At 42.6% G+C, this 239,046-nt stretch overlaps 4 protein-coding genes, 2 long non-coding RNA genes and 1 pseudogene across 19 annotated transcripts; 6 read left to right on the forward strand and 1 right to left on the reverse strand.

Moving 5' to 3' along the window:
* The first annotated feature begins 51,099 nt into the window (after positions 1-51,099).
* LOC106580180 (transmembrane emp24 domain-containing protein 7) lies at positions 51,100-53,430 on the forward strand. 5 transcript variants are annotated; one of them, XM_014160950.2, is made up of 4 exons: positions 51,100-51,300; positions 51,632-51,840; positions 51,939-52,184; positions 52,442-53,430. In XM_014160950.2, exons 2-4 carry the CDS (start codon positions 51,673-51,675, stop codon positions 52,676-52,678), a joined length of 651 nt encoding a protein of 216 aa, XP_014016425.1. In that variant the 5' UTR covers positions 51,100-51,300; positions 51,632-51,672; the 3' UTR covers positions 52,679-53,430. The 5 variants fall into 5 exon arrangements, with proteins under 5 accessions (XP_014016425.1, XP_014016428.1, XP_014016429.1 ...); XM_014160953.2 differs by having other exon boundaries at positions 51,128-51,300; positions 51,668-51,840; XM_014160954.2 differs by having other exon boundaries at positions 51,129-51,300; positions 51,673-51,840.
* Positions 53,431-56,398: 2,968 nt separating this feature from the next.
* Positions 56,399-61,884, forward strand: LOC106580179 (protein fem-1 homolog C). The gene is made up of 2 exons (XM_014160949.2): positions 56,399-58,329; positions 58,968-61,884. Exons 1-2 carry the CDS (start codon positions 57,786-57,788, stop codon positions 60,269-60,271), a joined length of 1,848 nt encoding a protein of 615 aa, XP_014016424.1. The 5' UTR covers positions 56,399-57,785; the 3' UTR covers positions 60,272-61,884.
* An 8,137-nt stretch (positions 61,885-70,021) lies between these two features.
* On the forward strand, positions 70,022-73,356 carry LOC106580178 (uncharacterized). Its single transcript, XR_001322829.2, has 3 exons — positions 70,022-70,912; positions 71,342-71,496; positions 71,668-73,356. It is a non-coding gene; the product is annotated as an uncharacterized lncRNA (long non-coding RNA).
* Positions 73,357-73,525: 169 nt separating this feature from the next.
* Positions 73,526-124,079, reverse strand: LOC106580176 (uncharacterized). Of its 2 annotated transcripts, none has more exons than XR_006761132.1 (5): positions 123,953-124,079; positions 85,733-85,786; positions 84,305-84,575; positions 83,594-83,645; positions 73,526-74,032 (listed from the first exon to the last, which is right to left on the reverse strand). It is a non-coding gene; the product is annotated as an uncharacterized lncRNA (long non-coding RNA). The 2 variants fall into 2 exon arrangements; XR_001322825.2 differs by having other exon boundaries at positions 83,580-83,645.
* On the forward strand, positions 76,523-84,482 carry LOC106580175 (geranylgeranyl transferase type-1 subunit beta-like; annotated as a pseudogene).
* On the forward strand, positions 86,868-112,100 carry LOC106580173 (E3 ubiquitin-protein ligase TRIM36). Of its 4 annotated transcripts, none has more exons than XM_014160944.2 (11): positions 86,868-87,177; positions 94,911-95,151; positions 99,585-99,617; positions 101,890-102,233; positions 102,695-102,841; positions 103,414-103,509; positions 103,936-104,189; positions 104,859-104,980; positions 106,786-107,094; positions 108,734-109,031; positions 109,308-112,100. In XM_014160944.2, the coding sequence occupies exons 1-11, from the start codon at positions 87,091-87,093 to the stop codon at positions 109,663-109,665; spliced, it is 2,289 nt and encodes a 762-aa protein (XP_014016419.2). In that variant the 5' UTR covers positions 86,868-87,090; the 3' UTR covers positions 109,666-112,100. The 4 variants fall into 4 exon arrangements, with proteins under 4 accessions (XP_014016419.2, XP_014016420.2, XP_014016421.2 ...); XM_014160946.2 differs by lacking the exon at positions 86,868-87,177 and adding an exon at positions 88,738-89,159; XM_014160945.2 differs by lacking the exon at positions 99,585-99,617 and having other exon boundaries at positions 86,870-87,177.
* On the forward strand, positions 115,174-224,705 carry ccser1 (coiled-coil serine-rich protein 1). 6 transcript variants are annotated; one of them, XM_045704297.1, is made up of 12 exons: positions 115,174-115,384; positions 118,371-119,638; positions 121,151-121,174; positions 121,568-121,761; positions 127,556-127,646; positions 130,772-130,892; positions 149,462-149,618; positions 151,926-152,003; positions 154,697-154,774; positions 156,595-156,672; positions 182,494-182,529; positions 219,900-220,156. In XM_045704297.1, the coding sequence occupies exons 2-11, from the start codon at positions 118,393-118,395 to the stop codon at positions 182,494-182,496; spliced, it is 2,070 nt and encodes a 689-aa protein (XP_045560253.1). In that variant the 5' UTR covers positions 115,174-115,384; positions 118,371-118,392; the 3' UTR covers positions 182,497-182,529; positions 219,900-220,156. The 6 variants fall into 6 exon arrangements, with proteins under 6 accessions (XP_045560253.1, XP_045560254.1, XP_045560250.1 ...); XM_045704298.1 differs by lacking the exon at positions 219,900-220,156 and adding an exon at positions 184,593-185,238; XM_045704294.1 differs by lacking the exon at positions 182,494-182,529 and having other exon boundaries at positions 219,900-224,705.
* The last annotated feature ends 14,341 nt before the right edge of the window (positions 224,706-239,046 follow it).

Below are 239,046 nucleotides of genomic sequence, written 5' to 3' on the forward strand. Positions count from 1 at the left end.
AGAAACTGACTACCCACTGGACATAATAGTTGCAAATCATTTTGACTGCTTATCATTTTGTTCAGGAAAAACATTCATGTAAAATGCCCTCTCATTCATACCACTGACATAACGTTTCTAAATGCTGCTCATGCATGGATGCAGTTCGATACAACTAGTCCCTTTGCAAGATTCTTACAAATTAGAATGAAAAATGTAATCACAAACTTGAATGATTTTCGCTGTTGCACCAAAAATAATCAGCAGCACAAGCATGCAGATCTCAGTAGGTTATGAAAATATATTTCATAACATTTGACCTTAATGAAATGTTTCCTCTTCATAGGACATCTACTGTGCACATTGTTCTCAGTGGACCACAGTATCATATCTTTAGACCAGTTGTGACAGTCCATAAAACATAATTGCCATGTTTATTTTCCAAACCATACCTCTGTTCTGCTCTGACAATTTATTGTTATTGACTGGGAAAGCACACAGCAAAGTCTGCAATCTGTCCACAAATGAAAATGCAGTGTTCTATGATTTATAACCAAGAGAATTGTTATTACCACTCCTGCCAATTCAGAAAACAGACAGGGAATCAATTTTATGAAATAAAGATCAACTAGGCCATCATTCTAAATTATGATTATGATAAATTATGATTGCTTCTCAATTATAATTTCACCATTTTCTGATCATTGTAATTTCATCATTTCCAAATGATTTATCATTTCTATATATTTTTATATCAGCACTTGGATGGTAAAAATATGGTACAACTTCCCGGAAACATAACGTTTTTCTTTGCCTGAAACCTCATACAGGAACATGCGGTCTTAACCCCAAATCTTTACTGGCAAAATGATATGTCAATTTCCAAAAAACCTCTGAGTGGGGTGGGGTGAGTGTGCATTGCATAACCACCAGTATTAGTCACTGTCTCTGGAGATTTATATCCTCCAGCGGCTCAGATGGGTCAGATCAAGCAGCAGCAGGCTTCACTGGTGACCGTAGTTTCAGGAAGGAGCAAGATTCCACAAGGCAGACAAGTGCCTAACGAGGCCGATATTCTGTATGGAATTGTGCAGTTGAGTTACCCAATAATACAAACATGTTTGTGAAATAGGCCCTTTTATATGCCATTAAATATGCACTAGTGCTGTAAAAAGAAGCACAGTGTAGTGAAATGAAGGCAAACACATTTAACTGGTCACTAGAGAAACATGTAGAGAAACTTTTTTCTTGGCCAGTCTTCCTTAAGGAGAATACAAAGAATCGAAAACATGCCTATTCCAAAAGAACATTTTGTTCAAGGTCTGGCAATCCACTTGCTGAAACAACTCCATTACCTTATGTCACCCTGCATAACTGAAAGGAAGACATGGTAAATAGTAACACATTTCAAAAACACAGTGCACAGATGCACAGTGCTTGCCAGGTGATCAACAGGAGCCTGGCATTCATCCTACTATGTCTCAATGAAGTGAGAATGGGGATATATTGGAGTGAACAAACTTAAGCGATAAGGCAATAACCACGTCCGAAAACATATTTGTTGAAAGAGGTCATTGTGGATACAAATACATCAGTCCAGGACACAATGTGTTCTCTTTCCAATGATTGCTCCATCCTTTCAACTCCCCTTTACTTCCAATTTGTAAGTCGCTCTGGATAAGAGCGTCTGCTAAATGACTTAAATGTAAATGTACTTTATTATGTCACCAGCTAAGTATTCCACTAACTTGTCCAGTTTGGACACACCTACTCATTCAAACTATGGAACAACACATATGGAATCATGTAGTAACCAGAAAAGTGTTAAACAAATCAAAATATATTTTAGATTTTAGACTGTTCAAAGTAGCCACCCTTTGCCTTGATGACAGCTTTGCACACTCTTGGCATTCTCAACCAGCTTCATGAGTTAGTCACCTGGAATGCTTTTCCAACAGTCTTGAAGGAGTTCCCACATATGCTGAGCAATTGTTGGCTGCTTTCCTTCACTCAGCGGTCCAACTCATCCCAAACCATCTCAATTGGGTTGAGGTCGGGTGATTGTGGAGGCCAGGTCATCTGATGCAGCACTCCATCACTCTCCTTCTTGGTCAAATAGTCCATACACAGCCTGGAGGTGTGTTTTGGGTCATTGTCCTGTTGAAAAACAAATGATAGTCCCACTAAGCGCAAACCAGATGGGATGGTGTATTGCTGCACAATGCTGGTTAAGTGTGCCTTGAATTCTAAATAAATCAACAACAATGTCATCAGCAAAGCATCACCACACCATCACACCTCCTCCTCCATGCTTCATGGTGGGAACCACGCATGCAGAGATCATCCGTTCACCTCCTCTGCGTCTCACAAAGACACGGCGGTTGGAACCAAAAATCTCACATTTGGACTCATCAGACCAAAGGACAGATTTCCACCAGTCTAATGTCCACCGCTCGTGTTTCTTTGCCCAAGCAAGTCTCTTCTTCTTATTGGTGTCCTTTAGTTGTGGTTTCTTTGCAGCAATTCGACCAAGAAGGCCTGATTCATTCAATCGCCTCTGAACAGTTGATGTTGAGATGTGTCTGTTACTTGAACTCTGTGAAGCATTTATTTGGGCTGCAATCTGAGGTGCAGTTAATTGCCGATTTCTGAGGCTGGTAACTCTAATGAATTTATTATCTGCTGCAGAGGTAACTCTGGGTCGTCCCGTTCAGCCTGTGGCGGTCCTCATGAGAGCCAGTTTCATCATAGCGCCTGATGGGTTTTGCGACTGCACTTGAAGAAACTTTCAAAGTTCTTGACATTTTCCGGATTGACTGACCTTTATGTCTTAAAGTAATGATGGACTGTCGTTTCCCTTTGCTTATTTGAGCTGTTCTTACCATAATACAGACTTGGTCTTTTACCAAATAGTGCTATCTTCTGTATACCACCCCTACCTTGTCACAACACAACTGATTGGCTCAAACGCATTAAGAAGGAAATAAATTCCACAAATTAACTTTTAACAAGGCACACCTGTTAATTGAAATGGATTCCAGGTGACTACCTCATGAAGCTGATTGAGAGAATGCCAAGAGTGTGCAATGCTATCATCAAGGCAAAGGGTGGTTACTTTGATACATCTCAAATATAAAACATATTTTGAGTTGTTTAACACTTTTTTGCTTACTACAGTCGTGGCCAAAAGTTTTGAGAATGACACAAATATTAATTTCACAGTCTGCTGCCTCAGTTTGTATGATGTCAATTTGCATATACTCCAGAATGTTATGAAGAGTGATCAGATGAATTGCAATTAATTGCAAAGTCCCTCTTTGCCATGCAAATTAACTGAATCGCCCAAAAACATTTCCAATGCATTTCAGCCCTGCCACAAAAGGACCAGCTGACATCATGTCAGTGATTCTCTCGTTAACACAGGTGTGAGTGTTGACGAGGACAATGCTGGAGATCACTCTGTCATGCCGATTGAGTTCGAATTACAGACTGGAAGCTTCAAAAGAGGATGGTGCTTGGAATCATTGTTCTTCCTCTGTCATCCATGGTTACCTGCAAGGAAACACGTGCCGTCATCATTGCTTTGCACAAAAAGGGCTTCACAGGCAAGGATATTGCTGCCAGTAAGATTGCACCTAAATCAGCCATTTATCGGATCATCAAGAACTTCAAGGAGAGCGGTTCAATTGTTGTGAAGAAGGCTTCAGGGCGCCCAAGAAAGTCCAGCAAGCTCCAGGACCGTTTCCTAAAGTTAATTCAGCTGCGGGATCGGGGCACCACCAGTACAGAGCTTGCTCGGGAATGGCAGCAGGCAGGTGTGAGTGCATACCCCAGTCCTCATCGCACAGTGAGGCGAAGACTTTTGGAGGATGGCCTGGTGTCAAGAAGGGCAGCAAAGAAGCCACTTCTCTCCAGGAAAAACAGGGACAGACTGATATTCTGCAAAAGGTACAGGGATTGGACTGCTGAGGACCGGGGTAAAGTCATTTTCTCTGATGAATCCGCTTTCCGATTGTTTGGGGCATCCGGAAAAAAAGCTTGTCTGGAGAAGACAAGGTGAGCGCTACCATCAGTCCTGTGTCATGCCAACAGTAAAGCATCCTGAGACCATTCATGTGTGGGGTTGCTTCTCAGCCAAGGGAGTGGGCTCACTCACAATTTTGCCTAAGAGCACAGCCATGAATAAAGAATGGTACCAACACATCCTCCGAGAGCAACTTCTCCCAACCATCCAGGAACAGTTTGGTGATGAACAATGCCTTTTCCAGAATGATGGAGCACCTTGCCATAAGGCAAAAGTGATAACTAAGTGGCTCGGGGAACAAAACATCAATATATTGGGTCCATGGCCAGGAAACTCCCCAGATCTTAATCCCATTGAGAACTTGTGGTCAATCCTCAAGAGGCGGGTGGACAAACAAAAACCCACAAATTCGGACAAACTCCAAGCATTGATAATGCAAGAATGGGCTGCCATCAGTCAGGATGTGGCCCAGAAGTTAATTGACAGCATGCCAGGGCGGATTGCAGAGGTCTTGAAAAAGAAGGGTCAACACTGCAAATATTGACTCTTTGCATCAACTTCATGTGTTGTCAATAAAAGCCTTTGACACTTATGAAATGCTTGTAATTATACTTCAGTATTCCATAGTAACATCTGACAAAAATATCTAAAGACACTGAGGCAGCAGACTTTGTGAAAATTAATATTTGTGTAATTCTCAAAAGTTTTGTCCATGACTGTACATGATTCCATTTGTTATTTCATAGTTTTGATGTCTTCACTATTATTCTACAATGTATAAAATTGTAAAAATAAAGAACAACCCTTGAATGAGTAGGTGTGTCCAAACGTTTGACTGGTACTGAATATAAATGCATTTAAACCAGTCAAGGATATTCGTATTGTCGTGGAAATTATTCTAATCAAAGGAGATACTTTTAGATTTCTTCAAAACAATCAAACTTTATTAATTACTGCAGTAATGGAGTTGGTCGGTAACCACCCTGGAGGTGATCACTGAGAACTCAGAAGAGCAGAACTGAGTTACAGCTCTTTATAGCAAAGACATATCCTTCTGATCACATGTCAAACAGCAGATGTGTGGAATGGGTCAAAAGGTTAGGATTTGCATGAAATAAATTAATAATTCACAGCAGTATCTGCTGTGAAGACTGTTCTCATTGTAAGGATACCAGGGTTTGGCCCCCAAAACGAGGTTCCTCTCAACCCGAGCCATCTCTTCCTGGTACTTTCCATTACACAAACACCAATTCAGTCTATGAACTGCAGGCTCAGTCAGACCGGAGCCATCTCCCTCACATGAATGGAATGTGGCTTGTTAGGTTTATCACCTAAGGCTACTGTCAGCGTTAACACAGACACATGAGAGTTATAAGAACCTATGCTACGAAAACGTCACTTCCAGTCGTAGCTGTATCGAAGTGCCGCTTTTTTAGGGAATTGCGTATCGCCACGGTCCATGCCATGATGAAACTTGTACTCCTGTCGATCTGAATTAATTGGATGGTGAAGCTTGCATCCAGCCAACCAGAAAAGCAAGGGGAAGTAATTTGGGTCAGGCGACGTGCACTGAACACTCCTATGAAATCCTGAAATAAATAAATGGAGGTCACTTTCGAAGTGGGCAATTTTGCCAGATACAGTGCACGCTTCTTCTGTTGTTCATTAACAAAAAAAACAAGTCCGCTTCTAGTCAACTTGATTGAATCCACCTTTCCCACTACTCTCTTCACAGTCCTTGATAGTAAAAATGGATCTCTCATATGAACGTCCTTATCCAAAAATCGCAGTCCAACAAGAAATACATTATTGGACCGATTCTTGTCTTCCACTACAACTTTTGCTAATTTTGTTCCATTTTTTGATTTCACCATTTTCCATTCATGGTCACAAACTTCAGTTGCCATACTTTCAGATTCAAACAACATTTTCACTTCTGCCAGCTCCAACCTTCTCTCTATTGACCCTTGGAGCCTTCTTCAAGTTTTGGTTCTACAAAGCTGTGGTCCATCATAACATTCTATAACCAATCATCAATTAATTAATTATTTCACCATATGCGATCAATTATCAGTTTTAAACATGTATTTTTCTTCTCTATGCTGCCTGCAGCATTATCTATTTTGCCTGCGCGCTGTGGCAGACCAGGGGGTTGGGTCAAAATGTTTACACAGATCAGACACGGACAGAGTAGGATTAGCTCAGTTTCAAAGGTGTTTATTAAAATAACAGTTCAAAAGAAAAGAATATGTCTCCCCCATGAGACCCTCTCCGGGATACCTTCTTACTGTATCCTGTGGGGATCAAAAACTGAACTCACTCCTGTTAGCTCTGCAACCATCCCCCAACTACACAGGAGTCCTTTCTTCCCCCCCCCACTCTCTTCCCTGTGTGCTGCTCTTCTGGCAGCTTTATGGGACTTGTACAGCTGGTGAGCAATCAGCTCTTGATTACTCAACAACTCCCAATCAGCACCAATTAGTCCTGTCCGGAGAGCCCGTCGAGACCTGACACGTCCAGCAGATGGAGGCATCGCCTCATGATGTATACTCCGTCTGTCACCAGGCCTCGACGAGTCTCCCCCTGGTGGCTGCTGTACGCCACAGCGCATATATGACAGTTGTTGGTCGGAGTCACCAGAGGAGCCACTATTAATCCTGCTGTAGAATTCATTGCAGCCAGCAGGTCAAACTAACTACTAATGAAAACAACTGTTGCTCACTAAATCCGGCGAGAACTAGGACAATGAAAAACAGCTAGCTGGAGCTCTTTTGAGCAGTTGACTGGATATGTCCTCACCCCGCTATAAGCTAAATGCTGATTGGTTTTGGTTCTGCCCACTATTGTGCTGTCCGGTCAGAACATGATGAGGCCCATACTGAACACTTGGTCACCACCAGACACAAACACAGACACAACTGACAGTTCTGTATATTGTTGTTTGGTTATTTTCAATGGACGCACAACACTTCAAGATAGTAAAAGAGCATGTGGGAGTTCGTCATTATACAGTACTTGCTTCTTCTCGAGATGGCAGGTGAACACACTCTAACCTGATGTGTGGGGGGTGGAGCCCTGAGTGCATCCAAGCACCCTGATTGGTTGGATGGGGTGAAGGGTGATTGACAGTATTGAAGGCCAGTCAGGTTAAGAGGGCCTTTTTTTAGTGTCCTTTTTTAAAGCCACCCCTGGATTTTCCTGCTGGAAATCCACACATTTTAAAAGGCCTCGATGGGGGGCTATTCCTGAAAGTGCCTAGTCCTATCTGGCAGGTGCCTAGTCCTATCTGGCAGGAGCCAAGCGGGACGGGAGACCAAGGGCCTAGAACTAGGGCAGGAGGTTTGGCATGTAGCACTGTGGGAGCTGACTGCTTGCCGACTCAGGCTGGGGGCTGTGGACCAACTGAGGGCAGAGACTGCAGACCTAGTGGGGTAGAGAACCTATTGCCTGGTGGAGCAGTGGACTGAGCGCTGGAGACAGCAAAACTAAAACAGCTGAAGGCTGGGAGCCTAGTGCTGATAACGTTGGGCCTGCCAGGGACACCGATTCTGGACCTGCCAGGGACACCGGCTCTGGGCCTGCTAGTGACACTGACTCTGGGCCTACCATTGACACCTGGTCTGGGCCTGCCAGGTAAACTGACTGAGAGCGATAGAGCTCTGGGCCTACTAGAAGAACTGGTAACACTGAACCTAGCCGGGCAGGAACCTAATGACCCACCTGGGCTAGGGACTGAGGGGCAACAAGTGCTTGAGACAGCAGATTTTATACACTTAAAAAAAAGAAAGTTAACATTCCTCCTTGGGGCTAACTCCCCAATTTGTTTTATGCATGCCAGCAAAGCCACTACACAACACTAAACAATACATAAATTGCACAAACTGTTAGGGCCTACATAAAGCTGTCCCAACAGCAGAGCTTTCATTTCAGAAGCATGGACTGATGCTGTATTGCTGGATTGACAGCATGGCCAATGTATTCAACCTTTTCTGGGCCATAGTGTTGCATGTGAATTTTTGTCCTTTTAAGCTTGGAAAAGAGACCCTTAAACCCAGACTTGGACCACACACCCTCTCCATTGAATAGCAGGCTAGTGATTGCTTTGCAACGCTTGCAGTTAGCCACTGAGTCCTTCCAAATCACTCATTGTTGAATTTGCGATTTCCAAATTGTTGTGTATGTTTATGTCCAATGGCCGATGAGCACCGATACATTTTATCTATAATTTCACTTCAAATGACAAGGTTTGAAAACGATTTGCCAGTAGATTGTCGACTTGATTCATGATGATGACTGCTTGTCTAGCTTACTAGCTAAGATTAGGAAAGTATGATGTTGACATGATCAGTCCAATCATAGCTATGGTAGATATAACGTGAATTGAAATGATTATATGTGTGGCCAATGACCTTGAGCCTTCTTGGATGGGCACTTCTAATGTAAATCTACGGCAGCACCCAAGAGGCTTTAATTTTCGAGCTCTCCCTGTAGATTTTGAGGTGACGTAGTGTCCCAATGAGTGACAGAACACTGAGCATATCACAGCGCAACTGGAGAACATTACCAACCCCTAAGCTCTGTATTTTCCGCTCGCTGCCCCACCACCACAGAAAGCACTGAGCAAGGCTGAAAACACCTGCATTTTGGAGCTGTCTTACTCAAGAAAGCAAAAAAGAGACCATGCTTTTTTTAACATTATTTGCAAACTGATATGTGGCACGTATTAATGCCAAAATAACATGCAAAACAGGCCAACAAAACAGGTGGGGCTCAAAACACCCTGAATGACTGGGTACAACTATGGTACTGGGTACAACTATGGTACTTTCACTTATACCATGGTATAGTCTGTATCATGGAAATGTACCATAGTTTTAGATTTGAAGAATTATGACACTGCCAAGCACCTGTCACGTCCTGACCAGTGAAAAGGGTCATTTGCCATAGTAGAATGGTCAGGGCGTGGCAGGGGGGTTGTTTTGTGTGTTTTGGGGTTTGTTTGTTTCTAGGGGAATTTGTTTTAGTTTTCATTTTCTATGTTTCGTTTTCCATGTTTGGCCGAGTATGGTTTCCAATCAGAGGCAAGTGTCTTTCGTTGTCTCAGATTGGAAGCCATACTTAGGCAGCCTGTTTTCCTTTGGGTTTTGTGGGTGGTTGTTTTCCGTATAGTCTGAGTACCTTACGGAACTGTTGGCTGTCGTTTGGTTGTTTTTTGTTGAAGTGTTATCATTTAATAAAGCAAGAATGAGCACTCTACACGCTGCGCCTTGGTCCCCTTTCATCGACCGCTGTGACAGCACCTAAATAATACCACGGTATTGCCTAATTTTTACTATGGTATACAGTGCATTCGGAAAGTATTCAGACCCCTTGGCCTTTTCCTAATTTTGTTACGTTACAGCCTTGTTCTAACATGGTTTAAATTATCAATCTACACACAATGCAACATAATGACAAGGCGAAAACAGGTTTTAGAATTTTTGCTCCATGAATTGATGAGTAATTGAAAAACGGTATGGTTGAAAGAGATGGGGCAAAAGGAGTCGCTAATAAGTCTGGCTGCACATCTGACTGGCTGACTTACTGCAAATTGAGAAATGATGTGACTAAACTCAACAAAAAGAAGAAGAAACTTTATTATGAAGCCAAGATCAATGGTATAAAAAACTTGAGTACTTTAAATGACATTATGGGCAGAAAGCCAAATTCACTCCATCTTTCATCGAATCAGATGGCTTATTCATCACAAAACCATTTGATGTTGCCAATCATTTTATTGATTACTTCATTTTGAACTCTGCCCTGGACTACCGACCCCTGCCTGCCCTTGACCTTTCGTTTGCCTGCCCCATGTTTATATAATAAACGGCTGTTATTCGAACTGTCTGCATCTGGGTCTTTTCCTGAGCCGTAATACATTCACAAAGTGGGCAAACTTAGGCAAGAAATGCCAACAACGAACAGTGAGCCATTGTATTCATGCACAAAAAACAAATAATGAAAGAAAAGCATTGGAAGTTCAAATTTTGTAAAGTTAGTGTGGGAGAGGTGGAAATATTATTGTTATCGATCAATAATGACAAACCTCCTGGAATTAATAACTTAGACGGAAAGCTACTGAGGATGGTAGCTGACTCTATAGCCACTCCTATCTGTCATGTCTTTAATCTGAGCCTAGAGAAAAGATTTTGGCCTCAGGCCTGGAGGGAAGCCAAAGTAATTCCGCTACCCAAGAGTGGTAAAGCGGCCTTTACTGGTTCTAACAGCAGACCTATCAGCTTGCTGTCACCTCTTAGCAAACTTTTGGAAAAAAATGTTGTTTGACAAAATACAAAAATGTTGTTTGACGAAGAAATGTGTCCTATTTCTCTGTAAACAAATTAACAACAGACTTTCAGCATGCTTATAGAGAAGGGCACTCAACATGTACTGCACTGACACAAATGACTGATGATTGGTTGAAATAAATTGATAATAATAAAATTGTGGGAGCTGTACTGATACATTTCAGTGCAGCCTTTGATATTATTGAACATAACCTGTTCAAAAAATGTATGTCATGGCTTTTCAACCTCTGCCATATCGTGGATTCAGAGCCATCTATCTAATAGAACTCAAAGGTTTTTCTTTAATGGAAGCTTCTCTAATTGTCAAACATGTAAAATGTGGTGTACCGCAGGGTAGCTCTCTAGGCCATATACTCTTTTCTATTTTTACCAATGACCTGCCACTGGCATTAAACAAAGCATGTGTTCATGTATGCTGATGATTCAACCATATACGTATCAGCAACCATAGCTAATGAAGTCATTAAAACCCTTAACAAAGAGTGGGTGGCCAGTATTAAACTGGTCCTGAACATCTCTAAAACTAAGAGCATTGTATTTGGTACGAATCATTCCATAAGTTCTAGACCTACGCTGAATCTGGTAAAGAATGGCGTAGCTGTTAAATAAATTGAGGAGACTAAATGAAGGACTAAACTGTCATGGTCAAAACATATAGGGTGGGTTGCACCAACATGGATTAACTCTTAAACTGGATTAAATCAAGGTTTATGTATTCATCTTGTTGCACCAAATGTTAAGCCTAGTTTTAAATTAATCATAGTTAAATTAAATCCTTCCTCTAATGTAAGTTTAGTTTTCACTTTAAACCTAGATTAATTTTAAGCCTGTTGCTCAATGAATAAAAAATATATATAGACTTAGATTGGAGATTAATTCTAAACTGCCACTTGAGGTGGTTTAACTGATAAAATGGTAGCATATCTACTGTGAATTATATCCAAAATGAATTCCTCAGAGAATAATTAGAGACAGGTTGAATCCTTTTGAGTTATATGATAATTAACTCATTATTAGTAGGCTATTTACGTGCATATTTTGTACAACAATTGAATTGGGGCTTATGATATGCCCAGCCTTGGTACGAATGATGATGTTATGCAAAATGCTGTAACGTGCCTGATAACGGTAACTTTGTAGTGAAGTAGCATTGACGTTAGTTTTAACGTGCATTATAGGCATTGATATTTACCAGTTATTTATGCTTACTAAATATCGGTGGGTCAAATTGTCCGTCATCGTCACAGGGGTTATGGAGAGGGGTAGACTGCTGGGGAATCATCTTGCATATTTTCTGGGTGATAGGACCAATTCCCTTGGACGGAGACCCCCCTCCGGCTACAGTCTGAAATAGCCCCTGCCTTTCCTCTGCCGCATCCTTTTTGGCTTTCGCTTTTACGTTTTTTCCAGCACATTTTCATCCGATTTGGCTCCCTCTTCTCTTTAATCTGTGTCGATCCTATACATTTGTCACATAAAATGGCCCAGGTGTCTTTCTTCTTTTTGACAGTCATGTTGTCTGTCTTTTTATCCTTTACTAAATTACTCCATCAGCTCCGACAAGAGTTCTTTTCATAAGCGAAGAAATTTGAACTTCTTTGACATGCTATGATCAGGTGGCTAGCGGACAAATAATATATGGCTAAATAACATTAAGTAATGGCAATAATAAATAATACTGTATGCTAGCTAGCTTGGTTTATAAACTAGCTAGCTACAGTAGCTAACATTAGCTAACAAATTCGTTTTCTGTCTAGTACTGGCAAATAACAGATTTTATTTTAAATCAGCCAACCCATGAGAACCTTTCACGATGGAGTTGCAGTAGTTCTGTAAGGTTCTGTATTTATTTTCTTAGTCAACCTTGTGTTCTGTTTCGTTATGTTCTTGAACATAGCCTTGTTTCTTTCTGTTCTTTAAAGTAGCCCTGTCTTTCATTTTTGTTCATTGATTTCCCCTGTGTTAGTTACTCAACTGTCTCATCAGCTTCTTATTTAGTTCAGTTCATTCTGTTTGTGCCTTTGTGAGGTATTGTTCGTTTGACCCTACTAAAGCCTTTTCCTAGCTCGTTTTGTGAGAACCAGTCCTTCAGTCCTAGTTTTGATTCACCTACCTGTTTGCCTACCTGTGTATGACCATTGCCTGCCTGTGACCACGATTCCTGCCTTCTGCGAAGGCTAAATAAACACCTGCGGGTGAATCTACACCTTTTTCTCCCTGAGTATTCATTGCAAGTTCTAATGTTACATTGTTATTATTTTATCAAGGAACAGCAACTTTGTGGCCTCATTTGTCAAGTAGGTTAGCTACTTCATTTCAACTCACAAAATACCTCATATATTGGTGTAACATGTCACTAATGAAAGTTTAAAACCGTTAACCACAGATTTACTGATCCAGATTTAAAATTAAGTGGTGCAACACATGTCGGATTAATTATAAACCTAGATTTACAAAACCAGAATTACCTCTCATTCTAGATTAATTTAAACCATGTTGGTGCAACCCACCCATAGATGCAATGGTTGTAAAGATGGGGAGAGGTCTGTCTGTAGTAAAAAGAGATGCTCTGCTTTTTAGACATCACACTCCAAAAAGCAAGTTCTGCAGGCTCTAGTTTTGTCTTATCTTGATTATTGTCCAGTTGTGTGGTCGAGTGCTGCAAGGAAAGACCTAGTTAAGCTGCAGCTGGCCCAGAACAGAGCGGCACGTTCTGCTCTTCATTGTAATCAATCAGAGGGCTGATATAAATACTATGCATGCCAGTCTCTCTTGGCTACGAGTTTAGGAGGGACTGACTGCATCACTTCTTCTTTTTATAAGAAACATTAATGTGTTGAAAATCCCTAATTGTTTGCATAGTCAACTTACACACAGCTCTGACACACACACTTACCCTACCAGACAGACCACCATGGGTCTTTTTACAGTCCCCAAATCCAGAACAAATTCAAGAAAGCGTACCGTATTATATAGAGCCCTTATTTCATGGAACTCCGTTCCATCTCATATTGCTCAAATGAACTGCAAACCTGGTTTAATAAAAACAGATAAACTAACACCTCATGGCACAACGTCTCTCCCCTATTTGACCTAGATAGTTTGTATGTATTGATATCTAGGCTGTGTGTGCCTTTTTTAAATGTTTTATTATGTAGTTTTGTCCTTGAGCTGTTCTTGTCTATTGGTTAGACTGGTTAGACTGTAAACTCTCCTTCCAGACTCACATTAAGCATCTCCAATCCAAAATTAAATCTAGAATCAGCTTCCTATTTCGCAACAAAGCATCCTTCATTCATGCTGCCAAACATACCCTCGTAAAACTGACTATCCTACCGATCCTCGACTTCGGCGATGTCATTTACAATAAATGAACATAATTAGTCAGTGTATTGGTAAAACAGTTGGTTATGATTGGGAAACCAGCTATACATTTATACCCAACATGAAAATGTGCATAGGAGGAACCACCATGTGGGTCCAATATTGAAAATTACATAGAGTAATTAGAAAATATTTTGATGGAGAAGAAATGACTGTTTTCAAATTATAAGAAAGAAAGAAGTTCCTAACCAAATACTGTTGTTTGTGTGTTTGTGTCTGAGTGTGTGTTTGTATAAAACGGAGAATGATAAGAAAAGAAGGAGAAACAGGGATGATGATGATAATGACTGTCCACCACCTAACTTTGCTTGTTACAACTGTGTAAAAGAGGGACATTTCACTAGAAAGTGTCCAAACCCAAGAAAACAGTCGGCAGCGGGGGAAGGTTGGAAAATCGGACCTTCAACGAAAACAAACCTTTACAACCCACATATGGACTGATGCGAGTTAGAGACTGTTGACGCCCTTGGACAGCATTTAAAGATTTCTTTTCAAACCCCCGCAAGAAGCCGATGGTTTGTCTCTTCAACAGTGAGACAATAGATTTTCTAGTAGATTTTCTAGTAGATACTGTGTTGTTTTAACCCCCACATTGCTTAGTCTCCCAGATGCAAGGATGATTTAGAAACAATTAGAGATTACGTTCTACTCTTCCAGGCTATCCCTATCTCGGTTACACCCACCACATCTTGTCTATGGAATGCAGTCTTTAACTCGTTTGTCAGCTCAAGCCATCTCTAGTGACCATATGCCCAGAGCCTAAAGACACAGCCTTATTAGAACAGAAATATCTTACTATTAGTTCAATATGAATTGTTAAACATTAATATCAAATAAATCAGATAAATACATAATTTTTCTCCCACACCATATGAACTATTTTACATTTTTTTACATTTTTTTTTTTTTTTTTGTCATTTAGCAGACGCTCTTATCCAGAGCGACTTACAAATTGGTGCATTCACCTATAATATCCAGTGGAACAACCACTTTACAATAGTGCATCTAAATCTTTTAAGGGGGGGGGTTAGAAGGATTACCTTATCCTATCCCAGGTATTCCTTGAAGAGGTGGGGTTTCAGGTGTCTCCGGAAGGTGGTGATTGACTCCGCTGTCCTGGCGTCGTGAGGGAGCTTGTTCCACCATTGGGGTGCCAGAGCAGCGAACAGTTTTGACTGGGCTGAGCGGGAACTGTGCTTCCTCAGAGGTAGGGAGGCGAGCAGGCCAGAGGTGGATGAACGGAGTGCCCTTGTTTGGGTGTAGGGCCTGATCAGAGCCTGAAGGTACGGAGGTGCCGTTCCCCTCACAGCTCCGTAGGCAAGCACCATGGTCTTGTAGCGGATGCGAGCTTCGACTGGAAGCCAGTGGAGAGAGCGGAGGAGCGGGGTGACGTGAGAGAACTTGGGAAGGTTGAACACCAGACGGGCTGCGGCGTTCTGGATGAGTTGTAGGGGTTTAATGGCACAGGCAGGGAGCCCAGCCAACAGCGAGTTGCAGTAATCCAGACGGGAGATGACAAGTGGATTTTACACTTTCAAGGTGTCATTCTTCTCACATGCTGTCCAAGGGCGTCAACTGTCTCTAACTGGCGCTGCAATGTCTGTCATAAATTCACATGTCCAAACCTCCCATGTCAAATGAATCAATCAGCAATGTGGAGTGACTATGAAAGAGTTGCTCACAATGCCCCTACCGGTTAGAATTGATAGCACATGCATAAAACATCAATTCATTGCATGTTGTTCTGTAAATTTGTCAGGAAGAGATCTTCTCTGTAAATTGGGGATTACATATGACTGGTACTATGCATAGGACGTACAAGATATCTTCTCAACTGCTCGCAGTTGTTGGAAACAGAAAGACTGTTGTGTGTCACAGACTGGCTTACATTGCAATGCAAATGTCTCACCATTGACAAGACATTTATGTTATGGACAGATGATGGACCCTAACTTTGATGAATTAATGTGTTGTCAAGAACAGTGATATTTGAAGCGTGAGACTGGTATAAGACATTACTTCTCCCATATTCTCCAGTAGTAAATTGGCAGACGTTCCAGTATTGGTTCTAATACAAGGTATCAAAACCGTTACCAATTAAAAGGCACAAATACCATAACTACTCTCCAGGGAAGTGGGTATCACTACCTTCGAAAATAGTTAAATTGACTTATATTAGAGCGGTGAGTCTGTAAATCTAAACACTTTGGACACGGTCAAGAAGAGGTAAACTATAGCAAAATCATAGAGACTCTAAAAGAAGCGCAAGGGTATTCTAACAATTCGGCTTAAATATGAAAATATCCATGGATAAAATTGTGAAGCATTTCCCTGCTGACGGGAAATATGCGAGAGTGGATACAAATTCATTGCTTTACCTAATTATGACAACCGGATAGCATAACATTACAGCAGTACAGTATGTACCAGTAATATATGTTAGCTAGCTACCTAATGTTAGTTGGCTACTAAAATATCAAACTTGTCAGTATATTAACTATGCTATCCAATGTTTATTGATTGATTATTCACGTCATTCTTAGCTTAGCTAAATGGTACAGACATTGTGCGTTCTCAATGGATATTGTTAAATGGTGTCACGTCCTGACCAGCAGAGGGTGTTGTTGTGTAGTTTTTGGTCAGGACGTGGCAGAGTATGTCTGTGTATGTGTGTTCTGGGTGTTGTGTTTCTATGTGGGTCTGTGTGGCTCCCGATCAGGGACAGCTGGTTATCGTTGTTCCTGATTGGGAGTCACATAATTAGGAGTATGTTTGTCACTTGGGTTTGTGGGTGGTTGAGTTAACACTGCTGTTCGTTAGTAAGTAGTAGCATGTCACTTTATTTCATTTGTGTTTATTTTGTTTTTCCGTGTTCATCACATTTAATAAATATGATGTGGAGCACGCAACCCGCTGCGTATTGGTCGTACAGTGATTTTGAAATATCGTCAGACGAAGGAGAATTATGACAAATTATGAACTATGACAAATGGGGTGGTATGACAAACTATGACAAATGGGGTACTTTGTAAATTCACTCTGGCTATTTGTTTGGATTTCAGAGCACTCTCGTATGAATGTACCAGAGCGCAGAATAACTGATGAATTTACGAAGGCTCAACACCTGGTGAATTAAAAAAAATAAAAATATTTCACCTTTATTTAACCAGGTATGCCAGTTGAGAACAAGTTCTCATTTATTACTGCAACCTGGCCAAGATAAAGCAAAATAGTTCGACACATACAACAACACAGAGTTACACATGGAATAAACAAACATACAGTCAATAATACAGTAGAAAAACAAGTATATATACAGTGTGTGCAAATGAGGTAAGATAAGGGAGGTAAGGCAATAAAATAGGCCATAGTGGCGAGGTAATTACGATATAGCAATTAAACACTGGAGTGATAGATGTGCAAGTAGAGATACTGGGGTGCAAAGGAGCAAAAAATAAATAAATACAGTATGGGGATGAGGTAGTTGGATGGGCTATTTACAGATGGGCTATGTACAGGTGCAATGATCTGTGAGCTGCTCTGACAGCTGGTGCTTGAAGTTAGTGAGGGAGATAAGAGTCTCCAGCTTCAGCGATTTTTGGCAGTTCGTTCCAGTCATTGGCCGCAGAGAACTAGAAGGAAAGGCGGCCAAAGGAGGAATTGGCTTTGGGGGTGACCAGTGAAATATACCTGCTGGAGTGCGTGTTACGGCTGGGTGCTGCTATGGTGACCAGTGAACTGAGAAAAGGCGGGGCTTTACCTAGCAAAGACTTGTAGATGACCTGGAGCCAGTGGGTTTGGCGATGAGTATGAAGCGAGGGCCAGCCAACGAGAGTGTACAGGTCGTAGTGGTGGGTAGTATATGGGGCTTTGTTGACAAAACGGATGGCAATGTTATAGACTGCATCCAGTTTGTTGAGTAGAGTGTTGGAGGCTATTTTGTAAATGACATCGCCGAAGTCAAGGATTGGTAGGATAGTCAGTTTTACGAGGGTATGTTTGGCAGCATGAGTGAAGGATGCTTTGTTGCGAAATAGGAAGTCGATTCTAGATTTAATTTTGGATTGGAGATGCTTAATGTGGGTCTGGAAGGAGAGTTTACAGGCTAACCAGACACCTAGGTATTTGTAGTTGTCCACATATTCTAGGTCAGAACCGTCCAGAGTAGTGATGCTGGACGGGCGGGCAGGTGCGGGCAGCGATTAGTTGAAGAGCATTCATTTAGTTTTACTTGCATTTAAGAGCAGTTGGAGGCCACGGAAGGAGAGTTGTATGGCATTGAAGCTCGTTTGGAGGTTAGTTAGCACAGTGTCCAAAGAAGGGCCAGAAGTATACAGAATGGTGTCGTCTGCGTAGAGGTGGATCAGAGAATCACCAGCAGCAAGAGCAACATCATTGATATATACAGAGAAGAGAGTCGGCCCAGAATTGAACCCTGTGGCACCCCCATAGAGACTGCCAGAGGTCCAGACAACAGGCCTTCCGATTTGACACACTGAACTCTATCACAGAAGTAGTTGGTGAACCAGGCGAGGCAGAATATGGCCGGTGTCAGTAAACGTCAGGGAAAGAACGTAATTAAATTGTTGCCAGCAGCACAGTTAGTCACCAATGCTTTGGATAAACATGGAAAAAGCCTAACCAGCTCTGCTAGGGTGAGGAGAACGGTCAGAGTGAGGATGTGTTCTCTTATTTGTGTCTGGAAGTAGCAAACAAGCTAGCCAACTTTAGCCAGTTAGCTTGGGTGCTTGACTGCCTTTGTGAGGTCAGAGAGCTTGGATCAACCATGCTCCTTGGCCAGAGCGGGCAGTGTGCGCTCTGAACAGTCTGAATTTCCAAAACACACGAAGAAGTAAAATGTTTAACTAGTCATTTGTTATGCTCACAAGCTAGCAAGAGGCTGCATAGCAACAGCATCAACTTCCGGTAGGCATGCAAAGCTCAACTGAAAGGTTATCGTTTGTTTACAGTATACTAAAATGAACTAATAGTATATTGTATGAAGTATATACTCATTAAGCATGTAGTATATATTAGTATGGTATTTGAACACAGCTTGGGTATGTGAGTATATTGATAAAATGTGTACGTATGTTTTGATGGCAGGTTTGAAACCTGTTATCAAGATGGATAATGCAGGGGTAGCGAAACAATACCGAAGCGTAGTGTGTGGGGCCATTGGTCATTCGAAAAGTGAGTGTAGATGCAATATTGGCTAAATTTATGACAGGAAAGTATGGGGAATTCCCTTACCCGAACCAATGAAACTATAAATGCTAAAGGGATTTCTATGTCCGGGTAATACAGTTAAATAAAATAGCCCATATGGCTTGAAAAAATAAAATAAAATCCGCAGTAAGAGTTAGGGAGAATTAACACGGAATGTAGACATAACTTGTAACGACGTAAAAAAAATAAGTAATGAGGGTTTCCTTGAAATTAAAAATCATTGTGGAGCAAATGTGATGTAATGAAGGAATATCATTGTGTCACAAGGGAAAATATATTCTGCTTTTATTGACCTCGCCAGATCTGTTTCTAAATCATTGACTATCGATTCAACTCGTTGACTGCTAAATCCCCTTTGCGCATGTAAAATCTTTGCAATGAAACACTTGGACGAACTTTAAGGCTATTTCTGGTAATTATGTCGTTATTATGTGCCAGATGTTAAGACTACAAACCATTATAATTGGGTTATTTGCGGGATTTACTGGTCATTTCAATATCATTGGGTCTATGTTACTGACTGAATTGAAGTTGTGGGCAGAAAGAGGCTCAAGTATTGTGAACTACTTTAACTCCCATCGAAATGTATCTTTTCACTTAAGAATTGGCTGATGTATTTTGTGGATTTGGCGCATTACATGTTCATCTTATAATAATATATGTTTAATAAGTGTGAAGCAGGAAGGGAATGTCCTATAGAGGTTGGTATTAAAAATATAGAGTTATATTGTTTGGGTAGACTGAAATTAAAACAATGCCTTCTAATAAGGTGAATGGAAATATGTTATTAGTTATTAGTGGTTTTTGGATAGCCTCTAATAATGCCATGTTATAGTATGCGGGTGAAAGTGAGTCGTGCTCTCTGGGCTATATCAGGCTGTAAGGGACGCAGTGGGACATTTGAAGCAGAGGTCTGAATAGTTGAATTGGAAACGTTCTTTGACCGTTTCTGATTGTTGTTGCTCGGTTTTGTAGTTTAGGTAACACCAGTGAATTTGAGCAGAATGTAATGTAATTTAACCCTCCTGCTGTGTTCCGGTCGAATTGGATCGATTTACACGTTTTCTCTCTGAAAAATGTAGTTCATTTAATCTGATTGTCATAAGGTTCCATGACTTTGTCCACACAGGGCATCTAAACACACAAAATAAATGTTGATGATTTTCATAACATTTTGGGTGTTTTATTTAACCGGTCATTAGAAATGAATGGGTGAGACTACAATTATTGTATAAAATTGAGGTCACGCACAAGCCCATTCATCAGATGGACACACTTCCTCTCCCAGACCCCCACATGCATGTGTATTTGAACACACACACACACACACACACACCTCACTCTCCTTCTTGGCTTCCATGGCAACCCCCACAGGAACCTTTCCCGAGTAGAATCTTCCCCCACGGGAAACACACCTGTTGGCATTCTCAAACAATCACAACATTGTTTAATTAATATAGATAACTTTTCTTGCAGCTCTGGTATATAAAGCTTTTTTTGAGGCCTTGCTCACAATTCATTCTTTGGCAGCACAATGACCAAACGATATACTGTATGTGAGGCTCTTGATCATATCTTTGATCATGACACTGGTGAGGAGGAGAGAGTCCTTGTTAAACTTTGACACAAAGTAGTCTGTGATAAATAGCACAATATGTTTCATCTGAGTATTTGTTATAGTCTAAATAATCCATACATTATGCTTTTTTTTACTCAAAAACGAGTTGTATGAGCTCAGGTCAATGAGGCCTACAGGCCATAAATAGCAAATAGAAGTTCAAAACTTGTAATGTTCACAAGAACTTAAGTTCTTAAAAAGATCTAACACAACATTAAATGATAATATATGTATTATTATGGACTTCTAACCAGCTATAATGGGGCGGTCATTTTGGACAGGGATTCTAAGTAGGATTCTTTCTTCGAAGTCCACTACAGTATGTATTTTAAGGGAGATCCCAAATTAAATAAGGCCTGGCAAATTCTGTTTGTTTTTACCCTACATTGACATATTTGTTAAGAGTTTTTAATATCATGTCGGATTTGTGGTCTATTTCATTTGGTTTTAGTGGGTTTTTCATGGGTTAGAGAATGTATTACAATAATTTTTTTCTGAGTTTTAATTATTTTGATAAGAAATGTACTGAAGAAACTTACTGTAACCTGGGATAAAAAATGTATGAAATGTTTGACTGTTTTTACATAATTAATCTAATAGAAAAATAAACACTTATTTGAAGGGTTTGAATGACCTCTGACCTGACTTTCTAGTGTGGTTTGATCACCCTCACTGGAAAGCTGAGAGACATTGGACGATGATTTAACGGTCATATGTAATACTGAATTGAAGGTTATTTGTAATACTGATCATTACGGAGAAGTTTAAAATGAATAGTTATATGTGTGATTCGGACCACAAGAAGGATAGACCAGAGTCAATCTTTCTATTCCTTGAAATAAGTTATGAGTACAATTTTTTCTTCATTGAGTTAAGGGTAGTAATTATTATTTTATTTGCTGTGTTGTTTTTTTACACATTAATCACGTTGTGAGTCATGTGCCAAAATGTGGCAATTACCATCATTTGAAGTTTTGGGATTGAAGTTTACACACCTCGAGTGATATATTGAAGTGTGTCGAGTGATATATGAACGAGTGTATTGTTGCGTGGTTTGCTTTGTTTTGATACAAATCTCACCAGATTGGGTCTGCTGGATGATCGAGATTACTCTAAGGATTAGTCCTCTAACTTCCTGACCCTGCGAATCTGCGATGAGGTCGACAATGTGATAAGGGGAGTATAAGCCAATTTGAACAATTGTTTCAACAGAATGTGTTGTTTTCTTTTTGACATTTGTCTTACAAAAGAGTTTTGTATGAATAGTAATTGGTAAAAGTAATTTGTCATACAGTCAATGCTTGTCTGGATTTCCTGAAACAGAAATGAACTGAACTAAACTGTTGTTCTGATCTGTCCTCTTTTGAGATTATGGTGAAGGTGACTACAGATGGTATCTAGATGCATGGAAAAGGATCATTTGACCAAACAGTGTGGACCTAAACCCCCCTAACCGGCTGAAGAAATGGCATTTACTATGACCTTGTCCTTCACCACTCCTACCGTGAGACCTGAGTCCGAGCCAGCAACCTGCACACAGCATCCAGTCGAAGCTATCAACTGCCTTTTCTCTCATGCCTTTTCTCTCAGGAGTGTGACAGTCCACGTGGAATGAGCATGGAGAGAAATCCTGTCAACTTCTTTCATGCTGCTGGTGTACTGGTAGGAAAAATGGACAAGACATAATAGACTGTAAAGGACAGGTGAGAGGCATTATCAAGGGCCATCCACTTTGAACATGTGAAGAAGAATATGAAGGCATGCCAGAAGGAGGAGCGCCGGGAGAGGGGGTGGTCAACCGTGCCCGCAATTATTTATTTGGGGTATCAGGTTGATTGTGGAGGTCTGCACACTGTGAAATGTATAGTAATTTAGACTAAGAATGCATTGAGATACCTATCTGTCATTAACATGCCACTCACGACAACGTGAGACAGGGATAAACGGGGGCTGTAATGAGAATAATTAATGCTGGTAATAAGTAGTTCAAACTGTCCATTTTTTAATTTAACCTTTATTTAACTAGGCAAGTCAGTTAAGAACAAATTCTTATTTACAATGACGGCCTACCCCAGCCAAACCTGGACGACGCTGGGCCAATTGTGCGCCGCCCTATGGGACTCCTAATCACGGCTGGATGTGATACAGCCTGGATTCGAACAAGGGACTGTAGATATGGTCCCCTGTTGTATATACACATTCTAACTGTGTTGGTATGTGCTAAGTTGAATTTGAGTGATAGACTCAACGTGGAGCATTGAAGACTGTCATTGATAGCAGGGGTTTTATTTTACCATATTATCAGAATTCAAATTTTAAAGCGCATCAATACATATGGCTTTCTGGATGATACAGTACAATTGACTTGAGCATGTTTTAGTATGTTTATCACTATGTTATGGGTTAGATAGAATGATTAATTGTGCAAAATGCATTTGTAGCCAGAGGCTAAGTACATACGGGGACAGAATGTTTGCATTAGAGTGTGCCAAATGATAGGTGACCATTGCTGTGCATTCATACCCCAGGGTGAGGGTAACTTTACTATTGTAGTGAAACATCTGAAAGAGCTCAGTGGTGATTGGAATCCATTTGGATGGGTTCAGTCATTATTTGGTGTTATGGGAGCTACAATATTTCATTGGTTAATTTATGGCTTAGTTACCTTTTTTACAATTATAACAATTAATACATTATAACTTGTGTTAAGAAATTGTACAGCACAGCCGTTGAAACTATTCTTGCCATGCCATTACTGGCCCCTGAAAGAGACGCTTCAGAACCCTATTTACATAATTTATTTCCTATGCCTGATTACATGTCTGATGAAGACTGTGATAACCCATAACAGAGGTAAAAACATTGAGTTAAAGGTGCAGCATGTCCATAGGCCATGCTCACAGCGAGGGTTATGTGAATGGTTCTCCCAAGGTAGCGTTACCGTCATGAAGACCCTGTGGCAATATCAACGAAGCTATTGCCTTGTGTGTGGTGATAAAGTATGTACAGATGTTTAAATTCATGTGTTCCTTTCCCCCTTCTGAGAATGAATTGCACTATGTGAAGGGTTGAAATGCAATGACAACGAAGGTCATTTACAATGTAATGTACTAAGTGTAAGAAGGTTTTCCCTTTTCCCTCTTTTTCCTCATGTTAATGCTTGTTTAATGGAAATGCTTGTAAGTCATTTTATATTAGGTTGAGGGTTAGTCTCAAAATGGAGGACATATCATGGAAAATTACATAAGTCATGCCATCCCATGTTTTACTGTTTAACGAATTGTCTCTTGTTATTTGCTAGTGTTTTTTATAACCTGATACAAACTTGTCTTTGTGGGACTTAGTCATAAGACTGGGCCTATAGCTAAGGTCTACTTGGGTGCGGCCGCAGTATGTGACATCCCATGGGTTTACTATCTACAGAAAGTCACATGAATAGAAACTTGCAGAAAGGAGTACAATATAGTGTTGCTGTTGTGAATGCAGTTAGACGGTTGAGCCCTCGGGCTATCAATCTTGTGCTATCTTAAGTCTGCACAGACAACTAATTACCTTTTACACACTATCTGCTGACTGCCACGTCTACAGAAAGGGGTTCTAGCAGAGACCCGGCTATGTTTGTTAAGCTTTCAACTCTGAGCCATTCTCGGTGATGGTTGATTTGCTTCATTTTTGCAAATCTTATAATAAATTGGTCTCTCTTCCCTTTGATTAGATATTCCACAAGAGTGTTTTTCCCCTATGAGCTAACTGGGTTTAAGAGTGTACTAGGCCTACGCTTTGCCATTGCAGAGCGAGTTGTCAATTTTGCATTATGTGAGTACCATAAATTACTACGTTTTTGGTCACTTTACCCGAAAAACGGTGGGACACTGAACATCATAATACATTGTAAACAACTACCATGCTTTCATGTTTCACTACATACTGCTAGTACATTTTTGTACCATGTTAGCTAGTACAAGGAAATACTTGTTTTTTGGGTCACTACCATGGCAGGAAAATACCATGGTATTTGCACCAGTACCATGCTATTTTCCTGCCATGGTAGTGACCAAAAAACATGATAGTATCATGGTATTTTTTTCATTGTACTACCATGGTACATTTTTGTAAGGGGTCAATGACCTACTTGTGTCATCAGTCTTTCATTCATATCATCCACTGTGTTGTAGTCCGGCAACTGATTGAGCCTGGCCACTTGATTTGATTTTATTTATTTGGATCCCCATTAGCCGACACCAATGGCGACAACCAGTCTTACTGGGGTCCGACATAAGACAAAATACTTTACAATTTACATACATTTAAAGACATTAACATGTAGTGTGTGTGTAGATCTATCAGTTAAGCATACATGTCAGTCCATACACACAACTAGTAGGTCACATGGGGGGAGGCATTATGCCGTGAAGTGTTGCTTTATTTGTTTTTTGAAACCAGGTTTGCTGTTCACTTGTGCTATATAAGATGGAAAGGAGTTCCATTCCCTCATGGCTCTGTATAATACTGAACATTTCCTTGAATTTGTTCTGGACCTGGGGACTGTGAAAAGACCCCTGGTGGCATGTCTTGTGAGGTAAGTGTGTGTGTGTTAGTGCTGTGTGTAAGTTGACAATGCAAACATTATGGAATTTCCAACACATTACTGTTTTTATAAAACAAGAAGGGACTCAGTCAGTCTTTTTTATTTACGGATAGCCAGGGGCACACCTCAACACTGTGACATAATTTACAAACAAAGCATATGTTTAGTGAGTCCACTAGATCAGAGGCAGGGATGTTCTCTTGATAAGTGTGTGAATTAGATCATCGTCCTGTCCTGCTAAGTATTCAAAATGTAACGAGTACGTTCGGGTGTCAGGGAAAATGTATAGGAGTAAAAAGTACATACTTTTCTTTAGGAAAGTAGTGAAGTAAAAGTAAAAGTTGCCAAAAATATAAATAGGAAAGTACAGATAGACCAAAAAAACTACTAAGTAGTACTTTCAAGTACACTGCTCAAAAAAATAAAGGGAACACTTAAACAACACAATGTAACTCCAAGTCAATCACACTTCTGTGAAATCAAACTGTCCACTTAGGAAGCAACACTGATTGACAGTTAAATGCACATGCTGTTGTGCAAATGGAATAGACAACAGGTGGAAATTATAGGCAATTAGCAAGACACCCCCAATAAAGGAGTGGTTCTGCAGGTGGGGACCACAGACCACTTCTCAGTTCCTATGCTTCCTGGCTGATGTTTTGGTGACTTTTGAATGCTGGCTGTGCTTTCACTCTAGTGGTAGCATGAGACGGAGTCTACAACCCACACAAGTGGCTCAGGTAGTGCAGCTCATCCAGGATGGCACATCAATGCGAGCTGTGGCAAGAAGGTTTGCTGTGTCTGTCAGCGTAGTGTCCAGAGCATGGAGGCGCTACCAGGAGACAGGCCAGTACATCAGGAGGCCGTAGGAGGGCAACAACCCAGCAGCAGGACCGCTACCTCCGCCTTTGTGCAAGGAGGAGCAGGAGGAGCACTGCCAGAGCCCTGCAAAATTACTTCCAGCAGGCCACAAATGTGCATGCGTCTGCTCAAATGGTCAGAAACAGATTCCATGAGGGTGGTATGAGGGCCCGACGTCCACAGGTGGGGGTTGTGCTTACAGCCCAACACCGTGCAGGACGTTTGGCATTTGCCAGAGAACACCAAGATTGGCAAATTCGCCACTGGCGCCCTGTGCTCTTCACAGATGAAAGCAGGTTCACACTGAGCACATGTGACAGACATGACAGAGTCTGGAGACGCTGTGGAGAACGTTCTGCTGCCTGCAACATCCTCCAGCATGACCGGTTTGGCGGTGGGTCAGTCATGGTGTGGGGTGGCATTTCTTTGGGGGGGGCCGCACAGCCCTCCATGTGCTCGCCAGAGGTAGCCTGACTGCCATTAGGTACCGAGATGAGATCCTCAGACCCCTTGTGAGACCATATGCGGGTGCGGTTGGCCCTGGGTTCCTCCTAATGCAAGACAATGCTAGACCTCATGTGGCTGGAGTGTGTCAGCAGTTCCTGCAAGAGGAAGGCATTGATGCTATGGACTGGCCCGCCCGTTCCCCAGACCTGAATCCAATTGAGCACATCTGGGACATCATGTCTCGCTCCATCCACCAACGCCACGTTGCACCACAGACTGTCCAGGAGTTGGCGGATGCTTTAGTCCAGGTCTGGGAAGAGATCCCTCACGAGACCATCCACCACCTCATCAGGAGCATGCCCAGGTGTTGTAGGGAGGTCATACAGGCACGTGGAGGCCACACACACACACACTACTGAGCCTCATTTTGACTTGTTTTAAGGACATTACATCAAAGTTGGATCAGCCTGTAGTGTGGTTTTCCACTTTAATTTTGAGTGTGACTCCAAATCCAGACCTCCATGGGTTGATAAATTGGATTTCCATTGATTATTTTTGTGTGATTTTGGTGTCAGCGCATTCAACTATGCAAAGAAAAAAGTATTTAATAAGATTATTTCATTCATTCAGATCTAGGATGTGTTATTTTAGTGTTCCCTTTATTTTTTTTAGCAGTATATTTTTACTTAAGTACTTTATACCACTGATCCACAATATGGCAGAAGTTAAAAAACCATAACACATACGTTTTCTGAAATCTGACAGTACAGCTCCCAAAATCTTATTATTATCAATTTCTTTCAACCAATCATCAGTCATTTGTGTCTGTGCAGTACATGTTGAGTGCCCTTCTCTATAAGCATGCTGAAAGTCTGTTAATTTGTTTACAGAGAAATAGCAGTGTATTTGGTCAAACACCATTTTTTCCAACAGTTTGCTAAGAGCTGGCAGCAAGCTGATAGGTCTGCTGTTAGAACCAGTAAAGGCCGATTTACCACTCTTGGGTAGCGGAATAACTTTGGTTTCTCTCCAGCCCTGAGGACAAATACTTTCCTCTTGGCTCAGAATGAATATATGACAGATAGGAGTGGCTAGAGTCAGCTACCATCCTCAGTAGCTCCCCATCTAAATTGTGAATGCCAGGAGGTTTGTCATTATTGATCGAAAGCAGTCATTTTTCCACCTCTCCCACAAACTTTACAAAATTCAAACTTGCAATGCTTTTCTTTCATTATTAGTTTTTTTTTTTTACATCAGTATGATGGCTCACTCTTTGTTGTTGACAAATGAAGTAATCATAAAAATAATTGGCAACATCAACTTGTTTTGTGATGAATAAGCCATCTGAGTCGATGAAAGATGGAGTTGAATTTGTCTTTCTGCCCATAATTTCATTTAAAGTACTCAAAAGTTTTTTTCCATCATTCTTTATATCATTGATCTTGGCTTCATAATACAGCTTCTTCTTTTTGTTGAGTTTAGTCACAATTTCTCAATTTGCAGTAAGTCAGTAAAAAAAAAAAAAAAAAAAAAAAAAATGGGGCAAAAGGAGTCGCTAATAAGTCTGGCGCACATCTGACTACCTTAATTCTGTACAAATCAGATAATTTCCCTGTAAACCAGGGATTGTCTCTACCTCTTACTCTGTATTTTTTGAGAGGGGCGTGTTTATCACTGATAGTAGAAAACATGGAATGAAAAATAGGACAATGCATCTTCCATGTCTGGAATAAGCACAATCCTTTCCCAGTTGTTTGCATAAAGTTCATGCCTGCTCACAGAAGTGCGTAAAACTTTGTTTGACTATAATCGGAGTGGGCACTTTGGGGATTTTAATGTCTGTAATTCAAGCAACTGCACAATGATCACTTAAATTATTAGGGAAAATACCAAAGGCTGAGTATTTATGCGGATTGTTAGTTAGAATAACATCAATAAGTGTTGACTTAGATGACTTTTGGATTGAGTCTTGTGACTGCATTTATAATTTGAGGAAAATTCAGTGTAATGTACAATCCTCTTCTGGCCTCAGAGTTTGGAGATAACCAGTCCCAGTTGAAATCGCCCATGAGCACCATTTAATTTCCCCCCCCCCCAACCATGCATCAGTTCAGCCAGAGCATCCAGGTATTCTACTTTTGCAGATGGAGGTCTATAACATACTATTAAATCTAAGTTCACAGCCTTCGATAACTGCAGTTTCAATGCTAAAAACTCTGTTTTGGTTTAGATAAAGACCTTAGTTAAGTAACCACATATCTGTCTTTAATATAGATGGCTATACCTCCCCCTTACTTCGTCGGTCACATCGATAAACATTATAACCATCCAAGCCTATAGACTTATTTAGAACAGATTTCTTAAGACAGGTCTCGGACAGAACTAAGACATCTGGGTCTGCAGACTTTTATCATGTCCATTTTGGCATCAGACTCCTCACATTAATATGCATCAGTCCCAACCCTGATCTAGTTAAATAATTTGGAGTTGGAAGTTCATCCATAGCCAATGGGCCTGGGTGAATGTTTCCTGACACCAAAAGCAGAAGAATAATAAAACACCTTGATTAGTTGCTTCCTAAAATCTCTCTGCACTTAGATGATTTAAAATAATCCAAACTACAGTCATCTGATACAACAAACACAGTTTTTAGCCAGACCAAACCTGTAGATGAGAAGTTATGAGGATGTCACAGTAGGAGTCAAATGGTAACACAATCAGATCCCTCTGAAAGATTAAAGCTGCTATAACATCAGTCAATGGTAACACAATCAGATCCCTCTGAAAGATTAAAGCTGCTATACCATCAGTCATCAGACTGATGGTATAGCAGCTTTAATCTTTCAGAGGGATCTGATTGTGTTACCATTGACTGATGTTATAGCAGCTTTAATCTTTCAGAGGGATCTGATTGTGTTACCATTTGACTCCTACTGTGACATCCTCATAAAAACTTCTCATCTACAGGTTTGGTCTGGCTAAAAACTGTGTTTGTTGTATCCGATGACTGTAGTTTGGATTATTTTAAATAGCGTTTAGCGGTATCTCTGGGGTAAGGAGATGAGATTGTTTTTAGATAAGTGAGACTATGCAATGAGCCATAACCCATGTAGGCAGCAATTCAAACCATTTGAACAAAAATACCAATTTTAACCACTGAATCCAACAATTTACTAAAACAAAAAGAAAACAAATTAAAATAGTATTTTGAAACCTTAAATGCCCTAAATGATCAGCTGTACCCTGCAGGTCTAGTAGAGTCAGTAACCAAGTGTGTGCCCGAGCATTGCTGCCTTATTTAGAATGCCATCGCATTCAACAGCCGCTGCAGGAATGTGCTGACAGGGACTTCGCCCAGTGTGTGGATCTGGTCAGTGCGTCCAGACTTATTAGCCACTCCTTTTGCCCCATTTCTTTCAACCATACAGTTTTTTAATTCCTCATCAATTTCAATGGATCCTTAACAGTTCAAACAGTCAGTTTCTTAACTTCATTAGCATACTGGTTATTGTCCGGAATTTCGGATGACTGACCTTCCCAAAGTAAACTGCCTGTTACTCAGGCCCAGAAGGTAGGATATGCATATACTTGGTAGCATTGGATAGAAAACACTCTGAAGTTTCTAAAACTGTTAAAATAATGTCTGTTTGTTATCACCACCTGGTACGACCGCAAGGCCCTCCAGATGGTGGTGCAGTCTGCACAACGCATCACCGGGGGCAAACTACCTGCCCTCCAGGACACCGACAGCACCCGATGTCACAGGAAGGCCAAAAATATAATCAAGGACAACAACCACCCGAGCCACTGCCTGTTCACCCCGTAGCATTGGATAGAAAACACTGAAGTATATAAAACTTAAAATAATGTCTGAGTATAACAGAACTGATATGGCAGGCAAAAACCCGAGGAAAATCCATCCAGAAATTATTTATTTTAGGTCACAGGCCATTTCAATGCTTGCCTATGGGATATACAAATAGATAGGACCCAGATTGCAGTTCCTATGGCTTCCACTAGATGCCAACAGTCTTTAGAAAGGGTTTCAGGCTTGTTTTTTGAAAAATTAGCAAGTAGTTGGAAGAACTCCAAGGTGTCTCATTAGAAATGTAGTCTTGTTGGCGCTTGAATGAGGTGCGCGCTCTTCGTTATTTATCTTCCCTATTGAACATACTATTCTCCATCTTAAATATTATAATTTATTTAGATGTTAGAAATACCTGAGGATGAATTAGAAACATCGTTTGACTTGTTTGGACGAACTTTACTGGTAACTTTTTGGATTCGTTTCTATGCATGTTGAACGAGTGGATTACTGAATCAAGCGAGCCAACTAAACTGACATTTTTGGAATATAAAGAAGGACTTTATCAAACAACCATTCATTGTGTAGCTGTGACGCTTGGGATTGCAAACAGAGGAAGATCTTCAAAGGTAAGTGATTTATTTAATCGCTGTTTGTGATTTTGTGACGCCTGTGCTGGTTGAAAAAGTATTTTGGTGTGGGGCGCTGCCCTCAGATAATTGCATGGTATGCTTTCGCCGTAAAGACTTTTTGAAATCTGACAATGCGGTTGGATTAACAAGAAGTTAAGCTTTTAAATGATGTATGACACTTGTATTTTCATGAATGTTTAATATTACGATTTTTGTATTTCACGCTCTGCAATTTCACCTGATGTTGTCGTAGGTGTCCCGCTAGCGGTTCATGCGCCAAAAGAGGTTTTAACAAGTCAAATCAAATACAATTTTATTGGTTACATACACACGGTTAGCAGATGTTATTGCGAGTGTAGCAAAATGCTTATGCTTCTAGATCCGACAGTGCAGCAGTATCTAACAGGTAATATCTAACAATTCCACAACAAAACCTAATACACACAATCTAGTAAAGGAATGGGAGAATATATAAGTATAAAATATATGGATGAGCAGTGACAGAGCGGAAAGATGCAATAGATAGTAAAGAATAGTGGCCATTTATTAAAGTGGCCAATGATATCAAGTCTGTAGGTAGGCAGCCACCTCTCTGAGCTAGTGGTGGCTGTTTAACAATCTGATGACCTTGAGATAGAAGCTGTTTTTCAATCTCTCTGTCCCAGCTTTGATGCACCTGTACTGACCTCGCATTCTGGATGGAAGCGGGGTGAACAGGCAGTGGCTCGGGTGGTTGTTGTCCTTGATGATCTTTTTGCCTTCCTGTGACATCGGGTGTTGTAGGTGTCCTGGAGGGCAGGTAGTTTGCCCCTGGTGATGCGTTGTGCCGACCACACCACCCTCTGGAGAGCCCTGTGGTTGTGGGCGGTGCAGTTGCTGTACCAGGCGGTGATACAGCCCAAAAGGATGCTCTCAACTGTAAAAGTTAGTGAGGGTTTTCGGTGACAAGCCACATTTGTTCAGCCTCCTGAGGTTGAAGAGGCATTGTTGCGCCTTCTTCACCACACTGTCTGTGTGCGTGGATCATTTCAGTTTGTCGGTGACATGTACTCAGAGGAACTTAAAACTTTCACCCTTCTCCACTGTTGTCCCGTCGATGTGGATAGGGGGGTGCTCCTTCTGCTGTTTCCTGAATTCCATGATCATCTCTTTTGTTTTGCTGACATTGAGTGAGAGGTTATTGTCCTGACACCACACTCCAAGGGCCCCCACCTCCTCCCTGTAGCCTGTTTCATCATTGTTGGTAATCAAGCCTACCGCTGTAGTGTCATCTGCAAACTTGATGATTGAGTTGGAGGCGTGCATGGCCATGCAGTCGTGGGTGAACAGAGAGTACAGGAGAGGGCTGAGAACGCACCCTTGTGGGGCCCCAGTGTTGAGGATCAGCGGAGTGTAAATGTTGTTTCCTACCTTCGCCACTTGGGTTCGGCCTGTCATGAAGTTCAGGACCCAGTTGCACAGGGCGGGGTTGAGACCCAGGGTCACAGTCCCCAAGTCCAGAACAGACTATGGGAGGCACACAGTACTACATAGAGCGATGACTACATGGAACTCTATTCCACATCAAGTAACTGTAGCAGTAAAATTAGATTTAAAAATAGATTAAAAAACACCTTATGGAACAGCGGGGACTGTGAAGCAACAAACATTGGCACAGACACATGCACACACACACTATATATACACACGGATTTAGAACTGTAGATATGTGGTAGTGGTGGAGTAGGGGCCTGAGGGCACACAGTGTGTTGTGAAATCTGCGAATGTATTGTTGTATTGAATGTTTTAACCCTTTCACACGTACCATCACACGGGTGTGATCGTTCTACAGTGGTCCCTGAAGCGTACGATCACACCCGTGTGATTAGAACACTAATTTAGAACGGCCAGTTTTGAATGACGCAACAATCAGCATTTGAGCTGGCCACACTTTTTTCAGAAACTATTTACACAAATACAGTCCCTACAAAGTTATATCCAGAATGTGAGCAGTTTATTTTTGGATGCAATGTTCAGATATTCACAGAAGTATCTATAGCATAACACAATCATCCTAACCGGAAAAATGTAGGCTACATTTGTCCTAGCGCTAACTGAGGAAAGATTGACGCAACACAAGTGGTCATATTTTCTAACTCTCGGCTGACATAAACTGCAATATGAATTTGCTAATAGCCATTACTATGTATAATTAATCACATCACGGGTGAGCTCACCATTGATCAAAATAATTCAGTAAAACACTTTCTAGAAATCGAAAGTAATCCGACGATTAGTTTCAGCGCGCAGCCAGGCTTTTTTCCACCTCACAGAAACCAAAGATAATAAGAGAAGACAAGATGAGTTTGGTCTGTTTATAGTATGCATGTTGAAGGGGTGTGTCGTTTACCATCGTTCACATCCCACATTCACTTCCTGAAGTTCTCAAAACATTTGTGAACCCTTACTCACCTCATTTTGTTATAGCATCTTTGGTCCGACAGACGATGGAGATGCTTTGGAGATGCTGGTGGTGATGGAGGCAGACCGATAGTGGATGAAGTACAGGAGTTCTGTGGTAGCTGGAAGGCTGCCAGCCATGTCACCCCTCCTGGCCGTGCTGTTTGTGTTGATGAGTCCCAGTCTGGAGTGCAACGCCCCTTGCCATTTCCATCTGAGGCAGAGTGCTTCAAGTTGTTTCTGACAGAGGAGCTGGTGGGAGACATAGAGACCAATCGCTATGTCTTGGAGCTAATGGAGAAGAGAGCCGGGAATGGGGGGGGGGACAACCACAATTAGTGAAATGTATACCTTCCTGGTGACAGTCCTTCTCATGGGGATAGTAAAGAAGAACTCCCTAAAAGAATACTAGAGCAGAGATCCTATGTTTGCAACTCCCTTCTTTGCCACCCTCTTTTCTAGTTCTGCTGCTATGACTGCATTTCATCAACAACGCTACTGCCATCCTAAATGACCCGTTATACAAAATAAGAAATATCAATAGCTGGCAGTAAAATGCCATGACAAACGAGACGTCCATGTCCTCTCCACTGTCCATACAGCAGCCATGTCTGCCACAGGGAAGGTGGACCACCTGACGGGAGAGTGAAACTTACCAGACTGAGAAACATCAAACCAGACTGCGTGCTTGACTCTAACCTCAAAATGGAGGCAGTTGGATAAGGCTGACATGATAAACAGCTTCGTGGAATGCACTCAGAAAATGACCAAGTGGTATAAGATATTTTTTTATTTTTCCAGGGTAGCTTCAAAATACAACATGCCAATACTTTTGACGCAATTAGCATTGTTTTACAGAGCTAATAGAATAATGTAACTAGCTACATAAGCACAATTGAACATAACACCATAAAAGGTTATGACATGAGTAACGTTACCTCGCGTGTCTGCGGTTATAAGGAATATACACAAATATATTATGCTCCATACACACAGAGCTACAGTAGAAACGGTATAACACAACACACAGAAACTATTATAACGTAATAAGGCACTTACTTTGATAGAAACGCAGTCTGGATTTGAAGATGGGTGACTGTAGTGACACCTCTAGCACTGAGAGGCTGTGCCACTTGGGAGTCATAAGGCAAGGGTAGCTTCAAAATACAACACATGCTAATACTTCACTGATGCAATTAGCATTGTTTTCCAGAGCTAATAGAAGAATGTAGCTAGCTACCTAAGCATTGAGTATAACACCATAAATGTTATGAAATGAATAACGTTACATCACATGTCCACGGTTATAAGGAATATACACAAAAACATTATGCTACAGTAGAAACGACATGCAGAAACTATTATAACGTAATAAGGCACTTTGATAGAAACGCACACATTTCCAAAGTTATTATTGGTAACGAAAACAACTTGATTGCAATGCAGGCAACAGACGGAAAATATGGACACGTGTATGCAGGACAGCAGATGAGCAAATGTCTGCAGACTTGAACTGCACAAACAATTGAGAATCGTTTGGGGAATTTTGTTCGGGTCAGAAATGTAAAAAAAAATGTACTGGTCCGCAAAAGTAAAAATGATTACTTTTATGTGAATGAATAAGGCAGAACACACCTCAATTCAAACTGTTATTAGAAAATAAAAAAACTTGTTTGAAAATAATTTTAAATTGACAAGTTGAAAACAGCTGTGGCAAACCTCTTCAAAGTTAGGAGCGTTTGTCACAAATTAAGTGGGAAACTGTCACCAAAGTCAGCCCAGAATGAAAGTTATTTCGAACATGACAGTACCTGTGTGTTTGTTTCGCTGTCCTGGTCCACCCAGGCCGCAGGTAAGGTCAAGGATAGCAGGGTTCGGTACACAAATCTGGTTCTCGGTAGGTCCAGGTCTAAACGCCAACAGGTAAGTCCAAAACAGTCCAGCTCGTACACGGTAAATCCAGCCAATGTAGATTTTTTTTTTTCTCTCTCTCTCTCTCTCTCTCTCTCTCTCTCTCTCTCTCTCTCTCTCTCTCTCTCTCTCTCTCTCTCTCTCTCTCTCTCTCTCTCTCTCTCTCTCTCTCTCTCTCTCTCTCTCTCTCTCTCTCTCTCTCTCTCTCTCTCTCTCTCTCTCTCTCTCTCTCTCTCTCTCTCTCTCGCTCTCTCGTTTTTCTTGACCTTTTATCTGTGGGTCGGCTCCACCTTCTGAGGGTTCCCCTTGCTTCTGGGAATTGTAGTTTTGGCAGTCGGCCATTTTGTGATCTGTAGTTCTGATCGGGGTGGCCATTTTAGTGATCGGGCAGAGCCCGTTTATTAGTTCTGCCCTCACATATCTGCCATTTATCCCTTGACCCCCTTCTTTGCCACACAGCCTATAAATAAAAACAGTCTGCGTGCTTTAGTTTGAGGGCAGCGCGGATTAAATGTACTGTTACGTAACAATCACATTCTGGAATGCAGAGAACGTACTAATATCACGCGCTTAAAAAAACTCACGCTGGGGCGACCGTTAGAGATATTTGTTACTCACGCATGAAAGGGTTAAAATTGTATAAACTACCTTAATTTTGCTGGACCCCGAAAAGAGTAGCTGCTGCCAATCCATAATAAATGCAAATACAAATACAAACTACACTGTTTGTATTCGGTCATGTTACCAGTCACCTTGTCATGATTAAATGTGGTGGTACATGCTTTCAGTTTTGCGCGAATGCTGCCATCAATCCACAGTTTCTGGTTAGGGAAGGTTTTAATAGTCACAGTGGGTACAACATCTCATATACACTTCCTTATTAACTCGCTCACCGAGTCAGTGTGTACGTCATTGTTATTGTCTGAGGCTACCCAGAACATATCCCAGTCCACGTGATTGAAGCAATTTTGAAGATTGGAATCCGATTGGTCAGATCAGCGTTAGACCTAAGCCCGGGCGCTTCCTGTTTTAGTTTCTGCCTATAGGAGGGGAGCTGCAAGATGGAGTCATGGTCAGATTTGCCAAAAGGAGGGCGGGGGAGGGCCTTGTATGCATTGCGGAAGTTAAAGTAGCAGTGGTCGAGTGTGTTACTCGCTCATGTACTGCAACCGATACGCTGATAGAATTTAGGTAGCCTTGTTCTCAGATTAGCTTTGTTAAATCCCCAGCTACAATAAATGCAGCCTCAGGATGTATGGTTTCCAGTTTGCATAAATTCCAGTGAAGTTCCTTGATGGCTGTCTTGGTATCTGCTTGCGGGGGGATATACACGGCTGTGACGATAACCAAAGAGAGTTCTCTTGGGAGATAATACGGTCAGCATTTGATTGTAAGGAATTCTAGGTCAGGTGACTAAAATTACTTGAGGTATTGTATGTTGTTGCAATTTCACCATGAGTCGTTAATCATTAAACATTCACCCACACCCTTCTTCTTACCAGGGAGATGTTTGTTCCTGTCGGCACGATGCACTGAAATCCCGTTGGCTGCACGGACTCTGACCTTATGTCCTCAGCTAGCCATGTCTCTGTGAAACAGAGTATGTTACAATCCCAGATATCTCTTCAGAAAGCAACTCTTGCCCTTATTTTGTTGACTTTGTTAACTAGGGACTGGACATTAGCGAGTAATATACTCGGAAGCGGAGGGTGGTGTGCACACATCCGAAGCCTCACTAGAAGACCGCTCCGGCAACCTCTCCTCCGACGGCATTGTTTTGGGTCGGCCTCTGGAATCAGTTCAAATGCCCTGGGAGGTGCAGACAACGAATCCGCTTTGGGACAGCCATATTCGTGGTCGTAGTGCTGGTTGTGCTGGTAAGTTGACGTCTCTCTGATATCCAATAGTTCTTCCCGGCTGTATGTAATAACACTTAAGGTTTTCTGGGCTAACAATGTAAGAAATAATACATAAAAAAAAAAATACTGCACAGTTTCCTAAGGACTTGAAGCGAATCTGCCATCTCTATCGGCGCCATCTTGTACAAGGCACATGTTTATCAATAATTGGAAGAAGCAATTTCATAAATTCATCAAAAATAATTGGAAGAGGCAATTTCAGCATCTGGATGCTCCTTATTAATCACATCAGACCAACAACTATTTTAAACATCATCCACATAAGAGTCACAGCAAAATCTTTTGTATGATCTCTTGTATAGTACTTTTGGAACTTTGGCTTTCCTGGATATAGCTACTATATTGTAATCATTGCATCCAATGGGTAGGGATACAGGTTTAGAACAAAGTTCTACAGTATTGGTAAAAATGTGATCAATACTTGTGGATTATCTTTTTCCTGTTGTGTTTGTAAACACCCTGGTAGGTTGATTAATAACGTGAACCAGATTACAGGGACTGGTTACAGTGAGAAGCTTCCTCTTGAGTGAACAGCTTGATGAAAACCAGTCAATATTCAGGTCCCTAATAAAGTAGACCTCTCTGTTTACATCACATACACTATTGAGCATTTCACACACATTATTTAGATACTTACTGTTAGCACTAGGAAGATTGAAAACAACAATGGCGACAAACAGCAGGGGTCTAGACAGCCACAAGCCCGGATTTTTTTTTTTACAATCCGCGGTCCCAGCCACAATGGCTAACCGCGTCGCGGGCTGCGTTCAAACCCTCAAGAAACCCCTGCTAGCTTGATAGGCAGCTAGCTAGCAGCTACGCCAAACAGCTTCTCAGACCCGTCCTTGGTCGGCAGAATCACTGGATAGATAGTAGCGGTCCCAGCAAATGATGCCAACCACGTCATGGGATCCAAACTCAAAAGGTAGCAAGCTAGTAACCAAACATTTTCAAAATTTCCCAAAACAACACACAAGCCGAGCTCTCCCTTGTTCCGCAACATTTCTATAGGCTATGCAACTGCGTGAGAAAACAGAGCAATAGCCTATATTAAATAATGGAGGATCCCATCAGCTTTCTATAGGCCAGGCCTATATTTATTTCTCAACTTTCCTAATATTATGCACATTGCTTCTCTTTACAACAAGAGTATAGCCTACTACCTGGCTGGCATGAAAATTAATCACAGGAAAAGCATCCTCCATTCTCTATTGAAGTGCATAGATTTTTTTTCCGCTGCCCCTGTTTTGAGACAGGTGCATGACAATGGTCCATTCTAAATCAAACAAATTTCACACATACAGTACCAGTCAAAAGTTTGGACACACCAACTCATTCCAGGGTTTTTCTTTATTTGTACTATTTCTACATTGTTGAATAATAGAAGACATCACAACTATGAAATAACACATTTTGAATAAATTAGTAACCAAAAAAGTGTTAAACAAATCAAAATGTATTTGAGATTCTTCAAAGTAGCCACCCTTTGCCTTTGACAGCTTTGTACACTTTTGGCATTTTCTGTGGATTTGTTTAACACTTTTTAGGTAGGTGTGTCCAAACTTTTGACTGGTACTTGCAATGATACGCGTGTGGGAAGCAAGTTCAGGGAGAATGTGTTTTAATAAAATAAACAGAACCAAAGGGTAATCAAGGAGGTGATGGAGTCCAGGTGAGTGTCATAATGGGCTGATGCGCGTAACGATGGTGACAGGTGTGTGTCATAACGAGCAGCCTGGTGACCTAGAGGCCGTAGAGGGAGAACACGTGACAGTACCCCGTACCCAACGCATGGCTCCAGCTGCAGGATGCAGACCAAGATGACGATCAGGAGCGGAGCGGTCACCTCTGCTAAGGCGCGCAGGAACCTGTCAATCCAGCTGAGGCATTTGGAAGCATGGTGACCTAGAGTGCTGGAGAGAGAGCATATGTGACAGTACCCCCTCCCCGACGCGTTCGGCTCCAAACGCAGGACGCCAACCACAGGGATGATTACGGGGATCAGGAGCGGACCGGTCACCCCTGCAGATGGGCTAGAAACTGTCACGCCATCTGAGGCACGGGAACCTGTCGAGTCAGCTGGGGCGCGGGAACCTGACAGATCGGTTGAGGCAGGGGAGCCTGGCGATCCGGCAGAGGCATGAAAGCCCGATGAGCTGGCTGAGGCAGTGGAGCCTAGCGATCCGGCTGAGGCAGGGAAGCCTGGCGATCTGGTTGAGGCATGAGAGCCTGTAGCAGTTCCCGGACCCGACGTCATTACCCTGACACAAAAGAAAAATTAAAATGAAAAAACACTCCCTGATGCTTCCCTTATGTGAGGCGTCATTCTGTAACATTATGCGCTGAGAGTTGGGAAGCAAATTCAGGGAGTGAGTGTTTTAATAAAATAAGCGGAACAAAACAAGAAACAGTAACAGCACACAGACATAAAACAGAAATAATGACGCCTGGGGAAGGAACCAAAGGGAGTGATATTTAAAGGGCAGGTAATCAAGAAGGTGATGGAGTCCAGGTGAGTGTCATAACGCGCTGATGCGCGTAACGATGGTGACAGGTGTGCGCCATAACGAGCAGCCTGGTGACCTAGAGGCCGGAGAGGGAGCACATGTGACAGTACTGTATGTAAAGACAATATTAAATCAATAATAGTGTGATGGGTGATAATATGAGCCTAACACTTGTGAATTATATATTATCACTTATGAATGATGCCCAGTTTAAAACCTGTTTGGGATAGGGGGCAGTATTTTCACGGCCGGATAAAAAACGTACCTGATTTAATCTGGTTACTACTCCTGCCCAGAAACTAGAATATGCATATAATTCGTAGATTTGGATAGAAAACACTCTAAAGTTTCTAAAACTGTTTGAATGGTGTCTGTGAGTATAACAGAACTCATATGGCAGGCCAAAACCTGAGAAGATTCCATACAGGAAGTGCCCTGTCTGACAATTTATAAGTAAGCAAATTTGGTGTGTAGTAAATAAAATACAAAGGTTTTCCCGGCCCTAACAAACCCACTACTATAGGGGAAGTGGTATTGGTGTCCACATAAGCAGACGACACATCTCTATCAAAAATACAGCATCTGTGCTGTAACATGACATTTTCTAAGGCTTCCATTGGCTCTCAGAAGGCACCAGAAAGTGGAATGACGTGTCTCCTGTCTCTGGGCTAAGAACAACAGGAGTATTTGACTCTCCTTTATCTAACCATATTGTCCGATTTTAAAAAGGCTTTACAGCGAAAACAAAACATTAGATTATGCCAGGAGAGTACCCAGCAAAAAATATTCACACAGCCATTTTCAAAGCAAGCATATATGTCACAAAAACCAAAACCACAGCTAAATGCAGCACTAACCTTTGATGATCTTCATCAGATGACACTCCTAGGACATTATGTTATACAATACATGCATGTTTTGTTCAATCAAGTTCATATTTATATCAAAAACCAGCTTTTTACATTAGCATGTTTTGTTCAGAACTAGCATACCCACCGCAAACTTCCGGTGAATTTACTAAATTACTCACGATAAACGTTGATGCAATCGCGGTGTCAGATTTTAAAATAGCTTTTCGGTGAAAGCACATTTTGCAATATTCTGAGTACATAGCCCGGCCATCATGGCTAGCTAATTTGACACCCACCAAGTTTGGCCCTCACCAAACCAAAAATTGGATTACCTTTGCTGTTCTTCGTCAGAATGCACTCCCAGGACTTCTACTTCAACAACAAATGTTGTTTTGGTTCGAAATAATCCATAGTTATATCCAAATAGCTCCGTTTTGTTTGTGCGTTCAAGTCACTATCCGAAGGGTGACGCGCCAGCGCATTTCGTGACAAAAAATGTCAAAATATTCCATTACCGTACTTCGAAGCATGTCAAACGCTGTTTAAAATAAATGTTTATGCTATTTTTCTCTTAAAATAGCAATAATATTCCAACCAGGTGACATTGTATTCATTCAAACACTGAAAGAAAAACATGGAGTCGTCTCGTGCACGCGCGCTCCAGTATAATTGTTCTCAGCAGGACCACTCACAAAAACTCCTGCTGTTTTTCGCCCAGAGACTGGAGAGCTCTCATTCCACTTTCTGCCACCTTCTGAGAGCCAATGAAAGCCTTAGAAAATGTCACGTTACAGCAGAGATGCTGTATTTTTTATAGAGATGCCCTAGAAGGAGAACAAATTGTCAGACAGGGCACTTCCTGTAAAGAATCTTCTCATGTTTTGGCCTGCCACATGAGTTCTGTTATACTCACAGACACCATTCAAACAGTTTTAGAAACTTTATAGTGTTTTCTATCCAAATCTAATTATATGCATATTCTAGTTTCTGGGCAGGAGTAGTAACCAGATTAACCTCTTACATCTAGACGTTCCGCTAGCGGAACACCTGCTCCAATATCCAATGATAGGCATGGCGCGAATTACAAATTCCTCAAAAATACAAAAACTTCAATTTTTCAAACATATGACTATTTCACAGGATTTTAAAGACAAGACTCTCCTTTATCTAACCACACTGTCCGATTTCAAAAAGGCTTTACAGCGAAAGCAAAACATTAGATTATGTCAGCAGAGTACCAAGCCAGAAATTTTTTTTTATTTATTTTTTATTTCACCTTTATTTAACCAGGTAGGCAAGTTGAGAACAAGTTCTCATTTACAATTGCGACCTGGCCAAGATAAAGCAAAGCAGTTCGACAACATACAAAAACACAGAGTTACACATGGAGTAAAACAACATACAATCAATGATGCAGTAGAAAAAAAAAAATAAGACTATATACAATGTGAGCAAATGATGTGAGATAAGGGAGGTAAAGGCAAAAAAATGCCATGGTGGCAAAGTAAATAAAGTATAGCAAGAAAAACACTGGAATGGTAGATTTGTAGTTTGAAGAAAGTTCAAAGATAAAATATAAATAATATGGTGCAAAGGAGCAAAATAAATAAAATAAATAAATACAGTAGGGGAAGAGGTAGTAGTTTGGGCTAAATTATAGATGGGCTATGTACAGGTGCAGTGATCTGTGAGCTGCTCTGACAGCTGGTGCTTAAAGCTAGTGAGGGAGATAAGTGTTTCCAGTTTCAGAGATTTTTGTAGTTCGTTCCAGTCATTGGCAGCAGAGAACTGGAAGGAGAGACGACCAAAGGAGGAGTTGGCTTTAGGGGTGACCAGAGAGATATACCTGCTGGAGCGCGTGCTACAGGTGGGTGCTGCTATGGTGACCAGTGAGCGGAGATAAGGGGGGACTTTACCTAGCAGAGTCTTGTAGATGACCTGGAGCCAATGTGTTTGGCGACGATTATGAAGCGAAGGCCAGCCAACGAGAGCGTACAGGTCGCAGTGGTGGGTAGTATATGGGGCTTTGGTGACAAAACGGATGGCACTGTGATAGACTGCATCCAGCTTGTTGAGTAGGGTATTGGAAGCTATTTTGTAAATGACATCGCCGAAGTCGAGGATTGGTAGGATGGTCAGTTTTACGAGGGTATGTTTGGCAGCATGAGTGAAGGATGCTTTGTTGCGAAATAGGAAGCCAATTCGAGATTTCACTTTGGATTGGAGATGATTGATGTGAGTCTGGAAGGAGAGTTTACAGTCTAACCAGACACCTAGGTATTTGTAGTTGTCCACAAATTCTAAGTTAGAACCGTCCAGAGAAGTGATGCTGGACAGGCGGGCAGGTGCAGGCAGCGATCGGTTGAAGAGCATGCATTTAGTTTTACTTGTGTTTAGGAGCAGTTGGAGACCACGGAAGGAGAGTTGAATGGCATTGAAGCTCGTCTGGAGGGTTGTTAACACAGTGTCCAAAGAAGGGCCAGAAGTGTACAGAATGGTGTCGTCTGCGTAGAGGTGGATCAGAGATTCACCAGCAGCAAGAGCGACATCATTTATGTATACAGAGAAAAGAGTTGGCCCAAGAATTGAACCCTGTGGTACCCCCATAGAGACTGCCAGAGGTCCAGACAGTAGGCCCTCCGATTTGACACACTGAACTATGTCAGAGAAGTAGTTGGTGAACCAGGCGACGCAATCGTTTGAGAAACCAAGGCTACTGAGTCTGCCGATGAGGATGTGGTGATTAACAGAGTCAAAAGCTTTGGCCAGGTCAATGAATACGGCAGCACAGTATTGTTTCTTATCGATGGCGGTTACGATGTCGTTTAGGACCTTGAGCGTGGCTGAGGTGCACCCATGACCAGCTCTGAAACCAGATTGCATAGCGGAGAGGGTGCGGTGGGATTCGAAATGGTCGGTAATCTGTTTGTTGACTTGGCTTTCGAAGACCTTAGAAAGGCAGGGTAGGATGGATATAGGTCTGTAGCAATTAGGGTCAAGAGTGTCACCTCCTTTGAAGAGGGGGATGACAGCAGCTGCTTTCCAATCTATGGGAATCTCAGACGACACGAAAGAGAGGTTGAACAGGCTAGTAATAGGGGTTGCAATAATTTCAGCAGATAATTTTTGAAAGAAAGGGTCCAGATTGTCAAGCCCAGCTGATTTGTAGGGGTCCAGATTTTGCAGCTCTTTCAGAACATCAGCTGAATGGATTTGGGAGAAGGAGAAATGGGGGAGGCTTGGGCGAGTAGCTGTGGGGGGTGCAGTGCTGTTGAATGCAGTAGGGGTAGTTAGGTGGAAAGCATGGCCAGCCGTAGAAAAATGCATATTGAAATTCTCAATTATAGTGGGCTTATCGGTGGTGACAGAGTTTCCTATCCTCAATGCAGTGGGCAGTTGGGAGGAGGTGTTCTTATTCTCCATGGACTTTACAATGTCCCAGAACTTTTTAGAGTTGGAGTTGCACGAAGCGAATTTCTGTTTGAAAAAGCTAGCCTTGGCGTTTCTAACTGCCTGTGTGTATTGGTTTCTAACTTCCCTAAAAAGTTGCATATCGCGGGGGCAGTTCGATGCTAATGCAGAACGCCACAGGATATTTTTGTGTTGGTTAAGGGCAGTCAGGTCTGGGGAGAACCAAGGGCTATATCTGTTCCTGGTTCTAAATTTCTTGAAAGGGGCATGCTTATTTAAGATGGAGAGGAAGGCATTTTTTAAAAATAACCAGGCATCCTCTACTGACGGGATGAGGTCAATATCCTTCCAGGATACCAGGGCCAGGTCGATTAGAAAGGCTTGCTCGTTGAAATGTTTCAGGGAGCGTTTGACAGTGATGAGTGGAGGTCGTTTGACCGCTGACCCATTACGGGTGCAGGCAATGAGGCAGTGATCGCTGAGATCTTGGTTGAAAACAGCAGAGGTGTATTTAGAGGGCACGTTGGTTAGGATGATATCTATGAGGGTGCCAGTGTTTGCGGCTTTGGGGTTGTACCTGGTGGGTTCATTAATAATTTGTGTGAGATTGAGGGCATCAAGCTTGGATTGTAGGATGGCTGGGGTGTTAAGCATGTCCCAGTTTAGGTCACCTAGTAGCACGAGCACTGAAGATAGATGGGGGCAATCAGTTCACATATGGTGTCCAGAGCACAACTAGGGGCCGAGGGGGGTCTATAGCAGGCGGCAACGGTGAGAGACTTGTTTTTGGAGAGGTGGATTTTTAAAAGTAGAAGTTCAAATTGTTTGGGTACAGACCTGGATAGCAGGACAGAACTCTGCAGGCTATCTCTGCAGTAGATTGCAACACCGCCCCCCTTTGGTCGTTCTATCTTGTCTGAAAACGTTGTAGTTAGGGATGAAGATTTCAGAGTTTTTGGTGGACTTCCTAAGCCAAGATTCAGACACAGCTAGGACATCCGGGTTGGCGGAGTGTGCTAAAGCAGTGAATAAAACAAACTTAGGGAGGAGGCTTCTAATGTTAACATGCATGAAACCAAGGTTATTACGGTTACAGAAGTCATCAAAAGAGAGCGCCTGGGGAGTAGGAGTGGAGCCAGGCACTGCAGGGCCTGGATTCACCTCTACATCCCCAGAGGAGCAGAGAAGAATAAGTATGAGGGTACGGCTAAAAGCTATAAGAATTGGTCGTCTGTGACGTCCAGAATAGAGAGAAAAAGGAGCAGGTTTCTGGGGCGATAAAATAGCTTCAAGGTATAATGTACAGACAAAGGTATGGTGGGATGTGAGTACAGAGGAGGTAAACCTAGGCATTTAGTGATAGTGAGAGAGATATTGTCTCTAGAAACATCATTGAAACCAGAAGATGTCATAGCATGTGTGGGTGGAGGAACTGAGAGGTTGGATAAGGTATAATGAGCAGGGCTAGAGGCTCTACAGTGAAATAAGCCAATAAACACTAACCAGAACAGCAATGGAGAAGGCATATTGACATTAAGGAGAGGCATGCTTAGCCGAGTGATCAAAGGGTCCAGTGAGATTCAGACAGCTAGCCGGGCCATAGGTAGCAAGCTGGTGGAAGATGGGAGGGAGGTCTGTTTTTAGCCAGCTCGTGCGTTTCCGTCTGTGGGTTAGTGGGGTTCCGTGTGGAAGGGGGGACCTGTCCAAGTTGGCAAAATAGTTAGTTATAGTGGCCCAAGAAAAGTGTCCGATAGACCTATTCAGATCGCAGCCGAAAAGACAGCTAACGATTAGCGGGCCGCAGATGGGCGATCAGGTTACGTCGCGACGGAGGGGCCAGTTGGATAACTCCCTCGGGCAGATAACGTCGGTGGTCCAGTCGTGAAGACCCGATGGGGCTCCGGATCGGCAGTAAAACGGGTCAGGATAGGTGAGTTGTAGCCCAGGAGACACTTCAGCTGGCTAGCTCAGGAATAGCCCAGGAGTGGCTGACGGAACTCTTCAGCTGGCTAGCTGGCTAGCTCCGTAATAATGTGTGTTAATTCCGTGATCGACGTTGCCAATAGTCACTCAGGTAGCAGCTAGTTAGCTGCAAGATGCAGGTGTAAATGTCCAGAGCCTGCGGTAGAAATCGGGGAAAGGAGAGACAATAGGTCCGGTATGCTCTGGTCTGAGTCGCGCTGTACAAAAACTGGCGATAGCTTTTCGAGCTAATGGATAGCTGAGGACAGCTAACCGTGGCTAGCTGAACTTCAATGTTAGCCAGTGAAAATGGCTAACCTCTTGCTAGCTTCTGTTGTGGAATTCAGATGAGGTAAATAATACTTTCTTTTTTTTAAATTGGTGAGGCGGGTTGCAGGAGAGTGCTTTGAGGTTGAGTTTTTAGAATTAAAAAAGAATATATATATATATAAAAAGATAAGTGAAGAAAAAAAATATGTAAATATATATATACACGGGACACGACAAGAGGAGGGTAGAGGACGTCTGAACTGCTACGCCATCTTGGACTTGGACTAGATAATAATCATAATCATAATAATAACTAAATAATCAGACACCCATTTTTCAAGCTAGCATATAATGTCACAAAAACCCAGAAGACAGCTAAATGCAGCACTAACCTTTGATGATCTTCATCAGATGACACACCTAGGACATTATGTTATACAATACATGCATGTTTTGTTCAATCAAGTTAATATTTATATCAAAAAACAGCTTTTTACATTAGCATGTGACGTTCAGAACTAGCATACCCCACTTCTGGGGAATTTGCTAACAATTTACTAAATTACTCACGATAACCGTTCACAAAAAGCATAACAATTATTTTAAGAATTATAGATACAGAACTCCTCTATGCACTCGATATGTCCGATTTTAAAATAGCTTTTTGGTGAAAGCACATTTTGCAATATTCTAAGTACATAGCCCAGCCATCACAGGCTAGCTATTTAGACACCCGGCAAGTTTAGCACTCACGAATATCAGATTTACTATTATAAAAGTTTGATTACCTTTTGTTGTCTTTGTCAGAATGCACTCCCAGGACTGCTACTTCAATAACAAATGTTGGTTTGGTCCAAAATAATCCATCGTTATATCCGAATAGCGGCATTTTGTTCGTGCGTTCCAGACACTATCCCAAATGGTAAATCAGGGTCGCGCGCATGGCGCAATTCGTGACAAAAAAAATCTAAATATTCCATTACCGTACTTCGAAGCATGTCAACCGCTGTTTAAAATCCATTTTTATGCCATTTTTCTCGTAAAAAAGCGATAATATTCCGACCGGGAATGTCCATTTAGCTAAACAGAGGAAAGAAAACAAAGCTTTCGGTCGACGCGGGCACGAGCCTGAGTCTCACAGTACTGTAACCAGCCACTACCCAAACGCGCTACTTTTTTTCAGCCAGAGCCTGCAAAGCCACGATTCAGCATTTTGCCACCTTCTGAGAGCCTATGGCAGCCGTAGGAAGTGTCACGGGACAGCTAAGATCCTCACTCTTCAATAAACAGAGACAAGAAGAACGACACCTTGTCAGACAGGCCACTTCCTGCATGAAATCTTCTCAGGTTTTTGCCTGCCATGAGTTCTGTTATACTCACAGACACCATTCAAACAGTTTTAGAAACTTTAGGGTGTTTTCTATCCAAAGCCAATAATTATATGCATATTCTAGTTTCTGGGCAGTAGTAATAACCAGATTAAATCGGGTACGTTTTTTATCCGGCCGTGTAAATACTGCCCCCTAGCCCTAACAGGTTATGGTAGGCTGGCATTGCTTAATTACCAACCTCCTGTACTGTACACACTGCTGTCTTACTAAAATCATGCAAACTAAATGCTGAAAGTAGTAGCCTAGTTATTCATGCATGGAAACAAAAGGACTAACTAGCAGTTTAGCTTAGAATAGACTTAGAATAGGCTTACAATACCGAACCTACTGCAAATGAATGAATGCGAACAGCACGGAACACCAGTACCACGTTGGCCTAGTAAGCAAATGTTTTTATCGGTGACACAATCTATATTTAGGCTAGTTACATTAACAGTAAACAAATACATTAAAGAAAAGGCGAATGACAGCACAGCTGTGTTGCCAAAAAAGTAGGCCTTCTGTGGATCATATTCAACCTACATAATTAATTAAGCAATGCCAGCCTACCATAAGCACGTTTTGAATACGTACAGTTCCATTTATAACCACAAAAACTAATAGGCTTCCAAGAAAACCATAATAGATGGTATCTATTTCTATGATGAAACATACCGACATGTCGCTATACCCAGGGGTGTCATTTGGGTTCTTGCATTGTAATTATTTTGAATTCTGCTTATATCACACTATACCACAATAAACATAAAAGTTCAAATGCTGAGACCATTGACTGCTTTTGACCAAGAAGTGACAGGTTGGCGTGAAATCTCCATTGCACTCTATCAGCACCTACACACTAAAGCAAAGCCGTTTTAAACATAGGCTGGCTTGAGAAGTTATTTGGCCATTCCATACCCTAGGTTTTGAAATGACGCCACTGGCTATAGCACCAAGATTTAGAGGAAAACCAACCAGCTAGATTGTTTCTTACCTTTTCAGAAGAGTTGCAGCCTCCTTGATGCTCTGTGGAACTTCCTGAGTTCCAGATTTCCCTCAAATGCCAATTGGATTGCATTTACATTTAAGTCATTTAGCAGATTAGTTGAGCATGCTTCTTCTGTGCTGACTGAACACGTTTGTCAAAGTGGAAAATGAGTTCTCGCATGTAGCTGTGGACGCCCCAAAAGTCAATACATGTTTCGGTGCCGTAAGCATGGTCGGCATAGCGGAGAGAGGTCCATTTGTCCTCATTGGAGCTGGCGATTTCAGTCTGCACAAACTGGCAAGCAACACTAAACTCAGCTTCCACCAAATCTGTTTGCTTAGATCCAGCACTGGTTTCACCTTTTTCACATCTAGAAAGTCATGGCTCTCTGGGTCAAGGGGCACACAGGGCCCCCACCAATTGACTGTTGTGTTCTGACAATTCACCAATGACAGCATCAAACGTGCTGAAGAACAGTCTTTTACACAGTCTCTTCTCCTCTGTCCTGCTGGCCTACTGTACTGTCCACCACGTATTGCTGGAGATTTTACTTAGATAACGTTGTAGTTTGCTTGGAGTTGGTGGTGCCACTGCACTGTGCCTCAGCTTCTCAATGCACTCCAACACAATGCGGACCACTTTGACTCCAGTGTAAAGATCGGTTGCTTTTGCCTGGAGTCATTTGTTTGGAGGATCGAGAAGACTGAGGATTCTTTGCACCATGGTGGCTGTAAACAAAGTTGGGGTCCGTCACCGCCTTCAGCAGCCCTGTAGCCTCGAGTGACTCTACTTCTGTGTTGTACGAACGCGTGCATTCGATGTCAGAGAGGAACTTTACAATGCTGTCACAACTTTTAACAACCACTGACACAGTAGCCAGGTGTCCCCTTCTCCTTAGACTTTGTTTGGGTACTTTGGCAAAGCCAATTTCTGATACCCATCGTGGCAGCTTAGCTGGTTCGTGCTAGCTAAATGGGTGAAGGCTAATAACACCAACGCGTTTGATAACTGAGCTACGCTAACTAAACTCTATAGTGATGGGGTGTCAGGCAGAGTTGAGTGAAGCAGCTTCAACTGTAAACTTGACCCTGCCCTTATAAATAACGATATAATATTACAGGCAGAGGCGTATCACATTATTCACTTAGCCTACCAAAGATGAGAAGAGTTTTTTCCCACATTTATGGAAACCCAACAGAGTCATACCTTCTAAGGCACTGCATCTCACTTCTTGAAGTGTCCCTACAGACCCTGGTTCGATCCCAGGCTGTATTACAACCGGCCGTGATCGGAAGTCCCATAGGACGGCGCACAATTGGCCCAGCGTCGCCGGGGTAGGCTGTCATTGTAAAATAAATATTTGTTCTTAACTGACTTGCCTAGTTAAAATAAAAATACCTAACTGCCACTGGGGCTTTCCATAGCCCTCCTACTATACTGTACTGTCCACCATTGTGCTGATGCAGCGCAGCAGAGATAAAAATTTCACACCAACCTGTCACTCAATCATTTGAACTTTTTTGCTATTTATATATAGGGACATGAAACTAAAACTGAGGGGGCACAAGTTTCAAATGAAGGGCTAAGCCCCCTTTTGCCCCCTCGTGGAGCTGGGACTGAGGTGAACATGCTCTCTAACTTGAGGTGTGTGGCTGAGCCCTGGAGTGTGTCCAAGCACCCTGATTGTTTGGATGAACAGAGTTGTGAAGGGTGATTGACAGGGCCAGTCCTGTTAACAGGGACGGCTTTTTTTTTTTACAACCAACAAATGTTGGCCAGAGCTACAGATGGCTATATCTGTCTGCTAGTACAGGACTGGTAAAGGGCCAGTCCACTACTTTGGTGAATATTTTTTTTATACTGATTTTTCAGGGGGTGCTGCAGCACCATCAAAACCCCTACTTCCTGTTGCTATGAATGTGTGGTCAACGTATGTGTTTAGTAGCTGAGGTATGTAGCTGTAAATAGATTGGAAGAATAATCTGACCCTGGTATCAGTTGTTAGTCAAATTCCCTTTGGGCCTTATGTAGGCCTATGGTAAGTGACACCACAAGGGATCACATGGTTTATTCAAATGATAGTGTGGTGGGGGTTACAAAAATCTGACAAACATTGACAAATTTAACAGTAACAAGACTGGAGACCAGAGACAAAAATCTAAATTTCCTCCTGGTTAATATCATCTCTGTGGGAGGGTCATTGCTAGAAGTGCTACAGCTTTTGTCAAATTAACGTCAGATTTGACTTTTCATAGCAGGTTAGAACTTCCCCAGCAGGTTAGGATAATTATGTTAAGGTTAGGTTAGCTAAAGCGCAAAAACAAATGGACGTTAATTTGACAAAAGCTTCTAGCCATGACCCTGGCTGCGTTCCGTAATTGTTCACGTTCTGGAACGTTTTATTAAACAGAAACGGTGCTGTAACGAACGAGCAGTTGCAAAACGGGGAGGGATTGGGCAACGCTGTCAGTGTGGCAACTGCCCTTTAAATGTCACTCATTGCTTCAAGCCACACCCAGCAAAGTACGTCAAATCCTGTTCAAGAACGTATTGCGGAAACGTGTCGTACAGTACAAACCGTTTCACAAGGTAGAAAACGTTCAAGCGAACTGAACACACCTCCTGTTATAGCGCTTCCTCTGATAATTCTGACCAATGGTAGAAGAACGGAGGCGGGCCCATTTCATGTTAGCCAATGGGGTGATTCGTTGATGCTACGTCTCATAGCAGCTACTTTCATCCGGATGAGGGATTTAAAGTGAGTAGCTTGAATTAACCACAATATTGAACTAAAATAGCATGCTATTCAACGATGACTTAAAATGTGTGTACAATAAATTATTGTAATTGTTCATTGTAAACCTAGTTAATCTTGCCAACTCAAATTCTAATAAAAACAGATTGCAAGTGAATCGGCCGTGTCAGCTAGCTAGCTAAATTAGCGTATCAAGCTAGTCAATTGTGAATTCCGCGTTTGGTTTGTAGACCATTCCATTTCAGTCATATGTTGTTAGTTCACATGTCAATGTATACGTTTTTCCTATTTAGGTATTTGTTTGATGTTATCTAGAAATAGTATTGGTTTGCAGGTTCACAGCAATATCAGATTACCACTCTTCCACCAGCGAAGATGTACAGCTATCATGGTACCATCAGAGTGTTGGTGCAGGTTCTTTGGGCCCACCTGCTCTGTGGATGGACGTTTGGCTCCGAGCTTACGTTTGAGCTTCCAGATAACGCAAAACAGTGTTTCTATGAAGATATTACCATTGGCACCAAGTGTACACTTGAGTTCCAGGTAAGTTGATTGAGGCCCTCACATTATGACATGGAGTTATGGGAATAACTACAGCTAAATTGCTAGGCTGTATTTAAAACAAAATATTTTCTCTCCAGGTTGTCACTGGCGGGCATTACGATGTTGACTGTCATCTAGAGGATGCAGATGGTACTGTTCTTTACAAAGAAATGAAGAAGCAGTATGACAGCTTTACATTCACAGCTGCCAAGAACGGAACACATAAGTTCTGCTTCAGCAATGAGTTTTCCACCTTCACGCATAAGACCGTCTACTTCGATTTCCAAGTTGGAGAGGATCCCCCACTTTTCCCCAATGAGAACAGGGTCACTGCTTTAACCCAGGTAGGTCTGTTGTTGATGACTATTGCTGAGAGGTGTTTTTCTGTGCAATATTCAATATGGCAGTTCAATCAAAACAATCTGTTAATTCTCTACAACAGAATAAAATGCTATTGGATTTCAGTTTGCCCCATTTGGCAAAAACATAATGGAAAGAACTGTGTGCATAGGCATAGATTTCTGGTTATTTGCAGTGCTTGCATGTCAAACCATACAGGGATCTTGTATGCCTTTTTTAAGCCTGAAAATACCTGTTTCAGATGGAGTCTGCCTGCGTGTCCATTCATGAGGCCCTGAAATCGGTCATTGACTATCAGACACATTTCCGTCTGCGGGAGGGTCAGGGACGCAGCCGAGCCGAGGACCTCAACACAAGAGTGGCTTTCTGGTCCATTGGGGAGGCCTTCATTTTGCTGGTAGTCAGCATCAGCCAGGTGATCTTGCTGAGAAGCTTCTTTTCTGACAGGAAGACCACCACCACGCGTGTTGGATCCTAACATCCCACAGCATCTCATCCCGGTCACCTCCACAAGGGACTTCAGATCCAACGCCACCAACAACAGTTCATGGCAGAATGTTTTTTATAGATGCCATTCATAAAATTAGAATTTAAGGTACGTTCAGGCTTTGAAGTTACTTTTAAACACCCACTGGATTATCTAAATAAAATCTAGCAAATAATGTTGGAAATGCAACAACGTATTTATCATGTGGGTGCATATTGTTATTGTTTTTTACAACACTGTTTACCAGAATAATGTGAACAAACTGGTAGCCTGTCTTGCAGTTCTAATTTGACACCTACTTGATACATTAAGTCGTAGTTGCAGAATTTAATTTGAGCACAGTTCTCACTTCCTTAGTAATGACAATTCAAACGTGGTTGTTAGATTCAAGTTGTGATATCAAAAGTACTCTGTCTGTTGTAAACAATTGGTTTGCTTTTAATGTGAGTCCACTTAACAGGCTTGTGGCAAGCAGAGGTCGTGTTTTGGGTGGATAGACCTTGACTAGGAGTTTAACCATCTCTTTATTGTAACTGGTGCTTTGTTGTTGGTTTATATGGTTAAAACATGAATATGAAGCTGGTGTAAGCACAATTATTTAATTTATTTCATATTAGGCATGTGTGTGGTCATATTTTGTTTGCATACTGTTCATGATTGTTTCTGCACAGTCATCAGCTTGTTGGCAGTCCAAGGAATTGTTTCCTTATTTGCATAGCTTAATAAACATTCTGGTAAACCCATTGTCAGACCTTCAATATTCAATAAATTAATAAACTGAGCCACATAAATAGATAGCATTTACAGGTAACTGCCAATATAAAGGAAACAACATAAAGTGTCTTAATAGAGCATTGGGCCAGCACAAGCTAGAACAGCTTTAATGCACCTTGGCACAGATTTTACAAGTGTCTGGAACCTTATTGGAGGGATGCGACACCATTCTTCCATGAGAAATTCCATCATTTAGTGTTTTGTTGATGGTGGGAATGCTTCCTCAGATGCCGCTCTAGAATCTCCCACAAGTGTTCAATTGGGTGACAGACGGCTATGGCACGTGGTTTTCATTCTCATCAAACCGTTCAGTACCCTGTGGATGGGTGCATTGTGGGACAAAATAATGGCCTGCCCAGCATTTTTTTAAGATGACCCTAAGCATGATGGGATGTTAATTGCTTAATTAACTCAAGAACCACACCAGTGTGGAAGTGCCTGCTTTCAATATACTTTGTATCCCTCATTTGCTCAAGTGTTTCCATTATTTTGACAATTACCTCTATATTGTGATGCAGAATATTATATATCAGTATCATCAGGAATAGCTGACACATTAAAATCCACTCACTGCTCAGGTTGCTAATGATCAACAAGTATTTCATTTTGTTATTTACAAAGGACGCAGCTTGTGGGCCATGTACACTTGTGAACATCAAAGGTGCGGTTGTATACAACACCGAGAAATGTGTCAAGAAAAATATGTAATGAAACAGTTTATGATTACATTGTCAAGTGATGTTTTCAAGAACTGCATAAAGCATTAAACTTTTTTCTGAAATTAATCTTGATTCTATATACACTTGGTGCTTGTTGATCAAATAATTGATCATATTGTTCACTCTGTACATTGTTCACTCAACCTCCAGGTGGTTAGTAGCCAACAAAATATACTGCTCAAAAAAATAAAGGGAACACTTCAACACATCCTAGATCTGAATGAAAGAAATAATCTTATTAAATACTTTTTTCTTTACATAGTTGAATGTGCTGACAACAAAATCACACAAAAATAATCAATGGAAATCCAATTTATCAACCCATGGAGGTCTGGAGTTGCAGTCACAAAAAATGAAAGTGGAAAACCACACTACAGGCTGATCCAACTTTGATGTAATGTCCTTAAAACAAGTCAAAATGAGGCTCAGTAGTGTGTGTGGCCTCCACGTGCCTGTATGACCTCCCTACAACGCCTGGGCATGCTCCTGATGAGGTGGCGGATGGTCTCCTGAGGGATCTCCTCCCAGACCTGGACTAAAGCATCCGCCAACTCCTGGACAGTCTGTGGTGCAACGTGGCGTTGGTGGATGGAGCGAGACATGATGTCCCAGATGTGCTCAATTGGATTCAGGTCTGGGGAACGGGCGGGCCAGTCCATAGCATCAATGCCTTCCTCTTGCAGGAACTGCTGACACACTCCAGCCACATGAGGTCTAGCATTGTCTTGCATTAGGAGGAACCCAGGGCCAACCGCACCAGCATATGGTCTCACAAGGGGTCTGAGGATCTCATCTCGGTACCTAATGGCAGTCAGGCTACCTCTGGCGAGCACATGGAGGGCTGTGCGGCCCCCCAAAGAAATGCCACCCCACACCATGACTGACCCACCGCCAAACCGGTCATGCTGGAGGATGTTGCAGGCAGCAGAACGTTCTCCACGGCGTCTCCAGACTCTGTCACATGTGCTCAGTGTGAACCTGCTTTCATCTGTGAAGAGCACAGGGCTCCAGTGGCGAATTTGCCAATCTTGGTGTTCTCTGGCAAATGCCAAACGTCCTGCACGGTGTTGGGCTGTAAGCACAACCCCCACCTGTGGACGTCGGGCCTTCATACCACCCTCATGGAGTCTGTTTCTGACCGTTTGAGCAGACCCATGCACATTTGTGGCCTGCTGGAGGTCATTTTGCAGGGCTCTGGCAGTGCTCCTCCTGCTCCTCCTTGCACAAAGGCGGAGGTAGCGGTCCTGCTGCTGGGTTGTTGCCCTCCTACGGCCTCCTCCACGTCTCCTGATGTACTGGCCTGTCTCCTGGTAGCGCCTCCATGCTCTGGACACTACGCTGACAGACACAGCAAACCTTCTTGCCACCGCTCGCATTGATGTGCCATCCTGGATGAGCTGCACTACCTGAGCCACTTGTGTGGGTTGTAGACTCCATCTCATGCTACCACTAGAGTGAAAGCACCGCCAGCATTCAAAAGTGACCAAAACATCAGCCAGGAAGCATAGGAACTGAGAAGTGGTCTATGGTCACCACCTGCAGAACCACTCCTTTATTGGGGGTGTCTTGCTAATTGTCTATAATTTCCACCTGTTGTCTATTCCATTTGCACAACAGCATGTGAAATTTATTGTCAATCAGTGTTGCTTCCTAAGTGGACAGTTTGATTTCACAGAAGTGTGATTGACTTGGAGTTACATTGTGTTGTTTAAGTGTTCCCTTTATTTTTTTGAGCAGTGTATATGCAATGCAATCGCCATCTGCCTGTAAAGACTCGCAAATATGTTATTATTCGTTTAATACAGTTTTATGCGCAGATGCCAAATTTATTCACAACAAACCAAAAAATATATATAATAACATCTTGCTCAACCTCCTAAAATGATGGGAGTCGGGTATTTGCCTTTAACTGCTATTGCGCACGCGAATACAAGCGCATAAGCGAATATCAGCTCTGTGATTGGACGGTTTCCTTTTCAATAAATAGGAAATAAATAAAAAACGCATTGTTTTCGAATTGACAGCAGTGTACTCTGGGTAATGAGGGGACTCGATTCATCTGTCCGGGAAGGCGTGTTGTGCACTGGATGACAGTTGTTTACGTTTGGAACCGGGCTGCCTCCGGGCGTGAGCCACAGGCGCCCCGTTCAAAGCCAAACGACGAGGTCTGCTCAAAACAAAGGTGACGTAACCAAGCACTTGGAGTAATGAGTACGATTCTGAGTTTTCACATACAAAAGTGATTTATTTTGATAAAAACGTTTAATATACCTTCACAATGAAAAGTAGCTTGAAAATGCAAACATAATGTAATGGAGCAGGTCTCGAACCCCCGACCTTCTAGCCCGAAGTCCAGCGTGCTATCGACTGTGCCGCAAAATGCATGCTCCCGCGGCAGGGTCGATATCCGCGCTTATAAACCAAGGGTCGTTACAATATTTTATGGGAAATATATGCATGTTTCGGAACGATGCACTACGCTGCCTAATTGTTGACAACATGACCGAGCGGCGCTGATTGCTTTTCGATTTGAAATAGTGCTCCTCCCTCTCCGTTTTTGCCCGTTCATATCACGTGTCCCACACCCCAGCATAATCGAATCGCCCCCATTGAGTCGGGATGATCTAACCAGTGTGGCCGCCCCCCGCCAATAACAATATAGAAAAATATCCATACTAGCTTTTTCTTGTGTTATTTCCTCTGGTATAGATTTAACGGGAGGGCAAAATTTACAACACTACAAGCTAATCACCGAAGAAAAAAGAACGCATCTCGACTTCCGCTGTTGGACAATGTTGGCTAGCTAGCGTAACTGTACATTAAATACCAAGCGGGGCGGATGTTCTCTGACCTCACCCTATTTCTTGATATTTAAACTGGATAAAACATCTAGATATACGTCGATTTACACACGGTTCTGTCGGAAAATGACATGCAGAATTAAGGCTAATCCAAAAAAAATACAGTTTGAAACTGAAAAGGACGTCGGGCAGCGTAGACTGTACACGCCTAGCTGGGGCGTATTCATTACGCCGATTCTTTTGCAAAACGTTTCTCAGACGGATGCAAACGGGACGAAACAGGGAGGGATCTATCTGCATTTGTCCAATAGAAACTCGTTGTAGTTGCAAAACGTTAAGTTTTGCTAATGATTACACTCATGGGATGTATTCATTACGCAAACTGTTTACCGTTTAACAACGAAACAGGGCGGGACCTACCTGAATGTGCCCAGTAAACTATCGTTTTCCGTCGGGAGTTATCGGGTTCGCGACAGATTTTGCGTTATGATTACACCCATGGTATTTGGTTGAACAGTGCCGTAGCTAGCTACCCACGCAATTTTATTAAGTTAGCTATATTTCCGTCGCTAACAAACTTTCAATTGAGAAGAGGGGAAAGCAGAACATGTCAATGTTAACAAATACCTTTTTCAATCGCTAGCTGGCGGATTTCTGCCTCCCATTTGGCTAATTTAGCAATACGTAGTTAGCTAGTCACATAGTATCGAGTGCCACAAACAAAGGCTTCTGCTCAACACCTGCCACATACTTTTATCAAGACGCTCGTGTCTTAATCAACTGTCCGTGAACAAAGCTGCATAAATGGATTTACAAACGGCGGTGTTCAATGCAGCCAGAGATGGCAAGCTACGGTTGCTTCAGAAACTTTTGGAGAACAAAACTGGCCTAGAGGTTACCAAATTAATGGCAGAGAAAACAAACGGTGCGACCTCTTTGCTTATGGCTGCAAGATACGGACACCTGGATTTAGTGGAATATCTTTTGGAGTGTTGCTGCGCACCCGTTGAGGTTGGGGGGTCAGTGAATTTTGATGGAGAGACTATCGAAGGTGCCCCCCCTCTATGGGCTGCCTCAGCAGCAGGACACCTGAAAGTAGTGCAATCTTTACTTGGCCACGGTGCCTCTGTGAACAGTACAACACTCACCAATTCCACCCCCCTGAGAGCAGCCTGCTTCGATGGGCATCTGGACATTGTAAAATACCTGGTAGAGCACAAGGCAGACCTGGAAGTAGCAAACAGACATGGTCACACATGCCTCATGATCTCGTGTTACAAAGGACACAAGGAAATTGCCCAGTATCTATTGGAAAAAGACGCTGATGTTAACAGGAAAAGTATTAAAGGTGAGGTCACACATTCAAACGTTTATTTTCCTGTATTATATATCCCTGGGCCTACCTGAGCAATGAGATAAGGCCTAGTACCTGGCAGGTGCATTGCTCTGTTATTATGTCATGACAGATCAAAACCAAAATGATGAAACATTCAGTAATTTGCTGTTAAATGCAGATCAATTTGCCAAACCTGTATATGTTTTTCAGACAGTCTTGAGGTAAATCCTCCATTTGGACATCTAATCAGGTCAACTAACAAGCTGGAGTAATTTTGTGTTTAAACCAATTAGGGGATGTGATACCACCCAGGCCTGTTCTAAATGTAAGCCTTGCAATAGCCCACTCACAAGATCTGTCCCAATCCATGAGAATTTTACCCCCTTGACAGGTGCTTAGATTGGCACATTGCTTACATCACCCTGGTCTACTCCTAGAGGGAAAGGGTTACAGGCAAGCATGTGGGAAGACATTTGCTTACCAAGTTATTTGACAAACATATTTAGTCATGAAATGTAGCAAATGTAACCTTTTTGTCTCTTCACTTAAACATCTACTTTCAATGAATTTGAATATTTATTTATTGCTAGAATGTCTGCAGAAATGGTTTCCAGTTTGCAAAACATGTATTAGTATTTCTTTCTTCACAGGTAACACAGCATTACATGACTGTGCTGAATCTGGCAGCTTGGAGATAATGAAGACGCTGCTAAAATATGGAGCCACCATGGAGAGGGATGGTTATGGAATGACCCCACTGCTGTCTGCTAGTGTGACTGGCCACACTAACATTGTTGACTATCTGACACAACACCAGCAAACAAACCACATGGAGAGGATAAACGCCCTCGAACTGCTTGGTGCTACTTTTGTGGACAAAAAGCGGGATCTTCTTGGGGCATTAAAGTACTGGAAGAGAGCCATGGATCTGAGATACAGTGACAGCAAACATGTTCTTAACAAAGCAGAGCCAAAGCAGTTGATCATGGCCTATGACTATGCCAGGGAAGTAAGTAATGGGGAGGAGCTAGACACCCTGATCTCAGACCCAGATGAGATGAGGATGCAGGCCCTGCTCATTAGAGAGCGCATCCTAGGTCCCTCCCACCCTGACACCTCTTACTACATCCGCTACAGGGGAGCTGTATACGCTGACTCTGGGAATTTTGAGCGCTGCATTAACCTTTGGAAGTATGCCCTTGACATGCAGCAGAGCAACTTGGACCCCCTCAGCCCCATGACAGCCAGCAGCCTGCTGTCCTTCGCTGAGCTCTTCTCCTTCATGCTCCAGGACCGTGCTAAAGGCCTTCTGGGCACCTCGGTCTCCTTCAACGACCTCATGGGCATCCTCAGTAAGAGTGTGCTGGAGATTGAACGTGCGGTGAAACAAACTCAGCCTGACCCGGCTCAGCTCAGCAAGGCCCTCTCCATTATCCTGCATCTCATCTGCCTGCTGGAGAAGGTTCCCTGTACCGTGGAGCAGGACCACTTCAAGAAGGAGACCATCTACAGGTTCCTCAAGCTGCAGCCCTGCGGGAAGAATGGCTACAGCCCGCTCCACCTGGCCGTGGACAGGAACACCACCTGCGTGGGCCGCTATCCTGTCTGTAAGTTCCCCTCTTTCCAGGTCACCTCTATCCTACTGGAGTGTGGGGCGGACGTCAACTGCCGCGACGAGGACAACAACAGCCCCCTGCATGTGGCCGCCTCCAACAATCACCCGGACATCATGAACCTGCTGATCGCCTGCGGCACGCACTTTGACAGCACCAACTCCCTGAAGCAGACGGCCTGCGACCTGCTGGACGAGAAGGAGATGGCCAAGAACCTGATCCAGCCCATCAACCACACCACCCTGCAGTGTCTGGCTGCACGGGCTATCATCAAGCACAGCCTCTGCTACAGAGGCAACATCCCAGAGAAGTTGGAGGCCTTTGTGCTTCTCCACAGATAATGACTATTAAAGATGTGTGTGCCACCATTCTCCTCGCCCCATGTGCTCTCTTTTTGATTGTATTGAAGTCCATGATGAACATTGTGTGAACTTTCCTTTTCCCCCCTTCGAAGACAGAATTAAAAAGCAACTGCCCCTAAAAAGCAACTTCTTGTTTTGAAAACAGCCTATGTGGCATCGATATGAGTCAAACATTTATTTTAGTGTCAAAGTTGACTACAAAGTGTAAATAGGATAATTTTGGTCATAGTCTGTCTCGTCCCAAAACTGAGATTTGCGCGATGATAGGAAAAAATGGTATGTCACGGAATGAGGAGTACCCTAACATTTTTTGGGTTGGGTTTATTTCAATCCTTCCCACAGCCCACAGCACCCATCTAATCATCAATTTGAAGCAGAGCTGCACGCAACCATAGTAATTCCCATGGCCAATTTGGTTTGATATTAGATATTTCTATGGGGCTAGTTAGGGACCATCAACCATCAACAAATGACCCAATGTACATGGCTGAAAAAATAGGCCAAATCAGGAAGTGCAGCCCCCCTTTATAGCTCTGTGGCAAACAGATGGGGATTTTTTTAAATATGCGCATGCACAATAGTTTTAGCTTACTAATGTCTACATTTTCCATGCTATTTATTAAGATATCATTGAGAGATTTCTCCATGCCCCCATCTCTTTGTTTCTTTCTATCTATGCAAAGATGGTGGAATGCTGGGACTTTTTTCCATTACTATGTTGCCAAGACTCTTAACTTTAATCATACATTCTTTATGCTCTCATTCAGTGGTTATGTTGTCATGGTTTTGTATCGGCGTAGTTGAGTGTAATGGAATCAACTCATTTCTCTATCAAAACCATGAAGCTTTATGAAGTGGTAATGTTTGCAAATACCATAAGTGCTTTATTCCTCCTATGCACAGGCTATGATATGCCACTGTTCTGTGTTAGCATTATATGTGGTGACTGCCTGTTCCTTTGTTGCCATCATTTGTTACACTAAGCAAAGAGGGATGTGACAATTGCTGAATGCTGTTCAATTGGTAGTGTTGCGTGGTTTCATGTGTTAACTGTAAAAGGTAATTGTGTGTAGGTTTTGAGTAGGAGTGTATGCAACCCTTCATGTTATTGATCTTTGAACCTGAATTTGTTCTATGGTGAGCTGAGCACAAAAACAATAGACATCGGTTCGTTGGATACTAGTATGGCCGTGCATGTAGTTTGAGTTTACAGGAAATTCATTGACATCTGAGCTTTGTACGGCATATCAATTATCGTATAAACTCTTCAGAGCTCTGACTAACCCAAACGTGGAACCTTTATATTTGTCCAATTGTATTCTAATTGCAAAGAGGGGAGGCCTTGTACAGTGGGGCTGAGCTTTGTGAAATAACCTTGCACATTAGCTTCATTTGTGTGGTTTAAAGGGCTTTTCATATTTTTAGAAATACATTTCGCTAAGGACCGAACCATACAAAAGTACAGTTCCACCAGGGAACTTGCTTTAATTCTGCACTTTATTACAACAGACTTTAAGACTTCATATAACAAAGTGACATATCAAGTTAATATTTTAACAACCGATTTGACAATAAACCCATATTGCACTTGTCCTCATTGCCCCAGTGTTATGATTCAGCCCCAGATAGCTATGCAACAGGATGAAACTTTTGTAGTGACTTCCCTACAGACACAAAAAAAAAAAATCCCAGCAGTTAAAAATGTTGCACAGTTACTTTTCTGTTCTTTTGATGAGTCATGGTGAGTAATGTATGTAGCAAGTAGGGTGATACTCTATGACCACAGTAGGCCTGTGTAGCTGGCCATGGTTGGTTATATTATTGGTTTTCTCACTGTTCCACTTGTCTATCTTATTTGTGTAAAACATGGGTTAAGTGTCAACTTGGGGTTCTTTGTCATATGTTTGATCTCTTCAACATTTCTCAACTCTGCTGAACAGTAGCCTAACTCTTCTCTGGAATGTTCTCAAGTGCTAATTTAAAACTGAAACAAGGTTGTTTTCTACATTGGTTGATTGCACATGTTTATACTTGCAGTAGCTGTAGTCTGTCAAGTATGGAAGTAAATCAAATTGTATTTGTCACATGCGCTGAATACAACTGTTGTAGACCTTACAGTGAAATGCTTACTTACAAGCCCTTAACACTTATTTTTCTTAAGGGCATTGTTGGTTAAGTAAAAAATAAGTTACAAATAATTAAAGAGCAGCAGTAAAATAACAATAGCGAGGCTATATACAGGGTACCAGTACAGAGTCAATGTGCGGGGTCACTGGTTAGTTGAGGTAATATGTACAGAACCGTTCAAAGGTTATGGGTCACTTCGAAATGTCCTCGTTTTTTAAAGAAAAGCCCTAAAAATTGTCCACTAAAATAACATCAAATTGATCAGAAATACAGTGTAGACATTGTTAATGTTGAAAATGACTATTGTAGCTGGAAACGGCAAATTTTTTATGGAATATCTACAGAGAATATGGTACAGAGGCCCATTATCAGCAACCATCACTCCTGTGTTCCAATGGCACATTGTGTTAGCTAATCCAAGTTTATCATTTTAAAAGGCTAATTGATCATTAGAAAAACCTTTTGCAATTATCTTAGCACAGCTGAAAACTGCTGTCCTTATTAAATAAGCAATAAAACTGGCCTTATTTAGACTAGTTGAGTATCTGGAGCACTAGCATTTGTGGGTTTGATTACAGGCTCAAAATGGCCAGAAACAAATATATTTCTTCTGAAACTTGTCAGTCTATTCTTGTTCTGAGAAATGAAGGCTATTCCATGCGAGAAATGCCAAGAAACTGAAGATCTCATACAGCTCTGTGTACTACTCCCTTCACAGAACAGCGCAAACTGGCCCTTACCAGAATAGAAAGAGTGGGAGGCCCTGGTGCACAACTGAGCAAGAGGACAAGTACATTAGAGTGTCTAGTTTGAGAAACAGACGTCTCACAAGTCCTCAACTGGCAGCTTCATTAAATAGTACCCGCAAAACACAAGTCTCAAAGTCAACAGTGAAGAGGTGACTCCGGGATGCTGGCCTTTTAATGTACCTGTCCTCTTACTCAGTTGTGCACCGGGGCCTCCCACTCCTCTTTCTATTTTGGTTAGAGCAAGTTTACGCTGTTCTGTGAAGGGAGTAGTACACAGCGTTGTACGAGATCTGGATGGCAGTAAGCTTTGCCCCGGTGATGTACTGGGCCGTACTCACTACCCTCTGTAGCACCTTACGGTTGGAGGCTGAGCAGTTGCCATACCAGGCAGCGATGCAACCAGTCAGGATGCTCTCGATGGTGCAGCTGTATGACTTTTTGAGGATCTGCGGACCCATGCCAAATCTTTTCAGTCTCCTGAGGGGGAATAGGCTTTGTTGAGGGAGAGGTTGTTATCCTGGCACCACACAACCAGGTTTCTGACCACCTCCCTATAGGCTATCTCATCGTTGTCGGTGATCAGGCCTACCCCTATGGTGGAACAAGCTCCCTCACGACGCCAGGACAGCGGAGTCAATCACCACCTTCCGGAGACACCTGAAACCCCACCTCTTTAAGGAATACCTGGGATAGGACAAAGTAATCCTTCTAACCCCCCCCACCCCTAAAATATTTAGATGTACTATTGTAAAGTGGTTGTTCCATTGGATATCATAAGGTGAATGCACCAATTTGTAAGTCCCTCTGGATAAGAGCGTCTGCTAAATGACTAAAATGTAATGTAAATGTGTCATCAGCAAACTTAATGATGGTGTTGTGCTTGGTAATGCAGTTATGGGTGAACGGGAGTACAGGAGGGGACTGAGCACATACCCCTGAAGGGCCCCTGTGTTGAGGATCAGCGTGGCGGATGTGTAGTTACCTACCCTTAGTACCTGGGGGCGGCCCATCAGGAAGTCCAGGATCCAGTTGCAGAGGGAGGTGTTTAGTCCCAGGGTCCTTAGCTTAGTGATGAGCTTCGAGGGAACTATGGTGATGAACGTTGAGCTGTCGTAAATGAATAGCATTCTCACATAGGTGTTCCTTTTGTCCAGGTTGGAAAGGGCAGTGTGGAGTGCAATAGAGATTGCATCATCTGTGGATTTCTTGGGGTGGTATGCAAATTGCAGTGGGTCTAGGGTTTCTGGAATAATGGTGTTGTGAGCCATGACCGGCTTTTCAAAACTCTTCATGGCTACAGACGTGAGAGCTATTGGTCGGTAGTCATTTAGGCAGGTTACCTTAGTGATCTTGGGCACAGGGACTATGGTGGTCTGCTTGAAACATGTTTATTACAGACTCAGTCAGGGACAGGTTGAAAATGTCAGTAAAGACACTGGCCAGTTGGTCAGCGCATGCTCGGAGGCCGCAGGAAACAATTGCATTGTTTCAGTGGATAAATAGTTTTATAGCCATGCAATAGGTCACATTTTTCCATACGGTGGTTGTTTAAAAAACATTAAAAATAAAATGGTATACCTTAAAGGACTATGGAACCTCACATTTTGTAGAACTGTTTTCCTCACTGGTCTACTCAGATTATAGTACCATTCCTAATTTCTGGCCTTTTTGGCTTTTTACTCTCAGCCTACTTCTTAAAATAACCCTGAATAATGCTCCACTGAAAAGGTGTCCTACATAAGGGATCACTCCAGTGTCTCCCTGCAGGTGTTTTAGTCAGCACAATGCCCATAAAACAGGTTAAAGGACGATGGCACACCTTGACTGAGACCAGTGCAAAGTCTTATAGCAGCCAGGTCCACATGCCATGCATAAGCAAATAAAAATCCCTTTACCTCTCGTATGGGAGCTCTTTACTTATCTGGTAAATTGTTGAGATTTTCCATTAGTAGTGGCCGGTGTGAGAAATTAGTCTCCAGCGTGAAAGATGGCAAAGTATTCAGATCCCTTGACTTTTTCCACGTTTTGCTAAGTTACAGCCTTATTCTAAAATGTATTAAATATTTTTTTAAATTCAGCAATCTACACACAATACCCCATAATGACAAAGCGAAAACGTGTTTTTTGAAATTTTTGCTATTGTATTACAAATAAAATATAACTTATTTACATAAGTATTGAGACCCTTTGCTATGAGACTCGAAATTGAGCTCAGGTGCATCCTGTTTCCATTGATCATCCTTGAGATGTTTCTACAACTTGATTGGAGTCCACCTGTGGTAAATTCAATTCATTGGTCATGATTTGGAAAGTCTATACAAGGTCCCACAGTTGACAGTACAAGTCAGAGCAAAAACCAAGCCATGAGGTCGAAGGAATTGTCCGTAGAGCTCCGAGACAGGATTGTGTCGAGGCACAGATCTGGGGAAAGGTGCACAAAAATTTCTGCAGCATTGAAAGTCACCAAGAACACAGTGGCCTCCATCATTCTTAAATGGAAGTTTGGAACCACCAAGACTCTTACTAGAGCCGGCCAATCTGAGCAATCGGGGGAGGGCCCTGGTCAGGGAGGAGACCAAGAACCCGATGGTCACAGAGTTCCTCTGTGGAGATGGGAGAACCTTCCAGAAGGACAACCATCTCTGCAGCACTCCACCAATCAGGCTTTTATGGTAGAGTGGCCAGACAGAAGCTACTCCCCAGTAAAAGGCACATGACCAGCCCGCTTGGAGTTTGCCAAAAGGCACTTAAATGACTCTCAGCCCATGAGAAACAAGATTCTCTGGTCGGAAGAAACCAAAATTGAACTCTTTGGCCTGAATTCCAATCGTCACTTCTGGAGGAAACCTGGCACCGTCCCTACGGTGAAGCATGGTGGTGGCAGCAGCATGCTATGAGGACGTTTTTCAGTGGCAGAGACTGGGAAACTAGTCAGGATCGAGGAAAAGATGAACGGAGCAAAGTACAGAGCGATACTTGATAACCTGCTCCAGAGCGCTCAAGACCTCAGACTGGCGTGACGGTTCACCTTCCAACAGGACAACGATCCTAAGCACACAGACAAGACAACGCAGGAGTGGCTTCAGGATCAGTCTCTGAATGTCCTTGAGTGGCCCGGCCAGAGCCCGGATTTGAACTTGATCGAACATCTCTGGAGAGACCTGAAAATAGCTGTGCAGCAACGCTCCTCATCCAACCTGACAGAGTTTGAGAGGCTCTGCAGAGAAGAATGGGAGAAACTCCCCAAATACACATATATCAAGCTTGTAGTGTCATACCCAAGATGACTCGAGGCTGTAATAAGACAGAGAACCACCAGACGAAGAAAGCATGACATCTTACATAAGACCCCCCCCAAGAGCTTGGTTAAAATAGGTAACAACATGGGGAACTCTGGGTCTAAACCTGGTATGAGGGGCACATGTGGAACAATTTCAACAGGTCCTTTAAGTGAGACCTCAGCTAAGCTTTCACCGGTAAATAGAGGCCCGGGGGACACTTGAGCAGGCAGGCACCAATCTTCCTAACCACCACTGTGCGATGGCTTACCCCACTGAGTCAACAGTGAAAACAACGGGGCATATTTATAGGGAGAGGTGGCATGATTATAGCAATGCCATTTCAGAGCTATTTTAGTCTCCTAGTCTTCCTCTGGGAAGCAAGCGGTAAGGCAGTGCCCTTGCCAGTTCTTTTACAGTGTTAGTCAGGGATGATTTTATTTGTCCTAGTGGTGCGACACTATTAAACAGATTTATCATCACACAAACTGACACCATTACACCCTGCTATCAGATTCCTGTGTAAAATGACTGATTTACATGTACTATTAAACAGTTTTATTTGCCCTCATTTTGTACATTCCCTAAAACTTGAAATCCATTTATCGTGGTTACCTGAAGGACAAGCCTTAGAGCAGTAGTGGAAAAAGTACCCAATTGTCATACTTGAGTAAAAGTAAAGATACTTTAATAGTAAATGACTCAAGTAAAAGTTGAAATTCACCCAGTAAAATACTACTTGAGTAAAAGTATTTGGTTTTAAATATACTTCAGTATCAAAAGTAAACATAATTGATCAAATGTACTTAAGTATCAAAAGTAAAAGTATAAATATTTTCTAATTCCTTATATTAAGCAAACCCGGCGGCACGCTCTTCATGTGTTTTAAATTTACGGATAGCCAGGGGCGGGCGCCAACACTCAGACATAATTTACAAACGAAGCATTTGTGTTTAGTGAATCCGCCAGATCAGGTAATAGGGATGACCAAGGATGTTCTCTTGATAAGTGCGTAAATTGGACCATTTTCCTGTCTTGCTTAGCATTCAAAATGTAACAAGTACTTTTGGGTGTCAGGGAAAATGTATTGTGTAAAAAGTACATTATTTTCTTTGGGAATGTAGTGAAGTAAAAGTTGTCAAAAATAGTAAAGTACAGATACTGTACAAAAAATATATACTTTAGTAGTACTTTAAAATATTTTTACTTAAGTGCTTTACACCACAGCCTTAGAGGGACAAGCGTGTTATTTAATCCTCCATCATATAATGAAAGACTGATCTAAAAATGTTTAGGATCCAAAGGTTGTCTGGGTGGTTACACTTACACACACTGATGCCCTAGTTTGTATTTTACAGTACTGTGATTCTTATGCTTTGATCCAGTGAGAATCCAGAACAGGAGAGCAGAGCATATAATAAGTAAAGCTCCAGTCACTGTGCTGTGATGAGTTGAGTTTACCTCTCACTGATTTGAGAGATGGGTCTCACTTATGCCTACAGTGATAAGGGGAAGCAGCTGTTAGCTTAGCATGGGGGGGACTTTTTGCTATCTGCTTAGGCCCAGTTCACTTGCCTGCCAAGGACGCTCAATCCCCTGGATTTATGCGGTGGTGTGCATTACCCTTGATTAGTCTCTACATTGCAGCTGATACCACAAGGACTGCCTCCAGTCCTCAGCCTACCATCATGTTTCTATAACCACCCCCGTCTTCCTTTTTTAACAGGGCCTTTTTAGGCTGTCAACCTCTTCACATGTGAGCGTGGTCCCTGGGATGTGCTATGAACTGCAATTCAGCATTTAGCTGCCAAGTACTGCCTACATGTAATAATAAAAATAAACTACTACTAATTACACGTTTTATTAATTACTAATTAGGATTTGGCAGGAGAACAGAAACTGACTTGCAAGTAGACTACTGGACTGATGCATTACAAGCACTTACCATGAGTCATGGTACTTTTCTGCGAATTACAAAAGGACTCATACATCACAAAAGAAAACAGAGCAAGGTGGCAATGGAGTGAGCAGAGACCCATGAAGGTGCTTAACCAGAGAGGAAGCGACAGGGATCATTTTATTTTCACTTTTTCTGAGTTTTTGTATGGAGGGCAATGACAGTGTCACACTTGAATGGCTTATTTGTTCGAATAGACGTTTTGGAATGATTAGGTTAAGAGTACTGATTATAAGTACGACACGTGACATCCCCATCAACTTTTAGAAAAAACGATTTATATCGAACTTTATAACTAGCCTGGTCGTCGCTAGTTACCACAGCCACAAAGTCCTGAACTCCGCCCAGTTTTACCATTTATTTTCATAAAATGTGATTTTAACCCTAACCACACAGCTAACCTAACCTTAAATTGAGACCAAAACCAAATGTTGGTTTTCATGAATTTTTACAATATAGCCAATGTTGTGTTTGTGGCTGTGGTAGGTAGTGGAAATCGCTCTGCCTGTTGTTGACACGCGTATCTGTACTCTCATTGGCAATAATGGTCCCACCTGATCTTGCCTCGCCTTCCGTCCATTGAGCCAAAGATTTGTTTAACTAACCCAAGATAGACCAGAGCCTGTCGTTCACAACGGGAGCAAAACGATCAAGGAGGGCAGAGCCAAGCACGAGCTAGTGATATCCCATTGGCGCGTTCTAGCAGTTATTTGCACATTTTCGTTTGGGAACGCCTACTGTGTGTGTGTGTGTGTGTGTGTGTGTGTGTGTGTGTGTGTGTGTGTGGTGTGGCAATAACTCAATTCATCCGTGCACTCCTTCTAAACAACACCATTTTGGGACTATTTTGCAAGGGGTAGTCTACAAAACGCAGTCCACTCTGTTTGTTACATATTCTAGTTTTGGATGCACAAATCTGTATGGAGATCAAATGTTTCATTGATGAGAACATTTGCAGAATGTCGGCCAAAACCCATCTCGCTCCAGTTTCTCTCACTGCCGGCCACTGGGCTTCCTCTCGTCACCATATTTGGTAGTGAGTGGAAACTCCAACCGGATGCTTCACATTTATATATCCAGTGAAATATCTGGCTCAATGTTCTATCTGTGATTGAGCTATAACAGAGGGGAAGAGTGAGTAATAATGAACTTGCCATGTCAATAAAGTCAATTGAATTGAATTGAGTCCCAAACTCAGCGGAAAATCTGTCTCCCTACAGCAGGTGTCGTTTTTTCGTTGTTTCGCCCACCAAGCAAGGAGTTTTTGTATGGAGGTCAATGAGTGTCGAATTTGGCCAATAAAAAGATAAATTGCTTATTTGCTACGTGATGTATATTAGATCTAATATACGTTTCATAATGCCTAAGTTGTTACAGAGTACATATATATTTAGGACACACGTGACATCCTGGCAACTTTTAGACAAAAAAACGTTATATCAGAGTTTTCTCGAGATGGCTATGCATATTCATGTCATGAGGCAAGTAGCGTAGCGTCTCTCTATTGAATACAGGCGGTTGACTTCAACAACCCTCATTGAATATTCAAAAATGGGTTACAATAATGAGATGTACCACCAATCCAAAGAAAGGTTAGGCGGGAGCTAGACAGCCCGCCGTGATGCTTTATGGACAACGACTCCCATAGGGCAGAGAAACGTGTTTCTTGTCAGTATATCTTAATATTTGACTATAATACGAACTCGAGACAGCCTCCAAGATGGCTGACCGTTGTTTTCAACGTAATCTACTCACTCTCGAATACGCCGATTCGTGGGGGCTGACATCTTGCTAGTTCCGGTTTCAGGAGCCCATTACCAATTTTTTTTTTACAACTAAACCAAGATAGACCACAGCCTGTCATCAAAGTGGGAAAAACAAGCAAGGAGGTGGGCAGAGCCAAGCACGAGCTAGCGAGATCCTATTGGCGCGTGCTAGCATACATCTGCATATTTCTGTTCGGGAACGCCTACTCTGCGAAGTGCGCGTGGGCATAAACTCAATTTGCCATTGCACTCCTAAACAACGCGACTTTAACACGAAGTCTACAAAACGTAGTGCACTCTGTTCATAACATATTTTACATTTGGGAACATCAAACTGTATTGAAATCAAATGTTTCACAGATGAGAATTTGCAGAATCTCGGCCAAAATCCATCTTGTTTCATCTTCTCCCACTGCCGGCCAGTGGGCACTTCAAGCGGATGCTTCACATTTTTACATCCAGTGATGGAACCCAGCTTTGACGGGCATGTTCACTAGCAAGCGGTAAATTGCCCCGTGCCGCTTAGGCCGCCCATTGTGATACGCTTGTGGGCGTGCTGGCAGCATATAACGTTAACGCCTTTTTGATTGAGCGTCAAGAATTCAGCATATGAAGTATGTATGAAGGTCTGGTTATTAAATGCCTAAATAGTTCAATAGTAATATGCTCTAAAACGCTCTGGTGATGAACACACTTTGCTGCCCTGTTTCCAATTGTCCACATGGATGGGAGAACCTATTCAAGTAAGTAACGTTAAATACATTAAGAAAATGTAAAAAACCCGATGTATTATTAACTAGCTACAGTGCAGGCTAACTCAAATAAGCTGCTAAATGAGCTAACCAGTAGCTAGCCAACTTTACATACTGTATAGATAGGTAGTTGGTGATATTTAATTCACTTAGCTAGCTAACTTCATATTAGCTAGCTATCTTGATGTATTCATCACTGTAAAAAACACTCCAAATGCATTTGTCGGTAAGCTAGCTAAACAACCATGGAGGTGGGTGAAAGGATAGCAGCGCCAACTCAAAGTGAGAGATTAAGTTAAGCTATTCTGGATAGTGCAGGTACTTGTGTAGTTCCAGTCCCTAGAAGTGAGGACGGAGATAATAGTAACATAATATTCAGTGCAGTGTAATTTGAGTGTAATTAAGTCTGTTTCTTGTGAGGTTTTCTGTCCTCAGATAAAGAGAGCTATGAAAGCCTGTCTAGAGATGAAGAGGTCCCAGTGAAGGGCAGTGGTTCTAAGTCCTGGTCCTGGGGACTCAAAAGGGGTGCACGTTTTGCTGCTACAAATGATCAACTCCTCATCAAGCTTCAAGTGGTATTTATGAATTCATTTGTGATGCTATCCTTGATGTGATCCTGTTATTGTCACATGCTACACATGCACCTATTTAATCCAACGTTATCATGATTTGTTATAAGGGATATTATACTTTAGTAATCCACATCTTGTAACTGGAGATTTTTTTTCAAAAACGATTGCCTACAGGTAAGGTGTAGGGCACTGCAAGGTTGGGTGACCAGGGCCATCTGGGACTGCCTCCTGGAGGAATTCAGGCGTGTGAAGGCTAACTGTGTCCTGCATAACTTCATGAGAATGGACACGAGGACCAGGAGGGGATCTGCAGCTCGCCGCCGTGTGCCAGAGGAGAAGTCTGGTGCTCTGCAGGATGTTTCAAGGATGGGGTTCAACAACGCAGCAAGAGGCAATCTGTGTGCGGGAGATCTTCACCTCCTACTTCTTCGATGAGGGTGCTGTTCCCTGGCAACACCATAGACTACACTATGCACAACCAAAGACTCTTAAGAGCCATCCACATTACAATAAGAGTATTCTTCCATTTACTTAGCGACGTCAACTGCGGTTATTCAATTCTCAGTGCCTCTCCCTTTGATTTCTACTTCTCAGGTGTGGGTGCTGTTTAGGTAAGGGTGTAATGTCAAAACAAAAACAGGGTATTTTAAGTCACCCATATTGTAAAAATGTAGAACAATTAGACACCCTGTAACCCACACCTACACACTCATGTATCAATCTGATTGATGGATTGTGTTGAGCAGTAAGCAGGCTGATGGATTGTGTTGAGCAGAAAGCAGGCTCAGGTGTATAACTGGCTCCTTCCACCTTCAAAGAATAGGTAAGAGAACCAACCATGGAGAATAGTAAGACACTTCCTTATTTCTATAACTATGCTATATTGTTTGTCCTTGTGTGTCTGCATGGTTTTCAGCATAAAGTACTCTGCAGCCACTTAGTGTGGACACCAGGTGAGGCCTCACACACAGATTCCTGTTGAACACTGTCTCTTTTAACTACCTTATTTTCTCACTAAGTATTTCTCCTTCACTTCATCCCTCTCTCCCCTTCTCCCTAAATCTTCTAGGTGATATCAGCTGTGTCTGTGAACCCTCCCCGCATCTGAACTCGCAACACAGAAGGCACAGCATGATCAGAGTTGAGATGTCACTTGGTCGGGTCAACAGGAAGTATTATTAAAGAGATGCTATACATTGAAATAGAGATTTAGTAGTCCCAGAGTTAATGATCCAAGGTCCGTTTTGCATTTCACCTCCAGATGATTGTTGACTGACAGTGTTAGAATAAAATAAAATAAACACCATGCTTAAACATGCAATCTCTCTGTCTCATCTGCAGGTATGTTTTGATGTGAAAGAGGATGCCAACCCCCAGTCCTGTCATCACCACCTCACCCGTTCTTAAGATAACCTTTGGGCCGACTGGGAGCCCAAGGCTGGTTAGGAGACACCACTAGAGACACAATTATGTAATTGTGATGAACAGAGAATATTAGGGTAGCACTGTGATTCATTAATCATATGCTGTCTTCCCTGCTCCTCTGTTCTTTCCCTTTCTGTCTTTTACACCTCTATCGCCACCTCTTTCTTCCTCTGTTTTTTATAATGCACACCAGATGTGCATTGAAGTACAGATTGAACTTGTATTTATAATGCAAGTATTATGTATTTATAACACTTGGCTAATGAACTTCTTTCAATTAAGCGTTTCACATTCTCTACTGGTTGAAATTAAGTCTCATTTGATAAAATACTACACTTTTCCTGTTTATCAGATCAATACAGATGAAGGAAATTAAATATTGAGGTGAACTGGTTTTAGTATTTACATGATGCATAGGCAGTGTAGTGTACTGTTAAATTTTTTTTATCAAATTCTGTATATATGAGTTACAAATCAGCCTTTAACTCTTTAAATCATGTTTCTAGTCTATTGCATAATTACATACATGCAGACAGCATCATTCAAGACTGCAATTTGATACTCCTGGTATTGGATATGACTGAAAAAAGAATCTCACAGACATTCATACCTGAACTGTACCTTTATTGGCCAAGGTAGAGTACATGATCAGTGAATATATTAAATGTACAGGCTACAATGTGGGGATCTCATGCATGGTAATAACTACATGTATATACGATTTGCATCCTTGGCACAACGTTATATTGTACTCAATCCATAGGCTTCATTAATTTCATTCATTGTTTTGAAGTTGATACAACTGGCTATGATAGGTTCATAGCTAGGTTCTGAACTAATATGTATACCAAACGTTTTAGGGTCCATACACAGATCGGCTACATAGCTAGCTACACATCCATAGGCATACAGGTATATTTAACATCCGCTGCACAATAAGCAAGAAAATAGTTAGCTAGCCACGTTACTTTAGCTGCATTGCATGGCAAATATCAATAAGGCAAGCGTACACAATTGTACATTTAATTTGCAGTAAATGCTTTAGCTAGCTAGATTCTTTACATCCACTGTTTCACAAGACGACAGCCTGGTTTGCTGGTTGTTTCGGGAGTCCCTAAAACATGAAACAACCAGAATTACTTATTAACATTTGTATTATTATACAGTAGTTTCGTCCGGGGTAGGCCGTCATTGTAAATAAGAATTTGTTCTTAACTGACTTGCCTAGTAAAATAAAAAAAATAGTTTCAGCTGCTGATTTTCAGTTCTATTTAAGTAGTCAGGGACACTCCCATTCTGACAAAGCTAACCACTAGATGGCAGCATTGCAACTTGTTGAGTTTAATGCTTTGGCTCGTGTTTCTATAGGCTAGACCAGGGGTAGGCAACCCTGGGCCCAGATTCACAAAACACTTACGCAAAAACTTAAGAAGCTGCTTAATAAGAAAAAAAAGTTCATAAATGCAATTCCTCAACAATATCTTACGATTTGATGGCCTCAAATATCTACTTACAAATCCTCCTAAAATGTTTGTTGCTAGGCAACCGATTTAGATATCTAGCTAGCAATGGCAATCATGTTAGCATATTTCCTACTGAGATTACTGTTCTAAAATATGTTCTTAGGTTTGAAATAGTCAATACTGAAACTTTCAGATGAAGTTTGTGAGTGAATTAAACATGTTCAATTGCTTCCATGAGCTTATTCTCTCACTGCCCAGAGTTTAATTTGTAAACTTGGAAAAGAGAGAACAACCTTATATAACAAAGTGTTCTTAATAAGTCCAAGTAAAGGAAGTGGAATTGCTTTGCAAACCTTCATATATTCTCTCTGAGTAATATTAACCTGAAATTTACCAATGAACTCATCAAACGGCAAAAACTCCCCAGCGTTGTCTACCAAATCACATACAAAATTAATACCCTTGTCAAACGAAAGGCCTTTGTAAATACATTTGAATAACTATTCCAAATCAATGTTTTGTGGGGGTAAAAATTGTGCTTGAATATAATTTTACAGAAAAATAACATTCGCTGGTGAAACGTAGACAATTTCACATGTAATTTTGGAGGGTCAAAATCACATTTCGCAAAACGAACAGTAACACACAATTTCCATACAACATTGTACAGGTTGAAGTCGAGGGATTTCTTTGCCATGCCATCAATGGGTTCCAAATATGAACAGAGCAATAGACAGCACCCACATTGCCATAAAATCACCATCTCAAAACAATGTGAACAGAAAAGGCTTCCACTATTTATGCACAGTTGATGTGCAAAGACACTGCTGATTGTGCTGGAACACAACTCATTCTATAGAACAGCAATGATGGCCTATACACATACAGGAGGGAACTGTTGAGGATGGATGGCTTTTTGACAAGTGTTGCCTACTCATTTCAAATATACTTAATTGTCTTCTCTTTTGTAGCTATGTTTTTACTGGTCACACCACTTAACTTTTTGGTTGTACTCAATTTTTTATTTTCACCAGGTAAGTTGACTGCGAACACATTTTCATTTACAGCAATAACCTGGGGAACAGGAACGTATGAGCCAATTATAAGCTGTGGATTATGGTATGAGTGACAGCTTGGGAATTTAGAGAGGACACCAGGGTTAACACCCCTATTTTTACAATAAGTGCCATGGGATCTTTAGTGACCACAGAGAGTCAGGACACACATTTAACATCCCATCTGAAAGACATCACCCTACACAGGGATATTTTTTTAGACCTCAGGAAAAAGTGCCTCCTACTGGCCTTCAAACACCACTTCCAACAGCATCTGGTCTTCCATCTAGTCCAACCAGGACCAACCCTGCTTAGCTTCAGAAGCAAGCCAGCAGTGGGATGCAGGGTGGTATGCTGCAGGCTATCAATCACTGACACCAGCACCTATATTTAAGCCTTGCCATTTTTATTTCATGGTACGGCATTTTTATAAATGTGTTACTGAACAAAAGTATAAATGTAACAATTTTATTTGATTTTACTGAGTTACAGTTCATTTTACTGAGTTACAGTTCAATCCTACCGGTGTGCGTATGACGTTGGTAGGATTGTTTGATAAATCAGACTTCTGCTATGCGTTTGACCATTCTAAATTCCGTTTGTAAGTAGTATTTTAAAATAATTTCTATGCAATATTGATAAATGAGGCCTCCGGTGATTTGAATTTAGGCAATCACTGAACTGATCAGTTGGTCTGGTGTGGTGCCTAGTTGGAACAAAATCCTGCAATCCAGGGACATGGTGGCCTACCCCTGGGCTACACTCTTATTATATAGTCTCAAAGTAGTACTGATCTATGATCAATTTTGTCACTTTAAATCATAATCAATAAGGGGGGGGGGGGGTGATCTGATCCTAGATCAGCACGCCAACTGAGATGCTTTATGAATACAGGCCCTGAAGTGAGGACTGTACACAGAGAGCTACACTACATGACCAAAAGTATGTGGACACCTGCTCGTCGAACATCTCATTCCAAAATCATCGGCATTAATATGGAGTTGGTCCCCCTTGCTGCTTTAACAGGCTTTCCACTAGATGTTGGAACATTGCTGCGGGGACTTGCTTCCATTCAGTCACGAGCATTAGTGAGGTCGGGCAATGATGTTGGGCTATTAGGCCTGGCTCGCAGTCGGCGTTCCAATTCATCCCAAAGGTGTTTGATGGAGTTGAGATCAGGGTTCTGTGCAGGCCAGTCAAGTTCTTCCACACTGTTCTTGACCAACAATTTTTTCTGTCATGCTGAAACAGGAAAGGGCCTTTCCCAAACTTTTGCCACAAAGTTGGAAGCACAGAATAGTCTAGAATTTCATTGTATGCTGTAGCATTAACATTTTCCTTCACTGGAACTTAGGGGCCTAGCCCGAACCACTTTGAAAGTCACAGAACTCTTCAGTAAGGCCATTCTACTGCCAATGTTTGTCTATGGAGATTGCATGGCTGTGCTCGATTTTTAAACATCTGTCAGCAATAGCCAAATCCACTAATTTGAAGTGGTGTCCACATACCTTTGTATATATCGTGTATGTATGCATTACATGTGAATGTAAAGTTTTTAATTTCCTTCGACATATCCCTTTATGGCCGTGGCTTTAACCACATTTCACATACCCCCCTAGAATCCAATTTGGGACGTTGTGGGTTTAGCGGGTCATCACACATCGGAGTTCCATACAGCACTTTGAAGGTATTGACCTAATTTCATACCTCGACACATTGGATACACATCCTTGTTCCACATAATTATTAACTGCCTGCCTATAAGTGTCTATAAGCCAGCTGAATCAGTTGGGATTTTTTTAAATAATAGTCATGGAGTCAGACGTTATATTGCAGTCCTATTCAGAATGCATTGATAAGGCTTGCCTCCTCAGGGCCCAGGAGTATCCCACCTGTATGACAGTGGCCACGACGTACATTGGCCTGGTCATACTGGGCGACGACCTGAGTCGTGTCAATAAGGAGGCCTGTCTAATGGGCCTGAAAGCCCTGCAGCTAGAGGACGGAAGGTAAACACCTTGTCACTCTCCACTGCAGTTCATTTACCAGATGTACTAACAATGAGTTACTGTTACTTTCTTTGGTAGTGCCTTGAGCAAAGCACTAAACCATCTACACTTGTTACAGGGCCGCTGCACTGTGGCTGACCAATTTGCTTCCAATCCCTCGGGGGAGTCGGGTTGTGAGCATAAAGACAAGTTTCCGTTGTCTTTAGGTTGATGGACAATAAAGTATTATTTTCTTCTAATGTTAGTGTTTGGTACTTTATAGTTTGTTGTGCTATATGTGAACGGAAACCTGTTTAACAATGTCAGCGTTTGTCACAGTAGTCTTCATGAATGGACCAATACGCAGCAGGTACGTGAATGCTCATCTTGATTTTTAATTATTTTCAAAACGAACATACAAAACACAAAAAAACGAACACTCGACAAATAAACAGTCTGGTAAGGCACAAGGCTATACACAGAATAATCACCCACAAATCACACATACAAACACACCCTAATATATGGAACTCTCAATCAAAGGCAGATAGACAACACCTGCCTTCAACTGAGAGTCCCAACCCCAATCAACCAAACATAGAAACACACAACCTAGACTAACCATAGAATTAACTAAACATAAACCAAAACCCGGAATTACTAAATCAAACACCCTTTACACAAACACACCACCCCGAACCACATAAAACAAATACCCCCTGCCACGCCCTGACCAAACTACAAAACAATTAACCTTATATACTGGCCAGGACGTGACAGCGTTGAGACCACTGTCAGAGATCACTGCGTCCTGATTTAACCAGTAAAACCCTTTGACACAGCAAACCTCGTCCTTACACTTACAAAAAAAGGCCTTTAATGTATGCTTTCAGATTCTATGCCATCCCAGAAGGAAGTGAAAATGCGCAGCATGCATCCGCTACATGCTCGATGACTGGTCGGGCATGGACATCAAGAAGGCCATCGACTACATCAGGAGAAGTACGTTAAGTCCGTTGTTTTACTTTGTCTCTTTCATCAAGCAGCCTGCTGCACTGAGCCTCCTCAGTCTTTTCTACAAGAGTTCAGCCCTCAACCACTACTTGCTAGAGTGTAAAACTGGGGTTTAAACCAACATTGGCTTAACCCAGTGTTTATTTCTGTTGTAGTCAACACGAGATAGACCTATATCAAGCATCTGTGTCAGTCGTGGCCGTCTTTTGAAGGTGCGTTGGAATCAAAGGGCCGTCTTGTCAACAGCCTGACCTTTTACAGTCAAAGCCTTCAGAGAGAAACAGTTTACACAAGTCCTGAGTTTTATTACATTCTCACTTTATCCTCCCCTCCAAGTCACAAGGGGATGGTGAGGCGGAGGTGATGAGATCAGGCACCATTGTATCCTGCTGGGCCTCATAATAGTGATTGTTTCCTCTGTGATATCCCCTGCCTTGCCATCACTGTAATCTAACAAAAAAATTATATAGTACAGTCTGGAGGGCAGGCAGCGGTATTCCTGTCTGGATGGCTGTAATGGATTACATTGAGCTGTGTGTGTGTTTTGGGGCCATGCAGTTGGCTGCTGTGACGTGGAGACACAGAGGCAGGCAACAAGCCCATGCAGCGCTGGTCCTAAGCTCTGGGGGTTTTCTCAGACGCCTATAAATCGAGGATATGATACAGACGGGAGGGAAGGCCTGTAATCCTCTTGCTGCCAAATTTGGTGGGCTTTTAACCCTTGGGGCGGGGTACTACAGTAAACATTACTACTTTCAACATTGTTACTTCCTCATTGTTATTGTCTCCAAAGCTGGTCTGCTTCATCAAGCGTGTGTATGAAGTGTGGTTTAGTTTAGTTAGCAAGCAGCACTGTGGACACGTGGCCGTGGATTGCTCCATGTGGGCATTGATTGAGCAGCTTGTGTCCTGATCTCGCCTTTCCTCATAGATCACATATGTCACCCCATCTCCAAGTTATTATACGGTTTCAGTGATGGGTATCTATCCCTCACATGGTCCTATGTTTGCCTAATAATCTGAATGTTGTTTTTGCTTCCTCAGTCATATGACAATGGCATTGGCCAGGGGGCTGGATTGGAATCGCATGTTGAGTATGGCAGGCAGCACCCGGGATTGATTGATATTATGGGTCTAGAGCGGGATTAGCCATTAGCCCAAAAAAACCTTACTAGAACAAATATCCTCTTAATTCCTTCCAATTAAGCCCTATTATTCCAGGGAATCCCCCGGGGTTAGCTAAGCTACTGCACAGAGATATTTGTGTAATGAAACCATGGGACGTTACACAAAGCATTTATATTCAAGTTAAGAAAAAAATGTGGAAATTATAACCTTTATTTAACCCTGGGGGGGGCTTGATTATTAATATTATCTCAAATAGGTAGGTACATACTCCTAACTATCTGCCGAGTGCAAGGTTCTCCCTCATTGTTAGCGGCCGCCACACAGAGCTGCTGCCGTGGCAGATTTATACGCCGCCTCCGCATCTTCCCCCACAAGTACACCTCTGCAGTTGGGAAGTGATCCAAACGCTCTGATGCTAATGTTGTGACAGTTGAAAAGGGAAACTGGTGATTGATAGTGGTGCTGTGCCAGCAGCTGATAACCCCTGTCATTAAGTGGTCTTTCTGTCTGTCTGTCAGGTGGGTCCACATTCTGTGCCGTTGCCACCCTGTGTCTGATGGGCAAATTAGAGGAGATGTTCAGCAAGAGTGAGCTGAACAGGATACGCCGCTAGTGCATCATGAGACAGCAGAACGGCTTCCCCGGCCGCCCCAACAAGCCCGTCGACACGTGCTACTCCTTATGGGTGGGCGCCACACTCTAGGTAATGGGAACTGGGCTGGAACCTCCGCAGATATATCAGCGTACACTCACTATATGGTTCATTAATGCTGCTTTATTAGCGAAAGGTCCAGTAAATGAATCAAATATGTTCGTAGTATGCATTGACTTTCACTTAGTATGCCGTACTTCCCCTATGTTAAAATGTTTTATTTGAGTGATGCAGCACAATGGGTACCAGTGGTGTTATGGATGGTCCACCCTCCATTAACGGTGTTGGAGGGTGGAAAGAGTGCCGTGAAAAGAGCGTGACCCCGGCTCAACGTGTTTGCTGGTCTGTAACCCAGTGACAACGCCCCCGGTTAGAGGGAAATAAAACAGGCCAAAAGCTAACTCATACTGGAGCTTTAGTCACACACAGGAAAACTAAGGTACATGGATGGTTCTGTAATAGAGAAATGAAACAAATAATGAATATACACATGGAATGCAATGAATAAAGCAGGATGAATGTACAGTATGCATATCCATGGGCTACAGTAGTGAATAGAAATGGAACCGAACTGCAAAAGCACAATAGGTAAGGACTAAGGTAAAAAGCATGTATTACACAGGACTAATGTTACACAGGAGTAATGAATAGCAATGGCTGCTAACAGTAATAAAATGACAGCAGTGCAAGAAAGGACTGTATTTACTTGGTCAGTAAGTTACCTAAAGCTCCTAGAGAGAAATGATCACCTATGGCTGCAAATATTGAGGTGGCTTATTCTAATGCTTAGGCTATGTACTAAATCGAATATTGGACACATCATAGCGCACATGTTGTTAGGCCTACACATCATGAAATTGAGGCAAAAATGAGATGGTAGCCTGCAATTAGCAAAATAGAACTCAATTGATTGAACATGAAATTTATTTCAATATGACTGAAATATATAGGCCTATGTAGGCTACTGTATTTATATTTTAATGCAGTCATCTCGGTTTTCATTTGAAGCATATATTTACCCTTTGCTTGTTTATAACATGGCAAAGACATTGTCAATTTTGCATTGTAGTCAACTTTGTTCTGAATTCATCGGCGGTCACAGATGCAGATCAGCAACTTGATTCTATGTTTAGCTGAGATCTTCTGTGTATAAAGGGCAAAAAAGCATTTAACGACCCAGTTAGCGTTCTACAAGTGTTCTGAGGCAGTCGGTAAATGACAAGTGTTTTCAAGTGTAACTGTAGTGACGATGGTTTTGAGAAATAGCTCAGAGGTTTAACGATGCGCCTATGAATGTTCTGACGATGAACTTTGCCTTAAGATCAGTGCTCAACTTGGGCCGGAGCTGTCCGGAGAGCTCTGTCCGGAGAGCCCACTTCAAATTTTCAAGGAACTGCATACCGGCTCCTCTATAAAACAAAGTGACCTATTATCAGCCCAGATTCACACAGTGTCGAAAAAAGGTTGATCAAAGCGGAATGAAGGCGGGATTTGCATTCATAGACTGTTTGAGAAGTTTTGAATCTTAAGCATCCTGCATACACATTGTTTGAAGTACAATAGACCAACATAGCTGTAGTAGGTCAAAGCTGTGTGCTGGAAAACCTTGGTAGAGCATGGGTGGTGTAGGCATTGTGGTGCTCTTGAATTTTCTTTATTTTTTGGTTTCAGACCAATCCCTACTTCTGAATTAAAACTTTGTTTTTTGTTTTTTTATTTAGTAAGAGCTCTGTAGAGCGCTGGTGTGCTCTAGCTCTAAGGTGTTACAGTGATTTTTTTTTCTCCCTCCTGGCCTAATTCTAACCTCTTCTATTTTCAGCTCCTAGACGTCTTCCGGTATACTAATTTTGAGAAGAACCTGGAACTACATCCTGTCCACTCAGGACCATTTGGTGGACGGCTTCGCTAAATGACCAGACAGTCATCCAGGTAAGGTTACTCTGGCTCTGTACAGGTGTAGATGGGGTGGGAGGGAGTGTTGGCCTTTGTCAATGGAAAACGCCCAGTAAGCCAAAAGCCAGGGGGCAGGGATGTCTAATTTATGAGGACACGTGGGAGGAACTGTCATGTCCTGACCAGTGAAAAGGGTCATTTGCCATAGTAGAATGGTCAGGGCGTGGCAGGGGGGTTGTTTTGTGTGTTTTGGGGTTTGTTTGTTTCTAGGGGAATTTGTTCTAGTTTTCATTTTCTATGTTTCCTTTTCCATGTTTGGCTGAGTATGGTTTCCAATCAGAGGCAGGTGTCTTTCGTTGTCTCTGATTGGAAGCCATACTTAGGCAGCCGTTTTTCCTTTGGGTTTTGTGGGTGGTTATTTTCCGTTTAGTTATTGTACCTGACGGAACTGTTGGTCACGTTTGTTATTTTGTTGTTTCAAGTGCATTCATTAAAATTCTAAAGATGAGCAATATACACGCTGCGCCTTGGTCTAATCCTTTCGACGCCTGTGACAGGAACAGGCCTTACGTTAAAGGAACTGTTTGGTTGAATTGGTTCTCAGGTCATTTAGATGGAGGGGAATGAGAATAAAGACGGAACAATATGAGAGAACTATCACACAAAAGTATTGTTAGAGTGCATGCATTGAAGTGTAATAGTTGTTTTAAAATTATTTTGTGTAATATTTCATTGCTAGTTTTTATTTTGACAATCTTTAGATGGGTTGCAGTTAAAAGAATGTATGTCATCATGGAAGACATACACTGAATGTACAAAACATTATGAACGACTGTTCTTTCCATGACAGGCTGACGGGTGAAAGCAATGATCCCTTATTGATGTCACTTGTGTTAAATCCACATCAATCAGTGTCGATGAAGAAGAAGCGACAGGAAGGATTTTTAAGCCTTGAGACATGGACTGTGTGTGTGTGTGTGCCGTTCAGAGGGTGAATGGGCAAGACAAAAGATTTAAGTTACTTTGAACAGGGTATGGTAGTAGGTGCCAGGCGCACTGGTTTGTGTCAAGAACTGCAACGCTCAACAGTTTCCTGTGTGTTTCAAGAATGGTCCACCACCCAAAGGACATCCAGTCAATTTGACACAACATGGGCCAGCATCCCTATGGAATGCTTTCTACACCATCCCTATGGAACACTTTCGACAATTTGTAGAGTGCATGCCTACAACAAATCGGGGGGGTGCACGCAAGGATTTTAATGTCCGCTTCCAATCTGTCTTTTCATTATAATTCAATGATGGTACATTTACTGTGCCTGGAAGGCTTTTAGTGGGATCCCATGGAAGACGGACAGTATAAAGGGGTCATGGTGCATTATTTATGGTCCCTTAAAGGGCCAGTAAAACAATGCATCCATTGACTGTTATTACTCACAAAGACAATTGAGGTAGTATCATGTACTTACTATCATGTACTTACTGCATGTACTATTCTTCTCTCCAGTAATGTGTAGCAGCCTATTCATGCTATCCTAAGAAGAGATACATCTTGCATAAGACAAAGTATGGAAAAGTGTTGTGATGTTTGATTCAAAACATAATTGGGATCAGCTAGACATTATTGGCAATCTGTCAATTATGTTAAGATCTGTTTTATTCATAAGCAAGTGGTCCATAGTGACAGTTATTGATGTATGCAATTTAATCCTGTTTTGGCAGCACTTTGGAGTAGCTCTCTCTTAAAACCACATCTTAGTTATTTCATGATATTATTCTTTGGTCTGTACAGCCATCAGGTGCAGCCACTAATTCATGTCGGGCAAATGTGAGGTTGTTAAAGGAGCTGTGGACCTCGCCTTCTATATGATTTTTAAAAGTCCCCTAGTCACATTCCAGTCTGACTACATTGCAGGCACCTGCCAGATCTCACAAAGGTGTTAAACCTGACGAAGATCCGTTTCGGATCGAAGCATTGTCAAAGCGGTGAATTTGGAGCATAAACAGTGTTTACAAACATACAGCTAACCACATCTTATGCTATAGCAATTGGATGCCTGACTGTGCAGCTGATGACATAGCGTCCAACCATTAGTTGATGCAACGTCAGCAATGCAGTCAAACGTGGAATGTGACCGAAACCACAGTGCCCTTTCAGTGTCAGGTGCTGGGGCATGTCACTTGGCTGACCTACCTTCCTCTCTCTTCTGGTCCTCGTGTCTGTTCCAGACCCGCTGCACGCCCACTTTGGGATCTGCGGCCTGTCGTTGATAGGGGAGGCCAATCTGCAGCGAGTTCACACCGCCCTGAACGTGAGCGAGAGGGCCTTTGAGTATCTGCAGCATCTGCACCAGACGCGAAGAGACGCCTGAAGCTGACAGCAGCATGCCTCCCACCACCACACCCCAGCCTCCAAGTACTGCCACCATAGCCCCTAAGCCATGTGCAGCAGTTCCCTCTGTTACCTTAGAAATAGAAACGATAGTGGGTCTCACTGAAACAGGGGGGAAAGGTGAATAAATAATTTAATCAGGCCGGGCGAGCGCTCATTCTGCTTAGAGTCTTTCGAGCTAGATTCAGTGTTATGATGAAATGCTTTGTAGATACTGTATTTATTTCCCTTCCTCTGAGACACATGCTCTTTAAAAGACTGAAATTCTACCTGCTAGAAACACTGTAGGTTCTCTGCTACATTCTCAAAAGATCTTTAAGACTTTTTGCCTATTGCGTGTCATTGTTTTTTGGTCAAAATGTTTTTGTCGGAAACCGACATGGTCACTACACCGATCAAGCCTCTTGTGTTTGTCCAGGATAAGTTGTTTTTTAGCATCTGTGTATTTTGTTAACCTGTGTAGCTGGCTCCAGTAATATTTTGGGGTTATGGCAGTTTTCTGTACTCCTAGGCTGACAGTCACGAGAGGCTTGATCGGTGTAGTGACCATGTCGGTTTCCGAAAAAAACATTTTGACCAAAAAACAATGACACGCAATAGGCAAAAAGTCTTAAAGATCTTTTGAGAATATAGCAGAGAACCTACAGTCACGAGACCACTCCCTCAAACTTCATTCCTTTCTCTGAAGTGTGTTTCACACAGCAAAAACTGGGCTCTCTAACCTGAGGGGCCTTTACTGTATGGATTTGCCTGTCACTGCAGATGTGTTATTGGGTCAAAAGACAAATGAATGTTTGTCTTGACATGAACTATACAGAAAAAAGTTACATTGAATTCATTTTTTCTATACATTATAGAAATATTGAGTGTAGATGTTATATAAATGTCACCTCTATCATGCAAGTGCTCAATCTTATCACTGCTATTTCAGTGAGGTAGGTGGATTTGATATGCAATGTTATGTGAAATAAATAATAGCATAATTCTCTGTATCATGTCAAATCAACTAAACTTGTGCTAAAACTGGCTTGGAAGTGCATATTTATGTGAAACATGCCTACCTTTTCATTTGTGCAGAGTGCGAGATAGAAAGAAGCCTGTTAATGTTTCAGTTTAAAGTAACAGTAAATTGCCATCAGAGGTTATTTAGTCTTAGATCTAATCAAGGAGATTGTCCTTGGGGTCTGCAGTTTGCTGGTTTGCCAGTCATCAGTTAGTTTATCCACTCACCACTTTAATCAGCATCTCATGAAATCCAGCATCCCTCCCCTATCTTGATTTTTACTGCAAAGTGAAGGTGTGCCAACAAAATCAGCACAATGACAGAGTATAAAACAGAAGTACTTTATCAGTAGTACAAAGTGCCCTGGTCTCAGCTATGCACTCTTAAGACTACAATCCTTATGAAGACTCAGGAAAATGGCATTTTCTCTGCTACAAATAAAAAGTATACTGCATCTGACCTTGCATGTGACATGACATGCCATCTCTAAACCAAGGACGACTTTACTTAAAAGTTACATAATTGTACGAGTAATGCATTTCATAAAGAATGACTCAATCATTGAATGACTCAATCACACAAGCCAGTACCGCGTGGGGTCCATTATGTGGCTTTATATGATGCACTGATATTGGTTGTAAGACATGACATGGGCTTTCAAAGATCTCCGCTTGTTTTTGTGTTTTTTTTTAACCATCCGCCTGAAGCGGCCATCTGGTGACGCCGTCGCGTTGCGTGGAACAAGTGGCATTGCAGCAATTATGCCCAATTTAATCCTCTCAATCGCTGAACCATTCAATATAATTAACAGGTTTATCATAAATCGCCGACCTATTCAATATAATTAACAGGTTTATCATAAAACGCTTGTCTTAAATTGTGGTTTTCGTTACAGCATGAGATCATTTATTTGAAGGGAGATGCTGGGAAGACCACAATAGGCTTTAGCCTCTAAAGACTATTGTTGCTAAAATTGTTAAACAAATTGAACAAAAGAACGCGTAAACCATTAGGCAAAAAGGCATGGCCTATGTGCTTTCAGATTGTAATGAACTAACATGTAGGCTAAACAACTCTTTATAGGCCTATCATGCATACATGAAGGCACTGTTGAATGCGTAATCAGGTGACTCCAATTTAATTCCTTCTTTTTATCTCAGTAAAATCCATTATATTCCCAAACATCATGAGATTATTATCTGTAATTTCAAAATAGCCAGTCTTATTAATTTGTTGGGTGAAATACAAAGGGCTCATTTGAAGACATCGCCGGTGATCCTGCTGATGTCTAACTGCGCGGTTAAACGCACGTCTGAGATGTACAGTGAGGGCGGGGTTACGCGTCAAAGATTATTTCTCTTGATAAATCTTGCAAAATGTTCTCCTCAAGCAGCTGGGGAATGAATTGTATGCTACTTAGGCTGCTCGATGTACTGAGAATGAAGATGCAACCATATTTCTCCGAATGTTACGTTCTCTCTTTGGGAAGCCAATCGATTTTTACAGTATTTGTTAGGCTATTTATTTGTTATTGACCCATTTTGTTAATTATAATCCCTGCATTTTCTCGACATTATAAATCATTATGTCGGATACTGCGGATACCGAAGAAAATCAGGATATGTTACCGGGTTTGGTCGAGCAGATAGTCCAGCGAATAACAGCCGGAGAGGTAAGTGAACGTCAGATATGATTTATGGAAATGAAACATCTGTAGCCTATTGAAGCCACGCGGACATCTTCAGTATGGTGTCAGCTAGATCAAGGTGTGTAATCTAGGTGGAGAGGAAGGATGCTCAAGGTTTTGTGCCGGGATCGGGATCGGGGACAAAGATAACACGTGTATGAAATATGGGCTGCTGTAAAATAAAAATGGTATCTATGCTATCTGAAAGTGTGACTTGAGCAGTTCATGTGGGGTGCAAGATTCACAAAGGTGTTTTTTCTCTCCATGTAATCTCCATTAAATCCTATATTTTAGTGTATCCCCTTTAAATGCCCTGATCTCTTATAGTAAGATTATGTAACTCATAAATGAAGATATTGAATTTAAATATATTAATTATGCTTTGCAGGATACCAAGGGGTTGCATAAAGAATAGAATGCAAAAGCATGCTAAATTGCAGTCATTAGAATTATTGTAGGCTTTTGAACAAGATGAGTAGGGGAATAGACCAGGCCTATGAACATACATTATTAATGACTATAATTTATGTAAACAGCCTACTCCTACCCATGTAATATTTGCATTTGGGGAGAACTTTATTTGGATGCACCATCCATGTGCAAACATGTTGTGCAAACATGTTTCACTGCTAAACTGGTAGGGTAAGCTTTAGGCAATTTACACAAATTAGCTTAGGGCTACTGTTCAAGACACTCATAGTCCATGAAGTGCCATATTAATTATCTAAAAATAATAGTGCTATTACTGAATGCATGATCTACACAGATGTCTCACGTTTTGAGGAAGCGTGCAATTGGCAATGTCCACCAGAGATGTTGCCAAAGAACTGAATGTTTATTTCTCTACCATAAGCCATCTCCAACGTTGTTTTAGAGAATTTGGTATGTCAGTATGTCCAACTGGCCTCACGACCACAGACCACGTGTATGGTGTCGTGTGGACAAGCTGTTTGCTGTTTTGAACAGAGTGGGCAGGCATAAGCTACTGACAATGAACACAATTGCATTTTATCTATGTTAAATTTGAACGCACAGAGATACTGTAATGAGATCTTGATGCCCATTGTCGTGCCATTCATCCTCCACCATCACCTCATGTTTCAACATGATCATGCATGGCCCCATGTCGCAAGGATCTTTACACAATTCATGGAAACTCACCAGACATGTCACCCATTGAGCATGTTTAGAATGCTCTGGATTTACATATGACAGCGTGTTACAGTTCCAGCAAATATCCAGCAACTTCGCATAGTCATTGAAGAGGAGTGGGACAACATCCCACAGGCCACAACCAACATCCTGATCAACTCTATGCAAAGTTGGCAAATAGTGGTCACACCAGACACTGACTGGTTTTCTGATCCACGCTCCTACCTTTTTTAAGGTATCTGTGATCAACAGATGCATATCTGTATCCCCAGTCATGTGAAATCCATAGATAAGGGCCGATGAAATTATTTCAATTGACTGATTTCCTGTATATGAACTGTAACTCAGAAAAATCTTTGAAACGGTTGCATGTTGCGTTCATATTTTTGTTCGGTATACAAATAATAGGCCTAACAGTAACAATTGTGGTAGGTGCAACAATATAACGTCTCTCACTGCAAACCTCGAGTTTTGGTCCAGTGAAACCTGATCCTATTGCCCTCCCAGTCTTTTGAATACTCAGGGCTGCCGCATTGTTACTATGGTGATTTCAGTGTCTCTACCCCGCCCCACACAGTTTTGCTGTCCGTCATTGCTTGAAATGCAGCAGCCTTTCAGACTGTTGCTGATTCACGACACTCGATCCCATCCATAGCGTCTATTCACGGTGTTTAATTCATTGTCGACTCGACAACGTGATTGCTGAAGTCGGCATCTTCAACATACGTTGGAGAAGTTTTAACAAGCTAAACGACGCTAAAAATTTATATTCATTCATCATGTCTGCAGTCTCGCGACGTAACTCAATTTTGCCGGTAAGTGACTAGTCTTAATAATACAAAATGATATGCAACATCCTCGTGGAAGGTTAATGATTCATCATTGCCTTTCACATTTCAAATGGCGTGGTCGAAATTATATAGGCTAATTTTACAGTAATAATTAACTGTAAAATAAGGCAATGGAAGTTTCTATGCTACCTATTTTTGAGGGAGAGGCTATACCAACACGCCGGTGCATACATTGATGAAGTATGTCGCGCAGCTAAGAGTTGAGTGGAGACGAATGGATTCGGTTCAGTCAGTCATCCTGATGAGCCCTTCCCAGCAAGCTAGTTTGCCATGAGGCTGAGAATGTTTCTTTGTTTTAAGCTAAAATATAGGTGTTGACTGTGATAAAGGCACTTGATTATGGGCTGTCATGTTAAATGAAGTAGGCAGTGACATTGTACATATAGCCATAGAAGCACAGTGACATACAGTGCACTGGGAATGTATTTGACCCCCTTCCCCTTTTCCACATTTTGTTGTGTTACAGCCTTATTCTAAAATTGCATTCATATTTTTGTTCTTATCAATCTACACACAATACCCCATAATGACAAAGTGAAAAGAGGTTTTTAGAAATATTTTTGCCGAAAAATAATTAAAAACAAAAATACCTTATTTACATAAGACTCGAAATTGATCTCAGGTGCATCCTGTTTCCATTGAGCATCCTTGAGATGTTTCTACAACTTGATTGGAGTCCACCTGTGGTAAATTCCATTGATTGGACATGATTTGGAAAGGCACACACCTGTCTATATAAGGTCCCACAGTTGGACAGTGCATGTCAGAACAAAAACCAAGCCGTGAGGTCGAAGGAATTGTCCATAGAGTGCATAGACAGGATTGTGTCGGCACACACATCTGGGGAAGGGTTCCAAGAACACAGTGGCCTCCATCATTCTTAAATGGAAGACGTTTGGAACCACCAAGACTCTTCCTAGAGCTGGCCAAACTGAGCAAAATGGGGGAGAAGGGCCATGGTCAGGGAGGTGACCAAGAACCCAATGGTCACTCTGAAAGAGCTCCAGAGTTACTCTGTGGAGATGGGAGAACCTTCTAGAAGGAACACTCCACCAATCAAGCCTTTATGGTAGAGTGGCCAGACGGAAGCATGGTGGTGGCAGCATCTTGCCGTAGGGATGTTTTTCAGCGGCAGAGACTGTGCGACTAGTCAGAATCAAGGGAAAGATGAACGAAGCAAAGTACAGAGAGATGCTTGATGAAAACCTGCTCCAGAGTGCTCAGGACCTCAGACTGGGGTGACAGTTCACCTTCCATTTACACTTTACATTTATGTCATTTAGCAGACGCTCTTATCCAGAGCGACTTACAAATTGGTGCCTTTACCTTATGATATCCAGTGGAACAACCACTTTACAATAGTACATCAATATCTTTTTCTGGGGGGGAGGGTTAGAAGGATTACTTTATCCTATCCCAGGTATTCCTTAAAGAGGTGGGGTTTCAGGTGTCTCCAGAAGGTGGTGATTGACTCCGCTGTCCTGGCGTCGTGAGGGAGCTTGTTCCACCATTGGGGTGCCAGAGCAGCAAACAGTTTTGACTGGGCTGAGCGGGAACTGTGCTTCCGCAGAGGTAGGGAGGTGAGCAGGCCAGAGCTGGATGAACGCAGTGCCCTTCTTTGGGTGTAGGGACTGATCAGAGCCTGAAGGTACGGAGGTGCCGTTGCCCTCACAGCTCCGTAGGCAAGCACCATGGTCTTGTAGCAGATGCGAGCTTCAACTGGAAGCCAGTGGAGTGTGCGGAGGAGCGGGGTGACATGAGAGAACTTGGGAAGGTTGAACACCAGACGGGCTGCGGCGTTCTGGATGAGTTGTAGGGGTTTAATGGCACAGGTAAGGAGCCCCGCCAACAGCGAGTTGCAGTAATCCAGACGGGAGATGGCAAGTGCCTGGATTAGGACCTGCGCCGCTTCCTGTGTGAGGCAGGAATGTTGTAGAGCATGAACCTACAGGATCGGGTCACCGCCTTGATGTTAGCGGAGAACTACAGGGTGTTGTCCAGGGTCACGCCAAGGCTCTTAGCACTCTGGGAGGAGGACACAATGGAGTTGTCAACCGTGATGGCGAGATCATGGAACGGGCAGTCCTTCCCCGGGAGGAAGAGCAGCTCCATCTTGCCGAGGTTCAGCTTGAGGTGGTGATCCGTCATCCACACTGATATGTCTGCCAGACATGCAGAGATGCAATTCGCCACCTGGTTATCAGAAGGGGGAATGGAGAAGATGAATTGTGTGTCGTCTGCGTAGCAATGATAGAGACCATGTGAGGATATGACAGAGCCAAGTGACTTGGTGTATAGCGAGAATAGGAGAGGGCTTAGAACTGAGCCCTGGGGGACACCAGTGGTGAGAGCACGTGGTGCGGAGACGGATTCTCGCCACGCCACCTGGTAGGAGCGACCTGTCAGGTAGGACGCAATCCAAGAGTGAGCCGCGCTGGAGATGCCCAACTCGGAGAGGAGGATCTGATGGTTCACAGTATCAAAGGCAGCAGATGGGTCTAGAAGGATGAGAGCAGGACAACAGGACAACGACCCTAAACACACAGCCAAGACAATGCAGGAGTGGTTTCGTGACAAGTCTCTGAATGTCCTTGAGCGGACATGAACCTGATCGAACATCTCTGGAGAGACCTGAAAATAGCTGTGCAGCGACGCTCCCCATCCAACCTGACAGAAATTCCCCAAATACAGGTGTGCCAAGCTTGTCATACACAAAATGGCTTGAGGCTGTAAACGCTGCCAAAGGTGCTTCAAGAAAGTACTGACTAAAGCGGCTGAATACTTATGTAAATATTAAAGTTTTTATTTTTAATACATTTGCAAAAAATTCTAAAAACCTGTTTTTGCTTTGTCATTATGGGGTATTGTGTGTAGATTGAGGGGGGGGGGGGAAACAATTGAATCCATTTTAGAAAAAGGCTGTTAATGAAATGTGGAAGAAGTCAAAGGGTCTGAATACTTTCCAAAGGCACTGTATCCCTCTGTGATCATATTTGTGGTTCTTTGGGGTTGTGGCTTTCAGGTAGTTTATTTTTGGCCGCCCATCCCATGAGTGAATGTCATGACACTTCAACTGAATGTCATTCCAGTGCACCGCTATCTATGAATTGTAACTGGTGTTTGAGTGTTTCAGGTAAAAAACAAAATACCATTATTAGGTAAATAATGTCCCGTTTGGAACACTGACAAGTAGAGCATTACAATATATATATCTATGTCTCAGCTAAAAAAGAAACGTCCCTTTTTCAGGACCTTGTCTTTCAAAGATAATTCATAAAAATACAAATAATTAAACATATCTTCATTGTAAAGGATTTAAACACTGTTTCCCATGCTTGTTCAATGAACCATAAACAACTAATGAACATGGACCTGTGGAACAGTCGTTAAGACACGAACAGCTTACAGACGGTAGGCAATTAAGGTCACAGTTATGAAAACTTAGGACACTAAAGAGGTCTTTCTACTGACTCTGAAAAACACCAAAAGAAAGATTCCCAGGGTCCCTGCTCATCTGCGTGAACGTGCCTTAGGCATGCTTCAATGAGGCATGAGGACTGCAGATGTGGCCATGGCAATACATTGCAATGTCCGTACTGTGAGACGCCTAAGACAGCGCTACAGGTAGACAGGACGGACAGCTGATCGTCCTCGCAGTGGCCGACCACGTGTAACAACACCTGCACAGGATCGGTACATCCGAATATCACACCTGCGGGACAGGTACAGGATGGCAACAACAGCAGCCCGAGTTACACTAGGAACGCACAATCCCTTCATCAGTGCTCAGACTGTCCGCAATAGGCTGAGAGAGGCTGGACTGAGGGCTTGTAGGCCTGTTGTAAGGCAGGTCCTCACTAGATATCACCGGCAAAAACGTTGCCTATGGGCACAAACCCACTGTTGCTGGACCAGACAGGACTAGCAAAAAGTGCTCTTCACTGACGAGTTGCAGTTTTGTCTCACCAGGAGTGATGGTTGGATTCACATTTATCGTCGAAGGAATGAGCGTTACACCGAGGCCTGTACTCTGGAGCGGGATCGATTTGGAGGTGGAGGGTCTGTCATGGTCTGGGGCGGTGTGTCACAGCATCATTGGACTGAGCTTGTTGTCATTGCAGACAATCTCAATGCTGTGCGTTACAGGGAAGACATCCTCCTCCCTCATGTGGTACCCTTCCTGCAGGCTCATCCTGACATGACCCTCCAAATGACAATGCTACCAGCCATACTTCTCATTCTGTGCGTGATTTCCTGCAAGACAGGAATGCCAGTGTTCTGCCATGGCCAGCGAGGAGCCCGGATCTCAATCCCATTGACCACGTCTGGGACCTGTTGGATCGGAGGGTGAGGGCTAGGACCATTCCCACCAGAAATGTCTGGGAACTTGCAGGTGCCTTGGTGGAAGAGTGGGGTAACATCTCACAGCAAGAACTGGCAAATCTGGTGCAGTCCATGAGGAGGAGATGCACTGCAGTACTTAATGCAGCTTAATGCACCAGATACTGACTGTTACTTTTGATTTTGACCCCCCCCCCTTTGTTCAGGGACACATTATTCCATTTCTGTTAGTCACATGTCTGTGGAACTTGTTCAGTTCATGTCTCAGTTGTTGAATCTTGTTATGTTCACACAAATATTTACGCATGTTAAGTTTGCTGAAAATAAACGCATTTGACAGTGAGAGGACGTTTATTTTTTTGCTGAGTTATATATCTATATTAACATGTTTTGCTCATCCCACTTGATTTTTATTTAGAGTAGGATAACAGCCTACACAATAAATCACTTGTAATATTGGTATTTGGTACCAGTAACCATCTGGATGTCACTGTGATACAGTCTACTGCTCAATGGAGGAGAGTTTGCGCTGCAAGCCGGCTTGCCGCAGTAAAGTGAGGGAAGTAGCTTGATAGTGTAGCCAATATCAGGCCAGGGTGTCAGCTACAGCACATTTATTATAGTGATTTTCACCAAAAATATACAACTAACGTCCACATTTTTATAAAAAAAACAATAACTCCAATTTTAAAAGAATTTCTAAACATGCTCCCAAGGCCCAACTGGGGGCCAGTTACATTAGACGTTATTGTTGTCATATCGTTTTCTTCACTGCATTAGCAGGCAAAATACCATGTTCATAATCATTCAACAATTTATTTGCATTTCCATTATAATTTTTATTTGCATTACATATTCAGTATCAGGTCACATCAACTGTATTCTCCGGTTTTTGTGTTTATTTTGCAAAAAGATCAGCAAATTCATCTAGACTCAAGGCCTTTGCCCTCCTTGACTCAATACACTGCCCCCCCCAGAACCGCTAGTGCTACCAGGGTAGAGCTTACACATAACATTTGTAAATGTATGCCTAGTCTCAGTATCAAAACTGGCCTCTTTCAAATGAAATGTTTAAAAAGCGTTTACATAAGCCTATGTATGTTGACCAGCGTTTCCCAAACTTGGTCTTGGGGACCCAACGGGGTGCACCTTTTGGATTTTTCCTAAGCAATACACAGCGGACTCAAAAAAATCAACTCCTCATCAAACCAAACTGTGCACCCTTTGGGGTCCCCAGGACCGAGTTTGGAAATTGCTGCTGTTGCTAGTCTCGTCCACCAGCCGGATCCATCTCTGTTGAACTGGTACGCGGTAGCAATTAGCCTGGGGATACGTTTACTGTAGACCTAATATTAATGTTTGTGTCCACACCAGGTCCCTATCAAGAACATTGAGCGTGAACTCATTTGTCCGATCTGCAAGGAGCTGTTTACACACCCCCTCATCTTGCCCTGTCAGCACAGCGTTTGTCACAAGTGTGTCCGAGAGCTGCTGCTATTGAACCATGAGGATTCTTTCGATGCAGGCTCAGAGTGTTCCCTCCCTGGGAGCCCAGGGCCCCGATCCAGAGTGCCCTCGCCAAGCATGGAGAGGCTGGATAGGCTTGCAAGATCAGGTGCGTTTGGGTTTGGCCATTCATCATCAAGCCTAAATTGTGACAAGTGATGTAAATGTGGCAACATTACATGCAATTTGCAGTAAAGTTTTATGGACATGCCATACGCAGTTTCATCTGTATTTTCCTAGTTATTCTCTGTGTTGTAGAATGAAAGGCGACACCACTGACGCCACCCTGTTTAAAATCATAATGTTGGCTGTTCATACTATTTCCTTTAATCTCATTAAGTTTTGAGATGGGTCTTAAGTTTCTTGAACAGAGTATAGAAACTCGACAAGCTTATTCAATTCATCACTTTTGTTCTGTCTAGTTCCATGCCCTTAAAGCATGCACTTCCCAAAAACGTTAAATGATAGATGTATTGTGGATATTTTGTAATGCCAAGCAATTTCTTAACACGGAATGCCTATCATTTACACCACCTTGATAGGATGACAGGCTTGATTTATGTACACATGTCGGAACAAAGCACGACTATCCCACTAAAGCATTTAAAACGCTTATGAAATAACTTGTTGGTGGGAGGGGGAGGTTGTCACATTCTTTATTTTGGGGGAAGCTAAGGGAAGCTGAGAGGTCAATGTCTAAATCCAAGGCGCAAACAGCATGGAGTGAGACAAGGCAGTCTTTTACTTAATCATGAGCTAGTCCCTGGCCACTCCAAAAAAAACTCCAACCAATTCACATTTGCCCGAACCTGAATGTGACCATTCTTCATGTCCAGGTCCGCATGTATTAACACAGTGGAAACATTCAATGTTGTTTAGAAAAAGAGTTAGAGCTGGTAATAAAATAATATATCCTTAGTCATCTTAAGAATCATGTACTTCATTTAAATCCCCTTGGCGTTAGTAACCATGGTACTTTTGCAGCGGATTTAGTAAACTATTTTCTTATAAGTACATTGATGAAATCTTAAAAGACATTGTTTACATACTTTTCAGTAAAAGTCTTAAATCTCTGACAGCATTTCACTAAAGGTTTCACCTCTGCTGAATGGATGTCAGACCAGTGGTGATCATGGTGACGAAACCTGCCTGGGAGGAATGAATGAGGGATTAAATTAACTGAGCTCAGGGCTATATTTATCAGTCAAGTGCTGTAAAAGCTAACAGGTTTTGTGGAAACTCCTCAATGTTTTCTTCACCTTGTTTTATTAGGATTCGGACTAGACCCCTTTTTGTTGTTTTTAGAATGTTAAACTCATTATACAGTAGCAGTCAAGTTTGGACACACCTACTAATTCAAGTGTTTTTCTTTATTTTTACTATTTTCTACAAGGTAGAATAATAGTGAAGACCTCAAAACTATGAAATAACACATATGGAATCATGTAGTAAGCAAAAAAGTGTTAAACAAATCAAAATTTATTTTATATTTGTGATTCTTCAAAGTAGCCACCCTTTGCCTTGATGACAGCTTTGCACACTCATGGCATTCTCTCATCCAGCTTCATGAGGAAGTCCACTGGAAAGAATTTCAATTAACAGGTGTGCCTTGTTAAAAGTAAATTTGTGGAATTTCTTTCCTTCTTAATGCGTTTGAACCAATCAGTTGTGTTGTGACATGGTAGCGTTGGTATACAGAAGATGGCCCTATTTGTTAAAAGACCAAGTCCATATTATGGCAAGAACCGCCCAAATAAGCAAAGAGAAACAACAGTCCATCATTACTTTAAGACATGAAGGTCAGACAATTCTGAAAATTTCAAGCACTTTGAAAGTTTCTTCAAGTGCAGTCGCAAAAACTAGGGACGCACGATATATTGGTGAGCATATCGGAATCGGCCGATATTAGCTAAAAATGCCAGCATCGGCCCGATGTCTAGTTTAACGCCTGTGCAAAACCGATGTCAAAGCTGACGTGCATACCTATATAACGTAAGTAGATGACATGGTGACGCCACGAAAAATACAGCACTACACAGAACAAAAGCAGAAAAATACTAAACGTGTTCAAGTCGAGCAGTCATTTGAAAGAGTGAGAGAATTTCAGCGAGACAACTCATAAGCGAAATCCGTTAACGCCAAGATAATTGAATTCATTGCCCTTGACAATCAACTGTGCTCTGTCGTGGATGATGTTGGTTTTTGCCGACTGATCGAGCCCCGGTACACACGATATTTCAGATGTTGCCCTACTGAAGTTACACAGTATTTTTGAAACTCACATCCATGAGTTTCATGACCTGACATTTGGACCAGCAATGTCAGCCCTATAACCATTATGAGTCTGACAGCACAGTGGGTCGACAAGGATTTCGTACTAAGGAAAGCTGTATTGCATGCTCAAAAATGTGCTGGTTCTCATACCGATGCTGCCATTTCAATGGCATTTGAGAACATGTTTGAAACAGGAACACTCCTAGCTCCATTCGAACAACTGACTCGGAAAAATAAGGTCAACTGCGTCTGCAGCAGACATGATACACTTTGTCATGGCATTGAAACGGCTGCTCAACAAAACTGCCGACAGACCGTGGGGTTAAAACTTACAAAAGTACTCGAGACTTTGAACAAGCACTACGGTGGCATTCTCTCTGAGCCTCTTTACTGTGTCGCCACCATGCTTGATGCTAGGTACAAGGACCGCTACTTCGACGCAGACAAACGGGGTTTACGTGGAATGTTACATACACAGCTGGACAAGATGGAAATGCACACAGTGACAGTGCACACCGAGGAAGAGAGGCCACGGACAGACAGAGCTGAAACTTCACTGCTTGACATGCATGAAGAAATCCTGGTTGAGAATGAAATGACTGAACAAATGAACAACAAAACAGCACAGGAAGTAGGTGAAAGAAATACGTTTTGATTATGTTTTACTGGTAATGGGGGCATTTGTACATGCCAACAAAATAACTTTTTGGTCAGGTGTGTATGTGTAACCTTTTTATTTAACTAGGCAAGTCAGTTAAGAACTTATTCTTATTTACAATAACGGTCTACCCCAGCCAAACCCGGACGACACTGGGCCAATTGTGCGCTGCCCTATGGGACTCCCAGTCACGGCCGGATGTGATTACATCCTGGATTCGAACCAGGGACTGTAGTGACGCCTCTTGCACTAAGATGCAGTGCCTTAGACCACTGCGTCCGTGTGTGTGTGAACTATTTAACTGTACTAGAATGCTTAAAAGGCTGCTGAAATATTGATATCGTTTTTTTGGGGGGGCAAGGAAAGTATCGGACAAAAATGTAATATCGGTGCATCCCTAGCAAAAACCATTAAGCACTATGATGAAACTGGCTCTCATGAGGACCACCACAGGAAAGGAAGCCCCAGCGTTACCTCCGCTGCAGAGGATAAGCTCATCAGCCTCAGAAATTGCAGCCCAAATAAATGCTTCAGAGTCCAAGTAACAGACACATCTCAACATCAACTGTTCAAAGGAGACTGCATGAATCAGGTCTTCATGATTGAATTACTGCAAAGAAACCATGACTGAAGGACACCAATAAGAAGAGACTTGCTTGGGCCAAGAAACATGAGCAATGGACATTAGACCAGTGGAAATCTGTCCTTTGGTCTGATGAGGCCAAATTTGAGATTTTTGGTTCCAACTGCCGTGTCTTTGTGAGACGCAGAGTAGGTGAACGGATGATCTCCGCATGCGTGGTTCCCACCGTGAAGCATGGAGGTATGGGGGTGCTTTGCTTGTGACACTGTCTGATTTATTTAGAATTCAAGGTACACTTAGCCATGCCGGTTATCACAGCATTCTGCAGCAATACGCCAGTCCCAGCGCAAACCAGATGGGATATCATTTGTTTTTCAACAGGACAATGACCCAACACACCTCCAGGCTGTGTAAGGGCTATTTGACCAAGAAGGAGAGTGATGGAGTGCTGCATCAGATGACCTGGCCTCCACAGTCACTGGATCTCAACCCAATTGAGATGGTTTAGAACCGCAGAGTGAAGGAAAAGCAGCCAACAATTGCTCAGCATATGTGGGAACTCCTTCAAGACTGTTGGAAAAGCATTCCAGGAGAAGCTGGTTGAAAGAATGCCAAGAGTGTGCAAAGCTGGCAAGGCAAAGGGTGGCTACTTTGAGAGAATCAAAAAAATATTTTGATTTGTTTACCACTTTTTTTGGTTACTACATGATTCCATATGTGTTATTTCATAGTTGTGCTGCCTTCACTATTATACTACCATGTAGAAAATGGTAAAAAGAAAGACTTGAATGAGTAGGTGTGTCCAAACTTTTGACTGGTGCTGTGCATATATATGTTTTGAAATCTGTGGATTCACATATGTTTTCACCAAAACCTTTTTAAGAACGTAATTTCTTTTAAGCACCATGTTATTGTGTGTTAGCACTTGTCTGTAATTGGATGTGCATCAGTTTTAACTCCACTTCTGTTAACATACTGTATATGTTAATTGTTGGTCTCACTTCACTTCTTTGTCCATTGCTTGCAGCCACACTGCAGAGAAGGTCGTTTGGGAGGAAAGGTAGATGCGGGTTCCATTTTTTGAATAGCTGTAGTAGTGAGTACAGTGTTACTAGATCCCCTGTGAACCCCAACTTAACTGTTACTCTGCTGTATGTAACCACACAACTGACAGTCGGCCCCTGTTACCTTTATGTAGCCGATTTGGTAGACATGGCATTCTCGCTTTTTTTAAAGTCTACTGAGCAAAGTCGCAAATGTATAGTGTGTCCCACCAATTTATGTCTGCATTTGGTGTTTTGTTCAATTTTTGGAGCCTGGTGCTTTCAGGCTTTTGTGCTCCGCTTTCAACACGTGCATGTCTTACAAAGTAGGTTGGAGAATGAGTGTGTGAGCTACAGCTCTGGGCGGGATGTGAGTCAGAGAGTGGAGAGTAGAGGAAAGCGAAATGGCTCAGGAAGTTACCTAGGAGTTGGGTTTAAAGTGGAATTTCTTAATGCCTGGGCAAATGAAGAGGGGTCTCCCCTCCCTGTAGCCTCAGAAATATACAGTACCTTGTGGACAAGTACCTTGTTGGGGCGGCATGTAGCCTAGTGGTTAGAGCGTTGGGTCAGTAAAAATCTGTCGTTCTGCCCCTGAACAAGGCAGTTAACCCACTGTTCCTAGGCCATCATTGCAAATAAGAATTTGTTCTTAACTGAGTTGCCTAGTTAAATAATAAAGAAATAAAAAATGTACTTTCAGAAGAGGCAGGGGACCTATTTCTATGTTACAAAATATTATATTTTGTTTAGACATAGCAAGATTGTCTAGACTATACTGCCTCAACCTACAGTCTCACTGACAGGCTTGCTCCAGGCTTGCTCCAACTTTTTTTGCTCCACGGTTCAGTTATAGAAAATGCTTTAGACACGCATGTGTTTGGCTTCTGCACCATGAGCAATCTCTACAATGTTCTTATCATTTGATGGGAGAAGACCCTAGAGCACAATGCTTTGGCAGATGTTAATATTTATTTATTTTGCGTTGAAGTGCTCAGTAGATGTTTTAAAAATGGTATGCCATGATAATTATGCATCTGAACAACTTCTTTAAAATGGCACCAGAATTATTTAAGTCAGGATACAAAACAGTTGTCCCTGTTTCATAGAGGTCAAGTCTTTAAAAGCACCCTAAGGCTTTCAGTCTAAAAGCCATTCATCTTGACAGTATATTTTTCAAGTAAAAAGATAAAGGAGTTAAAAAACGTGTAGGGAAGATTAACTCCACTCTTTAAATGTATGTTCTTACCTTGTACGGTATTTGGTTTATTCACATACTCCTGGCAAGATCACCTGCATCCCTTTTGTAATGCAGTCCTGGTTATGGCGATTGGGCTGTGTCGCATTGTGATGACTCAAATCATGTTGTTAATGATGTGGTTCTGTAGGAAACGTACCCCTTTGCCCTGCCAGAATGGCCTTGCGATGACTTGTCAGTGTCTGCCCTGAGCTCTTTCCACTGCAGCAGCAGGCAACGTGCCTCAGCCTGCTACCGTACACCTTGCTGCAGACACGCGCTGCTGCAACACCCTCCCTCCCCGACCGCACACCCACCTAGCCTAAGTACACTGTCCTTTTAATCCCTGACCTCTCCCATCCGCTTCAGGCCAGGATTTGGCCCCCACCTTATCAACTTCCATCCCAAGACCGTCCAAAACGCCAAGCCTGCTCACTCACTACTCCATCAGCACCCTCAGTCTCCCATCGCTACATGCCGTCACACACATCGACAGACATGTTTGTCACACACGCTTTCTTTGTGCCCACCGCATGTCTGTGTGCTGACATTCAACAAACATCTTTTTTTTTTTGCTTGCCATTTTTCTTTGTACATTCAATGCACAATGTTCTGCTGCTTGCATCCATCATGTGTGTTTGTGAGAGAGTGTTAGGATATATTGAACTGGACAAATCATTTAAAAAATGAATTTCCTCTGCAGGTAGCCATTTTGCTGGAAATCGATATTAGTCTCTCTTAACCTTAAGTTGATTTGAGTTTATATTTTGGTTCTGTTAGTGGGTTTCCCACCTTTTTACTTTGCACCTGATTTGTAATTAATGTTACGTGAATCTGTTGGTGTCCAGGTCACTGTAAACACGCTCTTCCTATCTCTTGTGTTATCCATCCATGTTGTGTGAGAGACCATGTAGTGTGAGCTGTCTGAGAAGGACCCGTGTTTGTTTCTGTAGGACACTGTGTGTGTGTGCGTGTGTGTGTGTGCTTGTCTGTGCAGGCCTATCCTAAGTTTGATGTGATTAGCACTCTAATGGCTGTTCTGTCTGTCGTATCAGGCTCTATCTCCTCACCAGGATGGAGGCGTGGCTCTGTGACCCCCCGCATCACCGCTTTCCCATGCCCGGGTTGCCAACACGACGTGGACCTGGGCGAGCGGGGTGTGAGCATGCTCTTCCGGAACTTCACCCTGGAGAGCATCGTGGAGCGCTACCGGCAGGCGGCCCGCGCTGCTGTTGCGATCATGTGCAACATGTGCAAGCCTCCCCAGCAGGAGGCTACCAAGAGCTGCATGGATTGCAAGGCCAGCTACTGCAACGAGTGCTTCAAGTTCCACCACCCCTGGGGCACCCCTAAAGCCCAGCATGAATATGTGGGGCCCACCATGAACTTTAGGCCCAAGGTAGACACAATTTACCACCTCGGGGGGGGGTCATTGTGTTGTTGATCTCGACCATGCTGCTCCGCTGTTGGTTTTAGATTGCAGGGATCAGCTCATGTCATTGATGGTGGACAATCATTGACAAGTTGATTGCGTTAATGATGCTGCCTTCAGAGATGTTGGTTTAATTTCGACTGACAATAAGTGTTATCTCTGCTTTTCTTTGTGCTTCTGCAATCCAGTGAAACTTGCTGGTTGTGGGAGATACCTGTTCAGTGCTAATAAATAGAAAGATGATTGAAAGGAGAGAGAATGTCATTCAGTATTGACAAACTTTTGGGCTAACCCTTTGTGCCATTTTGTATATGTGGTGTGACGAGTTAGCAAAATTTTTTAGTATTTTTATTTTTTTAACAATTTATTTATTTTTTTATTCTTTTTTTAAATGACCACTAATCCAATGTGTGCTCATGGCCATCCAGGTGCTGATGTGTCCGGAGCATGAGATGGAGAAGGTCAACATGTACTGCGAGGTGTGCCGGCGTCCAGTCTGTCACCTGTGCAAGCTGGGAGGCTCCCATGCCAACCACAAAGTCACAACCATGAGCAGCGCCTACAAGATCCTCAAGGTACTTTATGACGATAACGATGTCTCCAACCATTCACTTGACCTGACCAGAACTTAATCTGATTTATTTACCAGGAAGCAAACGGGGAGTGAACTACCTGAATTTGTCCCAAAAAATAAATGTGTTTTTCATTGCAAAACGTTTTCTGTTGCAAAATGTTTTGCTACGGTGTGAACTAATGAATACACCCCAGGAAAAAAAGAGTGTTATAGTTTGGAAGTTGATGTTTACCCAACTGGCCAGTGACGCTGTTGTTTCTCAGCCCCCTAATGAAATATTGATCAGTTACCTGTACTAAGTGGCACGCGTCCACATTATCAGTTTTCCTTTGTGAGCAGTGTAATCGACGTGTGGTCATCAACAACAAGCGAACCTCATCTACCCCGCCTAGACGGAGGTCAATCAGCCACTGAAAGCAGAGGGACAGAGGACTCCGTGTCCTCTGTAATCTAAAAGGCCTGTGGACACGGGCACTGGGCCAGACTCATCTATATTTAATGCAATCATTTGTATCTTATGTTCTATCTATTGAGCATTTCTGCTAATGTTCTTTGTTGTTATTATACCAACAGGAGAAGCTATCAAAGGCTATCCATTACTTAATCAGCAAAGAGGACCAAGTGAAGACTCAGATTTCCCACCTGGAGGTGTTGATCAATGAAACCGAGGCAAGTAACTGTGTTGACAGAGTTAAACTAGTCCTGTGTTGTCTGTTTAGATGTCTGTTATGTTCACTAACAAAGGGACATTCTGTCTGCCCTGAGAAGGAAGGTCACTTATTCAAATGGATATAAAGGCATAAACAAAGGAACATCTACTAATTCACATGAATTCCACTGCAGAAGCGTTTGCTCATCTGTACTGTATTATGTATTTTGTCCCTGTCTTGTTTTCATTTGTTGTAATAGTACGTCTATGCTAGCCTTGTCCCAGATCTGTTTGGGCTATCATTCCAACTCCTTGTCATGTAAAACTCTTCGGCATGACAAGGAGGCATGATGTGGCATGATTGCACAAACACTGGTCCATAGGCTACTTCTATGCAGTTGTAGGTTTCAATTAATTGTCATGCTACATTTCTCTTACTTCTACAGGAGAACGGCCAGTTGGCGGAGCGTCGGACCAACGAGCACTTTGAGCGACTGCTCGAGATCCTCCAGGAGAGGAAGTTTGAGATGCTGCGCTCCATCGAGCAGTCGAGGACGGGGCGTCTGGACCAGCTTCGGGGCCAGGTGGACGAGTACCAGGGCATGTTGGAGAACAGCGGCCTGGTGGGTTATGCCCAGGAGGTCCTCAAGGAGACGGACCAGTCCTGCTTTGTTCAGACTGCCAAGCAGCTGCACACCAGGTCAGCCTCTTTCCAGCCCTGACTGCCAGTCCCACATTGCCCTCTGTTATGGATAGTATACAGTAGAGACTGCCACCCAAAGGTTCCCGTCATCAGTTGTGGGTAAAGGCTATTGTCTAATGGTGATATAATACCATTGTTTATAAAAGGGCAGTAATTCGATTGGCCTCCATTCTTAATAAACAAAGGGCCCATTTTCAACCTCTTTATTACAGGCCTATTTGATCATAGTGACTATTGCCATGGTCATTTCCCTGTGGCAACTCTGGACCTCTAGGTTTCTAATGGGGATTTGGCCCCTGTTATTTTAGTGCTGGAGAATTCAATCAGCTTATGTGAGTGTGCCAGAGATCTGGTCAGCCATTGGTGTGGCTGGCCAGGTACCTTTTCCAAGTGAGAAATTGGAATGACAAAGCCTTGTTTACTTTCCCCATGTCCCGCTCTAGCTCTAATCCTGCTTATTGATCTCCATTAGTCAAAGCAGCTAGAGGACTTTATTCACGCTTTTACTTTTAGGAACGCTGTTACATTAATTCACACGTTTCCCACACTCGTTTATCTTGCCCAGGAGATGATTTCCATTCTGCTCTGATGGAATGGCTTCTTGGTAGCGTGTAGTGTTCACTACAAAGTGAATAACTCTGCTATTTTGTGTCCTTTCACTCCCAGGATCGCGAAATCCACCGAGTCTCTGAGGACATTCCACCCCGTGGCCGACCCCTCCTTTGATGAGTTTGTGCTGGACACTTCCAGAGAGGAGACCCTGCTGAAGGAGCTTTGTTTTGGTGGAGGTAAGACTCCCACCCCCCACCCCCAGTATTACGTATGTAACAATGTATACATACATCGTAATGAAATCCTAAAACTCAATTTGTTGACACAATCCTCATCTGTCCCACACTAAGTCACCTCAACCTGTTGGTCACTTACACCTCCTCCTGAGCTCTGCTCTCTGTTTAGATGCCGGCCACCAGAAGCCCTTTAATTGAATAAGCCGGTTACATTCCTGATATACACGCAGGGATTTTGGCACTGAGAGCATTGCAGGGCTTTTTCTGGTCCACTGCTTTGCATAGACTCTCATGTCCCTTTGCCCCGATTTAAAGAGAAAGGGCACTGTGAGGCGGGCTGGATATAATTGTCTGTCATGAAAAGGAACTGATTTGATATGCGCATATTAAGTAGGGGGAGTGTAACCCAGGAAGTAAGCAGAAGGGTATTCATAGACTGTCATCTACCTGTGGCTATGTCCTTAGAATGAGCTCCAGCCATTCTCCCTCCTGCTAGAAGTATTACTGACAATAAAGGGCTCTGCTCTGTCGCGCCATAGTGGGTCATGAAAGGGTCATATGAAACAACTGTACGTTGCTTACATATTAGAAATGCGTCCAAGTAATCCATTTTCCCTCTCTTGCGGGGAAAGCTGCTTGAAAGCCCTTGAAAGGAAGGCCATTGATTGATGTGGTTAATCTAAATGGCAGGGGAGGGACAGGAGGGTAATGATGCACTCTTGTCTGAGAGGAGGAAGCTCTAAGAATTGATGCCCAGCTGTAATTGAATTGACGGTAGACATGAAAAGAGCAGAGGATGCAAAACTGTCTCCTATTTAACAAATGTCTGGCAGTCCTCATCACCATGGTTCACAGTGCCTGTAGGGTGGGGATCTGAGGATGGGACAGTGACAACCAAGGACACCTCCCACAAATATCCCCCCAAGAGTCGATGTGTAATTTCAACCCTGCTCATCAAGATGTCATTATAATGCCATTCTGGAGTCTTCTACGCTCACACTGGCTCCATATTTGAATGTGTCCCACTAGTTGAACCATAAAGACATCGTGTTGTGTGCTTTCTCCCTTCCTAATCCAGCCCCTCCAGAGACTGCAGTATGGTCTGAACTCACGGCCAGCAAGAAGGAAGTTGACGTCTCTGTTTAGTCTGTCTCTCCGTCCCGGCTGTAGCCTGAAAAATAGTCTGTTTCTCTGAGAATAGCTGCGCTCTCGGGCCGGGTGCCGGCTGGGTTTGCAGGCTGCCCAGTTCCATCTGCGGCACCCTCCTCAGCCCTGATCCGATTCTATGGGACCCTAGCTGGATCCGGCTGCTACTGTTTGACGGGAAGCTCTATCCGCAGTGAGCGAGGGGGAGAGAGCGAGAGAGGGTTCTGCAAAGTGCTTTTCCTGGCAATGTCTGTGCATAAATGAAACCTTTTTAAGAGCTTCTCTTATTCGTCCTATCCATTGTCTGTCTATATTCTGTACTGTCTGTCTATGAGTTCAGTCTCGTCTCTGGTCGACTCCATGCCCTTAAATGAACGTATGCGACTATGTAAACCAATGTGTTGAATCAAGTTTAGGGTTCTTATCATTTTGGGGTTTATTTTTCTATATTTCCTGAATAACCAATACCATTTAAAATCATTTCTAGCATTAGTTTGTATGGGACGTTCTGGCTCTAACAAGTCTTACTTGTCTAAGGTTTGCCTACTTTTGTTAGTTTGTCGATTAGAGAAAAACATATGAATTGGCTGCAGACAAATTACACTTTAAACTGACCCCTCCCTCTGCCATTGACCTTTTCTCCTCCCCTCCCTCTCCAGTCCCTGACCCTCCCATCATCGATCTGTCCCGCAGTCGCGTCTACAACGAAGGCCTGGTGTGCTGGCAGTTGGCTGAGGACACCCTGGCCACAGACTACCAGGTCCTGGAGTACAGGAAGCTGGGTGTTGAGAAGGACGAGGAGGAGGGCAGCAGCCACTGGTGCTCCACAGTCCCGGTGTACGGCCCCAGCACAGTGGTGTGCGACCTGGAGGCCAACAGCCTCTACTCGTTCAGGGTACGCAGCTGCCGCAACTCCCTCTACAGCCCCTACAGCCCAGAAGTCACCTTCCACACACCACCTGCTCCAGGTAGGCGCCAGGCACTGATGTCATACACACACACCAAACACTGATTATGATGATGCCATATGTGTATGGTTGGCACTGATGAAGAGAGAGGTGGCCCTGGGCCCTTAACCAAAACAGTGACAGACTAATAATTTCAAGCTCTACTGGAATAAATTCTCTGCAATAATTTAACAATGCTTCAATTCCATTTTTCAAATGTAGGAACTGGGAAAAACTAGTATTCTGTACTGGCCTCTATTGCAATCATCTCTACTAGGCTGTGAACGCAGCCCTGAAAGTTGGATGCTAATTATCCTAATTACAAAGAAATACGTCTTATTTTCAGTCTTACGTTGGTATCCCGCCTGTGTTGGGCTTCGGGGCTGAAGTTAAGCTTTATTTTTTTTCCCCTCCCGAGTCTGTCAGTATTTAGCAGTCGGATCCACGGAAGATTACAAATTGACAGATGCTCGACTGTTCAAAGTGAACTGTGTGGATAGGAAGCTACGGTGGGTCGGTCATTCATTTATAATTTCTGCGACCCATCTCCTTTGTTGAATCGCAGAAACACTTTCCTTTTTGAAATCATAGTTATTTTCTTCTTCAGACCGACTGGGCAGAGTTGAGATGCAGCTGAGGTCCAGAGTAACAGTTCATCAAAGCCTCTGTTTCTGACTCCGATGGTTCTAAGCACTCTGAATAGCTATCACATGCCATCTGTAGAGCACTCTAGGGGTTGATATCACTTTAATTCCTCAACAGTCTACTGAATTGGACAGAGTCCTCCCCCGTCCTTCCGTCTGAAGCCCCCATGCATATAGACAATGGCTGATCCATTAGGATTTCATTGAGTGTTTATCCTCCCCTGGCTCATTAGTTTGCCGTAAACTGAGGCTGGGCCCACTGTAGATGGAAGTCCAGTGATGGGACTGGGAGCCCACATTCCTTTGCCCGGACTCTGGGCACATGTAGCAGTGGGGTGCACAGTGCGTTAGTAATGAGATGGAATTCTGGGTCAACGCTGGCCTCAAACAGACATTACAGTAGCTTCAACACGCCTCCTATCACAACAACAGTCAGTGTAGGCGTAGACTTGAATCATTGCTGTATGACCATACATGTGTCCTTTTCTTATCCTTTTTAATTAAGCTTATCTTTAGGATGACTCCATTCAATTAAGTTTGTGCCGTTCACACAACAAAGGCCAAAGAGGTAAACGGCTAGTATTTTTGCCCTTGTTTTTACGGGATCGTCATGAATAAATACGAATGAAATCATACCTTGGAGACAAAATGCAATGGTTCAATGCACAGGCATAATTATTTTACTTAAGTGTATAGTAGTTATTGCCTTTGGCGTTGTAACTACTTTTGGAATATTTATATGTTCAGCAGCAGATGTGGCCTAGAAAATAATTTGTATAGACCTTATTTGAGAAATAAGAAACCAAGCATTGTTTTGTACATCTTCACATCTGAAAATGTATCGTTTTGGAAATGTGTTAAATTCCTTAAGTTTGTTTCATTACTTGAACATCTTTATAATGGCGCCCTCATGTGACACTATGAAAGTCCACCCTTTCCCTGGCATCCAAAGATGATGTGAAATCCTATGTGCGGCTGATGCTGTTCCTTTTGTATCATTGCTCTCTCTCCTGTAGTATTTGGCTTCCTGTTCAATGACAAGTGCGGCTTCAGCTCGGAGCGGCTGACGTTGAGTAAGCTGCGTGACTCGGTGGAGAGTGTGGCCGGCATGGCCTTCCTGCTGGCTGCTGAGCGCGTGCAGACAGGCAGCTACATGGGCCTGGACTACATCATCGGTGACACGGGCATCTCTCAGGGCAGACACTACTGGACCTTCCGTGTGGAGCCCCACTCCTACCTGGTCAAGGTGGGCGTGGCCTCTGATTCCAAGCTGCTGGAGTGGATCCACAACCCCCGGGACTCTAGTAGCCCCAGGTAAACCCCACTTCCTCAGTCTTACTCTATTACTCACTAAGGATCAGGCCTGAGTCACAAAAAAGCCTGTGATGTAAGAAACATTAACCTGTTAAGGGCTAACTCACGGACCAGGCCTTAGTTTCTCAACAATTCATAAAAATATCTGTTATTCCCTACTTTGTGGGTTTACTATTATGTATATTTTAATAGGCTTCCAGATAATGATGGTGCGTCAGAGTATAATTGAATGTGTTGCAAATGTAGGCTGCTTTCTCTTATCTCTTCCAACTCCAGGTATGACCACGACAGTGGGCACGACAGTGGCAGCGAGGACACGTGCTACGACCTGTCCCAGCCCTTCACCCTGCTCACCGTTGGCATGGGCAAAGTGTTAATCCCCAAAGCATCTATCTCCTCCGCCACCGCCGGCAATGACCACGGCAACCGGGTGCTGCCCATGCCCCAGCGCATTGGCGTGTACCTGGACTACGAGGCGGGCCGTGTCTACTTCTACGATGCAAACACCATGAGATGCCTTTACGAGCGGCAGGTGGACTGCACCGGTACAATGTATCCCGCGTTTGGCCTCATGGGTAGTGGCAAGGTCCATCTAGAGGAGTTCATCACAGCAAAGCGACTGTCGTATATGTGAGATGTTGGGCCTGCCACACACCAAAGTCTCTCTCGCACTCCTAACACTTGCCTTTGAGCTCATGTTTCTCTCTCTCTGCTTTCAGTCAGGTATATTTTTGTAGTGATTTGTGTGTGTGTGTATGTACATCATCATGCCATTTCTTTGTTTTAATGAACAGCTATTTATATTGTACTACTAAGTCCAGTAAAATGTAGCCAAGAGAAACCCGAAGAGCCTTGCAGCTAGTCCCACTCCTGTGCCTTTCATGATAAATAGGTCATCTAGCAAATGCTGTAATTTGTCTAATAATAACTGTGCAAAACAGCAAGGTTAGTCATCAGTTACAAAGGTGAGAGAGTGTATCTAAGTCACAAGGATCCCCTCGGTTCAGAAACATCCCTACCAAAAACGGAGACAAAACGTATACTAATCAATGTCCTTTGACAAGACTCACGGTCAACACCAGTTGGGTAGACCGCATTCGAATTTGGACACATTCTCACAGGTGTTTATTTAAGACTACCACACCTTTCACATATTCTCTCACAACCTACTCACTACTTCAAAGCAGAGCACATTTATCTGAATTGTAACACTAGGCATTCACATGCAGGGTGGAATTCAAACTTCCCATGTAAAAATCATGGTGTCAACTTTTGGAATTGTGAGTTGACACAGGCCGATCTCAAGTTAAAATTGCGCTCGCACCGATTTTAGTTGTTAATCACAAAATGTTGACATTAATTAATTGAACTCTGACACGGCTGTCTCGGATGCATTTGTTCAACAGCAGTGAATGTTTTCCTTTTAGCACCAAGAATGTGAAACCTAGGAAACCTGACAGGTTCTTACTACACATACTTCCACGGAACTCTCTGCTACGATGTAGTTCCTTTTTTGACTACTTCATATTAGAAAAGTCTACAGAACTTACAGCCAGTTGTTACACAAGTTGTTGATTTGGCTCTTGAGAATCAAGAGGGTGCAGCGTTTCAGAACATTTAGATAGAAAATAATATTATGCAAATCGACCAAATTCCCTGTCCTCTAGAAAAGGGTGTCATTTTGACTCTATACATTACTTTTATCTCGTTGTGAACGTTTCACCCTACTGAATACACCCCTGGTCAGCTCTGGCTTTCCTATATGGGTTTCTGGATAGGACTATCTGTAGATCCAGTCATGTTTGTGTTTTGTTGAGGGTAAGGGTAATCGGTGTGTTTTCTCAGGTTTGTGGCCTGTGGGCCTTATGCTACCTACCTCCTATCGGCCCTGGAAATCCTTTTAAAACTATACCTTCCTCCTCGGAACAGGACTTAATTTTCCTTTGCAGCTTCCATAAATACATTACAATTTTATTATACCGTAATATCAGCCTTTAAGATTGTTCATATCCAATAATAAACTGGAATTAACATTTTTTTTCTCTTCATTTTAACCTCCATGTACATATCTAGTGTGACATTTTCTGTCAAATAAAATCTAGATCTGCAATTTATTCTCAGAGTTTGTATCTGCTGTGAAGTTTCTCAAGGCTTAATAGAAACTTGAGAAATTTGGGCAATTGGTGGAAAATTGTAATTGGAACTAGATGTAATCATGTCTGACTGAATTGGTGAAGTGAGCAATTTAAAACTGAACATACACATCCCCCTTTCTGTGTTTGATGTGTTTAGGTCCATTTGAGTGTAGCGTTTCCTAGAATTTGTGGTGTTATTTTGTTGTTGCTTATCTGAATCCTATAAGGTCATGTTGAGTAACATAATCTGTAGTTTTAAACGTAATTCCTATTACTTTTACTTAGAATTGGTGCGCATCATTTCGAGTAATTCTCTACCATTCCTTTTAGGGCACAACACCTCTCTACCTGTTCCTTTTGGAATGACTGAAACACCTTTAAAAAGTCTATACACTTAATTAACAGGTTCAGGTTTGTTTATTCATCACAGAATGCATTATTATATACAGAACAAACTGAATGTCTCTTAGGTGTTTGTGTTAATTTGCTTATCTTGGGTCAAGTCACTGGTGGCCACAGCAGCTGTGTCTTTCACGGTCGATGTATGGTAGAGGTTTACTATATAGTGCGCATATTTTAGCGACATATCACTGCTAATTTTAGAAAAGGGAATCATATGGCTTTCAGTAGTAAGTTAAACCAAATATTCTGCAGACTCTCAATCAAATGGTTCAAGCTAGCACTTTAAACTGTAGTATGTATGCCTCTCGGCTGTGCAGGTCTGTATGAATTGGTGTGCAATATTACGTAGAATGCAGGAAATAGGCCTATTGTTTTCTCCTGTAAGTAATGGGATGTGATGTTTGCTTTCTGTGAGTATAATGCTTTAATGAACATGAAGCTTTGTTGGTTATCAGATTCTTGAAATACTAAGCTTTTTTTTTTAATTTGCTGTTTGTTGATTTGTATGAAATAAACTAGTGTTTTAAACCAATTGTTCTCTCTTTGTAGGTATGTGTGTATTTATACCTAATTGTTTTCACTTTGAATATGGTTTTGCAAACAAAAAATGCTAAATGTTGATAATCCATGTCACCATATCACTCTACTGGGAATTGGGGTAGCAGGGCATGGAAAACTGGAAAATGTAAAGAAATGCATACACACAGACTCCTCCTAAAGCCATGTACCTTTTCTCCTCCCGTCTCAGACCACGATCCACCCATCATCATTAGACAGCAGGTGACGCTACTGCCTCTACAGATAAACTAACCTTATCTACCCTTACAAAAAAGTCTCAAAGATCACCTACACAGTTACTAAACAAAAGCAACAATTCTCCAGTATGATTTATTAAATTCTGCAGGGAATATTTGATAGGACTCCTGCTTAATTGGCTTTATCCTGCAGGAATTTAAAAGATTCCTGCACATTCTAGCCAAAAAATGACATGGTATTCCTACAGAATCAGCTTAATCCTTTCAGGAGCCCCCCCCCCATCCCCCTCACCTGGTTGTCTAGGTCTTAATTGAAAGGAAAAGCTAAAAACCCACAGACACTCAGCCCTCTGTGGGATGAGTTTGACACCCCTGCTGAAAGGAATCTACTGAGAGGAGGCTGTTTCTTGTAGTTACATATTTTTTTTTGGGGGGGTGCTATTTTGTGCAAATTGAGATGTCTAACAGTGTTTTTGAGTAATGTTGTAGTTGGAAATAGTAGTTGGTACCAGAGGACTGCAGCAGAGAACCCATTTCCCCAGACTGCAGCAGAGGAGAGGACTGAGAAGGCGTCAACCCTTCATCTCTGTAAGGCAAGGGGAGATTCTCAATTGGAAAAAGTCAATCCTCAACTCCTCCGTCTTCTCCTCCATGACCCGGAAACGATAAGTGGTCGAGTGCTCGAGGCGAGTATCAATTCGTTAGTAGATGAACAGAGGAGCCTGTTCACCACCTCTATTACCTGATGATCAAGATTATCCTTATGGCATCTAGCACGGAAGTTTAAAAAAAAATCCACCACAGCTTTTTTCTCTAAGGAAAAAAGCATGCACATATTTCAAAACGATACATTACTTAGCGTTTTAGCTACTTATTATTGTATCTATAAAATGTCTTGCACAACTAGCTAAATTTAGTTTTTATCGCTTTGCAAATTCATTTTGTGATTCCACTCCTGTAAACGTAATTTGCCTGGTGAGTGGGAATGGAGGGGTCTCATTTCATACAAGCACGTTTCCTCGCCTCAGCTCCTCTATTACCTTTTTCAAAACAGGAGAGGGGCGATATGAGTCGAGCAAAACCAATTGAGCTTCTCCCGAGGTCGCCCAAGTTACATCACTGTGTCCAAGAGCATTGTGAGATGTATCCAATCAATAGTACAGATTATAGTAATGGTAGCAAACTAAATGTAATACACCACTGGGAAAATGCAACACAGCAAAAAAGCCTATGCAATTATACACAATGTGCACAGTAGGCTAATCATATTCTATGAATATGCTCTTTCATGAGAGCCTATGTTTGGTTTCCTGACAGGGCAACGGGGTGATTGAATGGCGGCACACCTGCAATTATGGTAAGATACAGAACAGATGGCATTAAATAGCCTGTAATTTACTGTTCAACTGTTGTAGCTATGTTATTGCATTTTGATCAATACACAAGGTCAAATTCCATTTGACAAAGAAGTTGAATTTGTGTAAATGGCCATACTGTTACTTGCCAGCATCATCAGGCCAGCAATTGGTCCAGCGCATCACCTGCTTCATGAGGATGCTGCTCAGTCCTCAGGGAAGAAGGGGTGCACGCCACGCATGCTGGGCTGTGTAATACGGAAGCGAGAAGCAAAGCGATCACATTAGCGTCCCGGCAGCAGCATTCAGACTTCCGGTTTTTCGATTGTGGCTTCAAAATAAAAGTGTGGTACAACGCTATGATACGAAATCAATAATTCTGCAGCTTTGCATGGTGACTAATGTTAAAATTAGGTTACAAAATTATAACTACATTGGTGAAAAAACAAAAAATAAATACTACTTTACATAAGATAAATAATATAAGGGGGAGCACATTGAGAAATGGTTGGAGCTTCAATAAATTAATGTAAAGAACATCATATTCTAACACCCTACTGATCGAGCACTAGAGTCTATATATGGTGTTATTTCCTGGGGGACTGGTCTACATTTCAAACAGCACTTTCTACTCCACACATTCCATTGGTCCCAATGCAATACAGTGTAGTGTAGGCCTATAAATTACATATTGGCTTATAAAGAAAAGCTTTTATGACCTGATGCAAAAGTGTGGTTGGGAATACTCTGTAGGGTCTGTAGAATCTGTATATGGTGTTATTTCATGTGGGACTGAGGTCTTGCATTGGGACCAATGGAATGGGTGGAGTAGAAAGTGTTGTAGATAGTTAGACCTCAGTCCCCCATGAAATAACACAATATATAGATTCTACAGACCCTAGTGAGTAATCCAAACTCTACTTTTACTTCGACACCTAGAATAGTTTGCTCTATATAAGCCAATATGTATTTAAATTGGCAATCAGTATTAATACAATAACAAAGCTTCACCCCACCATTGTTTATGGAAAAAAACGGAGGTGTGTGCCTGGAGAAATTTAACCATTCTCAAATTCATATACAGCTATGGATGCATGGATTTGACTGTCAATGATATACAAATTATAGTGTTAACCATGTTTTAAAGCTACATTTACTTTGTTTATAAACATTTAGAGTAAAACAAGCTTATACGTTGGGGTTTGATGGGGTACAACCATTGAACTAAGCTCATGAGGAATTTATAAGTTATATTCTTCAAGAATCAATGGTTGCAGCAACTGCTTATTGCCTATTTTATTATACAGTGTATTGCATTGCGAGCATTTATTTTACCTTGAACGTGTTTTAAAACCCACATTTAATGCACATGTCATAAAATGAGTCATTGTTAATGTTTAGACAATTATGTTTTCATATCAATACCGGTTTTGACAATTTTCTACTATTACGTGGTGACTTTTATTTATTTTCAATCCAAAATTCACTGACCCGGAAGTACTAATTTAATGTAGCTGGTAGAGATTATACGTCATTGAGGTGCATTTGTGCGATCGATTATTAAATTAACCATGCTATGCAGCCACATGAAAATCTTACAGATATAGCAAAACTATCAATCATCAATCAATAGAGGTTTAAATATATTCAGACGAGCTTTGTCTGTCATTGGAAGGAGCAGCCTGGACATTGGAATTCAGCTGAAGGTAACACATTTCTGCTATCTTGACTAGCTAACTGCGGCTCTGTCTTGACTAGCTAACTGCGGCTTCTTTGCCGGGGCTCGCTCACACATGCATCTTTTCTTTTCAGCCAAAAACACAGCGAGATTTGAGTCGTCTGTAGTTTTCGTATTATGGCAGTATTTGGTCGTAATTACTCGCCCGGACCATGATTTTCCCGTCCCATAAATAACATTGAGATTATGTTTGGACATTGGCACTTACAGCGTTGACGTTTGACAGCTCGACCTGCTATCCTGCATTCAAATATGGAAGCTAGCGAATGTAAGGAGGTAAAATTTGTTTTACATTGGATATTCGGCTTTCTCTGGTCAATGGCTATTAAACCAAGCATGCCATGCCATGACTATGAAGATGGTATATTCTGAATCAATTTCGATGTTCTTTTTTTTTTTGGTGGGTGTCTTTCAATCTTCAGTAGCTGTTACGCAAAGCGTGCTATGACTAAAACAATTATATATTCAGAATCAGGGGAGGATGGACAAAAATTCGCTTTATATTTATTTACATTGCTTAGTTTTTCTTGTTGTTTTTGGTAAGATTTTCATGGTCATGGCATGATTTGTGTAAGAGCTATTGATGATTGGAACATTTAAAATAAGAGATTTCCATCCTCCCCTGATTCTCAAAATATAATTTTCATAGTTATGGCAAGCTTTGTCTAAGAGCTATTGATGAGCGAGAACCAAATATCCAATATATATATATTTTTACCTCTGTAGCTAATGTTAGCTAGCTGGCTAAATTCATAGCAAGGTGGCAATTTACTAGCTACCTCATAATGTTACTCCAGATAACATCTAGTAGGTTATCAAGATACCCACATTAACATTTTAATAGCAATGTACATAGCAGCTGTAGTTTGCTACATCATGTGCAACAACTGTCAGTGTTTTTCAACAGTGAATTAGCTAGCTAGGCTAGTAGTCATATTGCCCCATGACCTTTTTGGAAGGGATATTTGTGGCATGATTGATAAAATTACCTAGCTAGTGCATTGCATTCAACTTTAGACCTAGTTAGTCTTTTAAAGATAAAATGAGATGATGTGCCTATAGCCATGTTATAACTCCAAAGATGAGGCTTTTTACACATTTTGAATTATTTCTAAAGGCATTATAAAGAATACAAATTGGTTAAAAGCCATATTTTGAGTCATCATGGCTAATGTGCCTAGTGAGATGATGGTCCTGCATTCCATGAAGACAATAGCATTTTATAGTACAGTATCTGTTTGTTACGTGTTTTAATTTTTTTATTTAACGAGGCAAGTCAGTTAAGAGAATTCTTATTTACAATGACTGCCTATCCCGGCCAAACCTAGATGACGCTGGGCCAATTGTGCGCTGCCCTATGGGACTCCCAATCACAGCCAGATGTGATACAGCCTGGATTTGAACCAGGGACTGTAGTGACACCTCTTGCACTGAGGTGCAGTGCCTTAGACCGCTGCGCCACTCGGGAGCCCGAGTGTTGTCGGGAAACCCCTGTCACATTCGGGTTGTTCCATTTGATTTCAACAAAGATTTTCTATTATATTGACAAGATGGTCAAGGAACCGCTCTAACAATGGAAATGAATGTCCTCAATGATGGGAGGTGAGATCAGATGGGACTCTTCTAGCCAATGAAAGAGCAAAAATATTTTTTTTATGACAGTGGTTCCACACATTCCCATGACAAGGGAAAACTATTTGTATTTTATTCTGTTATATTCCATTATAATCTTACTATAAAATATGTGTGTTCCAATCAAAAGGGGTGCGGTCAAAAAGTGATTGAAATGAAATGGAACCACCCATCCTTTTGCACACCTTGGTTCTTCCATGAATTGAGAGCTGTGGAAAGAGTCTTCATGCCAAGACATTACATTACTTGCCTAGTACGACACTAGTGCACTATAAAGGGATAAGGGTGCCATTTGGGATGCTGTCTATGGCATGTTTGTTGGTTTCATTTTGGAAATTAGAAATACCTCTGTCCAAAAAGAGAAACCAGGTTGTTTTTCACCAGTACTGTCAAGTATGGGCATGACAGAGTATTAATTGCTTGTGTGATTTATTAACATTGTTTGCCAAGTAGCTTATTACAATAAAAGGTATTTGAGATGTCACTAATGTTAGGCTGATAATATCGATGGCCTCCTATTTCAGAGTCTTCTGTGTACGCAACCTTTCTAGTTACACGTAGCCTAACTTGTGTTGAAATTGACTAGGCTTATCGGACATTCATATTGAATCTACAACTCCAAGTGAAAATAGACCTAACTCTCTCTGGTTTGTCTCTGTGGGACTTTGCTCCATCCATGCAAATCAGTAACGCATTGGAGGTAGCCTGTCTCTGTATTTTTCATAGAACTTCTAAGTTTGATAATAACCCCCGTGGGCCATTTCTAGCCAGAATATGCAAAACATTCTATTTGATAAGGCTATAGAAAAGTTAGTAATTGTTTTATTTATGAAGTATTGTGTAATTTTATAACCCTAACCCATGTCTAATGGCTTATTCCAATGAATGTATAGCCTACTCTTAATTCTAAGGTTTCCGGGAAAATGTTTCCTCAGTTTTAAATTGAAATGTGTGACTGAGGACAGTACTGTAGGCTGATATATAGGCTAGATTTGTTGCATTGAAATGACTACTTGGCCTATTTCTTCTATTTTGTCACTATAGACAATACCATGTCTATCTATCTTACAGAGAGTATAAATATTGTACACTATATTCACATACTTTTTTTTTGTAGATTACATTAAGCTTGTAGCCTAATAGTTTCAGTAGTTTGTCAAATGGTACTTTTGGAAATGCACACAAGGGAAATGGCCAGTGCATCTTCAGACTGATGGTTGTGGTGTTTGTTGAGGTTGTGTGCTTTCATCCCTTGATGGGACCTTTTTTTAACCCTGATTTTTACCGTGCATCTCTCTGACTGTGTCATGTCTGTATTGCAGAGTGACTGCCCGCTGAACCTTGATGGGCGAATCAGGGTCGCGCCGCTCCACGCTCGTCTCCAGGCTGCCCATCTTCAGGCGGAGCGTAAGTAAGAGGCAGGAATCGTTGCCCTCCTCCCCATCCTCGGCCGGCGTGGGCAATGGCGTTCACACCTCGTCCCCCTCCAGCACCAACTCCAGCAACAGCAGCACGGGAAAGCGCCGCAGCCTGTTCCGCACGCCCTCCATCAGCTTCAGCAGCAAGAGGAACAGTGAGCCGCCACGCATCCAGACCCCTCCTCTGGACCCAGCCCAGGACACCAACAGCAGCCAGAACAACCCTCCGCTGGGCTTCCAAGATGGCGCTGTGCTTCCACGGGCCAAGACGCGCCACTCCTTTGGCTTTGGGGGCCACCGGCAGAAAAAGATCACCCGCTCGCAGACTGAAGACTTTGAGAAGGTGACCTCCACGGTCAATAGGAACGTGTTCATCAACTGCATCAGCTCAGGTACCAACGAGGGCGATGACTCAGGGTATCTGGATGACTTCAGTGGCGACAGCAAGCGCTCGTACAGGCAGAAGAAACCGCTGCTGCCCAAGTCCTTCTCTGCCCACCACCGCTTCTCCAAGAACTCTGAGCAGTGCAAGCCCCCGGTGGTGAGTGTAGTGCCCCCGACGTCAGGGGGTACCCCGGGTTCATGGCCGGGCGAGCTGCTGGGGGAGAGCTCCCTGCAGTCGCCCATTTTGTCTGAGGACCGCACCACAGCCCTCACCCCCTCCGAGTTTAATGTCCCCATCACAGAGGACTCTGTGTCCGAGGTGGACGTGCTGCCTGCCCCCAGCCTCGCCGCCACGCCAGACAACTTCAGCCATGTCATCTCTACCTCCCAGGTGTTCTTCACGCCTGCCCAAGCTGCCACAGACAAGCCCCTACTGCCAGACACCAGCACCGCCAACACCACAGAGTGTGAGACTGCAGTCCCTGTCACAGAACCAGAAACAGCTGCAACACCACCAATGCCACCGCAACAACAAACACAATCACAGGAAGAGAAGGAAGAAGGGGAAGAGGAGAAGGAGGATGTTATGATGGTGGAGGAGGTCAGACCAGCGCAGACAGATACTAGTGAGAGCGAGGCAGGCCCAGTGCGTAGTAAAGGCTACCATTCCAATCCAGAGCAGTCTGAGAGGAGGTCCAGGAACACAGTGCTCATCCAGGAACCAGGCAAGGGAGCGTGCTGCGGTAGACATGAACCCAGGTCATGCCACCTGAGGAAACCCCACACAGGTAAGAACTGAACAATGAATTGAATAACATGCGGAGTACTGATCGATCTCTCTGATTGACTCATTGATAATACAGAGGAGGCGCATTGCTCTTGTGAAAAGCTAATAGTAAATTACTGAGAAGTATACTGAACAAAAATATAAACGCAACATGTTTCAAGAGCTGAAATAAAAGATCCCAGAAATATTCCATATGCACAAAAAGCACAAATTTGTTCACGTCCCTCTTAGTGAGCGTTTCTAATCTGCAAAGACAATCCTTCCACCTGCCAGGTGTGGCATATCAAGAAGCTGATTAAACAGCATGATCATTACACAGGTGCACCTTGTGCTGGGGACAATAAAAGGCTACTCTAAAATGTGGAGTTTTGTCACACAACAATGCCACAGATGTTTTGAGGGAGCGTGCAGTTGGCATGCTGACTGCAGGAATGTACACCAGAGCTGTTGCCAGAGAATTGATTGTTCATTTTTCTACCATAAGCTGCTTCCAATGTCGTTTTAGAGAATTTGGCAGTATGTCAAACCGGCATCGCAACCACAGACCACGTATAGCCACGCCAGCCCAGGCCCTCAACATCCGGCTTCTTTACCTGCAGGATTGTCTGAGACCAGCCACTCGGGCAGCTGAGGAAACTGAGGAATATTTCTGATTTAATAAAGCCCCTTTGTAGGGGAAAAACTAATTCTGATTGGCTGGCACTGACTCCAAAGTGGGTGGGCCTATGCCCTCCGAGGCCCACCCATGGCTGCGCCCCTGCCCAGTCATGTGAAATCCATAGATTAGAGCCTAATGAATTTATTTCAATTGACTTATTTCCTTATATGAACTGTAACTCGGTAAAATCGTAAAAATTGTTGCATGTTGCGTTTTTATATTTTTGTTCAGTATATTTTGGCCAAAGTGTTTGCACAGAGTATTGCCTACGACCGTTTGAGACTGAATTTGTGTTTTCGATCACCTACAAATAGACATTTTCTGTTCAGTGGTTGAACTTTACACTGCTTTCACATTCAGAAGGCAGAGGTATGGTCTACAATGTAGGCTATACTTTATGTACTCTTTGGTTGGATGACGTTGAAAGTACCAAAGTCAAATCGACAAGACTGATTAGGGGGTTGAGCAGCACTATTTTAGGCCCACGTGCCTGTTCTCAGTACAGTGGGAACTATTTCCTCTTAAAGGTATATTTATTAACCAATGGACAGCAGTTTCCTAAGACATTGTAGACTGTAGTAACACCTGGATAACACCTCCTGTACAAATTCCTAGCCTTTGGATATGTCTTTGGCTATGTCTTTCTGACTCCACCGTTCACCTACCAAACTTGAAACAGTATGGCACTGCTTGTAACATCCTTGTGTCTGAATAGATTTCTTTAGACAACTGTTTGTGAACTGCATTGGTTAGTCTACTGGTTTTGGGCAGTGTTAGGCTATCCATAATGATTAACACATCACTGTTATTGTTTATTTCTGATGTAAGCCTATTTCTTGTCTGTCTGCTGCTTAGGTTACTTTGTATTGGTGATAACACGTAAGTAGTTATACTTGCACCTAAAAAGTGTGCTCCGTGATGATGTAGATCTGTAACCCAAATTCAATCAATTAGTAAAAGTAGCCTTATTCCCTCACTATATTGGAAAAATGCCTTTACATTAGTGTAAAGGTCACCTAAAAGAATTTCTTTCCATAAAATCACTGAAGCTGTTGTTGCAAAACACTGGATCGCTTCCAGCCCCAAGGCTTACGATAGCCAATTGATTGTTTGCTTGTTTTTAAGTTTTTCCCCCAACGTGTAGTCTGCAATTGTTTGTGTGTGTCGCATTCAACAGTCTGCCTACTTGTCTGTTCGCCACTTTTTTGCCTAGCTCCCTGTCTCCACGCCAGCAAAAATATTATCATGTGTCTTGTGCTCTGCCCTCCACAGTGTCCATGTGCAGCAGCAGCGCCAGCCCCTACCACGAGGTGATGCGCATGGAGCGCCGGCTACGTTCCTCCTCGGAGGGCGCCGGGGGGCCACGGGGGCTCCACCTCAACCTCAAAGAGCCCCATTGCACTGCCGAGGGGAGCGTGCTGCTGAAACAGAGGACCAACTCGTCGTCCTCCAAGCTTGGCAGCCTTGTACGTGTTTACACTACACTACATTTCAGTACAGCACAGTTACACTAGGATTACAGTAGAGGACAGTCCAGCAGGGGAGCTGGCAATGGTGCTCGCGGCTCCTCACTGTTGCTGCAGACTAAATAGCTTAGTCCATGGCCACATCCTTCTCTGGATTACACTCTCACACGGGGATAACAGCCCGCCCTAAATTAAACAGACTAATCATCTAACTATCTGTGCTGCAGATCAGTGCAACAGGACAGCAACTTGTCACTCAAGGGATTGCGCCTGACTCCTTCCTGTCTGGCCACTCCAATCCACATGCCTGCATAAACAGTAAACACCCATGCTTTTGCAGTGGAAGTACTCATTCTGCAGTGCAGAGGTTCCCAACCAGGTACTTCAGGGTGCCACCGGGCAGAGCAAAATTCAGTTGGTGGTACAGTAACCAAAAAAGCTTGGGAACCGCTGCTGTAGTGCACCACATTTTTCAGGCTTATACTAAGATCTATTTAATTTTCGAGGTGGCTCGACAACCCTCATCTTCCATACTCAGAAAGGAAAGCATGTGAAAAACGTGTGGCTAATATGTGGGGCTAAATCTGCGGTCGATAAAATCTAAGTGGCGGCTGACTCTGCAGTCTTGTTTTTTGCTCTGGCGGAGAGAATCGCGAAGTGTGGCTGTAGGAGTGTCGATTTAGTGTCTTTTTGCCAGCTCCTTTTTAACTTTGTGGGAATAACAGAAGGCAATCCAGTGCGACGAGTAGAGCTTCAGTGAGACGCTAAAGTGTTTTCTATTGTCTGTTGAGCAGGTTTGTGCTTTCATGAGTAGTCAAGCGTGATGCAGAGGTGGACTAAAGTATGTTTTCTGGACAAGTACAAGGCAATACTGGGAAGATAATCCCTCCCTTCTCTGTGTCATAGTTACAATACACTCAACAGCCAACAGGATATGCCTGCTCTGTCTTACACTTTGGGTACAAGATATACATAGAATCATTCTAAACTGGCAAAAGTGGCTAAACTGTTAAGTGAAATGTTATGTTCGGTACATGTATTCACTTCATAAGACATGCTTAGAGAACCGTGTGGATGTTGAAGGGACTAGTAAAAAGAAACATCATACTGTACATCAAGAGATTGTTAACCAACCCATTTTTCAAAATATGTGGGAATTGTAGTCTCCCCTGGCTTGTAGTAGACCGGTAAGGAAACATTTGAGTACTTATTTGATTTGAGTGACACGCTTTGACACTAATCTTTTGTGTGAATGGGTACAAACTAAGTCCATTATTATCTATATGAATAACCCCTCCTTAACTCTCACGAGGGGTGTATTATTCACTAGGATTCAAATGGGCCAAACGGGGAGGGACCTAGTTGAATTTGTCCTGTAGGAAACGCTTGTTTTATTACTGTGCACAATGTTTTGCTATGGTGTGCGCTAATTTGGACTGACCCTATTTAGTTGACTGGTCGATTGTTTGGTCGATAGGCTGTCGGTTGACAATATATTTATTTTTCAGTTGAGCAGTGTAAAATCTATTTTACATTATGGCACACGAGATACCTGTCAGATTCATGCCTGTCTGAGTAGACATTGCAAATGGCACACCAGTATCACCGGTAGTATATTTACCGTTAATTACCATCATTTCTAATCGACAATATTGATTTGGTTATGGTAATTTCTGTTAATGCATTCAATATATTACTCTTACCACCTTGTCTTTGTAGGAGTGGACACGTAGTTTGCAGAGCGCACAACCTAGGCTACACTTATGATAAAAAAAGTTGTGGTTTATTTCATTCCATTATCCAGTTGTCAATTTATTCATTGTCTTTTGTTTAGAGCGCTCCTGACAATCTAGAGTAAGGACGTGCACCAGATTACGCATAGAACTAGGCCTAGGCTACCTGTCCTGTGTGCAAATGTGGGCTTATAAATGTGCCCGTTTGGGGATCTGATACTATTTCTGATTTGTCTTAACTCACCATCACTGTGGAGCTTCTCAAAGTAATCTTTTCTTCACCACAAAAAGCAAGTTAACTAAGCCTGTTTTTACACCCATTGATAATGACAATAGTTCTTCAACATAGCCTATCTGAAAAGTCTTTAGAGCTCTCTCCCTTTCCATAACCACTCAGCATGAAAGGGGGGAAAAATGTCATGCTCTGATCAGGTGTAAACATCATAAAATATGCCTACCTGATTACTTGTTATCCCTTGTGCAAGTAGCTTACAGCTGTGTCTGTCCTGAGCTCACTGGCGTGGGAAACTAAGGGCCCGGAATATTTTATACAATGTCGCAAGTTTGCTAGCACGAGCATCTGGCCGGACCAAGTTAATAGTTGACACAATGCCTCTCGGTCAACCAATACACCCCTGGAGTTTGGACCTCTGCAACGGCACATTTTTCTCTATTGGTCCTCTTCAATTAACTCCACAGGCACAAAATGTATAATATCTACTGACCCAAAGTCTTTCTATGTGCAGAATAAGAGACACCTGCTTATTCTGAACGTTTTCCATGTTACTGAGGTTGGCATTAATGAAATAGATCCTTGTTTTAACGAGCCACAGTTTTTTTTTTTATCTCTATTAGCATAGAGTTACTCACTCAAACATTATTGCACTGTTAAAAAAGGTCAGAGCTTGCACAGTGAAGGAGTTTTAATACACATCTATTACTGGGGGATGACATTAACATGCTAATTTAGCTCCAAATGATGTATATAATAGATGCCATTTTACAACAATGGGTGAGGACTGACACCCTGTTCCAAAAACGATTACTCGAGGAACACCTTAGTTTACCATAAGGGCTATTTTACCTCTTCATAAGTGGAGGCTAATCATTTCCTTCGAAAGGTATTATACTTTATGCAGATGCTCTTAGCACTTGACTTGAGCTTGACATTTAGGGTCAGTTGCCCAGGCACAGATTAAACCTTTAATGGAGAATCTCTATTGAGAATGCTTCTTAGACCAATAATAGTCTTAAAGGGATACTGGCAATTAAGAATGGTGTGACAGTGGACAACATGAGCTTTGTTTGGACATAATGACACTGCCGGGTTCTGATTCACATTGATGTACCCAACTTTAAAGGGATACTATAGAGATTCTGGCAACCGTTTTTTCTACTTACCTTAAGTCAGATGTACTCGTGGATACCAATTGTATTTCTCTGTGTGCAGTATGGTGACGACACCACTGATAAGTAATTACAAGATGAGTAAAATAGATTTCCAACTGACCAGCCGTGGTAACCATTTTTCTGTGTATCGCCACAAGATGGCGGTGTATCCCTTTGAAACATGACAAAAAGCGAAGGGGTTGTCATGTACATGATTCCTCAACCACTGCTTAGAAGTGGATGTCTTTGAAAATGTCATCAATGTTTACTGGGTCAATGGCTTCAAAATCTCAATGGATAAGATCATTGATTATGAGATTGGATTTTAATAACCTTTGCTTTGATGACCCGTTATGGATCTAGTATAGACATGAATGAACCCTTAATAAAATACATACAGTACCAGTCAAAGGTTTGGACACTACTACTCATTCAAAGGTTTTTCTTTATTTTTACTGTTATCTACATTGTAGAATAATAGTGAAGACATAAAAACTCTGAAATAACACATATGGAATCATGTAGTAACCAAAAAAGTGCTAAACAAATGTAAATATATTTGAGATTCTTCAAAGTAGCCACCCTTTGCCTTGATGACAGCTTTGTACACTCTTGGTATTATCTCAACCAGCTTCATGAGGAATGCTTTTCCAACAGTCTTGTTCCCATATATGCTGAGGACTTGTTGGCTGGTTTTCCTTCACTCTGCGGTCCAACTCATTCCAAACCATTTCAATTGGGTGAAGGCCAGGTCATCTGACGCAGCACTCCATCACTCTCCTTCTTGGTCAACTAGCCCTTACACAGCTTGGAGGTGTGTTTTGGGTCATTGTCCTGTTGAAAAACAAATTATAGTCCCAATAAGCGCAAACCAGATGGGATGGCGTATCGCTGTGGTAGCCATGCTGGTTAAATGTGCCTTGAATTCTAAATAAATCACTGTCACCAGCAAAGCACCATCACACCTCATCCTCCATGCTTCACTGTGGGAACCTCGCATGCGGATATAATCCGTTCACCTACTCTGCGTCTCACAAAGACACTGCGGTTGGAACCAAAAATCAGACCAAAGGACGGATTTCCACCGGTCTAATGCTCATGTTTCTTGGCCGAAGCAAATTTCTTCTTCTATTGGTGTCCTTTAGTAGGGTTTTCTATGCAGCAATTTGACCATGAAGGCCTGATTCACGCAGTGTCCTCTGAACAGTTAATGTTGTGATGTGTCTGTTACTTGAACTCTGAAGCATTTATTTGGGCTGCAATCTGAGGTGCAGTTAATTCTAATGAAGTTATCCTCTGCAGCAGGTAACTCTGGGTCTTCCTTTCCTGTGGCGGTCCTCATGAAAGCCAATTTCATCATGGCACTTGATGGTTTTGCGACTGCACTTGAAGAAACTTTCAAAGTTCTTGAAATGTTCTGAATTGACTGACCTATGTCTTTTTATTTGAGCTGTTCTTGCCATAATATGGACTTGGTCTTTTACCAAATAGGGCTATCTTCTGTATACCACCCCTACCTTGTCACAACACAACTGATTGGCTCAAACACATTAAGAAAGAATTAAATTCCACAAATTTACTTTTAACAAGACACACCTGTTAATTGAAATGCATTCCAGGTGACTACCTCATGAAGCTGGTTGAGAGAATGCCAAGAGTGTGCAAAGCTGTCATCAAGGCAAAGGGTGGCTACTTTGAAATATATTTTGATTTGTTAAACACTGTTTTGGTTACTACATGATTCCATATGTGTTTCATAGTTTTGATGTCTTCACTATTATTCTACAATGTATAAAATAGTAAAAATAAAGAAAAACCCTTGAATGAGTTGGTGTGTCCAAACTTTTGACTAGTACTGTACAAAATGTCAATGCAAACAGTGACCTATAATGAAGCATTTATGAAGTCCTCTTATGGTACTGTACAAAATGTCAATGCAAACAGTGACCTATAATGAAGCATTTATGAAGTCCTCTTATGTTTAAGTTTCTCTATATCTCCAGTGTATCCATAGTAAACTGCCAAAATAATGGAAACACTTGAGTTAATGAGGGATACAAAGTATATTGAAAGCAGGTGCTTCCACACAGGTGTGGTTCCTGAGTTAATTATGCAATTTAAAAATGCTGGACAGGCCATTATTTTGGCTACCATGGCTATGCCCCCATCCACAGGGCACAAGTGGTCACTGAAGGGTTTGATGAGCATGAAAACGATGTAAACCGTATGCCATGGCCGTCTGTCACAAGATCTCAATTTAACACTAATGGGAGATTCTGGAGCGGCGCCTGAGACAGCGGTTTCCACCACCATCAACAAAACACCAAATTATGGAATTTCTCATGGAAGAATAGTGTCGCATCCCTCCAATAGAGTTCCAGACACTTATAGAATCTATGCCAAGGTGCATTGAAGCTGTTCTGGCTCGTGGCGGCCCATCGCCCTATTAAGACACCTTATGTTGGTGTTTCCTTTATTTTTGGCAGTTACCTGTATATGTCTGTATAGTGCCAGATCTCCCTCCCACACCTAAACTTACAAGTTAACACTCTGGGCCCTAGTTATAGTCTAACTCCTGACCCTACTCCGAAAGTAAAGTGCCATGCATCAAGCTTGTTGTTAAACTGTGTCCAGCGCACCGAGTCATACAGATGTGTCCATTGTGTCCTCAGGATGTACTCAACAATCTGGGCTCGTCTGAGCTGGATGAGGATGACTTGATGTTGGACCTGGACCTCTCTGATGACCAACGCCAGCGTCACGGTATGGACACTCCCAATCCATTCAACAGCAAATCCACCGGCTTCATTCCGAATGGCACTCTATTCCTTACATAGTGCACTTATTTTTACCAGTCAGCCTCTGGTCAGAAGTAGAGCACTATATAGGTTGCCGTTAGGGACGCAGCCACCCTCTCTACTTCAGCCACTTGTCCAAGAAAACTTGGAGATTCTAGAATGACCTCCAGGGACACATCCAAGTTCAAGCAGGACTAACTTGTTTGCTCAGATATTTATGAAGTTTAGAATAGTTCTACTATAACTAAACCAAATACACTTGCTAGGACAGTTTTAAGCCAGTTCAGATGGTTTGTTCCCCCATCGTTGCTATCATTAGGTCCTTGATATTCTCATAACACTTAGCAACAGAAATGGTTAAATCTCAATGCTTTTGATCATTTTCCCAGCAGCAGAAAACTGATTAAAACGAGTGCGTCATAGGGAAGTGTTTTTGTAAGGATTTGTTTTTATTTTCTTGCGTTCACAAACTTTGTGACACAACCTCACTGGTTCTTATGTATCCTAAAGATATGTTATGCATTATGTAAAGAATTGCAAAACAATTAATTGCCCTAGTATGAATGCAAGATGAACGCAAAGATGTAGCCTATTATTAGGAGCAGGATGTGTTTTGGTGACTTGAGTGGAGACAACAGGCCAGATATGCCCCTTAGTTGACTCTTATCTAACAGGAGGTCTGAGTCAGTTCAACAAGACTTTCATATCTCTAGGCATGCAACATCTACGCAGGCTTGGATAATTACCTTCAATCTTAATTCTCTTAACATCCCTCTCTTTTTGGAGGTTGCATCAGAACACACAAAAGTACCAGTAAACATGTACTGAGGGCAAAGCCTCTAGACAGAGAGCTTCCCAGGATGTCATCGCTAATACACACAAAAAAAAACATTTTGCATGGTACGTTTTTTTATTTATACAGTGCATTCGGAAAGTATTTGGACCCCTTGACTTTTTCTACATTTTGTTACGTTTCAGCCTTATTTTAAAATGTCTTAAATCATTTTTTCCCCTCCTCAATCTACACACATAATGACAAAGCAAAAACAGGTTTTTAGAAATGATTGCAAATGTATAAATGAAGAAAAACTCACATTTACATAAGTATTCAGACCCTTTACTCAGTACTTTGTTGAAGCACCTTTTATGGCAGTGACTCAAGTCTTCTTGGCTACAAACTTGGCACAACTGTATTTGGGGAGTTTCTCCCATTCTTCTCTGCAGATCCTCTCAAGCTCTGTCAGGTTGGATGGGGAGCGTCGCTGCACAGCTATTTTCAGGTATCTTCAGAAATGTTTGATCGAGTTCAAGTCCGGGCTCTGACTGGGCCACTCAAGGACATTCAGAGATTTCTCCCAAAACCACTCCTGCGTTATCTTGGCTGTGTGCTTAGGGTCGTTGTCCTGTTGGAAGGTGAACCGTCACCCAAGTCTGAGGTCCTGAGTACTCTGGAGCAGGTTTTCATGAATGATCTTTCTGTACCTTGCTCCGTTCATCTTTCCCTCGATCCTGACTAGTCGCTGAAAACATCCACACAGCATGATTCTGCCACCACCATGCTTCACTGTAGGGATGGTGCCATGTTTCCTCCAGACGTGACGCTTGGCATTCAGGCCAAAGAGCTCGAGCTTGGTGCTATCAGACCAAGAGAGTCAGACCAAGAGAGTCCTTTAAGTGCCTTTTGGCAAACTCTAAGCAGGCTGTCATGTGCCTTTTACTGAGGAGTGGCTTCCGTCTGGCTACTCTACTATAAAGGCCTGATTTGGTGTAATGCTGCAGAGATGGTTGTCCTTCTGGAAGGTTCTCCCATCTCCACAGAGGAACTCTGGACCATCAGGTTCTTGGTCTCCTCCCAGACCAAGACCCTTCTCCCCCGATTGCTCAGTTTGGCTGGGTGGCCATCTTAGGAAGAGTGTTGGTGCTTCTAAACTTCTTCCATTTAAGAATGATGGAGGCCACTGTGTTCTTGGGGACCTTCAACGCTGCAGAAATGTTTTGGTACCCTTTCCCAGATCTGTGCCTCGACACAATCCTGTCTCAGAGCTCTACGGACAATTCCTTCGACCTCATGGCTTGGTTTTTGCTCTGACATGCACTGTCAACTGTTGGACCTTAATAGACAGGTGTGTGCCTTTCCGAATCATGTCCAATCAAGATGTAGAAACCTCTCAAGGATGATCAATGGAAACAGGATGCACCTGAGCTCAATTTCGAGTCTTATAGCAAAGGGTCTGAATACTTAGGTAAATAAGGTATTTCTGTTTATTTTTAATAGATTTGCAAACATTTCAAAAACCTGTTTTCGCATGGTCAGTATGGGTATTGTGTGTAGATTGATGAGAATTGTTTTAGAATTGTAAAAAAAAAAAGAAGTGAAATACATTTTTGAATAAGGCTGTAACGTTACAAAATATGGAAAGTCTGAATACTTTACGACTGCACTGTATACTAGCCTAAATGGTTCAGACTGTGCTGTGAAATCCCTGCAAAGAATTGATAAATCGCACACTTAAAGTGAAGTGACGATGTGACTTACTGAACAAAGAGAATTAAGTGGAAAGTCTCTCTCACTAACTCAAATGAAAGCACACCAGACATGCCCACACACACACACACACACACACACACACACACACACACACACACACACACACACACACACACACACACACACACACACATATGCATGGATGCTCCTGTTTTAGTGCTCTCAGGTGGCTGCTTGGCATTTTTATTAAGAACCAGGCAGTTTCACAGCAATTTATGTGCTGTTGAGCTGAGCCACATTCAGTTTTGCCTTGAAACTGAGCCATCCACATCCCTTTTATAAAGATCTGGTTATTTCTGATTGTCAAAACTTTTCTTAGTTGTTTCTGCATTAATGAAACGTTAAAACAGATGCCATTGTGTATTTTACTCTGCACAGCGAATGTAAAGGAAATATTTGATTTCTGTAGTATAGTGTTAGTATTTATAAACACTCGTTATAGCATATTGTCCAGGGTGGACTACTCTAAGCATGTTGTCAAACTCTGTAAACACAAGCCTATTGTGCCACACAACATTGACTCAATGGTTTTGTGTGTGTAGTATTCCGAGAGGACTCCAGCCAGTCCCTAGCCTCCTGCCTGAACCTGATGCACTCCCCACTGGAACCCAATGTAGACAGGATCCCTGGCAGGGAGCCCAGAGACACCACCACTATCCACAGGTGAGAGAGCCCTGCATCTATACCTAGTGCATCATACTACAGATCTCACTACACCTATAACGCTCACTACAGCTCTACACCTACACTACACTTAGACCTACACTAACACCTATAACACTCACTACAGCTATCACTCATCCTTCACACATTCCCAACAGTGAGCAGTCACTGTATTTCCATGCAGAAAGGAAGGAAGGCTCATTACAACTCCTTAACAGAATTAACAGAAAGTCCCATTGCTCTTCATAGGAAGCCGTTATCACACAAAGCCATTAGCGCCAAACGCTTCCTTCCAGGGGTGGAACTGATTAGGTAGAACAATGAGAGCCACGAACAGGCATGGATAAAATTCTCATTGCAACTAAAGCATTGCTATCTTAATTGTTTTTTATTAGAGAAGCCTTTTGATGTGGCCTAGCAGGAAACGCTGATGGAGATTATTGCGATTTAATGTGTAACATGTTTTATGTGTACCCCATGGAGATGAATGTAACATTCTGACTATAACTATTGTTCCCTGAAGGAGGGAAACAAGGTATAACATACTATGGGGAGTTGCACTTTCACGTCTTCGGTTGTAATCATGCCTGACAAGGCCAATGAAATCCGTGTCTCACTGGAAGCCCCACCTTCCACAGGTGATAAGTGTGAGGCTCGGTTTCATTCCTTCAATTTAATACCGCTCTTCACAGAGCCCAGGAACTGGCGGCGTTGGGCCAAGTGGGTGTTGTACAGTGTTTGCTCCACTAAAAGTTTTGTGATTATGCTGCGGGACTTAGATGTAATTTGTGGTTTAGTACGGTACCCTGCGTCACAAATTCATTGCTCCAGACCAGCTGAAGGGGGAGTTAGATTACTGATTATGCTTTTGGGTCCTACTGTGTCTCTAACTGACAATGAATGGGCGGCATACACAACATACGCGACATACACAACAAAATGACTTGTGTCATGCGCAAAGTAGATGTCCTAACTGACTTGTCAAAACTATAGTTTGTTAACAAGAAATTTGTGGAGTGGTTGAAAAATGAGTTTTAATGACTCCAACCTAAGTGTATGTAAACTTCCGACTTCAACTGTATGTGCATACAGCCCTCGTGGAGGGCGCCCTTGCGGACTGAACAGTAGCAATGACATTCGGAGGTAAACCTCTAGCCATTAGATTGGCCCTCTCATGGACAGGCCCATAGGAACCAAATCTCTGGGCACACATGCCAAACCTGCCTGTGCGCCCTGGGACAACAGGTCCGCTTTTAAAGGTGAATGGTTTCCGTGAACCAAGGCTGCCTGGTCCAACGGGAAGCCACAAGAATCAGTGATAATTCATTCTTGTGGCTGGGAGGGTTTATCAGCCCTCCCTATGAGATAACAGATCTGCACCCGAGTTGAGGCAACCGGGAACATGCATCACCAAAAGTGACAGCAAATGCGCACTGCTCCGCAGCGAGGAGTATGTTGAGTATGCAGCTGTCGTCATGTTGTTGGATCTGACCAGCACATGCCAGCCCGAAAAACGTGGGAGGTGGTGCCTGAGAGCCATGTACATCATCAGAAGTTCCAGGTAATTGATACGCCGGGCACTCTGTGACACTGAAGTGAGTAACCCTTGGTGTGACGTGTCGGTCGTGATCATATTGCGGAACAACGCCTGGCCCCTGAGAACCGCTTGTGACAGTAGCCGGGGATCCCTCCACTGGGCCAGTGCTGAAGGCATGTTGTGGGCAACTGAATCAACCGGTCTAGGTGGCGAGATGCATCCAAGCGCATGGTTTAACATTCAGCACCGGAACAGCCACATCAATAGTAATCCCAGGGGAATGACCACTTTCATAGAAGCCATCATCCCCAGTAGGCATGTGGACTGGCGAAAAACGTACTGTGCGCCCCAACCGAATTTGGGCCAAGCAGAGCTGGAGCCTGGACACCCTCTCCGGGGATAGAAAAAAGCAAAGGGGTCGGGACTTTATGCCCCGTTCTAGACTTGTCATCAGCAAGCATCTCAGAGTTTGCACTTTCAAAATGCTCTCAAACTAGCGGCTGTCACAGTCTGTGCACTTCAGCGATTGGATTACCACCATCAACCTAAAGGATGCGTACTTTCATGTGCCCTTGTGCCCCAATCACAGACATTTTCTGTAGTTTCATTACAAGGTGATAGCCTACGAGTTTTTAGTCCTCCCATTCAGCTTGTCCCTCTCACCTCGCATCTTTTCAAAGGTGATGGAGCAGAGTCAAGGCTGATAGCAGCAGAGTCAAGGGAACAAGCAGTGTTACAAACATCCACACAGTGTTACACACACACTTGTTCCTGTACCCAAGAAAGGAAAGGTAACTGAACTAAATGACTATTGCCCCGTAGCACTCACTTCTGTCATCATGAAGTGCTTTGAGAGACAAGGTAAAGGTGATATGATCCTTATCTGACACCCTAGACCCACTGCTTACTGCCCCAATAGATCTGATCCAGGCTGATATCCCATTTTCAGTGTCTAGGTGTTATTTAAACCAGAAAAAGAGCTGAACTAAGCACCTCATAGGGACTCGTGAGCTACAGGCAGGAATCAGCAATGAATCCTAATAATGAGCCACCTATGCAGGAGTAGTGCCCTCTTGTGGACAGAGAGCGAATCACCCAATGTATTACTCTGACTCCTTGAACCCCGTGAACACCATTGAATGCGCTTCCAAACTAAGTTGTGCTTCCATGAGACTGTATGCCCTGGATGAAACCCTGCCCCTTATGGACTCAAGGGGCTCCAGCAATGGTTGACGTAGCACACCGTTTGGCCGTAACCAAACGTGGTGGCACTGACGTCACAGTAATGTTTTTGGGGAGGGACTCACCGGTCGCTCAGACCACTTCTAAGGCCCAAGGCTCCGGAGGTTACCCAAGCCAAGTGCTTGGAGGCTGTTTCCTCCAGTGATGCCAACTTAGCAATTTTGTTGCTAGATTTAGCAACTTTTCAGACTACCCTGGCAACTTTTTTTTCAAACCGCACCTAGCATCACATTTAGCTACTTAAAAAATGTATTTGGAACTTTTAGCAACTTTTGAAAAGTGACTCAAATGCTAAAATGCACGTATTTTCCCTCTAAATGACACAAAAACGATTTTCTTTGTCACACTCAGTCACAACACACGTGCCTGGCTGCAAAAGTGCATTGTGAGTGACGTCAGCAGCAATTTCAGTACATTGCAAATCATTGTTGGCTGACTGCAGCAGCAGTAGTATGGGTTCGACGAGCCAAACCCAATGAATATAGTTGGTCACGAATGTTTGATCTTGGACAGAACATACAACATCAATCAAAATTGTACAGAAAAGAGTGGGAGTCTGTACCTGAACAAATGTGAAATCATATTTTTTGCCGAGATAGCCAGTCAATTTGAGTAACGTTATTGTGTATTCTACGTAATGACGCAGTTTTACGTTATCACGCAATGACATCACAATGTCATTTAACAACAAATCAACCTGCCTCTAGCATCTTACCCTGAAAATTTGTTGGCAACACTGGTTTCCTCATCAGAAGTACCCACAAGCCCCACTCCCTCCAACTCCAGAAATTGGAAATAGGAATGTGATTGGCATAATGGCGGGTGAAATCTAGTAAGCTTCATTCACCTGAAGTTATGCATGTTAGCCATGATGAAGCTTCTAGTCTAGCCTCTTTGACCACAGCACGGGACATTTTTTGAATAAACAAGAATTAAAGCTAGCTACATATACTAAACAAGACGGCTACCCAAACAAGTCCAACGTTAGGAAGTCAGAATATCTTGTAGTACCTAGCTCGCCTCGGTGTTTGTTTGTTAGCCTGGTCTCGATAGTCTACATAGGACCGGATCACCGAAGTGGGACCCGGACCCTTCTGGGAAGAGAGGCAAGCGGTGCTTAACCAAGGAAAAACAGGAGGCGGGGTTTTACCCACAGAACCTTGTCACCCTCTCTCTTTGAGTAGCCTCCCGTAACCGGCCACAGGAGCCAGTGAGACATTCGACCCAATCCATCTCCGCATCCCGCATCGGAAACACCAAGCCACCTAAAGCAGGGATCATCAACTTGATTCAGCCGCGGGCTGATTTATTCTTGAGGGAATGGTCGGGGGACCGGAACATAATTACAAATAATTAGTAGACTGCAAATGGACCGCAAGAAGCCCAAACTGATATAATATTTGATTAAAACACAATCGTTTCAAAACTTGCTTACATTTGTATACGATCACGTATTATGCGTGGGAATACTTGAACAGATTTCCGAAATGAAAATCACATGGAGCTGATTTCATGGTGTTTTTACAGTCTTAAGTTCAACAATAATAATTCTGAAAATGTAAAATGCGACAGAAGTGTGACTCCATGACTTCTAGCTAAGCTAGGAGGGGCAATCATTCTCCTAAAAGAGAAAACAGAATCACTTAAATGATCCCGTAAATTCTATGTGTGTGTGATAGGACTTGAAGATGTCATGGAAGCGGGCAACCCCACTTCTTTCATGAGCAATCTTTTCTATGAACTGTTCGGGCAGGAGAAGCTGGGTCCCATGCTGCTAATTAACATTGCGCACCGCACGGGTCCTCTCCAGAATGTCTCTTGTTGTGTGATTATACAATTCCACAGTTTAATTCAAACAGTGAATTGTTCACCTTGCAGTGGAATCGGGGGCTCTGATCTATGCATAGAATAGGATCAGCATCCTGAGTGCCGACACTAAAACAGAGGGGGGGGACCTACAACGAGGTAAGATCCCAGCTACACAAGGTAAATTTGAGATGCGGCTTCATCCACCCGGCAAAACTCATCTTGACCTTCCAGAACACAACACACACATTCTCCACTGCCAAGGAAGCTGAAGACTTCAAGAATCACATCAAACCCAACACACAAGGGGATGAGGCAGATGGAACCCGATCATGACTGGCTCAACAGGAGAATATTAACACAGTGACACTGCCAATTAATGAACATTGGACAATCTATTGATGTGCCACACGGACTAGGGCTGCTTCCTTCTGGGGCTTTTGGGGCATTGAATCCCTACATGGGCAAAATATGGCAATATACACTATGTGGGCCAGTTTATTAGGTACACCTAGTACTGGGTCAGACCCCCCTTTGTCTCCAGAACAGCCTGAAGTCTTCGGGGTATGGATTCTTCAAGGTGTAGCATTCAATCGTTGCTCAATTGCTGTCAAGGGACCTAACCTGGTCCGGAAAAACATTCGCCGCACCATTACACCACTGCCACCAGCCTGTACCATTGACACCAGGCAGGATGGGCCCATGGATTCATGCTGCTTACACCAAATCCTGACTCTGCCATCAGCATGATGCAATAGGAACCGGGATTCGTCGGATCAATTTGTCAGACTCAATTGTTCGGTGTTGGTGATCGTGTGCCCACTGTAGCTGATTCTTGTGTTTAGCTGACAAGAGTGGAACCCGGTGTGGCTGCAATGGCCCATCTGTGACAAGGACCTATGAATTATGCGTTCCAAGTGGCCGTTCTGCACACTACTGTTGTGCTGTGCCATTATTTACCTGTCTGTGGCTCGCCTGTTAGCTCAGCCACCGTATCCTATTTGACGGTTTAGGCTTGCATATCTGTTATTTACTTTTCTTCATTACCCACCGTAACTTATCAAGTTTGCTAACGATACTGTAAAGGTCTGAAAATGGACCTATTTTGTTTTACTTTGTAAAAACTTTTATACCTAAAGACAAAAAAATATGCTGCTAAGAGACTCCATGTATAAGGCTGCCACTCGCTGTTATGCTGCAGCCCTGTAATGATAGTGGGGGAGTGGAGGGGGCAGGGGAATGGTTTACAGGGAGGTTTTCTAGGTGGGGAAGAACCAATGGGTGAGTTTCCCTGTGGGTCCTGCTTTTTGTTACACATCCATTGGCTTATAACGCTAATGATCACAATTATATCATTAATATAATCTTCCAATGTTAGCTCTTCTCTCTTGGAATTTGGAAGGCCTAAATTGTCCTGTCAACTGTTCCAGCTGTCTTGATATCCTAGCAAGAAACCATATTGATATAACAATATAACAAGAAACACACCTGCTTCATAAGGACGCACATAGAGAGCAGAACAATCTGGCTGCTTTTTCCATCAGCCTCAAACAAAAGGTGTAATCATAATGAAACTCAATCACCATCTTGGGTAAAGGCGAAGACCAAGAACGCAGAATCACTTTTCTAAAATGTATCCATAATGGAAAGAGAATTGCCTTTATTAATGTGCACAGTTCACATTCATATGATCCAAAGTTTTTTGATTCTCTGCACAGCATATTGTTGGAATGAACTGAATACCATCTGGTTATTGGGACAGACATGAATGCCATTTTGGACATGGGGTACAAATATAATAAGACCAACTACAATCCACATGCAACCAAGCACATAATCCAGAAGCAAACAAGTACACTTTCTACTTAAACAGGCATAAAACATTCTCTCAAATAGATTATATATTATCTACACTTCTATTTTCTAAAATCAGGAAATTAGACATACGAGCTTGTCCAATCATCACGCCTACTACTGCCAATTACAAATGTCAGAATCTCCTAGAAGAGCCACAAGATGGCGTTTCAACTTCTACAAAGTCATCCATTTTTAATTGAACTAAATACATTCAGAATGATCAATATCATTTCAATCAATGACTCCTGGATTCTATTGGATGCCACCAAATGTTTTATAAAAAATAATGCAACTGCATTTGCATCTGGGTTGAATAAATCCAAATTATGGAAGATATCAGAATTGGAAATATTAACAGCGGTAGAGCGTTCTCAACAAAAATTCAGACCAAGTAACTATTACTCTTTCCAAAGTCAAGACAGAACTTAATTTGTTGATAAGACAGAGAGCTGTATTTGCCATCCATTGAGTTGGACTCAACTATGGTAATCGTCCCAGTTGTTTACTGCCCGACAAGCTAAGCAGTAATGACCAATTAGCTGATATAGCAACTATTGAATCTGAAACAGCGGAATTACTATCAGAACCCAAATTAATCAAAGAGTCTCCCGCTTTTTATAATTCTCTGATTGTAAATCCACACCACGCCAGACGAGAGTATGTGAGTGGAGTTGAGTGGTCGACAATCCCGCTCATCGCTCACCACTCTAGCGCTTGTGCAGTGGTCCGGCGCTTCATGTCCTTAACAACCATTCCACTAAAAACCGCTTCTCGCTCACAAAAAGAAAATGCTGATCCAGATTCGCTCCATTTGTTAAAATCCCAATTTAACCAACACCCATGTATTTTTGTGACTATCTGGACCTACCATTTGGTTTTAACGTATTGAAACCAAACCATATGATTTCAATGAAAAGTATTTTAATAAACAACATGAAAAGGTGACAGTAAGAAGTGCTCATCATTTCAAATAGGCTACTTAATCTAATAGGATACCTAGTAAACAGCATACAAATAGGTCAGGAGCCAGACATGTAGCTGAAGAAGGAATGAAAATGAATTATTTAGGCTATTATTTATTTATTTATTTATTAGCCTATTATTTCAAGGCTATAGCCTACAGATAAATAAATTGTGAATAATTTTCAAGTGCGACACAGTAGGCTGGTATGAACATTAAGCGCTCAGCATTTAAACAACATTTTGTTGTATTCAGTTATTATAGTCTATAAATTGCACATACGGTGCCTTCGGAAAGTATTCAGACCCCTTGACTTTTTCCACATTGTGTTAGATTACAGCCTTACATCAATCTGCATATAATGACAAAGCAAAAACAGGATTTTAGAAATGTTTGCTATTTAAATATAAAAAAAACGGAAATATTAAATTTACCTAAGTATTCAGACCCCTTACTCAGTACTTTGTTGAAGCACCCTTTGGCAGCGATTACAGCCTTGAGTCTTCTTGGGTATGATGCTACAAGCTTGGCACACCTGTATTTGGGGAGTTTCTCCCATTATTCTCTGCAGAGCCTCTCAAGCTCTGTCAGGTTGGATGGGAAGTGTTTCTGCACAGCTATTTTCAGGTCTCTCCAGAGATGTTCAATCGGGTTCAAGTCTGAGCTCTGGCTGGGCCATTCAAGGACATTCAGAGACTAGTCCCGAAGCCACTCCTGCGTTGTTGGCTATGTGCTTAGGGTATGTGTCCTGTTGGAAGATGGACCTTCTTCCCAGTCTGAGATCCTGAGAGCTCTGGAGCAGGTTTTCATCAAGGATCTCTCTGTACTTTGCTCCGTTCATCTTTGCCTCGATCCTGACTAGTCGCCCAGTCCCTGCTGCTGAAAAACATCCCCACAGCATGATTGTGCCACCACAATGCTTCACCGTAGGGATGGTGTCAGGTTTCCTCCAGAAGTGACACTTGGCGTTCAGGCCAGAGTTTCATCAGACCAGAGAATCTTGAAATAATAGCCTTGAAATACTAGGCTAATAATAGTATAGCATAAATAATTCATTTTCATTCCTTCTTAGGCTACATGTCTGGCTCCTGAGTTATTTAGAGTGTTCTTGGTCACCTCCCTCACCAAGGCCGTTCTCCACCGATTGCTCAGTTTGGCTGTGCGGCCAGCTCTAGGAAGAGTCTTGGTGGTTCCAAACTTCTTCCATTTAAGAATGATGGAGGCCACTGTGTTCTTGGAGAACTTCAATGCTGCAGAAATATTTTGGTACCTTTCCCCAGATCTGTGCCTCGACACAATCCTGTCTCGGAGCTCTACAGACAATTCCTTCAACCTCATGGCTTGGTTTTTGCTCTGACATGCACTGTCCAACTGTGGGACCTTATATAGACAGGTGTGTGACTTTCCAAATCATGTCCAATGAATTGAATTTACCACAGGTGGACTCCAAGTTGTAGAAACATCTCAAGCATGATCAATGGAAACAGGATGCACCTGAGCTCGATTTCGAGACTCATAGCAAAGGGTCTGAATACTTATGTAAATAAGGTATTTCTGTTTTTTATGTTTTAATACATTTGCAAAAATGTCTAAACATTTCACTGTGTCTTTATGGGTATTGTCTGTAGATTGCTGAGGATTTATTTGTATTTTTATCCATTTTAGAATAAGGCTGTAACGTAACAAAGTGGAAAAAGTCAAGGGGTCTGAATACTTTAAAGGCATTGTAGGCTGTGACAACCTTAGACTTCAATAAAAATGAAACAAAAATTAGGCTTTTGAATTCACTTTAAGAAACACGAGTTTGGCCAGAGTCTGTGCCTTCAGGTTCATGTGATGGTGCCTGGAGAGCAGGCCAGCAGTGGAAAGTACCCTCTCCACACTTGCAAAGCCACTATGGATGCTAAACCACACTTTGGGCCACTCTTGCCATGCTGGGCAGGGATGCAGAGTTGTTTTTTTTTTTAATTTGTAGGCCGAAACGGTTTTTAGGCAAAATAGCCCTATCAAAACAGAATTCTCCTTGAAAGAGGTAATATGTCAGGCCTATTGGGCCAAAATCAATGATAGTCTATAGACAATGGATAATAGAATGAAAATGAATTCAACTTTTAAAATATCCAATTTTTTTTGTTTAGAAATACTTTGCTACATACTTTACTTTCTGTTCGCATGTGCACGTAGTAAGTACACCATCCTTTCGGTATATCTTTTCAGATTCCACAATCATTCTTTATTTATGGACACTACATCACCACACTCCCTCTGTGGCTCTTTTGACCTCCATCTTTGTATGTCACCTTGATGTTGCACCTGAGTATTTTATCAGTTTCTTTATGAAAATATGTAGTGAACTCATGACAGTAGCTAAAGAAAGGGGCTATAGCAGCACACCAGTAGCCTACAAATGCTTGCTGGGCCAGGCATGTCCTGAGCTTGTGAAGTGAAATGAGCGCTGCTGGAGAGCTACTGGAGCGGGCGAGAAGGCTTACGCTCCAGCCTTTTTGGAATCTCTCTTCGCTCCAGACAAATTGGGCACGCTCCGCTCCTTGCTCCACCCCAGCTCCGCTCGCATACTCTGAGCCAGACTAAGTCCTTTCTAAAATAAATGTATTAAAAACAGGTAAGGATGCCAACCAGTTCTCACTTATCGCATCCTATCTTTAATAAACACATCTCAAACTGTTTCCCAACATGTTGTCATCCACACTGACCAAAGCGGGTTTGTTAAAAAACATTTATCCTTGGACAACTTCTGTCGACTATTACAAATCTCACATCCTTAATCAGGAGCAACAGCTCCTTGGGCTGTTTTATCTCGCAATGCAGAAAAAGCTTTCGATAGACTATGGTCATGTTTCTGTTCTGTCTTGGAACATACAGTGCATTCAGAAAGCATTTCCAGACCCCTTGAATTTTCCCTCATTTTTTAATGTTACAGCCTTATTCTAAAATGGATTCAATTGTTCCCCCCCTCCTCTCATCAGTCTGACAAAGTAAATTTTTTTTTTTGTAAATATCACATTTACATAAGTATTCAGACCCTTTACTCAGTACTTTGTTTAAGCACCTTTGGCAGCGATTGCAGCGATCATATTCTTGCGTATGACACTACAAGCTTGGCACACCTATTTGGGGAGTTTCTCCCATTCTTCTCTGCAGATCCCCTCGAGCTCTGTCAGGTTGGATTGGGAGCGTTGCTGCACAGCTATTTTCAGGTCTCTCCAGAGATGTTTGATTGGGTTCAATTCCGGGCTCTGGCTGGGCCACTCAAGGACAATCAGAGACTTGTCCTGAAGCCACTCCTGCATTGTCATTGCTGTGTGCTCAGGGTTGTTGTCCTGTTGGAAGGTGAAGCTTCACCTCAGTCTGAGGTCCTGAATGCTCTGGAGCAGGTTTTCATCAAGTATCTCTCTGTACTTTGTTCTGTTCATCTTTGCCTCGATCCTGACTAGTCGCCCAGTCCCTGCCACTGAAAAACATCCCCCACAGCATGATGCTGCCGCCACCATCCTTCACCGTAGGGATGGTGCCAGGTTTCCTCCAGACGTGACACTTGGCATTCAGGCTAAAAGAGTTCAATCTTGGTTTCATCAGACCAACAGAAAAAGAGAACCTGCCCCGCCGTCCCCTAGTCTCGCAAACAAACCAATTCGAGCGAGGGCGGCCTGAGCATGCGCCAAGACATGCATGACAACAAACGTATCTTATAATTCATTGGGGCATGTCTCAAACCCAAACCCGGCTTGTTAGCTTTAGTTGTTTTGTTCCCTTTAGACATTTTACTTAGTAGCATGAATCGTTCCTGTTCACACAGAGGTGAAGAGCAGAATAATTGAAGGAATGAATCAGAGCCTCACGCGAATCACTTGTGGAAGGCGGGGCTTCCAGCGTGGTGCGTATTTCTTTGTTCTTGTCAGGCGTGATTGTAGATCCTTCAACCGAAGGCGTGATTTCCCATAGTATGTTGTACCGAAGTTGACTGACTGAAAGCGAACCAGCATAACAGGGACATATTGATAGAATACATTTTGTGCACTTTTCACTCTGTAGTCGATATCTGCTAAAACAACACCTGCCATTATTGTGTATATGTGCACCGTGGCAGAATTAACAATATTATTGATTTGGCCGCGCACTTGGAGGATAGGCTTATTTGAGCTTATGGAGTCTGCAATAAAGATCTGCAGTGTAGTTTGATATTGCCTTCATTATTTCCTGCCTGATAAGTGTTAGATGCAGATTATTACTTTGTCTCGCTGTACTTTCATGTGGTCAACTTTTATTCGCAACTGCTGTGTTACCACATAGTTTCTGTGTTGGAGGTGTTGCCTCATCCACGAAACGGGGATGTACTATCTGAAGCCCAATGAAAAATTATCGTCTTTGTTTTTGTTTCCAAAACGTTTTAAAACGTGTGCCCTAATGAACGCATCCCTGGAGACCTTTTGTTCTTCCAATCAGAGCTTGGAATGATTTGGTACTGTCAGTGACAGGGGCCCGCCTGACCTCAGAGCAAGGTCGCACAGCTCCAGAACTGGAGTGCCCCAGAAGCAGCAAAGTTCCCCTCAGTTCAGACACAATTGTTTTACCCTCCTTAGAATTTATGCTTACGAAAAAAGATTGCAGTATAACTGCAGTATACTGCGTCCAACATACTTTGTTTTCTGCAATTATTGCGTCCAAATTATTGTAATTATTCTGCAATTATTGCGTTCAAAATACCACAGTCGACTGCCATATTTGAAATCAAATTTCCACCCTTTCAATTTGCTTGTTGCCATGTGAACTGTCTCGGGCTTTTCGTTGCGCCGTTTTACTATTCAGAAGACATATTGACCAAGTGAATGGCTCGCAAACATTTGATGGCGTCCAGATCAATACATAAGGCAAAACCAGTGGCTGTTTGACAGCAGCCATATGTTAATTAAGCCCATTTGAAGGCTTATTTTAGTTGCTTGACAAAAAAACTCTGGGTTAATTGCTTTATTTCTCTGATTTGTTCTTTACTCACGCTTTCTCTGTCACTTGAGACGATTGCACTGAATTATGGCGACATATGTGGCGATGATGTCCTGAATGGGTCGATCTTGCCAGATGTAGCGTTTTAAAGATGATGCCGGTGGTGGAATCGCAGGCGTGCCCTGATGGCAAGCTCCTAATGTTGATGCCCTGTGACAGGGGAGAGTGGTGCCACACATGGGAGCATGCACATGTTTACACTGCAGTCTCGTGTGTAAGCAGCTAATTACTGTAGGAGCATAAAGTCGTGGCCTGAAACCTGGCCTAGATATGAGATTCATCATCCTCTGTCCTTTCACCACCAACCAATCGGTGATACATAGACATGGTCCATTTGTTGTGATGATCTTGGTCCTTTCTAAACAGCATTTGTCTTCCATCAGTCTTCCACCACCTTGGTTTCTCATTGTTTTTATGCACACATTGCATTGTGACGGAGGCATGGAGAGTCGATAGTTGCACGTTTTTTGGGTGACTCTGTACAGTGCATGTCAAGACTAGTAGGCAAATGCCCTCACTAATTTTACGAGGCTTTTGGGTTTGTAAATGGTTAACAGGCTCCAACATCTTAGAATAAACAAATCAACATAAATGGCTTGGAGCACAAACACATCAGGCCCTAATTCGGAGAGTTTTTAAAATCCTTGCAGTTCATCCCGTGCCAAGAGCTCATGTGTCCCAGCCATCACGTGTTGCCCATCATACACACAAGCACGCACATACACACAGTCCAAGTCCAATTAGGCCTATCAGGAAAAAGTTCAGATTTGATTTGTGGGAGAGTACTTTACAGCTGATTGGAGGACTTTACATGTAGCCGTAGTCAAAGATTTAGAAGAATACAAACATAACTACAATTAGGAAACATAACTACAAATACCACAAGTCTGACTTTTTCACAACTCGGGTTAGATAGAGGTACTGTATTTTAGGGTAATACTGGACAAAATCGATAACTGGTAATGACTACTTTCCCTTAAACCGTCTAACTGGGGCAACGACGTATATTTCTGGGGAAATAGCTAATTCCCGGAAAGCACAGCACCACCCCATTACAGATGGTTTACCACCAATCCTGTGGAGCATTGAATTATGTGGCCTGCTGCGTCTCTGGCTGGGAGAATAGGCAATACACTCACTGTAGTGTTGGTATAGAATGCTTATGTTGAGAGATGAAAGCTACCTCTGAAAAGCAGCCCAGGACACTCTGTCTTTGGTCGACAGTCCCAATGTTAATTGACTCTGTGTTGTGAGGACAATGCAGCCTGGTGAGTGACAAGGATGTATTCATATTTATTGCAGGCCCAGTTAATGCTTTTTAGGCAGCCATAATTCATTTGACTACGTGTAATTATTTGTCAGTTGGCCTTCTCTGGAAATGGAAAGCGTTTACAAAAAGAGAAAAGTGTTGCTCTGAGCACAAGAAATCATTTTCTGCGGGAGTTCAGTCAAAATATTTAAACTCATAAAGTTAATTGGATTTTTCAGAATAGTGAAGTGGATCACGTTGAATGTTTCTGCAAAGAAAGCTTTATATTGTAACGTTGGTAAGTTGACGGCCAGTCACATCCTGTAGTAGTCCTACTGTCTGCAGCTGCCTGGCTTGGTCTGCTCTATGCCTGCTCTATGCCTGCTCTGTGCCTGCCCTGCTCTGTTCATCCACTACAGGTCTACAGTACTGAGTAGAGTACAAGCACCCAGAGACAGCCAGTATCCTCTGGTCTATCAGCCCTAATCCACAGCCTTGACGAAGTGACAAGATTGATCGTCCTAAGGAGAGAAATCACCCCTCCTGTAGGTTATTTATCATCTTGCTGAAGAGACTGTCTGCAGCCGCATACATGCACTATATATACAAAAGTATGTGGACACCCCTTCAAATTAGTGGATTTGGCTATTTCAGCCACATCCGTTGCTGACAGGTGTATAAAATTGAGCACACAGCCATGCAATCTCCATAAACAAACATTGGTAGTAGAATGGCCTAACTGAAGAGCTCAGTGACTTTCAAAATGGCACTGTCATAAGATGCCACCTTTCCAACAAGTCCGTTTTTAAAAATGTCTGCCCTGCTAGAGCTGCCCTGGTCAACTGTAAGTGCTGTTATTATGAAGTGGAAATGTTTAGGTGCAACAACGGCTCAACTGCAAGGTGGTAGGCCACACAAGCACACAGAATGGGACCGCTGAGTGCTGGAGCTCGTAGCAAGTACAAATCATTGCAACACTCACTACCAAGTTCCAAACTGCCTCTGGAAGCAATGCCAGCACAAGAACTGTTCGTTGGGAGTGTTGTAAAGCTACCTGCTCAAATGCATAGTGCCAACTGTCAAGTTTGAAGGAGGAGGAATAATGGTCTTGGGCTGTTTTTCATGGTTCGGGCCCCTAAGTTCCATTGAAGGGAAATATTAACGCTACAGCATACAATGACATTCTAGACGATTCTGTGCTTTCAACTTTGTGGCAACAGTTTGGGGATGGCCCTTTCCTGTTTTAGCATGACAATGCCCCCGTGCACAAAGCGAGGTCCATTCAGAAATGGTTTATCGAGATCGGTGTGGAAGAACTTGACTGGCCTGCACAGAGCCTGACCTCAACTCCATCTAACACCTTTGGGATGAATTGGAACGCAGACTGCGAGCCAGGCCTAATCACCCAACATCAGTGCTGAGATGTGAGTCCTCCATGGCTCCAACACACACAGAACCAGCCACTGCACTCTCACCTCAGTAGAGCAAACCAATTCATCTGTGGCATCATGTAGACGCAAGCATTGATGACTGAAGTATTTCAGACCACATTCATCCACCTCCGCATCCCCTTGAGCAATTTATGCTTAATGTTAATCCGTTAAAAGAAGACTTTCATCTTGAGTTCTCTGCCTTTCTGAAATCTATAGTTTCTGTGTTTGTTTTGGGAGGGAGAGGCTCCATCTGGCCTGATTGGTCGACAGGCAGGAAATCAGAGGAGGCCTGTGTGATGGATCATGTCTTTAGTCAGGTGTTCTGTGTAGACCCACTCTCTCTCTCATCACTACCAATAGAACACATGTCAATGCAAGTGCTTCTGGGGACATTAATTGTTGCGGCTTGCAAACGAGAGTATTATGACGAGACGTTTTTGCTACTAGTTTTCCCAACAAAACACTCGTCTTGGATGGTCTTTTGTGCCAATAAAGCATTGGTGAAGCGAAGGCATCTCAATGTCAGTGCTAAAACTCCCCTGGTCTAGGTGTTATGGATACTGTTTATAATGAGCTAGAGCCTCCTTATTTTTTTGTTGTTGCTTGCAGCCCGTTAGCTCTCTTTGATGTCCTTAACATTTCTAGAAGTCGCTTTGATATTTTTGTACTCAACTTTTGAAAATGTCATGAAGCAGTCTTGCAGTCACACAACACCGTAGTGTAAAAAATGTCAGTATGAAAAGTAAATGTCAGTGTAAAGCTGAAGTTATTTATTATCAAACTTCAGATTAATTTATCAAGGAATATTTTATTAGATGTCGATGGCAAACAGAATTTATGCCATACTCTAAGGACTCAAGCCTTCCTTTCAATGACAGTCTGTTTATGTATCGCTCAGATATCCAACTCACTCATGGTCTTCTTCCATACAATGGCCTGCGTAGGAAGAAAACCAACTGGAGCGAATTTGGGGCCGCAGTCAATTTTGTTTGCAATCAAAACATCCCAATCCCCACATCTCCATGTTGCGGAGGTGGGTAAGGAAGTGAAATGAACGCTTCATCTGTTGATAAAGTTATCTGGACACCATTAATCTCTCATTGCTCAAAATCGGTTCAGGTGGAACTCTAATGCAATGTCTCGAACACAGTTGAGCATGTTTTACGAGGAACACTCAGATTCCTTTTTACACCTAATATCTGCGATGGTAATCGCTCATATGAAATAATTAATCACGGCTCCTGTCCTCCCGGGAATATAGTATTATCTCAAACAAGGAAGTGGATCCAATTGATATTTGCGGACATTTTCTCGGCTGCCTATTTGGAGCAACTCTGAAGTGACACCTGGACCTCTTTGGCTGCATGATGAGGGGGGTTTTATCATCAGACGGAGCAACTCCTTTTAAGCGGAGTTCACACAGGCCATCAGAGAAAATCTAGACTCATCTCGTCAACTGTTTTGATTTTCTGTGTGAACAGGTGCCAGTGTTCTGAACACAACTGTCAAAATCTCAACCAGTCCATTTGAGATGAGTCTAGATTCTGTTTGAACTCTGCTTTAGAGAAAGTGTCATTAAAGAAAGTGCCTTCTGTCTTTAAAATGCTATCTTCAGCCCATAATACATTTAAGATGCTGTAGGCCTATTTGTAAAGGATGTTGTAAAGGGACTCTTTAGGTGAGCCATAATCAACGAACAAACCGTATCGGACATACTACTTTATTTTCAATGATTTGAATTGTGTATTTAAGCAAAAAGGAGTTGTGGTATATGGCCAGTATAACACGGCTAAGGGCTGTTCTTATCCACGACGCAACGCGGACTGCCTGGATACAGCCATTAGCCGTGGTATATTGGCCATATACAACAGCCCCCCAAGGTGCCTTATTGATATTATAAACTGGTTACCAATATACAGTGGGGGGAAAAAAGTATTTGATCCCCTGCTGATTTTGTACGTTTGCCCACTGACAAAGAAATGATCAGTCTATAATTTTAATGGTAGGTTATTTGAACAGTGAGAGACAGAATAACAACAATAAAATCCAGAAAAACGCATGTCAAAAATGTTATAAATTGATTTGCATTTTAATGAGGGAAATAAGTATTTGACCCCCTCTCAATCAGAAAGATTTCTGGCTCCCAGGTGTCTTTTATACAGGTAACGAGCTGAGATTAGGAGCATACTCTTAAAGGGAGTGCTCCTAATCTCAGTTTGCTACCTGTATAAAAGACACCTGTCCACAGTAGCAATCAATCAATCAGATTCCAAACTCTCCACCATGGCCAAGACCAAAGAGCTCTCCAAGGATGTCAGGGACAAGATTGTAGACCTACACAAGGCTGGAATGGGCTACAAGACCATCGCCAAGCAGCTTGGTGAGAAGGTGACAACATTTGGTGCGATTATTCGCAAATGGAAGAAACACAAAAGAACTGTCAATCTCCCTCGGCCTGGGGCTCCATGCAAGGTCTCACCTCGTGAGGTTGCAATGATCATGAGAACGGTGAGGAATCAGCCCAGAACTACACGGGAGGATCTTGTCAATGATCTCAAGGCAGCTGGGACCATAGTCACCAAGAAAACAATTGGTAACACACTACACCGTGAAGGACTGAAATCCTGCAGTGCCCGCAAGGTCCCCCTGCTCAAGAATACATACACATGTCCGTCTGAAGTTTGCCAATGAACATCTGAATGATTCAGAGGACAACTGGGTGAAAGTGTTGTGGTCAGATGAGACCAAAATGGAGCTCTTTGGCATCAACTCAACTCGCCGTGTTTGGCGGAGGAGGAATGCTGCCTATGACCCCAAGAACACCATCTCCACCGTCAAACATGGAGGTGGAAACATTATGCTTTGGGGTTGTTTTTCTGCTAAGGGGACAGGACAACTTCACCGCATCAAAGGGACGATGGACGGGGCCATGTACCGTCAAATCTTGGGTGAGAACCTCCTTCCCTCTGCCAGGGCATTGAAAATGGGTCGTGGATGGGTATTCCAGCATGACAATGACCCAAAACACACGGCCAAGGCAACAAAGGAATGGCTCAAGAAGAAGCACATTAAGGTCAAGGAGTGGCCTAGCCAGTCTCCAGACCTTAATCCCATAGAAAATCTGTGGAGGGAGCTGAAGGTTCGAGTTGCCAAACGTCAGCCTCAAAACCATAATGACTTGGAGAAGATCTGCAAAGAGTGGTGGGACAAAATCCCTCCTGAGATGTGTGCAAACCTGGTGGCCCTCCATACCTGGGGTATCCTGTTTGATATACCATGGCTTTCAGCCAATGGACTCAAACCACCCAGTTTATAATAGTGAATAAATAGGACTTTGGCACATTTATTCTCCTTAGCTCCTAACTTAAAATACTACAGTTGCAATCTGTGAATATGCCCCCCCTTCTGTGCATGTTTGTTCCGATTTGTGGGCGTGAAGGTGGCTCTGTGCTTGTGTTCCAGGGAGCCTTGCCGGCCGACCACCCTGCTGCCGGCTAACTGGTGCCTGGGCCGGGAGGATGAGGCCCCGGGGCTGGAGGCACTACCCCTCAGGCTGATGCAGCAGGACTGCACTTCCGTCAAGACCCTGCTGCTGCGCCTCCGGAGGACCCTGCTGGAGGTAGGCTACAGTAGTACCACCTGTCACAGCTTACACCAGGGGTATTCAAATCAGAGCCTGGATGTCTAGGGTACTGCTGGTTTTCTGTTCTACCTGATAATTAGTTGCACCCACTTGGTGTCCCAGACAGGTTTAAATCAGTCTTTGATTAGAGGGGAAGAATGAAAATCAGCAGTGGAACTGGCTTCGAGGTCCAGATTTGAATTTACACTCTCCACTCACTGCAGTAAGCAAGCAAGCAAGGGAGGGAGGGGAGGGTGGAGGAATGGGGTAAACATGGCTTCTCCCTCTGCAAGTTAATTCATAACCACATAGTAGTCAATAGAAACGGTCATACCCATGGATTACAAAGGTCCAAGATAATGGCATTAGGAACTCAATCATCCATTTGATAGCAACACATGATGTAGCCTACATCAGAATGGTGGATGCCCCAGCAGCAGCAGCACAGCAGTCCCAATACCAACCAGTCTCTACCAGTATTCTGCTCTATCAGCTCTGAACATGGCATATTTAAACCTCAAAAACAAGTGCTGGAAGTAATTTACATTGGTTCATTTAAATAGCTGTGTGCTTTTGGCGTTGTCACACAGTGAAGCCTGGAGCTTGTTAAAGCCTCAGTCTGACACCGTGCCCTCCGCAGCTTTTTAAATGCCTTTGTGTATTTAATGGGGGGTTTTAATTCTGGGAATGGATAGTATCTGGAGTGGCTAGGGAAACGCAATCAAATTACATCCCACTATTATAAACGTGATTAGCTATTTGTGTAATGGCTAATTAACTGAGAAATCACACAGCAGACTCCATGGTGTTTGGTTAACATTTAATTCTTGGAATCCATTCTACAATAACCGTGGACCAGAACCAGTCCTACAGTACCAAGCGTGGCTGCTCTGGTAGAAAACAATGCCTTTAACAGTAGCAGCGTGATTATATTCCTTGGTGACAAGACATTAGGCACTGCTGGCCAAGCTGTAATTCACAACATCCTATGTTGCTTTGAAGGTCAACTCCTCCTAGTAGCATCTGCCTGCTGCTGTGTTTAAACTGAGATCCAAGCCAACACAAAAAGATCACAATGCGAGTCGAATGATGCATTGTCTGATTCTCTCTGTTTATTTGTTCATCTTTTTGCGTTTTCTCAAAAAGACCCATCAGCCAGATTAAAATTAAGTCTACATTAACAATTAGAAGCTGTACAGGAGAAGGGCCAGAGAGGAGCACACAACAGAAGAACATGAATATTAAAGAGGAAATTGTTTGCCCTCTCTGCTGACTCCGTACTCTCATTAACTTGCAAATGCGCTGCCTTCCATCACCGTATGTAAACCGCTCAGTAACAAGAATAAGAATGACTTGTTTATTTACTTTGCATTTTATTTGCTTGACCTCGTGATATTGAGACCTGGCGGTTTTTCTTCTCTGCTCCCCCTCTGTGGTGTTTCATCCTCTCCACATCCAGAATAAAACGCTCTAATATTGGATAAAACACAGCGGTGCGGGGCATCTCTGCTCAGCCAAAATAATCTTATTGCATCGCATGCTTTTCAGAGGCTCCTAATACCTATGAAAGCCAAGTTTAAAGGGGTTAAAAAGCCTTTAGTTATTTGAAGCATTACATTTCCTAATTTGAATATGATGATTAAATACTCTATCGAAGTGGGGCTGAGGGCCATGTTATTAATTTATCATCTCTGGTCACTGAGCTCGGGCACCTCAAATAAGGAGGAAAGCCATTACTATGAATGCTTTCAGGCAGTGCCATGCCGAAATTGAACCTTATTTAATTCTTCCGACATTTCCACGCAAGCCTGTAGAAAAATGTTGACCTTAAACCTGCATGTGGGATACACATTGATGAAAGTTGACACAATCGGGCCGGACTAGTCTGACTTCATTGCACCTTTAAGTGTACGTAGGACTGCTTCTCTGAAAGGGGACATCCAAACACATAATATATGAAGATTATTACCCAGTTTGGACATTCTATGTATTGAGGTATGTTACCAGATAAGTGTCCAACTGAACCTACATGTGACAGAATAGTCACTGTACAATGGTCTTGATGTCACTGTAAATGGCAAGAAGACAGCAAATTTAAAGTTATTTTAAGAGCTCATGTTTCAACTACCCATTGCTGTATATTTAGTCACATTCCTATCTCTTGTGACATATTTTATCCTCTCACCTCAAAATAATATGGTAACATTTCGAAATTGTGATTGTAACAGTTTTTTAATGTGTTCATGTTATTGACGTTTTTTTTTCAGTTTCTTTCTAAATGTCACCACCTCTCTCCCTCCTCAGAGCACTGACACAAGTCCTGCAAGCAGCCTCCATTCTCTCCCCATCAGCCCCTGTAGTGAGAAGTCACTGCCCCTAAAGGTAACTGTTTTTACAGCTAACAACTCACTTTTGCAAGGCTCAACCACAACCGGTACCTATCTATGCCATGCTGTATAATGTACCTTTAAAGCTTTTTCAAGCCTCAACACATTTAGAAGTGTTTTCTACCACCTGCAGAGTTCTTTAAAAGTGATTTGTTTGTGAGTTATATCTTCTTTCATGCCTGCTTTCTTTCAGCATGCCCAGGAACATTTTCCAGTCCTTCTGCTTCTTAAAGTGCCACAGAAACTTGATGGGGCTGAGTCTTTCTCAGTGGAATTTGATCTCAATGAGATGATCTCATTAATCCCTTTGGGAAAGTCTTGGGGTGGCAGGGGAGGTTTATCAAATGGGCTTTTGTCAGGGTTTCTGAGGAAAGGGGATTTAGTTTGGTGGCGGGGCGGCAGAGGTTTTGTTGCGCTTTTGGGGCGGAGAGCACAGGAGTGGAAATTAGGTCTGTGTGTGTGTCATCTCTCTGTGTGTGTGTGTCCTCCTTACTGACCTACATGGAACTATGGCACCAGCAGGAGCAGTAACACTGCACAGGCAGAGCGCTGTGTGACGCTCTGGTCCGTTCCTACCTTCGTATGGAGAGGGAGGGGGAGGGAGCTGAGAATAGTAGCCCATGCATCTGACGTTGTGTTGGATGACAGGGGAGACGGATGGGTCTCGTCCTGACGTTCCAGAAAAATCAGTTTAAAAATAAAGCCCCGCAAACCCACCTGAGACGAAACTGTGTCACTCCTTGTCCTACTTTGAGTAAAAACTTCCTTTAGGGAACATTTGTTATCCCTGCCTTTTTTATAATTAGCGCCCTCGGAAAGCGGCTCCCGTGGAGAGCACAGCTTTTTTTCCACCGCTCCTCCTCGGGTGGAGGCGATCTCATTGAAATGCCAAGCTCATCAATTGCCTGATGTGTTCCGCATAACCTTTTCCCCAAACACTACACTTTTGTGTTGTCTCTGTACAAACAGGTGCCAGGACAGGCAGCACTTTGTCACAGTCTGTCCAGAGGCCAGATGAGCCTGCAGATAAACCTGAACTTTTAGAAAACTTTGGCAGCCTGCCTGTCTCCTTGAGATGCTCCTAAGGTGTGTGTGTGTGTGTGTGTGTGTGTGCGCCAACTGCTGTTTCTTGTCATGGCCCTGCCACATGTGCTGTAAACATTCAACCCTCCATGAGGAAAAAGGATAGGGTCACTATATAGACCAGGGTTGGGTCAATTCTTGTTTAATTCAGTCAATTCAGGAAGTAAATTGAAATTACAATTTTCCTCAATGGATCGCTGATGAAAATATTTCAACCCTGATAGACGTTGAGCCCAACTCTGTTAACCTTGGGTGGTCAGGATAATTGTGAGGACGGAGAGATGTTGCATACTTATTGTTCTGTTTATTCATAGGGGTGACGGAGGGTAGGGTGCTGCTGTGCTCCCCTGCGAGTGTGGGACTGGGACCCTCTCTCACTCTCCCTCTCTCACCCCCCCCCCCACCCCCCAGAGGTCCTAGCTATGGTAATGTAGAGATAAAGTGCCTCTCTTTGAACATCTCTAATGGAGACAGAATTAAGGATTCCCCTCAGGCGACGGTTTAGAGGATGTTTCATTTCCTTGTTTACTCTGTGACCTCCTCGGGACGTGACCCCACCTAAGGGGGACAGAAACACAGGCTTTCATGGCATTATCTGACTAATAATATTGACATTTAGTTTGAACATGTCATAGCAAGGTCTATTTCAGAAAGAAACAAACTGTTAAGGATATCGCAGTAACAGTGACTGACAGAGACGTTTGAGGTTGTGTGAGAAACCCAAAGAAAATAAATAACGGGCATAAAGCAGCAGAAGGCACTAAGCCAATTCAAGTTTGCAACATGGGGTTACTTAGAACACATGGTATGATAGTTTGGTAACAGACTAATGGTCTTATTATGTTGTTGCCCATCCACTGCCTTGAGCTTACCTTTCTGTTGAAGGGATCTGCCAGGGCTCTCATTATAGCAGAACATCAGTAAGGGCAACTCATCCAAAGTGCACATTGAGCAATCGGTACAGATTTCAGAAACAACATGGCCGCCTGAGACAGCGCAGCAAGGGTTGAGGACCTTTGCACAAAGTATCTGCCGGGGGTTCTGGGCAAGAGCAGAGGTTGGCTCTAGGTTCAGAGATTGATTGGCCTCAACTTGCCTTATGTAACTGACAGCCACATTGTTCTAGTTTTTCTGCAGCCGTGCCATATGCCATTATCTTGGCTCCGTGTTGGTGGACTTTTGTTTCACTCTCACTCTCTCTTGCTCGCTCTCTCTCGACCAGTGCGTTTTGAAGTGGGCCATCTTGGTTGTGTGACTGGGTGTATGGTTCCTCATTGCTGCCATGGTCTCTCCTGCCTAGGGCCTGCTCCATCCTCTCCTGTCTTTGGAAGTGCCTCCCTCCCCTATCTTTAATGGCTTCGGTCATAGTTCACCTTAAGTTTACCAGAGGAGTCCTTGCATGTACTGTCCACACACGTTTCACTCCTCTCTCCGCCTCCCTGTTCACTTGTGACATAATACAGTGGTCTGTGTTCTAAATCCACATTCTAGCCATCACCAACTCTAGGGTAGTGCTGTGGTGGCTCAATGCTCAGTGTTCACCTCCCCTAACTTATTCCCTTTCTGAAGTACTGTGTGTGTGACTTTGTCTGCACTTCTTTCCAGGAGCCGGGAAGGGAAGAGGTTCTGCTACTGCAGCTGAGGGAGAAAGATGAGCTGATCTTCCGACTGCAGGCTGAACTGGTGAGAAACCTACTGTAGCAGTACCACAATGTTTGAGAAGACTGTCTGAACATTGAATTTGTGTGTTATCTTCCATTAGAAATTCAGAATTACTTCGATACAGTAGAGTACAATTAAATACAAAATGGGATACGGGATGCACATGTGCTGTCCTTTTTAAAAGTTGTCTGTGCAAAACAGAAACAACTTGGTCCGATTGACATAGCAGCTCCTTTTGGGTATGGAACACCTCTCAGCATGGTGCACACAGACAGCGTCTCTGCTTGTAGAAGTTCCTCTGAGTGTCCTGGACTGGCTTCTCTGAGAGGCAAACACAGACTGTGGATAATATGCATTACATGGTTAGGAGCTAGATTGACATACAGGGAGAACCAAAAATATTAGCTCCTCACCACTAGTGTGGCTGATGATGATGACGACGACGAGCGAGTGAAGTGGGGGAGTCCATGACAACAGCAGAGGGCACTGAGAAGACTCTTCTAATAGTAGTCACCCCCCACCCCCACCCATTTTGTTTCCTTGTTTATGACTTTCTCCAGCCTATCACATGCAGCACTGCTCTCTCCTCTCCCTGTCGTTAATATAAATTAAAGAGAAATATGAAGGGAAAAGTACAGTGTTGTTGAATGCAAATTTTAATCGGCTTTGACCAAATTTAGAAAGCTACAAAAACGTTAAACAAATAAATCGTGTTTGGAATGTTTGAATCGGATCAAAACCCAAAATGCTTTAAATGCAAGACTGGAATGTCAAGTATTTTGGGAGGGTTTGTAGAGCTGTTGTCAAGTTGATATATTGCACTGAGAAAGAGTATCATTTGATACGTTGCTCCCGAGGCTTCATACATCATTTTTTCTATGTCACATGCCTGGTACCGCCAGTATGCTCCATAGAGTCGGTTCCCGTTTGACATCTGTGTATTTGCACGTTCTGGTTCTAGGTACCGATTGCTCCTCTCCTTCTCCTCAGACTACCATATGGTTCATAGGAAAACACAGGCTGAGCAATGTGTTGTTGGCCCAGCTCGGATAAGGATGGCCCAATCAATCAGGTTCCTCATGAATTGAGGATCTCAGCCAAAGACGAGGGATGTTGGAAGCCCCCGTACTGTTTGAAATCTGGCGCGGTTGGTGTGACGATACTCACTCTCCGGCAGATTGCATGCTGCACACACCAGCCATGTCTGCTGCAGCAGCATACCTCACTTAAATTCAGGACATATGCCTCAAATTTCTGAACCCTAATTGGTAGAATTGATATTAACAGAATGTAACACTCACCAGCAGCTTTGCAGAGGAATCGTAAGCAGCCCCCCAAGAAAGGGCTGTATTTTCAAGGAAACGGCAGCTCTTAGCCAAACCTGCTAAATCTGTCCCCTGAGAAGCATTCATTTTGCCCAAGTAAGACCTTGCAGCACATTGGCCAGCACTCCCTGTCATTTATTATTTAATTTTTTTGGTGCACTTTGCGAGGTAACGTGGTTCAATATTTGCTGACGAAATCCTCCCTGCATGTCTTTCAAAAAAACGTTCCTTCCCCAGTGATTTTAGGGTTTGTTGGATGGAATGGAATATTTTCTGTGGTGCTTTTTTGGCATGTGGTGTTCTTAAACCGCATGCACTAAAAAGAGGTAGTAGTAATACTACTAGGTCCTGGGATTTTTCATAGTCAAGTCACATGGTCAGGACAAAACTCCTGGCCCTAACTATGATGTAATGTAGACTGGGACTTGTTCCTGACCGCATGATCTGACCAGGAAGAACTCCGGGCCATAGTATGAGTGACCGTCTCTGAAGTTGGTCTGTGTGTTCTGCGTGCAGGAGAGTGCCAAAGCTGCCCTGAAGCCCACCTGCCAAAAACCTGACCGAACTACGCAGACTGACCCTCCTGGACCAGAGGTGAGTCCACAGATCACTCTGCTAGAACAGAGATCCAAATGGAACTGTTGAGGCACCCCTGCCGTTTAGCATCTGTCTTTTTTCTAATGGAATATGGCCTCCCATAGGTCTTTCCTTTTGGAGATGTCTTAGACATTCAGCAGCCTCAGTGGTATCTCACTGCCATTGTAAAGTGCTGTCTATTCTATGAGAGCTATGGGTCCGGCCCAGTGTTCTGTTCAGCTTGCCTGGCCGAGGGAGTTGGGACTGTTTGGGAACACGGGACTTAACAGATGACTGCCAAAAATGAGGCATCTCTATAATGGCAACAAAAAAAGCATAGTGAGTTTGCGTCTTTCTTGTTGTCTCTGGAAACATTCCCTACTGCGCATGCACACAATGACAATGGATATGGTTCTTAACTAAGCTACATATTCCTTTACACACACAGTGCACATCAACAGACATAGATAGCACATGTTGTGTTCACATTTTCCTCACGATATTAACTATGGCTTACTTTTTGTCATTTTTTTTTAGAGACCGCAAAAGAAATGACAGCATAACTAGATTTTAAGAACACATATGGAAACGACACGATGTGACTGACTAAATGTCTGTGGCTATGTGTGCTCCTGTGTTCTTTCATTTCATGTGCCTAATGATTAGGTAAAATTTCGGAGTTACTCGTACAAAAAAGGTTTGTCTGTACAGTGTGGCGAAGCACATATGGACCGAAATGGTCACTTAATCACTTAGTTAAGCCTGTAATGGGCTGGTCTTGGTGGAGGGGTTCTGTTATCACTCATTTATATGGCTGGCATCACACAATGTTTCCCTACAGCTAAGCAGTGGAAAAAGCACAGAGTGGGGTTCATCATCACAATCATTAATTTTCTATCACTCCGACATGGGTTTTAGTGGGCGACGCATTCCTCTGCCCATACAAAGATAGGCTCGTGTATATATTTTTCTCATTAAATTTCTCTAGTCTTTGTTTGCTGTTCTTACTAATGTGCTTCCATAATGTACATTCAAATGGCCCCCTGTAATTGCCTCCACTGGTTCGGGGCCTAATGCAACACAAATGTGTCATCACCCCATTATACTTGGCCTTGAGTGTCATCGCTGAAAGGAACACGGGCGAATTGGAGATCGTGCCGATGAAGAAAGCTGGCATATATTATGTTATTGCGCAAGTCTTAAGGACTGCTTTTCTGAAGTTTTCCCTCTTCTTGCTTGGGGTAATGGAGTTGAAGTGGTGTGTCATGAAGATACGTGTGTATCGTCTCGATACATCAGCTGTCTCATGTACTGTAGCGTTCCACATGACCACGTTTTTTTACCGCTCCCAAGGTTTTACAGGTTACTTTACTCAGCAACAGTAGTAGCAGCAGTAGATGAGTTGCCATCTTCAGGCTCCCGTGCGTATATACTGCAAACCTTTATAGGTTACAATATCGAGGACAGGCAGTTATCGAAAGTGTGTCTACAAGTGGGTCAACTATTTCGAAGGCTGGTGTGACTTCAGGAGGATGTCTTATTTTTTTGGAGCACTTTCTCCCTCTCTCCATTGGAGCTAATTCGCTTACAGGGAGAGGCAGAGCAAGCACTGTACCCTCTCCGTCCACCAGAGACTGCCCTGTGTCCACTCTGTTTTGGTCATCAGTCCTGTCCACCCGCTCCAAAAGAACCAAGGCTCTGGAGCAAAGACTTCTCAAAGTCCCGGGAAGGTTGTTGGGCCAAGTGCATCATGCAGCCGGAAGTGCATGTTCCTACATAGGTGAACCAATGAAGAGAGGAAGAATTGAGTTTGAAAATACGCTCTTCAAGTGTAGATAGCAAATGCATGAGCAAGGCAGTCGAATGACTCAACAGAATGAATAGACGCCGTGTGAAGCCTCTCGCGTCTTCAGATGGTATTTAAGGATTTCCAGCACTGAAAGAGAGGGAGAAAGAAAAAGAGAGCGAATGTGTTGCCAGAAGGAGAGGCTATTTGATGTCCTGCAGAGACTTAAGAGCTCGAAGTACAGGGTATTTGAAAGGTTTTTCAGGAGCTTGAATCGATTGAGATTGCGCATTAAATTGCCTTGGAGAAGTAAGCATTCTTAAGAGGGACATTTTATAGGGAATCAAAAGTACTTGATGTGCAGCACTTTTCCCTCTCTCTTTCTTTTCTCTGTGCCCCTCTCTCCAGTCTCCTTGTGGTCACTGTTGTCGCTACTTAAAAGGATGAAGGGTACCGCTAAAAGCCCGGGAATTTATAGTGTTGCCTGTAAGCTGTTGTAGACAGTCATTTAAATGGAAAAACACTTAAGCAAACATTTTGTTCCCCTCTATAGGGGAGATAAGATGTTAAATGTATTGCCTTTCTTCCTGAAGATTCCTCTTGCAGTCATAAATCTGTTTTTAGTGGAATGACAGCACTTATTAAAGAGGCTCCATGAACATTTAGCAGACTGGCATCCATGTGCCAGCCAGATGCCAGTGGGGATTCTGTGCTGGGTGCAGGCCACCAAGCCCTGGCAATGCAATCCTCCTGCTCTCCACTGCTCTGTAAACACCTGTGCAAAGGTACATGGCGACCATTTCAACTCGGGCAACAAACTTCACCCTGCTGGTCTCTCACATCTCTCCTCGGCCTTGAACTCCATTCCCAACACTTTCAGCATTCCGAGAGGCGCCTGTGGAGCGTTCTACGCTTTCCTAATCGCTGATCCCAGCAGGAAAGATGGGAGCGCACCAGGGGTATAAGAAGAGGCTTCCACTGCAAAGCACTTCCCACAACCCCCCCCCATTCAGTTTCTCGGTTTTGATTGTGTTGTTGTTTATATCTGTTGCCGTTTTATTCTCGGTACAATCATATTGTGTCTTTTGAACAAGGAGCCAGGGTTGAGGACATGAGCTTCAGAGGGAGCTGTGAATGAGGGTCAGGAATAATGATGTGCTATTGACAGCCACTGTGTTGACAACTACACTGAACGAAAGAATAAACTCAATAATTTTAATGATTTTACTATGTTACAGTTAATATAAGGAAATCAGTCAATTGAAATAAATGAATTATGCCCTAATCTATGGATTTCACATGACGGGTGCAGGTGCACAGCCATGGGTGGGCCTGGGAAGGCATAGGCCCACCCACTTGCGCGACAGGCCGACCCACTGTGGCGCTAGACCCAGCCAATCAGAATGAGTTTTCCCCACAAAAGGTCTGTTTCCTCAGCTGTCCGGTGGCTGGTCTCAGTCTATCCCGCAGGTGAAGAAGCCGGATGTGGAGGTCCTGGGCTTGTGTGGTTACACGTGGTCTGTGGTTGTGATGCCAGTTCAACATTCTGCCAAATTCTCTAAAACAACGTTGGAGGCGGCTTATGGTAGATAACTGAACATTTCATTCTCTGGCAGCAGCTCTGGTTGATATTCCTGCAGTCAGCATGCCAATTGCATGTTCCCCCAACTTGAGACATCTGTGGTATTGTGTTGTGTGACAAAACTGCACATTTTAGTGGCCTTTTATTGTCCCCAGCACAAAGTGCACCTGTGTAATGATCATGCTGTTTAATCAGCTTCTTGATATGCCACACCTGTCAGGTGGATGGATTCTCTAGGAAAAGGAGAAATGCTCACCAACATGTCAACAAATTTGTACACAAAATTTGAGAGAAATGAGCTTTTTGTGCGTATGGAACATTTCTGGGATCTTTTATTTCAGCTCATAAAACATGGGACCAACACTTAAGCTGTTGCGTTTATATTTTTGTTCAGTATATAATGGCCTGGCTCTTTCCACGTGAAGATGGATATGTACTGAGAGTTGAGATCGAAACCGAGGAAAAGTGGGGAGATGATGTCTATGGGAATTGTAAATGAAGAGATTTAGAAGTGTTTTTTAGGCACAGTTTGCCTGTTTAAAATGTATTTAATGTTTATTTAACAAGGCAAGTCAGTTAAGAACAAATTCTTATATACAATGTTGGCCAAAAGCTTGAATGGGACACATTTTTATCAAAGCTATATGAATCTAAACTCAGCAAAAAAAGAAACGTCCCTTTTTCAGGACCCTGTCTTTCAAAGATAATTCGTAAAAATCCAAATATCTTCAGAGATCTTCATTGTAAAGGGTTTAAACACTGTTTCCCATGCTTGTTCAATGAAGCGGTCGTTAAGACACTAACAGCTTACAGACGGTAGGCAATTAAGGTCACAGTTATGAAACCGTAGGACACTAAAAAGGCCTTTCTACTAACTCTGAAAAACACCAAAAGAAAGATGCCCAGGGTCCCTGCTCATCTGCGTGAACGTGCCTTAGGCATGCTGCAAGGAGGCATGAGCACTGCAGATGTGGCCAGGGCAATAAATTGCAATGTCCGTACTGTGAGACACCTGACAGCGCTACAGGGAGACAGGACAGACAGCTGATCGTCCTCGCAGTGGTAGACCACGTGTAACAACACCTGCACAGGATCGGTACATCCGAACATCACACCTGCGAGACAGGTACAGGATGGCAACAACAACTGCCTGAGTTACACCAGGAACGCACAATCCCTCCATCAGTGCTCAGTGTCCGCAATAGGCTGAAAGAGGCTGGACTGAGGGCTTGTAGGCCTGTTGTAAGGCGGGTCCTCACCAAACATCACCGGCAACAATGTCACCTATGGGCACAAACCCACCGTTGCTGGACCAGACAGGACTGGCAAAATGTGCTATTCACTGACGAGTCGCGGTTTTGTCTCACCAGGGGTGATGGTCGGATTCGCGTTTATCGTCAAAGGAATGAGCGCTACACCGAGGCCTGTACTCTGGAGCGGGATCGATTTGGAGGTGGAGGGTCTATCATGGTCTGGGGCGGTGTGTCACAGCATCATCGGACTGAGCTTGTTGTCATTGCAGGCAATCTCAACGCTGTGTGTTACAGGGAAGACATCCTCCTCCCTCATGTGGTACCCTTCCTACAGGCTCATCCTGACATGACCCTCCAGCATGACAATGCCACCAGCCATACTGCTCGTTTTCTGTGTGACTTCCTGCAAGACAGGAATGTCAGTGTTCTGCCATGGCCAGCGAGGAGCCCGGATCTCAATCCCATTGAGCATGTCTGGGACCTGTTGGATTGGAGGGTGAGGGGTAGGACCATTCCCCCCAGAAATGTCTGGGAACTTGCAGGTGCCTTGGTGGAAGAGTGGGGTAACATCTCACAACAAGAACTGGCAAATCTGGTGTAGTTCATGAGGAGGAGATGCACTGCTGATGCTTAATGCAGCTGATGGCTAAACCAAATACTGATTGTTACTTTTGATTTTGACGCCCCTTTGTTCAGGGACACATTTTTCCATTTCTGTTAGTCACATGTCTGTGGAACTTGTTCAGTTTATGTCTGTTGTTGAATCTTGTTATGTTCATTCAAATACTTACCCGTTAAGTTTGCTGAAAATAAACGCAGTTGACAGTGAGAGGACTTTTAGTAGAATTTATCAATATGGTCGGTATTGTTAGGCCTTGAAGTTTGCTTGAGGGACGCAAAGTTTTGAGATTTAGGTCTCTGTCTCGTCCCCAATTCTCGATCAACTTCTACCTCTCCTGACTAATGGTAAAGCACTGCAGAAAGTAATCTTTCTGCCCTACTTACACTCCCCTCTTTTTAAATGTCTTCCTACTTCCTCCTCCTTCAGCTTTCCCCCCATCTGTATATCTCTTTATACCTCCCTCTCCTTTCCCCTCTTTTTGTAATTTCCCTTTAAAAAAATTTTTAAAAAATCCTCCCCCGTTCTCCCTCCTCTTCTTTCTGCTGTCCCTCCATCTCTATATCCCAGCTCAGCTTTATGGTTCTGGGTCTGTCCTACTTCTTCCAAGGCCCATATGAGTGTATGCTAAGGTGATTTAAGTGAGTTCTCGCCTGTGTCCAAACCACGGCGCTTAACCGTAATTCCTTTAGGGCTCCTGACACTGAGTGGGGAGGGGACGAGGATCATACACACCATTAAGCCTGATGTAATGTGTGGGGCGGGCTCCTGTGGCGTCTGCCCGATCTGCATGTTCATGTGCGGTCTGGACGGAGGCAGCGTTATTAGGGCCCTGAAAAGGGAAATAGTGTTTTTACGGTGATTTTACTGTGACCATCAACTTTTACTGGCAGAGGCGTCCCTCTCTCTGCTTGCTGTGGTACTGCAGCAGCCCCCTCCTCCAACGTCCAGACGCAGCCAGGACCTTGTAAACACAGTAGGGCGCTAAGTATGGCAGGTGGAACCTAGAGGGAGACGTACAGGCCTGCAGTCAGGACTTTGGTACTCATACATACTGGATCAGATGAAGGTTATGTGAAGGAAGCCAGAACTTTCTTCCTGTCCTTGTCAACCGACCAGGAGGCCATTGTGCTCAGGACTGACTCCTGGTCCTACATCAGCAGGACTAACTCCTGGCCCTACATCAATAATATCTACCAGAAGGATGCACTGTTTTTAAAATATTTTTTAACATTGGTATCTTGTGCACTATGCGGCTGTTAAGCTGCCATGTTATCCACCCCTGGTTCCCCCCCTATTCCAGGTTTGCTGACATTGATCCCAAGATATTGGTGTGTTTTGTTTGCAGGGCAGAGCTTGCGGGAGCACGGTCATGTTGTCACGCAGGCCGCTAAGTGAGTGGTGTTTGATCTGGACTTGTGTGTGTTGTGTTTCCTGCTTTGTGGACTACTGGAGAATGCTCCCTGCATTATACTATACCGTACTGTAGAGAATGTCTTTTGCACCTGAAGCATGGCATGCCAGCTAGGCCCTGGCGTCTCTGCCAGTTAGGGCACTACTAGACCCCCAGTCACTGCACCTCCGGAACCCTGCTTTTCACCCTTGACCCTGATCTGTCAGCCTTTGTCCCCCCACTCCTTGTCCTGTCAGCTGAGCCACAGAGGTCATTGCCTTATGCAGTAGCTGACCTCTCCAGTCTGATCTAGGTGCACTATGCTCTAACCCAGCCACATACATCTCTGCTAGTGCACCGGTTGCATTATGAACGGTATTATGAATCGCTCCCTTTCCCTATGGTTCATATTGTGGCCCTTGTCTTCCATGATTGGTTTACCCAGGTTCTGTTATTGTTTCGCTTTGAGTTCTGTTATCGGGGTTTGTTACTAAACAGTCTCCTTGCATCCACAAACAGCGCGTGCGTGCGTATACCAGGTGGAGTTGTGAGAGGAGTGAACAGACAGTGGGCTGCCTTGTAGAGTCTACCCATAGGGCAGTCGCAGGCAGGGATGGATGAAAGCTCCTGTTGGTATGTGCACATGCAGTGCTCCAACACCCTGGACCAGAGCTTTAATCTGTCACTAGCTCTGGTCCATGGCATAGCTAGCAGCTATCTAGCTCTGGTCCACACTAGCTCTGGTCCAGGGTGTAGCTAGCAGCTATCTAGCTCTGGTCCACACTAGCTCTAGTCCAGGGTGTAGCTAGTAGCTATCTAGCTCTGGTCCAGGGTGTAGCTAGTAGCTATCTAGCTCTGGTCCTCACTAACTCTGCTCCAGGGTGTAGCTAGCTAGCTCTGGTCTGCACTAACTTCTAGCTACGCCCTGGATCAGAGCTAATTATTGCGGACCAGAGCTTGTGCGGACCAGAGCTTGTGCGCACCAGAGCTTGTGCGCACCAGAGCTTGTGCGCACCAGAGCTTGTGCGCACCAGAGCTTGTGCGCACCAGAGCTTGTGCGGACCAGAGCTAGCTAGCTAATAGCTACGCCCTGGAACAGAGCTTGTGACAGATTATAGCTCTGGTCCAGGGCGTTAGAACACTATGGGCACATATACCATCTGAGACGCAAGCACATGCTCTTTGAGATCCACAGACCAGGTGGCCTCCGGGTGCGTAATCTGGATGCTTTTCATTGTTTGTGGTTGGTTGGGGTACCTGTCTGGGGTGATTACTAGGACCGTGTGTGTGGATATAATTCCTTGATCCTCATTGGTTTCCCTCGAAGGTACATCTTTTTGCCTGGTTCGGACTTGCAACCATACACAGGCAAGTACGGCGATACAAACAACCTCTGAAATACCCCCGAATTTTGGAATACAACCACTTCTGAGGTTGGTGAATTGTTGTATCTGAAAACATTGCTTTTTGTATTGATGTCTCTAGGTTGTAGTATGTGTACACCAGGATTTTGTTATGAAAATGTGGCGCAGGAAAATGTGGCGCTGAACAATTTGAGAAATTTACCGGACCCATATGCATTGGGTGAGTAAACTGATGAACCTCTAGGGGACCCCCTTCCCGTTCTCATCCCGGTAACGGGATTGCTTGACAAGATAGCAAAAATCTAATCATTTCAATTTCTCAAACAATCAATTTTACACCATTTCAAAGATAAACATCTCCTTAATCCAACCACGTTGTCCGATTTCAAAAAGGCTTTACGGCAAAAGCATAAAGTTAGATTGTTAGGACAGTACATAGACAAAAAAATACACACAGCCATTTTCAATGCAAGGACAGGCGTCACCAAAAGCAGAAAACCAGCTAAAATGATGCACTAACCTTTGACAATCTTCATCAGATGACACTCCTAGGACATTATGTTAGACAATGCATGCATTTTTTGTTCTGTCAAGTTCATATTTATATCTAAAAACAGCATTTTACATCGGGGCGTGACGTTCAGAAAATGTATTTCCCCCAAAACTGCCGGTGAATCATCACTACAATTTACAAAAATACTTGTCATAAACGTTGATCAAATTTTAAACTATTATTCAAAGAATTATAGATTAACATCTCCTGAATGCAACCGCATTGACAGATTTCAAAATAACTTTACTGGGAAAGCACACGTTGCAATAATCTCAGTACTGTGCTCAGAAAAATACACTACGCAATACAGATAGCCACCATTTTGGAGTCATCTAAATGCATAAATAGCATTAGAAATATTTACTTACCTTTAATAATCTTCATCAGAAGGCACTTCCAGGAATCCCAGGTCCACAACAAATGTTGTTTTGTTCGATAAAGTTAATAATTTATGTCCAAAACTCCTTGTTGTTCGCGCGTTCAGTTCAGCTACTCCGAATTTAGGAAGCGCGCGGAAAATGTGACGACGAAAAGTAAAAGAAAATCTATTTACGTTCGTTCAAACATGTCAAACGTTGTATAGCATCAATCTTTAGGGCCTTTAGAACGTGAAGATTCAGTAATATTTCAACCGGACGGTTCCTGTGTCTTGAAAAATGTTTTGGAACAGAGGTTCCTCCCTCGTGAACGTGCACCAATGAAGTGATGTCCTTCCCTGGGTGACCAACTTCCCAGCCTTCTCATTCGGTCTCTGTTCATCGTAGACGCCTCAAACATATGAGTTCTGTTATACTTACAGACACCATTCAAACAGTTTTAGAAACGTCAGAGTGTTTTCTATCCAAATCTACTAATAATATGCATATTCTAGTTTCTGGGCCAGAGTAGTAACCTGTTCAAATTGGGTACGTTTTTCATCCGGCCGTGAAAATACTGCCCCCTAGCCCCGACAGTTTTTAAGGTGTCCATCCACGGTGCTCAGAATGACAAATAACATTTAGATTACGGTAATTCATTTTTTTAAACAGCAGTTGTGGAACGATAGATCCCAAATTTATACAACCAGTAGGCCTAGGCTAAATAAAAAAAAAACATTAAAAAGCAATGAGTCTGATGCAACAGATCAGAATAATTATCTTAAAATGTGGATAAACTATTATTTCTTATAAGTGCAGAAATGCACACAAGGCAGTAGGCTACGTGCAAATGTTTGTTCCATAATGCAATTAGTGGGGAAAAAACAGTTGTCTAAAGCACATGTGACAGAGGAAAATATTCTAGAAATGTAGAAAGAGGGGGAGATCTAATAGGCAACAAGTAGCATGGGCTGCTTATATGACTAGGATTGTGCCTTTGGCTAATACCCTCCGGATATGGGTCTGATTTTTGCTAGGCTACTTTGAAGAAAGGTAAAGACATGCCTCCATAATATGTAGTAAAACATTCAGGTTTCAAACAATTAAGTAAACTGTATGTTTTCAAAATACATACTGCCTCCAGCTCATTGCAAATTGGTGTGTGACGTGTTGATGAAACCTGCCTTCCGTTGCCTATGCATTTTGCTGTTTGAGATGCTGTACCAGCAGCTCTCGCACTGTCTGACAGATTTTCCGCTCAAAGGGTCCTGTATCTGTATGCTGTACGCTTGTGATGAATAAGATGCATGTTTTTTGATGTATCTGTTTGTTCGTTTCTGGTTGTTGTGTGTGTCGTGCATTAGCGTTTGTGCGCACGTGTGCATGCGCTTTTGTCTGTGTTGTGAGAGAAGAGTGCCTCTGCCCATAATTAAGAGGTGCTCTGTGCTGCATCATTGTGCAGGATTAGATTGAGATAAGTGCGCTGGCTCCTGGCCAGGCTGGCGTGGGACAACCTGAATGACTCGTGTGTTCCCCATTCAGCATAATGAGATGTCATCCCAAAGGAGGACGGCCTAGGCTCTCCTAGCATCTCTGCTCTGCTTCTGGTAGCCACATCCTGTAGCATCCTACAGACACTACAAAGATACAGGCACCCAACATTGTAGTTACTCCACAATACTAACCTGAATGACAGAGTGAAAAAAAGGAAGCATGTACAGAATTAAAAAAAACATTCCAAAACATGCATCCTGTTTGCAATAAGGCACTAAAGTAATACCGCCCCCCAAAAATGTTACCCCCTTTTTCTCCCCAATTTCGATTTTGTCTCATCACTGCGTCCTCCATAACATGGCCATGTCAAACCGGGCTTAATAACATCCGCCCGCTTAACCCGCAAGCCAGCTGCACCAATGTGTCAAAGGAAACGGTGTTCAACTGATGACCGAGGTCAGCCTACAGCCGCCCGGCCCGCTAGAGCGCGATGAGCCAAGTAAAGCTCCCCCGACCAAACCCTCCGCTAACCCGGACAACGCTGGGCCAATTGTGCGCCTCCCTATGGGACTCCCGATCACGGCCGGTTGTGATACAGCCCGGGATCGAACCCTTGTCTGTAGTGACGCCTCTAGCAGTGCAATGCAATGACAGACCGTTGCGCCACTCGGGAGGCCAGAAATTCACTTTTTGTCCTGAATACAAAGCGATATATTTGGGGCAAACACAACACATCACTCAGTACCACTCTTCATATTTTAAAGCGTGGTGGTGGCTCAATCATGTTATGAGTATGCTTGTCATCATCAAGGACTAGGGAGTTTTTTTAAACAAAAATGTATGGAATAGAGCTAAACACAGGCAATTCAAGAGGAAAACTTCATTCTGCATTCCAACAGACACTGGGAGACATTCACCTTTCAGCGATACAATAACCTAAAAATCAAGGCCAAATACACTGGAGTTGCATTTTTTTTTTACTTAAATCAGCATGAAAATCTGTCAAGTCTTAAATGTCTGTCTAGCAATGATCAACTTGCCAGAGCTTGAATAATTTTTTCAAGAATAATAGCCTAATATTGTACAATCCAGATGTGCAAAGCACTTAGAGACTTACCCAGAAAGAATCACTGCTGTAATCGTGGCCAAAGGTGATTCTAGCATGTATTGACTCAGGATTGAATACTTATCTACTCAACATATACAGTACCAGTCAAAAGTTGACACACCTACTCATTTCTGGGTTTTTCTTTATTTTTACTATTTTCTACATTTATAGAATAATAGTGAAGACATCACAACTATTAAATAACACATGGAATAATGTAGTAACCAAAAAGTGTTAAAATACATTATACATCAAATTAAAATACATTATATAGTTGAGATTCTACAAAGTATCCACCTTTTTGCCTTGATGACAGCTTTGCACATTCTTGGCATTCTCTCAACCAGCTTCATGAGGTAGTCACCTGGAATAAATTTAAATGAACAGGTGTGCCTTAAGTTAATTTGTGCAATTTCTTTTCTTGTTAATGCGTTTGAGCCAATCAGTTGTGTTGTGACAAGGTAGGGTTGGTATACAGAGAGAGCCTTTATTTGGTAAAAGACCAAGTCCATATTATGGCAAGAACAGCCCCAAATAAGCAAAGAGAAATGACAGTCCATCATTACTTTAAGACATGAAAGTCAGTTAATCCGGAAAATGTCAAGAACTTTGAGTGCAGTCACAAAAACCGTCAAGCGCTATGATGAAACTGGCTTTCATGAGGACCGCCACAGGAAAGGAAGACCCGGGAGTTACCTCTGCTGCAGAGGATAAGTTCATTAGAGTTACCAGCCTCAGAAATTGCAGCCGAAATAAATGCTTCAAGTAACAGACATCTCAACATCAGCTGTTCAGAGGAGACTGTGAATCAGACCTTCATGGTTGAATTGCTGCAAAGAAACCACTACTAGGACACCAACGAGGAAGAGACTTGATTGGGCCAAGAAACACGAGAAATGGACATTAGACCGGTGGACATCAACATTTTTGGTTCCACCCGCTGTGTCTTTGTGAGATGCAGAGTAGGTGAACGGATGATCTGGTTCCCACTGTGAAGCATGGAGGAGGAGGTGTGGGGGTGCTTCACTGTCAGTGATTTATTTAGAATTCAAGGCACAGTTAACCAGCATGGCTACCAAAACATTCTGCAGCGATATGCCATCCCATCTGGTTTGTGCTTAGTGGGACCATCATTGAGTGAGGGTAAAGCAGCCAACAAGTGTTCAGCATATGTAGGAACTCCTTCAAGACTGTTGGAAAAGCATTCCAGGTGAAGCTTGCTGAGAGAATGCCAAGAGTGTGCAAAGCGGTCATCAAGGCAAAGGTGGCTACTTTGAAGAATCTAAAATATATTTTGATTTTAACACTTTTTTTTGGTTACTACATGATTCCATATGTGTTATTTCATAGTTTATGTCTTCACTATTATTTTAGAATGGAGAAAATCTTAAAAATAAAAAAAATTCCTTAAATGAGTAGGTGTGTCCAAACGTTTGTGTCGCGTTCGTCGTAGTAAATGGACCAAGGCGCAGCGGGTCGAGTACTCATCTTAACTTTTATTAGTGAACACTTAAATAAACAAGAAACGAACTAACTAACAGTCTTGCATGCTAAATCCAGCAGTGCTAAGAACAACCTCCCACAATCCCCAAAACAAACATACTCCTAATTATAGGACCTTCAATCAGAGGCAACGATACACAGCTGCCTCCAATTGAAGTCCCCAATCCCAAATACCTAAACATAGAATTAAACACCCTAGAACAGACTTAGAAAGATGCAATATAGAACAATGACCAAAACCCCGGAATACATAAACACATACTCAAAACCATATAAAACAAATACCCCCTGCCACGTCCTGACCAAACTATAATAACAAATAACCCCTTTACTGGTCAGGACGTGACAGTTTGACTTGTTCCATATGTTTTATTTCCCATTAATTTAACAAGGTTGTTAGAATTGTTCTTCCACTTTTGACATTAGAGTATTTTGTGTAGATCATTGACAAAACATGACAATCAAATACATTTCAATCCCACTTTGTAATAGAACAAAATTTGGAAAAAGTCAAAGGGTGTGAATACTTTCTTAAGGCGATGCAAAGAATACTTTGAGAGGTAAATTATAGGTAGATGGAGGGAAGAGTGAGGGAGAGACTATTTGTTCAGCTTATTTATTGAATAGATAGAGAAAAACACAATCCCAATCCAAAAGCATGTCCTCATTCAACAGCTGAGCGGAATGCAGAAACAGTCTCACAAAGACACACAATGAAGGATTTTCCAATAACTCCAGAAACAATCTAAAGTGAATTTATTTAAGCTCCTTGAGTAATCCATATCCTGATCCAAATACTGTGCATTAAGAAAGTATTCAGACCCCTTCACTTTTTCCACGTTACAGCCTTATTCTAAAATACATTTGTTTTCCTCATCAATCTACACACAATTCCACATAATGACAAAGCAAAAACAGGTTTTCTGACATAAGTATTCACACCCTTTACTATGAGACTTGAAATTGAGCTCAGGTGCATCCTGTTTCCATTGATCATCCTAGATGTTTCTACAACTTGATTGGAGTCCACTTGTGATAAATGTAATTGATTGAACCTGATTTGGAAAGGCACACACCTGTCTATATAAGGTCCCACAGTTGACAGTGCATGTCAGAGCGAAAACCAAGCCATGAGGTCGGAGGAATTGTGGATATGGGAAAACCTCCCTGAAGGACAAACATCTCTGCAGCACTCCACCAATCAGGCCTTTATGGTAGAGTGGCCAGACGGAAGCCACTCCTCGGTAAAAGGCACATGACAGCCCGCTTGGAGTTTGCCAAAAGGCACCTGAAGACTCGCAGACCATGAGAAACAATGATTATCTAGTCTGTTGAAACCAAGATTTAACTCTTTGCTCTGAATGCCAAGCGTCACATCTGGTGGAAACCTTGCACCATCCCTACGGTGAAGCATGGTGGTGATGGCAGCATCATGCTGTGTTTTTTATTTCAGCGGCAGGAACTGGGCGACTAGTCGGCATCGAGGGAAAGATGAACGAAGCAAAGTACAGACAGATCCTTGATAAAAACCTGCTCCAGAGTGCTCCGGATCTCAGACTGGGGCAAAGGTTCAGCTTCCAACAGGACAACGACCCTAAGCACACAGACAAGACAACGCAGGAGGTGCTTCGGGACAAGTCTTTGAATGTCCTTGAGTGGCCCAGCCAGAGCACAGACTTGACCTTGATCAAACATCTCTGGAGAGACCTGAAAATAACTGTGTAGCGATGCTGCCCATCCAACCTGACAGAGCTTGAGAGGATCTGCAGGGAAGAATGGGAGAAACTACAGATTTGCCAAGCTTGTAGTGACATACCCAAGAAGACTCAAGGCTGTAATCGCTGCCAAACAAAGGTGCTTCAAAAAATTACCGAGTAAACTGTCTGAATACTTTTGTAAATGTAATATTTTTTTTATATTTATTTTTTGCAAAAATGTCTAAACCTGTTTTTGGATTGTCATAATGGGGTATTGTTTGGGGAAAAGTAAAAATGTTCTTACTGTGATACGTGGTCGTCTCACCTTGATGACCGCTTTGCACGTTCTTGGCATTCTCTCAGCCAGCTTCACCTGGAATGCTTTTCCAACAGTCTTGAAGGAGTTCCCACATATGCTGAGCACTTGTTGGCTGCTTTTCCTTCCCTCTGCAGTCCAACTCATCCCAAACCATCTCAATTGGGTTTTGAGGTCGGGTGATTGTGGAGGCCAGGTCATCTGATGCAAAACTCCATCACACTCCTTGGTTATGTCCATTTTTTATCAGTGAATTCATCTGACTGGGTAAGTAGAAAACTGCTTAATTGCCATAGTCTCGCACTATCCCTTTAAGGTAGCTTGGTGAGAGAACCATTTAATACAGTCATAGTAAGTACATTTTTACTCAAAGTAGCTATCAGTAAAGTTGGTGCTAGAAAGAAAAGAAAAGTTTGAGTGTAACTGCAAGAAAAGCAAGGGCATAAATTAGTTTTCACTGCTAAAGTAACAGCTAGTGGGGATCTAATGACAAACTCAACAAACAACCCTAATGTTATGTCCAGATGACATGGACATATTTGGTCAGTCACTCCCTCTCAGGCAGATCGTAGGCCTTTGCAACCCAATAAGTATCATTTTTGCGGCTCTCTATCTATTGGTTATGACTTTGCACCAGTGAGCATGCTGAACTTGGTGTCCGTGATAAGTTTGTCAAGGTAACGACAGTGGTCTAAAGTGCTGACAGAAGGCCCAGTGCCCGCTGGGCCGCTGCCCCTGTACCCGGTGCATGGTGCATGGTGCGCAGTTGGGGGTGGGAGAAGGTGAATCGTACTCTAGCAGTCCCCTTCTCCCCTGCGGCCAGGGGGAACAGAACGAGGAGGCAGCACCTCGCTGGGGACAGATGGCCCGACAGACAGCAACAGCTAGGCATAATGAACAACTTAATAAATAATTATGTCAACAATGACACTCGCTACAGGCGGAGGAGGAGGACAAAACAGGCAAGCAGCCCACATAAACCATACACAGGAAGGCCAGTTAGATGCTGGAACCAGGCAGGCTTTTAGTAAAAGAGTGGACTGAGGACAACCCGCACTAACCCTTTTATAGACGAACCTGGAGTCTTATCACCTTGTTGCTGGGAGAAAATAGTTAATATTCAAGAATACTCCCACAACTGAGCTAATTTGTCATTTTTCTTACATGTACTGTATCAATCAGCTACACTATAGGTGCTACATACAGTGAGGGGGGAAAAAGTATTTGATCCCCTGCTGATTTTGTACGTTTGCCCACTGACAAAGAAATGATCAGTCTATAATTTTAATGGTAGGTTTATTTGAACAGTGAGAGACAGAATAACAACAAAAAAATCCAGAAAAATGCATGTCAAAAATGTTATTAATTGATTTGCATTTTAATGAGGGAAATAAGTATTTGATCCCTTTGCAAAACATGACTTAGTACTTGGTGGCAAAACCCGTGTTGGCAATCAGAGGTCAGACATGTCTTGTTGTTGGCCACCAGGTTTGCACACATCTCAGGAGGGATTTTGTCCCACCACTCTTTGCAGATCTTCTCCAAGTCATTATGGTTTTGAGGCTGACGTTTGGCAACTCGAACCTTCAGCTCCCTCCACAGATTTTCTATGGGATTAAGGTCTGGAGACTGGCTAGGCCACTCCTTGACCTTAATGTGCTTCTTTTTGAGCCACTCCTTTGTTGCCTTGGCTGTGTGTTTTGGGTCATTGTCATGCTGGAATACACATCCACAACCCATTTTCAATGCCCTGGCTGAGGGAAGGAGGTTCTCACCCAAGATTTGACGGTACATGGCCCCATCCATCGTCCCTTTGATGCGGTGAAGTTGTCCTGTCCCCTTGGCAGAAAAACACCCTCAAAGCATAATGTTTCCACCTCCATGTTTGACGGTGGGGATGGTGTTCTTGGGGTCATAGGCAGCATTCCTCCTCCAAACACGGCGAGTTGAGTTGATGCCAAAGAGCTCCATTTTGGTCTCATCTGACCACAACACTTTCACCCAGTTGTCCTCTGAATCATTCAGATGTTCATTGGCAAACTTCAGACGGGCATGTATATGTGCTTTCTTGAGCCGGGGGACCTTGCGGGCGCTGCAGGATTTCAGTCCTTCACGGCGTAGCGTGTTACCAATTGTTTTCTTGGTGACTATGGTCCCAGCTGCCTTGAGATCATTGACAAGATCCTCCCGTGTAGTTTTGGGCTGATTCCTCACCGTTCTCATGATCATTGCAACTCCACGAAGTGAGATCTTGCATGGAGCCCCAGGCCGAGGGATATTGACAGTTCTTTTGTGTTTCTTCCATTTGCGAATAATCGCACCAACTGTTGTCACCTTCTCACCAAGCTGCTTGGCGATGGTCTTGTAGCCCATTCCAGCCTTGTGTAGGTCTACAATCTTGTCCCTGACATCCTTGGAGAGCTCTTTGGTCTTGGCCATGGTGGAGAGTTTGGAATCTGATTGATTGATTGCTTCTGTGGACAGGTGTCTTTTTTACAGGTAGCAAGCTGCGGTTAGGAGCTCTCCCTTTAAGAGTGTGCTCCTAATCTCAGCTCGTTACCTGTATAAAAGACACCTGGGAGCCAGAAATCTTTCTGATTGAGAGGGGGTCAAATACTTATTTTATAACATTTATAACACTTTTGACATGTGTTTTTTCTGGATTTTTTTGTTGTTATTCTGTCTCTCACTGTTCAATTAAACCTACCATTAAAATTATAGACTGATCATTTCTTTGTCAGTGGGCAAACGTACAAAATCAGCAAGGGATCATATACTTTTTCCCCTCACTGTATAACACAACAGGCAGGGCAATGTGTCTTGGATGGGCTGTGGACTGTAGATGTTGAGAGGTTTGTGTAGCCATAGTACTTCACCCATGTCACACTCTCCCCCTGCCACAGCCCTGGCGTGTTGGCGTGTTTTTCCGGAACTGGACTGTTACTGTTCTTATGAGTAAAGTAGGATGTTATGCCTCTTGGCTCATGGCACTGAACTTCTTCCATCTGCCCCTGACGACTCACTTCAAATGGTTCAGTGTAAATATTAATTGACTGGGGAAGCAGGTTAATATAATTACTGTCATACCGCTGGATGCCAGTGGGGAAGAGAGGGAGCGAAATGATTCATAGTCTCTCTCACACCAGCCACATTACATTGTTTTTTTTGTTTTGTTTTTTTTGTTGTATTTTACCCCCTTTTTCTCGCCAATTTCGATCTTGTCTCATCGCTGCAACTCTCCAATGGGCTCGGGAGGAGAAGGTCAAGTCATGCTCTGAAACATGACCCATCAAACAGCGCTTCTTAACACCCGCCTGCTTAACCCGGAAGCCAGCCTCACCAATGTGTCGGAAGAAACACTGTTCAACAACTGACAACTGAGGTCAGCCTGCAGGCGCCCGGCCTGCCACAAGGAGTTGCTAGAGCACGATGAGCAAAGTAAAGCCCCCACGGCCAAACCCTGCCCTAGTCCACTATGGGACTCAAACGACCTTATGGGACTCCCGATCACGGCCGGTTGTGGTACAGCCCGGGATCAAACCCGGGTCTGTAGTGACGCCTCTAGCACTGCGATGCAGTGCCTTATACTGCTGCGCTAGATTACCATTTTTACAGAGTTGTCTAAATTCCCTTGATACTTCGTCTACTCCACTCTATCTACAGTGGTTCCTCCTTTAAAAGTTGCGAGCTTATGCCACGAGACTTAGAGGTACCCAGCGTCACGGCTTCATTGCTCCAGACCACCACAAGAGGAGTTAGAGTGCTCATTACGCATTTGGGTCCCAAGGTTTTTATATGACCAATCATATCGAGGGGTCCCAATGACAAATTTGACGCGAGCCACCTGTCCCTGGTGACTTTCTTCAGAAAAGATGGCTGACAAAACATTACGGGAAGAAAATGTAAGTAATTATAACATAACGAGTCAGGCAAAAAATGTACAATTGAGAGGAATATGTTAGTTAATGTAGAGATTAACGATTGTGCATATTTGTCATAAAGTTAATTTACGAAAATAGCTATTTAGCAAGTTAGCTGACTAACTAACATTAGCCAGCTAGTTAGCTGGTGTAATGACTTGAGTATGACATTGTAATTTGTGTTGTTTAATGTTTTAGGGACTCCTGAGAAAAGCAGCAAACCAGGCTGTCGTCTTGGGAAACAGTGGATGTAAAGAATCTAGCTAGCTAAAGCATTTACTGAAAATTGAATGTACAATTGTGTAAGCTTGCCTGGCGTGCAATGCAGCTGAAGTAACATAGCTAGCTAACTATTTACTTGCTTATTGTGTAGCGGAGGATAAAAATGACTGTATTCCTATGGATGTGTAGCTAGCTACAGTATGTAGCCGATCTGTGTATGGACCCTAAAACGTTAGGTTCTGAACTAATATTAATACCAATCTATGAACCTCAGGTATCATAGTTGTTGTATCAACTTCAAGTCTGAGTGGCATTAATGAAGCCTATGGATTGAGTAGAATATAATAACTTTATTGTGCGAAGGATGCAAGTCCTATATACATGTACTGTAGTTATTACCACGCAAGAGATCCCCCACATTGTAGCCTGTACATTGAATATATTCACTCATGTACTCTTCCTTGGCATATGAAGGTGCGGTTCAGGTATGAATCTCTGTGAGACATTCTTTTTCAGTCATATCCAATACCAGGTGTATCAAACTCCATTCTTTGAATGATGCAGTGTCTGCATGTATGTATTACAATTATACACTTCAACAGTGTTTACCACTCCTGCTCCTGGGACATCAATGATTACACATTGTAACTACCGTAATTTCCGGACTATTAAGCGCACCTGAATATAAGCCGCACCCACTGAATTTAAAAAAAAGTATTATTTTGAACATAAATAAGCCGCACATGTCTATAAGCCGCAGGTGCCTACCGGTACATTGAAACAAATTAACTTTACACAGGCTTTAACGAAACATGGCTTGTAACAAAAATAAATAGGCTTTAACGAAACACGGCTTGTAACAAAAAATAAAAAATGAGCAGTAAGCTTTAGTTGTCTTTTTGCACTGAGTCAATTCCTCACGCTGCTGTTTCCAACGTCTTATCATCGACTCATTAAGACCAAGCTCCCGTGCAGCAGCTCTATTTCCTTTTCCAACAGCCAGATCAATCGCCTTCAACTTGAAAGCTGCATCATATGCATTTCTCTGTGTCTTTGCCATGATGAGGGTGACAAAATGACTACCGTAATCAGAATCATGGGAAGTTTGAGAGCGCTCGATTTAATCTAAACAGTAAACAAAAAAGTTGTTTGACCTTAACCCGTTCGGCAATTTCATTGGTCTAATGAAAGCTTCATGCCGCCCCAAAAAAATTGAAAGCGGGAAAAATCCATATATTAGCCGCGTCATTGTTTAAGCCGCGAGGCTCAAAGCGTGGGGAAAAAGTTACAATTGACTAGAAACATAATTTAAGTAAAGGCTGATTTGTAATGAACATATACAGAAAAAAACTATGCATATCTAACTCCCTTCATCTGCATTAATCTCAGGTCACAGGATAGTATTTCAATGAGATACTTAATTTCAATCAGTGGAGAATGTGAAACGCTTTATTGAAAGAAGTTCATTATCCAGGTGTTATAAATACATAATATGGGCGTTATAATTATGATAATTGAAATATATTATAATTACAAGTTCAAATTGTACTTCAATGCACATATAGTGTGCATTATAAAATGAGGAAGAAAGACGAGGTGGGGAGAGAGGTATAGAAGACAGAGAGGTAAGAACAGAGGCAGACAGCATATGAATTACAGTGCTACCCTAATATTCTCTCAGTTCCACACAATTACAGTGTCTCTAGCGGTGTCTCCTAAGCAGCCTTGGGCCCCCAGTTGGCCCGAAGGTTATCTTAAGAGCGGGTGAGGTGGCGATGATGGGACTGGCTTCCTCTCTCACATCAGAACATACCTGCAGACGAGAAACAGATGGATAGAAAGAGAGCATGATTAAGCCTTGTTTTTTTTATTCTAACACGGTCAGTCATCATAATCATCAGGAGGTGAAATGCAAAACTGACCTTGGATCATTAACTCTGGGACTACTACATCTCCATCTGTATTTCAATGTAAAGCATCTCTTTAATAATACTTCCTGTTGACCCAACCAATTGACCTATGATCATGCTGTGCCCTCTGTGTCAGCCAGTTCAGATGCGGGAGGGGTTCACCAACACAGCTGATATAACCTAGAGGATTTAGGGAGAAGGGGGAGAGGGTGTGTGTGTGTTCTCACCTGGTGTCCACACTAAGTGGCTACACAGTACTTTATGCTGAAAAACAGACACATGAGGACAAACAATAGAAGATGTCATTTTTAGACATGAATAACACTTGAAGCTTGATGTTGACTTGATCATTTGAATCAGCTGTGTAGGGCTTAGGCAAAAACAAAAATGTGCACAGGTGTTTGGAGCATTCCGATATGCCACAGCTGGTGAGGTGTCAGGTTCGCCTCTGTACTTAAAGGGTGATTATTACAACTCTGAAATGCTGCAGATCTGCCCGCAGACGAGGTAGGAACACATATCCTACACAGAAGTGGATAGAATTCGACAGGTCAAGGTATCCTTCTTCCTCCAAACTGTGCATGTGAGACAGGTTCCATGTACAACAAGACCGGAAGAGAGAAAAAGAGTACAGAACAGTTTTTAATTACCTCTGGTTATGGACAATTTTGCCAGCAATAAAGCTTCCACGGCCTGTTCCTCGGACAGTGAACATCTGGCAATATCTACATTTTAGACCACTTGATCAGCTCACACTCTGAAAGTAAAGAAAATTGCTTCTTTTTTTGTAGATATGAAAACAATAACTGAGATATGACCGTTCAATCTAAAGCAGCAGATGTCATTTTCAGGATACGTCAATACAGCTCAGAAAGCTTAACACCAGACTGGTATTGTGGTTGTTCATTAGGTGACGGGAAATATGCAATATGTATACAAAATAATATACTTACCTGTTGCATCTTGAAAAAAAAGCATTGGAATTAAAAGTGAAATGTTTAACCTATTAACCTGCTTCATTATTTATGTATTACCAGTTGATGAACAACTCCAATTTCATACATGTTTAAGAATAAGTAAGAATAAAAAAAGTTAAAATAAGTTCTTAGATTTGATGGAGACATTATACATCTTACTACCTTAAAAATGTATGATTTGTATCAATGTGGACGGGAGCAGGAACATAGTATTTTTGCCGAGCAATGCAACGAAGCTGGATCATTCTGGCAATGATACCTGCTCCATCTACACGCTGCAAAGACTCCCTAACTCTTTGCCATTGTACACGATGGCCCATTGCTCTGAGACTTCCTTTGACCATTCTAAAGCCCACACGGGGCATCCTTGCCTTAATGGCCCTGACTTTCTGGTCTAACTCTTCGTCTGACATATCAGAATAGCATTCCCTGACAGACACATTGTGTTCTTTCATCCTTCTGTAAAAAAAGCTAACCGTTACACTGTCATGAAATATGATTATATATCGACTACGAAACAAATAGGACATGGCCTGCTTATGAGTTGCCATAAAAGAAAGTTCAAGTCAACTGAAAATGGCGAGAACAGGCGTTCGTAGCTAAATGCGTTTGGTTAGCTAGAGAATAATAATTGCATGATTCATCATTCTACGGTATGTATGTATGTAATATATTGTTATGAACCGACACTGAATCGTAGGAGCTAACTACTAGCTATGTAAAAGTTGAACGGAAGAAAGCCCAGCGCTTCTTACCTGGGATGCCACCATCACACATTCCTTCTTCGTAGGTGTCCGCTATGACTTCCTTTGTGTCGGAAAGAAAGGCTGAACAGTATTGGTTGTAGCCAAACTGACACTCAAATGGCCAAAATGGAGGGTGGTTGATAACGAAATGAAATTGGAGTTTTGTTTTCAAATAAAAAGTGTTGTTATCAAAATATTTTTGTGGAATAAAATGCATAAAGTTTTGCGCTCTATTACAAAATATTTGATTGCAATTAATTTTTTTTTACTTTGAAGCCTCGATTTTGCTTTCAATTGCAACTATTTTTGATTGAAAATAAAGTTTTGCTCTCGACAAAAAGACATCCATTTGTTGGGGAGGTAGGCTAATAGCTGAACAATAGACTAGTCAACCTTTACTAAAGAATAGTCTAATTGCCGAGCTAGGTGTGAAAACCCCCGTCCTATCGCAGACCAGATTTGCCCTAATGACCAAGGGGGAGTTAGAGCATTGATTATGCTTTTGGGTCCCAATGCACTACTATCTCTAACTGACAATGAATGGGCAATATAAACCAAATAATAAACTGATAATTGTGCACGACTTCAAATTCAACAATCAGGGAGCAGGTTTCGAACCCTCAATCTTCTTGCCCGAAATCCAGCGTGCTATCGACTGTGCACCAAAAGCATGCTCAAGCCGCAGATTCGATAGAGCGCGTCCTCGCGGTAGCTTGCTACTCAATGTAATAAAGTAATGACTTTTCAAATAAGTTACCTTACACGTTATGCTGGCTGACAATTTGTTAGCTACGCTGTCCTTACTCACCTGCCCTGTTTTTTGGCACCTGGGATTTGTTTTATCCTTTCCCAGAACACCACCACCAGTGTTTCCTCGATATTCATTTAGCAGCGCGTCTCTGCCGAGATGCGCGTTCAAATGGATAGTCGTTAGCTCAATGGCAGGAAGTCTATGGCAACATCTAGCAATGCATGTCCCCTCTCTTTCTGACTATACAGTACTTTTCCGTTTATTTTCTATCTCTCACCATCATTCATTTATAACCCATTCTGCATCCCCTCTCTGTTCTCAGGCCTACATCCCTATCCCCCTCTTTATTTATTCCCCTTCTACTCCACGTTCTTCCTCCTTTCTTCATGTCCTTGTCCCCTTTTATGATTCCCCCCATTGCTTGCTCTTCTTTTACTCCCTCCTATTCTTTCCCTTGATCAAATTCTTCTCCTCCGATGCCTTGTTCTCCGACTTAACTACCGTGGGTTGCATGCTGTTTCATTAGAATGCTAATTCCCACCATGATTCACTTTCCTTCTCCACATCTGTGGGACCAGGACCACAACATCCTTTTATGTCCTCTCCATGTTACCGCCCAACAAACATCAAAAACATAATTCCAAGTGTCCGGTATTTTTTCATTTACAACTCTCTCCCAAAAAGTATGTTGCCTGAATTAGGGACTTTATGGTGGGTGGTTTTATTTGTGACTATTTCAAGATTACTGCTCATATATACTGGAACTGATGTTTAAACTATCCACGACCTCATTTCATTCTTATGTGAAGAGCTGTGATAGTTGTCTCTTAAATGTTCAGATTTGCACACTTTTGGCATTCTCTCAACCAGCTTCATGAGGTAGTCGCCTGGAATGCATTTCAATTAACAGGTGTGCCTTAACAGTTAATTTGTGGAATTTATTTCCTTAATGCGTTTAAGCCAATCAGTTGTTTTGTGACAAGGTAGGGGGGTATACAGAAGATAGCCCTATTTGGTAAAAGACCAAGTCCATATTATGGCAAGAACAGCCCCAAATAAGCAAAGCGAAACGACAGTCCATCATTACTTAGACATGAAGGTCAGTCAATACGGAAAATATTGGCTCTCATGAGGACCGCCACAGGAATGGAAGACCCAGAGTTACCTCTGCTGCAGAGGATAAGTTCATTTCGAGTTACCAGCCTCAGAAATTGCAGCCCAAATAAATGCTTCAGAGGTCAAGTAAGACACATTTCGACATCAATTGTTCAGAGGAGACTGTGTGAATCAGGCCTTCATGGTCGAATTGCTGCAAAGAAACCACTACTAAAGGACACCAATAATAAGAAGAGACTTTCTTGGGCCAAGAAACACGAGCAATGGACATTAGACCGGTGGAAATTTGTCCTTTGGTTGTGAGTCCAAATTGGAGATTTTTGGTTCCATCAGCCATGTCTTTGTGAGATGCAGTGTGGGTGAACGGATGATTGCCGCATGTGTATTTCCCACCGTAAAGCATGGAGGAGGAGATGTTATGGTTTCTGGGGGCTTTGCTGGTGACACTATCTGTGATTTATTTAGAATTCAAGGCACACTTAACCAGCATGGCTACCACAGCATTCTGCAGCGATATGCCATTCCATCTGGTTTGGGCTTAGTAGGACTATAATTTGTTTTTCAACTGGACAATGACCCAACACACCTCCAGGTTGTGTAAGGGCTATTTGACCAAGGAGAGTGATGGATTCCTGGATCAGATGACCTGTCCTCCATAATCGCCCGACCGCAACCAAATTGAGATGGTTTGGGATGAGTTAGATGCAGAGTGAAGGAAAAGCAGCCAACAAGTGCTCAGCATATGTGGGAACTCCTTCAAGGCTGTTGGAAAAGCATTCCAGGTGTGCAAAGCTGTCATCAATGGAAAGGGTGGCTATTCGAAGAATCTCCAATATAAAATATATTTGGATATGTTTAACAGTTTTTTGCTTACTACATGATTCCATGTGTGTTATTTCATAGTTTTGATGTCTTTACTATTATTCTACAATGTAGAAAATAGTAAAAATAAAGAAAATCTCTTGAATGAGTAGGTGTTCTGAAACTTTTGACCGGTACTGTGTGTGTGTGTGTGTGTGTGTGTGTGTGTGTGTGTGTGTGTGTGTGTGTGTGAGAGAGTGAGGGCTAGGCTGCATGTTGTGTGTATTCATGTGTTTGTCTCTGCCATGCTCATCTCATCTCTCCATGTTGTTTTGTTCTTTTGTTTTCCCGTCCACCACCTTGGCTTCTCAGTAACCAGCATCACGTGACCGAGGAGGCACTGTGCAGGTAAGGGGTCCCTCTCTCTGTGCTGCATCCACCCAGCCTGCCTGTCTGTGCCATTCTGTCTCTAATCAAGACAGGTTGGCACTCCTGCCCTACAAACCCTCCCTCTAAACACCAAACACAGGAAACATCATAATAATGTCATCCAAAATAAATCCAAATCCAAATCTAGGAAATAACGGCCGGTGTTCCGAAAAAAACATCTCTTTGATTTGCATGCTCCCCGTCTTGATTGGTGGCAAATCACGTTAAACCACCATCCTTGTAGGTGGCCTGTCTTTCTTTTTGATTACTGTCTGTCGGTGAGCATTCTCTCTCGTTTCCACCAGGTCATTGGTCATCCTATGGCCAATTTCTGCCCATTTGGATTTTCACACGGTAACGGTAATAGCGAGTAATAGCTTGAATATGAAAGTAGTATAGTGTACCTATACATTGTCTTTGTATCAGTCACTGCTCTTGTGCGTACAGTTGTTCAGTGGCGAAGTCTCTGCTCTTGGTAGAAAGCAAGGGGTTTGGTGATTATATTGTATAATGGGTCCTGCTTTAAATGACATTTAGCTTATAAAGCCTTCATAAGCACTACATAAATGTGTTACAAAGCATCTATAGCCGTTTGTCATACTTTATAAATGGTTCATAAATGTGGCATATCCGTGTGACATAATCACCAATGTCAATGTGGCATAACCAACTTATGTCGAATATGATATAAACATGTGCTTTATAAAGGGTGACATGTTCTGCTGAAGGATGGAACACGCTCTAAAGTGAAGTCCGTTAGTCACATTATACCTAATCTTGTTCCCAGACACTTCCGCCCAAGTGCGCGAAAGGTCTGATGGACTAATGCATCAAACTTTTCCTTCATTTATTTAGGATTGCGTTTAAAATCAAATTTTAACAGAAATTGTGGAAATGGGAATGGTTTAGTCATAATTAGGACTTTGTGGCTGTCCTTTATAAATCAGCAGAATGTTAATAATATTGACACTTAAGGGTTTAGATTAGTGTCCTGTCGTGTCCTGTAATACTTAGTTTGAAGTGAGACAACTTCAGTCATTCATAACACTTCCATAAAGACACTATATCGCATGACGCTGTACTTACATTAAAGTCAGACCCCTTTGTTCATTCATAACACACACACACACAGGTTTAATGATGCAAACACAAGTTAAGTGCATTCCTACCAAGTGTCTTGAAAGTCAGTGGAATATGTAGAAAAACATTCAGCATCTTCCCTTTGCTAACTGTAGTGCACAGTAATTACATGTGTGAAAGAGGGAGTGGCTCATTTAGTGCATGTAAAGCATCTGTTTGCACTCTCTCACGCTCTCGTCTCTTTCTCTCTCGTTTTCTCCATTCTTTCATTAATTCATTCATTAATTCATTCATTACGGCTACAGACCTGGACTTATTAATGAAGGGACATCTGTTTCATTAATGCTGAAAGGGGCCCCGGAGTCCGGCGTGCAGGCTGGGCAGACCTCTCGGTAAAGGTTGCCAAGATTCACCTTCCATTGATCCAGTGGAGGTGGCCCTTCTGTGCATGTCCAGCCAGCAGCACAATGCCCAGCTCGGAGAATCAGTAATGCCCAACTCGGACAGAGGCAGGGGCTTTGTTGTGTTATAGAAAGGCATCACTGGGGCGGCAGGTAGCCTAGTGGTTAGAGCTTTGGACTAGTAACCGAAAGGTTGCCAGATCGAATCCCCGAGCTGAGCTGACAAGGTAAAAATCTGTCGTTCTGCCCCTGAACAAGGCAGTTAACCCACTGTTCCTAGGCCGTTATTGAAAATAAGAATTTGTTCTTAACTGACTTGCCTAGTTAAATAAAGGTAAAAATAAAAAGAACAAACTTAAGCGCTATGAAAATGCTCTGGCTGGCGTCATGGACTAAAAAGCAAGGGTAAAGCATCCTTACAAACAAACAGTGAGCCTCTTTCCTGTATGTGTGTGTGTCTCTCTGTGTCAGTGTGAGTGTGCGTGCATGTGGCTCCGTTTGACAGTTTGCGCTGTGCTCTTTGGTAAACAAGTAACTAATTGATGTGGCCATTGTAAACAGGGCCAGAGAGGAAGGGGGTGGGAGAGCTGTGCCAAGAGAGAACTCTGCGGTGCGGGAACGTGTGGATCAGTTGCAGTTCTCTGGTGGATTGTCGTCAAGGTCAGGTGCTGCAAGGAGGGATCACAATTCCACCGAGGGTCAGGCTAATTGTGACCCAGCTAATTACGCTAATTAGCTGAACAAAATCCTCATCAGAATGGCAAATGTTCAGGCAGAAATGCACGATTAAAGACTGCGGCACGGATTTAACTGAGGTTATCTGACCGTTATGGTAACCGTTTGACTTTAAACAGTGGATAGCGTTTTATTTTGTGGCTTTGTTTTTGTGTAAATAACAGGTTTGTAGTGAAAATAAGGAGAGAATTGTAACTAACTTGATTTTAAAATATAAAATGTAATGGTTGATTATATCATGCATGAAGTCGAGTCCCATCACTCCATTCCTCCCCCAGTCTAGTCAGGTTTACCTTTAATTGATTGCTGATCAGAGGCTTTTACTGTTAAGTTAGGCCATTCAACCACTATAGGAGTTATGCAACGCTGTTAACATTCAAGAGAACCCTTGAATAAGGATTACATATACAGTGCCTTTGGAAAGTATTCAGACCCCTTGACTTTTTCTGCATAATATTTCATTTTTTCATATTTTTTTAAATAAATTATAAAAAATGTCCAAAAACCTGTTTTTGCTTTGTCATTATGGAGTATTGTGTGTAGATTGATGAGGAAAAACAAACTATTTAATACATTTTTGAAAAAGGCTGTAACCTAACAATATGTGGAAAAAGTCAAGGTGTCTGAATACTTACCAAATTTTATTGAAGTGCAAGAAACGGTGTGAACTTACTTGAAAGGTTTAAAGACCACTTGAAGGGGAACAGGTTGTAGAGAACTGAGATTGAGTTCAACAGAAAGACGTGACTTTTTTTTCATTGAAATTGGTTGAAATGGTCGCTGATAGATCAGCAGCCATTGTATTTGTGTTATACTATCATGGTTACCTGTCAATGGTGTGCGTACTGGTAGAGGAGTCAGGTGCAGGAGAGCAGAGGGTTGTGAACAGGCTCGCACTTTATTTAGGCAGGAGAAACCAACAGACGGACGCCACTGCGTCAAAACCTCCAGCCAATTTGCAAAAGTGCAAACAGTCACGATAATTATGTTCAAACAAATAAACATACCTCGTGACAAAACACGGAATATACGAACACCAGTCTGGCGAGTCAAAACTGACACGTAGCACAAAACAATTTCACACAAAACATGAGGGGGAACAGAGGAATAAATACATGCAGTGTGATTGGGGAATGAAAACCAGGTGTGCAGGGAACAAGACAAAACAAATGGATAAATGAAAAATGGAGCGGCGATGGCTAGAAAGCCGGTGACGCCGAACGCCGCCCGAACAAGGAGAGGAGCCGACTTCGGCGGAAGTCGTGACATTACCGTCATGGTTCTTATCCCCCAGCTTCATAGTACATTGTCACATTCACGCCTAACCAGTCTCCAAACAATGTGATAGCCAAGATGGTGTTAATCAGAGCCATGTTTATTTTTATGCTCTTACATGACACTACCAAATTCTATGTCAGCCATGTTAGCTCCCCATTAACATTACATGGGGAATATAAGCTGAATGTCCCCAAAAAATGTCTCTTTCCATGACATAGACTAACCAGGTGAAAGCTACTCTTTCTGGGGTCCACACAAAACATTAAACATTAACGTAATACAGAACATTAATAGACAAGAACAGCTCAAGGACAGAACGACATGAAACATTTTTAAAGGCACACGTATCCTACATATCAATACATACACTCAAACTATCTAGGTCACATGGGGTAGAGGCGTTGTGCCGTGAGGTGTTGCTTTATCTGTTTTTTGAAACCAGGTTTGCTGTCCACTTAAGCAGAATGAGATGGAACGGAGTTCCATGCAATAATGGCTCTGTATAATACTTTTTTTCTTGAATTTGTTCTGGATTTGGGGACTGTGAAAAGACTCCTGGTGGCATGTCTGGTGGGGTAAGTGTGTGTCAGAGCTGTGTGTAAGTATGCAAACAGTTTGGGATTTACAACACATTGACTGCATCACTTCTTTTTATAGGAAACAGTCTCTCAACTCTTAGCCAAGAGAGACTGGCATGCATAGTATTTATATCAACACTGATTACAATGAAGAGCAAGACGTGCCATTCTGGGCCAGCTGCAGCTTAACTAGGTCTTTCCTTGCACCACACGACTGGACAGTAATCAAGATAAGACAAAACTAGAGCATGCAGGACTTGCTTTTTGGAGTGATCTTTTTATTACAGCCAGACCTCTCCCCATCTTTACAACCATTGAATCTATGTTTTGACCATGTCAGTTTACAGTCTAAGGTAACGGCAAATAATTTAGTCTCCTCAACTTGTTCAAAAGCCACACCGTTCATTACCAGATTCAGCTGAGGTCTACAACTTATGGAATGATTTGAACCAAATACAATGCTCTTTGTTTTAGAGATGTTCAGGACCAGTTTATTACTGGCCACCCATTCCAAAACAGACTGCAACTCTTTGTTAAGGGTTTCAGTGACTTCATTAGATGTGGTTGCTGATGCATATACGATTGAATCATCAGCATACATGGACACACTTGCTTTGTTTAATGCCAGTGGCAGGTCATTGGTAAAAATAGAAAAGAGTAGATGGCCTAGAGAGCTGCCCTGCGGGACACCACACTTTACGTCCTTGACATTAGAGAAGCTTCCATTAAAGAAAACCCTTTGAGTCCTGATAGATATCTCTGAATCCACGATATGGCAGAGGTTGAAAAGCCATAACACATACATTTTTTTCAACAACAGGTTATGGTCAATAATATCAAAGGCTGCACTGAGGTCTAACAGAACATCTCCCACAATCTTCTTATCAGTTTATTTCAACCAATCATCAGTCATTTGTGTCAGTGCAGTACATGTTGAGTGCCCTTCTCTATAAGCGTGCTGAAAGTATATTGTTAATTTGTTTACAGAGAAATAGCATTGTATTTGGTCAAACACAATATTTTCCAAAAGTTTTCTAAGAGTTGGTAGCAAGCTGATAGGTCTGCTGTTAGAACCAGTAAAGGCTGCGTTACCACTCTTGGCTAGTGGAATTACTTTAGATTCTCTCCAGGCCTGAGGCCAAATACTTTACTCTGCTCAGATTAAAGATATGACACATAGGAGTGGCTATAGTCAGCTACCATCCTCAGTAGTTTTCCATCTAAGTTGTCAATGTCATTATTGATCAATAACAATAATCTTTCCACCTCTCCCACACTAACTTTACAAAATTCAAACTTGCAATGCTTTTCTTTCATTATGATTATTATTTTTTGCATGAATACAATGGCTCACTGTTCATTGTTGGCATTTCCTGCCTAAGTTTGCCCACTTTGCCAATGAAGTAATCATCAAATGGTTTTGTGATGAATAAGCCATCTGATTCGATGAAAGATGGAGTTGAATTTGTCTTTCTGCCCATAATTTCATTTAAAGTACTCCGTTTTTTCCATCTTTCTTTATATCATTGATCTTGGCTTCATAATACAGCTTATTTTTGTTGAGTTTAGTCACATAATTTCTCTATTTGCAGTAAGATGTGCAGCCAGACTTATTAGGCACTCCTTTTAACCCATCTATTTCAACTGTACAGTTTTTCACCAATCCATGGAGCCTTAACAGTTCTAATAGTCAGTTTCTTCACAGGTGCATGTTTATCAATAATTGGAACAAGAAATTTCATAAATGCATGAAGTGCAGCGTTTGGATGCTCCTTATTAATCACATCAGACCAATACATATTTTACATCATCCCAAATACAGTACCAGTCAAAAGTTTGGACACACCTACTCATTCCAGGGTTTTTCTTTATTTTTACTATTTTCTACATTGTAGAATAATAGTGAAGACATCAAAACTATGAAATAACACATATGGAATCATGTAGTAACCAAAAAAGTGTTAATCAAATCAAAATGTATTTTATATTTGAGATTCTTCAAAGTAGCCACCCTTTGCCTTGATGACAGCTTTGAACATTCTTGGCATTTTCTCAACCAGCTTCATGAGGTAGTCACCTGGAATGCATTTCAATTAACAGGTGTGCCTTGTTAAGTTAATTTCTGGTATTTCTTTTTTAATGCTTTTGAGCCAATCAGTTGTGTTGTGACAAGGTAGGGGTGGTATACAGAAGATAACCCTATTTGGTAAAAGACCAAGTCCGTATTATGGCAAGAACAGCTCAAATAAGCAAAGAGAAATGACAGTCCGTCATTACTTTAAAACATGAAGGTCAGTTAATCCGGAACATTTCAAGGACTTTGAAAGTTTCTTCAAGTGCAGTTGCAAAAACCGTCAAGCGCTATGATGAAACTGGCTCTCATGAGGACTGCCACAGGAAAGGAAGACCCAGAGTTACCTCTGCTGCAGAGGATGTTCTTTAGAGTTACCGGCCTCAGAAATTGCAGCCCAAATAAATGCTTCACAGTGTTCAAGTCACAGACACATCTCAACATTAACTGTTCAGAGGAGACTGCATAAATCGAGGCCTTCATGGTCGAATTGCTGCAAAGAAACCACTACTAAAGAACACCAATAATAATAAGAAGAGACTTGCTTCGGCCAAGAAACACGAGCTATGGACATTAGCCCGGTGGAAATCTGTCCTTTGGTCTGATGAGTCCAAATGTGAGATTTTTGGTTCCAACCGCCGTGTCAGTGAGACGCAGAGTAGGTCCCACCGTGAAGCATAGAGGAGGAAGTGTGATGTGGGGATGCTTTGCTGGTGACACTGTCCGTGATTTATTTAGAATTCAAGGCACACTTAACCAGCATGGATACCACAGCATTGATACGCCATCCCATCTGGTTTGCACTTAGTCCCACTATCATTTGTTTTTCAACAGGACAATGACCCAACACACCTCCAGGCTGTGTAAGAGCTATTTGACCAAGGAGAGTGATGGAGTGCTGCATCAGATGACCTGGCCTCCACAATCACCCAACCTCAACCCAATTCAGATGGTTTGGGATGAGTTGGACCGCAGAGTGAAGGAAAAGCAGCCAACAAGTGGTCAGCATATGTAGGAACTCCTTCAAGACTGTTGGAAAAGCCTTCCAGGTGTAGCTGGTTGAGAGAATTTATTTTAATTTTATTTTACCTTTATTTAACTAGGCAAGTCAGTTAAGAACAAATTCTTATTTTCAATGACGGCCTAGGAACAGTGGGTTAACTGCCTTGTTGCCAAGAGTGTGCAAAGCTGTCATCAAGGCAAAGGGTGGCTACTTTGAAGAATCTCAAATATTAAATATATTTTATTTATTTAACACTTTTTTGCTGACTACATGATTCCGTATATGTTATTTCATAGTTGTGATGACTTCATTATTATTGTACAATGTAGAAAAAACGTTTGACTGGTACTGTATATACATTCAGCAGTCCATTAATAAATTGGTGTGTCTGTGCAGCGGGTTGAAGCTACGAAACCTATAGGCTTGAGGCTGCTCTGAGGGCAAAAGGGGTTGCAACTCAATAATAGGAAGGTGTTCATAATGTCTCAAATGAGCTTTATTATGCCTTTACATTACACTTCAAAATTCTATGGCATCCAAGTTAGTGACCCATTAACATTACATGGCGAATATTGAATTAAGTGATAATGCCAGAGAAGCCGGTGTTTGGAGGATATATTGCCATGGGTGTTGTTAACCGTGCCAGTATATCCCCCAAACACCGGCTTCGAGGACATTTACTCCTTTATACAACGGGTTAACAACATATTCAAATAATGATTGACATATTTTCATAAAAAATGTTATTTTGATTAATTTATTCGTACTATTCCCAAATATATAGTCCCGACACAAATCTAGGGTTGCTACCCAAGCCAGCTGGTCATTCGTTCTATCGATTTTTGTTGCCAGAGATGCAACCCAGTCGTTCAGTCCTTTTGTTGTGTCTATGGAAGCGACCCAGTTGTTCATTCTAAATGTTCCATTGCCATACTGCCTTGCAACGTTCCTGTCCTTTGCTTGCTAGCTAGCCAACTATGGCTAACTTACCATCACGTCAAACAGTGCAGCCAGAATATCAACAGTAGCTGCATTTGCATTTGTTTAAGCTGTTTTCTAGTGACATTTATTTGGATATAACCATAACAATGAGCTATTGAGGCGTGATTTCGCCTGGCATAGAAAATGTGCTCCCTCGTCATGACACTTTTGTTCAGAGGAGCTTGCAACAACACAGCTAACACCATCACTTCAAACTGAAGCTGGAAAAACTGCAATTTACATTTTTCAATTGACATTTCTTTGTAAACAGTTGAAGTCGGAAGTTTACATACACCTTAGCCAAATACATTTAAACTCAGTTTTTCACAATTCCTGACATTTAATCCTAGTAATAATTCCCCGTCTTAGGTCAGTTAGGATCACCACTTTATTTTAAGAATGTGAAATGTCAATAATAGTAGAGAGAATGATATATTTCAGATTTTATTTCTTTCATCACATTCCCAGTGGGTCAGAAGTTTACATACACTCAATTAGTATTTGGTAGCATTGCCTTTAAATTGTTTAACTTGGGTCAAATGTTTCGGGTAGCCTTCTACAAGCTTCCCACAATAAGATGGGTGAATTTTGGTCCATTCCTCCTGACAGAGCTGGCGTAACTGAGTTTGTAGGCCTCCTTGCTCGCACATGCTTTTTCAGTTCTGCCCACAAATTGTCTATGGGATTGAGGTCAGGGCTTTGTGATGGCCACTCCAATACCTTGATTTTGTTGTCCTTAAGCCATTTTGCCACAACTTCGGAAGTATGCTTGGGGTCATTGTCCATTTGGAAGACCCATTTGTGACCAAGCTTTAACTTCCTGACTGATGTCTTGAGATGTTGCTTCAATATATCCACATAATTGTCATACCTTATGATGCCATCTATTTTGTGAAGTGCACCAGTCCCTCCTGCAGCAAAGCACCCCCACAACATGATGCTGCTATCCCCGTGCTTCACGGTTGGGATGGTGTTCTTCTGCTTGCAAGCCTCCCCCTTTTTCCTCTGAATATAACGATGGTCATTATGGCCAAACAGTTCTATTTTTGTTTCATCAGACCAGAGGACATTTCTCTAAAAGGTACGATCTTTGTCCCCATGTGCAGTTGCAAACCGTAGGCTGGCTTTTTTATGGCGGTTTTGGAGCAGTGGCTTCTTCCTTGCTGAGCGGTCTTTCAGGTTATGTCAATATAGGACTTGTTTTACTGTGGATATAGATACTTTTGTACCTGTTTCCTCCAGCATCCTCACAAGGTCCGTTGCTGTTGTTTTGGGATTGATTTGCACTTTTGCACCAAAGTACGTTCATCTCTAGGAGACAGAATACGTCTTCTTCCTGAGCGGCATGACGGCTGCGTGCTCCCATGGTGTTTATACTTGCGTATATTGTTTGTACAGATGAATGTGGTACCTTCAGGCGTTTGGAAGTTGCTCCCAAGGAGGAACCAGACTTGTGGAGGTCTCCAATTTTTTTTCTGAGGTTTTGGCTGATTTCTTTTAATTTTCCCATGATGTCAAGCAAAGAGGCACTGAGTTTGAAGGTAGACCTTGAAATACATCCACAGGTACACCTCCAATTGACTCAAATGATGTCAGTTAGCCTATCAGAAGCTTCTAAAGCCAAGACATTTTCTGGAATTTTCCAAGCTGTTTAAAGGCACAGTCAACTTAGTGTATGTAAACTTCTGACCCACTGCAACTTCCGACTTCAAACTGTATAAACTTCCTACTTTAACTGTATATCCATAAAAATGATTCCAGCCGATTTCGACTGGCTGAGAAACGCTGCCTGCTTGTCTGTCTCGTCCCGACTCCCGACACGTTCACTTCTATCCAGGCTGTTTCACAACCGGCCGTGATTGGGAGTCCCATAGTGCGGCGCACATTTGGCCCAGCGTCGTCCGGGTTTGACCGGTGTAGGCCGTCATTGTAAATAAGAATTTATTCTTAACTGTCTTGCCTAGTTAAAGGTTCAATTAAAAATAAATCGGAAAGCAGGAGATAACAGCATTTGAATATTGAAACAATGTTGGAAATGCCGGAGAGACAGACAGCAAGATTTATACAAATCTCCGCTGTTAAAAACTAAATGTTAGTCTAAAAGAAATGTGAGAATGTCTAGATGCTTTTTATTGTGGAGATGAAGTTTATAAGTTGCCTGGCTGAGCTGATGAGAATGTGGATTGCGCAATCAGATGGAACAGAGTGAATAGGCACTTTAACGTCAGATTTAGCCAGTGATAAATTGTGGAATTTTATTTTCCATTTTGTGTTGGACATAAGACTGTAAAAACACCAGCAAATTAGCTTCAAGTAATTTTAATTTAGGAAATCTGTTCCACACTATTCCTACACATAATAGAGAGATACAGTGCATTCAGAAAGTATTCACACCCCTTTATTTTTTTAAACATGTTGTTGTATTACAAATTGGGATTAAAATGGATTTGGTTGTTAACGATCTACACAAAATACTCATGTCAAAGTGAAAACGAGAAAGTTAGTTAATGGAAAATACACTAATATATCTTGATTAGTTAAGGATTCCAATACATGTTAGAATCACCTTTGGCAGCAATTACAGCTGTGAGTATTTCTGGGTAAGTCTTTAAGAGCTTTGCACACCAGGAGTGTACAATATTTGCCAATTTATTCTATTCATTTTTTTTAAGCTCTGTCAAGTTGGTTGTTGATCATTGCTAGACAACCATTTTCAAGATTTGCCATAGATTTTTAAGCTGATTTAAGTCAAAACAGTATGCCACTCAGGAACATTCAATGTTGTCTTGGTAAGTAACCCCAGTGTATATTTGGCCTTGTGTTTTAGGTAATTGTCCTACTGAAAGGTGGATTTGTCTCCCAGTGTCTGTTGGAAAGCACACTGAACCAAGCATACATTTTTTTCCCTCTAGATTATTGTCTGTGCTTAGCTCTAATCCATTTATTTTTATTTTTAAAAACGCATTAGTCCTTACCGATTACAAGTATACCCATAACATGATGCAGCCACCACCATGCTTGAAAATACACAACATTGCCAAAAGTTTGTTGAACATCTCATTCCAAAATCATGGGCATTAGTATAGGGTTGGTCCCCCCCTTTGCTGCTATGAGAGCCTCCACTCTTCTGGGAAGGCTTTCCACTAGATGTTGGAAAATTGCTGCGGGACTTGCTTCCATTCAGACACAAGCATTAGTGATGTTGGGCACTGACATTGGGCAGTTGGGCCTGGCTCGCAGTCAGTGTTCCAATTCATCCCATAGGTGTTAGATGGGGTTGAGGCCAGGGCTCTGTGCAGGCCAGTCAGGTTCTTCCACACCGATCTCGACAAACCATTTATGTATGGACCTCGCTTTGTGCACGGGCGCATTTACATTTACATTACATTTAAGTCATTTAGCAGACGCTCTTATCCAGAGCGACTTACAAAATGGTGCATTCACCTTATGATATCCAGTGGAACAACCACTTTACAATAGTGCATCTAAATCTTTTAAGGGGGGGGGGTTAGAAGGATTACTTTATCCTATCCTAGGTATTCCTTAAAGAGGTGGGGTTTCAGGTGTCTCCGGAAGGTGGTGATTGACTCCGCTGTCCTGGCGTCGTGAGGGAGCTTGTTCCACCATTGGGGTGCCAGAGCAGCGAACAGTTTTGACTGGGCTGAGCGGGAACTGTGCTTCCTCAGAGGTAGGGGGCCAGCAGGCCAGTGGTGGATGAACGCAGTGCCCTTGTTTGGGTGTAGGGCCTGATCAGAGCCTGAAGGTATGGAGGTGCCGTTCCCTTCACAGCTCCGTAGGCAATCACCATGGTCTTGTAGCGGATGCGAGCTTCAACTGGAAGCCAGTGGAGAGAGCGGAGGAGCGGGGTGACGTGAGAGAACTTGGGAAGGTTGAACACCAGACGGGCTGCGGCGTTCTGGATGAGTTGTAGGGGTTTAATGGCACAGGCAGGGACCCAGCCAACAGCGAGTTGCAGTAATCCAGACGGGAGATGACAAGTGCCTGGATTAGGACCTGCGCCGCTTCCTGTGTGAGGCAGGGTCGTACTCTGCGAATGTTGTAGAGCATGAACCTACAGGATCGGGTCACCGCCTTGATGTTAGTGGAGAACGACAGGGTGTTGTCCAGGATCACGCCAAGGTTCTTAGCATTCATTCATTGTCATGCTGAAACAGGAAAAGGCCTTCCCCAAACTGTTGCCACAAAGTTGGAACCACAGAATCATCTAGAATGTCATTGTATGCTGTAGCGTTAATATTTCCCTTCAATGGAACTAAGGGGCCTAGCCCAAACCATGAAAAACAGCCCCAGACCATTATTCCTCCTCACCAAACTTTACAGTTGGCACTATGCATTTGGACAGGTAGCGTGCTCCTGGCGTCCACCAAACCCAGATTCGTCCATCGGACTGCCAGATGGTGAAGTGTGATTCATCAATCCAGAGAGCATGTTTCTACTGCTCCAGAGTCCAATGGCGGCAATCTTTACAACACTCCAGCCAACGCTTGACATTGAAAATGGTGATCTTAGGCTAGTGTGCGGCTGCTCAGCCATGGAAACTAATTTTATGAAGCTCCCAACGAACTGTTCTTGTGCTGACATTACTTCCAGAGGCAGTTTGGAACTCGGCAGTCAGTGTTGCAACCAAGGACAGATTTTTAAGAGCTTCAGCGGTCCTGTTCTGTGAGCTTGTGTGGCCTACCACTTCGCGGCTCAGCCGTTGTTGCGCCTAGACGTTTCCACTTCACGATAACAGCACTTACGGTTGACCGGGGCAGCTTTAGCAAGGCAGAAATTTGACAAGCTGACTTGTTGGAATGATTGAAAGTCACTGAGCTTTTCAGTACCTTCCATTTTACTACCAATGTGTGTCTATTGAGATTGCTTTACTGTGTGCTCGATTTCATACATCTGTCAGCAACGGGTATGCTGAAATCGCCAAATCCCCTAATTTCTATTCATGACAAAATGTTAATTTCTTTGCCACATTTTTTGCATTATTACTTTAGTGCCTTATTGCAAACAGGATGTATGTTTTGGAATATTTTCATTCAGTACATGCTTCCTTTTCATTCTGTCATTTATGTTCGTATTGTGGAGTAACTACAATGTTGTTGATCAATCCTCAGTTCTCTCCTATCACAGCCATTAAACTCTAACTGTTATAACGTCACCATTGGCCTTATGGTGAAATCCCTGAGCGGTGTCCTTTCTCTCCGGCAACTGAGTTAGGAGTGGGTTAGGACTGGGTTTATTGATACACCATCTAAAGTGTAATAACTGTATCATGCTCAAAGGGGTATTCAGTGTCTTTTTCATCTACCGATAGGTGTCCTTGCGAAGCATTGGAAAACCTCCCTGGTCTTTGTGGTTGAATCTGTGCTTTAAATTCACTGCTCGACTAAGGGACCTTACACATAATTGTGGGGTCAGAGATGGGGTAGTCATTTTAAAATAATTTTAAACACTATTATTGCACACAGAGTGAGTTCATGCAACTTATGTGACTTGTTATTATCTTATTTAGGCTTTCCATAACAAAGGGGTTGAATACTTATTGAATACTTATTAATTTGTAAACATTTCTAAAAACATAATTCCACTTGGATATTATGGGGTATTGTGTGTAAATCAGTGACACAAAATCTCAATTTAATAAATTTTAAATTCAGGCTGTAGCACTACAAAATATGGAAAAAGTCAAGGGGTGTCAATACTTTCTGAAGGCACTGTATATGTGATCGTATACAAATCTAAGCAAGGTTTTAAAATATTTTTTTACTCAAATGTTATATCTGTTAGGACTTCTTGCGGTCAATTTACGGTTTACAAATTATTTGCTGCTGAATCTAGTTGACCATTTCTGGTGTAAATTATTCCCTATATAATGTAAAACACTTTAAGACCTTGTGGAAAGTGCAATTTATATTCAGGTAATTTCATGTTATAGGTTTTTTTCTGAGCTTTTCCAATATGTATGTACATCTAGTAGAAGGAAGCATTTGAAAGCTAGCCTCCTGCACTTAATAGAGAAGTGTGTGTGTAAATTTCTCTCCATCAATCAGCCCTGCAGCGTTTTCATACCAGCCGATCCAGTCTCTGTTAACTTAATCCTACTGTATGAGTTTTCTTATTGTTGCAACAGGTGGGGGTGCTCTAGTTGAATTTAACCCTAAGTGACAGGCAGAGGGATGTATTATTAAGACTGCTTTAGGGCACGGTCTATTCCTGGAGCCTTTAGCTCAAACTTGTAACACTATGTCCTCTTAGTGAACAATGCAGACATACACGGCCATCCCTGTTGTACTGAAAATTGGGTATTTTAACACTGAACCCTGGGAAAAAAAGGCCTCCTTTCTTCTTCTTCTTGTTTTTTCTGTACCAGAGCAGGACATGAAAGTGGAGGTATTAATTATTCAACAGACACCCTTACAAGTAATTGATTTGACGTTGAGTTGGTTCGCATCACTCCTGCACAATCCAGTGAGAAAGGCGTGGAAAAGTCTAAGCTTTCAGTCATGACCTGGAGCATAAAAACTCATCTGCTTATTTTGGGATCTTTCAGTCTCTGTTCCCCTGAAGCATTCAGCCCAAAGGGGGATGGCAAGTCTAAGGCTCAACCGTTTTTAGCAAAGCCCTCCTCTCGACATTACCAGAATGATCGTTCCACAATGGCTGACATTCAGCCGTGATACTCATATTTTACAAGTGCCAGAATGGGCTATTTTGAAGCTGGCTATTGTGAAATGTTTTTTTCTAGTATTAAAATAGCATTACATTTAATTAGTGCAACTAACATTATTGGTTTTAATAGTTGTGTTAAAGGGCCCTGATTAATCAAGTGCTACTCAACTAAGCTACAATGGGTTTCTCATCCCTGATAAAAAAGAATACTGAACCTGTTTTGTTTTGTATGTTGCTCTGTTCCATTCAGTGTTTAGGGAGTCAATGTGTTATTGGCATCTGGACTGATGCATCATTGACTCCCATTCAGATTTTGTGTTATGTTCTACTCTTTAATATCCCTCTATGGCTCGCCCATGAGCCTAGTTTGGTTGAAGTGTAGGTAATGAACACAAGCTGTGCTGGCTACCTGTGTCCATATGGGTCCCAGGAAAGATCCTCCCGACCATCTGTAGCTTCACTGCATTGGCCAGTGGCAAAATCTTCGCCTCGGCTCCTTTCCTGGTTGGCTAGTTTAATGGCTGCTTAATTCAAACTTTTTAATAATTAATCCTAAAGCTTTTCGCGGTTTCTCTTGAATCATCATGTAAACAAAACCAAAGTTCTAGCCAAGACCCAGTTGTAAGCTAACAGTAGACTATATCAGAATGATAGTTCCCTGGTTAGCATGCAACCTAGCATTGTTTACCCCCAACCGGTCAAAAATTGTGTCTACACGAGTGAGTAGACAATGGATTCTGTAGTGTTCTTCATACTGTATAAACACATGACAAAAGCAGAGGTAAGAAAGCCAATAAAGGCCTATTTTTTTTTTACTGGAAATTAAACTCATCTTGATCGTCATCTCATCTCTTTCAGTGTCGATCTTAGCATGTAGCTGTGACAGTCATTGATCAACAAGCAATTTTTCATGCTGAACAATCCAGGCAATATTAGTAGTCTAGTCAAACTGCGCACTGCTCTGCTTCGCGTTGGTCGGTCAGCTAAGTTGAAAATAGTTTTTTTTTCTGGAATAAAGTAGTCTAAGCAATCGCTTGAGACATGACTCATCTGGCTATACAGTGCATTCGGAAAGTATTCAGACCCCTTGACTTTTTCCACATTTTGTTATGTTACAGCCTTATTCTAAAATGGATTAAAAAAAATAATAATTCCCTCATCAATCTACACACAATACCCCATAATGACAAAGCAAAACCAGAAATGCCTTATTTACATAAGTATTTGGACCCTTTGCTATGAGACTCGAAATTGCAATGTAACACGTTATGTTGGCTGACAATTATAAGCATAGCTTATAATTACAGCAGTATGTACCGATGTTAGCTAGCTACCTAACGTTAGTTGGCTACTAATACATCGAACTTGCCAGTATATTAACTATATGCTATCTAACTAACTACCCAATGTTTATTCACTTGATTATTCCCGTCAAATTCACTCTGGCGATCTACTCAGATTTCAGAGCACTCTCGTCTGAGTGTACCTGTGCCAGAGTGCAGAATAACTGATGAATTTACGAACGCTCAACACCAGTTGAATATGGCTGGTGTCAGTAAGCAAAATTAAATTGTTGCAAGCAGCACAGTTACAGTCACCAACTCTCTGGATAACATGAAAACAGCCTAACCAGCTCTGGTAGGGCGATCAAAATGACCGGAGTGAGGTGTTCTCTCATTTGTGTCTGGAAGTAGCTAACAAGCTAGCCAATGTTAGCCAGCTAGCTTGGGTGCTTGACTGCCGTTGTGAGGTCAGAACGCTCGGATCAACCCTACTCCTCGACCAAAGCATCCAGTGTGTCTGAAAAGGATATTCATATGCTAGGTAAGATATACAAAACCTTGCAGCGATCCTATCCAACTGACAATCTCCTACAAAAAAGTGTTGGAACGTAACTAACGAATTAGGGTTAATGAAAATGTACGCTTAACCCAGTATAAACTAATGTATAGAATTTATTATACAGAAGACAAAATTCACAAATTGTAAAGCACAACGGCAGACTCATGTCTTAAGTGTAAAACTAACAATGACTTAATATTCCATGCATATGAGGGTGCAGTGAGATCTGATGGGTTGGATGATACTTTTCTAGGCAATCATCTTGAAAAAACATATACTTAAAATTCTGGAAATCAACCAATCCTCCATCATTAACACAATGGAAAGGTTTAATGCGTTATTATCTAAATGTTGAAAGTGTGTGGGTGACATAGAGAAACAAAATTGTGCAGTTTGAGGCCATGTGACGGAGACATTCAGGGGCTGGAGATGGGGGTGTGAGCAGGTGGGTCTGGGCAGGTGTGATGTCGCTGGATGTTTGTAGACCCAGAGTCTCTTTTTCAAGGGAGACCTGGCCAAGAAGGCAGCAACAATCAATACATTACATAATTAAAACATACAACAACATGATCCAGCCTAAAAAAAGGATTTACACTCCTCCGTAACAGAGTCTCCCATCAATATTTTAAATTAATTCAGTGGCACTAACATATCTAGATGAAGCATGGATTGTAGATTATTCCAAGCGTCTGGTGCGCAAGAAGAGAAGGCAGTCTTGCCTAATACTGTGAATGTACTGGGGACTTTAAGTAGCAACCACCTACCAGACCAGGTATGGTAACTGCTGGTGGTGAAGGAGACCAGACTACAGAGGTAAAGAGGGAGTTTACCCAAAAGGGCTTTGTAGATGAACACGTACAAATGTATCTTTCTGCGCATATAAAGTGAGGTCCAACCTACCATTTGGTACAATGTGCAATGGTGGGTGAGTAACTTGGCATTTGTAATAAAGCGCAAGGATGCATGATAAACAGAGTCCAGTCTCTTTAAGACGGAGAAGGTTGCATGCATATACAACAAGTCCCCATAATCAATTACAGAGAGAGTGGCCTGAACAAACTTCTTTCTAGCCATACGCGGGAAGCAAGCCTTATTACGGAAATAAAAACCCAATTTCAATTTAAACTTTGTCACAAGATTGTCCACATGAACTTTTAAGGACAACTTGTCATCCAACCAAATACCTAGGTATTTGTAGGATTACACTTTTTCAATGGATAAGCCACCAGATGTGACGATGCTAACATTCTCTGGCAGAGTTCTACCTCTGGTAAAGGTAATGAATTTAGTTTTTTGTATATCAAAGACCAGTTTTAGACCATAAAGGGTGGCCTGCAGTGACCGATAAGCAGTCTGGAGCTCTTCAACAGCCTGAACCAGAGAAGGAGCACATGAATATATAACTGTATCATCTGCATATAGATGTAACTTTGCTGGTTGCATCCCATTTCCCAAATCATTAATACAAATTGAGAACAACACAGGAGCTAAAATGGAACCCTGGGGCACACCTCTATTAATCTCAAGAAAGCGAGACTTGTGATGGATAGTATATACACATTGTTTTCTGTCAGAAAGATGGTTCCTAAACCAATTTACTGCCCCTTCACTGAGGCCAATGTTTCTGAGTCTAGCTAGCAACAATTCATGGTCAACTGAATCAAAGGCCTTTGATAAATCCACAAACAGCACAATGTTGCTTTTTATCAAGTCCATTAATTATGTTGTTTGCCACTGCCATAGCTGCAGTTGTGGTGCTGTGCCCCGATCTAAAGCCAGACTGAACCCCGCTCAATATGTTATTTTCAATTAAGACGTTTTTTAACTGTGAGTTCACTAGGGATTCATAGACTTTGGCCAGGATGGTGAGTTTGGAGATAAGACGATAGTTATTAGCCTCTGAGGGATCTCCACCCTTTAGCAGTGGGAGGACATGAGCTGATTTCCAAATGCTGGGTATGGAATTGGTCAAGAGACTCAAGTTGAAAATGTGAGCCACAGGTTCAGTAGTAATACCAGCTGCTATCTTTAAGAGGTAGGGGTTCAGGTTGTCTGGACCTGCAGACATTTTAGTGTCTATTGCCTTTAGTGCTTTATAGACCTCAGTATAAGAAACAGGCTCAAAATTAAAAAGGTTCACATGAGGGCCTATATCATAGTTGACTGTAACATAGCTTACATTAGAGGCCTGGGCCCCACCATTATCAATAACTGAACCAGCAGATATGAAGTGCTTGTTAAAAACCCCTACAATATGGGCTTTAACCTTCACTTCATTAGAATCCGTCATTAAATGGTCAGGAAGGCCAGAGGATACATTAGAACCCGGCACTGATTTGATTAGCTTCCAGAACTTGGTAGGGTTGTTTAGGTTCTCTGTGACTGCATTTAAATAGTAATCTGATTTGGACTTCCTGATCAATCCTGTGCATTTGTTTCGTAGCGCTCTGAAGGAGGCCCAGTCAACAAGAGCATTTGTATGTCTAGCTTGAGCCCAAGATATATTTATCTTTTATTATGCTGATGAAGCTCATGAGCTGGGCCTTTCTGAGCTGGATCTGTCTGATTGCACACTACTCACACTGCACGGTCGATCAATCAAATTCTTTCAATCAAATGTATTTATAAAGCCCTTTTTACATACGCCGGTGTCACAAAGAGATATATAGAAACCCAGCCTAAAACCCCAAACAGCAAGCAATGCAGATGTGGGAGAACAAGGGTGAAATCCAACGTTGCGCTATATATTCATTGGCTATGTCAAAGCAACATTTTTTAAAGATAAATATTGATACAGTGGGGGGAAAAAGTATTTGATCCCCTGCTGATTTTGTACGTTTGCCCACTGACAAAGAAAGGATCAGTCTATAATTTTAATGGTAGGTTTATTTGAACAGTGAGAGACAGAATAACAACAAAAATATCCAGAAAAACGCATGTCAAAAATGTTATAAATTGATTTGCTTTTTAATGAGGGAAATAAGTATTTGACCCCCTCTCAGATTTGACGGTACATGGCCCCGTCCATCGTCCCTTTGATGCGGTGAAGTTGTCCTGTCCCCTTAGCAGAAAAACACCCCCAAAGCATAATGTTTCCACCTCCATGTTTGACGGTGGAGATGGTGTTCTTGGGGTCATAGGCAGCATTCCTCCTCCTCCAAACACGGCGAGTTGAGTTGATGTCAAAGAGCTCCATTTTGGTCTCATCTGACCACAACACTTTTACCAGTTGTCCTCTGAGTCATTCAGATGTTCATTGGCAAACTTCAGACGGGCATGTATATGTATTCTTGAGCAGGGGGACCTTGCGGGCGCTGCACGATTTCAGTCCTTCACGGCGTAGTGTGTTACCAATTGTTTTCTTGGTGACTATGGTCCCAGCTGACTTGAGATACTTGACAAGATCCTCCCGTGTAGTTCTGGGCTGATTCCTCACCGTTCTCATGATAATTGCAACCCCACGAGGTGAGATCTTGCATGGGGCCCCAGGCCGAGGGATATTGACAGTTCTTTTGTGTTTCTTCCATTTGCGAATAATCGCACCAAATGTTGTCACCTTCTCACCAAGCTGCTTGGCGACGGTCTTGTAGCCCATTCCAGCCTTGTGTAGGTCTACAATCTTGTCCCTGACATCCTTGGAGAGCTCTTTGGTCTTGGCCATGGTGGAGAGTTTGGAATCTGATTGATTGATTGCTTCTGTGGACAGATGTCTTTTTTTACAGGTAGCAAGCTGCGGTTAGGAGCACTCCCTTTAAGAGTGTGCTCCTAATCTCAGCTCGTTACCTGTATAAAAGACACCTGGGAGCCAGAAATCTTGTGTTGTGGACAGATGAGACCAAAATGGAGCTCTTTGACATCAACTCAACTCGGCGTGTTTGGAGGAGGAGGAATGCTGCCTATGACCCCAAGAACACCATCTCCACCGTCAAACATGGAGGTGGAAACATTATGCTTTGGGGGTGTTTTTCTGCTAAGGGGACAGGACAACTTCACCGCATCAAAGGGACGATGGACGGGGCCATGTACCGTCAAATCTGAGAGGGGGTCAAATACTTATTTCCCTCATTAAAATGCAAGTCAATTTATAACATTTTTGACATGCGTTTTTCTGGATATTTTTGTTGTTATTCTGTCTCTCACTGTTCAAATAAACCTACCATTAAAATTATAGACTGATCCTTTCTTTGTCAGTGGGCAAACGTACAAAATCAGCAGGGGATCAAATACTTTTTCCCCCCCACTGTACATTACTAGCTCAAACACTTTGAATCTGCAAAAATTACATGAATTAGTGGGTGATAGGTATTTCAGATCAAAAGTTGGTGGATAAAAAGCAAACATTGGCTCCCTTATCTGATAGTAGGGTGGTAGATGCACATTTTCCCTTATGGCTCAGCTCAGGTGCCTACATACACCATAGACATATACATGTACATCATTTACACACACACACACACACATTATGTTCTTCTATCTTAAAATGTATTTCCATTCAAAATCCTATTTTCCCTTACCCTGACCTTAACCTTAACACGTAAACCAAACCCTAAACATAACCACTTACCATAACTTTAATTGAAACCCTAAACCTAACCCCTAATGTCCCCACGGGGGATATGTCCCCACGAAATGTCCCAACGAGGTATAGTTTTTCTTGTTTTACTATCCTTGTGGGGAATTTTAGGTCTCCACAAGGATAGAAAAGCCAACCTATGCATGCATTCAGAGAGAGAGTGGTCAGCTCAGACCGATCCAGCTCAGAAAGGCCCATCTCATGAGCTCCATCAGCATAATATTTGAATTTAGAATGGAAAATGAATGTGTTTATGCAACAAACATTAGTGCATCGAATCGCATTGATTCGTTCCTCTAATCAAACCGAATCTCTTCAAACTAAAATGAACGTATCAGAGCCCATGTATCTCCTGATATGAATTGTAACTCAGTAAAATCTTGTTGACGTATCAAATTGTCTTGAAAGGGAAAGATGCACATCCCTAATAAATAGTTATGGTTTAGTAGGTTGAGTCTAGTGACGCTTCTGCAAGGCTGCCTCTTGTGGCAGTGGAAAAAGACAAACTCACGAGTTGTTGGTAAGTTCTTTTTGGCTACCGTAGATCTCTATTTCTCTTTCAGATGTGGATATTCTACAGATGGACGTAAGTATATAAATGAGTATTATTGTTCAATAATAGAGCATTTAAGATTTAAATGGTGAGATTCATTGTGGTTATATTGGCATTGCCAAAAGAGGAAGGTATTATGTACAGTTGAAGTCGGAAGTTTACATACACCTTAGCTAAATACCTTTAAACTCAGTTTTTCACAATTCCTGACATTTAATCCTAGTAAAAATCCCCTGTCTTAGGTCAGTTAGGATCACCACTTTATTTTAAGAATGTGAAATGTCAGAATAATAGTAGAGAGAATGATTTATTTCAGCTTTTATTTCTTTCATCACATTCCCAGTGGGTCATACGTTTACATACCCTCAATTAGTATTTGGTAGCATTGCTTTTAAATTGTTTAACTTGGGTCAAACGTTTTGGGTAGCCTTCCACAAGCTTCCCACAATAAGTTGGATGAATTTTGGCCCATTCCTCCTGACAGAGCCAGTGTAACTGAGTCAGGTTTGTAGGCCTCCTTGCTCGCGCACACACTTTTTCAGTTCTGTCCACAAATGTTCTATGGGATTGAGGTCAGGGCTTTGTGATGGCCACTCCAATACCTTGATTTTGTTGTCCTTAAGCCATTGTGCCACAACTTTGGAAGTATTCTTGGGGTCATTGTCCATTTGGAAGACCCATTTGCGACCAAGCTTTAACTTCCTGACTGATGTCTTGAGATGTTGCTTCAATATATCCACATAATTGTCCTCCCTCATGATGCCATCTATTTTGTCCCCATGTGCAGTTGCAAACCGTAGTCTGTCTTTTTTATGCCGGTTTTGGAGCAGTGGCTTCTTCCTTGCTGAGCGCCCTTTCAGGTTACGTCGATATAGGACACGTTTTACTGTGGATATAGATACCTTGCTGATTTCTTTTGATTTTCCCATGATGTCAAGCAATGAGGCACTGAGTTTGAAGGTAGGCCTTGAAATGCATCCACAGGTACACCTCCAATTGTCTCAAATGATGTCAATTAGTCTATCAGAAGCTTCTAAAGCCATGACATCATTTTCTAGAATTTTCGAAGCTGTTTAAAGGCACTGTCAACTTAATGTATGTACGCTTCTGACCCACTGGAATTGTGATACAGTGAATTAATTATAAGTGAAATAATCTGTCTGTAAACAATTGTTGGAAAAATTACTTGTGTCATGCACAAAGTAGATGTCTTAACCGACTTGCCAAAACTACAGTTTGTTAACAAGAAATTTGTGGAGTGGTTGAAAAGCGAGTTTTAATGACTCCAACCTAAGTGTATGTACACTTCCGACTTCAACTGTATGTGCTTTTGCCACATTATATTCAAATGTTTATTACTACAAAGTTCAAATTAACACTCCCTTTAATAATAAACACTCCCTTTCATAGAAAAATTCCCTTTAATAGTTTTACATCATTAAAGAAATTAAATACATTTTCAGCTATGGTTTTGCGCTAACCTTTCAATTGAACTTGTCTGTTTATCAATGAAAGATACGCAACAAAGTTTTTCAGCAATTTTTACAATGATACATCGCCGACCCAGAATACAATGGGTTTTTAACATCTTAATTGAAAACTAATGCAATCAGCATGTTCTTCAAAAGGGAGAATTAGGATTGTCATTGATGGGAATGGATTCTGAAATTAATTAGCTCTTCTAATTCTCTGGACAGCAGACGGTACAGTGTGAGTGGAACAAGGGGGGACAGCACCAGTGGAGGAACCCATGTGAGCACGGGGAAGAGGGAGAGACTGGGAGAAACAGTTGCCCTGGTCTCTCAGATAGGAACTTGGAGGCCTCTGTAGTGCAAGCGTTCTTGTTAAATTCTACAATGCACTTAACCTTATTGCCTCTAGATAGTACCAAGCTGTAGAAAATGATTTTAAATGAGATTGCGTCCAGTGCGAGTGGCCTTGGTTAAAAGTGTCAGTTTTAGGGAAAAATATGTAGCTAAGTGGTTTACAAATATATAAATTTTTTACAGGCTTTGCCTGTCCAAGGCCTAAGGAATGCAACAGCCACAAAGGTCCTTCGCGCTGTAGGCAGTATGGTCTTTTTTACGTGCAGAGAATGCAGGATCTTTTTCTTTGACGAACCTTTACCACAGAAACCGTGTGTCTCTGCGTATGTGTTTGCATACGTGTGCACGGATTGACGTGCGTCTTTAGTGGCCTGCTATTTTGGTCTGTTCTAGCCAGCCAGCCCATCTTACTGTATGTGGGCCAGTCAACCATGGTGGTTCAAGTAGATGGAGAGACTGACAAGAGCGGTGACAGAGCAGCAAATGGAGAAAGGCGCCATGGTGGCAGAGCTTTAAAGCACATCATAAAATGATTGGTTGAAAAGCTGGACAGACTCCCCAGACAGCCTCTCTTAAGAAAGTGGAGCGGGTTGGAGAGAGGGAATAAAAGTTGCAGGGAATCTATCATGTCCTGTCCAAATGTTAGTCTGCGCCGCCTGCCCGCTGCCTCCCGTTGGACTGAGGAGAGGGGCAAGGTTATTTTCTGCAACTCCCTGAACTTGTCAGAACATATACAGCTTTGACTGTCTGTCTGTACCAAGAGAATGCTGTCTCTGAGGAATATTAGATTAATCTGTCACTGTATGCCTATGCTCTGATTTAGATGACTTGGCTCAAAGAGCACATGAATTCCATGTCTCTCTATACTGTAGTAACAGACTCTTTGTACGTTTGTCTTATGCTAATATAATTCCTTACATGTGTAACAGGTAATCCTCATACATGATAATTACTAGCCAGACATTGCAAACAGAAAAAGAAAGGGAGTGATTGAACGCTTACTTCAAAGCCAAACCTGTACAGGCACAGTGTTACACAGTACTTAAAACTATCCAAAACTCACAAAGTATTACCTTCATTGAAACTAACCTCCAATACACCATTAGCGGTAATAACATCAGCATACAGTGCATTCGGAAAGTATCCAGATCCCTTGCCTTTTTCCACATATTGTTACGTTACAGCCTTATTCTAAAATATATTAAATGTAAAAAATCTTCATCACTTGACGCACAATACCGCATAATGACAAATGAAATTATTAAAATTTAAAAACAGAACCTTATTTACATAAGTATTCAGACCCTTGGCCATGAGACTCAAATTGAGCTCAGGTGTGTCCTGTTTCCATTGACCATCTTCCAGATGTTTCTACACCTTGATTGGAGTCCACCTGTGGTAAATTCAATTGATTGGACATGATTTGGAAAGGCGCACACCTGTCTATATAACGTCCCACAGTTGACAGTGCATGTCAGAGCAAAAACCAAGCCATGAGGTATAAGCAATTATCCGTAGAGACAGGATTGTGTCAAAGCACAGATCTGGGGAAGGGTACCAAAAAAAATATCTGCAGCATTGAAGGTCCCCAAGAACACAGTGGCCTCCATCATTCTTAAATGGAAGCTGTTTAGAACCATCAAGACTCTTCCTAGAGCTGGCCGCCGGCCAAACTGAGCAATCGGGGGAGAAGGGCCTTGGTCAGGGAAGGGACCAAGAACCCGATGTTCACTCTGACAGAGCTCCAGAGTTCCTCTGTGGAGATGGGAGAACCTTCCAGAAGGACAACCATCTCTGCAGGACTCCACTAATCAGGCCTTTATGGTAGACTGGCCATACGGAAGCCACGCCTCAGTAAAAGGCACATGACGGTCTGCTTGGAGTTTGACAAAAAACACCTAAAGACTCTGACCATGATGAAACCTTGATTGAACTCTTTGGCCTGAATGCCAAGCGTCACGTCTTGAGGAAACCTGGCACCATCCCAACAGTGAAGCATGGTGGTGGCAGTATCATGCTGTGGGGATGTTTTTCAGCAGCAAGGACTGGGAGACTAGTCAGGATCGAGGGAAAGATGAACAAAGCAAAGTACAGAGAGATCCTTGATGAAAACTTGCTCCAGAGCACTCAGGACCTCCAGACTAGGGCGAAGGTTCACCTTCTAACAGGACACAGCCAAGACAACGCAGGAGTGGCTCAGCCAGAGCCCGGACTTGAACTTGATCGAACATCTCTGGAGAGACCTGAAAATAGCTGTGCAGCAACACTCCCCATCCAAGCTTGTAGAGTCATACCTAAGAAGACTCAAGGCTGTAATCACTGCCAAAGTTGTTTCAACAAAGTACTGAGTAAAGGGTCTGAATACTTATGTAAATGTGATAGTGCTTTTTTGTTGTTGACATTTGCAAACATTTCTAAAAACATGTTTTTGCTTTGTCATTATGGGGTATTGTGTGTAGATTGATGAATAAAAAAAAACAATTTAATACATTTTAGAATAAGGCTGTAACGTAACAAGCATTTTGTGGAATAAATCAAGGGGTCTGAATACTTTCCGAATGCACTGTATATGCAGCAACTAACACAGCTATAATTCAAGAACGTAACGTTACATTTGCTAGACCGTGATCTCAACAATTAAGAGTTTGAAGCAAACCCCGGATCAGCAAACGCCAAGGGAGTATCACATGAGGAGTGCTGAGAGAAACAAGGACAGTGGAGTGAAGCGTTTGGAGAGATGAGAAATCAAACATAAGCCTGAAATACTGCTACTCTCTGTATGTGTGAGTGCGTGCGCAGGAATACCTCCTAGGATGGGGGCAGCGAGAATAGAATAGATTATGTGTGGACTAGATGTACTACGCATGAAGAATTACAACGCAGGAGATTATATAACAAGACAAATATCCCCGTTATTGCTCCAGATTCAAAATGTTGGAAGATTGTCTTGTGTTCTCTTTTTATCGGACTTGGAATTGGGGTCTCCGGTAATTCAGAAGGCTCCCGATCCTTAATCAGACTGGTAGCTGGTCAAGACCTTCTCCTTCGGGGACCATGTTTAACCCACACTGTAAATCTGTATCCTAAATGGCACCCTATTCCCTTTTATAGTGCACTACTCATTAAGACATCATAAATGATCTATAAATACATATTTTCTGTGATGGCTCTTATTGTAAGCCATCTAAATGACTTCACAATTCATATGCATGTGTATAGTATAGAGCCCATGAGAATCAAATGAATTATTCTCATTTACTCTTTTAAGCCGCATTTAAAAGGAGTGTTTCGTGCCAAGGGAGCCATGGGGAGACGTATTAGTCTCCATGCTGTAGGAGGGGAGCTTAAGTTAAATAGGATCGTAAGTGAGAATTTGTGTAAATATGTACAAGATTAGGCTAACGCTCATGTTAGCATCCAAAAACACACAAAGCATTACCTTGACTGAGAAGTCATTTAGAACTAACTTCCAAGACACCATTAGCGATAATAACAACATCATCGAACAGATATGCAATAATTAACAGGGCTATAATTCAGGAACGTGATGTTACATTAGTTAGACCACGATCTCGACCAGAGAGAAATTACATTTGTAATCGTGGACTTGTAATGGTACCAGAAACATCTCTTTGCAGGGTCATGTAGCTTATGTTGTTCTAACCTTCAACCAGACCACAATGCCTCAGTATGATCGTTATGTAATACTATGTCTTTTTTCCCCTATACAAAGTCTCAAATCCCAAGATGGCTAATGTACACCAATGCTATTTTTTGCTTTTTCCATCCGTAGCCTGAGGCAAGGACACATTCCTCTCATCATTGGTCAGAGGATGGTGAAGTGTTAATTGATGCATGGTCTCGCCATGTGGTACCTGGACCAGAGAGAGGGTGCCCACTGGCAGGGGCTGTCGTTCAGCACAGCAACAAGGGACATGCATCCCTCACACGTGCACACGCACGTGTAATGCATACAATCAATCACTCACTCACACACAAACACATGTATGTAATGCATACACTCTCTCACACACACACACACACACCGCACACACACCCTCTGTGTGGGGTGGGCCAACTCATGCCCCTGCCGCTGGACAGATTCAGGACACCTCAGGTTCATTAGTCAAAGCAAAATAGGGTAGGTGCTGCGTGAGAACAACTCTCTCTGCCTGCATCCTCTCCTCTGCCACTGCAGAATCCCCGGGCCTATGCTCTCTAGCTACACTCCTCTCCTTCGGCCTGCTGATTATGCTACTCCAGTTAGACTGGAGAGAGCTACAGCAGATTGACGTTGTCCATGTTACCACATGCACGTCTGGTTTAATATTTCAGTTTATGGATGCAGAGACAGAGCCTCTGAGTTTGATCTAAAACAATTTACTCCAACATTAATGAAAGCAGAGAAACATGCATATTGATGAGGGTATTCTTTGGAATCTGCACATTCCGGATATCCTTGAGGCACATAGTACGAATATTCTGTCGGCAAATATGGCAGATGAATATTCAGTGCTAACATGAAATCTGATAAGCATAAATTGGCTGTGTTCTTTCTTCTTGTGGTCCTCTGAGCGAGGCGGGCCACCCACACACACACACACACACACACACTCTTGTTTTGGTTGTATGTGTGTGCCAGACTCGAAGCAAAGTGACCTGAGCTTCTGTCTCGGAACATCGCTTGTTGTGTGAGATCTTGCTTCGTGCCCTTAAAGGTCAACCATGAGAATGACCCAGTTAGAATTGTTTGACTTGAATGTTCTCAGAAACTGGTCTTTTTTTATTCGTCAAATAATATGACGTAAGCCTGGTCCCAGATCTGTTTGTACCTTAATACCACTCCTTGCCACTTCTCGTCACACCAAACGTAATGGCACAAAAAGGCTGGTACCCAGGCCCATCAGTTGGCCTTCAGTGTGGTAGTATCTGTCAAACCCGAGGGTATATTTCACCCCTTGTGTCAGGCAGCACTCCATGTCCAAACATCAACGGTGTTGTCTGTCAGTGCTATGGTGACAATGTATCTGTTTCTGCCATGTTGTCCTCTCAGTATCAGTCACCAGAATGCCCTCGGAAAATGGCTGACAGAGATGGCCATTAAAGCTGTGTGTGTGCGTGTGTACCCTGAGAGACTGAGATGGGACTTTGGAACAGCCAGCCTCTCCCTCAGCCCCTGTGCAGGCTGTCAGAGGATACAATGGGAGTAATTAACGAGGGCCTCAGTCTCCTCCCTCATCCCTCTCCCCTCTAGCCGTCAATGGGACTGACACAAGACTGGCAGTGCTGGCCCTAGCTGTCAAGGCCCCCAAGGTGAGGGAGACATGAGACAGGCAGGCATCTGTCCGTCGGGGCAGCAGCCCTCACTCCAACCAGAAGTGGCATGTGACAGCTCCACTCCAGAGGCCCATGAAGGACTTGACCACTCTCCTCTCCTCCTTTTCTCTCTCTACTTGAGCACATGGTGGACTCTCATCAAACATACATAATTACCAAAACAGGGTGCAAGTTTTACCCTATCCATCTACAAAGACGGAGAGAAAGCTGGTTAAGTTCTGGTCTGTCTGATGAATCTTGCAATATAAAAATGTGACATCCAGAGAGAATGTATAACATTCGGTTGTAAAACATAGGCTAATAAAATCTAACTTAGGCTTTTTTTATACAAAAGATGAAATTATTCAGAATAAAATATTTAATTAAAACATAATTAGAGAAGCAACTTTTGCAAACTCATTTTTCTTAACACTCATTTGGAAAACTTCTGGTTTAAGGGCTATATCTGAATTTATTTAACCAGGTAAGCTAGTTGAGAACAAGTTCTAATTTACCACTGCGACCTGGCCAAGATAAAGCAAAGCAGTGCGACACAAACAACAACACAGAGTTACACATGGAATAAACAAGCGTACAGTCAATAACACAATAGAGGGAAAAAAAAGAAATTCTATATACAGTGTGTGCAAATGGCATGAGCAGGTAAGGCAATAAATAGGCCATAGTAGCAAAGTAATTACAATTTAGCAAATTAACACTGGAGTGATAGATGAGCAGATGGTGATGTGCAAGTAGAAATACTGGTGTGCAAAAGAGCAGAAAAGTAAATAAATAAGGTAGGTAGATGAGGTAGGTAGATTGGGTGGGCTATTTACAGATGGGCTATGCACAGCTGTAGCGATCGGTTATGTTTAAAGTTAGTGAGGGAAATATAACTCTCCAGCTTCAGCGATTTTTTGCAATTCGTTCCAGTCCAGAATTAGGTTCTGGAGATGGTTGTTTTTTACCCTGGTACTTTTTGACCATGTACACAGGTACAAGATCTGCGTTTGCATGTCTGTACTCAAAGGTTCCGCAGGTGTGGTGAGCTTAGCAGTGTTTTATCCTACATACTCCACAACACCTGCACTTCTAGTGTTAACTGTTTCATTTTGTGGAGCTTGATGCTTGGGTCCATTGTGGACATGAACAACCCTTCCAGCCAATATCAGGCTGTAGGGTGAAGTTGCCCCTAGACCCTGATCTTGGGTATTTTTATTTTATTTTTATTTAACCTTTTATTTAACTAGACAAGTCAGTTAAGAACACATTCTTATTTACAATGATGGCAAACCCGGACATCGCAGTGCCAGTTGTGTGCCGCCCTATAGGACTCTCAATCACGGCCGGATGTGATACAGCCTGGATTCAAACCAGGTACTATAGTGACACCTCGGGAGCCCAAAGTTTGTCATATTCCTCACTAATGGTTAAGGTTAGGATTGATTGTGCAGTTTCACACCTGCCAGAAAAACAAACAGCCAATGGGTTGAGTAGTAGGTCAATGCACTGATCTGGGTGCAGCCCTAAGCGAAGCACTGCATGATACAATAGGAGAATGACAGTTTGCTCAACAAATCTAAAGAGACTACTGTTCTCATAGCTCTTGTCCAGGGCATTAGCGTGTTTTCTTTACTAACCTCTACTTAGAGTAACATGCTAAGGCCCTGGACCAGAGCTACTGTTCTCACAAACCACCATCCTGTGGCCTTTTACAACTTTGTATTTTATTATTATCGGTGTCCATTCTATTTATTTCTCAAAATGGTATAGCAAACTTGCCAACCTTTTGTCTGTCTTCTATCTGAAACTTATAGGCTATGTCTCACTGTTACAGGTCTAGTGTGTGTGTGTGTGTGTGTGTGTGTGTGTGTGTGTGTGTGTGTGTGTGTGTGGTGTGTGTGTGTGTGTAGTACAATATATTCTGTTGGAACTCTTGTCAACACAGTGTAGTGTACATCCAGTCAGTCTTTTTTGACACATGAGTGGGTAGCTAGCTAGCTGCACTCCCTCTCTCCTCTCGCTGGCTGTTTTTGAACAGGAGTAAAGAGCAGTCAAGCATCGCAGCTGCTTTCTGGATGTGACACGCTGGCAGCTGCAACATTGTTATCAGACTCCAAAGACATCTGCCACACTATTTGATGGAAATTCCATTTATGAGTGTCTTTTCTTCTCTTCGCCTCCTTTTTTTCCTCTTGATATTTTTCCTTATTGTTTATCCAGGTCCTGTGCTGTCGGGGAGAACAAGATGGGCCCAGTAAAGTATCTTACCGGCTGCAGAGCTGACAGCTGCGTGAGGGGTGCTGCAGTATGTGCCTGGTAGCTTTGATGTACATGGAGCTCTGCCTCCCATCATCTTTGCGCTCCATCAGTCCTCATCATTGTGCTACCGGCTCCATGCACTCCTAGTGCTCCAACTTCCAGACCTCTCTCTCTTTCTGCTTCATCTCTAAACACATGATGTCACCAGCTGGAGGAGCCTTCCTCTTCCAGCTTCCTCTTGGAAACGTTGCTCTCCTAACAGTCCTAGGGCTCAATTCACTCAAGTCCGCATTACGGTACTGTATTCACACTGTAGCTCTCCTCCATCCTTTAGTGTCCACCCTGAGATCGGAAGGTTGGGGTTTGATCGCCGGCAAAGTCAGCCTGGAATCGAACCAGGTACTATAGTGACACCTCGGGAGCCCAAAGTTTGTCATATTCCTCACTAATGGTTAAGGTTAGGATTGGGGAAGGGGAAGCAGTCTGGTTGGTGTGATCATTGACTGAGGCCCTGCGATAGACAGGCATCGTTGTACATCAACCTGCAAAGAAAATAAATAGACTTGGTTTTGGGTACTGGAAAACTCTACTGCTACCATGTAGTCTCCTGTAGAAGTGACACTGTAAACATTGCTGAAGACATGGTGGGCCAGTGACAGACAGTGAGGTGACATAGGGCAGGCTGCAAGCCGCCTCTGTCAGGAACAATGATCATCTGTTTCTCCCCTGGCTGTCGCACCTTATTCTACTCTGTCTACACTTGTGTCTGGGAATGCTTAGTTGCGTAATCACTACAGAGATCAAGGACACTGATTGTACCGCAGCTGGCTCAAGCCTCTGCACCATGAGCCTTCTCTTCATTTGTTGTACAATACCGAGAGACAGGCGCGACAAAAGCCAGAACTCTCGACAGTCCTTAATACAATGTTTTCAGTTTGTTTTGCTAGTTCATTGTGTGTTGATCTGGAAAACTGCTTTTAGTTGTGGGTGGAGAAGGGGCTGTTCATGTCCATCCATTTTGCAGGATTTTTCAAGCGAGAGAGGTTTGGGCGCAGCTGTGCAGCAGCGCTCATAAAGGGGCAATGTTGTTTTTAAAGGACAGTCAAAAGTGACTACTCATTTTTTTGGAGCTTTTCACTGTCTTTTCTGTTCTTTGTCGCAGTGTCCCATGTGGAGTGTCCCAATGCACTAGCCTTAAGATATCTGGTTTTAGGGAACACATGAATGACTGCTGTGCCCAGCTGGTCTATAGCATCAGTGTTTTCCACTTCATAAATTGCCTACACTTCTTTTAATTTAAAGAATATGGAACATTAACAAATATTTCTGCAGAGGCGCACGTTGAATTTACTCTTCCTCTGCCAACAAAATTAGTAACAAACAGAAAATCAGACAACCCCATAGTAGAATAGTTTATGTATTTATGTAGTCGGCTGGTTGTGCATTCTGTGCAAGATAAATATTCCTCTCGAGGCACATTCAAGTTACGAGTGCCAATAGGGGAGAAACGGTCATTCTGACAAGTAGTCAATGCACAACAATTCTTAATGCAATCGTGGGGAAAACTCTTTTGACAGCAGTTTTGATGGCATTTGTTAAGAGGGGGATCCCAGCTTTCCAGTGCCACCGTGTTTATTTCAATCATGGTTTGGGCGCAGCTGTGCAGCAGCGCTCATAAAGGGGCAATGTTGTTTTTAAAGGGCAATGACTGACTTTTCTCGATCTAATAATAATTCCTAATTATCATTTTTAATAATTATTAATACATAATAAAACAGATTGAAGGTTCTAAACGCTAATGATACTTATATGGTATTATTACAGATATTTATATAGGCTTAGAGTGTCCACAATGGAGTAATCAACTGCTGATTACTGTGTAGCAAAGCCAATGTTTAACACCTGCTTCATTCTTCATGCCTAATAAAAGGAAGCTGGTGGAAGTTAGCAGACTCTTGCAGGATTCTTCAAAAAGAAATCTGTAGGTCAGTTGCTAAACAAGTATTTTATAAATAAATGACACTGCAATTTACAGAGTTGCAAACACTTGTTGAAATTTCCTTCAGTAATTTAATTGTCAACAATAATGTTTTCAAATACACTGATCAAAAATATGAAAGCATCATGTAAAGTGTTGGTTTCATGAGCTGAATTAAAAGATCCTAGAAATGTTCGATATGCTCAAAAAACGTATTTTTCAAAAATGTTGTGCACACATTTGTTTACATACCTGTTAGTGAGCATTTCTCCTTTGCCCAGATAATCCATCCACCTGACAGGTGTGGCATATCAAGAAGCTGATTAAACTGCATGATCATAATACAGGTGCACCTTGTGCCGGGGACAATAAAAGGCCACTCTAAAATGTGCAATTTTGTCTCACAACACAATGCCAGAGATGTCTCAAGTTTTGAGGAAGCGTGCAATTGACATGCTGATTGCAGGGATGTCCACCAGAGCTTAGAGAATTTGGCAGTACGTCGAACTGGCCTCACAACCGCAGACCACGTGTAACCATGCCAACCCAAGTCCTCCACATCCGTCTTTTTCACCTGTGGGATCGTCTGAGGCCAGCCACCCAGAAAGCTGATGAAACTGTGGTTTGCCCAAACTAAGAATTTCTGCACAAACTGTCAGAATCCATCTCAGGGAAGCTCATCTGCATGCTCGTCATCCTCACCAGGGTCTTGACCTGACTGCAGTTTGGCTTTGTAACAGACTTCAGTGGGCAAATGCTCACCTTCGATGGCCACTGACACGCTGCAGAAGTGGTGCTCTTCACAGATGAATCCCGGTTTCAGCTGTACCGGGCAGATTGCAGACAGCGTGTATGGCGTCGTGTGGGTGAGCGGTTTGCTGATGTCAACGTTGTGAACAGAGTGCCCCACGGTGGCGGTGGGGTTATGGTATGGTGGCTGCATCATGTTTTGGGTATGCTTGTAGTTGTTAAGGACTGGGGTGTTTTTCAGGATAAAAAATAAACGGAATAGAGCAAGCACAGGCAAAACTCTAGAGGAAAACCCGGTTCAGTCTGCTTTACACCAGACACCTGGTCCCTCAGTCGAGTAGTGAATTTCAAGCACAGATTCAACCACAAAGACCTGGGAGACAAATTCACCTTTCAGCAGGACAATAACCTAAAACACAAGGTAAAATATACGCTGGTTGCTTACCAAGACGACATTGAATATTCCTGAGTGGCCTAGTTAGTTTTGACTTAAATCTGCTTGAAAATCTATGGCAGAACTTGAAAATGGCTGTCTATTAATGATCAACAACCAACTTGACAGAGCTTGAAGAATTTTAAAAAGAATAAAGTGCAAATATTGTACAATCCAGGTGTGCAAAGCTCTTAGAGACTTAACTCAGAAATACTTACAGCTGTAATCGCTACCAAAGGTGATTCTAACATGTATTGACTCAGGGGTGTGAATACTCATGTACATGAGATATTTATGTATTTAGTTATAAAATAAATGTGCAATAAAATCTAAAAACATGTTTTTACTTACCATTATGGATTATTGTGTTTAAAATCTATTTAGTCCATTTTGAAATCAGGCTGTAACACAGCAAAATGTGGATGGAATAAGTCAAGGTGTATGAATACTTTCTGAACGCACTTTAGGTCTAGGCATAGACGATATCCTAAACATCAATACATTTAATTCATACATTTTCAGTCATTTTAATTGTAAAATCATGTCTTTCTACTCAATACCACAACTAGTTACACCAATTTGGGGGTTAAACATATAGATTCAATGGTTGTAAAGATGGGGGAGAGGTCTGGCCGTAATAAAGAGATGCTCTGCTTTTTTGACACCACACTCCAAAAAGCAAGTTCTGCAGGCTCTAGTTTTGTCTAATCTTGATTATTGTCCAGTCGTGTGGTCCAGTGCTGCAAGGAAAGACCTAGTTAAGCTGCAGCTGGCCCAGAACAGAGCGGCACGTTCTGCTCTTCATTGTAATCAGAGGGCTGATATAAATACTATGCATGCCAGTCTCTCTTGGCTAAGAGTTGAGGAAAGACTGACTGCATCACTTCTTCTTTTTATAAGAAACATTGTGTTGAAAATCCCAAGTTGCTTGCATAGTCAACTTACACACAGCTCTGATACACAAACTTACCCCACCAGACATGCCACCAGGGGTCTTTTCACAGTCCCCAAATCCAGAACAAATTCAAGAAAGCATATAGTATTATATAGAGCCCTTATTTAAATAGATAAAGCAATACCTCACGGCACAATGCCCCCCCCCCCCGTAGCTTGTGTGTATGCATTGATATGTGCCTTTAAAAAATATATATGTTCTGTCCTTGAGCTGTTCTTGTCTATTAATGTTCTGTATTATGTCATTCTGTGTTATGTTTCATGTTCTGTGTGGACCCCAGGAAGAGTAGCTGCTGCTTTTGCAACAGCTAATGGGGTTCCTAATTAAATGCCAAAATACCAAACTCATTAAAGTATTAAAGAATTTAGCTGTGTATTTCGGGTGGCATCAAGGCAGAATGTTCCAGAGGCCACCAAAATGTAATATTTCCCCCGGGGGGCGGCATGCCTCCAGACCCCACTAGACAGTCTAGGACAGATACTTTTTCCCTAAATGGCTGGCTACTCCATGTACTTAAGGAAAACACTAGATTAGTATCACTGACAGTTCTGTATTGTGCTGCTGTATTTCTGACCGTGTTCAGTCAAACTGAGACGAAAGACTGACTGTGTTCTGACGAGCTGTTTCGCCTGTGTGTGCCATCGTAGTGTGTGTGGGCGTGCTGTGCTGTGGCGGTTTCGACCAGGGGAGAATAGTGATGAAATTGTGTTGCGTCTCCACTTCTGCATATAATCAGCTGGAGGGATTTTAGCAAACCCCTCATTTGCAGGTTAGCATTTTTCCGTCATGAATCTTGTTATGGAGGCAGCTCTGCAGAGTGGTAACTAGCTGGCACAGCCAGAAAGTAATAAAATCAGGTGTTAAACCTCACCTTAACCACACTGCTAATCCTAATGCCTAACCAAAACCTTAAAGTAAGACCAAAAAGGTCATTTTTGTTTTCCAAAATGTGTTCAATATAGCCAATTTTGACTTTGCAGCTGGCCTATCGAAGAAGAAATCTCTGTTCTCCCACTCATGACAATAAACGTCAACCTGCTCCACTCTTTGGCTACACCTCCACTCTCTCTACCATTCCTGTCCAAACAACATTCCTGGAGAAACACACAGTCACATACACACATGCACCTTTTTGCTCAACAGAATTTGTATTTTCAACATCAGTTCAAACATCTCACAATATCTGCAGGAATGATCGTGCAAATTATTCTTTTGTAAGTAGATGTAGCTGGCAATTTGAATTTCAAGATAAAGAAACGGTCACTTTAATATTACACACTGTTCTTTCGCCTCTTAGTTTTGTGTCCATTTTATGTGGAGATGAGATGATACAGTGCTATTTCTGCCTAACTAATGATGGGAACAAACATGAAGCGTTAACATGAAGCCGTTCCTCCGTCCCGATAAGCACGTGCTGTTTCCCTGGTATTACATTGTGCGATATTACATTGTGCGAGCACGTTGGATTCAATTTCCATTTGCACCTCTAAAGTTATCACATTAGCTTTGCTCCTTGTAATTATATTGCCCTGCTCATAGATTTGTATCAAACGTAAGTCATTTTCTTTACTTTTTGGCTGTCGACTCGGTTCATTTCCTATGTACCCTCCCGTCGACTCAGATTGGGTTTATTTAGTCAAACATTTTCCAGAGTGTCTGTTTTTGAATTTGTCAATGCCGACCGCGTTCATGCGTTTCCTTGTTGCGTGGCTATAGTGTAGCGTTGTGTAGTGAAGTAACAGGTCCGTGTTGCATAAGAGAGGCTGTGTTGTGTGACCAGGAACAGGTGTCTTTCTCCTTGGTGCCATGCTTGAGTTGTGTGCCACCTCCCCACACTGTGCTGGAGAGACCGAGTCTGCTTCTTGTTCTCCTTCTTTACAGAGCAAGGTTCCAGTTGATCAAGAAACAATTAGACAAAGCTCCGGGAACAACGCCTTGTCAGAATGTCACTGCAGTTCACCAGCTACGTAGGTGCTTATATTTTTTCACTTTTGTCTTTCTCTCTCTCTCTCTCTCTCCTTTTTCTCTTGCTCTTTCTCTCATTTCGCAGACCATCCATCCAAGCCGAGCAACAAGCCAAAACAGTACCAGCACAAGAGACAGAAGGGCGGCCCGGTCTCTGAACTTGGACCAATATAGCCGTATGGTGGCTGAGCGCTCAACTACCAGTGACGTGCGCCACTGCCCAGCCCCAACCCAAACCCCGGCCCCACCCCTTTCCTCCAGTGGGCCCGTGGGAGGCAGGGACCCTTCAGGGGCCCCCAGGAGACCAGAAGAGGCTCTGTCCTCATCATCAGAGGCAGGGGCTCTCAGGAAAAGTGAATACCCAACCAGCCAGATCCCCCGGGCGATGGGGGTGGGGGGCAGCAGCTCCAGCCTCCAGAGTCGAGGCAGCCCCTGCCGAAGCTGCCTCTCCTCAGACAGCGAGAGAGCCCCCGTGCCGAGCCCCCGCCAGCCTCCTCCTCCCTCCTCCACCACCACCTCCTCTTCCTCTTTCACGGGCCGCCTAGGCCAGCCCCCCAGAGGGCCCTTGTCCCTGCACATGTACAGCCGCAAGAACGTCTTCCTGCAGCACTCGCTCCACACTGCTGAACTACAGGCCTTGGTCCAGCATAACGGCTGAGGCGCGGGCAGCACGCACGCACACACACAAACACACACACGCACCTTTCACTTTTCCCATATACCCTAAACATATCATTGAATGGACACATCACCATCTGAATCATGGAAGTGAAGGTAATCTCTGGAAGTTATCCAACAATCAGTGTCATAACTCCCAAGCATCCTCCGTTCACCTCAAATCCAACCCATGTCTTACATCTCATTCTCTCAACCCTAGCTCCTCCTGATCAGAGTTTGCTATGACAGACACTTTAAAACGATCTAGATCACATCATTGGGACATTTGCTTCTCTTCTTAAACACATATTTTGTGTTACACTGTCCAACCAACCTCCAAACAGTACCTCGGGTAGGTACATGTCTACATGTGTTTCTTTGGTTCTGTGCACTTGACCATTTTAACATTTTATTACTGTAGAAGGCTGATAGATGTGCTCACTTGAACACACACCAGTCAGTCAGCCTGCCTGCTAGCATTAACAAGGCACTCGTCCATCTATCACGTTAGATTAGCACTGAATGTTGAGCGTTTGCTTAGAGGTGCTAATGTCCACACATGCGTGAACACACACACACAATCTAGCGCCATAGGGAATTAACTAATGTGAGAGTTGTAGCTACATTAGCAAAGCTGAACATGACCAAACCATGCTGCTCATTGCACTGACAATGTGACCAACATAAACTACATGCCCAAAAGTATGTGGACACCTGCTCACCGAATATCTCATTCCAAAATCATGGGCATTAATATGGAGTTGGTCCCCCCTTTGCTGCTATAAAAGCTTCCACTCTTCTGTGAAAGCTTTCCACTAGATGTTGGAACATTGCTGCGCAAACTTGCTTCCATTCAGCCACGAGCATTAGTGAGGTCAGGCACTGATTTTGGGCGATTAGGCCTGGCTCGCAGTCGTTGTTCTAATTTATCCCAAAGGTGTTCGATGAGGTTTAGGTCGGGCTCTTTGCCGGCCAGTCAAGTTCTTCCACACCGATCTCGACATACCATTTCTGTATGGACCTTGCTTTGTGCACGAGGGCAATGGCTGAAACAGGAAAGGGCTTTCCCAAAACTGTTGCCACAAAGTTGGAAGCACGTAATCATCTAGAATGTCATTGTATTCTTTAGCATTAAGATTTCCCTTCACTTTAACCCTAGCCTGAACCATGAAAAGCAGCCCCAGAACATTATACCTCTTCCACCAAACTTTACAGTTGGCACTATGCATTGGGGCAGGTAGCGTTCTCCTGGTAACCACCAAACACAGATTCGTCCATCGTACTTACAGATGGTGAAGAGTGATTCATCACTCCAGAGAACAAGTTTCCATTGCTCCAGAGTCCAATGGCGGCAAGCTTTTTTTTAAACTATTTGTATTTTATTTAACAAGGCAAGTCAGTTGAGAACAAATTCTTATTTACAATGACAGCCTAGGAACAGTGGGTTAACTGTCTTGTTCAGGGGCAGAACGACAGATTTTTACCTTGTCAGCTCGGGGATTTGATCTAGATACCTTTCGATTACTGGCCCAACGCTCTAACCACTTGGCTACCTGCCGCCCCAACACTCCTGCCGATGCTTGCCATTGCATATGGTGATTTTGTAGGCTTGTATGCGGCTGCTTGCCAATGGAAACCCATTTCACAACGTTCCAGACGAACGTTACTTCCAGAGGCCGTTTGGAACTCGGTAGTGAGTGTTGCAACCAAGTACAGACGATTTTTACGCACTACGCGCTTCAGCACTCTCCGGTCCCATTCTGTGAGCTTGTGCGTCCTACCACTTCGCAGCTGAGCCGTTGTTGCTCCTAGACATTCCCACTTCACAACAACAGCACTTACAGTTGACCGGGGCAGCTCTAACAGGGCAGAAATTTGACACACTGACTTGTTGGGAAGGTGGCATCCTATTACGGTGAAAGTCACTGAACGTTGAAAGTCACTGAGCTCTTCAGTGAGGCCATTCTACTGCCAAAGTGTGTCTATGGAGGTTGCATGGCTGTGTGCTCTATTTTATACACCTTTCAGCTACGGGTTTGGTTGAAATACCCAAATCCACAAATTTTGAAGGAGTGTCCACATAGTTTTGTATATATAATGTAAGTGCATCCTCCTTGTATCGCCAAATCCTGCAGTCAAAGATCCCAACTCAGATTTTTACACACACAGACAAGCCCATTTTAGGGAGTATCATTCATTACAGGTCCAATGCAGCTGTTTTTATTTCAATATCAAATCATTTCTGGGTAACAATTAAGTACCTTATTGTGATTGTATGCAATTAAAATGGTCAAAATGAAACAGAAATTGCTTTTTAGCAAAGAGCAATTTCTCAAGCTAGGTCTGAGTTGGGAGGTGAAAACTAGCTGTTATTGGCAGAGATGTTTGTAACTTTTTTTCTTGGTCTATTAACTAATTTACCGCCTGGTGATGTCACCAGGTAGATCAAACTCCATCCCACCCAAAATAGGCAGACATTTCAGGCAGTGTTTTCAAACAGCTCTTACACTGAAAGGGCATTATTATCTTTTTCACTATTTCCCAGTATTATTCCAGCCTCATAGTGTGGAAATGTATATAAAATACAGGAAAACACGTTTTTGACTTTCACGGGGCCTTTAACCTTTTAGTAATTGCATGCTTTTTATCATTGTAGACACACATATTTTGTACAGTGAAAGTGTGTGGGTCAAAAATAGATTTTACAGTCTTTAGTAAAAACAGACATGTCTGTCTGCATTTGACACTTTTTATAAGTGGATATCAGAAACTGGTTGTTGCATCAGGGCCTGTATTCATAAAGTGTCTCAGAATAGGTCTGATCCAGGATTTGTTTTGTCTTTAAGATCCTGATGAATATGAAGACTTGGATAGGAGGTTCCTGATCCTAGATCAGCATCTTACTCCGAGACACATTACAACGGAGTATTGTATGAGAATAGAACCCTATCCTTGTACTGTCACTAATTTAAGGCAGTGGGTATTGTTCAAGGCACAGCATTTAATAAGTAAGTAATCATGTTTGTAGAACACCATCATGATAGCAATGTTGACGATACATGAGGATACTTGTCTTTCGAGATGCGTTTACAAAAACGGTCATGAGCTGTAATGGTAAAGTATATAGTAGTATACAGTTGTCAGTAGAGTCTTGCGGGAGAAAGCCTGTCTGTTTGTCGTCACTGTAAGCAGCAGAAAGTGGTACAGAATGCTCCATTATAGTTGGAGTGGAAGCAAGGACTCGTAGAGGTGAAGGAAACCCTGAAGAAACGCAGCTTTACCCCCCGCGGTCCAGCTCCACTCCCTCAGGTCTACTGCTCCACTTTATTTCCCTCCTTTTCTCGCTCACTGTTTCTTTCTCCTTCACTCTCGTCCTCTGCTCTCCCTCTCTCAGCCTACATACACAAGCCCTGAATTCTCACACCCAGAGAGCGGCCTGGAGGAGGGCGTGTATTCTGTGTGCTATCTATCCTGTCTTTAGCGGGGATCGTTGTATCACATGACTACAACGAGGGCTAGTGGAAGAAGCCAGCTGCACTTACCCATGATGACGTCTTGCCAAACACAGCCAGCACACCAGCTTTTATCCCCCAAGCGTTTGACCCCCGATTCAACTGTATATGTTTGATACGGACCTTCTCAGCTTCTTTATTGCAATTTTGGGATATATCAACATACTGTTCTTAGAACAAAGATTGAGATTAAAAAGAGGAATTCGTATCATAAAGGCATAGTTAAAAGGATAAAGTTGCGTGTTTGAGTTTTGAACAATCGTGTATACAACTGAAGAACAAGGATGTATTCTCTTGTAGTGGACAGAGCAAGAGTCTCATTAACTCACGATTCTTAACTGACCATACAGTAGAGGACACTTCATTCACTTTTAGCTCACCTATTTGTTAGCTTTATTTGATGTTTTGTGAGATTGGCTCACAAAGACTTATGTCACCATTTTTATGAAGAACATGACTGTAATTATGCACTGGTGATGTGACGTTATATACTGTATATTGTACATAAATTCATATTGACAGGTTGTATCTAAGTTGATTTAAGGTTATTTAAAAATATATATATACAGGGTTCATAATGTAGAGAAATTTGAGATAAAAAAATCTGTTAAGTGTTATAAAATCAAACTGGAATCTCTCTCGACCACAATCGTTGTTGATTAAATGTTTTACCGACTAATTTTCATTGTATTATTTACTCCTATTAAAACATAAGAGGTGTGCGATGTTGTCTTTGGTGGTATTGAACCAACCTTCCTCAGTTTGTTTCATTTGGGTGTTGGGTTATTACTAATTATGCTTGGATAACTTTGTCCCGCTTGGTTGACTGCTACTGTTTTCAAAATAGTTGAAGAAACCCTCCATTAGCTCTAGAGATGTCTACTGGCTATGACAGAGGAGTGGAGGAGAACGCCTTCATAAAACACCTCAACCAATAAATCTCCTGTTGATTAACACTGTGTTCATACAGTGAATGTCGCAGAACTCTTTAAAAAGATTTCCATGAAGAGCCAACGTGATTCCTGTAAGAGAGGCATGCTTGTTCTACATAGCACATTTCAATCTGACCGTTGACAACGTTTCACCACTGAATGCAACCCAGGTTTGTCTGGTAGTTTTATCAACATTTACATACAGTCGGGTCAAAAATAGTTGGCACCCATGATAAAGATGAGTAGTAAAGACTCAAATAATACTTCTACTGAGCAACGTTATGTGTGTAGAATGACACAATTACATGTGTATATCTAAAGACCTGCATCGCTATACTGAGATTTGCTGTTTCGACAAGGATGTATTTGGGTGTTTTTGGAGCGTTTGTTTTCTCAGGGCCCCATACGACACAACGATGAGGATGTCATTTGCGGTAAGTTTATAGAAAAACAAATGAAATCACAAAAAAGGTGTCTGGATCCTTATATAATGTTCCATTTACATAAAAAATGTAGATTTGTTTGTAAAAATGAGACGACTAAAAGATGTGCAACATAAAAATACTGTCCCATTTACATTGTGTAATTTATTGCCAGTCTAAAACTATCTCCTAGAGATAGGCTTTCCAAAGTCAAAGCAACTTTGCCACGGTAGTGTACCAGCTGGCTGAAGCTAATTGGTGAAGTAATTTGTCTGACGCTTCCCCCATGCGGACACGCATCAAACCACACCCCGAAACCAACTCGCGTTTGAATTCCGTCATGGCTTCTAGCATTTCTTAATGAACCAAACCTGAAACGGGGACAAATCATGAAGTGCAGTCACCCTTTACCAAGGGAAGCAAAACAGCCCCATAACATCAAAGATCAACAACCATAAATTACATCAGTTGAGGTTAATTTCTGCAAATGCATCCTTCTTTTGAAGGACCCACCACTGTTGTGCGTGGCCGAAGAGCTCTATTTTCATGTCACCAGACCATACCACCAGCTCCAATCCAAGTGCCAATGTCCTTTAGCAAACTCCAGGCTTTTACATTTGTTGGTTGCTCTCAATAAAGGCTTTATTTCTGGCAAACCTTTCAAAGAGCTTATAGACATGGTGGTGGCATCGAATTGTAGAATTGGAGACTTAAGATGCGGCCAAGTTCTGTAATTCTCAAGTTTTGTCCCTTGGATTTTACAGTGAACAAAAATATAAATGGAACATGCGGTTGTACATATCAATCCAGAGCATCCCAACCATGCTCAATGGGATACATGTCTGGTGAATATATAGGCCATTGAAGAACTGTGACATTTTCAGCTTCCAGGAATTGTGTACAGATCCTTGTGACATTGGGCTGTGCATTATCATGCTGAAACATGAGGTGATGGCGGCGAATGAATGTCACGACAATGGGCCTCAGGATCTCGCTACGGTATCTCTGTGCATTCAAATTGCCATCGTAACTTATGCCTGCCCATATCATAACCCCACCGCCACTATGATGCACTCTGTTCACAACATTGACATCAGCAAACCGCTCGCCAACACAATGTCATAGTGTCTGACATCTGCTCGGTACAGTTGAAACCCGGAGCACACTTCTCCAGCGTGCCAGTGACCATCAAAGGTGAGCCATTGTCCACTGAAGTCGGTTACGATGCCAAACGGCAGTCAGGTCAAGACCCTGATGAGGACGAGGAGCACGCAGATCAGCTTCCCTGAGACCATTTCTAACAGTTTGTGCAGAAATTCTTCGGTTTTGCAAACCCACAGTTTCATCAGCTGTCCGGGTGGCTGGCCTTGGACGATCCCGCAGGTGAAGAAGCCGGATGTGGAGGTCCTGGGCTGGCGTGATTACACTTGGTCTGCAGTTGTGAGGCTGGTTGGACATACTACAAAGTTCTCTAAAACAATGTTGGAAGCAGCTTATGTTAGAGAAATTAACATTCAATTATCTGGCAACAGCTCTGGTGGACATTCCTGCAGTCAGCATACAAATTGCACGCTCCCTCAAAACTTGAGACGTCTGTGGCATTATGTTGTGTGACAAAACTTCACAAGGTGCACCTGTGTAATGAGAATGCTTTTTAATCAGCTTTTTGATATGCCACACTTGTCAGATGGATAGATTGTCTTGGCAAATGAGAAATTCTCAGTAACAGGGATGTAAACAAATTTGTGCACAAAATTTGAGAGAAATAAGCTTTTTGTGTGTTCTGGAATATTTTTGAATTTCAGCTCATGAAACATGGGATCAACACTTTACATGTTGCGTTTATATTTTTGTTCACTGTACTTTGCCTCCCGAACTGTCTTCCTTACTGTGCGTGGGGACAAGATTCATTTGGGTTCCATAAAAGGCAAGTTTACCATTGTTCCAGTGGTAGTAAACTTCTTAATCTTAGGGATAGGGGGCAGTATTCGGAAGTTTGGATGACTGAGGTGCCAAAAGTAAACAGCCTGTTACTCAGGCCCAGAAGTTAGGATATGCATATAATGGTAGTATTGGATAGAAAACACTCTAAAGTTTCTAAAACTGTTAAAATAATGTCTGTGAGTATAACAGAACTGATATGGTAGGCGAAAACCCGAGGAGAATCCATCCGGATTTTTTGTTGTCAATGAGGTCGCCACTCATCGAAATGGCTGTCTATGGGAAAATCAAAGGCATACCTCCCAGATTGCAGTTCCTAGGGCTTCCCCTAGTTGTGAACAGTCTTTAGAAAGAGTTTCAGGATTGTTTTTTGAAAAATTAGCTAGAATTTGTAGTTTTTCAAAGTGGCTCCCATTTTGACTGTAGTATTGTGGCGCGCGTGGATGAGGGCGCGCACTTCGTTATTTATCTCCGGTAATGAACATACTATTCTCCGTCTTAAATTGTATCGTTTATTTACATATTAGGGAACCTGAGGATTGATTAGAAACGTTGTTTGACTTGTTTGGATGAAGTTTATTAGTAACTTTTTGGATTCCTTTGTCTGCATGTTGAAAGACTGGAACAGGCGGATTACTGAATCAAGCGCGCCAACTAAACTTTTTTGGGATATAAAGAAGGACTTTATCGAACAAAATGACCATTTGTTATGTAGCTGGGACCCTTGGGATTGAGGAAGATCAGAGGAAGATCTTCAAAGGTAAGTTATTTATTTTATCGCTTTTTCTGACTTTCGTGACGCCTCTGCTTGTTTGGAAAATGTTTGTAATGCTTTTGTACGTGGGATGCTGTCCTCAGATAATTGCATGGTATGCTTTCGCCGTAAAGCCTTTTTGAAATCTGACAAAGCGGTTGGATTAACAAGAAGTTAAGCTTTTAAACGATGTATGACACTTGTATTTTCATGAATGTTTAATATTACGAATTTTGTATTTTGAATTTTGCGCTCTGCAATTTCTTCGGATGTTGTCGAGGTGGGGCGCTAGCGGCACGCCTAGCCCAAAGAGGTTTTAATTGTTGCCCTAATAGTGGTAAGTGTTCTATTTCATATTTCAGCTATTGTTTTTGTACCCATTGCCTGATTTATGACGATCAACAACAATTTCAAATCAAACTTTATTTGTCACATGCGTCGAATACAAGAAGTGTATGTTTACTTAGAAGCCCTTAACCAACAGTGCAGTTCAAGAAGAGTTAAGAAAATATTTATAAAATAAACGAAACTAAAAAATTATAAAAAGTAACACAATAACAATAACGAGGCTACAGGGGGTACCGGTACCGAGTCAGTGTGCAGGGGTAAGGGTGTGCAGGGGTAAGGGTGAAGTGACTATGCATAGATAATAAACAGAAAGTAGCAGCAGTGTATTAAACAAATGGAGGGGTGGGGTGTCAATGTAAATAGTCCGGTGGCCATTTGATTAATTGTTCAGCAGTCTTATGGCTTGGGGGTAGAAGCTGTTAAGGAGCCTTTTGGTCCTAGACTTGGCGCTCCGGTACCGCTTGCCATGCGGTAGCAGAGAAAACAGTCTAAGACTTGGGTGACTGGAGTCTCTGACAATTTTATGGGCTTTCCTCTGACACCGCCTATTATATAGGTCCTGGATGGCAGGAAGCTTGGCCCGATTGATGTACTGGAACGTAAACACTACCATCTATAGCGCCTTATGGTCAGACGCAGAGCAGTTGCCATACCAGGCAGTGATGCAACCAGTCAGGATGCTCTCGATTTGTCTCTTTGATTGTGAGCTCTTTGCCTTTTCCAATGTTTATGGATGACAAAGTGATTCTACATGCGTGTTACCCCATTATTATACCCCAGTGAGACAGGAAGCCATGGAAGGCATAATACAGTGACTTGCGAAAGTATTCACCCCCTTGGCATTGTTTCTATTTTATAGCCTTACAACCTAGAATTAAAATAGATTTTTGGGGGGTTTGTTTCATTTGATTTACACAACATGCCTACCACTTTGAAGATGCAAAATATTTTTTATTGTGAAACAAACAATAAGTAAGACAAAAAAATGGAAAACTTGAGCGTGCGTAACTATTTCTCCCCCCCCCCCAAGTCAATACTTTGTAGAGCCACCTTTCGCAGCAATTACAGCTGCAAGTCTCTCGGGGTATGTCTCTATAAGCTTGGCACATCTAGCCACTGGGATTTTTGCCCATTCTTCAAGGCAAAACTGCTCCAGCTCCTTCAAGTTGGATGGGTTCCTCTGGTGTACAGCAATCTTTAAGTCATACCACAGATTCTCAATTCGATTGAGGTCTGGGCTTTGACTAGGCCATTCCAAGACATTTAAATGTTTCCCCTTGAACCACTCTAGTGTTGCTTTGGCAGTATGCTTAGGGTCATTGTCCTGCTGGAAGGTGAACCTCCGTCCCAGTCTCAAATTTCTGGAAGACCGAAACAGGTTTCCCTCAAGAATTTCCCTGTGTTTAGTGCCATCATTCCTTCAATTCTGACCAGTTTCCCATTCCCTGCCAATGAAAAACGTCCCCACAGAATGATGCTGCCACCACCATGCTTAACTGTGGGACGTTGTTCTCGGGGTGTGGAGAGGTGTTGGATTTGCACCAGACATAGTGTTTTCCTTGATGGCCAAAAAGCTCAATTTTAGTCTCATCTGACCAGAGTACCTTCTCCCATATGTTTGGGGAGTCTCCCACATGCCTTTTGGCGAACATCAAATGTGTTTTCTTATTTTTTTTTCTTTAAGCAATGGCTTTTTTTCTGGCCACTCTTCCATAAAGCCCAGCTCTGTAGAGTGTACGGCTTAAAGTGGTCCTATGGATAGATACTCCAATCTCCACTGTGGAGCTTTTCAGCTCCTTCAGGGTTGTCTTTGGTCTCTTTGTTGCCTCTCTGATTAATGCCCTCTTTGCCTGATCCGTAAGTTTTTGTGGGCGGCCCTCTCTTGGCAGGTTTGTTGTGGTGCCATGTTCTTTCAATTTTTTAATAATTGACTTAATGGTGCTCTGTGGGATGTTCAAAGTTTTGGATATTTTTTTATAACCCAACCATGATCTGTATTTCTCCACAACTTTGTCCCTGACCTGTTTGGAGAGCTCCTTGGTATTCATGGTGCCGCTTGCTTGGTGGTGCCCCTTGCTTAGTGGTGTTGCAGACTCTGGGGCCTTTCAGAACAGGTGTATATATACTGAGATCGTGTGACAGATCATGTGACACTTAGATTGTACACTGGTGGACTTTATTCAACTAATTATATGACTTCTGAAGGTAATTGGTTGCCCAGATCTTATTTAGGGGCTTCATAGCAAAGGGGGTGAATACATATGTGCGCACCACTTTTCAGTTTTTAGTTTTTTAAAACATTTTTGAAACAAGTAATTTTTTTCATTTCACTTCACCAATTTGGACTATTTGGTGTATGTCCATTACATGAAATCCAAATAAAATTACAGGTTGTAATGTAACAAAATAGGAAAAACGCCAAGGAGATATGTCACGGGCCGTCGTAAGGATTGGACCAAAATACAGCGGGTATGTGAATGCTCTTATTTACTTTTTATTAGAACACTACACAAAAACGAACGACAGCTAAACAGTTTTGCAGGCTAACCCCAGCAGTGCAAAAACAACTTCCCACAAAAGACAGGTGGAAAAAGGGCTACCTAAGTATGGCTCCCAATCAGCAACAACGATGTACAGCTGTTCCTGATTGAGAGCCATACCAGGCCAACACAAAGAAATACACAACATAGAAAGAACATAGAAATACAAAAACATAGAACAATACCCAAAACCCCGACAACACAAAACAAACACACCCCTGCCACGCCCTGACCAAACTACAATAACAAATAACCCCTTATACTGGTCAGGACGTGACAAGATAAATACTTTTGCAAGGCACTGTACACTTCCTTAAACTGGGATTAACTTAAAAAGACAGAATGTTAATGCAGGTTTAATTTTGTTTGATTTGATTTCTTTAGGGTTGCCAATAATTTTGACACTTAGCTTTTTGAGAAATAGAAATATGACTTGTTAAACAAAATCTTTCTCTGAGCAATTGTATTAGTACAAAACAAAAAAATAAAAATTGTTGCATACAATATAGCTCAGTATTTAAATGTTAAATATTCAATTCATTTTATACATTATTTTTTGCTTGTCTTTCATCAAATCAAGCTTTATTTAAACAGCACATTTCAGACATGGAATGCAACGCAATGTGCATCACAGGAAAAAACGAATTAAAACTATGAAAATAAAAACATAAATATACTACACAAATATACTACACAACAAACATAAAAGGACAAAAAGAAAAAGAATAATAATACAAATTGAATGACTAAAATCTCCCTAAAGAAAAGCAAAGCATAAAATATGTTTTAAAATCTCTTTTAAATATGTCCACAGTTTCGGCCCCCCTCAGGTTATTTGGCAGGCTATTCCTGAGGCTGTGTTCATAATAACTCAAGGCTGCCTCTCCATGCCTCTTGGTCCTAGGCTTTGGGATAGTTAAAAGGCCAGTACCAGAGGACCTGAGGGACCTACAGGTACATAACTTAAAAGCATGTCTGACATGTATTGAGGTGCACAATCGTGGATTCATTTAAAAACCAATAGAATAATCTTAAAATAAATTCTAAAACTCACAGGCAGCCAGTGCAGAGACCTTAAAACCAGTGTAATGTGTGCTCTCTGTCTGGTCTTGGGCAGTACCCGTGCTGCAGCATTCTGTATGTTTTGCAGTTGACCAATGGCTTTCTTGGGTAGACCAGACAGGAGAGTATTACAGTAGTCAAGCCTGCTTGTAATCAAAGCATGGATGAGTCTCTCTTTATCAGCCTGAGAGAAAATGGCCGCACCTTGACAATGTTCCTCAGGTGGTAGAAAGCTATTTTGGTCACATTCCTTAATGTGTGACTCGAAATTGAGTTCAGAATCTAAAATAACACCTAGGTTTTTTTTAAGGGTGTCAATAATTTTGGACTTATCAGTATAGATAAGGACAACAGTTGGGCTTTTGAGCTCACTTTATCAGTGTTGAGTGTCAGTACAGTGTACAGACCCTCCCTGGCTTACAGCCATTTGCGACCCATTGATCGATGTCACTAACATGTTTTGAAGCCCAGCCGCTGAATATCTATGTCACGCTGTCGTTTGTCACAATCAGAGTGGACGTGGATCCATCTCTCTGCTCTATCCTGCCTGTCACCCCTTCTTATTGCATTGCCACTTGTTTATTACTAACAGCTCAGATGCCTGTAAGTGAACCACAGTGTCTTCCCTACTCTGTAAGCCTCTCAAAGTTATATCTCTCTTTCTCTCTCTCTCAAGGCTCCCTGGCATGCTTTTCACTTCTCTCATCTCCCTTTCATCCTTAACTAGTTTTAGGCCTAAAAGGAGGCCAGGGCTAAACTTGAAAACGCCACCCGCGTCACAGGGAATTAAGAGTTCCTTGTGAATAAAGGCAGCAAAGGCACCGCAAAGATAAATGGGAATGTTGACTTTGATGGAGGCGGCCATTGAAATAAAGAAACCTTTTGTTGATGCTCATCTCTGCCACTGTGAAATTGCATCTGTTATGTGTGACACTTTGGTATATATCTCACCGACGCACTGAAGTCTGGGTTTTGGGCTGTGCTGTTGCTGGTAGGCGATTCTGTATGGTTCGTGCTGTCAGAGTAGCAGCTTTTTTTGATTGTATTTCAATGAAGCCCCGTCAACATTGAATCGGTCATCCGTCTTATTGGAAAAGGAACTAGGAAATAATTAAATCAAACTTGGTTGCATCCCCAGGTTTTCTCTGTAAGGAAATATAAACCACAGCTATTGTTTAAGGTCACATATATTTAAGTATTCTATAATCATTTGATCCCGTTATTCATCCTACATATCAACATAAAGATTCTATTCACCTGCTCAGTAGATGCCTTAACACAGGGTACCATACAGTTTTCAAATTACATTAACTTCATAGCATATCCCTCTTGTCATTACTGTGTTAGCAACCTGGACTCAGGGGTAGACGTAACATAGTAAATGTAAATCCGGGACACTCACATTTTTTTGTGGATCGCCATCATCCATTTCGTATGATATGTTACAAATTGCAATTCGTACAATATGTTATGAATTTTTTTAACGTATGATGTTACTACTTCCAATTTGTTAATGGCTAAGGTTAGATAGGGGGCTAATGTTAGCTCGGTTAGGGGTTAAGGTTAGGGGAAGGGTTAGCTAGCATGCTAAGTAGTTGCAAAGTAGCTAAAAAGTAGTAAGTAGTTGCTAAAATGCTAAAGTTTCCCGTAATGAGATTCGAACACGCAACCTTTGGGTTGTTAGACGTTCTTAAAAAGTTGCTAATTAGCTAAATGGTAAAGGTGTCCGTGATTCGAACACGCAACCTATCCCACCCACCCTTCCACCCCAACCAACTAACCTACATTTGTTTTTGGCTTATTAAGTAACCTTCTGTCTTATGTAACCATACCAAACCTACCATATCATACTTATTTGACTGTCCCGATTTTACTATGTTACGTCTAGTGTTAATCAACCCTAACCCATCCAGTGGTAGTGGTCCTCTGTGGCTCAGTTGGTAGAGCATGGCGCTTGGATTGTGGGTTCGATTCTGGTTCGGTCCACGCATATGAAAAGTGTATGTACACATGACTGACCGTATGTCACTTTGGATAGAAGCGTCTGCTAAGTGGCATACTTTATATTACATATTATTATATTAGATGTGGTAGTAGTTTCACATATCCATAAGATGAGAGATGTGACACAGGCTGCTTTGACAAGATGTCTTCCAGACACATGTAGCCTTAGCATTAGATCCTAGTTTTAATCTCACTATCCAGGAACCGTGCCCACTGGTGTGCTATAGTATGAGCCACCCTCAGAGCTTCAGGCCACAGTTATCAGGGCGACAGGCTGTGCCAACGCCCCTCAAACCCAGGGAAGGTCAGTGTGTGCCCAGTGACCACGGCCCGCCACTCCCCTCGCCCCCTGTGGAGATGTCCGTCTCTCAGCTGGCTAACAGCGATGCCCTCTAGAGTCACCCCCAGAGAGACACGCTGGCACATGGAGATACCAGTGCCTGCCAAGGGGAGAGAGGTTTACACAGACTTAATGCAGACCACTGTGAAGGGAGAGGAAGAAGAAAGATAATTGGCAAACAATTGGGTAGGTGACATCTGCATTTCACATAAAGCAGTATAAGGGTTTATATCACTAGTGTTTATAAACAAGAGACTGCGTAATTGTGTACTGTCATATAACATAGTATGAACCGTTGCCCTAAAGGGCTGCCAATGTCAGGGTTTGAGAATACTCCCAGCCTCTCTTCCCTGTTTTTATTATTATTGTCATCCAAAGGGACTTTGCTGTAGCCCTGGCCATTTTTAGAGTACTGTGTGTGTAGTGTGTTTGTATGGAGGAGGGCAAACAGTCTTGTTGATCTAACAACATCAGATTGGAGTATCTCATTCCTCTGAGGCAATTTCCCAGAGATGAGGTTTATGTCTCATGCACACCGGTTGCGTCAAACTGCATGTGTTCCAGCAGAAGAACAAAATGAGTCACAGCAGTGCAGATTGCCTCCCGATGAAATTAACAGACTTCTGCCGGAACGCATACAGTTTGATGCAACCAGTGTGTACAAGTCTTGAGGCTGCCTGCCGCAGCTCTGGGGTGTAATATCCTTATCTCCCAGACTTCCAGTCACACAGCCCTCTGCTACAGCAAAAGAAAGGCCACTACTTGTAATCGCAAATGAATACCCTTATTATTCTCTATGTCAAAGAGAAGGAGAGAGAGCGAAAGCCTATTAACCCTTACGATTCCTTAGGAAAACAAAGATGTTCATATGCTCGATGCACAATAATAACGACCGCGGATATTCTATATGATAGCATGTTTCTGGAATTTAAATCAAACCCTAGCGATCGGGCGAGTGATCTGGATTGCAGCGCTGAGGCGGCTACATTTCTGTCAGGGGAGTACGTGGGTGACAGCAGGCTCATTTGCTCTGTGATTATTGTTGGGGTCTTTTTTGGGTGTGAGGGGAGGGAAAAGCCTGTTCCTGTCACCCTGCTCCTTGATTAGGCCAATTATACAGGCCAGAAGCAGACCATATGGAGGCTGCTCTGTTTAAATCTGTCTTTGATATTGAATGATTCCCAAATGGCACCCTATTCCCTATATAGTGCACTACTTTTGACCAGAGCGCTATGGGCCCTCGTCATTATCAAAACCAGATCTAAACACACTGGACAGATAATATAACAGATTACAGTATATTTTAATCTAACTAGGCAAGTCAGTTAAGAACAAATTCTTATTTACAATGACAGCCTAGGAACAGTGGGTTAACTGCCTTGTTCAGGGGCAGAACGACAGATTTTTACCTTGTCAGCTCGGGGATTCGATCTAGCAACCTTTCGGTTACTGGCTCAATGCTCTAACCACTAGGCTACCTGCCACCCATATATGTCCTATCAAATGCATTGATAGGATGATGCAGTCCCAAATCATTTTTACATCAAAATGTAATGCATTATACCTGCTGACTTCTGTGTTACATGTTTTTGGATGGGGGGTGCCGTCGACAGGTAAGGGGTACTCCAGAGTATTTTTCTCTGCTGGTACAGGAGTTTTTTTATTTTATTTATATTGTGGCAGATTTCAGGGAGAGGGGATGGGAGTGGTGACTGAAGGAAGATATCTTGCAGCCTGCTGGCTCCACCCCGAGCCTTATATGGACTTCATGCCCCAACGAGGCAAGCCGGTGGATTATTGAGCCATTGAGTACTTGGGGATAAAAGAGGAAGCGGGCTGCACAAAGAGGGAGAGGACCGAGAGGGAAACTGGTGTTATGGAGAGTGTGAGAAGCGGGAGAATTATCTGTACGATTACCCGTTGTGAATTGGAACTTTCCCACTGTGTGCAAATATCCCTAATAAATTCCCCATTTGCATTCTAGTTGTGCTCCCTGTGCGTATTTGGTTATTGAACTTGGTGATGTGGAAACCCCACACCCTTGAGCCTGCTACATATGGTGGCGAACGCGGGCAAAGCAAACCAAGCCCAATTACTAAACAGACTTGGAGCATAATAGAAGCATTGGTGAAACAGCTGGTGGAGGCGAACATAGCGCAACAGGCTATGTATCGGGAGCTGCTGGAGGAACAGCGTCACCAGACCGCTCTCCTGTGAGCTGAACTCAGCCAGCTGACAGCCGCCCATAGCAGCAGGCGCAGCAGTCTCTCATCTCAAAACCAGTATGTTTATACTGAAACTGACAGAGGCTGACGACATCGAGGCTTACCTCCAAGCCTTCGAGAGGACGGCGGCTAGGGAGAAATGGCCCCATGAGCAATGGGCCAGCCTGTTAGCACCCTTCCTGTCAGGCGCTGCACAGAAGTATCAGGATCTGACGGCTGACGAGGCGACGCATTACGATGGGCTGAAAAAGGAAATTATGCGCCGGCATGGTTACACCCTGATTAACAGGGCGCAAAGATTCCATGATTGGGCGTATGATGCCACAGCGCACCCCTCCCCCGCATGATGTGATTAGGCTGGCCAAGAGCTGGCTAACTGCTGAACCACTGACGATCACGCCCATCGAGAAAGTGGTCATAGATACATTTCTACATTCTCTCCCGTTCTAAGCTAAAAAGTTAGGAAGTCAAGCTAACCCGCAGAGCACGGATCAGCTGGTGGAACTGGTGGAAGGTCAGGAGGTGGCTTTGGAGGTCCTGCACAGCAGACAACCACGGAAGGCTGAACCATCCACTCACCCGAAGGAGTGAAAAGGATGGAGGACCCTGCCTAGACCCCGGCCAAGGATGGAGGGACACCAACAGCCAGCTCCCCGAGTAGACACCGCGTCCTGAACCTGGACAGCAGGAAGTGCTACGAATGTGGCGAGCCGGGACACATCGCCTGGAACTGTCCAAACCGCGATGCCCCGATGCCTTCGGCCTCAGCCAGTGAGTTAGCCACCGGGCATCCCTGCGGCTTGCTGGTGACATGCTGGGTTAAGGAGAGTGGTCCTTCCCCTGTCACCCCGATAAGAGCCAAAGGAAAGGACAACACGACACTTTTTGACTCCGGGAGTATGGTGACCCTGATCCGACCTGACTTCACCCAGTCCCCAAACCTGACTGACACCGTGGCCATCATGTACATACACAGTGATACCAAGGACTACCCTACCACACTCCTCCACCTACAGACCACAAAGGGACAACACACGGGGCCAGTGGGAGTTGTCCCAAACCTGCCAGTGCCGGTCCTTTATCGGGAGGGATTTCCCGATGTTCCGCCAATTGTGGACCAGTATGTCCGGAGCTGTGGGGAACCGAGGGAACCAGAAAGGGAGGAGGAAGCCGGAGAGGCGGAAGGGACGCCAGAAGGAGTGATGCCCAGATGTGTGGATTCCAGGAAGTGGACCCCCAGCTGTCAACAGAACACTTCTCTTTATCCCCCTCTTTGCCTTCCTTTGCTAGCTCCCTAACAGATCTGACCAGGAGCGGATGGCAGTGAGAGGTGAGGGGAGTGGTGATTGAAATAAGATATCTTGCAGCTCGCTGGCTCCACCCCCAAGCCTTATATGGACTTCCTGCCCCAATGAAGCAAGCCGGTGGGTCATTCAGCCATTGAGAACCTGGGGATAAAAGAGGGGGAGGACCGAGAGGGAAATGCGTTTTATGGAGAGTGTGAGAAGTGTGAGAATTATCTGTACGATTACCCGTTGTGAACTGGTTGCTGGATTCCCCCCCCCCTTTCCCATCGTGTGCAAATATCCCTAATAAAATTCCTCATTTGCATTCTAGTTGTGCTCCATGTGCATGTGTGGTTATTGAACTTGGTCACGTGGAAACCCCACACCCTTGAGCCTGCTACAATATATATAAACACTGCTCAAAAAAATAAAGGGAAAACTAAAATAACACATCCTAGATCTGAATGAATGAAATAATCTTATTAAATACTTTTTTCTTTACATAGTTCAATGTGCTGACAACAAAATCACACAAAAATAATCAATGGAAATCCAATTTATCAACCCATGGAGGTCTGGATTTGGAGTCACACTCAAAATTAAAGTGGAAAACCACACTACAGGCTGATCCAACTTTGATGTAATGTCCTTAAAACAAGTCAAAATGAGGCTCAGTAGTGTGTGTGGCCTCCACGTGCCTGTATGACCTCCCTACAACGCCTGGGCATGCTCCAGATGAGGTGGCGGATGGTCTCCTGAGGAATCACCTCCCAGACCTGGACTAAAGCATCCGCCAACTCCTGGACAGTCTGTGGTGCAACGTGGCGTTGGTGGATGGAGCGAGACATGATGTCCCAGATGTGCTCAATTGGATTCAGGTCTGGGGAACAGGCGGACCAGTCCATAGCATCAATGCCTTCCTCTTGCAGGAACTGCTGAAACACACCAGCCACATGAGGTCTAGCATTGTCTTGCATTAGGAGGAACCCAGGGCCAACCGCACCAGCATATGGTCTCACAAGGGGTCTGAGGATCTCATCTCAGTACCTAATGGCAGTCAGGCTACCTCTGGCGAGCACATGGAGGGCTGTGCGGCCCCCCAAAGAAATGCCACCCCACACCATGACTGACCCACCGCCAAACCAGTCATGCTGGAGGATGTTGCAGGCAGCAGAACGTTCTCCATGGCGTCTCCAGACTCTGTCACGT

This window comes from Salmo salar, chromosome ssa20 (assembly GCF_905237065.1).
Source record: "Salmo salar chromosome ssa20, Ssal_v3.1, whole genome shotgun sequence".
NCBI lineage: Eukaryota > Metazoa > Chordata > Actinopteri > Salmoniformes > Salmonidae > Salmo > Salmo salar.

Bases quoted from the DNA above. Each gene is read 5' to 3' on its own strand.
- LOC106580179 (XM_014160949.2), top strand. From the start codon at position 57,786: ATGGATTTACAAACGGCGGTGTTCAATGCAGCCAGAGATGGCAAGCTA. The intron at 58,330-58,967 runs GTGAGGTCACAC...CTTTCTTCACAG, and splicing joins TAACAGGAAAAGTATTAAAG to GTAACACAGCATTACATGAC.
- ccser1 (XM_045704294.1), top strand. From the start codon at position 118,393: ATGGGCGAATCAGGGTCGCGCCGCTCCACGCTCGTCTCCAGGCTGCCC. The intron at 130,893-149,461 runs GTGAGAGAGCCC...CTTGTGTTCCAG, and splicing joins GACACCACCACTATCCACAG to GGAGCCTTGCCGGCCGACCA. The intron at 149,619-151,925 runs GTAGGCTACAGT...CTCCCTCCTCAG, and splicing joins TCCGGAGGACCCTGCTGGAG to AGCACTGACACAAGTCCTGC.
- LOC106580173 (XM_014160944.2), top strand. From the start codon at position 87,091: ATGTCGGATACTGCGGATACCGAAGAAAATCAGGATATGTTACCGGGT. The intron at 104,190-104,858 runs GTCAGCCTCTTT...TTTCACTCCCAG, and splicing joins GCCAAGCAGCTGCACACCAG to GATCGCGAAATCCACCGAGT. The intron at 109,032-109,307 runs GTAAACCCCACT...TTCCAACTCCAG, and splicing joins CGGGACTCTAGTAGCCCCAG to GTATGACCACGACAGTGGGC.
- LOC106580180 (XM_014160950.2), top strand. From the start codon at position 51,673: ATGTACAGCTATCATGGTACCATCAGAGTGTTGGTGCAGGTTCTTTGG. The intron at 51,841-51,938 runs GTAAGTTGATTG...TTTTCTCTCCAG, and splicing joins AGTGTACACTTGAGTTCCAG to GTTGTCACTGGCGGGCATTA. The intron at 52,185-52,441 runs GTAGGTCTGTTG...TACCTGTTTCAG, and splicing joins GGGTCACTGCTTTAACCCAG to ATGGAGTCTGCCTGCGTGTC.